This window comes from Lissotriton vulgaris, chromosome 8, assembly GCF_964263255.1.
Source record: "Lissotriton vulgaris chromosome 8, aLisVul1.2, whole genome shotgun sequence".
Taxonomy (NCBI): Eukaryota; Metazoa; Chordata; class Amphibia; order Caudata; family Salamandridae; genus Lissotriton; species Lissotriton vulgaris.
In genome coordinates this window covers 889697299-889985656 of record NC_141696.1, presented here as the reverse complement: position 1 = coordinate 889985656, position 288358 = coordinate 889697299, and positions in this window count along the sequence as shown.

The window sequence follows — 288358 nt, the reverse complement described above, 5'->3', positions numbered from 1 at the left end:
ATTGACAGGGGGTCAGCCCTTCTGCTCACTGCCCAAGTCTCTGTACAGGCAAATCGTTGGGGGGCAACTACCCCTCCTATTACCTCCAGTAAGTCCCACATAGCAGCACTGGTAAGTACTCATAGCAAGCCATGACCCCTTTGCCCACCACTCTACAAATTCCCTACCTGGCATGCTCTTGGATGGGGATTGAAGTCCCCTTCGATGCTGGGGTTCCTTTATGGGGCAGCGAGCCTACCTATTGACTCCAGCAAGCCCCACACAGTGGGATTGCTGAGAGGTGGACAAAGGCCACACCCCCTTTCTCCACCACTCTGAAAACACGCCCCCTAGCACGTTCTAAGTTGGAGGATTTAGTCCCCTTGAATACAGCGGGTTCCTGGGGGCCAAATAGCTCACCAGGTATTTTCAGTAAGCACCACGTAGCTCGATTGCAGAGAGGTGGCCTGAGGCCACACACCCTTTTCACGCCACTCTGCAAACGCACCTCTTGACACACTGCTACTCGGGGGATGACGTCCATTTGTCTCCTTAGGGACTCCATCTCTAGGTCCTGGCCTCTCTGTGGGGGATCCCCAAATCCCCCATGCTTGCACCGGCTTCCCGCTCCTGCGGGAGCTAGCATTGATTTTGCACAAGGGGAGCTGCAGTCATGCCGCTCCCCTTATGCAAAAGCAATCCTGCTTTGCTTGATTGAAGCGGGAGCAGGTTTACCTGCTCTCGCTTCAATCAAGCAAAGTAGAGTTTGCTATGGCAGGGCGGGAGCTGTCCTCCCGCCCTGCCATAGCAAGTAGCAATGTTCCGGAGGTGGGCACCCCGGGGCATTGCAGGAGCTGGCCCTGGGAGTTGGCAGTCCCCAGGGCCATCAAGGGCTCAAGGATGGGCCCTCACGGTCACCCTCCCTTAATTTCTAATACCCCGGGTAGGTGGGGTCCCAAGGGCCCTTAATGGACCCCTGAATTTTATTATTTAATGCCCAGGGGAGGTGGTGGTCCCTGGGGAATGTGGGGGGACTCAAGCCCCCCACAAATGTTTTTATTTTTTTAAAAGAGAGCCCCGGGGAGGAGGTAGTCTCCGGGGCTTCGGGGGCTGCTTGCCCCCGCAAATCATCAATGAAGCCCTGGGGAGTTGGCAGTCCCTGGGGCTGCAGGAGCCCCCATGCCCCCCCACTTTATAATGTGGGATTGCCCTGGGACCTGGCCCAACCTGGAGCTTACCAATAACTAAGCACGGAAGTCCACACTTCGTTTTTTTTTCTAAGCAGGATTCAAGCACCCAGCGCGAGTTCTGCTGATTAAAACAAAATGTATTTTTTGGCCCTGGGGTCCCCGTGGGGCCCTCTCATCAGGCCTGTTTTCTTGTGACTCAGACACTCAGTCACAAGATGACTGCCAATACGCTTGGAGTGTTGGTAGCCATCAGAAGTTGCAACACCTCCTCGGTGCTCAGATATCAATATTCTTCTTTTTTTAATTTCTCAGGAACTACTGAATGGATTTACGCCATTTAAAAAAGGGTTCTTTCTGAACTAGGACCTACCTATTTGCCAAATGTTGTGTAATTCTGTTCAGCAGTTTGGGCTGTAGCTTTGTCTAAAGTTTCTATGGACATATCTATATATATGCAACAAAGTCCTGCAACAAACATCCATGCCCCCTCAGGGCTCGAAGGGAAGAACAGGTACAGACCACAAGTTGGCTCATGAAATTTAGGTGCTGTTTATTTTCACCACGACCTCCTTAGCATGACGAGTTTAGACCGGGTCACCCCAGTCTTGATCACATGATGTGCCAACATAGAGGCGTGTCTTAAATAGTGCATGAAAAACCAATGGCCCCTCCTACATAAATAATGAACATAGAAAAGATCTTGCTTATATAAATACATGAGATTACAAATGCGCATTTCGAACTGAATACATATAATTGTATACATAACAATCATGAATATTCTCCTCTGCAACAGAAACTAGCAGCAGATACAGTAACTGCACTGAAGTGCAAAAGACTAAGGCCAAGTGGCATCAAATATGTTGCGCTAGGGGAGACAAAAAAATGATATCTTCAAAGCTGCTAGTAATGTATATATAAGCAAGTTAATCATGGAGTCAAACAATGAGGGAAAATTGGCTAAGAAAGTGCAAGTTCTAATAATGTGCAAAAATTTGACACAGACTGTATGTTAAAATAAAAAAGGGAAGTTCAGGCTTTGGCGGTACTTGATGGCATAATACCAAAATATAAGAATGGAAAAACTCGATAGATGAATCTAATTAAGTTAAAGTCAGTAAAATACATACTGATGTTGTACAGTATCATGTGGTTGCTACATGATTGATAAATTGATGCCAGTCACTTAGTTACGTGATCCTGGTTGAGGGCGAAAGGCAGAGGGACCGCTGGATTTGTAGAGTTATGGACCAGCATAAATGCATAGCTCAAATGTGCCACATTAGGATGTACAAAATATGCAAAAAGTGCAACATGTGCAAAATGTGCAAACTTGTGCAAAATCTGGCAACTATACAGAGTCTCAGAGTCTTCATGTAACACAGACATGTCCTCAGTAACAGTAATGAGGTTAATGAGGTTATCCTCAAATAGATGGTTACTTCTATGTGGACACGGATTTGAAGAAATGTGAAGGTATGGACCCATTAGTCTAGTAAGGCTAAAAACAGGTATAAAAGTGTGTATAAATATACAAATAAATACCTCTCAAATCTTTAAAAAGGGGGAAGAAGCGCGGTACCTTTATAAAACCACATAAAAAGTCAACTCATCCATCTCCCACATAAACAGCTAAAAATCAGACAAGCTAAAATACTATAAAACTAGGATAAGGATGATGACTTAAAATACTGGAATACAAGTATTGCTAAAACCACCACTTAAAAAAGACTGCCTTACATAAAATATGTTAAAATCCATGTAAAGTCCAATCATGAATAAACCAACAAAATGAGCATAAAATGTATTACAAATAGTTGTGCAAATCTTCAGCTGTATTCATTCCATTAGGCATTTTAGTGTCAAGAGTCAGGATGTAGTGAGACTCAAGCTGACGCAATGATTTCTCTCTATTGCCACCTCTTTTTGATTTTGGCACTGCATCGATAATGTAGTACGAGAGATCATTTAAGTTGTTGTGATGTACTAGGTTAAATTGTCTTGCGACTAGGTAATTGTGATCAGTGCTGACAATGGCCCTTAAATGTTGTAGGATGCGGTTATATACCTGCAGTTTTGTACTACCAACATACATCAGGTGGCATGTGCACTCTAGTACATAAACTGTACATTCTGTGCGGCACGTGTATCGGCTCTTGATTAGAACAGGTTGAGGTTGGAAAGCATCGATATAATCTGTTTTGTTTGTGCTAATTTGCATGCCCTACAAACATTACATTTATAAAAAACATTTTTGGTGGATAACCAAGTGGTAGGGGCCTCAATCACCTCTGGACAGGTTTTAACCAGAGTGTCACGCATGGACAGGGCCCTTCTGAATGTAATTGCGGGACTATCTGGCAATATTTGAGAGAGAGTTAAGTCAGTTTTGATAATGTGCCAGTTGTTGAGAATTACCTTTCTGACTTTATGTTGTTGGTTACTATAGGTGGTGATTAGCCTGACTGTGTTGGGCTCTATAGTCTCTGAGTTAGATGACACAGGTTCTGTGTCCCTCCCAATGGATTCAGCAGTGTTGGCCTTAGTAAGTGCTGCTGTGAGGCCCTTAGTCTTGTATCCTCTTTTTAAAAATCTCCTAAAGGCTTCATTTTGGCAGGTGTCACGATCTGAGTCAAGACTACAGATTCTCCTAATCCTAAGGAATTCTCCGTAAGGAATGCTCCCTATAAGATGACGAGGGTGGCTGCTGTAAGCATGTAAAGTGGAGTTACCTGCCGTGATCTTTCTGTTTAACTTAGTATGGTATCATTGCATATACAGTTCCACATCTAAAAACTGGACTTTTTGATCACTGATGTGAGCTGTAAACTGGAGATTGAAATCATTCACTGATGGTGTCTATAAAGTTCTGTGCTGATTGTGCAGACCCTTTCCATATAATGCAGATGTCATCAATAAAGCGCCACCATTCAACAACGTGTGCACCATACATCTGCCCATGTGTGTGTCTGAGAATGTGCTCCTCCCACCAGCCATCATGTAAACATACATAGCTGGGGGAGAAGCACGCCCCCATAGCCACCCCGCGCACCTGTCCGTACACATCCTTGTTGAATAGGAATAAGTTGTTATATAAACAGATTGCAATCATTTTCAAGATCATGGCATTATGTTTATAACATTGGACATCCTTCAAATCAAGATAGTGTTTTATGGCTTTGAGTCTGTCACTGCGTTGGATGCTAGTGTACAGTGAACTAATATCCATTACAATTAAAAGATAATCTTTTTGCCATCTGACTGTTTTAAGTTTGGATAGGAAGTGTCCAGTGTCCTTAATGTATGAGGGAAGTGATATTACAAATTCTTGTGAAAAGAAATCCACATATTTACTCGTTGCTTCCAAGAGGCTCCTTTGTGCTGATATAATCGGACGCCCTGGTACCGGTGTTTTCATTCTCATGAATTTTTGGTATCAAATAAAACACGGGAGTAATGGGATGATCGTTCTTTAAGAATTTGTGTTCATTTTTACTCAACAGTCACTCTCTTTTCCCTTGTGCCAATGTTCCATGCACTAATTCCTTAGTGTCTGTAATTTCCTTGCTGGTGACTTTGACATAACATCCTGTGTCTGCTAACTGGCGTTCTGCTTCTACCATATACATTTGTCTAGGCCAAAAAACTATGTTTCCCCCTTTGTCCACTTTATTGATGATTACATATTTTGCTTTTTTCAATTTACCCATGAGTTTAGAATACTGGATGTCACTGTATTTCCGTCTCCTCGTTTTACCCGATTTGTTTGTTTAAAGCTTTAGGCTCCGTTGTTACAACATCGTGGAATGTATCTATACAATCTTTGGGCATCATGGGGACAAAAGTTGAGGCTGGACGAAAGGAACTGCCAACAGCACTGTTGCAGGAGATACCCATCTCTCAGTGCTCTGTTTGTGTATCCAAAATGGAATCCTCACTGTAGGAATTGAGCGAGTGAGCTGTTCTGAGGATCGAGATGTCAGATACCTGAAATCTTGTGCTAGGTTGATAAGTTGTAGCTATGGTAGAGGCTGATTCTGCTGCACTGTTCAATTTGAAAAATTTCCTGATTTTTAAATTGCCGATGAATTTGAATACCTCAATGCGTGTTTGTGCATATTGAAAGTAATTTTTAGGGCAAAAGGACAAACCCAAGGATAGGTTTTGAAGCTCAGCTTTATCAAGATTGATGTTATACAGGTTGATTACAGTGTTGTCGGAGCGGGTACTGCTGTGTGGCTCGTTGTAGGTTAATTCTTGTGGTAGACTTTGCCTTTTCTGGTTTTCTTGTTTGCGCCTCAATCCGTAGATCAGCCTCAGCAGCTAGGTCGGCGCCACTCCTCAGCATACACGGACATGGACCAGGTAAATAGATACATATAATTTTATTTTGTGCTGTTTTGCCACCATAAAGTTTCGGCTCCTAAAAAGCCTTGATCACATGATAACTTGAACCAATGAAACTACCATTTTTAAAGTGGCTGTGCGTAGTGTGAAACCAATCATGTGATAAGATTACCAGTAAACATAGAAGAAATACTAGAACTCATTTAGTGGCAGTTGTAATGGTCATTCAAAGCTATGTAATTTCCATATGGCCAAATTGGATCATACAGTACTGGTTTTACCTAGAACAATGTGCAAAAATCGCTATATATGTGCAATAGTGCGCCTATGTGCAAAACATCGCAATATACATAATTTCATTAAGAGGTTACAAATTGCATGGTTAAATCCACATTGTAAAATTGCGCTTCAAAGTAAAACATAATTATTAGTGGCTGTTCAAAGTAAAATCTCATCCTGGGTTAAATCCATAACCGAAATTATGGTGAGCGTAAGCCAAAGAATAGAATCAATGTATCTTCTATCTGTGCAATTCTCGCCTATCTCAGCACTGTATTAATACCATTATGCCTTGTATCAATGACTGCCAACCAAGGATCACAGTAAAAAACACTATACATGTTAAGTTGCCCATAGTTAAATTTTGGGCATCTGAAGTAAATCTTTGGATAAATCCCTACAATGTTAGTCACTTCTGTCTTCCAGCTAACATGAAAAAAAATCACAGATCTTTGTCCTTCGGTAAATGTGCAAAAAAAGTGCAGGTTTTAAAGTGAAAATGTTGCATTAAAATCAGCTATGAACATTCAGGGAAATAAAACTTCCATTAGGGTGGACTGAGCCCAGTCACACTTAACTAATGAGAAGTCAAATTTAAATAGCAAATCTGTACTCCATATCCTACATATACCCGTATTTTCCAGTAATCAGTTACAGTTTCAATGCAAATATAATTTAAATGATTGGATTGTGCAAATATAATTTGAATGTTCAAAACTCAACAAAGACACATGTCATATACATAACATGGGGGAAATGGGGTTTCTACTGCCTACAGCTATCCTATTCCCACCACTGGAAAATTCATGACTACTCAAACAGAGGACTAATCGGTAGGCTACCATGAATTAAAATGAGAAAAAGGTAACCTGTTAAAAACCCTTTGTCATATTGTAAGTTTAAAACAATAAATAGTTATCAAACAGTTAAGACCACACTGGGGTCTGACCTGCTAAGATAAAAAGTCACTGCATTTCATGGGAAAATAAATCCAATCAGAAATTAATATAAGCTTGTGTGTAAGTCCTCAGTTATATTAATGCCCCCTGGCTGTTTGGTGTCTAGCTGTAAAATGTATTTCGTTTCTAGTTTATGGAGCTTGAATTCCCTGTTGCCTCCTCGTCTACTGGCAATGACATAAAAATGAATCCCTTTGTTGTCGCTATGATGGAATTCTCTCAAATGCCTGGCTACAGGATAGGTGTTGTCTTTATTTACTATAGCCCTAAGATGTGGCAGGATGCGCCTATGCACTGCATGTTTTGTGCTTCCAACATATCCTAATTGGCATGGGCACTGAAGGACATAGATGGCAAATTCAGTTTTGCAGGTAAGCACCTTGTTTATCCGATGCTCCTTATAACTAAAACCATCTCTGAATGTTTTCTTGTTTATACCATAAGTATAGGACATACAATTTTTACACTTGAAGAAACCACTATTGGTTTGAAGCCAAGTAGTTTTTTCGATAACCTCCGGGCTGGTATTGACCAATCGGTCCCTCATTGAAGGAGCCCGGCTGTAAGTGTTGGAGGCTTTCCGTGGAAGTGAAAGACCAATAACTGGATCACTCAGAATTGTAGGCCAATTGCGATTAATAATTTGATACAATTCCTTGTGTTGTCTGTTAAATCCTGTTATGATTTTAAATGAACTGCTTTGAGCAAGCGGCTGACCAATCATTACGGTACTTACTGGTATTACAGGAAGGGCTATAGGGTTGTAAGTATCGAGCATATCTTGTCTGCTCACTTGCATGGATTTTGTTATAGCACTGTCTACGACTCGTTCAGTGTAGCCCCTTTCAAGAAACCTGCTCTTGCTAGCTTTCTGGGCTACTTTCAGATCTGCTTCGCTGCTGCACACCCTTCTAAGTCAGAGCATCTCTCAGTAAGGGATACTTATTATCAAATGTGTAGGATGCGCACTGCCTGCATGCAAAATGTTATTGCCTGCAGTGATCTTTCTGAAGAATTTTGTCTCAATCTTGTTGTTGCTAATGTACACCTCCGTATCCAAAAAGGTAACACTAGTCTTACTCATAGTTGCAGTAAACTTACGATTGAACGCATTGTCATTGATCATAAAAAATTAACTCCACAGCTTTTTTCTTGCCTCCTCTCCAAACAACAAACAAATCGTCAATATAAAGATACCAAGCAACCACATTAGTATTGAAAATTGCCCAATGGTCGACCTTGAGGACCAGTTCCTCCCAAGCCCCCTATATGTAAACAGGCGTAGCTTAGGGAGAAACTGGCCCCCATTGCCACTCCTTGCAGCTGGTGGTAGAGAAGATTATTAAACATGAAATTGTTATTGTCTATACAGAATTTGAGCATTTGTTGTAACATGATATTTTGATCCTTGAATTGTTCTGGTCGACGAGCTAGATAATAGTCTAGAGGAGCAATCCCATCAGTGTGTATAATGCTCGTATATAGCACTGTCACGTCAAGCGCCAGCACCCAGTAATCATTTCTCCATAAGATCTTTTGAATTTTAAGCAGAAAGTCCCCAGTGTCTTGAATATATGAGTCCAAGGCCTTCACATATCCTTGCAAAACGAAATCAATGAAAACTGATGTTCTTTCCAAAAGCCCACCCCTTACAGAGATGATCGGTCTGCCGGGTGGGTTTGTCATGTCTTTGTGGACTTTCGGTATGAAATAAATCAGGGGAGTTACTGGGCTATCGATTTTCAAGTATTTGTATTCGTCCTCCAACAACATTTTCTTGCTCCTCCACTAGGCAAGTTTCTGATAATACTCTCGCTGAGTAGCTTTCATGGTTGCTGTGTTAATTCTTTCGTAATGCTGTCTATCGTTGAGTTGGAGGTAGGCTTCTTTGCCGTGGTTAGTTTGGGTTAGAAGCACAACGTTACCACCCTTGTCACTCCCTCAGACAATGGGATCTTTATTTTTGCTCAGCCTTGCAACCAGCGCTTCATATTGTTGCGTTTGCTTGTCATATATGCACTTCCCTTTGAATATTCGTCTCTACAAACCCTTGAGCTGAGAGTTTACATTCTCGTGGAAAATGTCAATTGCATTGCGGGGCATAAGGGGACTAAAGGTTGAAGGTGGCTTAAAAGGTGTTGTAGGTGCTTTCTGCTTCATTTGTGAAATGTCTTTAGCCAATCCATTGTCAAGTTCAGTTATTACATCATATCCCGCCATCTAAGTCTCCAACAGTTCTAAAATGTCGCCAGACATTGACAACCCCGAGGCAATGATCTCATCACTATGTTCCGAATTCTGTGATGTTTTATTTCTTTTATTTGTGTTCGATTTGAGTAGGTGACATTTGCAGAGCTTGAGTTTCCTGACTGCCTTGTATAGGTCAATTCTTGTTGCTGCATAGTCCATATTAATATGCGGTGCAAATGATTAGCCCAATTTGAGAATGTTTTCTTCATCGCAGGAGAGCTGTAGGGGAGGTCAGGCCGACGATGGTACAATTAGAATCCCCATGTGCAAATATTTCTTGGCTACCCATTGCCCCCTGCCCTTCTTTTTGTATGACACCCCTCTTCCTTGCATTGTGCCTCTTCCTGCATTTGTAATTAGAGTGCTTTTGTTGTAGTTTCTTTGCACTGGGGTCTCAGTGATAGCATTCTCTCGTGGCATAGAAACCAATGTCATCTCAGGGAGAGGGCTTTGTTTGCTGGCCCTGCGCATCCGCTCCTCAGAGCTCGGAGTCAGATTAGCTTCCTCTCCCAGACTCCTATCTAACAGTGTTGAATCGGTCTGTTCTTTATTCCTCATTGCCACCCTTAGCTTTACATATATATATGTGGAGGCGAAACGCGTCATGGCGGATTGCAGGCTTAGAACTATGCACGAATAAAGTACTGAAAACAAGCACGAATATGGTGGTTCTGCTCTTTCGTTATTCTGCGTGGAAGCAGCTGTGAATGGCGATTTCCTAAATATATATATATATATATATACAGAAAATCCTGTTCCCTCCAATTGTGATCCACAGGAGAGATACCGCAGGTACGGACCACCAACACAGTGCAAAATAATTTTCCTGGAGACGCGGGTTCACAGTTCTATTGCTTTATTCTTTAAACACCAAGTGACACAGACAAGTGTCCGCCCCAGACACGTTTCGATCGCCACAGCGATCTTGATCACCTGACACGCTGGCGATCGGTCACCACATTTAAACTGTGAGTGACCAATCAGATTAACAAGTTGGACATTAAGCGAACATAGACATAGAAAAACTATGTATGCATTCAATAGTTCAAGGAGCAATCATAAATAAAATGCAGCCTACGTATGTTAATTGCTATACGTTAACTTTAAAAATAGCAAACCTGTTGTAATCTAAAAAGCATTTTTAGAATTAAACCTTATAATTACAAGTCTCAGTAGTTCTCCAAAAATGTATTATCCGTTGGTATTATTATGCTAATTCAGATGGTATTGAATGGACAAAAACATTGATAAATTTACTGGCAAGTACCCAATGAATCATATCACATGTAATATAGCAATGACACTATAGCGAATGTAGTCCTACCATCCTCCTCAATATCTGTTATACTTTCATAAATAGATACCTAAAAAATGTATACAAAAAAAGGCAGGTTGCTACGATTGATACTGCGTGCAGTCACATAAAGGCTTAGCATGAATAAAAACCAATGCTCCTTAATAAATGTGCAAAACAGTGCAAAAAGTTCTAATGTGCAAGTTTATATAAAAACCCTCAAAGAGCCATCAATAACACACTAAGTGGTAGGGCTGAGCAAACTGTCACAAGTTTCTCAGTGGTACTCAACAATTGGATATTAAAAAAGCGAATGTAATGTTAAGCCATTAGGTCCCTATACAGTATTAGTGCAGAGTTTCTAATAACTACAACCATAGTGTCTACATTTTCCTAATAATATTAAGACACTAATACCTTTGTCTATTCTTAGAAGCCATTAGAAGACAGGAAAAAATATATATATATAAATACATTTTTCAAGACAGTTTCCATCAGGTACATGCAGAACTCACTGGTGGGTGCCTCCACAGCTTGAAGGTAGATTCACTTAAGTATGCATTTAAGGTTTCAAAGAATCAGGCACGGAACACTTGCTTGGTCTTACACTTCCATTTATTCCAAGCAAATGCAGTTAGACTATCACGTCAATTGTGTTACATTTAAAAACCACATAGAATGCTTCAGAGGTGGATTTTAGATGTGGCAAATGAATCACTGTCTCAGTACCTGATTCTATTTAATCCAAATATTCATACCTCTATGTGAATACATCACAGTATTAAAGATCTCAGATATCCCAATCCACCATATAGTTTTGAATAGACAATCACAACATCAGGTAAGATATATATAAATATATTATATATATATATATATATATATATATATATATATATATATATATATATATATATATATATATATATATATATATATATATATATTTATATATATATATATATATATATAAAACAATCCCTGCTTACACTCGCCTGGAGCCCAATCCTGGTACCACTGCGCAGAAGAAGAGAGGAGACCCGGGTGCAGGTGAGAAGTGTGTTTTATTTTGTTGGGAAGACGGCACACCTCAGCATGACGTTTCGGCCTTCACAGAGGCCTTGATCACTATATATAGTGGATTGGGATATTCAAGACCTCTAATACTGTGATGTGTTCACACACAGGTATGAATATTGGGATGAAATGCAACAAACAGATATGCCATGCTTGTTTCTTTGAAACTTTACATGTATATATATATATATATATATATATATATATATATATATATATATATATATATATATGAACCACGTGACTCCTCTGGATTTCTCGGTGTTTCCCGCGCCTGCTCAGCACATTCAGCACACCAGCAAACAGGAAGGAGACGGACCACGTCACGTCAGCATATCGATGTTTATTCGGTACAACAGAAAGCAGCTACGCGTTTCTGGCAAGGTATGCCCTTGTTCACGCTGCAACATGTACATAAGACTGAATGCTTTTTAAATGCAATTCAAACAGTGACCACCCCTTCACAGTGACATAGTGAGTCATGTGACTTAATGAATATAGAAAACATACTGCCACAGTAAGTATGAGTGCATACAATGGTAACTACCAAAAAGAAACATCACTGGTTAAATCCTTGTACATACAGTAATAGAACACAATAACTAACTGGTTTAATCTATAAATGTAACTGCACATTTAGAGGCCTGTCAATTTATTACTAGCATTTTTATATCATGTTATAACTAAATATGAGCCCACTTAATTTCATTAAGTGCATACTAAGCAACTGTAAATGACAGGAAAGTCCCTCATCCGTAAATGTACAATTAGTGTGTCCAGTTACATGCCCATGGCAGTATAATAAAGTCCTAAGTGAAGGATAAAAATTAAAGTGCAAGGTTCTGCAAAAAGTGCGCAAGAAGAGAAAGCTATGCGAAATAAAGTGCAATACCAATCATTATATAAAGTACGACAAGAATGTATCTGAGCACACTTCAATCTCGCATGGGTTCAGATTATATCAACATACTATGTGCATATTTCGTACCTTAATAATAATAAATAGTATGAATAGTTAAAAGCTCCGTGAACATCAATAAATACACCTAGGTTTGTGATAATCAATTAATGATATTTATACACACCAATTTAAATAGCATATATATACATCTATATTACATATTTACAACCCACAACAATTTGTGTATGGTGTTTTCATGTTCATGTCTTAGATATTTATCATCTTGTCAAGTAATCAACGATGTAAAAAAGTAGAAAAGTAGAAAACTAGAAAAGTAGAAACCATACAAATATATATATATTAAAATTTACATATATATATATAATTTAGGATATCTACATATTTTTATTTACAAAAAGGAAAGGTTTCAAATGATTAATTGCAGCAATGGCAAGCCATGCAATCAGACCCATACTCAACCTCAAAATAGGGAACCTAACTAAGAGGGAGGTGAAAGTAGTGGATATGGGTCTGGAGCAGTGTACAGGAAAAGGAGGCGGAAAGACAATAATGTATTCTACAGAAAATAATGCATCTCATCTATATTGTTCAATCCGTTTGGCCAACGTGTATCAAGCTCTAATATCATCCTAGTCTCCAGCTGTCTTAAAAGTGATTCCCTGTCTCCTCCTCTTTTCAATGGCGGCACGGCACCGATCACAAAGTACTTTAAGCACGAGAGATCTTTGTTATGTACTCTTTTAAAGTGCCGTGCCACCGGGTAGGCAGGGTCACTGTGCAGAATTGCACGCAAATGCTGTAAAATCCTGACGTGCACCTGCAGCTTGGTACTACCCACATATTGAAAGCCACAGGTGCACGTCAGGACGTACACGGCAAAGTCTGTTTTGCAATTGAAATTGCCAGTAATCATTTTTGGCTCTGTAGAAAAAGGAGTCACATATTGTGAAGTATTCACACCAAATCTACAAGCGCGGCAGCTGGAGCATTTGAAAAAACCCCTTGAAGGTTTCAACCAAGGGGTTTTAGCTTTCAATTCAGGGGCAGGTTTGTCCAATGCGGACCCCATACTTTTAACCCGTCTGAAAGTGATGATAGGATTGGCTGGTAACCTGGTATTTAATATGTGGTCACTTAGTACTATGGGCCAATTCTTTTTGAAAATTGCTTTTAATTTCCTGTCTTCGCTGCTAAAAGCTGTAATCATTCTTGAGCCATCTAGTAGAGTATCAGGAATTGCGTTACCTGCAGACTCTGGCTGAAGGGAAGGGAATAAACTTTCTCTGGATCTAAGTTAAGATTTCTCCACTGCTTCCCTGAGAATCTTATCAGAATAGCCCCTGACTTTTAATCGTGCCAGCAATTCATCTAAACATTTTTCAAAGTCAGTAGGGCAACTGCAAATTCTCTTTAATCTCAGAATCTCTCCATAGGGTAATATATATATATATTACAACATTGCATCCCATAGAAGGTAGTGGGGAGCTACCGAAACGCGTTGGTTTATACTGTGAATAAGCTGTTAATGGATTCAAGAATAAATTAAGTGTGTCTCACGAAAAACTTGAGTGGCTGGAGTGGCGGCTTTTTTGGTCTTCTATGGAATACTTGGTCTTCTATGGGATACAATGTTGTAATAAGAAGCGGTGAGGTTCTACCGCAAACAGCTTCGCACCTGCAGGCAGCGCAATACAGAAGAAACCCTGAACCAACATTTTTTGAAGAACATATATATATATATATATATATATATATATATATATATATATATATATATATATATATATATATATATATATATATATATATATATATATATATATATTCACTGAAAAAACCAGAGGTTTCACACCAGTTATAGTTAGCTGGAAATTTTACTGACATAAAACCATTGAAATTCCCACGTTATAGTTAGTCGGACTCACTATAACTTGCGCGTGCAATGCACTGCTGATGACATCACATATTACATCACTCATGACATGGTCAGTGACATCACTCATGACATCACTGGTTTTTTCAGTGAATTTAATAGGTTTTTTAAATGCTAATTCCTAACTATAACTGGTGTGAAACCTCTGGTTTTTTCATTGAATTTCATAGGCTTTTTAATGCTAATTTCTAACTATAACTGGTGTGAAACCTTTGTTTTTTTCTGTGAAGTTCATAGGTTTTTTAACTGCTAATTTTTAACTTTTTATAGGGCTTTATACCTATGTACTTTGTAGTGAATTTCTAAGCTTATTTTTTTCGCAAATGTCTATAGCTGAGAAAGGTATGTTTTTCTATAAATGAACCCTATATTGTATATTAAGATAATTTTTTGTTTTAAAATTGTATTTTACTTTTTTTTATAGTTGACTCTGGAGCGCTCACGGTGCGCGTACCGGTGAACGCCCCGGTGCGCGTACCGGTGCGCGTCCCGTCAGCGCACCACAAAAAAAATAGAAAAAAAAATTAATGAAGGAGTGAGCATGAAGAATGGGGACAGAGAGAGTGGTGTTAAGAGAAAGAGAGCTAGAGGGAGGAACACAGAGGGATTGTGTAATAGATAGTAAGACAGAGAAAAGGTGTAAGAGGAAGTAACTGAGAAAAAGAAAATGAATAAGGGAGCAAAAGAAGAGAAGAAAGAGGAAGAAGACTAAAGCAGAGGTTCTGGTAAAATGTGAATGGGTTATGAAAGTAAAAGGAAGGAGCCTGTCTAAATATCCTGAGGTAAATTACATGACCAAAACACATATGAAGTGTGAGAATTTACAACCAATTAAAAAGTTTCTTTAATTTTCTACGATTATTTCCTATTATTTGATTGGTTATGTACATGAATAAATAAAAAAAAGAGAAGGAAACACAGCCATTTTGACTACTGCTTCCTGAAGTACATTTGAAAAGAAATAACACTGACAACTTCAACTGCTTTCTCAAAGGTAAGTTGTTATTTTGGAAAAGTGAAGTATGTTGTGCACTTTAAGTTAATTTGAGAAAAAATATTCTGTTAGTTATATACTATCCCTCTGTAATAGTTATAGATTGAAATAGGCTTCTCTGTTATAGTTATGGATTGAGTTAGGCTTCCCTTGTATTATTATAAATTTACTTAGGCTTCATCACATACTCTTTGTTATATTTCAAATTCCAGCCTGATACCATACACTGCCCAAAGATAACTTCACTGTTAAAAAATCCAAACTACATGTCTGAACTTAAACCCAACAGTGCCCTATCTCTACTGATATAATTATTTTTTATGCAATTTACAGCAACAAAATGGAAGGAGAAAAGAATATATCTTTTGAAATTGTTTTGAACAACAACCAGGATGGAAAAAATGCTGAAAATGATAACATTGACTTTATGGATGAGTCTCTGGACCTTGAATTACTTGAGTGGGTGGAATCAATGGAAACACAGAATGTAAATGAAGAGATTCCAGACAACATTTTATTAGAAGTTTTATTAAATTATGAAAAAGAATCAGAAGAATAAATTTATATTTATTAATCAAAAATTGTTCGATCCATTATTCATTTTTATATGTAATTCATCAAGTAGATCAAAAATGTTTAAAATATAAAGTGAGACTTATAATATACTGTGCAACTTTATTGTGTTACATAGAAAGTTTGCTCATAGTCACTTCCTTTCTCCCACTATATTATCTCCAATGTGTATTTAACATCTCTTTATCATCTCCTGCCTCCATGTTGTTTCTGCTTTCCTGACAGACTATGTTATGAATTCCATATACCACAATAACTTCTGTAACAACATGCAAGATATCTACAAAGGAAACTATGTATATTAAATTATAGACTCTGCATTGATACCTACATGTTGGTACTTAAATAAATAAAAAAAAACAACAAAAAGAACAATTAATAAACATACAATTTTTAAAAGTGATTCTTTTTTCCCAATAGTACGCTCTCAGGAGCGCTGCCAGGAGCGCTCCCCGGTGCGCGTACCGGGCGCTCCCCCGGCGAAAATCGAAAAAAAAAAAATTGAGACCCCGCGGGGCCCTTTAATGGTCCCCATATCAAACCTAGGGGGTCAGGGGGGTCTACCCTGCCCCCTTATGGTCAATTCCCCCCTTTGTTTTTGCCACCTCTTGTGTCTCGATTTCACCGAGACACAAGATGGCGGCCGCTCCGGACTGTTTAGAATGTTTACAGACACCCGAGAGCCAATCAGCTTTCTGCGCGCAAGTCGCGTGGCGGGCCCGGTGCGCTCCCCATTGCGCGTACCGGAGCGCGCCTATAGATATATATATATATATTTTTTTTTTTAACCAAAATTACTCAAAATCCACTGGAGCACATATCTTGAGACATAGCAAAGGCACATCGAGCTACCAGTCCCTACAATTTTGCCAAGTTTGGTGGAAATCCATTCAGCCGTTCGGGCTAAAAGTGAAATCGACCGCCCTATGGAAATTAAGATGGGGAAAACGCGTTTTGGGACCCCCCTTTTATCTCAGCCCCTGCTTGATGAATCCCCCCAAACTTTCAGGGGAGGACCGGTGCTCAAAGAGGCCATTTTGAGGACATTTTCAAGCAGATTCGTCAACCGGTGCCAAAGTTATTCCAAATAGAATTTTGAGATTTAGCATTGAAAAAAATCCTAACTATAACTACCTACTGGCGATATATATATATATATGTATATATATATATATATATATATATATATATATATATATATATATATATATATATATATATTCACTGAAAAAACCATAGGTATAGACCATATATAGTTAGGGATTAGCATTTACAAAACCTTATTTTACTCACACAAAACCATTGAAATTCGCATATATAGTTAGTTGCACTAACTATATATCGCGCACCTGCAATCCACTGCTGATGATGTCACATATTACATCATTCATGACATGGTCAGTGACATCACTGATGACATCACTGATGACATCATCCAGTGACTGTATGTTTCTGTAAAGTTAAAATATGTCATATTCAAGAATGAGTGGATGTATAAGTGTCTGGACGAAGGATTTAGTAGGTGCATGACTGGCTGTATTAGAGAGTGATTAAATGTGTCTCACTGAGTGCATGGATTAGTGATTAAACTGTCTTAATTTGTGCATAATTATATCTGTTGTTCTGTTAAGTGCTGCATGTGTTGATCAGTACCTATATGAGTAACTATATGGGTTATTGATTGGTTGCCCAAGTATTTGTACGGGAGAGTGAGTGTGTGTGTGTGGGTGGCTGGGAGGTGTGTGACTCTGTGCATAGATGTGTGAACAGTTGATTCACTAGATGTATGGGTTCAAAACTGCATGTGGAAACAGCTGTATGAGTGGTTGACTGTGTGCATGAGTGTATTGGTGAGTGAATGGATATCTCAGTGCTACATGTCAAAGTAAGTACATATGTAAAACACAGTACATGTGAGAGTTGACATATATAAATTACTGTGTATAACAGCTAGTGAATGTGTGAGTGGCTGCATGGATCATTGAAAACTTGTATCAGTGATTGTATAAGTGAGTAAATATGTTTTAGAATATGTTTGAATAAGTAAGGTGTGTATAACTGTATAGTTGAGGAAATGGAGGTGTGATTGATTCTTTGCATGACTGACTAGGTGTATGAGTAACTCCATGGATGAGTGACAATCTGTGAGTGTCTTTTTACACTGAGTGTATCTAAGGTTGTATTAGAGTCTGAAGAGGTTCATCGTATTATCACATGAATGATATCATCAGTGATGTTGTCAGTGATGTCATTTGAGTTGTCATCAGTGATGTCACTGACCATGTCATGAATGATGTAATATGTGACATCATCAGCAGTGGATTGCGGGTGCGCGATATATAGTTAGGGCAACTAACTATATATGCGAATTTCAATGGTTTTGTGTGAGTAAAATAAGGTTTTGTAAATGCTAATCCCCAACTATATATGGTCTATAACCTATGTTTTTTTCAGTGAATTTTTAAGGTTTTGTAAATGCTAATTCCTAACTATATATGGTCTATAACCTATGGTTTTTTCAGTGAATTTCAATAGTTTTTTATTTGCAAATATGAAAAGCTGTAAAATGTATTCTTATTTTAATGGAAAAATATATTTTATATGTTTTTAATATAATTTTTTTATGTATATATATATATTTTTTTTTTGTTTCGCTACCGGTCCGCACACCGGGTAGCTTCCCGTTAGCTCAATTTGGTTCCGCGACCCGGTCCGCGAACCGGTAAACGTTCCGTTAGCGCAACTGCCGCGTTAGAAAACAACATTGTGACGCGTCGCGTAAGCGCAACGTATCGCGTTGCCGCGTAATGCTTCTTATGACGCGCCGCGTTAGCGCACCAGGAAGCGTTCTGGAACGCGAACCGAGGCGCGAACCGAGGCGCGAAGCGCAGCTACCCGGAAGCGCTCCGGGTGCGTAGCGGGACGCGTAACGTAAGCGTAACAGGTCATGTGACTTGAAAATAACACTTTTTATTGGTTCATTTCACTTTTGGTTTCCTAATGATGTAAGGCTAGGTCATGTGACCTAAAAATAACACTTTTCATTGGTTTAGAATTATTTTTTTTCCCAAATGATGAAAGTCCCCTCCTTTTTTTCTCACTCTGACTTTCAACTTTGTGAGAGGAAGACCTATTTTGATTATTGAAAGATGGCTTCAATAGTAGCTGCAGCTGGTGGACCCCCACCACCACCACCACCTCCTAGGAAAGAAGGACCACCTCCCCAGTTCATTCCCAACCCTGAAGAAGAGGAGGAAGAAGAAGAACAGGATGTACATGACATAGTATTTTTGCCTGAAGAGCCCCGGAAATCACACCGCAAGGACAATTTCATTTGGCAGTTTTTTACATTTCCTCAAGGCCAAAAAAAGGTGAATGCCCGTCATGTTACATGCCTGATATGTAAAGAAGTTCTGTCCCGAGGCACAGATAAAAAGTATAGCTTTGGGAACTATACTATGCATCGCCACATGCAAAGGTGGCATCCAATAAATTACAGTGTGGCTGAGGTGCGTAACCTACGTGAAAACCCACCAACTCCTGTGGCCACCACCTCAACGCAGGAAAGTCTTTCGGGACCAGAGGCGAGGGAGACGGTCCCCACTATCCAAACTAATTTTGCACACATCAAGCTGGTGTGTATTTATTGTGGGGGATTGCTTTGTTACGGCGAGATGAGTGTAAACTTAATGAACAGAGCATTTGAAAATCACAAGTGCTCAAAACGCCCCAAAAAGTGATTATTTTTTTTTGCTCCTGTTGAGCCGTTTCTAATGCCTGTTTTTCGTTCTTCCCCCTGAAAAAAACCCCCAAAAATTTAAATTGTTCAAAAAATACAAAAAAAATTTAAAATGTTCAGAAAAATAATAAAAAAAATGTAAAACAATAAAAACAATAAAAAAAGTTCTTTTCAGAACTACCTCCCATTTATAAAAAATTGCTAAAATGTTTAGCACTCTTGCATTCTCTTTTTTTTTTTATTCGCTTCCTGGTTCGCGCCCCGGTACGCAAACCGGAAGCAAACCAAAAAAAAAATGGAAAAAAAAATAGTGTATATAAGGGAAGGAGACAGAGAGAATAATGTTAAAAGAAAGACAGCTAGAGGGAGTAACACAGAGATACTGTATAATAGATAAGTATACAAAGAAAAGTTGTAAGAGGGAAGAATTGAGAAAAAGAAAATAGAAAAGGAAGTGAAAGAAAAAAAGAGTGTAGAAGAATAATAAACAAGAGTTATTTCGAGAATGTGAATGAATCTTCAAATAAAAAAAAACAGAGTAAAGGATGTGGAATAAGAAGTAGGGATAGAACTGGACTAAAACAACAACCCTGAGGGAAAGTGTTAAAAAAAAGAGAGTGTTAGTAAATAGGATTAAAACAAGGTGTATCATAGTGAATACGATAAAAACATGTGGAATGACAGAGAGAAAAACAGAAAGAAGAAAAGAAGAAGTGATAGAAAAAGAATAATTGAAACAGCAAAGAAATGAAAATAAGATACTGTGCATGAACTACAGAGAGAAAGCATAAAGAACAACTTGTAAAAGAGTGAAGAGACAGTGACAGTTTGTGTTTGAGAAATGGACTGAGTGAAAAGGAGTGAGGAACTGTGAGAACAGAGGGACTGAGAAAAGGAGTGGAAGGAGTAGAATAAGTAAGTAGTAGAAAAGGAATGAGGGAAGTAGCAAAGGCAGGAAACTGAGGGTTAAAGAAATGAAACAGTGGAACTAATAAAAGTTAAATGTGATAGAGATGTAACGGAAAGAGTACTAAACACTTACCTTATAATTGTCGTTAACTTAGTCACTTGTTATTTTTATACTTTCAATCTGTGAAAGAAAGAACAAAAATTTAAAAATTGATAGGAGGTAGTAAAAGATGAGTGAGCATGAGACAAGATGAGTACATATTAAAAATCACAATTCAAAGTACAGAATTAATTATAATATTAAATGGTTTATTTTTGCTGTTCTCAGAATATATCAAATTTCACTAAAAACAGTGAGTTGAAGGTATTCATCATATAACAGCGGGGAAAAAAAACACAATCAAAATGATTGTGTTTAAAAAACACATATAATATAACCAATCATAAATCAGAACTCCTCAAAAGTAACTTACTTTCCATGACGTCAAAGGATGTCCTATGAACAGCTTATACTCTGTTGTGCTGTTATTATTTTCTGCCCGCCACTTTCTGAAAGATAAGCTCCATCTTTTTAACAAAAATGTGACATACAAAGCAATTTAAAACAGCACACTAAATTATATCAACACCTAGAATCATTATAGTCCAGTTACCTACCCTAAATTCTCACTTCTGAAAACAAGTCAAAAGGCAACATTGCTTCATAGTCAAATGGTAATCATTGCCGAAAGACCAGCCTTTTTTACATTTCAAATAAGCTGTGTAATATCCTGATGTTGTCAAAGGACCATCATATCATATAATAGCTGCAGTTACAAATGTTCTTCCTGAAATCGATGACTGTGCAGCCAAAACATTTTTAATTAGACATGACAACTTATTTTCATCCGGTTTATATAGTTGGAATTGTAAAATGACATTTCACCCATAAGTTTCTATAAATAATGTGGACAGCATTGCAAACTTACATTACCTCTACTCCTTGTTTTGATCTGCAGCTTGAATTAGCTTATTAAAACAAACAGTTTTTGCTCTGTGCTACACTTATCCACAAGGCTATATAGTGTAGGAGCCATTAGAACCTCTTGAAATTCCTCAGAACAAATCCCGAGATTCCTTCCCTAAAATTTTGGTTGTAAGAACACCAGGTAAGAATTTTTAAGGTGAAAAAGCAATCTTTTCTTGAAAGTTAAAACAGAATCATTGCAGAATGACCAGCCGTTTCCAGACTTGAAATAAGTTGTGTAATGTCCTGATGTTGTTGAAGGACCCTCATGATATATAATTGCTGCAGTTAGAAAAGTCCTTCCTGATATTGACAACTGAGAAGCCACAAAATGTTTAATTAAAGTTGTCAATTTTGTTCCATCAGGCCTACATCGTTGGAACATTAAAATGACATACTGGCCATATCTTCGTATAAATAATGTGGACAGCATTGCAGACTTACATTGGCTACACTCCATGTTTTGATCGGCTGCTTTTACTAGCTTATTAAAGGATACTGATTTACTGTCTGGAAAACTTAAATATATAAATCTTTCTGAGTCTACACTAGTAGTACTTGATAACGTACAATTCTCGCAGTCATGCTGCCATTGATAAGAAAGGCCAAACCGATGATCTACATCTACACCTTCATCTTGCAATACATTAAGCATATACATTAAAAACTCCTGACAATCTTGCTGAATATTTTGAGAGAAATGTGTTTGACCTGAACATTTGTCTAACAGATTTCGAATTTCAGACACACTTTCTACTCTTGTTCTATCAGTGCTACATTTCTCTAACAAAGAATTCAACAAACAGCAAAAACTTTAATCCGAATTGATCACAAACTGTTCTTTTAAAGTTTCTAGAGAAAAGACAACATTAACCACTACATTAGCATAGCAGTTGACACCAGAACTATTTTCAAATTGAAAACCAACAACATCTTCAACAGAATTCATTTTCTTTCTGCTTACAATTTTGGGTTCATCGACTTTTGGTCTTTTTGCTACAACCTCCCTACTATTAGTGATATTTCTTCGTTTCCGGCCTACCACACATTTCTCAATCAAAGGATATTGAGGCAAATGTGGCGCATACTCTCTTCTTAGCCTATTGTATTCCTTAGCACAATCTAGATCTGCACAAATGTTTGTGACATCACACTCAATCAAGTACAAACCCGATAAAGTTCTGACTCGTGACAATGCTACATAAGCCATACCCTCTTTGAACACAGAACTGCCTTTATTCACCAAAGCACTGTCTACACTTAAACCTTGTGATTTATGGATTGTCACCGCATATGCCAAGCAAACAGGAAATTGCTTACGGCGAACATATAAGTCTTTTACAAGCAAAAACCTAGCTGTGCAACGACCAATTAGCTGTACTTCCTCAATGCCATCAAATTTAATTTTTAAAAATTAAATTCCATCTCTATTTCTATATTTCTCAAAATCAACAACATTACCCATTGATCCATTTACCAGACCTCTTTCAACATGTAAATTCCTTCTCAAAATGATACGGCAATTTAAGCACACATTCAGAGTCTTTTCAAAACCAGCAGTTTTAGACATAGTCTTCTCTAATGAATCCAATTTAGATTTCAAATTCTCAGACAAAATAATTGTTGCTCCCATATGCTCTATTCTGTCAATAGCTTCCAGTTTCACAATCTCTTGGTTTTCTAAATTCAACATTTTGTTGTTGAAGATGGAACATTCTGCAAGAGTTGGCATCAAACATATTCCAGATTTCTTCTCAGTAATTTTCTGAAAAATATTCTCTGGCAGAATGTCTTCTTCTGGATACAAATTTGACAGTAATCGTGCATGTAAAGCTTCTTTCCCACGCTCAGTCACTTTCCCGACTCTAACATCTTGTAGAATATTCTTGTAATCTTCATCCTTCGCCTGACGCATATTTTCACGCAGCTCAGCATAATTGAAGTTTAACCATATGTTAACGTTGAAAAAATGTAATGTAGTGGCTTTTGGATCAGAGGGATGAGGGCTCATTTAGTTGGAAAGCTCGCTGCAGAAACATGCAGCGTTTTGAGATCACAAGTTCGAATCCCATTGAGAGCTTTCTATTCAGGCTAAACAAATGAAAATTAGATAGTTGAGAAATAATAATAAAACAACAGAAATGTTAAAAAAAAAAAAAAAATCCCCTACCTGTGCTTTCTGTCTGCACAGCCTTGGTTAGAGTCCCTTGTGTGGGCTTTCCCCGCCGGTGGGCCTTAGATTAAATCGGCAAAAGGGCTGCTCAGGGAGTTCATCCGGTACCGGAAACGGTTACCCGGAAGAGGAGGCAGCCAGGGGAAAGAGGGCACGGGAAGTGCCTGGACCCTAGTGACCCAGAGCAAAGCGAGACCAAAGTATAGGAAGGTCACAAGACTTCCTGAGGTAAGAAGGTCCTTCTAGCATAGTGAAGGGACCACGGGTAGATGGTTGGAGTACCCAGCTGTTTTAAAGACACGCACGGTCCCAATTAACAGCTAACGTGATCAGGGCTGCCACAATTGGTTAAAAGAGCTCATTAAGCTAAAGGTCGCAAGTTCGAATCCAGTTGGGCTGCGACCTCATCCACCAGAAGCATAGATCAACACTCTCTGGGGTAACGGGCGCATGTATTGAGCACATTTGAAACCACTTTATAAGGAGAGAAACATTAGAGTCATATGACGTGGTTTGCGACAATTGTTTTCATTTTAATATAAACTTTACAGTGTGGGCAATTAGATGCAAGTGTTCCCACTGTCGCCACCGACCCCCGCGAAACACATGTTGCGGGATATAGTACAAGGAAGGTAAATAAGGTAGAAAAATAATTTTTGCCAGCTATCACTGTCCGAAAGAAGGAGTTAAAAAAAAAAAAAAAAGAAACGGAAACATAAATGAGGCATTTACGCAGCGTGGGTCGCAGCTTCGCAAGTCTAGTCGCAGTACTTTAGCGTTAAAAATGCTGCGAGTCGACTGCTGATGAAGATGCCCAAGTAATCTCCAGACATTAACAAACTTTGTTTGTGAATTAGATGTAGAGTATTAAATTGTGAAAAGGATCGTTATCTAAGTTGGACGAAACATTTCATTACAAAGGAATACTTTCTAATACCTACAGCATGTAATAGAAGCAGCGACTGAAAAATGGAGGAGCGTTGTAAATCAACAAAAAAAAAAATGCAGGCCAGTGGAAGAAGGGTTAAGCAGGTGAGGGTAGGAGTGACGAGACTCACTTGCCATACTGACACGTTTCAATATTCTAGCACCAATTCCTGTTCGGCTACATGCCATGCCAGCTGCTGCGGGGATGTATTCCTGGGTAAGGGCGGTGCGAGAGCGGGGCGTGCTTAAGGAATATTTGGGGCGATAAGATGGCCACACCCCCCATCATGCCCGTTTGCTTGCTATAGGTTGACCTGGGTGGACGGCTGTATTAAAGGCAACTGGTGCCCCTGTGCAGCGCCCCAATACCGGCCGGTCAAGGCAGCGCCACATAAACTCCCAAAGGGAAAGAAAGCGGACTGAGGAAGACCATTGAGAGCATTGCAGCAATTAGTCGCTCACAGGTTATTGTGCAGGGAGGATGCGTCTCGTCCCCCCACCCCCCTCCCCACATAGGCCGCAGGGGTGGGCACACGCTGGTCGGAGTCGGTCATCCAAATGATTGCGCACTTGAAACGGACGCCTCTTGTGTCTGTTATGGTTTACAGGCCCGCTTGCGGGCATGCAGTGGCCTCGAGGGCACGCAGATGGGTCCGGAACAATGAAGACCATAGGTCACTGCTAAGTAACTGCGATGATTTCAGCTGGTGAGCCTGCTAGGGAGACACCTGCCCGAAAGGGAAGACAAGCGGTGGGGATTAATGGACAACAACTACCCCCCCTCACTCCGAATCTGAGCTGACGAATCTTAGAGGGGGGCGACTCCTTGACTTCCGGGCACTCAGAACAGGCACAATTCGCTGGCACACCAAAGACCTGCCCTTAGTGGGTAGTTTAAGCTAAAACACCATTCTGGGGGTTCAGTCAGGGACACACACATATTGGTCAACATCCTGTGATTCTGGGCAGCCCACTTAATCTCCTCTGGCCCAACAAAACAACAAAGGTGTCCTTGTGTAACCTAACAGGTGCTCAGGTAAAGTGCTCCAATACTTTCTGTACCAGGATGTACACAATTGCTACGGAGTGGGGAACTTATTAGTATGTGGATTCATAATTACATCATAAAGGCGAAGTCACAATTGGTAACAAAGGGTAGCTATGTTAAAGAATCTAAAAGGAATATCAGGCAGAAACATGATGGAACTCTATTTTGATTATACGCTAATCAAATCTACCACCCATACAAATAATAAATAAATAAATAAAATAGGATGGACACCCCCTTAAATATAAATGCACAGACAGCTTTAAGGAATAGAGGAGTGCACAATAGTACAGCAGATTAAACCACTGCAGCGATGATCACTGGACGATATAAAAAAAAAAAAAAAATGAATAGAAGGGAAGGTGTACAGCAAATTGATCTCTACGAATGCATAGGTCAGGGGCCCCTCCCATATACATATATTTATAGAGCGAGGTATACACACTTCATAGATGAAACAGACGCATTGGCAGGGAACTGCCAAGAGGAGAACAGAAATTTTGCGGAAATCCAATAGAGCAGGTCATAAGCAGCCCCCCATGGAACAGGGACGCAAGCGTGACCAGGGGCGCCTATGCTCCCAGACAGACCGGTGACACGTCCCCTGAATCACAGGACGAAAGAGAAAGCAATCAGTTTGAAGGCAGTTGAGTTTGGACTGCAGAAAGTCCAAAACGCCGCAGCCCGCCTACTTACGGGCACACCTGGAAGATCCTCCGCCAGGCCGGCCCTCAACTCTCTCCACTGGCTCCCAGTCAGAGAAAGGGTCGTGTTCAAAGCCCTCTGTCTGGCCCATAAAACACTCAACAACAACGGTCCCCCTCTTCTGAAAGAACTTTTAATCCCATACAAAGCAGAGAGAGATCTCCGGTCCAATGCAGAAAATCTCATTGCAGTCCCTAGAGTGAGAAAAGCCAAGACCGGTGGCCGTCGCTTTTCGGTTCACACGGCTAAACGATGGAACCATTTACCCCGAAAACTCAGGACAGAACCGAACTATCTCCAGTTCAGAAAGACCTTAAAGACCCTCCTTTTCCCGCAAATATAATTCCACTAGTTGGCTAAAACCCCTGGAGAAGCAGATCAGCGCTGGGATGCTCTTCGGAGTTACTACGCGCTTTACAAAAACCATTAAATAAATTAAATAAATAAATAAAACAGTCACTACCTGTCGGTTCCCTGGGGCACACTTGCCGTTCAAAAATAGGTGCCCTGCATCCCCCGTAGGATGAGCGAGGTTTCGCTTCCTCAAGGAATAAGAAATAAATACAGTGCGTGGTAGTACAGACTGGTGAACGCCAAGCAGGGTTACTGGGTTCACAGGGGTACTCACCAGGGGGAACCTGCCAGGAGCAGGGGCGACGTAGAGGATGATTAATTAAGCAATGGATGGTATATGGTATCACGCCACCATAATCGGTATCTGACTGTCTCCCTATTTTTGATTTCATGTATGACCCAGGGCGAGAGGGGACAGTGCCATAAGACTCCGAACAGGACACAAGCGTGCCACGAGATAATAACAAGGACGGAGCAGAGCACACCATGGCGTTTTGAGGAAAGATTGCCGGCAGACCTAACGAGACGCCATCCTCCCGGAGACACAACAAGAGGTGGGGTTTCCTAACGCTCGAGTGGAGTAGCAGCAGGGGCAGGCCAACAGAAAGAACAACGGAGGCGCAAAGAGACGAGACAAGGTAGGGGGAGCCGCAGGAAGACGGAAGCCTCCCTGGCGGCGTGGCGGAAACTAAAGGTTATTGGTTTGGTTATGGAGACACACCAACAGAGCGGTGTGGAGAAGGAGGGCCACTCACTCTCAGATGCCTCACGGCTGGGTGAGTACGCCTGACGAAAAATCGGGGTAGCAAACGGAGACGGCACTCGCAGCCCAGCCCCGGCAGACGTCAGGGCGCAGGAGAGACTAGCAAGGTAGCGAGTTGGGCCTGGCTCCGGGGAAAAGGCTACCCCCCACACGCAAAGGGGCGTGGAAAACAACAATGAACAATCTACAAGCTGGCAGGGTGATTTACGACACTAGGATATGCCAATGAGCAAATGACAAACCAGTGAGTTATGGCTGATGATTTATGATGCCCATGCAGAATGATTAGTGATAACCAAATGATGACAGATTTGTGTCCAGATGATTTATGATAGACCGATGATTTATGACCATGATTTATGACGACAGATTCACGACGAGTAGGCAGAGCGAATTATGACAACAAGATGATGACCGATTTGTGACAGAATGAATTATGATACCTGATGATTTATGACCCACGATTTATGACGTCAGAATGACACTGAGCAATAACCAGTTATGAGAATGTATGATAATGATTTATGACCCTGGCCTGAGAAGGTACCCAGGGGAGTTCTACTAATATGACGTATGCCACGAGTAATAAAAACTGCGGCCAACAACCACCACAAAATAACAATGTCTGTTGGCTGTGTTTCTAGTTAGGCATGTACATGGGTATAGTACAGTTGTTCCGGGAATGGGGACAGTGCGGCCGTTATAGCAGAGGCCGGCCACCGAAGGGGGCCTCAAGGGCCGGCGCCTTAACGGCCACCGATGCCCACAAGGAACAAAACCGGTTGGTGCCGGTTAGCTCCACCAGGAATGGCCGCACAGCGAAGAGTGCCTGTGGCCCTCCCCCTCCCCAAGAACAAAGGGAAGGGGGGAAGGGGAATATAAGGCGCGCTCCCCCTGGAAAGCTCACCTTTTGCATCAGGGAGCTGGGGGAGCGCCACCAAACTAATTTTGAGTCCCACCCACCCACACCTACAACAGCAGTGTCGCAGTGCTGACAGGGACAAAAAGAACTAAGGGTGCAACAAGTGGCGTTGGAGTAACACCGAGCAGTATGTGGAAGGAAGGCCACTCACTTTCTGATGCCTCACGGCTGAGTGAAGTGGTCCAATAAGAAGGGGTAGGAAATGGAGACGGCACTCGCAGCCCAGTCCCCGCCGGATGGCAGGGCACAAAAGAGTCCAACATGGTAGCGAGCTGAAGCCTAACTCCAGGAAGAGGCTACCCGCAATCAAGGAGCGCCCAAAGAGAGGGCAAAGCCAACCAAACAGAGCAGAAACAAAAGGTTATTGGTTTGGTTATGGAGACACACCGACAGGGCGGTGTGGAGAAGGAGGGCCACTCACTCTCAGATGCCTCACGGCTGGGTGAGTACGCCTGACGAAAAATTGGGGTAGCAAACGGAGACGGCACTCGCAGCCCAGCCCCGGCAGACGTCAGGGCGCAGGAGAGACTAGCAAGGTAGCGAGTTGGGCCTGGCTCCGGGGAAAAGGCTACCCCCCACACGCAAAGGGGCGTGGAAAACAACAAAGAACAATCTACAAGCTGGCAGGGTGATTTACGACACTAGGATATGCCAGTGAGCAAATGACAAACCAGTGAGTTATGGTCAGCCGATGATTTATGGCTGATGATTTATGATGCCCATGCAGAATGATTTGTGATAACCAAATGATGACAGATTTGTGTCCAAATGATTTATGATAGACCGATGATTTATGACCATGATTTATGACGACAGATTCACGACGAGTAGGCAGAGCGAATTATGACAACAAGATGATGACCGATTTGTGACAGAATGAATTATGATACCCGATGATTTATGACCCATGATTTATGACGTCCGAATGACACTGAGCGATAACCAGTTATGAGAATGTATGATAATGATTTATGACCCTGGCCTGAGAAGGTACCCAGGGGAGTTGTACTAATATGACGTATGCCACGAGTAATAAAAACTGCGGCCAACAACCACCACAAAATAACAATGTCTGTTGGCTGTGTTTCTAGTTAGGCATGTACATGGGTATAGTACAGTTGTTCCGGGAATGGGGACAGTGCGGCCGTTAATGTAATTTTGTAGAACCTCATACAGACAAACATTCTCCAGGTGACTGCTTCTATTTGGATAATAAGTATCCAACATGTTGGTCTTCAAAATATCTGTACTGCTTGGCTCCTTCTCCGCCAAATACTCAATTTCCCGTACAGGTTTCAGAACTCGATTACGCGTTGCAGCAAGACCAAGACTTGCCCAAATGATACTCCTAGATTTGGCATAGAGACTTGCTGAAGATAACCGGTCAGAACATTCGTAAGCTCCGATTTCTCGATGCGACAACATCTTCAGACTGAAACTGTACAACTTCTTACTGAGGCTCTTTTCATGGGAAATGCCCTCCCACATATCCTTGAGTTCTGTCTTTTCTTTTTTTGTGATGTAAGATGTCACATACCGAGCCACAGCCATACAGTTGTCAGCCACAAACTGTATATCCATGTTAGCATTCCGCATGGACAAAATCACTGGGTTGTAGTCGTTGATGTTCTTGGACTCTTCGTTTCTTTTCAAATTGTATGTATTTTTGGGTGATTTCCTCGTCACATTATGTCGCAGCGAAGACATCAAATTGTTCACTCTTCCTTTAGATATCACTGATCGTGGAAATCCAAAACGACATTTTGTATAGTACTTGTTCTTGTTTCTGAATTTACTACGACAGTACTTTCCACAACGATGGCTTTGAAACCGTAAAACTTGTTCTCCTAGACTTTTGTCTTCCTTTGTCTTTCGAACAGCACATGTAGAATACTGTTCTATGAAATTCATCACTAAGTCATCTGGATCTGTTCCAAATTTGGGTGCATCTTTGATCGATAGCAGCATATGTATATGAGGAGCACGTCTTGCTTGATACTCCTTTCTCCAGAAGAAATCCAACACCTCTCCAAGAGGTGGATTTTTCTTGTTCGTGATGAAAGACATCATAGCTTCAAATCTATGATTGAAGTACCTGCATACATTCACTGGATCCAAAGAGCACAGTTCTCCGGGTGTCTTGAATTCAATATTTTCAATGTTTCCATTTGCCTCTCGTAGAAATTCAAGTAAGTCTTCCCAGCCATACTCAGCACAGCTGAGAGTGAGGAACCATGTGGGAGTTCCTAAGTTCCTCAGCATACATTTTAAGTCACCATGACGAGGGTACCAATACTCATTAGTACCACGCTGACATGCCATCAGATTAATCAGGTGAGAATCCAAAATACTATCTTGCACATTGACTTTATCCATAAAGTCCCTTGCTGAGATATTTCGCAGTTGTACACCACTTTTCAGGATGTGGTTCACTGCATAAGATAGTCCAGACAGATCACTTTCAAACAGTAGATGAAACAAATAGGGAATGCATTGACGAAACCTAGGATCTTCTGCATACAATCGTAAAGTCCGGTATTCAGAAGCAGGAATTTGATCAGGTCACTCATCATATCGTCCTCCTCGACCTGTGGGAAATAACTGTGGAAAACACTGAGCTTCCAAACTTTCCTCCCAAACACTAATGGGACTCCCTTTGGCTTGTTTCATTTGAAACAACTCAATAGCATTCCCCATGACTTCCTTGGAATGCAAAGGATGAACACTATAATGTTCATATATTTCTTCATTTTTAGAGGCTTCTACTTTTTCAATTTGTCCAGCACACAATTCGCTGTCTTCTTCTTCACTTACTTCCTCTTCTGCAACACATACATTCTTGTAGTACTCATTGTTTTTTATCAAATACAATGTTGCCCTTTTGACTTTCCTAACATCCACTAAATCTTGCCAGATTTTCTTACTCTTTGTCGGAACCCCATTAACTAGGATAACCAGAGGTTCCTCTTCCACTTTCTCTACTCCAATTGTATTATTGTTTTTCTTCAAATCTAAAGGCAAATAAACAACTCTTCCCTTTAATCCTCTCTGTAAATCTGATGGAGGCAATTTCCCTGTCTTTGGCTCCATTCGTACAATAGCCTGAATGGGATGCACACTTTGAATCAAAATAGATTCATAAGTATTTAAATCATTCAGAAGGAATATTAACCAATTCCAGATTATTATGAACCGCTCTAGCAGGCATCCGGTTTTGGTTTAATTTGTTAAAACAATAAGTACACATACGTTGGTCCTATCCCAAATAAAAACAATTTTCTACCATCAAGTATGTGGCAAAATCCTTCCATTCACTATTGTTTTCCATTTCACTTTTTGCATATAAATCCACTAACTTAGTCTGATTCTTATAATAAGTCCGTCGACAACACACACAAGTGAAATTAGGCCTCTCACTTGATTTCACCTGAAAGATGGAAATTTCCTTGTGAAAATTATCTATATTCGAAATCTGTACACTCTCTTCCACATTACCGTCTTCTACTGGGTCAATTTCAACATTGTTCTCTTTACTAGCAAAGTAACAGAACTCAATTTCTTCACAAATATTCTTCACATGTAGTTCTGAACCATGCAAAAGAGCACTGCTCAATTGTTTAAGCATAATTGCTGGACTCTTAGCATAATACAACATTCTCACTAATTTCCTCACTTTATTATGATGCACTGCTAGCATCCTGAAATGATGAGAAACACTCTGGCATACTCTTCTGGAAAGACAAGCCAGTGAATGCCCATGCAAACCTGTTACTTCTCTCACTCTGCAAGGATCTAATTCTTGCAACAACTTCATTTTCTGTTTTAAACTTTTCTTATTAAATGTACAAACAAAATCACAAAGCAAATTGATAGAATCCTGTCGCACACTACAAATACTACTACACTTCCAGGTGACACTGGAACCTTAGGACGTCTTCCTAAAACCTCATCACCTAACACCTCTTCTGCATCTGCAGACACAAGTTTTTCTTTTTCAACCGGACAACCATCTTTCACCTCATATGCTCGACCACTGGTGTCAACTGCATGCACCAAATCATTGTCCTGGAAGTAACTCTCCTCATTGAAAAATGCCTCACAACTTGAACTATGCATCCATTCTCCTGAGAAAACTTCACAAAAATTACTACGATTAACTACTCTCTTCCATCTACTATTTGATTTGAAATCATAAATTACCTTGTTTAGTTTCCTAATTCTATTGATTACCAAAATAAATAACTTTCACTTAATTTCGAAAGCCTGATAAATAATTTGCTCTACATTTTTCTTTTTCTTATAAAATGCCACTTTCTGTTCACCTTTCTTAAGATTTATTAACAAATTGACAATTATCCTGTTGCGGAACATTCGCCTACGAATGTCCCTGAACTGATTTTCCTTTCTACTGCCATGCACAGAGTTATCTCCTGCTCTAGCAGAAACTTTTTTGACGGGCCTTTCCTTTTCCTTTAAATTGTCTCTCTTCTTCTACACTAAAACATGTTCTATAGTGGTATTTTTTTGTCTCCAAATTCTTTTTAAAAATGATTTCATTTTCTTACCCGGAGCTTTTTTGGTGACTTGAAATGATTTTATAGTAGAGGACTGCTGCAAATCTTTACCAAGATGGAGTGTAAGTCGCTTTGCTTCTTTTTGTTTCCTCTGCCTTGAGGGCATTTTTAAATTTTTCAAAAGATCTTCAGTTAAATCTGTGGAATTTTTTTAAAAAAATTGTTATTAACCACTATTACCAAACAGTAAACCAATAACAGTAGGCAAACAATTAACACACTAGTTGTCAATTCTACCTACAGTAATTTAACAACTTAGACAAATTTAAAAATCTCAAATAGTAGCAATGGAATGGAATGCTTCTACATATGACCTGTGCTCTGTTATATGTTAATCTCAACTAATTTTAAGACTCTATTTCACAGTTATATTAAAAAGACTTCACACAGGGTGTTTTTGAAAACTTTCAGATAATTTTAAATCAACATCTACAGATTGTTCCTCATCTAGAGATTGTTCCACATCTAGAGATTGTTCCTCATCTAGACATTGTTCCTCATCTAGAAATTGTTCCACATCTAGAGATTGCTCCACTTCAGACATTGTTGATGTTATTGTTATTGACTTAAAATTGCCAAGCACACATGAAGGCATATTTACAAGGCCCTTGCACCAGGGGGAAGTGACTTAAAATTGCCAAGCACACATGGGGGCGTATTTACAAGACCCTTACACCAGGGGGAAGTGACTTGAAATGGCCAAGCACACATGAAGGCATATTTACAAGGCCCTTGCACCAGGGGGAAGTTACTTAAAATTGCCAAGCACACATGGGGGCGTATTTACAAGGCCCTTGCACCAGGAGGAAGTGACTTAAAATTGCCAAGCACACATGGGGGCGTATTTACAAGGCCCTTGCACCAGGGGAAAGTGACTTAAAATTGCCAAGCAGACATGAGGGCGTATTTACAACGCCCTTGCACCAGGGGGAAGTGAGTTAAAATTGCCAAGCACACATGAGGGCGTATTTACAAGGCCCTTGCACCAGGGGGAAGTGACTTAAAATTGCCAAGCACACATGAGGGCGTATTTACAAGGCCCTTGCACCAGCATAAGGTGTGGCCTATCCAGAGGTATGCTGGATTGTCTGGCAGCCATGGTAAAACCAAGAAATATCCAGGAGCAAAAAGGCAGGTCTTGCAGTCACAAAAGTTTGTTTGAGGTGAGGCCTACTCAGGGTTGCAGATGAAATTTAGGCTTGTTGAAGAGTACAGAGGAGATAATACATGTGCAGGCCTACAGATGAAGTGAGTCAGGTCCACTGCACTCTTGAACAAAGGCCAGACCTCCTCTGTCTCCCTGGACAGGCCTAAACCTCATCTGCACAATGTGATTAGTAATGTTAGGAAACACAGGTGATGTAATTGAAAAACGTGCAAATATTTTTGCTCATTTCACAATCACATCGCCTGTGTTTCCTCAGCTATCTCATTGAGCAGATATATTCTAGCATATCCAAGAGTACGCAGAAGGTGAGGACTGTATGTAGCAGTGCAATGTACATAATTCTCCTCCTTTGACAATTACAGAAGCCTCAGCATATCCATGCCCCCTAAACAGTCCTAAATCTATATCATTATTATCATAGTGACTATGAAACTCTAGCAGTACATATTGTGAAACCTAAATGACTTCAAGAAACAAGTTTTTAAACCGACAAACAAGCAAATTATTCTCCCATATTTATGTTGGGAAGTGAAATATTTATTTAAAAAAGCAGACCCCATGTTGTCCTTCTCATAAATGTGAAAAGTATTTCTTTTTAAAAAAAAGCGATTTTCTGGTCATAATTTGAAAACACAGCACAGCTCCTATGTACAAGCACACCCTAGCTGGCTTCCTTATTTTCTCCAAAAAGCATACTAATCTCTTTCTAAATTAAAGGAATCTTTTCTCACCTTAGCACGATTTTTAAACACATCATGTAAGCAAATTAGTCTCCCAGATTCATGGGAGAAGTAACTTAAAATTGTCTAGCACACATAGGGGCGTATTTACAAGGCACATGCACCAGGGGAAAATGACCTAAATTTGCAAAGCACTCATGAGGGTGTATTTACAAGGACCTTGCACCACCTTTAAAGTCACTTTTAAAATGGGGAAAATGACGTGAATGTGGCTCATAAGCCTTGTAAATTAGCCCCCATGTTGACTATGTAACTCTTCCAGAACATATTGTGAAACTTAAATTACTTCAAGAAACGAGTTTTTAAACCAACAAACAAGCAAATTATTCTCCCATATTCATGGTGCGAAGTGAAATATTTATTTAAAAAAGCAGACACCATGTTGTCCTTCTCATAAATGTAAAAAGCATTTCTTTTTTAAAAAAAACGATTTTCTGGTCATAATTTGAAAACACAACACAGCTCCTATGAACAAGCACACCCTGTCAGTACTAATACTTCACATTATCTATAATTATAATTTGTCAAATAAGCAAAATCTTTTTGGAAAAAATAATGAAAACACTTGACACAAAACAACATTTTAAATGCACAGCTGGCTACCTTATTTTCTCCATAAACTATACTAGTCTCTATCTAAATTAAATGAATTTTTTCTCACCTTAGCAAATGCTTTTTGAATTTCAAAACAGTCTCAGACACACACCAATTTTTCTTTAGCAGAGCAAAGGGTATGCACTCCAGAGGCTGCAACCAACAAAGGCACAGACATGCTGTATTTCATCACACATATCTCTCATGTCACCCAATCAAAACTCTTCTCTCACTTTTTTCAAATCAACAGCCTTCCCCCCTCTGCCTTTTCTGCCCTTTTTCAATAGCAACTACCTCCTGAAAGACCTCTCATGTTTACAAGTTCACACAACAATGTTTCAAATGAACTCTGAACTCTCAGTACACCTGCTAATCCACTGCAATGTTTCTTAAAATCATTTTTTCTTAACCATTCAAATTACATCTTTCAAAGAACACATCCATGCACCCTAACTTTCTGTTTTCAGAAATGGAAATCCACCAATCACTGCTAGTGAATCATTAGCACTGAAACTCCACAGTTTTTTTTTCTTTACAAGCTCCTACTGTTTCAACTGCCATTTCATTCCCACACTTCATCTGACTGCAGCAGAACCTCCTCTCACCATGTTTTCTGTCTGGATTCTTGGACATAGCTACATCCACTGGGCTCACAGGTATGCTGATAACAGAAATTCACACAACCTCAATTTACAAAATGTGGAAATCAAATGGATTGGCCAAAGAGGATTGAGATGTCACCAATTGATACCATTGGTGAAAACCTTTTTACATTTGCCAAACCCTGACCTCATAATAGTGCACTGTGGAGGAAATGATTTGGGCACTTTGACTGGGGTAGGTCTGGAAATGCTTTTAAATGACACCTTTGAGCAATTGATGGCACTTTTTCCTCAAACTGCCTTGGTATATTTCAATATATGCCAAAGACAGAAATGGAGGTGGTCCAATCAATTTTGTCCACAAATTGAGAAAGCGAGGAAGCATGTAAATAAGTCTGTTTCAGCTTATATGAGAGACCATGGAATGGGCTCCATCTACAACAATAACTTGCATTACTACATGCAAGATATCTACAGAGGAGATGGTGTGCACTTCTCAGATGAGGGAAACAGAGTTTTCATACAAAATTTAAGACTGTGTATTGGTACCTACTTATAAGTACCTAGAACTTACACAGAACCCAAAAGCTCTTTTCAGAGCTACCTTAACTATAATTACTCTTTTAAAATTTCGAATGTACCTTTTTTCACTAATTTTCACCTATGTCCGCTTCCTGGTTCGCTACCCGGTTCGCGTACCGACAGCTAACCGCGTGAAAAATTCAATTTTTTTTCCGATATATATGAGCCTCCTCAGCCACCCTCAGAAAACCTAGGGGGTCAGGATACGTCTCCCGTGCCCCCTTTTACCCATTTCCCACATTGTTTTTCCTCCATCTTGTGATTAAATTCGACCGAAACACAAAATGGCGAACTCCCGTTACGCTACCGGTGAGCTACCCGGTTCGCGTACCGGGTAGCACTTCTACCGCGAAAAATCGAATTTTTTTTTAATTTTTTGCCCCACGGGACCCTTTAATAGCCCCCACATCATTCCTAGGGGGTCAGGAGGGGTCTACCTTGCCCCCTTTCATTAATTTCCTCCTTCGTTTTTCTCCACCTCTTTTCTCTCGATCCTACCGAGAGACAAGATGGCGGCCGGTCCGGACTGTTTAGAATGTTGACAGACACTGGAGAGCCAATCAGATTCACTTCGCGAAGTTCCGTTACGCGTCAGGTATGCGAACCGGGGCGCAACCCGGAGCGCTGTCACAGATATATCTGTTTTTTAAAACGTTAATTTCTCAAAATCCACTGGAGCACATATTTTGAGACATAGCAATGGCATGTCGGGCAAACCATATCTACAATTTTGCCAAGTTTCGTGTAAATCCATTCAGCCGTTCGAGCTAAAAGTGATTCCAACCGCCCTATGAAAAAATGAATTGGAAAAACGCATTTTGGGACCCCCCTTTTTTCTCGCCCCCCCCCCCTTGACGAAACCCCCCAAAATTTTCAGGGGCTGCTCAGAAATAAAATGTGCCATTTTCAGCCAATTCCGTCCACAAATGCCAAAGTTATTCGACATAGAATTTTCAGAAATCCCATAGGAAAAAAGTCCTAACTATATATACCTACTGGCGACCGCCAGTAGGTAATATATATATATATATATATATATGTATATATATATATATATGTATATATATATATATATATATATATATATATATATATATATATATATATATATATATATATATATATATATGTATATATATATCACTTAAAAAAACATAGGTTTCAGGCCTTATATAGTTAGGAATTAGCATTTTAAAAACCTTGCAAATTCACTTAAAAAACCATAGGTTTAAAGCCTTATATAGTTAGGAATTAGCATTTAAAAAACCATTGAAATTGCTCTATATAGTTAGTTGTACTAACTATATTTCGCGCACCCGCAATCCACTGCTGATGATGTCACATATTACATCATTCATGACATGGTCAGTGACATCACTGATGACATCACTGATGACATCTCAAATGACATCACTGATGGCCTCACTGATGACATCTCATTTGACATCACTGATGACATCATCCAGTGACTGTGTGTTTCTGTAAAGTTTAAATATGTTTAACATATTGAAGAATGAGTGGATATATAAGTGTCTGGATGAAGGATTTAGTAGGTGCATGACTGACTGTATGAGTAAATGATTAAATGTGTCTTACTAAATGCATGGGTTAGTGACTAAACTGTCTGAATGTGTGCATCAGTATATCTGTTGTTGTTTAAGCTGCTGCATGTGTTGATCAGTAGCTATCTGAGTGGCTATATTGGTTTTGATTGGTTGCCCAAGTATTTGAATGGGAGACTGAGTGTGTGTGTGGGTGGCTGGGAGGTGTGTGACTCTGTGCATAGATGTGTGAGCAGTTGATTCACTAGGTGTATGAGTTCAAGAGGGCATGTGGAAACAGCTATATGGGCGGTTGACTGTGTGCATGGGTGTGTTGGTGAGTGAATGGATATCTCAGTGCTACATGTCCAAGTAAGTACATATGCAAAACACAGTGCATGTGAGAGCACTGACCCCCCTAGCCCTTCTCAGGGGGTCCCAGAAGGACCACCAAGTGCAAAACAAATGTTTTATTTTTTTTAAATCGCGGGGTACGCGCACGGTACGCGTACCGTTCGAGTACGGTGTGCGTACCCCTCGATTTTTTTGATATTTTTTTTTTTGCCCTTGTCCTTCTGGGACCCCCCGAGAAGGGCTAGAGGGTTGGGGGTCTCTACCCTGCCCCCTTTTCGTGTTTTCCACTCTTGTTTTAGGCTCTCTTGTGCCTCAGTACTCCTGAAAAACAAGATGGTGGCCAACACTTCCTGCTTTGGACAATTTGGAATATTGACAGTCGACTGCCAGCCAATCAGAAACTCGCTCGCGCACGTAAGGGTACGCGCATGTACGCGTACTGTACGCGTACCGTACGCGTACGGTGAGCGCATATAGATAAGTAATTGCTCAAATTCAATTTTCTCAACAACTACTGGAGGGATTTTCACCAAATATAGAAAAGGCACTACTGCATACCTGTCCCTACCATTTTGCCAAGTTTGGTGTAATTCCGTTCAGCCGTTCGGGCTGTAGCCGTGTCTAAAGGTCCCTATGGAAATTAACATGGGGAAAACACGTTTTGGGTCCCCCCTTTTGGTCCCCGCTTGACGAATCCCCCGAAACTTTCAGGGAAGGAGCGGAGCGGAGCTGGCCAAAATTCTGGAAAATTACATGCAGATTCCTCAATCGGCACCAAAGTTATTCCCAATAGAATGTTGAGCGCATATAGATATATAATTTGCTCAAATTCAATTTTCTCAACAACTACTGGAGGGATTTTCACCAAATAAAGAAAAGGCACTACTGCATACCTGTCCCTACCATTTTGCCAAGTTTGGTGTAATTCCGTGTTGCCGTTCGGGCTGTAGCCGTGTCTACAGGTCCCATAGAAAATGCCATTTGAAAAATTTCATATTACATTTTCTCAAAAACTACTGGAGGGATTTACACCAAACATACAAAAGGCAATGCTGCATACCAGTCCCTACCAAATCTGGTTTAATTCCGTTCAGCCGTTTGAGCTGTAGCCTTGTCAGAATGTCCCTATGGAAATTAACATAGGGAAAACACATTTCCCCCCCTTTTTTCTCGGCCCCCGCTTGACGAATCCCCCCGAAACTTTCAGGGAAGGAGCGGAGCGCAGTGAGGCAAATTTAAGGAAAATTACGGGCAGATCCCTCAATCAGCGCCAAAGTTATTCCCAATAGAATGTTCGGAATTTCCTATGGTAACTAGGTCCTAACTATATATACCTACTGGCGACCGCCAATAGGTAATATATATATACATATATCTATATATGCTTACTGCTGGCAATTCAACACTCTTTGCCAGCAGTAGCCATCCCACCCCACTCAAGAACAGCATTCCCTACGGAGAGCTATTGAGGATCCGTAGGAACTGCTCCAAGGATTCGGATTTCGAGGTGGCTGCCTCGGAGTGTCTAGAACGATTTTCCATGAGGGGTTACGGCACTACCTTACTTACTAAGACCCTTAAAAAAGTAAGGAAGTTGCAGAGATCGCAACTGTTGGCTAGTGATACTCCCATAACTGGAAGGAACAGAAACTCTAACAAAAGTGAAGGTAAATTTAGACTCATCACTCCTTATTCAAAAGGAGCGGGGGATCTAAAAGCAATGCTAACGAAGAATTGGAACATTTTAAGAACCGACAGCGTTCTTGCAGATGACCTACCTGCTTACCCCTTAATCACATTTAGTAAGGCTAGGTCACTCAGTGATATGCTCGTCTCAAGCCATCTTAAAAAACCAACACCAAAAGCTAACTCCCTGAAGCGGATGGCGGGCTTCTTCCCCTGTGGCCACTGCAAGGCCTGCAGTGGAAGCAAACGGGTGCTATCATTTGATATACCAGACACCGGGAAGAATGTGCCTATCAAGAACTTCATTACATGCAGTTCCCAGTTTGTGGTGTATTGCTTGGTCTGCCCGTGTGGCTTACGCTACATAGGCAGCACGATCAAGGAACTCAAGCTGAGGATCCTGGAGCACCAACGGGCGATCGAGAAAGTTGACATCTCCTATCCGGTCGCCCGACATTTTGCAGAGGAGCACAGCAAAGATCGCAAGCTACTCCGATTCTTCGGATTGGACATGGTCCCTCCGAATGCAAGAGGAGGCGATAGGCTGAGGCGACTCCGCAGATTAGAGTCCAGATACATAATCGATCTATCCACGAAACAACCTGGTGGGCTCAACAGCGGGGAGGAACTAGCATATCACCTGGGCAAGTAACAACATAGTATCTACTGAGTGTCCATTCCCATAGGAAGCCCTATACACTGTAATGAACTCCCAACTAGAACAGGCGTGCTCCATGGGAGAATGTACATGTGGACCTTGTAGACCAGCAGGACATTTCTTACTAAATTCTTACTAAACTCTGTCGACAGTGCTCCAATTATGAGATCTACGAACCTAACTTATGAATTTCTGTACACTGTGTATACCCTACCTGTACGAATATGTATATAACGATACCTATATACTTTTGTCCCCCGACGACAATGAGGATGGACTACCATGGAAGTGCTAATGCACCCTTGGATACTCAATCTCTAATGATTATACATACACACTATACATGAGCAAGGTGATATCCTATTGTATATGTACGTGGTTATATCAGGATGAAGGGTATAATTTTGAACTGTAGTATCCTTCCCTTTCTGATAACCCTGTTATAATTTTCATCTTTGAAACAAAGCTATATCGAGTTTAGTCCAACCTCATTTCTGTAAATAGTGTAAATACTTCTTTCCTTTGCGAACTCTATCTATCGAAAAGTATGTTCTCTTGTTATACATCCTGTAAATAGTATTATTTAGGAACCATGATGAAATATCACGAAATATTGGTTCACTGGATGGGATAGGACAGATGATAATAATGCTTTTCGTTTTTTCCTTGCATGTGCCTGATGATTTCTGTGACTTCTTTCTGTTTTTTATGCACTAATGTGATTACCTGAGCAATGTACATATGTAGCATAGGACACCAGCCGATCCACGGCTTTATCTTAACCATGATTATTTCATGCTTAAATCTGTAAAGACCCCTCAGGGAAAACACCATTCCAAGATGGCGCTCACAGCGGCGTAAGGGGTGTAGTCCTATGTCTATGACAATGCTTATGGTGTATGTGTTTGTTTATAACATGGACTGTTGGATGTGGATGAATGACACACTGACGAAGGCTAACGCCGAAACGCGTCTGTGCTTTCTTTTCTCCCTCTAATTAAACCCTGGTTTGACCTTGGTCCGCGAGTGCTGCCTCTTTCTGTTGGATTTTTTGAAAGTCGAGCGTAATATATATATATATATATATATATATAGCTGCGCAGCACGGAAGGACCTGCGGCAACAAGAAGACTCTGGAATTGCCAACATCTTGCTGTTTACAGCATGTTTTTTCAACCGAGGTATCGGTATTCCTGAAGTCCGCCAGGAGATGCAGGCGCTTTGTGAGGGGACAGAGGTATTTTATCTCGGCTGGGGCGTGCAGTCCTCATTGTGACTACCCCTACTCATGGAGCTACCTGCAAGGACTGGCGCTGCAGTACAAGGGGACCCGAGACAGTTTCCACCCGCCCGACTCACCTGGTAATCGTGCACCGACCCTCCGGTTTCCCGCACTCCCCCACGCCACCAACTCTGCAAAGGACAACACAGTGCCTGCTGGGACATGTGGTTCGCAACACTCAACACGAACCAACCATTGGTGGGCCGACAGCTTGAGGGGGAGGGGACCCAGGTGCATGCAAGTATTTCACCCAGGAGGAGAACATTTGGGAGGAGTCCTTTAAAGCGTTGGGCGCTGAGGAAGGCTAATACAGTCGAAATGCATCCGCAGCCGCTAAAGTTTCATTAAAGGATACATCTGCTTCAAGTTCCCCTTGTGTGGCCTCCGATCTTTTCTTGTGAAGGAATGCCTCTTCTATGTTCATGCACCAAATCACTTGAAAACTTTACTTATGCACGCAGCGGTGGTCAAACAATATTGTGTGATCAAGAGACCGGTGGGTCTCGAAACGCGTAGCAAGTATTGAAAAATAAAACTGGTGTTATCTACCCTCGCTCTAAGTGCGCATTCAATCCTTTATTGGAACCTGTGAAATTTGTGCACAAATTTACCGGCTTTGGGGTCCGGCCGGCACATGCGCCACCTGACTATGGGAACCGTCCAAGAAGGATCGCTTTTGGATTAAGGATATATATATATATACACACATACACTGGCGGTCGCCAGTAGGTAGTTATAGTTAGGACCTATTATCCATAGGAAAATCGTAACATTCTTTTCCCAATAACTTTGGCGCCGGTTGACAAATCTTCACGAATTTTTCAAAACTTATGGGCCGCTCAGTCAGCTCCTATGTTGAAATTTTTGCGGTGCTTTGACAAGCGGGGGCCGAGAAAAAGGGGGGTCCCAAAACGTGTTTTCTCCATGTTAATTCCCATAGGAAACTTTAGACACAGCTACAGCCTGAACTGCTGAACGGAATTACACCAAATTTTGCAAAAAGGTAGCCCTTGTTTCAGAAAGAACTCTTTTTGTTAAATGGTGTAAAAACGTTCAGTAGTTCCTGGGAGAATCAAGAAAAAGAGGTGAAAAATGCATTTCCCATAGGAAACTTCGGACACAGCTACAGCTCGAACTGCTGAATGGAATTACACCAAATTTGGCATAAAGGTAGTCATTGCCTTAGAAAGAACTCTTTTTCTTAAATGGTGTAAATCTGTTCAGTATTTGTTGAGAAAATAAAAAAATAAAAGTTTATATATATACAGGCGCGGTGGATCCGTGCAGCCAGCCGATCAAGAGCTTCACTCTAATTGGCTGCCAACACTTCAAACCAGGAAGTTTTGGCAGCCATCTTGTGCCTCAGTAGAACTGAGGCACAAGAAAACAGAAAAACTAAGGCGCACAACAAGAAATCTGGGCAGGGTAGAAACACCTAGACCCCCTAGGCCTGCTTAGGGGGTCCCACAAGGATCCCCAGGGCCAAAAAAAGCATATTTTTTCAAATAAATCGTGAGATGCGCTGAGGACCCGCGCTTCTTTATTAATTAGCCCCTGGGTGGGCCTAGTCCCGGGGGCATCTCAAAAAGCCCCCTGGGGCTTTCTAGAAATATTTGCGGGGGCACACAGCCCCCCAAACCCCGGGGACCACCATCCTCAGGGCTTCATGAATTAGTGTGCGGAGGGGCACACGGACCTCCCGCTGCCCCGGGGACCGCCACCCCTGGGGCTTCTTTTTTTTAAAATAAATACTTGTGTGGGGGGGCTGAGCCCCCCACATGCCCTGGGGACTGCCACCTCCCAGGGGCACTATTATGTACATTTGGGGGTCCATTAAGGACCTGCAAGCCCCGGGGACCACCATCTCCCGGGGGCTGTGCAGATATTGGGAGGGGGCCGTGCGGCCCCCCTCCTGGAGCCTGTGATGGCCCTGGAGACAGGGAACCTGCTCTCTCTTCCAAAATCCAAACCAGATTGCTTTTCCACACGGGGAGCTGCATCTCAGCAGCTCCCCATGTGGAAAAGCAGGGGATCTGGTCCCCGGTGCCAGAAGTGACCTGGGAGGGGGGCCACACAGCCTCCTCCCCAATATTTTTGTTTTTATAAAATAATAAAAAAATTAATTCAAAGGGTGGCCCTGGGGGATGGGGTCCCCAGGGCCTTAAATGGCCTGAGGAGGTAGGCTATGAAGCCCCCCTCCAAATAAAAAACAAAAGTATAGCCATGCCCCAAGGATGGGATCCCCGATGCCAGAAGTGACCCGGGAGGGGGCCACGCGGCCCTTGCCCCTCAATTTGTTTTAAAAAAGGCCCTGGGGGATGGGGTCTCTGGGGCCAATAGAGGGCTTAGGAGGGGTGCCATGCAGCCCCCCTTCTTAATATAAAAAATATGTTTGACCATGCACCGGGGGATGGGGTTCCGGGGCATAATTGGCCACGGGAGGTGGGCCCACGCGGCCCCCTTCCTATTCATATTTCTTTTTTTTAAAAAGGGAGCAGGCCCTGGGGGTGGGGTCCCCAGGGCTCAAAAAAAGGGAAAGGAAGGGGGGCTACACAGACCCCCTTTCTAACAAAAAGAGAAACAAAACAAGACCGATCGTGCCAGAGGCCTGCCCCTCCAAGAAACACTTTGCAAACGCACCCTGTGTCGCCTTTTAAATTGGGGAATTATTTACCCTTCTATACTGGGGGTCCCTGGGGGCCAACTTGCCCACCAGGTACCTCCAGTAAGTGCCATAGGGCTGCGTTGCAGAGAGGTGGCGCAGACAATGCCCCTTTTTACACCTCTCTGCAACGCAGCTCTGTGGCCCTTACTGGAGGTACCTGGTGGGCTAGTTGGACCCCAGGGACCCTCAGGATTCAAAGGGACTTAATCCCCCAACTTAAAACACGCCAAGGGTCACATTTGCACTCTGGTGAAGGGAGGGGGCGGGCATGAGGTGACATGTGTGCAAACAAGCCCTGTTGAATATTTTAAGTTGGGGAATTAATTCCTCTTCAACCCTGAGGGTCCCTGGCGGCCAACTAGCCCACTAGGTACCTCCAATAAGTGCCACAGAGCTGCGTTGCAGAGAGGTGTTCAGAGGCCACGCCCCTTTTTCTACCTCTCTGCAACACAGCTCTGTGGCGCTTACTGGAGGTACCTGGTGGGTTAGTTGGCCCCAGGGACACTTAGTATTCAAGAGGACTTATTCCCCCAACTTAAAACGGGCCATGGGGTGTATTTACACAGTGGTGAAAGGAGGGGGGAGGGGTCTGAGGTGACGTGTGCAAACACACCCTGTGGTGTGTTTTAAGTTGGGGAATTAATTCCTCCTCAATCCTGAGTGTCGCTGGGGGCCAACTATCCCACCACTTACCTCCAGTAAGCGCTACTGCGCTGCGTTGCAGAAATGTGGCCCAGTCCATGCCCCATTTTACACCAATCTGCAACAAAGCTCCGTGGTGTTTACTTGAGGAAAGTAGTGGGCTAGTTGGCTCCCAGGAACCCTCAGTACTCAAGAGGATTTAATCCCCCAATTTACAATGCACCAGGGATGAACAGTGGTGCTTGGAGGGGGCGTGGCCTGATGTCACAAGTGTGGAAACGCACCCTGTGGTGCATTTTAAGTTGGGGAATTAAGTCCCCGTGAATCCATCCTGAGGGTCCCTGGGGGCCAACTAACCGACCAGGTTTGTCCAGTAAGTGCCACAGAGTTGCATTGAAGAGAGGTGTAAAATGGCGCATGGCCTTTGACAACCTCGGTGCAACGCAGCTCTGTGGTGTTTACTGGTGGAACATGGTGGGTTAAATTAGCATTTAAAAAACCTTAGAAATTCACTTAAAGAACCATAGGTTTCAGGCACATTATAGTTAGGAATTAGCATTAAAAAACCTTTGAAAGTCACTGAAAAAACAATAGGTTTCAGGCACGTTATAGTTAATAATTAGCATTTAAAAACCTTTGAAATTTGAGATGTCACCAGTGATATCATGAGTGATGTCACTGACCATGGCATGAGTGATGTAATATGTGACGTCATCAACAGTGCATTGCGGGCGCGCGAGGTATAGTTAGCTGGACTAACTATCACAGGGGAATTTTACTGGTTTTGTATGAGTGAAATGTCCAACTAACTATAATCCCTCTGAAACCTATAGTTTTTTCAGTGACTTTCTAAGGTTTTTTAAATGCTACTTTCTAACTATAACGTGCCTTAAACCTATGGTTTTTTCAGTGAAAAAAACTAATATATATATAACAATAAAAGGACTTAAAATGGGGACTGCGAGTAACAGTGGCAATTTTAAAACTGAAGGGCATTTGAAAAAGGAATCCTCCGAAACGCGTCATGCCCAATGTTTTTAATAAAATGGTGAAATCATGAGCCCCGCTGTGTCGCCTCTAATCTTCTTCAGCTGAGGATGATTACCTTGGAAATATTAGCGTGTCCAGCCAACATGCGAGGATGGCCCTCCCTCAAGCGTTCTGGGAGTCGCTAGCATGGAAGACTCCCTGACCGCCTCGCACAAAGCTGAAAACGGAGGCAATGCTTCAATTGGCAGTCCATACCTGCATGGAGGAATGCCCCTACTTCATGGGTGTTTCCGACTCTGCGATGGGCTGAACTGCGAGGCTGGGAGTGAGGGACATGAATATCACCTGTAACGCCCAGAACAAGTACTCCAGCCCTTACCTGATGAGGTGACAAGTCGGCTTCTCAATGGAGAATAAAGGAAATGCCGATAAACGGAATCACCACCAGCAAGAAAGGAACACTGCATGCTGGGAAATGCAGTCCAACTATGGAAGCAGAGGTGACTCTGTGCCACTTTTTTCAGGTAGCCTACACTACTTTAGTGAATAGGAACAATAAAAGGACTTAAAATGGGGATTGCGAGTAACAGCGGCAATTTTAAAACTGAAGGGCATTTGAAAAAGGAACCCTCTGAAATGCGTCATGCCCAATGTTTTTAATAAAATGGTAAAATCATGAGTCCCGCTGTGTCGCCTCTAATCTTCTTCAGCTGAGGATGATTACTTTGGAAATATTAGCGTGTCCAGCCAACACGTGAGGATGGCCCTCCCTCAAGCGTTCTGGGAGTCGCTAGCATGGAAGGAGACTCCCTGACCGCCTCGCATGAAGCTGGAAACAGAGACAATGCTGCAATTGACAGTCCATACCTGCATGGAGGAATGCCCCTACTTCATGGGTGTTTCAGACTCTGCGACGGGCTGAACTGCGAGGCTGGGAGTGAGGGACGTGAATATCACCTGTAACGCCCAGAACAAGTACTCCAGCCCTTACCTGATGAGGTGACAAGTCGGCTTCTCAATGGAGAATAAAGGAAATGCTGATAAACGGAATCACCGCCAGCAAGAAAGGAACACTGCATGCTGGGAAATGCAGTCCAATTATGGAAGCAGAGGTGACTCTGTGCCACTTTTTCCAGGTAGCCTACACTACATTAGTGAATGGGAACAATAAAAGTACTTAAAATGGGGACTGCGAGTAACAGTGGCAATTTTAAAACTGAAGGGCATTTGAAAAAGGAACCCTCCGAAACGCGTCATGCCCAATGTTTTTAATAAAATGGTGAAATCATGGGCCCGCTGTGTTGCCTCTAATCTTCTTCAGCTCAGGATATATATACAGTTCCACAATGCTCCAAGCTTTAGGATGCACTCCCCATCTGCAAACCTCCAGTATATTGGGCTGCAACAAAGACCATCATAGCATGAGTTCAAATATTATGCCTTACACGTTTCAGACAATCATTCTGTCTTTGGTCACAGGCTGAGTGGCAGCAAATAAATGGCAGAGACTAAGCATCACATCACCAGTTTCTTTTATTGCCCACAGCTGGGGGGCTCACATGATCAAAAAATTGCCTTCTGGGATACGTAGTCTCGATAGCACCAGAGTTCGCAATAAGGACTCACTCTGTCATCTCAAAATTACCAAAAACAATATCGCCATTAGTGGACTTCTCATGTGTTGAAGCCTCCGTTGCACAACAGTAAACGCCCAGAAGAAAGGCCGATATCAAGGCTCCTCATTTAGGGCCCGCCGGGCCGCTATAACTCCATGCAGTGGTGCAATCCCCCCGGCAGAGAAGCCGGGTTTTCAATACAGTTCCACAATGTCCACGTAGCCTACACTACATTAGTGAATGGGAACAATAAAAGTACTTAAAATGGGGACTGCGAGTAACAGTGGCAATTTTAAAACTGAAGGGCATTTGAAAAAGGAACCCTCCGAAACGCGTCATGCCCAATGTTTTTAATAAAATGGTGAAATCATGAGCCCCGCTGTGTCGCCTCTAATCTTCTTCAGCTCAGGATATATATACAGTTCCACAATGCTCCAAGCTTTAGGATGCACTCCCCATCTGCAAACCTCTGGTATATTGGGCTGCAACAAAGACCATCATAGCATGAGTTCAAATATTATGCCTTACGCGTTTCAGACAATCATTCTGTCCTTGGTCACAGGTCCCAGGACTGCGAGCCAGAGAACCCCACATTGACGGAGGCACAGCGTGTATGAGCAGACTGCTGGCGGTCCTGCACTTTGGGAAGAAAACCTTATCGGAAAAGAAAGGCTATTCACTTGCAACGTATACGTGCATCCACGATTGAAGTAAGCTCTCGAGTATAAACATTGATAATATTCACCCTGATAAAGCTCCTAAAGTCGGATAATACGCTGAAGTCCATTGGGTGGCAGCAGTAGAAGTTGTACTATCTGTCCACTTAACTTGAGATTTCTTACTGGAAGGACCTGAATAGGCCTAAACACGAGATTTCCTATTGGAAGGACCTAAAGAGGCCTGACACCATAACAACGAGATTATCCTTATATTGTGGGAATGTTGTAAATTTTATCCTGATGAAGGTGTTGGCTGATAAACCTTATTGCCAAAGCCGAAACGCGTCGATGCTCTTGTAGACTGGGATACACTAAATCATTGGACTAAGATAACGTCTCCAATTCAAAGACATTTCAACAAAATTGGAGCATGATTTATATAAGTCAGACCATAGTATCCCTTTGCATTTTTTAACCAATGTGTTGTGTTTTATGTTCCCACCTTGTGATTATTTTCTGCATGTACTTTGTTAGGATACATTGTTTATCCTTTTTTATTGCGAGTTGTTAAAGACATAATAAATTGTATAGTTTTTATAATTTTCTGACTATTCTTACATCATCATGTTTGCTGCCTAGTATGAAAATTTGTATTGAGTAGTGTGTGATATAGATGCAAGGTTTTTTGTCTGCTTGGAATTGGTCCAAAGCGGGCTTTATTTTATGACACAGGTCCCTGAAACCTGTGTTTTTTTCAGTGAATTTCTAAGGTTTTTTAAATGCTAATTTCTAACTATGCCTACAGCGGTAGGACATATACAGAAAGAGGAAGAAAGGCGTAGATAGAAGCAAGAGAAATGCAGAAAGAGGCAACAGAAATCCAGAAAGATGAAGAAAAATATAGAAAGAAGCAATAGATATGCAGAAAGAACCAACTGAGGTGCAGAGAGGCCTTGTTGCAAAGTCATCCTGTGCCCCCAACCTTTTGCTCACTGGTACTGGTGGTAACTGACTCTGCCATGCTGAAAACACTTAGAATATGGTGAAAACACCTACATAAACTAGATTACACTATGGGTGGGGTACCCCTGTGAACGGCATGACCTTGCCTGTAAGGCCCAAGTACATAGGACTAGAGGATTAAAACTACCTCTAAGTCAGAGGTGCAGAAAGAAGCAAGAGCAGTGCAGAAATAACCAACAGAGGTGCAGAAAGAGGCAAGAGGGGTACAGAAAGAGATAGGAAGAGGGCAGAAAGAAGCACAAAAGGTTCAGAAAGAGGTAAGAAAACTGGCAAGGCAAGAGAGGTGCATAAAGAGGGAAACAAGTGCAAAAAGAGACAGCAGGGGTCCAGAAAACGACAACAGGGGTGCGGAAAGAAGCAAGAGAGGTGCAGAAAGAAGCAACAGAGGTGCTTAAAGAGGCAAGATGGGTACAGAAAGAGGCAAGATAAGTACAGAAAGAAGCAACAGAGTTGCCATAGGAGGCAAGAGAGATACAGCTATAGGCATGAAAGGTACAAAAAGAAGCAACAGAGGTGCTGAAAAAGACAAGAAAGGTATAGAAAGAAGCAGGAGAAGTGCAGAAAGAAGCAAGAAAGGTGGAGAAATGGGAAAACAAGTGCAGAAAGAGGCTTGAAGGATGCAAACATTTATAAAGGAGGCGCAGAAAGAAGCAAGAGCAGTGCAGATAGAACTAACAGAGGTGCAAAAAGAAGCAAGTGGGCTGTAGAAAGAGATAGGAGAGATGCACAAATCGGCAAGAAAAGCACAGAAAGAGGCAGGAGGGGTGCAGCAAGAAGGAAGAGAAGTGCAGAAAGAAGCAATAGAGGTACTGAAAGATATACAAAGGGCGCAGATAGAGGTAAGAGAAGTACAGAAAGAAGCAACAGAGGTACAGAAAATAGCAACAAAGTTGCAGAAACAGGCAGAAAAGATACAGAAAGAGGCAATAGGGGTGCAGAAAGACGCAAGAGATGTACAGAAAGAAGCAAGAGAAGTACAGAAAGCGGCAAGAGAGGGCCAGAAAGAGGCAAGAGAGGTGCAGAAAATGGCAAAAGGAACAGCAGAATGAGGGATGCAAAAATCGGAAGAAGGGTACAGAAAGAAGCAAGAGAGGTGGAGAAAGAACCAAAAGAAGTACAGAAAGAAGTGAGAGGTGCAAAAAGAGGGAAGACAAGTGCAAAAAGAAACAACAGGGGTAAAGAAAACGACAACAGGGGTGCAGCAAGAGAGGTGCAGAAAGAGGCAATAGAAGTGCAGAAAGAGGCAAGTGAGGTGCAGAAGGATGCACGAGAACTGCAGAAAGAAGCAAGAGAGGTGCAGAAAGAGGCAAGAGAAGCTCAGAAAGTGGCAAGTGAGGTGCAGAAAGAAGCAAGAGATGTATAGAAGAGGCAAGATAAGTGTAGAAAGAGGCTCTAGAAATGCAGAAATTGGCAACAGAAGTACAGAAAGAGGCAAGAAAGGTACAGAAAGAGGCAAGGGAACTGCTGAAACAAGCAAGAGAAATGCACAAAAAGGCAAGAGAGGAGTAGAAAGGGGCAAGAGAGGTGTAGAAAGAAGCAATGGAGGTACAGAAAGAAGCAAGAGCAGTGCAGAAAGAACCAACAGAGGTGCAGAAATAGGCAAGAGGGGTACAGAAAGAGGCAAGAAATGTGTAGACAGAAGCAATAGAGGTGCAGAAAGAGGCAAGAGCACTGCAGAAAAAGGTAAGAGGTACAGGAAGAGGTAGGAGTGGTGAAGAAAGAAGCAAGAGAGGTACAGAAAGAAGCAACAGAGGTGCTTTAAGAGGCAAAAGGGAGGCAGAAAAGGGCATGAGCAGTGCAGAAAGAAGCAACAGAGTTGCAGAAAGAGGCAAGAGAGGTGCATAAGCATGCACAAAAGCCACAGAAAGGAGAAACAGGAGTGTAGAAAGAGATAAGAGGGATTTAGAATTTTGCAAGAGAGGTGCAGAAAGAAGCAAGAGCAGTGCAGAAAGAAGCAGGAGAAGTGCAAAAAGAGACAAGAGGGGTGAAATAAAGGTAGAAGAGTTCAGCAAATTGGCAGGAGAGGTACAGAAAGAGGCAGGAGGGGAATATAAAGAAGGAAGAGAAGTGGAGAAAGAACCAACATAGGTACATAAAGAGGCAACAGAGCTGCAGAAATAGACAGGAAAGATGCAGAAAGAGGGAAAAGAGGTACAGAAAGACAAAAGAGAGGTAGAGAAACAAGCAAGAGAAGTGCAGCAAGATGCAGGAGAATTGCTGAGAGAAGCAACAGAGGTGTAGAAAGAAGCAGGAGAAGTGTCGAAAGAGGCAAGTGAGGTGCAGTAAGAGACAAGGGAAGTGCAGAAAATGGCAAGAATACAGCTGAAAGAGGCAAGAGGGATGTAAAAATGGAAAGAAGGGTGCAGAAAGAAGCAAGAGAGGTGCAGAACGAGGCAAGAGAAGCTCAGAAAGTGGCAAGTGAGGTGCAGAAAGAAGCAAGAGATGTTTAGAAGAGGCAAGATACGTGTAGAAAGAGGCTCGAGAAAGGCAGAAATAGGCAAGAGAAGTACAGAAAGAGGCAAGATAGGTGCAGAAAGAGGCAAGGGAACTGCTGAAACAAGCAAGAGAAACGCGCAAAAAGGCAAGAGAGGAGTAGAAAGGGGCAAGAGAGGTGTAGAAAGAAGCAATGGAGGTACAGAAAGAACAGAGAGCAGTGCAGAAAGAACCAACAGAGGTGCAGAAATAGGCAAGAGGGGTACAGAAAGAGGCAAGAAATGTGTAGACAGAAGCAATAGAGGTGCAGAAAGAGGCAAGAGCACTGCAGAAAAAGGTAAGAGGTACAGGAAGAGGTAGGAGAGGTGCAGAAAGAAGCAAGAGAGGTACAGAAAGAAGCAACAGAGGTGCTTTAAGAGGCAAAAGGGAGGCAGAAAAGGGCATGAGCAGTGCAGAAAGAAGCAACAGAGTTGCGGAAAGAGGCAAGAGAGGTGCATAAACATGCACAAAAGCCACAGAAAGGAGAAACAGGAGTATAGAAGAGATAAGAGGGATTTAGAATTTTGCAAGAGAGGTGCAGAAAGAAGCAAGAGCAGTGCAGAAAGAAGCAGGAGAAGTGCAAAAAGAGGCAAGAGGGGTAAAAAAAGGTAGAAGAGATCAACAAATTGGCAGGAGAGGTACAGAAAGAGGCAGGAGGGGAATAGAAAGAAGGAAGAGAAGTGGAAAAAGAAGCAACATAGGTACATAAAGAGACAACAGAGCTGCAGAAATAGACAGGAAAGATGCAGAAAGAGGGAAAAGAGGTGCAGAAAGACAAAAGAGAGGTAGAGAAACAAGCAAGAGAAGTGCAGCAAGATGCAAGAGAATTGCTGAGAGAAGCAACAAAGGTGTAGAAAGAAGCAAGAGAAGTGTCGAAAGAGGCAAGTGAGGTGCAGTAAGAGACAAGGTAAGTGCAGAAAATGGCAAGAATACAGGTGAAAGAGGCAAGAGGGATGTAAAAAAGGAAAGAAGGGTGCAGAAAGAAGCAAGACAGATGCAGAAAGAAGCAAGAGAAGTACAGAAAAAGGCAATAGAAGTGCAGAAAGAGGCAACTGAGGTGCAGGAGGAGGCAAGGGAACTGCAGAAAGAAGCAAGAGAGTTACAGCAACCAACAGAGATGCAAAAAGAGGCAAGAGTGGTGCAGAAAGTAGTAGGAGATGTGCACAAAGAGGCAAGACAAGTAAAGAAAGAGGCAGGAGGGGTGCAGAAAGAATGTAGAAAGAAACAACTGAGGTGCTGAAAGAGGTGTGAAGGGAGCAGAGAGAGCATGAGAAGTGCAGAACGAAGCAACAGAGGTACAGAAAGAAAAGGCAAGAAAGGTTCAGAAACCGGCAGGAAAGAAATAGAAAGAGGGAACAGGGGTGCAGAACGACGCAAGAGATGTGCATAAAGAGTAAAAAGGGGTGCAAAAAGAGGCAAGATGGATGCAGAAGTGAGGTGCTTACAAAGGCAACAAAGATGCAGAAAGAAGCAAGACAGGTGGAGAAACAAGCAGAAGTGCCGAAAGATGCAAGATAATTGCTGAAAGATGCAACAGAGGTGTGGAAAGAAGCAAGAGATGTGTAGAAAGAGGCAAGTGAGTTGGAGAAAGAAGCAAGAGAGGTGCAGAAAATGACCAGAAAACAACAGAAGGAGGCAATAGGGATGCAAAACAGGGAAGAAGGGTACAGAAAGAAGGAAGAGGTGAAGAAAGAAGCAAGAGTAGTGTAGATAGAAGCAAGAGAGGTGGAGTAATAGGGAAGAAGGTACAGAAAGCAGCAGGAAGGATACAGAAGTTTGCAAAAGAGGTACAGAAAGAATCAAGAGCAGTGCAGAAAGAACTAACAGAGGTGTAAAAAGAGGCAAGAAGGGTGCAAAAAGAGATTGGGGAGATGCGCAAATTAGCACGAGAGGTACTGAAAGAGGCAGGTGGGGTACAGAAAGAAGGAAGAGAAGTGCAGAAAGAAGAGACTTAGGTGCTGAAAGAGGTGTGAAGGGTACAGAAAGAGCATGAGAAGTACAGAAAGAAGCAACAGAGGTATAGAAAGAAGAGGCAGGAAGGGTGAAGAAACAGGCAGTAAGGGTGCAGAAAGAGGGAACAGGGGTGCAGAAATGAACAAGAGAGGTACAGAAACAAGCAAAGAATTGCTGGAAGATGCAACAGAGGTGTGGAAAGAAGCAAGAGATGTGTAGGAAGAGGCAAGCGAGGTGGAGAAAGAGGCAAGAAAAGTGTAGAAAATGGCAAGAAACAGCAGAAAGAGGCAAGAGGGATGCAAAAAAAGAGAAGAAGGGTGCAGAAAGAACCAAGAGAGATGAAGAAAGAAGCAAGAGAAGTTCAGAAAGAAGCAAGACAGGTGCAGAAAGAGGGAAGACGAGAGCAGAAAGAGACAACAGGGGTGCAGAAAGAGACAACAGATGGTACAGAAAGATGCAAGAGAGGTGCAGAAATAGGCAATAGAAGTGCAGAAAGAGGCAAGTGAGCTGTAGAAGGAGGCACGAGAATTGTAGAAAGAGGCAAGAGAGTTGCAGAAACAGGCAAAAAGGGTGCAGAAAGAGGCAAAAAATGTGCGGACTGAAGGAAGAGGACTATAGAAAGTGGTAAGAGGGATGCTGGAATGTACAAAAGAGGTGCAGAAAGAAGCAAGAGCAGTGCAGAAAGAACCAACAGAGGTGCAAAAAGAGGCAAGAGATATGCAGAAATGAGTAGCAGAGGTGCACAAAGAGGCAAATTAAGTACAGAAAGAGGCAGGAGGGGTGCAGAAAGAAGGAAGAGAAGTGCCGAAAGAAGCAACAGTGGTGCTGAAAGAGATGTGAAGGGTGCAGAAAGAAGAAGAGAAGTACAGAAAGAAGCAAAAGAGGTACAGAAAGAGGCAGGAGAGATGCAGAAACAGGTAGAAAAGGTGCAGAAAGGGAACAAGGGTGTAAAAAGAGGCAAGAGAGGTGTAGAAAGAGGAAATAGTGGTGCAGAAAGAGTTAAGAGGGGTGGAGAAAGAAGCACTTGAGCTGCAGAAAGAGGCAACAGAGGTGCAGAAAGAGACAACAGGGGTGCAGACATAGACAACAGGGGTGCAGAAAGCAGCAAGAGAAGTGCAGAAAGAGGAAATAGAAGTGCAGAAAGAGGCAAGTGAGGAGCAGAAGGAGGCAAGGCAACTGCACAAAGAAGAAATAGAGTTGCAGAAACAGGCAAAAGGGGTGCAGAAAGAGGGAACAGGTGTGTAGAAAGAGGCAAGTGAGGTGCAGAAAGTGGCAAGAGAACAGCAGAAAGAAGCAGCATAGGTACTGAAAGAGGCAACAAAGTTGCAGAAATAGGCAGGAAAGGTGCAGAAATAGGGAATAGGGGTGCAGAAAGACACACGAGAGGTGCAGAAACAAGCAAGAGAAGTGTAGAAAGAGGCAAGCGAATTGCTGAAAGAAGCAACAGAGGTGTGGAAAGAAGCAAGAGAAGTGTAGGAAGAGGTGAGTGAGGTGCAGAAAGAGGCAAGAGAAGTGCAGAAAATAGCATGAAAACAGCAGAAAGAGGGAAGAGGGATGCAAAAAAAGGGGAGAAGGGTGCAGAAAAAAGCAAGAGAGGTACAGAAAAATCACGAAAAGAACAGAAGAAAGCAAGAGAGGTGCAGACAGAGGGAAGATGAGTGCAGAAATAGACAACAGAGGTGCATGAAGAGACAACAGGGGTACAGAAATAAGCAAGAGAGGTGCAAAAAGAGGCAATAGAGCTGAAGAAAGCAGCAAGTGAGGTGCAGAAGGAGACAAGGGAAGTGCAGAAAGAAGCAAGAGAGTGCAGAAACAGGCAAAAGGAGTGCTGAAAGAGGGAACAGGTATGCATACAGAGGCAAAGATGGAGACATTTGCAAAAGAAGTGCAAAAAGAAGCAAGAGCAGTGCAGAAAGCACCAACAGACGTGCAAAAAGAGGCAAAAGTGGTGCATAAACTAGTAGGAGATGTGCACAAAGAGGCACGACAAGTACAGAAAGAGGAAGGAGGGGTGCAGAAAGAAGGAAGAGAAGTACAGAAAGAAGGAAGAAAAGTGCAGAAAGAAGCAACTGAGATGGTGAAAGAGGTGTGAAGGGTGCAATAAGAGCATGAGAAGGGCAGAAAGAAGCAACAGAGGGACAGAAAGAAGAGACAAGACAGGTGCAGAAACAGGCAGGAAAGGCACAGAAAGAGGGAACAGGGGTGCAAAAAGACGCAAGAGAGGTACAGAAAGAGAAAAAAGGGTACAAAAAGAGGCAAGACGGATGCAGAAAGAAGAAAATGAGGTTCAGAAACATGAAACAGAGATGCTGAAAGATGCAAGAGAGGTGGAGAAACAAGCAAGACAAGTGCAGAAAGATGCAAGAGAATTGCTGAAAGATGCCACACAGGTGTGGAAAGAAGCAAGAGAAGTGTAGAAAGAGGCAAGTGAGGTGGAAAAAGACAAGAAATGGCAAGAAAACAGCAGAAAGAGGATAGAGGGATGCAAAAAAGAGAAGAAGGGTGCAGAAAGAAGCAAGAGAGGTGACAAAAGAAGTAAGAGAAGTGCAGAAAGAAACAGGACCGGTGCAGAAAGAGGGAAGACGAGTAAAGAAAGATACAACAGGGGTGCAGAAAGAGACAACAGGGGTGCAGTAAGACACAACAGGGATGCAGAAAGAAGCAAGAGACATGCAGAAATAGGTAATCGAAGTGCAGAAAGAGTCAAGTGAGGTGCAGAAACAGGCAAAAGGGGTACAGAAAAAGGGAACAGGTGTGCAGACGGGCAAAAAAGGTACAGAAATAGGCAAGTGAGATGCATAAAGAAGCAAGAGAGGATCAGAATGAGGCAAGAGAGGTGCAGAAAGAGGCAAGATATCTGCTATAAAAAAGCAACAGAGGTGCTGGAAGAGACAAGTGAGGTGCAGAAAGGGGCAAGAGAAGTGCAGAAAGAGACAAGTTAAGTACAGAAAGAAGACATTGAGGTGCAGAAAGAGTTAGAAATGTGCAGAAAAAAGCAAAAGAAATGCAGAAAGAGGCAAGAGAGGCACAGAAATAAGAGAGGTTTGTGCACCATTAGTACCAGTTTAACACCCACATTATGCAATAAGTAAGACGTGACCATTCCAGCTTTGCAGAGGGCCTTCCACGGTTCTATAACGTGATGCTGTATTTTTGGGAATATTTGAGCAGTTTGAGCTAGAAACAAGGCTTTTGTTGTTCAACTCTGCAGAATAGGCAGCAGATGATGGAATATTTGGCAAAATGCAGAAACTGTTTAATTGTGTGAAAATTGGTACAGCCGAACAGTCACATAATTCCAGTGGCCCTGCTCATACCTCGGATTAGGTCCAGAAGTGCTCCTCAGTGGTTCCTTCTTTATTTTTGTCTCATTGAGTTTATAGTTTAGCTTCTTTGGAAATGAGGAAGACTAAACCTGAAGTTGCCACTCCACAACATAGACTACAATACCACATAATTACTCTCCAAAACACATAATCCCACTCCACATATTTCCTATACACTAAATACCAAATAATTCACATAATTTCACTGCACGACATACCACATAATTACACTACGCACAACGTACATCAACTCTACACCAAAAAACATTAGTAAACAACGTTTACATTTACTACGCCAATAGCTCTAACTCTCTGAAATGCGAAACCTATTACATTCAAATGCTTCTTAAACTAGTAGTTGCGTTTGCAGAGTGGTGGAGAAAGGGGGCTGGGTCTCTGAACAGTGCTCAGTAATTCCACTGCGTAGGACTTACAAGAGATATCAGGAGGGCTTCTTGGCCCCCAAAGTCCCTCAGGAGTAAAGTGGACTTCATCCACCATTCCGTAGACTGCCAGGAGGTGTGTTTGCAGAGTGGTGGAGAAAGGGGGCGCGGCCTCCAAAGATGTCTTAGCAATCCCACTGTGTGGGCCTTACTGGAGGTAACAAGAGGGGTAGTTGGCTCCCAAGGACATCCTTGGGGCCAACTACCCCTCCTATTATCACCAGTAAGTCCTACACAGCAGGATTGCTAAGTTCTCATAGCAGGCGATGACCCCTTTGCCCACCACTCTGCAAATGCGCTTCCCGGTGTGTCTTGGATGGGCATTAAAGTCACCTTCGCTCCTGGGGGTCCTTTGGGGCCAACTACCCTACCCCTTACCTCCAGTAAGCCCCACACTGTTGGATTGCTGAGAGGTGGACACAGACCATGCCCCCTTTCTCCACCACTCTGCAAACATACCTCATGGCACGCTCTTTGTAGGGGGATGAAGTCCCCTTTCCTCCTGAGGTTCCCTGGGGGCCAACTAGCCCACTAGGTACCTCTAGTAAGCCCCACACAGCGGGATTGCTGAGTTTGGTCTGAGGCAACACCCCCTTTTTACACCACTCTGCAAACACGCCGCCTGGTCACTTCTGCTCTAGGGATGAAGTCCACTTGTGTCTTGAGGTCCTCAGGACACAAGAGGACCACATCGCCCTACCAGCAGTGCACTAAGAGACGTGTTTGCAGAGTGGTAATAAAAAGGGGGGTGGCCTTGGGCCACCTCCTAGCAATCCCACTGTGTGGGGCTTACTAGAGGTACCTGGTGGGCTAGTTGTCCCCCAGGGACACTCGGGAATGAAAAGGACCTAATCCCCAACTTAAAACGTGCTAGGGGGTGCATTTACAGAGTGGTGCAGGGTAGGGGTGGGGCCTACGGCGAGATGCCGGCTTTTCTTTAAAAAAAAAATATTTTTAGAAGGGGGCTCCGTGGCCCCCCTTATTTTAGTATTTTTGGGCCCTGGGGACCCCATCTTCCAGGGCCTGAGAATTTATAAAAAATAAAAAAACAGGAAGGGGGAAGTGTGGCCTCCCTTCCCTGGGTGACAATTGGTCCTGGGGACCCCATGCCCCAGCCCAGGGCCAGCATTTAAAAAAAAAAAATTGGGGAGGGAGGCTGCATGGCCCCCCTCCTGAGGCCTATAATAGCCCCAGCGACCCCATCACCCGGGGTATTGTCTCATTTTTATTTGTACGTTTTAATAAAATTATATGGGATGGAGGCCGCAAGGCCCGCTTTCCCTTGGCCACTTCTGGCCCCAGGGACCCCATCCACCGGGGCCTGGCCAGATTATTTTTTTTAAGAGGGAGACCGTGTTGCCCCCCCTCCTAAGGCCAATTATGGCCCGATCACCCCATCCCACGGGGCAGGCCTTCCAAAAAATAATAATTTAAAGGGAGGGGCTGAATGCCCTCCTCCTGGGCCAAATCTGGCCCTGGGGAACCCATCCCCAGGGGCCAGCCCTCAAGTTGGGGACCGTGGGGGGAGCCCCAATGCCCCCACAGTCCCAGCATGCTCCTCACCTCCTGCGGGAGCATGCATTGCTTTTGAGGAAAGTTTCCTGCTCTCGCTTCCAACTAACATAGCTGTGTTTGCAATGACTGGGCGGGAGCCGCACGGCTCCCGCCCTGTTTGTACAAACCGCAATGTCCCAGGGTTGGGCACCCCTGGACATTGCAGGAGCCGGCCCTTTGGTGGAGGGTCCACAGGCCCATCGAGGGCTCCAGGAGGGGGGCACATGGCCCCCTCTCAATGAGTACAAAGCCCCGGGGAGATGATGGTCCCCGGGGCTTTGGGGGTCCGGGAGGCCCTCCTCATTAAAGAAGAAATCCCATGGGAGGCGGTAGTCCCTAGGGCTAGGGGGGCCCAAGAAACCCCCCTCATTAAAGAAGAAAGCCCGGTGGAGGTGGTGGTCCCCAGGAAGCCCTGGAGAGGTGGTGGTCCCCTGGGCTTTGGGGGGCCCACGAGGCCCCCTTGCTCAAATATTTTGGGCAGGTGGTGGTCCCCGGGACAGCGGGGGGAGGGTTGGAGCCCACTCACATTTTTTATTCAAGCACCAGGGAGGGGCTCCCGCAGGCCCCCACAATATAATTAGGTATTGCCACCGGGACCTTGCCCATCCAGGGGCTTATAGAGAACGAAGCACGAATTCATCTCATTTCTTTTTTTTTTAAATGCATTTTTTGGCCCTGGGGATCCTTGAAAGACCCCCCTGAGCAGGTCTAGGGGGTCAGGTTGTTTCTACTCTGCCCTCTTTTCTTGTTTTTTTATCTTTTTTCATCCGATGAAGCTCGTGCTCGGGAGGATTCGCAAGTCCTCCTTGGTGCTCAGATATCAATATTTTCATTTTTTTAATTTCTCTGGAACTACTGAATGGATTTACACCATTTAAAAAAAGAGGTCGCTTTCTGAACCAGGAGGCCTATGGAGCATTCGTCAGGACAAACATACATGCATTTACTCACACGACTTACCCAGGGTCGGAGCTAGCACTACCGGAGGAAGTTCTTCTATGTGCAGCTCCACGCTACAAGACAGCTGTTTCCCTGATGAAGTATATTCCATTCTCGTACAAGGCCAACAAGAGTGACCAAGTCTGTGAATTCATTGACCAATACCGCACAAGTCGTGTGAGTAAATGCATGTATGTTTGTCCTGACGAATGCTCCATAGACCTCCGGGCATAGGGAGCTGAAACATGTCGACTGCACCACCAAGGAGGTACAACTAGACCTAGTAACTCGTTCCACAGTTGATACCTGCCAATTTTTAATACCAAAATCCCCCCTTTTTCTATTAAAATTGCTGTTTACAGGAGAAGATTTGGTTTTTATAATTTTTTCACTCTCATTCACTTTGCCTCTAGGGGGTGCCTCTCATAACCTGGACACTGCATTCAGAGCCAGAGGTTGCCTCTGGTTGAGCCCGGCATAGAGCACAAAAATTGGATACCCAATGACAATGCCGTAACGCCAATGTGGGGCGGATAATCAAGATACACTGCATACCGTAACAACATGGCGTTTATGAGGGTTTCCATTTGAACCAATGGTTCTGAACGCTACAAGTGTCCATTCCTTCACTTGATTACTATTAACCAATGGCTCCATGTCCCCCAAGAGGATCCAGCATTTCCGTTGGAAAGACATCTTCTACCCCAGTCTGGGATCATGGGGGCACTATACAACAATAATAAACGGCACAATCTTACAGGTCCAACGTCACACACGCTATGCGTATGGTTTGAGGCGCAATAAACATTAGGCTGGGAAGGGGTGGTCACACAAGCAATGCCTTTATGAGATACAAAATGACTTGGGATGCTGGGCAATACCAAGGGCTGTCACAGCTGGGATTTAATAGGTATATCAAAAGTTGAGGACTTGTGGCAGAAGGGAGGAGTGGTTACCTCTGCCCATCTACAGGCACAGGCAGAACTATTTCGGTACATGCAGATCAGGCATGCACTTCAGTCCCTCCTACCATCAGGTACGCGACCCAAAGAATCCTCCCTGCTGGAGGATAGGCTTTTAACAGACTACCTTCACAAAAAGGCAATTTCACTGACCTACCGCAAAATAGGTAATAATTGCTCAGATCCCACAGTAACACTGAAGGCCGCGTGGGAGCGAGAGCTGGGTGACATTGATGAGGCTGACTGGCAGGAGGCACTTGCGTCCACCAGAGAGGCTGCAATTCCATCAAGACTAAGGTTAGTGCAATTAAAAATCTCACACCACACATAGCTACACTAGGACACTCCTCCATAAGATACATTGCTCAGATACTACGCCCTGTCTCAGGCAATGCAGAGAAACAGGCACATTCTACTATACTGTTTGGCTATGCCCGAGGATAGCACACTACTGGATGGCGGTGATGCAGACACTCTCCCAGATCACACATGTTACAATACTGCTAGACCCGAGGTGCTGTCTACTCAACATCTGGGAACACGGTTGCTCAGGACTGGGTAATTTTAGGCATGACGGTAGCAAAACGAAACATTGCACAACACTGGGGATCCAAGCTTAGCCCTACTCTCAATCAATGGTGCAAAGATATGGACATGGCGATGATGGCAGAAAAGTCAGTGTATATCCACCGAGGGTGTCCTAAAAAATGGGGGAAGGTCTGGGGAGGTTGGAACGCCTATTGGATCATCATATGTGAACCCCCATCACTGGAAGAGTCCGAGTCTGATACTAATGTATGAACACACTCTGTTGAATGTTCTCTGATACACGTACTTTTTAGAACCCCCATGGGCGCATAGGAATGAACGGGTAGGTCTGTGCTTTGGAAAACGTAAGATTTAATATCTGCAAAATGCTGGATTTCTGTCTGTACACCATGTGAACTGTACTGTCATTGGAACGATATGCGAAAAGTTCAATAAAAATTGTTTTTAAAAAAAATTGATATTTTTGATGGGATATTTTTTCTCTATATTCTTTTCCACAATATACTGTCATGCAACCTTTGAAATGAAGTTGAAATCTTTCAATAGGCTGTATCCAAGGAACTCCTATCAAGGCCAGAAAGCTGTTGGATGAGGCCCCACTAAAGTTGTTGGTTTGGTAGTAAAAGCTTAGAAAAAGAAAAGTTCAAATTGTGCACTCATGGAACTTTGCTCGGAAGCGGGATACTCCTCACTCCTTTGCCCAGTCAAGATTTCTTCATTGTGACTTAGGGCCTAATTTAGATCTTGGCTGATCTGGTCCCGTCATCATTTTTTTTAATGGTTTCCCCTCACTTGGCAGTCTGCCCGCTCTGTTTAGATGTTAGCTTGTCCATGGATGAAAGCCTGCCCGAGTGCTACTGACTCTACCAAGAATGTTCACCACGTGGCAGTGTTGTGGGCATTAGTGGCTATCGGTGGGAACCCAGGCAAGATTACTGTCAGGCCAATCATGATGTGCCGTTCCATTGAGGAAACTATGACAGAGATACCTCCTACTTTGAGTTAATGGAATCAAAGGAAATGAGGTAGAAATGACCTTTTGACTGTTTCTAACTTCCATTTCTGTCGTTAAACCCATTGTCCAGGTCCTCCCTTTGATGCTACTACATAACCATGATGCTAACGATCTAAGGTAAGCTTCTTTTACACTTGTATTACTATGAATACTGTGCTGACAATTGCTTTAGTCCAGTGTATTTTTACAATGCTCTTACAAGCATTTTGTATATGCAATGCATAAGTGTACATTTCACAGCTTATCAAGGTAAAATAAACATATAAGTATTGACACCTAAAAAATAAATATGTTGTGGTGGGTGAGGGTGTTGAGCTTGTGGTGCCGGTGGGTGTGCATTCAGTAGTGTGTGTTTGTGTTGTTTGTGTGCTATGCAATATGTAAAAAAATGGGTATAACACATTACCTACATGTTTTTTTAAAAGCAACCACACCATGTATGTGCATTAACAGATAAAGCAGTAGTACCTACCAGTCTCCACTACAGCAAGGACTCACTCCATCAGAAAACCACCACTAGGACAATGCAGCACGATGGGAACATCTAAATAGGCTGCTTGCAAACCTGCCGCCCTGACAGTGATGGAGTACTGTTAGCCAGCAGAGGGGTCCGCTGCCTTGACGGTGGTTTGCTGCTTACACAAAGGAGAGCAGTCTGTTGATGAGGATGGCAGTTCAGGCATCACACATCTAAATACGGAAGGTTGAATACTATCAGCTTGGCAGAGTAGTTAGATACTCTGCCATGGAGGCCCTTAGTCTATATTTTGGAGCTCAGAATTATCCAACGAGGCATGGCTGAAGGCTATATCTGGGAATGTCACATCAAAGTCAGATAGGCATGCTGGGAGGGTTTGCGGAACATGTTTTTAGAGCAGCAACATAAACCTCTGAGTGGGACCAACATGATTTTCTTCCCCTGCAAGTTCATGCCTTTGCACTTGATCCAGTCATGTAGAGATATGGAAGTCAGAAATCTTTCTAAGTCAAACTTTTTGCAGATATTTAAGCAGACATCCTACTTAACACTACTAGGGCTCCCAGAGCCTCATGCACAGTACAAGAAGTCAGGACTCACTGCAAGAAAAAAAGCAGGTTCTAGTCTTCTTCCAGTTGCAACTGGCCTCTGGCCCAGGAAAAGGCCTCTTGTCCCGTGTTGTATCTAGGGGTGGATGATAAATTCTGCTCTGCCAGCAGAGTTGGCGGATTTTTGACAACTACACGTTATGCATGTAACATGGAGTTCTGATCAAATTTCGCCAACTGCCGCATAGCAGAGTTTTTTATCGCATGCAGCTCACTAACGGTAAGATGGCAAGCATGAGCAATATTCGGCGTCTTATAGGGTTATTTTTTATTGTACCCAGTGAGATTTCCCCAATGCAGGCCCCGGTGGCCATCGCGACCATTCACGGTCAGAAAGCTACTGCACAAGTAGAAAGTCTACTTGAGCGGCAGCCAAATCAACTCAAGAAGCAACACCCTCTGGCGCAATGTGAGGTGATGCTCTTGCTGATTTTGTGACTCAGAATGAGCTCCCAGCGCTAAACATTATGCTTAATTCCATCCATTTGCAGTACTCTGCTGGACCTTGCGGAGTTTTAATGTAACTCTGCAGAATTCCACAGAGTAAAACACCTCAAGTTCTGTCCTACCCTAGTTGCTTCCTTGTAGCTAAGCATGATGGCTTCGTGGCTCCTTCCAGGTGACACACAGGAAGTGCAGTCCCTTTTCTGTTCTTTCACAGGTTCAAAAAGTGTTCTGAGGAGCTGGGGGTGAGGTGCCAGCTTTGTAGGTTTCACTAGCCAGTGGGGTGGAGGAGTTAAAATTGGACATTTCCTACTCAAAGGGGAAAAAAGTTCCTGGTACAACCCTTCCCACTTCTACAGTAAATCCCATTTGCCTTACTGTGAATTATACCAAAACCTCCCAGTCTAAGAGTAATCTAAGATGACTCAGGCCTTCTGCCCTTGGACGTAGCTTGAGAGCCAGTGTGTTTAGGGAAATAAGCATCCACTTCTCCTATGCAAACCCAAACAATAAGACATTTTGGAAATCAACAAATAAAGAAACTTTACTTTCTTCAAAATGAAACCACTGTATTCTGGAATCTTCTTCTAATCCACCCTAGGTCACCCTCCTATACTAGGATTTTGCTTTAGAAAAGCATAAATGTTTGATGAACTGCCACATGATGAATGGCGGTAACTATTCAAATATTATGTGCCTTCACAGGAGCTACTGTGGTGGTGTGGCAGTGACTCCTGAGAAGGCTCAGGATCCTAACTGGGTCAGTGTTGATCTTAGAATGTGGAGGAAGGTAGTCCATCACGGTGCTGCACATAATTTTCTGTGCCCCCCTTATGACTAGAAAGGCATCCAAAAAACAATAAATCAGGCCTTTCATCTTTATGGATTCTAGCCACTTTCAGCCAAGACTTTATTGTGTATGATGACGAGATGACACACTGGGTTGATTTCATCTGAAACTGTTTTCTTTGAGATCTGGTAAGCTCAATCAATTTCTATGTAAAGTTACCCTGGCAGAGCACCCATTTTCCTTAAAAGTGTGATAAACAGGAGTGTCATACTTGCCCCTTGCCCAATTATCTGAGCATAAGGAATGGCAGTAGAGTGCTGTCTCTTGTTCTGAAAACATTTATTGAGGTTTTATGTGGAAGGCTGTCTCATTAAGGTATCAGTTCTGGTCTGCAGAATTTCTGTATAGTTCCATCTTTGATTATATGGCAATAGTCTCAGGCCAAAATACAATTATTTAGTTAAGCAAGAGACATGTAAGTTATTGTTGACGTTGGGAGGTTAAAGCCTTGAAGGAGTGCAGCAAATATTTGTACTTGGTAGCAGTTTTGCACCAGAATTTGAGGCCATGTTTACCTATCAAACTGCAGTCTGCTAAAGATTTATTCCATGGAGATGGACTTCTTGCCTTTTATAAGTCCATGTGTAAAATCACATTAGGCACTAACGTTTTTAAAGCTGGGATCCCTCCACTGTTTTAGACAGAGTTGACTGGGTTTCATTTTATGAGATTTCTTTTCAGGATATAGTGGACTGCAAAATTAAAAAAGAAACTTTGTCAATTCATGAAAATTTGCCCAGGTCAAATATTACATCTGGTCATAAGGCTAACGAGTAAAAAATATAAAGCACTAGTTGCAATACTTTTCTCAGGTTGTAAAATTTACACTACTGAGTTAAACCCTCTTAGCATAGCAGTTAAACATTATTTATTAAATGCTTGTTCACAAACTATTGGAGCAGTGCTTTCGAAACTTTCAAAATCCGAACCCAATTTTTAGAACAACAAACTTTAGCTACCCATTTGTTTTAATGAACATGATACAGAGACAATTTTTTATATAATAACAGCAATTGTTTTCAAATGTCTTGGTATTGTCTGTACTGTTCAATATTAAATAAGGCCACGATATCGATTGGTCAAAAGTGGCAAGGAGTGCACTGCATTGGATCAGAAGCTGGAACACTTCTCAGTGTGGATGGCTGGCCTGTACCATCCATTCACAAAAATCACAAGCCATCTGAAAAATCTGAATGTTGATACCATTAATTTGAGCAAATGTGAAGAATAAACAGTAGCAGAGCATGGGGAAAGCCTCATATCCATTTTTGTGTTAAAAGGAGGCCCGGTCTGTGGCTACCTCCCAAGAAGATAGCTGCCAAGTCTCATTGATCCGCCGTGCCCCCTCAAACTGACAGTTTTTCCCTGTTGCATGGAAGGGCAGATTCTCGTATACAACATAAGCGACTAGACCCCTGATAATGTACGGCACCACTCGCCTTACCATGTTGCACCACAGAATTGCTGCCACAACGAAAACCCTGATCTGTTCTCTCCCACGTGGCACCTAGGTGCGGTGTGCCTGACTGTAAGATTGCCACCATTGGTATACTGCTCTACAGATACGGTAGGCTCATGCTGTTTCTTTCAGTTTGGAACCCCCAGCAGCCCCCATTCAATGTTTCACCTGCCCCAGCTCTTGGGGAGGGGCTTTCCCACCTTTATCTCTGCCACAAACCTGAATGACGCCTCCATGGGGGATCTCAGAGGCCATGCCTGACCACAAAAAGGCCGCTGCTGGGGGCCATATCACCACATCATCCAGATTGCCTTGGAATTCTCTGGCCTTCCAGAACAACCAAATTGGGCCGCCATCTCACTCCTCTGTACTCACCCCTGGTTACCCACTCCTATGTGCTCATCCTGTATGCTCACTCATGTTCGTGACACTCTAAAACATGAGACTTGACTATAGCTCTGACACCTACTAGGGAGAATACCTGTCACCACCAGAGAATATTTACAACAAGGGGTGGTGAGGGACAGAGTCTCTGAATTAAGCAGAAAGCTCTCCCCGGGAGCTTGTTTCCTTCCCAGTGTAAGAATTGGCTTCTGTAGTTTGGTTTGCCCTGTTCCCATCATGCACTGGGACAGGAACAGACTAATTTGCATACAGCCAGGTTCTGAAACTGGGATGGTGCAGTGAGCTAAAAAACGGTGTTGGATCTAGCCCTGATCTCTTGACTGGGTGAGAGCTTTCTGCTTAATTCAGAGACTCTGTCCCTCACCACCCCTTGTTGTAAATATTTTTGTCCACCCTAAGCGTGGAAGGGTATTCTCAGATGTGAGACCCTTGCTCATTGCACCATCAGGATTCAAGCAAACCGGGCCGAAGACGGCTGTAATGCCAGAAACCGGTCCCCGGGAGCTTGTTTCCTTCCCAGTGTAAGAATTGGCTTCTGTAGTTTGGTTTGCCCTGTTCCCATCATGCACTGGGACAGGAACAGACTAATTTGCATACAGCCAGGTTCTGAAACTGGGATGGTGCAGTGAGCTAAAAAACGGTGTTGGATCTAGCCCTGATCTCTTGACTGGGTGAGAGCTTTCTGCTTAATTCAGAGACTCTGTCCCTCACCACCCCTTGTTGTAAATATTTTTGTCCACCCTAAGCGTGGAAGGGTATTCTCAGATGTGAGACCCTTGCTCATTGCACCATCAGGATTCAAGCAAACCGGGCCGAAGACGGCTGTAATGCCAGAAACCGGTCCCCGGGAGCTTGTTTCCTTCCCAGTGTAAGAATTGGCTTCTGTAGTTCGGTTTGCCCTGTTCCCATCATGCACTGGGACAGGAACAGACTAATTTGCATACAGCCAGGTTCTGAAACTGGGATGGTGCAGTGAGCTAAAAAACGGCGTTGGATCTAGCCCTGATCTCTTGACTGGGTGAGAGCTTTCTGCTTAATTCAGAGACTCTGTCCCTCACCACCCCTTGTTGTAAATATTTTTGTCCACCCTAAGCGTGGAAGGGTATTCTCAGATGTGAGACCCTTGCTCATTGCACCATCAGGATTCAAGCAAACCGGGCCGAAGACGGCTGTAATGCCAGAAACCGGTCCCCGGGAGCTTGTTTCCTTCCCAGTGTAAGAATTGGCTTCTGTAGTTTGGTTTGCCCTGTTCCCATCATGCACTGGGACAGGAACAGACTAATTTGCATACAGCCAGGTTCTGAAACTGGGATGGTGCAGTGAGCTAAAAAACGGTGTTGGATCTAGCCCTGATCTCTTGACTGGGTGAGAGCTTTCTGCTTAATTCAGAGACTCTGTCCCTCACCACCCCTTGTTGTAAATACCACCGGAGAATAGACATGAACACTCACTGTGCAAACATCCTGCAATAAGCTGCTTTTTTGACCAGGAGTTGAGGCTCTAATCCACATAGTGCCAAAACGACTAAACAACTCACCAGCATGACTGATATCAGTTCTCATGACACTGAAGAGGCCAGGGGGTCCCAAAAGACAATAAACTAGCGCAAACAAGATCCAAAAAAGACATCACAGAATCCATGCAATTTGCCATTGTGTTTATAAAACAAAATATCCACTCACTATGGTGACCAAAGCAAGTTCTCATATTAGCTTCATGGAAGACCACCAACAAAGCTCATTAAAGATATTGAGAACCACTACTGGAAGATTGGCTAATTGGAAAGAAATCTGAGGGGCGGGGAAGGTGTGGCTCAGTGACCAGAGCGGCTGACTCTGAAGCGAGGGTTTCACGGTTCAATCACTGGTGGCAGCTCAGCTCAGCATCCGTGTGTCAGGGTTTGCCAAGGCGCCTACCTAACATTAAGGAACTACATCTCCCATAAGTCCTGGTAGGGGGTGTGGCTCTATAAAGGAAGGGTGGGACCACCTGACTTTGTTCGTGATTTTGTGCAACAAACAGTGTTTAGTAGAGACCTGAGAGGAGCGCTGAGTTGGTTTCCTCTATCTGGATTCATTAAGGGATTTTGGTTCATGTTTCCTGGTTAGTCACCGCTCGAAGGGAACAAGGACGCGCGGGGAAATTAGGCGTCCTGTGGTTTTTCCAGCAGCGCGCGGAATGCGCTTTCAGACTGTTTGTTTTGCTTTTGGATTTCCAGTACCTGCGTAGTGCTAGGAGATTGAAGGACCGGGACTACGCTACGCTGCTTCCAAACAGTGAGTTGCATAACGGCGCGTGAAGGTTAACGCGTTGTTATGATAGAGCGGAAGCTTTCTGCATAAGCGGCCAAAGAGTAACTGGCTAAGGGAACTGAAAGCGCTTAAGTTTTTTCTGTCGGATTGATTGTCTCGTTTAGCGGACCACAGTGAGAACGGAGTACAGCGGTTTGACGCATGCTGTGTACTACCGTTACGAAGTAAGTCACTGGTGTCTTAATTATTAGGTGCCAAAGCGGAAGGTAGTGGGGGGAGATCCTACACCTTGCCGTATTTGGAGTTGAACAATCAAAGAGACTGCATTGTGGAACTGAGAGCGGAAGACGGTAGTAGGTAGCTACGTCTTACCGTGTCCTTCTAGGATTGTATAGATATTTATGTACAAGAGTGAATTAGCTTCTCACAAGAAGAAGACTGTTTTTGGATATCACAAAGGTTGTGGAATATACACAAGGATATTATTTGAGCACAGTTCAACACAAGGCAGGGTAGGTGTCACCACACTAGTAATCGCTATTTTTGGGTTCTGTGAATGATCTGACAATAACCGGTGTTTGTGTTCTTTAGGGGGCTAGTGTGACGCTTAACACTATTCAAGACAAAGGGAGGAGGTGGAGCAATCTTCTATTGATAAAGGTGAATATCTAGGCATAAGTAGCGAGAATGAAATGAGAGTAGGATCCCCTGATTGCCTAATTATAATTTGAGTGCTTGTGTTCTTGTCTTTCAGCTATCCCTTCCCTGCAGTCCCCTTCCTTCCCCTCCTTGTTTTGTTTCCTGTTATCCCTCGCCCTATCACTCGAGCACGCTGTGTTGTTCATCCGAGCGTGTTGGTGAGATCGGGAGGTGGAGTTATATGTGCATCATCCGGATCCTGCAGAGTGGGGTCTGACAGAATCACGAACCCACGAATTGCATTCTGCCTGGTCCGGTTGGGGTACATATGGCCACCTTGGACGATGTGTTGAGGGCCCTGGTTTTGGTCCAACAAGAATTGGCAGCGTCCAAGGCGGAGGCTGTAATTCTTAAGGATAGGGTGGAACAGTTATCAAAAAACCCTTTTTCATCAGGTCCTTCTCAGATTCAGGTTACTGTTCCTCCCCCTATTCCTTTAGCTACCCCAGAACGATATGGGGGGGACCCTCGTAAAACACAAGCTTTCATGACTCAAATCATGCTCCATTTTTCTTGTAAACCAGCCTCCTTCCCTACAAACCATTCCAGGGTGGCTTTTGCAATATCTTATCTGGTGGGGGACGCAGCCAATTGGGCGGTCCCTCTGGTAAAAAGAGATGATGCCATGTTGTCCAACTGGACCGCGTTCAGGGACGAATTCGAGAAAGTCTTTGACAGGAGGGCCACCAATTTCAGCGCAGATAAGGAATTATTGTCCCTGCGTCAGGGTAGGAGTGACTTGATAACTTATTTAACCATGTTCAATCGTTTGATTGCCGAAACTGAATGGCCCGAAGGCAAAAGAATGTCTCTATTCTATCAGGGTTTGAGGGATGAATTGAAGAACGCTGTGGCCTACATAGATCCTCAACCCACCACTTGTGTAGAAATGGTGAACTTGGTCCTGAGATTGGATGGTAGGCTGACTGAGCTGAGTGGGGATAGAAGAAAATGGGACAGGGGTTACAATAGTATGGTGAGTTCCCCTCCCCGAGTTCTAGAGGCATCGGAAAACGGGGCAGAACCTATGGAAATAGGAGCTATTAGATCCCCTCTGTCCCATGATGAGAAAGAAAGCAGAAGAGTACACGGTCTTTGTATGTACTGTGGCAAAAAAGGGCATTACGTGCGTGAATGCCCTTCTAAGCCCCAAAACCCCTCTAGTTGGAATAAGAATAAAAGAATAGCCGTTTCCTCTATGGGAAGGGAGACAGACGACTTGGTAGTACTTTCCTCCCTAGAGAAAGAGATACCTGATTGGAGACTCACTTCACTGTCTTCACCGGGTATAGGAGTGAATGGGTCACACCTGGTTCTTAACATGTCATTAGAGTATGAGCAAAGAGTTCATCAAGTTAGGGTTATGCTAGACACAGGAGCCACAGGTACTTTTATTGATAATGGGTTAGTGTCTCGCTTAGCTATTCCCAGAGTACCTAGAGATATACCAGAGGAGGTCTTGGCAGTAGATGGACAGCCTATAAAATCTGGTCTAATAGTTGAGAAGACAGCTGAGGTAAGGTTGTCCATAAATGTGTCAGAAGGGAGACATGTGGAAAAGATAACATTGAACATCATAGAAGCTCCTCAATACGAGATCATATTGGGGATGCCGTGGTTTACGTTCCACAACCCTTCTATAAACTGGAGAACTCGAACAGTACACTTTTTGTCTGGGTATTGTCAGGAACATCTGGTGTCTTCTGCATCCTCACCTTTAGCGGTAGTCGCATGTCAGTTTAGGGTGGCCACATTGGCAAAGAGAGAGGTGGTCACCGTCCGCACTGGGTTGAGTAGTCAGAAGACAGACACATTAACCCAACAGATACTGCCAATCAAGGAGGGAGTGAACGATAAAAAGTCTATCATTCGTACAGGGAAGGTTAATGGCATGATGAGGGCGGAGAGGTCCAGTAAGAATGCGCGGCATAGGTCACCTGGAATGTTCCCCTTCCTAGCTAAATCCGGAACTGATGCCATCTCTTCTCCGGTTGATATTCCTGTGGATCTCCAATTTCAGCCATTAGTCAAGGAAAAGGCATTAATACTGCAGAGGGCTCACTATGGGGTGCAGGGATGTTTGAACAAGGTCAATGAGGAGTACATGCAAGGGGTGGGCTGTTCTGAGGTGTCTGCTCATGGGAAGGTGCCGTCTTTTCGTTAATGGTTTCCTGCTAAGCCTGGCCATAGAAGGCGCTAGGGACGGGGACATACTGTCAGGGTTTGCCAAGGCGCCTACCTAACATTAAGGAACTACATCTCCCATAAATCCTGGTAGGGGGTGTGGCTCTATAAAGGAAGGGTGGGACCACCTGACTTTGTTCGTGATTTTGTGCAACAAACAGTGTTTAGTAGAGACCTGAGAGGAGCGCTGAGTTGGTTTCCTCTATCTGGATTCATTAAGGGATTTTGGTTCATGTTTCCTGGTTAGTCACCGCTCGAAGGGAACAAGGACGCGCGGGGAAATTAGGCGTCCTGTGGTTTTTCCAGCAGCGCGCGGAATGCGCTTTCAGACTGTTTGTTTTGCTTTTGGATTTCCAGTACCTGCGTAGTGCTAGGAGATTGTAGGACCGGGACTATGCTACGCTGCTTCCAAACAGTGAGTTGCATAACGGCGCGTGAAGGTTAACGCGTTGTTATGATAGAGCGGAAGCTTTCTGCATAAGCGGCCAAAGAGTAACTGGCTAAGGGAACTGAAAGCGCTTACGTTTTTTCTGTCGGATTGATTGTCTCGTTTAGCGGACCACAGTGAGAACGGAGTACAGCGGTTTGACGCATGCTGTGTACTACCGTTACGAAGTAAGTCACTGGTGTCTTAATTATTAGGTGCCAAAGCGGAAGGTAGTGGGGGGAGATCCTACACCTTGCCGTATTTGGAGTTGAACAATCAAAGAGACTGCATTGTGGAACTGAGAGCGGAAGACGGTAGTAGGTAGCTACGTCTTACCGTGTCCTTCTAGGATTGTATAGATATTTATGTACAAGAGTGAATTAGCTTCTCACAAGAAGAAGACTGTTTTTGGATATCACAAAGGTTGTGGAATATACACAAGGATATTATTAGAGCACAGTTCAACACAAGGCAGGGTAGGTGTCACCACACTAGTAATAGGCTATTTTTGGGTTCTGTGAATGATCTGACAATAACCGGTGTTTGTGTTCTTTAGGGGGCTAGTGTGACGCTTAACACTATTCAAGACAAAGGGAGGAGGTGGAGCAATCTTCTATTGATAAAGGTGAATATCTAGGCATAAGTAGCGAGAATGAAATGAGAGTAGGATCCCCTGATTGCCTAATTATAATTTGAGTGCTTGTGTTCTTGTCTTTCAGCTATCCCTTCCCTGCAGTCCCCTTCCTTCCCCTCCTTGTTTTGTTTCCTGTTATCCCTCGCCCTATCACTCGAGCACGCTGTGTTGTTTATCCGAGCGTGTTGGTGAGATTGGGAGGTGGAGTTATATGTGCATCATCCGGATCCTGCAGAGTGGGGTCTGACACCGTGTCTCTAGGCAATAGCTCACTCAATCTCCCTAACAGCCCTCAGTCCCTTGAGACCCTTAGGGTTGATTAGTTGGCACATTACAAATATCGGATTTATTATTTATTTTATTGTGGAATCTCATGGACTTACAAGAGAGGCATAGAAGGGGAAATCTTTAAATCTTGGAGCCCCCGGAGGAAGTGTCGGACAAAGCACCATTTGGAGCCAACCTCATGGAGAAATGGATCCCCCAAATCATGGGCTTATACTTTACAAAGGTCTTTGGCATAACATATGCTCTCAGAGTTGCTACCTTTAAAATTAAAAACAGCACCTCACCCAGAGCTCTAATATTCAGATCTCTTTGATACACACAGACAGAAGCAATCCTCACACTGATAAAAAAGGTGTAAAGGAGCAACTGGCAAGGCTCAACAATTGGTATCTCTAAGGACCACTCCAAGGACAGTATCATAAAAAGGAAAGCATTCCTATCACAGCAGAAAATTCTAAGGGACTTAGTGACACAATTCTCCTTCATGGGACCAGCTCGCCTGAAGACCACCTACATTGGAAAATGATTCAGACTCATTTATTGCTGAGATTCAGGGTATAAAAATAAACAGTTAGCAACATGTTTGCTACCTCAATATGCTTGTATATATACTAACTCTTACTAACCCCTACAAAGCACGACAAAGCCACTTACCCTCCTAACTATTCCTATTAGAAGTACTGACTTGAAGTCCAGATAAGTTCAAAATAGGAATAGGTACTGATATGATCTGAGTCATGACTAATACTGATTCCAGTTTCCTGCCTGTTCCCATAGTTTCAAAGTTTTCTTTTACCACCTCCTTTATCACCAAAACTCAGGGACCAAAAACAAGCTCTTAGCATTATGTCTACATGCTCTACTAACCATGATGAAAGTAAGTTGCCACTAACTAAAGTTATCAATAACCCTCTCAAGAAAGTTTTTGTGCTAACATTTTTACTGCCTACGAACAACCACAACCCCTTAAAGCACTTCATGAGCATGTTGCCTTAGCACCATGTTTTCATATGAACATGCTACTCACTGGTCACACAGTTTCATTGCCTGAGTACAGTTTAGTTATTCTATTGTTAACTATGCATTCTTATCTTCCGAAGAAGACCCAGATGCACATAGATGTGATCCTTTACCCCCATTCTTTCATATCATGATCTGCCCTATACAACATATTATTCTGATGTTGGCCGAGCTGGCAGAGAGGGACTATGCGGAGGTCCACGGAGTTGGGACCCATCTCCGCTCTGCTCTGCTCCACCACATGCCTCCACATCCCCGGGCTGCTGTCCTCCTCTACCTCGCGTTTCAAGTGGATCTGCACATTCCTTGCAAAAAATGTGCCCACAGGGCCAAATAGCATTTTTGTAAAACTTTTTTACAGTGCAAATCATGACAGATTTCCAACTTTACAGCAACATTTTTTTAAAAGGACATGCCTGGTGCTCCGCTATTGTTTCTCTTTCAGTATCTGGGTGGGCCAAGTCCCGGGGGCATGATTATATTTTTAAAATGTAGCCCCCCTCCCTAAAGCCAGTTTGTGCCCTGGGGACTGTCTTCTCCATGGGCCTTCATAGGAGGAAGGTTTATAGGCCCTCTTCCTGGAATTGAAATCATCCTGGGGACTGCAAGCTCCCTGGGGAACAATACTTTCAAAAGGAAGGAGGTGGGCAATGCAACCCCCCTTCAGGGGCATATTCAGCCCCAGGGACCACCACTTCCCTGGGGCAGGTCATATGCAAAATAAATGAGGGGGGCTGTGTGGCCCCCCCTCCTCAAGCCATTATTGGCCCTGGGGACCATCACTCCCAAGGGCTGGCTTACTATCTCCTGAGGTGCCCACCCTTGGGAGATAGCATTTTGTTTTCCTTTAATGGAAGATTTGACAGCTGCCACCAAGTGAGCGCCAACAGTAGCTCCACTCCCATCGGGTGGGAGCAGAATACTGCTCCCAGCCACTGAGAGCAGAGTTTTCATCGGTGAAAACAGATTAAATGAATGCTCCCACATGCAGGGAGCAGCATTTTTGGTTGTGCCCTACTTGTGGGAGCAATGCCAGGTTCCGCTGGAGACTGGGTTCCCTGGCTGGGTTTACGGCACCCAGTATGAAATGGCTGGGGCTGAAATCAGCCCAGGGACAGAAATTGAGCCTCAACAGGAATCGCTTACATATATAAACACAGCAATTGCCCAAGTTGAAGCTCCACTTCTTTAAAGCACAAAGGATCCTAACTTCTTGAATTTGCCGAAAGGCAAACCAAGTGTGTTTCCCCTCATATCCCTCTTTGAAAAACAATCTGAAATCCTGAGTGGAGGTGAATGCATTGTTGATCTACTGGATCACAATCTGATAAGTAGTGACTGTGACGAGTTGTGGCTTCCTTGTGTTGAGAGCAGAGCCCATGGTTCTCCCTTTTAATTACCGTGAGTATTCAAAAGCCCAAAATCATCTGCAAAGTCCACCAAAGTGACCCTGCCCTGTTTTACTTAGTAGTTTATAAAGGTCTTTCTGCCTTTTCCCATGTTGATGTACAGCTTACCAAAAGGCCTCAGAGTGTGTTTCCTGCCGATTTTGGTGATGCGTTATTGATGCAAAGGATTTTTGAGAACATCTCACCAAACAAAGAAGCAATTGCTTCATATAGTTGGAGTATGTACCTGTTCTCTAGAAGAGGATTCATGTTATCACAGATTTGTGGATCAAGACGTTTGATGGGCAATCTCACTGCTGAAATTACATGCACACAAATCCACTGGGGACATTTCCTCGTAGTCAATTATTTAGCTGTAGTGTAGAACATGTACTAGTTATTTCCCAATGAGGTAGCACTTACAAATTAAGCAGTAGGAGGTTTTCCAGTTGGGTAGACATTTTGTGTAAAACTGTGGACTCTTGTTAGATAAAGGGGCAGGTGGGGTACCATTCTGGCCTCGTTAATCACACAGCTGCTGATACATCCAAGCAGATGCTCATATACCCACTCACACACCCATTTTGCCAGTCTCACATACACTCATGGGCCCAAGCATCCATGCACACACGCATATTGCCACTCACACACCCACTTACATACCCTCAAAACCACTAACACACCTATTCACAGACTCATACACACACTCACTGACACACCTATATAACCACTCAAACACCCTCTCACAAACCCATTCAGCCACAAACACACCTATTCACAGACCCATGTAGCCACTCACATCCCCATTCACAGACCCATAATGCCATCCACAAAATCGGTTACACATCCACACAGCTTCTCATGCAGCCACTCACAGACCCTGTCACTGACCCATACAGCTACTCACACATCCACTCCCAGACCAAACAGCCACTCACACTCCCATTCACAGGCCAATACTGACACTCATACACCCACTCACCAACCTATACAGCCACTATAGTAAGGCTCAGATTTCACTTGTACTAAATGAGTAATATGCAACAGTTATAGTTACCTGAGCTAACTTTAACGTATGCCCCCACAATCACTGCTCATGATATCACACATTACATCACTCATAGTATGATCTGTGACATCACCAATAATGGGTGAGTAGGTGAATATGTCAGCGAATGCATACGTGTATCCATGAATGTGCCAGTGTATGCAGCAATGAGTCCTAGGGTGTCTCAGTGTATACATTAGTGAATGCCTGGCGTGTCAATGAGTGTGTCAGTGTATGTAGTCCTAGGGTGCCTTCAGACTGTCTATGAGACACGGTTTGAACGTGTTAGTGAATGCATTAGTGTGTCCCTGGGTGTATCAGTGTATGTATGACTGTATCGGTGTGTGTATGAGTGACCAATGGTTGTGTCAGTGTAGGCATCGATGAGTCTTAGGATAGCTCAGTGTGTGTATAAGTGAGTGTATGGATGTGTTTGTGAGCCCATTGGTATATCCGTGGCTGTGTCAGTGTATGCATCAGTGAGTTCTAGAGAATATCAGTGTGTGTTTGGATGCGTGTGTCAGTGAATGCATCAGTGTGTCCATGGGTCTGTCAGTGTAGGCATCAGTGAGTCTTAGGGTGTCTCAGTGCTTTTATGAGTAAGTGCGAGAGCATGTCAGTGAATGCACAAGTGTGTCAACGGGTGTCTCAGTCTATGTGTGAATCAGTCTCAGGTTCTCTTGTGAGTGAGTGAGTAATAATATGGGAGACTTAGTGGCTGTATTAGTAGCTGTGTGGGTGAGTGAATGGATGTGTGAGTGACTGCATGGGTGAGTGAGTGGATGTGTGAGTGGCTGTATCAGTGAGTGAGGGTGCATGAGTGAAGCATGGGTAAGTGAATGGGGTTGTCAGTGGGTGTATGAGTAAGTGTGTAGCTGTGTGAGTGGCTATTTGGATACATAAGTGCATGTGTGAGTGCCTATGTGAGTAAGTGGGAGGGTAAGTAACTGTATGGGTGAGTGAGTGGGTGTGTGGCTCTTTGTATGAGTGACCTATAGGGTGTATGAGTTAGTGTATGGGTGAGTTAGTGAAAGCATGAGTGCTGACTGGGTGATCAAGTTGGTATATAACTGGCTATGTGGTTGAGTAAGTGTATCAGGGCTTGAATGTGTATGTGAGTGGCTGTGTGAGTAGGTATATGAGTGAGTGAGTTGTTGTATCAGTGACAGTATGGGTGAGTGTGTGCCTGTGTGCATGTGTGGTCTGTATAAAACATCGTCCTCAAACATTGGTAGGAAAAAATCAATGGATTGTGAAAAAATCCCAAAGCTGCACAGTAGATCACAACAAATAAGTGATACAATGCATTCCATCCACGCATGAGTTAATTAGTGGCTCTTTCTTGGCCTACTACAGTAATCTAAACATGCCGAGTTTTAAACTATTTCTTATATTGCTATATCTTTTACAATATCACAAATAAACTTGAAAAACTATTCAATTTAGGAGATCCTTTTGAAAAAGTCATTCCTGGTAGGCCAAAGGGTGAGTAAACTGCTGATCCATGTGCACAAAATCCCACACAGTAATTGTTTTTCACCTATAGGACATAGAAGTTTGGTTGGAGAAACAGAAATGAACAATCTTTTACTTTTGAACACAGTTTTGGGTTTCATCTTAAGGCTGTTGTAATTGGAGTATGCCCATCCAGTTTCAGGCATTAATTAGACAGTTCAGTATTTATATGTTACATAACTCCCTCCTGGAATATAAAAGGACTCTTGACTTTTGAAGAACTTTTTATAGCCCTTATCCCCAATAGGCCAAATAATGTCTAAAACACAGATTAACCAAATAGAAGAAACACCGTGCACCACTTGTCTGATGTAGAATTTCTCTTCAGAACTTCAATTGAAGAAAGAAGAGATATGAGTTGGACAGTTTGAAAGAACGTTTTGCTTTGAATTTAAGATTAATGTCATTGCATTCCGTCCATCCACTTTCATTCATTAAATACACAGTATATCGTTGGTTCTCTGGATAATTTCAATACCAGGAAGGGCCTATAAAGCCCCCTTCCTATTAGCAGGTCAAGCCCCGTGGAGGTGACAGTCCCCAGGGCACAAACTGACCTTGGGGAGGGGGGCTACATGAGCTACATTTGAAAAATATATTTATGCCCCAACACAGTTTCCAGATGTTGTATTAAGTCCTTCCTGAAAAATGAAAGCTAAAGTAGTGAAAGTTCTTCAAGAAATGACATTTGTCAAGCTTTGAAATTCGTAATTTGAGTTTCCAATTTGGAGCCATCTGCACTACATCGTTGTAACATTACTATAAGGTATTTTCCAGTTGTTCCTGAATCAACGTAGACATAACATCGGACTAGCAGTTTGGGCAAGTCCTATTTTAGATAGCCCTTTTCAACAATTGGTCAAAAGGCACAATTTTATAATCTGGTAATTAAATAGAGAACACATTCAGAATGTATTTCATCAATTGATTAATAATGACAATCTTCACAGTCATGCTTGCATGTGTAACCTATTCCGAATAAATCTTCAATATTTACTACTTCTTGTTCGAAAACTCCAAAGATGACCATAATAAATGCCTATGCATATTATTGAGTATTGAGAGTACACATTACTAATACACTACATATATCTAAACGATATCGAATATCTGAAGCAGAATGTGTCACATTTATGTCAGTCAGTAAACGGTGGAGAAAATTATATGGTGCAGAAGACATTCACTTAACAATTTTTTGTTCACATTGGTTAACTACATGAAGTAAATGGAACAGTACATTCTGAACAACATTCACATAGCAGTTGACCCCTGAACTATTTTCTAACTGGTGAGCCTACATTGTCAAAGTCATTTTCAAGATTTCTCTTCTTAAGACCTTCTGGTTTGTCCTTGTTTCCTTTCTTTTCGTGAGCACCCGTCGACTTTTTGTAATTTTCCCCTTTGGACAGATTATCTGTTTCTCATAAACAGGGTACGGGCCTAAATGAGGAGTGTATAAACTTCTTAACCAATTACTCTCTTACACAGCTTGCATCAGATCAGTACTAACTGCAATGCTACATATGACATTCTTTCTTTGACAACAGAACTTCCAACTTTAACAAAAGCTGCATCTACACTTAAATCTTGTGAGTTATGGATGATTACAGCATATGCTAGAGAGAGTGGGAACTGCTGGTGCCACACATACAAGTCTTTCACAAAATACTTTAGTAAATGAATGGAAAAATTGCAGCTCAAAGCATATAAAAGGATTTTCAGGTTGCCACAATACACAAATGGCAGTACAATCAGATTAGAACTTGGGTTGGAGGGCCAAATGTTGTCCAACATGGGTACCTTTTAAAATACTATTACAGGATAATTAAGGCCCCACGTAACACCTTGAAATCAGCTCTCCGATACATCTTTGATCATAAAAAGTCCCTGGTCAAATTCTATAAATAAATCAGTGGATCCCCACCAAGTAGACCTGTCTGAACTAAAAAAAATGTTTGCTCTCACATTTAGCACTTAAAATGATTCTTAAAAGACATATAAAATCCCTGTCAAAGCTAACTGATTTGGACAAATTGAAGACCACACCAGTACCTGAAGCAGTGCACACATCATAAGCTAATCAGCATCTAAGCCCACAACCATATTTTTAGGGTTCGATTGGAAAGGCATGTCTTAGAAAAAGCATGGTTACCAGGATGATGTGACTACAGATCCAAGATTCAAACCCAAAATGGCACACCCTTTCCATGATAGTCAATTGCAGACTTAGGGGCCGATTCCGACTCCAGTTGGAAGGGCTCTGGACCATGTTTGGAGCCCTTCCCACTGCATCGGTTAGTGCCGGCCGGATTCCTTTCCAACCGAGCCATTTCAATGGGCTTGGCCGAAAACAATCCGACTCGGAATTCCAGATGGCCTATGACGGGCTCGGAGAGCCCGTCTGCCGTCCAGAAATCCTTCAGTACTTCCCTGGTCGCCTCTTTACAACCGAGGAAGTACGATGGCAGTTTTTCACTGTCTTTTCGTGCTGTTGTGTCCCGCATGAAAAGGAAGTCGGAAACTGTCTCTGGGGGCCCCTAGCAGGGCCCCCATGGGTGCAAGGCCACCAAATACCAACCTGGGGTCACCTATGGTGCCCCTCTGTGGATCCCTGCACCCAGTGCAGGCACCTTGGGGTGCCGGCCACAGGGTGCAGGGATGAACTGCACCCCTACTCTACACAATGCAGGCATGCATTCCGCTCGGAATGCATGCTTGCATTGTGAGGTATACGAGTGAGACCGAACCCTGTTCATCGTATCATACTACCAGGGCCGTAACCGTTGACAGCATGTCAGTCGGTCGGTTACGGCTCCTGACCCATGTCGGACGGACTCAGGTCCATCTGACATCGGAATCAGCCCCTTCGTGGTTATAAAAAGTTGAACATTAAACCATTTACTGTGTTGTTGCCCGGCGTTGTTGTATGCTTGATGCACACTTCTGTATCCATTGTTCTTAGCCCATAGAATTCAAACCTGCAAGGAGGCAACACATTTAGTTTTTACTATAATGGACTTGGAAAGATTTGGCAAATATATCAGTCCGCTACAAGATTTACTCAAAGATCACAATAAACCTGATTACGGCTGCTACTAAAGCCAATAATTTAGTGCATTTTAATACTTGCTGATTTTTTTAGTATGTGATGAGACAATTTCTCTTTTAGTTTTTAGATCATATGCACTGTTTGGATATTTCAGCTCTTTGCATTATGATTAATTGGTATTTTAACATTAGGTTCTAATTCCGAAATTAATTAAATTAAAAAACGTACCCATTGCACCACACAGTATCACTATTTACCCCATAACCTACCAGGGAGCGAATGGTTTATGGCAGCCACTGAACATGAGAACCCTGACCGGTCAGGGATCATGGAAACAGTACGGAACCTTTCAATGGGTCAGTCATGCTCACTTATTTTCAGAGAAATATATAGAGAATACACAGTGGGATGTTTTCAATACATTTATTGAACCAACTAAATTCTTGTAAAATATATGTGGGTTGCAATTATTAACAGACAGAAGCAGATAAACGTGATTGCAAGCACCAAGAGCGAAAATTGTAGATATAGTTTTACCATGGGGCTAAAACAGTATATATATAGGCATATAAAACTAGGAAGTAATCAAGCATACTCCTACGACGTGAACCTAAGTGTACCTAGAGTGTGTGTAGGTGCAGAGCCAAGAATCCCTTAAGGGATGTTTCAACGCCACTACCTGATGGATAGAGTGAAGGACCCCGTCTTGGTCACAAACTGGACCCTTCTAGCGAGATCTCAGACTGCTGCATGGTGAGTTACCAGCATGCAAGGACGCTCAGTGTCAGCAGAAGGGCCTCCTATACTAATCTATTGGGATAATCATCTTTTATAATAGAAAGCAGCCTTGTGATATGCAAACAGATTAGTGATGTTATGGATATGTAGATAGCTCTGTAGTCCTGTGGATTAAAATAGAGATGACATTTGTAAATAGTACGAAAAGAGACCTTGTACATGATGTTTAGGGCGCTGTGATAATGTTGTGCGAAGCTAGATATGTAAACAAGTTTAGTTTCAGGGAAATTATTCCAACATTGTCATGCACACTAATATGTGTAAAAGGTTGCAGCTGAAATGTTATTGTGAGGACGATTTAAGAAATAAGCTGCTTCGCTACATAGACCTAACCCGGAAATATAACACCCACCCCTCATACTAAGGGTAAATATATAAAAGTTATCTAAAAAGCCAGCAGACCATTTTAAACATGTTAAAAAACTATTCCTAAAAGGCATCTAAAAGTGGGCTTTCCTTTAAAATATTTATTTAAAAACGTTTAAGTCTTCATACCATTTGAGATTCCAAGCACTAAGAAAAAAAGAAAGCAAAAGCTGTTTTGGTAATTTTTTGCTTAAAAAATAGGTCAAATTGTTCCAACATGGAAAAGCCAATTGCATAGGTGTTCCAAGTGGTAGAAGCACCGTTGCCCACAACCGCAGATTATGATCCTATAGGCGCACCTCGTAGCATGTTTATGGAGCGAAGGTGATTTCATCCAGTTCCTGCAGCAGCCGTAAGGGGAGGCGTTGTATCCCATAGGTTTTCTGCTGAGTCATTGTTCACATCACTAGGAGCTGAAGCATCCCAGGGTGGCTCTAAGAATGCATTCATTATCAAAGGAATACACAGAGGACAACCATACGCATGGGCCTTTAAGGGCTCCATCAATACTTCAATGTCAGGTAGCACAACCAATTCTGTTCCGAGATTTATACCTAGGACGCATTTGTGGCTGCAAAACAGACAGCAGAAGACAGGTTTTATGCAGTCAAGCCAGACAGGCATGAAGGATAAGAACCAATGCTCATTCAGTTCTTGAAGCTAAGGTGTTGCGAAGCGCTCACTGCCAGTCAGCCCTAGCAGTGCTGCCTCCATTCCAAGTTAAACAAGGACTGGACGAGAAGAAAAAAATAAAATCAGGATTCCCGCCCAAGTAGCTGGCCCTCCAAAAATGCTTCCCAACACAAAGGGACATATCCACAAGGAGCTATCGACGAATTAACGGCACTTTATCGCAGCCAAAGTCATGATAAATTTACCCCACCATTCACAAGCTGGTGCTAACAGCCCACAGCACCAGTTTTCCCATGATAGCAGCCGCAAAAAACATCGCCACAGAGGATGCCCGCAATGATTGCTAATGAGATGCATAGTAGGCATTCCCGTGCAAAAAGCCATGACAACACCACACCTCAACATTCACAACGACCAGCCAGACCAGCAGTAGGAACAAAAAACACGCAATAAGGCACATTAGCAGCAGGAAATTAACACCTGCTCTGCCCTGGTCTAAAGTCAGACCACAGCCTGCACCACAAAATGGAGCACAGCCACACCTGAAGACAAACAGATGTCATGGAGCAACTGAACAAGCAGCACGGACACCCAAGAGGACCACAACACCCACTGACACCACACCCAGGACCACTCCTCCCTGGCACCCCCTGACCAAAGACATGCCTTATCAGCTACACCAAAACATGTACGAAATAATCCACCTGATGTCGCACAATCACAACTGGTGACATGCATATGTCGTCACAGAAAAGACCATCACACATCCACTTTTGAAGCAAACAATGAAACTTTATTGAAATTAACATAGAAAATAAATGAAGACACATGGCAGGATCCCCTCGACACAATCCATTGGTCACAGCCTGCAAGACAAAAAACATGATGATAAGGTATGTCCTGCGCACATCAAAGGACAGAGAGAGAGTGAAGGAGAGAGAGAGAAGAAGAGAGGGGGAGAGAGACAGGGAAGAGAGGGGGAGAGAGAGAGAGAAAAAGAGGGGGAGAGAGAGAGAAGAGGAGAGGGGGAGAGAGAGAGAAGAGGAGAGGGGAGAGAGAGAGAGAGAGAGAAAGAGAGAGAGAGAGAGAGAGAGAGAGAGAGAGAGAGAGAGAGAGAGAGAGAGAGAGAGAGAGAGAGAGAGAGAGGACCCTGTGAACACAGGCCACACTGCTCACCTGCTGTTACCGGTGTGTCTCTAACCACTTGCCAGTACGTATAGCAGTACACCAGGTCACACATCTGAGACAGAGGCATGACTGGCACAGTACACACACTTGCACAAGACAACATCGCCTGCCTGCCCATGCAAACCTAGGCAGACGCATTGCTGCCCCCTGACCAAAGACATGCCTTATCAGCTACACCAAAACATGTACGAAATAATCCACCTGATGTCGCACAATCACAACTGGTGACATGCATATGTCGTCAAAGAAAAGAGCATCACACATCCACTTTTGAAGCAAACAATGAAACTTTATTGAAATTAACACAGAAAATAAATGAAGACACATGGCGGGATCCCCTCGACACAATCCATTGGTCACAGCCTGCAAGACAAAAAACATGATGATAAGGTATGTCCTGAGCACATCAAAGGACAGAGAGAGAGTGAAGGAGAGAGAGAGAAGAAGAGAGGGGGAGAGAGAGAGAGAAGAGAGGGGGAGAGAGTGAGATAAAAAGAGGGGGAGAGAGAGAGAAGAGGAGAGGGGGAGAGAGAGAAAAGAGGAGAGGGGGAGAGAGAGAGAGAGAGAGAGAGAGAGGGAGAGAGAGACGACCCTGTGCACACAGGCCACACTGCTCACCTGCTGCCACCGGTGTGTCTCCAACCCCTTGCCAGTACATATAGCAGTACACCAGGTCACACATCTGAGACAGAGGCATCATCTGAAACAGCGACATGACTGGCACAGTACACACACTTGCACAAGACAACATCGCCTGCCTGCCCATGCAAACCCAGGCAGAGGCATTCCTGCCCCTCCCACCGCCCATCGGAGCATGCACCCCCATGCACACCTGGACCTCACTGCTCACCTTCCGCCACCAGCGTGTAGACTGCAGGTCCCACCAACGTGCTGCTGCAAGCCACAAGCCCAGGGCCCGCAGACTTGGCACCCTCCACAACATGCATCCAGGCTGCGCTGGCCACCAGGTCTCACATCTGGTGCTGGACTTGATTACACCATGGCATAGGAAAAACCAGGGCACTCAGTAACATCGCAGCCTGCAGAGTCGCTGAGCCCAATGGGTGCCACAAACTCTGTGATCCCAGAAGCGTGGCCAAGTGGCGGTAGGATCACGCAGCCCGCTGGCGCGGCCTACACTGCGGTCCAGCAAGGCACACAAATCCTGACCAGTCCAGACCGCCGGGACGGGGCATCATCACAGGCTGCACACCCACTCAGCAACTCAAGGTGCCAATGACTCAGTGCACCCAAAGTCACTGTCCCGTGGTGTGGTGCCTGTACCTGCTGCAATGCAGCATGTGCCACAAACCCTGTCCAACCTCAGTCAGCGTCCCGTGGTGGGGTGCCTGTGCTGGCTGCAATGCAGCATGTGCCACAAACCTTGTCCAACGCCACAGTAACGCCTGTGCTGGGTGGGTGTGGTGTTCGTGCAAACTTTCCCTCAGCGAGTGGCTGTGACATGCTGACAACTAGACCAGTGACCTGCACACCCACAGCGAGTGCGCCTGCGACTGGTAGCAATGAGGCTCCCCGTGGGAGCATGAGCGGAGTGGTCTAGCCTGCCATACGCAGGAACAGCACAGGGCACGCAAAAATGACTCATGAGCACTGTGCGTGGTTCAGTCCATGTCCGAACAAGAAAGTGGCTGATGCGTGTGTCTCTGTTGTGGTGTCCATGGGACCTGTGACACAAATTGCTATATAGCACCCTCTGACTGGCATCCCACAGGATGAGCATCATTGACGCAAGGGAAATCATTGTCCCTACATTCATTCACACATACATACATGAATGATGAAAGACATGACACAGCAGTGCATCACTGGATGTTTATTGCACATCCAGTGCTGTTCCGCAGCTGGATCAGTACAGGGCACTGCTGAATACACTACATTATATGGGCCCGTGCAGGGCCAGCTAGAGTCCATCCGTGGAAGACAAGTACTTCGAAAGAGGAGGGGTGCAGTCCGCAGTCTGGTTGCTGTGTCATTGGTCATCAAACAGGATGTGGCGGTCCATGTCGTTGTCCAAGGTGAGTGCATCTGAGTGAATCGGGGGTCAGTGGAAGGTCATAAGGCCATGTGCCATGTGCGGGGCCAAATCAGGAACAGGCCAGGGGGCAAAAATGATTGCTACAGAGTCCTTCTGATCACATGCCCATCCACGTCCTCGTCCCCGGATGTGTGCCCTGCCCCACCTGTGGGTGTTGCTGTACTGGCTATAGCACTCTGTGCCACTGACACATCAGGTGCCAGAGGTGGTGGATTGTCGGCCACACTGTGAGCCACTGACACATCAGGTGCCGGAGGTGGATTGTCGGCCGCACTGTGTGCCACTGGCACATCAAGTGCCGGAGTGATTAGGCCTGCCACACAGGGAGTCATAGACACACCAAGGGGAGGAGATGTAGATGGTGTGTGGGCAGCAGCATTCAATATCGCCACACCTTGTGGCAGCAATGCCCGCAGGGCATGGTAGATCCCAGCTAGTTCTGCTGATGTGCAGCGATGGCTGCAATCCTTTCTGCCTCCATCCGCACCCTGTCCTCCTGGAGCCTCCGAATGTTTGCCAGCTCACGGCTGGTATCGCTGGAGCCACTCTGAGCGGACAGGTGTTCTTCTCTCTGTGTCATGACTCCAGTGATGTCAGTCAGGGCTTGTTGGAGACAATGGAGCGGGACTAAACAGCCAAGGATGTCGTCAAGTTTGGTTGCCATGTTGCCGAAGCCCAACCACACCTGCTCAGCGTTCTTCTTCTGGCACGCCAGCACACTGCGTTGGAAGGCCATGTGTTAATCCTGGGGTCTTCGGGGAGTGCCAGGGCTGTGGGTGCCTCCTGTTGGGTGCTTTGGGTAGTGGGTGGGATCTCCTTGATGTAGCTGGCCTGCCCTGATCCTGGAGATGAGTGGCTTGGGTGTCGATGCTGGTGTTGTCCTCCTCGACATCAGTGAAGAGTGGCTGGGACTGCTCTGTAGGAGGTGTCCCTGCGATGTGAAGGGGAGATGGTGTATTACAATATGTCCACATGTATGTAGCCGCATGGTACATGTTGACATTCAGACAACATTGCATTGTACATTGTGACAGTCTGTAGAAACTGGGTGAGGACCTAGAGTCATTGTGGGTGTGCACTGTGCTCTGCTTGATTGTGCATGTGTGCCATTGTGCCCATCTCCACCCGTCTCCCTAGTACCTGGTGGTCACTCACCCTGTTGAGGTTGTGTTGTGTCTTGTTGAGCAGTGTCCGATCCCCCGATTCCGGCCACAGTCCCCACACTGAAGACTGTCAACCCCAGCTCCTCCATGTCATCCAGCACAAGCTGTGGTGCTAGGCCCCACCTCCAGTCTGAGTTGCTGCCTTCTGGTTGGCAGAGAGTTTTTCCTTGGTCCACTGCTTGATGTCATTCCATTGAATCTTGACCTCTTCCATTGTCCTCTTGTGCTCCCTGACGGCATTCACCTTTTCCACGATGTCCCGCCATGTTCCATTTTTGGTGCCCAATGACACGTTGGAGGTGGCGAACAGTTGTTGATAGTGTTACATCACCTCTGTGAGTATGATCCTGTTCGCCTGCAGACTGAACTTCCCTGTCCCCGAGGCTGGGGCTGGTCATCCAGGGTGCTTGTGGGGTTTTGCTCATCCTCTGCGCCTGCTCCAGCTGCCTCCATGGTGCTTGGATATTGGTCAGTTTGAGTTTGGGTGGTTTTTCTACTTTTATGGTGATTTTTCCCACCTGCTAGGTGCGTGTTGCAGGCCTGGCGCTGCTAATCGCTGGTTTCCTCATCATGCTTTGGCCCATTGCAGGTTTTTTGGTGTTGTGGTTTGTGTTTTTATCTCCATTAAGGTGGTTATATCACAGACTTTATCCGCAGTTTTGGCAGACTATCGTATGCTACCACCGTGTTGTGCATTTCATGTTGCCACAGGGTTATTTTTCCGCAATAGGCTGCGATGTTAAAAGTTGCGTTATGCTACTCTTGCGGCAGTTATCACACGTTCTTGTGAATATACCCCATAGAGTATGAAAGATGGTATAACTTCGAAAATCATCTGAAAGATGCTAACCAGATCAGAGCCAAAACATTTTTAAAAAGTTTACTGTTCCTTTCGTATCAGACATGTTAAAGATACAATGGAACACCTCCCTAAAATGCTAGTATGGAGGAGTGTCTGTATCTCAGACGAGGACCATGCAACCTGGAGATCAAGTGTCTCCCTGGCTGAAGTTAAGGCCACATCCTTTTGAAAAAGTATGGCTTTCTGTTTGATCAGGGAATCAAACTTGATGTTAGAAATATTTATCAAAGGCCATAGTGCTGCCTCCCTGTTCAGGCAGGTGGAAACAATACTTTTGTAAAACAAGTCACTATGGAACTAACCGTCACTCGATAAGCGATGCTTGGTCCATTCTGTATCAACCTTGATTTTTCAGCATTAAAAAGCTCCCATTCAACAGCAGCCTGAATAGAGGATAAATCACTGCAGCTGGGGAATCCTTCAGTTAGCAAGACAAGTTCTCTATTAAAGCTTTGCATGCCCTGTGGAGACTTGCAAACTATAGATCCGCTTAAAGCATGTCCACGTTCTGAGCGAATAAGAAAAACTTCTGTGTCCCCATTTCTGCATCTAACCCTGAATGATAATTCTCAATACTCGTTGACATATCCTTTCCCTAGCACTTCATATATGCCTAACTGTTGTTGGTATTGAAGACAATATTAGAATTGGAAAGATGTGACCTGTAGAGTTATGTAACCATAAATGAACCAGTCAGTGGATGGTGTCTCAACCAGGGTGAAAGGTAATTGGTCAAATTTTTCAATGTCCAACATGGTATATTTTGTATCTCTGTGTGCCATTACTACCTGTCTTTCCGTTAGGCCATATGCCAAAAAAACAGACGTGTATTGTTTATGTAGCACCATGGATTGTGGTCAAAACGTAACATTTGTAATGCCCAACTTAGTATCATACTTGATCGTAATTATGACCATCCATGTTGTAAAATAGACGTCTTGTTGAATTATATCAATTGCGGAAGACGCTATGTTGCCCATTGAATAAAGTTTGGATTATAATGTGGTCATACTTTAAAATCAACCCTATCGATTTCAGCAATCTCTCAGCAGCCACTTGTTGAGAAAATTTCCACAGTTCTGTGTAAATTCTGTACAGAAAGCATTTTTGATGTGAGTTCCGGGGTCCTAATGAAAAATCCCTGAGATCCATGTCTTCAGAAAGAAGGGACAAGTGTTGTTTCACTTGGAAAGGTGTTGAGATTTTTAGCTATCAAGGCACAATTTCCCTACACTATATAAAGTCACCACCCCTAAGTGTTCTGGTTGTACATATTGTTGATCAGGCCTATTAATCCTAAACCCTTCAGTGTTACCCAGGAATCTAGATTGACACCCATTTGTATCCACAGGCCATACCATCCATCCCTTCCAATTGGGGTCCGATGAATTGAAAGAACCTTTGTGTATCATGGCATCTAGTATGTCCTCACTGAAGTGTGTAAAGTGCTGCTAATTCTCGAATACATGGTGCGTTTAAATCTTCCTGTTTGCTATACCAAGACAGGACGTTTGCTGCACTGTTTTATTCATGAAAATCATTTGATGTGGTATGAGGCATGCTCTAAACAAGGCCTCCAACTGCCAATCATTAGTCACCTAGATGGATTTTGTGTCTATGGTGACTTTCCAAAAGTCAAAACCCTGTATAGACAGTTGGGAAATAAAGTCAGTGTTAGCATGTTTTTCTTTGCAGGTGTAAGTGCAAGCCTATAATAATACGAGGCTGGGTTTGAAGCTTTAAAACCTGAAAAATAAGCAAACGTCTGTGCAAATGTCTTTGAACTACCTTTTGGTGGTGTTGGGAAGTGTTCCAATTGTGTGTAATTATAAACAACATTGTGATTAAATAACAGTGTACCTTCTAAATATATGGATTTTTCTTGAATATATATTTTTTTTCCTTTTTTCTTAAATACACTGTGTACTGGGACCCCCCTTTCTATGTACCAGATTACACCCAGGTCCCAGAGACTTCAATGGGTATACCCTTTTTCCTGCAACGTCTCGTAAGAATTCAAGCAGGTCATCAAATCATACTCAGCACAAATGAGTATTAGAAACCAAGAAGGCACTCCCAGGTTTCTCAGCATACATTTGAGCTTTCCATGACAATGATACCAATACGCAATGGTACCACATTGGCATGCCATCAAATTAATCAGTTTGTATTTTAAGTTTTCATCTTTTCCATGAACTTTGTCAACAAATTCCCTTGCTGACAGATTTTGTAGATTCACTCCTATTTTGAGAATGGGATTTACTGCATAAGGTTGGCCATACATGTCGCTCTCAAATACGAGATGAAATATATACGGAAGACACTGATGAAATCTAGGATCCTCCGAATAAAGTCTAATTGATCTGTACTCGGCTGCTGATATTTGTACAGATAGTCATCATACCTATGACCTACTCCAGTAGGAAGCAGATGCGGAAAACAGTGAGCTTCTAAACTTTTCTCCCCCACACTTAAGGGAGCGCCTTTCATTTCTTTCATTTGAAGGAGATCAATAGCAACACCAATAATCTCTTTAGAATGCAGAGTATGAATACTGTACTGTTTGTAAATTTCTTCAGATCTAGATCGATCCACCTTTTCAATCTAGCCTCTAGATGGCATAGCATCATCCTCCATATGTGTAATATCTTGAAGGACATCTACATTTGTATAGTAAATGTTATTTTGTACCAGATATAATATAGCTTATTTTTACTTTACCAACATCTCCTAAGTCTTGCTATATCGTTTTGCTCTTCGTAGGGACACCATTGACTAGAATTACAAGTGCTTCTTCCAAATATCTCTGCACCCATATGGTTTACATTTTCTGCTTGAAATCTAACAACAAGTAAACAACTCTAACTTTAAAACCTTTCTGGTGGGCAGCTGGAGGTAACTTCCCTGTCTTTGGCTCCATATATTGTATTGGTATTGATTGAAATTGAAATTGAATGGTATTTAATAGCGCATGGCTATCCGGAGGCATCCCAGCACTTGCCGAGACAGAGGCAGATGTAGCAGGACAGGTTAAGGGAACAACAGGGTATTTAGAGATCTGCGGAAGGAGAGATGATTGGGTTCAGATCGGAGGCTGTGCGGGAGGGAGTTCCAAAGCTTGGCAGCGTTCAGCGAGAATAGTCGGCCTCCACTTTTAGCTTTTTCAATTCTAGGGACGGAGGCAACATTTAACGATTTGGATCCGGAGGCTCCTATTAGGCTCATAAGGCTAAATAATGTTTTTAAGAATGGAAGGGCCTAAGTTATTAAATGATTTATGGGCGATACATAGTGATTTAAATGTAACTCTTTTCAGGACGGGGAGCCAATGAAGGGATTTCAGGGCTGGTCTAGCAGACTGCAGTTTGGGAACATCCAGCAGCAGTCGGGCGGCCCGAATCTGGGCGGTTTGCAACTTGGAGATTGTGGCCATCGGGGTCCCCAGATAGAGTGCATTTGCATAGTCCAGTCGGGACAGGACAAGTGCCTGTACCATGATTTTTCTGGCCCTGAACGGCAGGAAGGGGAGAATTTTGTGGGAGATATAAAGGAGGCCGTAACATGTGGCGCCAGTCTTCCGTGCCTGGGACTTAAGAGACTGGTCCTGGTCCAGCCATACCCCCATACTCTTTAAATCAGTTTTAGGGATGGGAGCCTGGCCTAAGGCAGTGGGCAGATTTCTCTCATATCAAGTGGGGAACGGTTTCCCAAGACCATGATTTCGCTCTTGTCCCCATTTAGTTTTAAAAAAGAGTCCCTCATCCAGGTGGCAATCTCCTGAAGACAGTTGTATAGGTCGGGGAGGTTATTATCCTTTATGTTAAGCCCGATCACCAGCTGCCTGTCGTCCGCATAGGTGACAATGTGTACTCCGAAGGGAAGGACTGCTTCGGCGAGGGTGCAGGTGTATACATTACATAAGGTGGGGCTTAGGGAGGAGCCTTGAGGCACCCCGCAGTGGAGGGGAATTTTTTTGGAGGTCACCCTATTTTGAAACTCTTGAAAGGATCGGTTATCAAGGAATGACTGGAGCCAGGCCATCGCGGTTCCAGAGATACCTATGAATTAGAATGTGATTGTTAGACCTGACATCATTGGCTTGAGTCTCTCCTCTATTTTTTTTCTGTTTGCCTCCTCTGTTTACAATGTTTTTGCTGGTATATTGCTTTGGGCACTGTGCCACTGCTGATCGGTGCCACAGTGCAAGTGCTCCCTATGTAAAATTGCTGTATTGATTGAATTCCATGTTTGGCTTATTTGGTTTACTGTCAGTCCCTAGTCTAGTGCACCAGGAGTGCCAGGGCTTGTAAATACAAATGCTGCTCGTGGGCTTGCAGCACATGTTGTGCCACCCACAAGAGCGGCCTAGTAAAAGTGTGTCTACCGGTCTACCATTGCTAGACCTACGTGCAGTCTAGTACTGTCACGCTGACTGCACAGGTACACCTACTTTCCAGTCCCTAAACCTTCCCTTAACTTCATGTTAGCCACCCCTATGGTAGGCCCACGGGCAGGGTGCATTGTAAGTATAAGGTAGGACAGGCCTGACCAAGTTGGCATGTCCTAATAGTGAATAACAGCCATATTCGTTGTTCACTGTTGTAAGGTAACCTGCTCTCCATTAGTTAGAATGGGCTGCCAGGATTATTAATGCTATAATCCTAGCTCGCTCGGGGAGCATGGTGCAATGTCGAGTTTGGTATCCCTGAACTCGGGGTTTAATAACGCATCCATTTGTGTGGATGCTTTTTGGACTCTGGGTTTGAAAATAGCACTTTTAGAAAGTGGCTATTTTCTTGTCTAACTATTTCTGGTTTCTGCTGGTTTGGTGTGTGTGTGACAGGAGGTGGGTGGCTCCAGAGGTCTGAATGAGTCAGTGTGGGATGAGTGGGACATTTGCATTGAGAGTAGGGGGAGAGTAGTTCCTGATAGCCTGCCCTGCCTGATACAATGCTGGCTCCACCTCCTGCCAGGCGACTGATGGCTCTGTGCCTGCCATGGACGATCCTGGCCCCACCTCCTACCAGGAGGCCGATAGCTCTGCTCCTGTCAGTGACAATGCTGGCTCCACCTGCTGCTGGGCGTCTGAGGACCCGGCCCTGCTCAGTGAATAGGCCAGGTGCCTCTGCCTGGCTACACCCACAACAGACCCAGGATGTTGGGAAATTCCCGTGCATGGACAAAGGGATCAAAGCCAAAAAGGGGTATAAGAGAAGGACCCCTGAACCAAGAATTTAGATCATTTCTGACAAGGAAACCTGAAACAAGGACAAGAAGCCTGCTGATTCAAGAACTTGCCTACCCCTTCTGCCAGTGTGCTGTTTGTTGGGGGAATCCTGCAGTTGCTTCTTTATTTTTGCCAAGGAACCAGGAGAGAGGAACTGAGTGTGTACTCTCAAGCTTTGCTAAAGAAAATCTCCAAGGGCTGGAAGAGTGCCAGCCTCCTGTTGAAGTCACAGGGCTAAAGGACTTCATCTGCTAAAAAGTGCTTGTTGCTGGAACTTGAGAATCCAGCACCTCTGTAAGAAACCAGCAATCTCGACGCCGACGGACGTCGCCGAATCCAGCTCGACATCGTGAGTAACGGCTCCAGTGTCCCGCTTCCTCGACGCCGGCCGCCGGGCCCGATAGACGCCAGCAGCAACACCAGTGAGTAGTGAGTTCGGCTCCAGCTCCAAGTGACCTCGTGTCTGCACCGCTGCTGATCGCACCGACCTCGAGCCCTCTTGACGCCGTGAGCGCTGCTCACTCTTGCAACATCATCGACAGCGACGACGACGCCGTATCCTGCTTCGCCTCGTGAGCGCTGCTCCTGCCCGACATCGATCGACGCCGCTGCAGGTCGCCCAGACTCCGAGGCCGGATCGAAGCCGGAGACGCGACGCCGAACATCTCGATTCTGCTGATCATCGTGTGCTTCGCTTTTCCAAGGTACTGTGTTGTGGGGGTCCGTGTGACTCCGGGCTCAACGTAGCGCTCCTCGCGGTCGACGCCGAACCCTTTGGATTAACTTTGCCTCGACGTCGTGTGACTCCCGTGTGGGTTACATTGTTGCCAAGAACTGTGTTTTAAAGAAGAAGAGTTGCTTTTGATACTAAAGACTTTGTGCTAAGAAGAATCTACATTTGAACTATTATTTTTCCTTCCAAGCGTATTTATTAAGATTGTGGTATATTTTTGTCGTTATTTGGTCTGGTGCTAAGCCTTATATAAAAATCCTTATTTTTATAATACTACTGTGTCGTGTCCATTTGTAGTGTATTCACTTTATTACTGTATGTGGTCATAAATGCTTAACGCACTGCCTCTGAGATAAGCCTGTCTGCTTTGCCAAGCTACCAAGGGGGTGAGCAGGGGTTATCTAAGTGTGTGATCCCCTTGCCCTGACTAGAAATGGTGTGTCCCTATTTGTCAGAAGTGCATACCTCTGCCAACTAGAGACAGCCGGTTCTAACAGTGATGGTTAACGGTATCAAAAGCCGCGCTGAGATCAAGAAGCAGTACCATCGCTGTGCCGCCGGTTGACTATTTTTCTGGCTTCTTCTTCTACCGAAATCAGGGCTGTTTCAGTACCCTGATGAGGGCGGCAGCCAGTCTGTGTCTGGTGGAGCAGATTATGCGTCTCCAGAAAAGAGGAGAGTGTCAAGTTGAAGTGTTTTTCTGTGATTTTACTTATCCCTGGTAACAGGGAAATGGGACGGTAGTTCCCTAAGATTGATGGGTCTAAGGAAGGTTTCTTCAGTAAAGCCTTCACCATGGCTTCCTTCCATGCAGGGGGGGACAACTCCTGACGCAAGTGAGGTGTTAACAAGATCTAAGATCACCGGGAAGACTACCTCTGCTACCTGGGCGAGCATTCGTAGAGGTGCGGGGTCTTTGGGGGAGCCACTGTTAACTTTGGAGAACAGTTTTTTCAGATCTGGCCTTTCCAAGGGTGGAATAGAGTCAAGGCTAGGCTGACCTCTCCCGGGTGGGAGGGGGGTGAGGTCTTTAGTTATGGGAGGGAAGGAAGAAAAAATGGCATTGATCTTGAGGGGGGTGAGGTCTTTAGTTATGGGAGGGAAGGAAGAAAAAATGGCATTGATCTTAGTAGAAAAAAAAGCTGCAAGCTTATTACACTGAGCTCCTGAAGTATCCGGATAGACAGGAGCAGAGGGGAGCTTCGAGAGGGTTTTCACAATGTTAAAAATCTCACGGGTAGAGTTTGTGCCGCTAGGATTTTATCTTTATAGAAAGTAGCCTGTGCTCCTCTGATTTTCTCTTTATAGAGGTTAATACCTTTTCTGTATATTTCCTTCGAGTCTGGGGAGAAATTTTTCCTCCCTGCTCTCTCTCTATTTTTTTACAGTTCTGCTTTGGGCCTCGCAGATCAGCTGTGTACCAAGGCTTTTTGGCATTTTTAGTCTTAACTTTTATATCTTTTTCGGGGATAAGGACATCCAGGGATTTTTGTTAAAATTTTCGTTGGCCAAGGCTGTGTCTGATGATGGCACTGGTTTAGTGTCTTTCAGGGTTGTAGCCCATTGTTCCACTGAAAGTTTTGACCAGGGCCTAGTTCTTATGTGGAAGGGGGTTCTATGCGCAATTCTGCCAGGTGGAGACCATGCAAAAGGTATAAGGAAATGGTCTGACAATGGGATCGGTACAGAGTGTCCAGGTTAGAGAAGATTGAGTCTAGTAGGTGGTTTTTTATATGAGTTGGATGGCAAGGATCTGCAATTTATTAAAAAAATTTTGAACCTTAGTGATTTGGTGGGAGGGGGGTCAGATTGTTTCCTAGCTGGAAGCTGCAGCGTGGGCACGGGAGAGGTGAATTATGGGGTGAGATGACATGTTTGCATGCTCCAGTCAGTGGGGCATCTAAACGGCGAAGGTCGTCAGAGCTATAATGTAGTTGCTGGCTCGCACGGGGGCATGGTCTCACGCGTCTGCTGTACGTCCGGGTTGTCATTGCTTTTTATGCAGTCTACAGAATGGGGCGAGCAACTAGACCGCTGACCCTACCCCCAAGATGGCATCCCTGCCGACAGCCGTGTAGCCCGGGTCTCCCTCTGCACAAACAGGAACAACCATGGCAGAACGAGGAGTAGGGCAAGGTAAGATTAATAACCATTCAAATCCTGAAGTTCTCGTGGGTTTGGAACTAGTTCTTACTTGATATGCACTGCTCTAGCTGGCATTTTATTATCCTCTAACTTATTATAACAGTACTTATACATAATTTTGCATGTGAAACAATCAAAACATTTAATTACAAATAAATTGGCTTAAAATTAGTTTTCGAAGACACAATAGCATATTATGTCTGAATTGTGTAGTGGGTGCATTGACAACATATACAAACACAGTCTGGTTTTTCTGAACAGACCATAGTAAACTTTATAATTCCTTCTACAAAGTTATCAATAGTATTACCTTTGTCCTGCTCTCCTACTTTTGCATTTACCAAGTCCTCATATTGCCTACACTCCTCTCCAGGACCAAAGAAACAAAACTGAACATTAGCACACATTTTTGATATCGTGCAAAAGAGCTCTATTCACTTCTAAACATAGTGCAGAGGTTTTAACATAGTAAAGCCTCCTAATTAATTTTTGAATTTCAGACTGGTGCACAGCTAACATTCTAAAATGATGAAAGGTTACTCTGCAGACTTTCTTTGAATATCCTTGTAAAGTACAATTCTTTCTTAACTTATAATAATAATGATAATAATAATAATAGTAGTCTACTTATATAGCGCCTGGTTACACCAACCGATGTGTCTCTGTGCTGGAAAAAACACTCTCCGGAGAGGCTGAAAAGAGCCAGAAATGCTAAACAGACAAGAGAATAGACAGGTCTCACAAATGGAAAAACTAAGGGGTCAATTATGATGGCGGACGAATTGCCTCCGCCGGGCCGGAGGGGCAATCCGTCTGCCATTCTCTCTGAAATGACCCTCCGCCACATTAGGATTGCTGGGGGGTCCGTGGCAGATGGCAAGACCGTCCACTGCTTTTCCGCCGGTCGCCTTCTCGACCGGCGGAAAAAGTGCTCACATATGGTGGCGGTGTCTGCGAGACGGATCTATGACAGAATTTCGACAGACAGAATTTCGACCTACACAAATATCGGCGTAATTATATCGATAGCAAAAATATCGACGCCCTATGTACAACATGGTAAGTACCAAAATATCGAAAAATTAATATCGATGTTAAAAATATCGTTGTTAAATATATCGATTTTTTTTAAATGTAAAATAACATAAAAAAACTGTAAATAATACTTATTAATTACTTAAACATATTTAAATATATGTAATAATTGTTAAAAAAAATAATAATACATATTTAATAAAAAAATAAAATGATAAATCATATATAATATATAATTACTTAACAATAATTACTATTCCCACTCCAGTGGGTGCAACAGTAGGGAAAACTGACCCTGAACACTAAAAATACCCCTTTACCCAAAAACCTAAAACTGACCCTGAACCCTAAAAATACCCCTTTACCCATAAACTGAAAACTGACCCTGAACCCTAAAAATACCCCTTTACCAAAGAACTGAAAACTGACCCTGAACCCTAAAAATACCCCTTTACCAAAGAACTGAAAACTGACCCTGAACCCAAAAAATACCCCTTTACCAAAAAACTGAAAACTGACCCTGAACCCTAAAAATACCCCTTTACCCAAAAACTGAAAACTGACCCTGAGCCCTAAAAATACCCCTTTACCCAAAAACTGAAAACTGACCCTGAACCCTAAAAATACCCCTTTACCCAAAAACTGAAAACTGACCCTGAACCCTAAAAATACCCCTTTACCAAAGAACTGAAAACTGACCCTGAACCCTAAAAATACCCCTTTACCCAAAAACTGAAAACTGACCCTGAACCCTAAAAATACCCCTTTACCCAAAAACTGAAAACTGACCCTGAACCCTAAAAATACCCCTTTACCCAAAAACTGAAAACTGACCCTGAACCCTAAAAATACCCCTTTACCCAAAAACGGAAAACTGACCCTGAACCCTAAAAATACCCCTTTACCAAAGAACTGAAAACTGACCCTGAACCCAAAAAATACCCCTTTACCCAAAAACTGAAAACTGACCCTGAACCCTAAAAATACCCCTTTACCCAAAAACTGAAAACTGACCCTGAACCCTAAAAATACCCCTTTACCCAAAAACTGAAAACTGACCCTGAACCCTAAAAATACCCCTTTACCCAAAAACTGAAAACTGACCCTGAACCCTAAAAATACCCCTTTACCCAAAAACTGAAAACTGACCCTGAACCCTAAAAATACCCCTTTACCCAAAAACTGAAAACTGACCCTGAACCCTAAAAATACCCCTTTACCCAAAATTAATTAATATTACAAATAAATTACTTCCCACCCTATTCCCCTATAAACCCACAACCCGCTCCAGTAGTAAAACATATAATTTAGTTAAAAATATACATAAATTATCAATTAATTAATCAATTAATCAATTAAAATAAATCATTGCCAATTAATATTTAATTGCAAAATAATTTAATCATTGAAAAATAAATATTTAATTACAAATAAATTACTTCCCACCCTATTCCCCTATAAACTCACAACCCGCTGTGGTAGTAAAACATATAATTTAGTTAAAAATATACATAAATTATCAATTAATTAATCAATTAATCAATTAAAATAAATCATTGCCAATTAATATTTAATTGCAAAATAAATTAATCATTGAAAAATAATTATTTAATTACAAATAAATTACTTCCCACCCTATTCCCCTATAAACCCACAACCCGCTGTGGTAGTAAAACATATAATTTAGTTAAAAATATACATAAATTATCAATTAATTAATCAATTAATCAATTAAAATAAATCATTGCCAATTAATATTTAATTGCAAAATAAATAATTCATTGAAAAATAATTATTTAATTACAAATAAATTACTTCCCACCCTATTCCCCTATAAACCCACAACCCGCTGTGGTAGTAAAACATAATATTTACACTATATATTTTTACATTATAAAAACATATTAAACACATATTATAACAATTAATTTAAATACTTAACCAATATTTCTAACACATATTAGTAAATCGAAATTACTTACATCGATATATATGCTATAGATATTAGTAATTTCGATATTACTTACCTTAGGGTCGATATTCTGGCCATCGATATTCTGGACATCGATATTCTGTCCCATCGATATTAGCAACTCGATATTAGTGTAGGTCGAAATTAAAAACTCGATATTTTGACTGTTTACCCTGCGAGACACCGCCAACCATATTAAGATGCTGGCGGTCCAATGCCTTTCCACAGCAGCATTGCTGCCGTGGAAAGGCATACGGTCTTAGCTTTGGGGGCCCGTATTGGGCCCCCAGGGTGAAGGGGGTGTAGTGTAGTTCCTATATTCCCAACAGGCTCTGCACATTGGAATAACATAAACAACAGTGTAGACGTAGGACTGAGGTCGACTAGGTCTCTATTGAATATGTTAGACTTAATTATGAAATGCCAGCTAGCTCAGAGGCCACTAGAAACTTTCTCGAGTAAACAAGAAGGTGTTAACTTTCCTGAATAGACAAGAAGGGATTACTTTATGACAACCGCATAAACATGACAACTTTGCTCCCCCAGAATAAGGAGTATATCTCCAGAGACGCGGAAACAATAGATAGCTAATTCACTCAGTCAATCGTGCATGCTTAGTTTCACCAGGAGTGCAGAGAAATAGAGAGACGCGCGTTTTCAATAAAAAGGTTATTTATTGAGCAATCTACTTTCTCCCTCAAGAGAAGTGAATTGCCACAATTGCAATACTTGTCATAAAGTAAAGTGTGTACAGTAAAATGAGTATTATGAAATAATACTGTAAAAGCATTTATATGGTTTGTAAGCGATAAGATACTTCAAATGGATAAAATACATACAATGATAAAATAATGACTAAACATACTGAACTGGTGTTTCTAAGATACGCCTACCCCGGTGTACCTAACCTAAGCCTAGTACAGGGAAGGAGTAGATGAGTTATCGTTTTTGCCAAGAATCTGAATCAAGAATTCTCTATGGGTCTAATCAGCTCCGTACCTTGGTTATAGAATGAAGGAGGTCTTGTATCTCTTTCTCAGGACTCGATCTCCCAGCTACCCGCAAGGGTGACAGGGAAACACTGGAGCTGGATTTCTCGGCAGGAGAAAAGACAGCGTCTCTCTCAGTGTGTCAGCAGGGAGGGTCGGCTTCCTTCGGCACTCGCATCAGCAGGGCGTCAGGCAAGAAGATAGCCGATCTGCTCCAAACCACTGTGTGTTGCTTAAGGCAGATGCTGGTATATTTATACCTGGAAGGTGCTGAGTTTGACGTAAGGTTGGACATAAGACATCACTAAGAACTCACAGTTCTTTCAGGACTCCAGGAGTTCTAGGACAAATCAATACAGAAGCAGGGGGAATTCCCGGAATGCTGAAGGCTTGGTTTGTTTAGGAACGCGTTGTGCTTCCTAGGAGTCTATGGGAGTAGCCTTGCCGTATTTGGACTGCATTGGCTATGTCCTAATATGGGTATGATTCGTATGCCTACATAAGGGTATGATTTGATATAACCACATAAGGGCATGAAATCGGGAATATTTACTAGAGTCCTAGAATCATCTACAACAGGGGGGTGGGGGTGCACATGGGGGGTACCCCCCTGCATTTGCATGCACAATGCAAATGCACAGCATGCACTTTTAACTTTGCGGCGGGTGCTGCTTAAAGCAGCGACCGCCGCAATGTTAAATATACGGGATGTGACCGCCAGGGTGGTGGTCACATCCTAATTCCAACGGAGGGAACGCCCTGCCCCTGCAGACAGTCCCTCCACCTCGGGGTGGCGGACAGACTCAGGTCCGTCCGCCATCATAATCGACCCCCAAGTGTTTATTTTTTTCTGAACAATATTTTTGGAGGGCTCAGTGAGAAGAGAGCGAGATAATGCTTCCAGTTTTTAGCTGCCAAGTAGCTGAACAAGCGCGGATCCATTCTGGCTCTTCGTACTTTGAATAGTTCTACTAAGTGGGCTCTGGTTGATCTAAGATGATGGGCTGGGTGATGGGGGATAAGGAGATGGTAGAGATAACTGGGGCCTTTGCTCTGCAGGATCCAATGACATTAACATATGGCTTTAAAGAGTATTTTTTTTTATAGGTATCCAGTTTAGAAAGTCTAGGGAGGCAGAAGCTCTTCTGGAATGGTTGAGGACCAGACGTGCCACCGCATTCTGGCTGCACTGCAGCTCGTAGAGACATTTTTTTGCTGCTCCAAGGTAAAGAATGCTTCCATGGTCTAGCTGGGAAGTTGCAAGGGCATGAAGCAGGGTTTTTCTGGCTGCTACAGGGAGAATGTCCAGGGTTTTTCTCAGCATTTTGAGAATTCCAAAGCATTTCCCTGTTACCTTTCTAATGTGAGTCCCAAAAGAGTGTTTGGGGTCCAGCCAGACACCTAGGGGGCATATTATCAAGAACGGCATTAAAAATTATCGCCAGTTTAGCGGCAGAAATCTGCCTCTAAAGAGGCGATAATGGGCTTGAAATCTGCCCTGCAGAATTCCAATAAAAGTCCATGTTCTGGGGTAAAGATGGGCCGCTATTGGAATTCTCCAGGGCATATTGTCAAGCCCATTATCGCCGCTTTAGCTGCAGTTTTTTGCCGCTAAACCGGCGATAATTTTAAGGCCGTTTTTGATAATATGCCCCAAAGTTTTTGCATTCCTCTTTTGGGATAGGCCTGGAGCCCAGAATCTGGGACAGCCAAACTGAGGAAAAAATGGAGAGGGACTTCCTTACTATTAAGATCTCAGTTTTGCTGCCATTCAATTTAAGGCAGTTACTCGACATCCAGGAGGCAAGGTCACTCAGGCAGGAGGAAACTGGATGGCTGCTTCCTCCCAGTTTTGCGAAAGGGTGACCACAAATTGCGTGTAATCCACATATGACACAATGGTGACATTGTGTTTTTCCACAACCTCTGCCAAGGGTCAGATAAAAAGATTAAAAAGAGTTGGGCTTAGAATTGAGCCCTGCAGAACCCCTTGTGAGAGTGGGATGCATTTGGAGATATGTGGACACTGCGCAACTTGAAAACTGTGATCCTGGATGCAATCCTTGCATGGATCTAATCCTTCCAAGAATTACATTTTCTGCCTAATACTTCCGCATGGAAAATCACATATAAAAGTTTTTAAATAATCAATTGATTGCTGATGAACACTGCAAATACTACTACAGTTCAATTTGTACACTGGAGCATGTCTATGCCTTCCTCGCCTTCCTTACACATTTTCAGCTATTACTTGTTCTATATTCCTAGCGACTATCTCCCCTTTTGCAACAGGAGTACCATATTTCCCCTATAACAATGACCAGTTAAGTTAAGTGCATGCACTAGTGTGTTCTCTTGGAAATAGCTTTCCTCAAGAAAATACAGGTTCTGTACTTGAGGTGTGCTTCAATTCCCCTTTAAGCAATTTACAAAAAATAGTTATGTTAATAAGCCTTCTTCTAAGGATTTTTTTCTTCATACACAGTTTTTTTGTCTAGTGTACTAATTCTATTCATTATTAAGATAGTTTTATCCTCAATGCAAATGCTTTTTTTACAGCACCTTTCCTCTTATATTTCCTCTGTTTTTGTAGCAAATTGTGTACTACTCTAGCCCAAAACATCTTAGCTCTGAACTCCTTTAACTGTTTCTTTCTCCTTGACAAATTCCCTGTTTTCTTAGACCTTTTCTTAATGGCACAAGCATATTTTCCTTGCTTTTTTCTGGTTGAAGACACATTTCCAATTTTATATAACACTACCTTGCACTGTATTTTCTGGCAAATCTTATTCAGAAACTGCTTAGTATGCTTACCAGTTTCCTTATTTTTCCTCTCAACATTCTCCAACTCGTTTTCTTTTTGTTTCTCCGTTTGAAGTTTGTAATACTGTTTCCTATGCTTCTTTATTCTTTGAAGCAGACTTTTTTTAAAAATACAAGTAAATGTTTTAAAAGAAAATAAATAACACATTTACCGCTACAGAACATAGTATTAAATTAGCTACTATAAGGAAGCAACTAAGTCCATAAGTGGTGATTTAAGTTTGTAAAAGGTTGCATATGTCTCTCAGTATAGATCAGTGTGGGACTGGAAGTGTTAGTGTGTGAATGAGTGTGTGTCTGGGCATGTTGGTAGATGTATCAGTGTGTTCCTGAGTGTGTCATCAATATATGTCCTACTGTGTATCTGGGTGTGTTAGTGTATCCATGAGTGTATTTTGCATTGCTCATATATACTTTACTACATGTCTGAGTGTGGTACTGTATGCATCAGTGTGTGACTGGGTGTGTCATAGTATGGATAAGACTGTACCTGGGTGTATTAGTGTATTTATGAGTGCGTGTCTGGGTGTGTCAGTGTATGCATCAGTGTATCAATGGGTGAGTTAATGTATACGTAGCTGTGTTCCTGGATATCTTTCTGTATGCATGAGAGTATACCTGGTTATATTAGTGTATGTATACGTATGGGGTTGACTGTGTTACTGCATGCATCAGTGGGTGCCTCGGTGTCCTACAGTATATTTATGTGTGTTTATGGGTGATTCAGTCTATGCATTAATGTATATCTACCTAAGGACTACCATAGTGCCACTAATATGTTCAAAAAAGAAAGTTGAAACTTGACAAGGGATTTAAAATGCCTGCTTAGCCTGGCAGTAAAACAGTGTTTGCAGACAATGTAGTAGCAGGCTGAAGTCCTGATTGAAAGGCTAGTTGTGTCAATAGGATGCCTTGGAGTATTACTACTTCAGTATATAGCTAAATAGGTGTATCACTACTTCTCTAGGTGTTTTACTAGAGGTGCAAATAACTATGTAAGTATGTTACTGGCAGGCTTGGTACCTCTATAGGTGTGCATATATGAATGCATAAATTACTTGGTTGTATTAGTACTTGAGTACATTTCTAAGCGACTGTAATAGTCCCTTTGTGAATGGTTCACTGGATGTGTAAGTGACTATGTCGCTATATGACTGATTCTCTTAGTCAGTCTATGAGTTTCAATATTTATTTCTAAATGCTTATATGCATTACTTACTGGCTGTGTTAGTGAGTATTTGGGTATGTAATTGTGTGTGCAACTAGTTCAGTTCCTGCTGGATACATAAGTGCTTCATGAGTGTGCAAATGAATGCCTACATAACTCTGTTACTGTCTAACTGGGTTTGTGAGTGGCTCTACGGTGGTGTAAATGGATCTATAAGTCACAGTATGAAGGACAGACGCATATGTTACTGGTCAAATGACACAAAGGAGTACATTGCTTACCATTTAAACACAAAGAATCCTCCCTATGGTGTACCCTTGCCATGGCTTTTATATAATAAAAGAGGATTGTAGGGCTTTGCCAAAAAGTTTTAAATACCAAGTTAGACTGACAGTAAAATTGCACAAGCAGGCTCTGCAGTAGCAAGACCATGACATGTTCCAAGGGCAACTCATCTGGATGGCTATCTTGATTATGTCAAAATTTGACTACATATCCGAGTGACTGTACCATTTTCCACAGAACATGTGTCACTGGAAATGCAAGGGAATATGTCAGTATATGACTAGCTACTTTAGAAAGTGATTGGGTCTCTAAATGTGCATATGTTTACCGATATGGATTGCTTACTTACTGTGTTAGTGACCATTGAGGTGAGTAACTCTCTGTTCAAGTGACTCTATCAGTGAGGGCTAAATAACTGCTGAATGGGTGAATGAGTGTGTGTGGAAGTGTCTCCAACTAACTGGATCTCAGAGTACATTTAGGGTTTTTTTAAATAGCTTTATGCGTTTCAGTACTGTTGGGAGACTAGTTATTCAACTGGGCATATCAGTCTGCTTGTTTATGTGTAAATCAGTGAAAGTTTAAACTACATGTCTTACCTTTTCAGCTCATAGCACCCTGCCATTTGGCCTATGTATGTCTACCCTAGGAGTGACATATCTAGAGAAAGCAGATTGTAAGGCTTGGCAAGGTGTTTTAAATGACAACTTAGCCTGGAAGTAAATCTAAACAAACACGGTATGCAATAGCAGGCCCAAAGCATGTTTAAAGGACAATTTGTCTGAATGGCTATCTTGGTTGTGTCAGAATTAGACTACATATCTAAGAGACAGTACCGTTTTCTGCTCTGCTGGTGTCACTGGATATGTAACTGAATCTGTCTTTATATGACTACCTATCTTAGAAAGTGATTAGGTCTGTAAATGTGTGTGTATGTACCTCTATGCATTGCTTGCTGGCTGTGGTAGTACCTCTTGGGCTGTGTAACTGTCTGTGCTAGTGACTCTGTTAGTGATGGGTACACAACTACTGTCTGGATGCATGAGTCGCTGTGTAAGTGTGTCTCACAAACTAGATTTAAAAGTCTATTTATGGTTTTGAATGCACATTTATGAGTTGTCGTATGGTTGTCTAACTGGGTATATAGGTCTATAAGTGCATGTGTAAATCTGTGAATGTTTAAACTACATCTTATCTATAAAGCTGATAGCACCCAGTCTTTTGGCCTACATACCGCCTACCCCAGGAGTGACATATCTAGAGAAAGGGGGTTGTAATGCCTGGCAAGGTGATTTGAATGTCAAACTAGCTTGCCAGTGAAACTGCACAGATAAGGGTCAGCAGTAGCAGTTGTGAGACGTGTTTAAAGGGCAACTTGCCTGGTTGGCTATCATGCTTGGGTCAGGATTTAAATACATATCTGAGTGACTGTACTATTTTCTGCTGTACATGTGTCACTGTATATGTAAGTCACTATGGAGTATATTATCAAGACAAATAAACCGGCAATAATGGGCTTGATAATATGCTCTATGGTATTCCAATTGAAGCTCAGGTTAGATGTCCTTCACATCTAACATGGGCTTCAATTGGAATTCCATAGAGCATATTATCAAGCCTGTTATCGCTGTTTTAGCGGCAGTTTTCTGCCGCTAAAGCGGCGATAATTTTATCGCCTGTCTTGATAATATGTCGCTATATGACTAGAGATCTTACAAAATGACTGGGCATTTATATTTGCATATATATACCTCTATGGATTGCCTACTGACTGCCTTAGTGACTCTTTGGGGTGTGTAACTGCTCTGCAAGAGACTCTGTTACTAATAGATACATAACTGCTGTACGGATGCATGAGTACATGTGCTTGTGCTTTTGTCTAACTGGGTGTGTGAGTGCTTCTAAGACTTTGAAATTAGATGCATGTGTTGCAGTACAGATGGGAGACTAGATGTTTAATTGAGTATATGGTTGGGTAAGTGTACGTGTTGCTGATCACTTTATTTGTTTCATATCCTCTCTTTCTATATACTCTGCTAGCTCTTCTAAACATCCTACTTACATCCTTCCACCTTTTTTGCACATATTTGCTCTTTATCAAATAAATTGTATGCTACAGCTAAATTCACATACCTGTTAGAGTGATTGTTGGTCTCTTTCTTTCTGTCTCAGTATGATTTTGATTGTCTCCTTTCAAAATGTACACAGAAACCAAGCACAAGAATGGTATACCACTCTCATAAAAGGGCACCATTAATGGCAACCTTTACAACTTTGCTTTGAAGGTTACACACACTTTGAACAAATTGCATCATAACTTTCATATTTTTGGATTATTACACCTCTTCTGAATGGCCAGAATTCTTAACCCCTTGTTACCCTCCTTTAAAGAAAGACCAATTTGGTAGGTGTTTTCACTCCTCTGTGGATTGATTCTCTGCGGTGCTCAGCATGGACCCCATCTAACTTTGCTAGGGATCCGCAGAACCATGCGGGAAAAGGCATTTTTTACTAAAATACTTGTAATCACCATCTGTTACACAACAATGAGAATGAATGCCTAAATGTGACCCAAATACTAACCCTACGCGAAGTGGGCAAAACACTATGCCCACCCACGCACTTTGTGTAGCCCCACTACGCGCCACCCGCCTCCCTCCCACCCTCCCTAAATGCTTACATTAATATATAAAAGAATTATAAAACCACTTACCTTGTTCTGCCGCGTCCCCGGGGCTCCTGCTCGTCATTGCGCCGCCGGCACGCGCGTCTTGGACGGTAATGCGCATGCGCGGCCACCCGCGCATGCGCATTAGCATCCAAGACGCGCGCGCCGGCGGCGCAATGACGAGCGGGAGCCCCGGGGACGCGGCAGGACAAGGTAAGTGGTTTTATAATTCTTTTATATATTAATGTAAGCATTTAGGGAGGGCGGGAGGGAGGCGGGTGGCGGGCAACTTCGCTATGCCCACGAAGTGGGCGTAGTGTTTCCTGCTTCGCCTACTTTGCAAAGGGCGAAGTAGGCAACATTACACCCACTTTGTGGGCGTAGCGAAGTTGCCCGCCCACCCTTACCAAATACGCTTCATCCACTATTTGTTCATCAACCACTCTCCCTTCACCTTTACCTTGTAGGCTTTTAACGGCACTTCTTCCCATGCTACTGTAGCTGGGTTACAATGGTGACCAATGTTGTAACATGCTCTGCTAACAGTAGGTTACAATTTCATAACACTTTCTAGACCAGCATGCTAACTTCTAAACCAACTGTAACAGGTGTGGCTGAGTGTTTTGAGTTTCAGCCATCTATTATACTCCATTGCTTTTTGTTAATATCAGAAAACATAATCACACATTTGCTTACATTTTTCTCAATATTACAACTTAGTTTTAATGACTACTATATATATACCAGCCAATCAATTGTCTCACTTTGAAGTTTTAGTGGCTAGCATTCTTTTTAACTGACTTATTTATCACATCTTTGTCATTCATCAGCAGCCTTCTCCTGTGTGCTTCTAATCCTTCCTTTAAAACAGGCGAGAGTGTGGATTGTGGAATATAGCTATGTCTTTTGGCCCACAGAGTCTGCTAGAAACCTACGAAACTGCTAGAAAACTACGAACACTCCACTGGCTCCCTGTGGAGAAATGAGTCACCTTCAACATCCTCACTCATGCCTACACAACAACAGACCCAAATACCTCAACGACAGAATCAACTTCCACGCACCCAAAAGAAACCTCCGATCTTGCCCGAAAACCCACGCATCCGCAGAACCAGATCTGGAGGAAGACTCTTCTCTCACATTGCGGCCAAAACCTTGAACGAGCTAGCAGACATCAGGCATTCCCCCTCCCTGAACACCTTCCGGAAGACTCTCAAGACCTGGCTCTTCGGCTAAAAGACCTTCAGACCCCCCCTCCCCAACGCCTTGAGACCCTCACGGGTGAGTAGTGTGCTTTACAACCCCCTGATTGATTGAACATTGACAGGGACCTGAGTAGGCATAACGTTGATATTACTAGGGTTGGCATTGAATAATTCCATTTGTTGAAAACATTATGGATTGCCAACACTCACACCTTTTTGATTGTGCACTGTGGTGGTAATAGCCTGGACACTCTTATTGGGGTAGGATTGGAAATCCTAAAGAAGGATACTTTGGAAAACTACTGGCACTTTTACCTCACTCTGAATTTGTTTTCCGACATATGCCAGAGGCAGAAACGGCAGCAGCCCCTGAATTTTGTCCACAGATAGACAACACCAAGAAACATGTGAATGACCATAACTTGGGCTCCAGCTACAATAATAACCTCTGCTTGGACAAGGACGGGATTTGCAGAACTGATGGAGTTCACTTCACAAAGAAAGACAACTTGAAAGATTGCACCCTGTTTTATGTGTAGTCATTACACTCACAAAATAAACACAAAGGCTCTTATCGAAGCCACCCTATTTCCCAAATACTTGTTCTTTTTCTTTCTAAATCCTTTTTAAATAATTTGTTCTCAACTCCATGGATCAATTGAGTACCTGCATACCAATAGCCCACTTTCAATAGAAAACAACCTTTTCACATTCACTTGTAAGGATGTCGGAGTGAATGGATGCAAATGGGTGTGAGAAGGTCTGCATGGGTGTGTGAAGGGGTATGAAGTATCTTTATGGGTAAATAAGTGGGTATGACAGACTTTGTATGGGTGTGTGGCTGGATATGAGAGTGTTTGTATGAGTGTACAAGTGTGAGAGTGCCTGTATGGGTATGTAACTGAGTGTGACAGTCTCTGTATAGGTGTAGGTTTGAGCATGACAGTATGTGTATGGGTATGTGAGTGTGTATGAGAGTGTCCGTATGGCTATGTAAGTGGGTGAGAGAGTGTCTCTATGGGTGTATGTGTGGCTGTGACAGTATGTGTATGGATATGTCAGAGGGTGTGAGAGTGTCTGTATAGGTGTAAGTATGGATGTGGGAGTGCCTGTGTTGGTATGTAAGTGGGTGTGTCAGTGTCTGAATGGGTATATGTATGAGCATGACAGTATGTGCAGAGGTGTGTCAGAGGGTGTGAGAGTGTCTGTATGGTTGTAGGTAAAGGTGTGACAGAGTTTGTATGGGTATGTAAGTGGTTGTTAATGTGTCTCTATGGGTGTAAGTGTGGGTGATAGTGGGTGTATGGGAATGTCAGAGATTGTTAGAGTTTCTGTATAGATGTAAGAATGGTTGTGAGAGGACCTGTCTGTGTGTTTTACTGGGTGTGACAGTACCTGTATGGGTCTAGGTGAGAGTGTGACAGTATGTGTATGGATATGCCAGAGGGCATGAGAGTGTCTGTGTGGTTGTAGGTGAAGGTGTGAGAGTGCCTATATGGGTATGTAAACGAGTGAAACCGTCTCAATATGGGTCTAGATGTGGGTGTAGCAGTGTATTGAGGGGTATTTGAGTGTTTGTGAGAGTGTCTCTATGGCTATGTAAGTGGGTGTGAGGGAGTGTCATGGGTATGACAGTATGTGTATGGGTATGTCAGAGGGTGTGACACTCTGTATTGGTGTAAGTGTGGGTGCAAAACTAGTTTTATATATTTGAGTCACGCTGGCTCTGTGGATTCCTCATAGAGTTACACATGGGACATGCTTAGCTCACAAGGGGTCCGTGGATCTCGCTTGTGGGGGAAAACAGTTTGAGGTTATTTTGGACCCCAGTACCCATGCTTGCCCCTCTTTTTTAACATTCAGAAGGGGTCAGGGAAGCTTTCACTTGACCAATTGAATTACTATCCAAACCACTTTTTTTGCCCTGGGCACCATTTTCCAACATATAAAATGGCACCCACAACTTTTCTGTGATGTGGATTTTGGATAATATCTCTAAAAAGACTGAAAAGGTTTACACCAATCTACCCAAAGGTACTACTCTCAGCCAAACTCTAGACTTCAGTCAATTTTGGTGTAATTCTGTTCAGTGGTTCAAGCTGTATACCTCTTGAAAAACACTATGGGAATTAACATGGGGAAGACGCGTTTTGGGAAAACACCCTTTTTCTCAGCCCTTGATTATTTATATACACTCTGCTCACCATTAGAAAACAGAAAACTGGCACTCCAAGGGTTAGATTTCATGCTTTTATTCTCCATTTGTGCAAATCAATGCCAAGAAGACTAATTTTGACTTAATTCTCATCCTTGCTCAAAGTGGTCATCATGTGTTTTTTGCTAGTATAGTATATATAGATTCATCTTCTCGTCACAAGTAGAAGTTTTCCACCCACTGACAAATTATTAGCTTTGCAGGTAAATGTAAGCATCCATCTTAGATGGCACATATTGTACAATTATTACAATGTATTTATTTCAAAATCAGTCACATGTTAAATGCTAATATTCATCTTGAATCCAAATGTAGTTAGATCAAGTAATATTTACCAATCAACCATTTCATTAATTTGATTTACCCGACTATAGAAATCATACAAATTTGCAAATCAATTTGGCGGTCATTTTGGATCAGTGAGAATATCGTGGAAACAAATTATTTTAAATTGTTACCTTCATTTAAAAAAGTGTTTAATAATTCTTAGAACAACAGACAGGCAATATGTCTGTACTATTATTTCATTCTGATTTTCTAATAGATTCCATATCTGCCACATAACTGCATTCTCTTCCACATTTTATTATTCCTAATAGAGTATGATCTTGCTATCCATATGTTGTAATTATATCATTCCTGATCCATTCCATCAACTCACTCAATATATCTCAATTGGAAGTATGGTAAAATTGAATGGTTGACCTCATCATTTCATGTACTATGACACAATATAATGACGATATGTTTCAGTCAGTAGAAATATTCTTATTGCAATAGCATCACCTATCTTTGTCAGTGCAGCATCTATCAATTCCTAGTATAAATTAAATATTCTGTGCAAGATTTCCCATCTTATAGGGTGGGGCCGTATTTTACAACACAGATATTAAAAAACTTGTCAAAGCTAGTTTAAAAACAATGCAAAAAAACATGTGATAAGATAAAAAGACGATACACTATCACTTAATTCAACAAAAGCAAACTGGACAGAAAAAGCAGTCAGCAAATGTAAAAATAATATTACCTAAAATACATGTAATCCTTCAATGTGTTTGTGTGTGTGTATGCGTGTGTGTGTACGTGCATGCATGTGTGTGTGTGTATAGGGTTCAGTAAATGCAGTGAGATAAAACTACAGTAAATGTGTCTTCTGACAGGACACCACTTCACCTCCCTGCACAGTTTACCTCTTAGCATCCCGGTAAATGCAGTTCAGTTTAAAAGCTTTCTTGAAATTTTGCTGAAGTGTTTCACCAAAGTTGGTGCAGGTTAGTGCTGGTAATCTCTGTATAGTAAATTTGCCTTCTGGGTATTATCCCACTTTTGTTCATTTGTGAATTGATAGTAGAGAGTAATCTTGAGGCAAAAACATTTTTTTTGTATAAATAGTCAATTTGTTCTGAGGTAATACCATGAAATTTAGCCTTTGCATTGCAGTTATTAAATTATTCAATTAACGTTGTCTTGGTCTACATATACTTGTAAGAATCATCATTTCTTTGTGGTAATTCAATCAAACACTTGCATAATAGCTCGAGGGCCACAAGATTCCGCTAAAAGGGCTTGATGATGGAGTGAAACCCTGACGGCTCCCTTCTAAATTTGCAAGTGCTGCGAGAAATGTTAGCCTGCCCAGCAAATTGACCGCTCTTGTGACTCAAAAGCGAACGAATTTATAAAATAAAAGAAACCGGAATTGTAAACATTTGATGGTTAGCTCGGTCTTGAACGTAAGGCTTGAGCTGAAGAAAATAAACAGAGCACAAAGCAGTCTGGCATGAAATAGTTAATCTGATTTATGGCACAAGTGTTCCTTCCCCCATTCACGCGCACCTGCATTTCAATTGTATGCACAAAATTTAATGAATTACAGACTGCAGCGTCTAATTAATACACTCTGTCGATTGTAAAAAGCAAAGTCACCTGCTGTTATTGTCATGAAACATCAACACACAAGATAATTGTACCCTTGGTACGTGCATACGTGGAAGTGAAATGGATATCTTCAATTCGATGGGACTCCTTCATTGGGCCTCTCAAGTATGTAGACAATCAAACAGCCAATCAGGCCGATGAAGAATTCATCAACCCTGTCATTCATTTAAAGCCCATAGCTAGCAATTTCTGACAAAAACACGTGCTAGAAATTGTCGCTTGTTCATTTGTATTCGTTTTTTTCAGCAGATGTAGTCGGAACTTCTTCGCAGTTCTTTTCATACAAAGGGAGAATTGGTCGCAGACCCCTTGGCCAGCAATTAATTGATTTCTGGGCATCATCTGTTCTTTGGAGCAGTGCAAATTTGCAAGATGGGAGTAACAAGCGCTTCATAATAAAACATGCTCATTATTTCATGTGAAGTAAACTATTCGCCATTCTCTGTGACTGAGAACGAATATGTTGTGGATGGGACAGATATGCCATTTTAAGGTTAATAAAACCACCACACACATTTGTACCCAAAAGACTGTTGAAACATGTAACATAATCTAAAAGCTGATTTCAAAATAACTTGGAATCGGAAACAAAAGGTGCAGAATCTTGATTGTCGAACAGTTTTTTTTGTTTTTAATGAAGAAATAAAACAATAAAATGAATGGCAGAATAACTTTACATTACCAGTCACACACATTGATCGGCATTTGTAATATTCTTAGTTGATTTACCAAGGACACAGTTTTAGATCTGGCTGCGAAAAAACAATAATACATCAAAAGTATTCTTAGAGCGACTTTGGGTCAGGACTCTTCAGCCATTGCTCATTTGCAGTTTTATTCACCGACTGGATCAGCCTTCTGAACAGATAAATAGAATGAGGCAATTGGTCAGCCTCCTTGGGCCATTAATCTGTTAGAACAGTGATTCACAATCTCAACAGTCTTTTGTTAACTGGAGTGTCAGACATGTTGACAGACGGCTCTTTGCTTCTTTATTTTAGAGTCTGGAAGTTAAGAAGTTTGTATTCTTCTCTTTCTTTCCCAAGCAGTGTACCTGTGCAGGTAAGAGTGGGGGGATGGCGGCCGACAGATGACTTGTTGAGGGGGAGTAGCAGTAGCTGACAGCCGACTTGTTCCTGGGGGGATGGTGATAATCAACAGCAGGGTCAGACTGGGAACCACATCCGGCCCTGGAAAGTGCTCGGCCACCCCCCCTCCCCTCCGACTGCGGGGGATGGGGGGGGGGGGGCGTTGGAGGTGCTGCCGAGCTGTTTGACGGGGCCGGTTTTCGGCCGATTTTGGTACATGCTGCAAAAACGGCCCTGTAACAAAAACAATAACCGGCCCCCAACCGCAAAGGGGGATTGCCCGGTGCCCGCTATGGCCAGTCCGGCCCTGATCAACAGACATGACTTGTTCACCTCCACTGCTCCCAAAAAAGAGTGCCGTCCGGGGTGAGCCGCAACCCGCCGCCTCCTAGCTATGCCACTGCTCCCAAGCCTTGAGGCCTGTGTTAGCCAGTGTGCACACACCAGCCATCCCAGTCTTTGCTAAACTTCAGTGATGTATGCAACACCCATTGAGCTGAAAAGGGGTTTAGCCTCACCCTCCCCGTCAGCTTCCTTGGACTGGGCTGAGCCTGGGTGTCGGGATGCCAGGTACCACCAGTGTATGGTGCTGCTCTGACTTCCCCTCTGAAGCCCTTTTATGGCACATTAAGCCTTCATCGTCTCCCCGTTCTCCTTGCTGCTTCTGATCATTCTGCCGAATCATGAAATCTGCATCACAGAAAACAAAAAAAGTAAGGTGCTAGGTTTACCGGTACAAAAAGCTTTATTCGAGGATTAGACTCATAAAAGCACAAACATACATTTAAAATACATCGTTAAAATTGTTTCCTCATTAAATACAGTAATTTTAAGAAAAATTGTGCAGACATAGACAATTAATCAGAGCAAAGAAGCAATATAAAACTTTGGTACATAATTGCACAGATGCCAGATAGGATATCCCAATCGGTGTACTCTAGAGAAGAGCCCTCCATCTGATAGACCATGCCCACCCCAGGTACTTAGCTGTTGCTAGGACTACAGGCATATGGGTAGAAGTGCAAATGATTTGTAAGGCCTCGACACCCCTGGATGTCCCTAAAGTTTTACAAACAGGGACTAACCAGACTTTTCTCGGGGTGGCATAAGCTTTACAAGAGAATAAAAAGTGGCCTATACTTTCATTTGATGCACCACAAGCTGGGCAATATGAGGTTTACCTCTTTCAATAGATCACAACCCCATCACTCTGAACCCCAATAAGACCCTGTCCATTCTAGCTCCTCTGTTCACCTCCTCAGTAACCAGCAGGAAGCTGTGTATCTCTTACACTAATTTAATTTCCTTTCATTTATCTCAAGGAAACAGATGAGATTGCATGGACTTACTTACCTGAATTCACAAAGTTAATCCTAATAACCAATCATGTACTAGGCTAACCAGTAACCTTGGTTTCTGGTTTCCGGGAGTACTATGCATCTTACGGTAAAGCTCTTTAATGCTACATAAGGCGTATTTATCACTATATATAAAATACACTTGCAATGCAATGCAATTCATTCATTACATCAAGAAACAGTGTTAATAAAAGTTAGCCGTACAATAGCTATAGAGTAGAAAATGAGAAAACAAGGTTTAAAAAGCACTAAAAAACATATAAAGGGCAAGATGGCAGCTTTTTAAGTGGTTACAGCAACACCTTGTACCGTTGACGGGTAAACATGAAGGATCAACTCACTCTGTAATTCGAGTATGGCTTTGGGCTTCTTGGGCATCGTGGAAGTGGCTCAGCTGGTTGCAGGTGATTGCCCCGGAGCAGCATGGATCCAGGCTCTGATCCAGGAGCTCTTGGTTGCCTTTGGACGTCTGGTCACTGCGGTGCTGGGTCATCCCAGTTGTAACTGGTGCAGGGTTCATCTGGTAGCTGAGAGATGGGCCCCAAGATGGCGGGAGTGCACAGAAAGGAAAGCCTGTCCCACCCCCTTTGGTCGCTCCATCAGACTCCGCTAATTGATCAGCTGACCCCACCGGAGGCTCGAGATCATGGCAGATTGCAAGGTACGCCCTGCCAGTGCAGAAGGATGAGACGGCCTCAGAAATTAAAGGAAGATGTGGGGCAATGGGCAGTCTACGCCTGGCTGGCTCAACAGTACTGGAGCTGCTGCGAGCTCTGGTCGGGAAACAAGGGAAAACAAGGCAACTGGTAATTCTTGGAGATCATGGAACCGACCTCTCTGACGACTCGACTAAGGACCTACTGGCAGTACTGGCAGAGCCCTCGACACTGAATACTTTGCAGCAGCCTTAACGGAGGCTGCCAGGACTCAGTGCCCCAGGGAGTCTTGCGCCAGTGTCAGCCCCAGCGTCACCTTTAAATTCCTGAGCGGGCTCACGCAGCGCCCGGGCAAAGCCCGGGGCAAGGGCGGGCCCGTCCTTGCCCGTCACAGGCCGGAGGAGGCTGGGCTGGGCCACCTCCCAGGGCCGTTCCTATTTGCACCTGGAAAGCGAAGACAAGAGTGGGCAAACCTTCCATCACCCACCATGGACTTGGAGATCATGAGGAAAGTAACTACCGGGCCCGACAAAGTGCAGTGTAATTGAGATGGCATAAGACAATATACAGTATTGTTCCAAACATATCTTGACTGATCTGGGCCAAAAAGTAAAACTTTGGACTGTGAGGAGCCTTGTCAAAACTGGGGACTGTTGTATTGCGAATAGTGAGAAAAAAAGGCATAAGTTGTTCTAGGTGGAGTATTCCTTTTATTTACCCCACGGTTCTAATTGGGTTTATGCACCAAGAGTTAGGTAGTGGAAAAATGGGGAAAGGGTGGGTTCCAGTAGAAGCAAAACGAGCTGTACTCCCCCACCACCACAAACGTCAATAGATGAAATGCCACAGAGGGCTATTGGGGTTGTTAACACTGAAATTGAGCTAACAGAGCGGAGGTTGTCACTCACTCCAGATATTTTCACTCAAACACTGGATCCACCCACATTAGAAGTCAAGCCCCAATCACCAGAGGTCGAACAAAATAAGACGCCCACCAAGGACATCCCACCTAAAAAGGTCCTGCGTAAGAGCAGACCAGGTACAACCGCCCCCAAAAATGGCAAACGCAAGTCAACCACTGAGGCTGGCCCCAGGAAAAAAAACTCTGTGGGGAGACTGTGGCCATTGGGGATAAGAGCACAGGGCAAGATCCTGAACAGGTTGCCCATCAATCTGTCTGTGGAGATATTCCCTATCCACCATGGGCATGTAACCTAATGGACGCTTTACATGACAAAGTGAGGGCTACACTCAGAGTTGAACTAGCCCTTCCAATCATTAGATTAGATAAACTTGAGAAGGCGATGGCAATGGGGGATGCAGGAATTGCCGCACAATCGAATTCCACAGCTTAGAATGAAAGGGAAGGGATGGAAAGTGGCTCTAATGGAGTCACCCCACCGTTAATACATACAGTAGGGGGAGAATGCACTATGGAGGGCCCACTTACTACATGCGATGGTGGGGTAGAGAGAAGTAGACATGTGAAGAGTAATAGTAACCCCAGCCAGGTCCCAAAAGCAGGGCCCAGTCCCCCTGCCGCAAGATGTAGTATTAGTCCTAACCTCCCAATACTGGATACCAATAGCAACAAGAGTGGGCAACAAGAGCATGTTCATCAAGCTGCTAGGAGCGTGCTTGGTGAAACTGAATCTCCCTCTTATAAATCTCCCCCCGGCATGTGCCCCATATATTGTCATATTGACAGGAACTCCGTCAATTGCACCTAATGTAAAAGAGACCCCACTCGGACTTAGAAATAAATGCCTATATTGGCTCGCAAGATAAATACATTTCGAGCACGCCAGAGCAGGGGAAATAATCATGGTGGGTGGGTGGGAACCCGTAGCAAAATAGACTCCGGGTAGTGTGTCGTTATTAATTTAAAAAATACTAATTCTGCTAGAAATGTACTCCACACTCCAACTAACCATAGAATGCCCCAATAGGTATCAATATTCGTTCCATAGACTTCTTCTATCCCCAACAATACACAATACTTACAGAGGGTGTAGCACCTATAATCCCAAAAATGGGCCCTGAGACAGCAAAGGAGAGAAGATGGGACTTGTATAGTAGGTATCCCCAATTTAACATCAGGGTGAATAACAGGTATGAAGGTCATGAGGAAGTGGACTGACTGGGAGGGAAGCACCAGGAAGGGGAAAACCCCGCAATCCTGCAGCAGGCACAAAGGGCAGCATTGGAGTTTAGTGGGTCCTGCTTGGTTGGGGGGAGCTGTGCAGATGGTGCCCCGTGCTCTGGTTTATCATCAGTAATTACCCAGAAAGGGGGGGCCATGGTTGTATTACCTCTAGTTATCCAGAGGGGCCCTAGTGGAGAATCAGGCAGGACACCTGGCAACTCACACAAACCCCATCCCAGTGATCTACTGGCCCTGTGTGATACCGGCACTGAGGTTCAGAATAGAGCCAGAGCACAGGATGATAGTATCCGGATCCTCTCCTGGAACCTGGCTAGACTTAAGAAAAAAGTACCCTGTCCAGACTGGGTATGTTTTGTAGATAACCATGATATCTGCATATTTCAAGAGACATGGGCCATGGAAGAACATCACAGAGTAGGCTTTGCTTCCTTTAAAATTCCAGCCAACACGAAGGGGAGAGGGAGACCGTCAGGTGGTTTATCCATTTGGGTGGGTATACATCTTGGTGTTAAAGCCGAGCAGATTCCATCTTCCACCGATGACATCCAATGTGTACTGTTAACACTCTCCTCAAACACACAAATAGCCCTAATCAATGTCTACTCCAGACTTATGAGCAACAAACAGGAATCGGGTGCCATAGAGGAGCTGCGATATCTCATATCAACTCTGGACCCGCCCGTTTTGCTGATCATAGGAGGCGATTTTAATTGCCAATTCGAGCCTCTTATCGATCCATCCCTAGATGTGCCCACTGGGGAGGACCAATATTGGTCAATACCCGACTCACAAATTCCACCGGTTAAAGCCTGGACACCACTGGTCATGCAACTCAACACGCTCACCCTGGCACCCTCATTTAGGGCTTGCAATGGGAGGACCAAATCTGATAGACCGGGCCAGCTCACGTTCAATAGAGAGGGGCAGGCTTCTTTGCTTGACTGTATCCTGGTCGAGACTAGAACTTGGGATAGGGTCCTAGACTTCTATGTCCACCAGAGGCAAGATAGCGGCCATAATGCCCTAGTGATGACTCTAAAAGCAGGGATATGGGTCTGTCAAATCGCCCACCAGTGCTTAATAGAGAGCCTAATGCACTAACATTATCTTGTAGTGTAGTTCCTATATTCCCAATAGGCTCTGCACATTGGAATAACATAAACAATAGCTTAGACGTAGGACTGAGGTCGACTAGGTCTCTATTGAATATGTTAGACTTATTTGTGTGTGCCAGCTAGCTCAGAGGTCACTAGAAACTTTCTCGAGTAAACAAAAAGGCGTTTTAGCTTTCCTGAATAGACAAGAAGGGATTAGCTTCTGACAACCATATCACATGACAACTTTGTTCCCCCTGCTATAAGGAATGTATCTCTAGAGTTGCGTAAACAATAGATAGCTATTTTACTCAGTCAATCGTGCATGCTTCGTTTCACCAGAAATGCAGAGAAATAGAGAGACGGGCGTTTTCAATAAAAGGGTTATTTATTTATTATGCATGAGAAATGAATTGCCACAATTGCAATACTTGTCATAAAGTAAAGTGTGTACAGTAAAAGGAGTATTATGAAATAATACTGTAAAAGCATTTATATGGTTTCTAAGCCATAAGATTCTTAAAATGGATAAAATACATACAATGATAAAATATTGACTAAACATACTCAACTGGTGTTTCTAAGATACGCCTACCCCAGTGTACCTAACCTAAGCCTAGTACAGGGAAGGAGTAGATGAGTTACAGTTTTTGCCAAGAATCTGAATCAAGAATTCTCTATGGGTCTAATCAGTTCCGTACCTTGGGTATAGAATGAAGAAGGTCTTGTATCTCTCTCTTATGACTCGATCTCCCAGAAACCTGCGAGGGTGTTAGATAAACACTGGAGCTGGATTTTTTCGGCAGGAGAAAAGACAGCGTCTCTCTCAGTGCGTCAGCAGGGAGGGTCGGCTTCCTTCGGCACTTGCATCAGCTGGGCGTCGGGCAAGTAGATAGCCGATCTGCTCCAAACCACCGTGTGTTTGCTTAAGGCAGATGCTGGTATATTTATACCTGGAAGGTGCCGAGTTTGACGTAAGGTTGGACATAAGACGTCACTAAGAACTGGCAGTTCTTTCAGGACTCTCAGGAGTTCTAGGATAAATCAAAAGAGAAGCAGGGGAAATTCCCGGGCTGCTGAAGGCTTGGTTTGTTTAAGAACGCGTTGTACTTTCTAGGAATCTATGGGAGTAGCCTTGCCGTATTTGGACTGCATTGGCTATGACTTAATATGGATATGATTCTTATGCCTTTATAAGGATATGATTTATTATAACCACACAAGGGCATAAATCTGGAATATCTAATTAGGGTCCTACATACATTCACAACACCCACTCCACGTATAATGTCCATCATTACTAAATACTAAGCAATACTAAACATATAACGATGCATGTGTTTTTCAGCCCACCCCAAAATACATAGTTTGCATTTGAAATGGTGTATACACGAAAAATGAGTATAATACTGTATGTTTTCAAGCAGTGGTATCATTCATATAATGCATATAGTGTACATTTAGAATGTTGACTGAATGAATCATGAAAATTACATTCATGAAATGGCTCTTAATACAGAAGAGAAGGTTGAGACCATTTCATCACATATTTATACAAGACTGTACATGTGCTAGAGGCTAAGTCAAAATATTGTCTCTAGGTATTTTAAAAATAGAAATCTTGTTCTCTAAGCATAGTTCTACTTTAATCAGAGTATCAAGTGCCAAAAAGAACAAAAAAGGTAAATATTTTGGAAACTGGAGAAAAATAATTTCGCTTTCGGGAAGAAAAATAGTCCCAATGTTTTTTAGAAGTTCTGTTTATCATAACTGAAGGTCAAATTCAAAGTTCAGGGGACGCTGTGTGCTCGCTATTTCAAATATTATTCCCATTGTTAGGAGAGAACATTACCTCAGATAGGCCGGCAAAAAATTTGTCTACAACAGTAGGTGAAAGTTGGGCCAACTCCGAAAAAGTGGAAATAGTGCATACATGCGATGCATTGCCATTCATCGGTGTTTAGATCATCAATGGTCACGGAAGGTTGTACCTGTGTGCCGCTTTCATCTCGTACCTCACCGCCACCTAATCGTAATGGTGAGGTCTCAACGAATGCCGTCATCAGAATGGGTAGCCGCTGGGGACAACACGTTCCATGAGCCGTTACCGAACCGAGCAAAGTATCGACATCCATAGGTACTGCTAATGGAAGTGTGAGACAGACGTCTAACAAGCATTCTTCTCCACAAAGCAAGCATCTTAGAACAGGTAGGATGCAATCTTGCCAGATTGGTCTGAATCAAAGAAACCAGGTAGTATTCAGATCTCTTAGCCGTGCAAAGCCGAGGACTTTAGTGATCCGCTCTCGGTATTGTACTGCTAGGATCGTGTCTTTCATTGTAGCCTGAGTTTTGTCTGTGACTTGACTTGCCATATCGGAGCAGAAGGAACAAAAATAAGATTCCTGCTACGAGTCCCAAGATGAGAGGCAGGCCGTTGAACACAGAATGCACAAAATTCGGGAAGATGCCAAGAACTGCTTCAAAGGGTGCTAGCAGTCCCGAAAAAATTGTCTTAAATACATGTGCAATGCCGCTGGTATCAGACATGTTTAAGATTTGACTTAACATTTCTACGAAATGTACGGGGCAATTTGTTGATAATAATGCATGTATCTCTGCTGCTGTCCTTGCAACTTGCAGATTATACGTTTCTCTAGATGAGGTTAAAGGCACAGTTGTTTGTAAAAGAATAGACTTCATTCTGCTTAAAGTATCAATTCGAATAGAAGAGATATTCAAAGAAGGCCATATTGCCGCCTCACGTCTGGTTTGCTGTTTGGATACAATACTTGCATACAACAAGTGACCATGGAAGTAACGCTCACGAGATAGGCTTTTCCTGGCACCATGCCACAACAGCTGTGGTCACTTATTATAATGTGGGTTACAGAATGGGGGGGTCAACCCAGAGGGTCAGAGGGACCTGGGTAGTTATGTGTACAGAATGGGGTGTCAACCCAGAGGGTCAGAGGGACCTGGGTAGTTATGTGTACAGAATGGGGGGTCAACCCAGAGGGTCAGAGAGACCCACATAACTACCCAGGTCCCTCTGACCCTCTGGGTTGACCCCCCATTCTGTGTCCCCCCGATATACCAGGAGACTGCCAGGGACGTGACCCAATTTCCACAGCGGCTGAGTCAAGAAGTAACACAGACCCTGGCTCAAGCTTGTGCACCCTCAAACAGGCGTTTAACGATAATGAGGACATACTGATCACCAGTAAGGAGATTTGACTCTGAGGCAGCTCCATGATTCGAACATAAGGACATGCCCATCCCTTCCCCATTGTCCTGAAGAAGACCCGCCATGTAAGGGGCAACATCCCTACAACTAGGGTCGAAACGTTGACTTTCAGAATTGATTTTTGACACCGGTTGCAATGTGACGTTATCATTATAATAATGCCAACAGATCTCTGGATGTACTCTTGTATGGCTCTTTGTAGAAGCCATTGTCTATTGTTAAAAGGAATTTACAATTGACTTGTCACTTCACCCATCTGCACTTATCCCGATCACTGCACAAACCCTTCCCCCCCCCCTCCTATAGTGGGCACTGCAAAATGTTATTTATGTGTACAATAATGTAAAAACTAAAAAGATAAATATAATGAAATACGTATGAACACTATGTGAATAAACAATAGTGTTTTGTCAAAATTTTTTGCCATTGATTGTTCTTTAGAAGTTGTGTATTAACTCTAATCTGGTCAGGGACCACTCTATCTATATAACTTATTATAATGTAGCTGCCGTTGGAAAGCTGTCCGAAAAAAGGCTTTATCTGTGTAGCAGGGGTGCCTTGCTGGTGACATGAAAGGTTATTTGAAGAACCTTCGCAGGCTCCATGCAAGTTAATTCCTTGACACAAAAGTGTACCGCTTAGTGACTTTCTACAGTTGTTACCACTAAGAAATACTTCTTTCTTGCCCCCACTCCAACATCTATGTGTATAAGGTAAATTCCAGGTTGACTTGATGTATCCTTTACCCAACCTTTCATACAGGCTTGCTGGTATATACTTTTGGCAGTATTGAAATTGAAACGTTGTTATCGGGATTGTAATGGTGCCATGTATTATCCATTCAATGACCGGTCGTTCTGACATTGTCAATGGCAATTTTTCTAGTTTTTCAATGCTCAGCACCGTATAGTCTGCCCCTCTCTTTGCCAAAGAGATGTGTCTATCAGTAAGGTTATAGATAGTAAATAATTACGTTTTGTTGATTAGACACCATGGCACGTTGCCTGAACGCAAATTTTGTAACATCCAGCCTAACTGTACAATAGAACGTAATTGGGACTGGATATGTTGTAACATTAGCATATCCTGTTCTATTATATCAATAGTAGAAGATACAATGCTGTCCAGTGAATACATTCTGGAGGACGGAGTCGTTAAACCATTGTCCACTACAGAAAGTGATATTTCCAAATTAATGCGATCAATTTTTTCTGCAATTTCAATTTGTGTTATTTTCCAAGCTTCATTGTAAGCTGCGTATATACCGGTGTATATGAAACGTTTTTGACGCTGTTTGCGAGGTCCCAGTAAGAAATCTCGCAAGTCAGCACCTTCTTTAAGTAAAGTTAAGTGTTGTTGCTTAATTTCAGGAAGTGTGGATCTCTGTAGCCATTCGAGGCATAGTTTTCCTACATTGTATGTTGTAACTATCCCTGGATGTTGTCTCTGGGAATATCTTGGGTCTGGCCTATTCTGTTTGAACCCCTGTATTTTGTTCAGGAATCTATCTTGACAGTTATTAGTGTCTGTGGGCCAGATCAAACATTTGTTCAATTAGGATTTGTTATGTTTTGTTTTAAAATATGGGACACGTCTAACCCCTCATCTGTAGTGTTATTTCTATCAGGCATAGGCTTTGGTATAGACGGGTCGTTTAAATCTTTTATCTTGGCTAGACCAAGACAGGTTGTTTGTTGAATGGTGTCATTCAGGAACATTATTTGTTCTGGGATCATGCAGGCTCTGAATAATGAGTCTAACCCTTGTACCTGCCATTCTTTTGTACCCCAGACAGTTTTTGTCTCAATGTTGTTTTTCCAAAATTCAAAACCAAATGTAGACATTTTTTCATACAATTTTTCAGAATAAATCAGTTTAGTATTTGTCAACATGTTTTTCATTCCTGTCTTATTCATAATTATAAAATAAAACGTTTCTGGATCAGTGGCATTAAACCCTGAGAAGTATGGGAATTTTTCATAAAATGTTTTTGAACTGCCTTTTGGCGGAGTTGGACAATGTTCCTATTGATTTTGACTGAACACATTTCTAGAATTAGCAGATTTATGCAAATAATGATGCCCAAAATGATTGAAGCAATACATTTCTTCATAATTCGATGAACCCTGTAAATAATCATGTTCTGTAAATTTAGCTGACATTTCTAAATCTGACATCATATTGTTAATATTTTCAAAGTCCCAATCATCAGAGAAAGTACTAGGTGATACAAAGTCACTTAAAGAAATCTTGAACTGATGTGGATATTTCAAGAGTTCAACCGGGCCATAGATTTCGTAATCAGTATTGTCCCATGCTACACCACCAGGTATAGGAATGGCTGTGATGTTCACTGATGATAGTTCTCTTTTTTCAACGTGAGAGGATCTGCGAGGTTTTAGAACCAAGTTGATGTTCTGACTTGCTGTGTCCATTGTACTGTATTTTCCATCAATCATTCTTCCCAAGCCTAAAACTGAGATGAGCCAGAGCAGGAGGAAAAGTACACCTAACACAATCCACAGTTCAATCCCGGGTGAAATCAGATATGTTTCTCTAAGTTGATGAAAGATTTCTGTAATTTTGTCTTTGAAAGTTTTGTTTGCTGGCTTGTCTCCATATTCACTTGGATCATCGGAAAAGTCATCGAAATTGATAAAGTAGCCAGATGCAGTTCTGTCAATTGTTTGGATGGCATCAGGATTGTTATTAATCTTTGCAGTTGCTTCTTCCTTTTTCATATTTGAATAGTTTGAGGCTACATCATTGTAGACAGGTGTTTCTTGACGAACTGTTGCAATTTGGGTTTCAAGAGGCACAAGTTCCATGGCTTTATTGCATAGTCCTTTTTTATTCACTGCAGGTTTATCAAATGTGATTAGTCTTTCAGTTTGAACCTCTTGGATTGTAGCAAGGTTTGGTCTTCTGCTACTTCTTGGGAGTCCACTGGGCCTACTACTTATTATTGGCCACATGGTTGTGATTTTACCAGGTCGATTGATACAACTCGGTTCTCCTTTTTACCAGCAAGGGGCGGTAGTACTACTGATCTTGTTCCGCTGATAGCTAAGACAGGTACTCCTTTTCTGTAAGAAGGCCCAAATTCCTTCTTCACCGCGATTTTTTCTCTGACCAGATCCCCAATCTTTGGAATCCAGACAGGTCTTGCTGGGACAGGTGGTTTCTCTTCAGTGGTTGTTGGCTTTAGTTTTGTGTTACTTAGACTTCTTCTTGTTTCATTCAAGTTCTGTAAAACAGCCAAACGATCTTTGATATCAAAAGTTTTTTGTTCTACCACTGAAGTCTGACTATCGAGGTCTTCGATAATCATTCTTGTACCAAACAAAAGTTCATACGGAGTGATTCCACCGAGAGAATTTCTTGGCAGATTGTTAAGACTACGTTGGACACTTATTAGATGTTTGGCCCACTCATCACCCGAACCTAATACCCTCGCTGTTATAGATTGCTTTATGTCACGTTTTTTTCACTCCACTACCGCATTTCCCTTAGGATGGAATGGACTAGAGTACCGCAATGCAATGCCTATGCTGGTCATTGCCTCTTTGTAAGCTCGAGAGCTAAACGCAGGACCCTGATCACAATGTAGCATGCCAATTGCGTATGAGCCGATAAAGACACGCAAATGTTTTATAACAATTCTGGCGTCAGCCGAGTGCTGGGGCCACATCCAAATGAATCTCGTGCAGGAATCCACTGCGACCATGATATATTTATAGTTCCCATCCCTTTGTAAGGGACCACAGTGGTCCAGGTAAACACATGCTAATGGTTTGTCTGAGATTAGAAGGGGCGTCTGCGCAGGTCATTTCACTGTTGATACCTTCATTTTTTGGCATATTTCACATTCTAAAACATAGTTTCTAGTCCGTTTTCTCATGCGTGGCCACCAGTATCTCTGTTTTAATAATGATACTGTGGCGGAAACCCCTGCATGTGCAGAGGCGAGCCCTTCGTGTGCCGCTAAGATTAATCCTAACCTGTGTTCCATGTTTGGAATTGCCCTATCCCCCACTCCAGGGATTAGAGCAAAAGGAACATTGTTTGCATCACTTTTGTATGAGTACTTTACTGGAAAGCTTTTGACACGCAGTAATTCGGTTGTACAGTCCACATGTAGGAGCAAGACGCCATACTCTAAGGTTGCAGGAGTGATCTCCATGAAAACTGTGATCCTTGCGTAAAAAGAGGGATTCCTGTATACTACCATATAAACTTACTTAAAAATATTCATTGTAATAACAAGGAACTACAAGAGTGTTATATACCGTTTCACTATTTTTTGTGTGATGAGATCCACTTTTCAAGAAGGAAAGGATATTAACAAAAAGAGCACCTCTTTGTGACAATAATTAGAAATATAGAAGGAATAAATATTTCTTGATGCAAACTGGGACTATTGAAAAACCGATTATTACCAACAGAATTCTAAAGAAGACTGCAGGCACACACCTTGTGAAAGAATAATCCCCTGGCTTTTGTTGTGTAAGGAATGTTTGTATCTGCATAGGTCCTAAGGAAGGTGGTACATAACCCACTGAAACACGCGTCGACCTTACGTGGAATCCATATTTTACATGATCTGATGGTCAAAAATTTAGGCAGTAAAAACTCCCTCTCTGCCATATTACATCAAGATTTGTTCAGATACTGCATCTGTATGGAATGTGTGGTTGATAATAGGATTAGAATGAATGTTAGTGTATGAGTAGCACTGTATTAATAGTATTGTGTTTTTACAGTCCAGGGTCTTTTTGCTATAAGACTGTTTGTATTTGCTGTAATATGTATTTTGCACAAAATAATATATACCAAAAAAAAGACAAAAAATATTTTTAAGAAATGAAAATGAACAAACAAAGAATGATGGATTTATAAGATACTAGCAGCCCATCCCGACCTTGTCTGGGAGCAACAGGCTTCCCCGACCCCTGCCTGCCCCGACATTGTCCAGCAGCCCGGGCCCCCGCCCGGCCCGTCCCCCGCCTGCCCCGACCCGCGCCTGCCCCGACCCCCGCCTGCATTCTATTTTCTCCTGCAGCCCGAGCCCCCACCCAGCCTTTCCCCTGCCCAGCCCATCCCCCACCTGCCCCGACATGGGTCCCCTTACCTCAGCCGCCGCTGGCCTGTCCGCTGCTCCTCACATCACCGCTGCTCCCCCGCACCATGCCTGCCGCTCCCTTACCTCAGCCGCCGCTCCTCCAGCCTGTCCGCTGCTCGCACCGCCGCTGGCCTGTCCGCTGCTCCTCACGTCACCACTCCTCCCCGCGCCATGTCCGTTGCTCCTCGTCACGCTCCTGGACGCCGCTCCTCCCCCCGCTCCTGGTGTGAGCACGCACGTCGCGGCCGGCGCTACTTCGGAGGGACTACTTTTTTTTACTGTAAATTATTTAAATAACGTTTTTTTTTTAAATTTATACAGCCTATAACCATCTACACACCCTGACAATTCCAACAGTGTATCAGGTGTGTGGATTGGCGCTGTGGTTCCCGAGTTTACCCGCCTCAATGGCTGAAAGTTCTTCCTTTATTATAGTAGTATAGATGTAAATGAAAAACAAAGAATGATGAAATAAATTATCAAAGAAATGAAATTTATTAGTTCTGAGGTTATTGTTGTGTATGAACAAAGTAAATATATGTAAATCATGCTAATAATGAAAAGTATATAGGTCTTGAGGGAATTTCTCCAGTACTTGTTACTTTCTTTCCCCTCTCTTCCCTGACCTTAAAGTAACGTTAGAGAGGTCCCCTCCTTTATGTGCCTGCAAGCCTTTTGGGAGTGTCTTACCACTGTCTTTTACTGAAGCACTGACAGCTAGCATTATATCGCTGTCTATTTTTGTTTTTGACCGGGTAATTGCAGCTATGGAAGCCGTTTGCACAGCTGCCTTCGTGGCTTTATCAGCCAATAAATTCCCTGCAATGTGAACGCCTTCACGTTGATAACTCAGTGTATGTATCACGTGAGTCTTTTGTAGTTCTTTCTGCAAAAGAACTACCTGTTCCCAAAGCATTTTATGTTTGATTTTGCCACCTTTTGCATCCTTGAAACAATTTTGAACCCAGTTCTGCAAGTAATCATTGTAGGACTGGACGCAGTAATATGAATCACACACTATAAGTGTGGGGAATTCGCGATCAGTATTTTCAAGCGCCATTTTAAAAGCCTGTAGTTCAGCTCGCTGAGCTGTACAATCTCCGAGTGATTGAGTTTTAGTGACCAATGGTCTAAATTTTCCTTCGTGCCATTGACCTTTAACAATCGCGCACGCAGCACTATATGGTTGTTTACCCCCAACTGCAGGCTGTGCTGAACTGTCTGTATATATTATACAGCCGTAATGTTCCAGAGGCAGAATCTCAGTCGGCAGAGGACATTCGTATTCGTATTGGAGAAATTCTTGCGTTTTTAGGTTAGGATTAAATTCGTATACTACGTCTGGTGCCGCAAGAGAATTAACCCATTGTATCCATCTCGGATGTAGTGCTTTAGCATATGGAATGCTCGCTCTTGTTACTGCTTCTAAAGCAGGTACAGGTATAACGATTATTATACGTTTACCTTGTGCAAGGGCTCTTTCTTTTGCTACAGCAGTTTGTACCACAGTTAGAATTTTTTCAGTAGAACTGAATTTCATTTCAACTTGTGTGTACAAGTGTGATTTATAAGCTATTGGCACTGTTTCTCCCTCATTGGAGGTCAGGTATGTAAATCCGCATCTTCCTGGGATGACTCGGATTACAAGGTTGCGTTTGTGCGCATGTTTGCAGTTTTGCTTTAGTTAACATATCTGTTTGTAATGATCTTAAAATTTCTGTGTGTTTCTGAGTCCAATTAGTTGGTTTAAAATCAGGTTTTATTCATTTGTAGAGTGGTTTAACCCTCTCTGCATAATTTAGAATGTAAGTTCTTCCGAAGTTCAGGAAACCTAGAATTGATTGTAAGTTTTTCCGCGTTTTTGGAGCTTGGAGTACTGCACACTTCTCTAGGAAATTGTCTGCTAGGCTTTTGCCTTCACTTGATAATTCATATCTTAAAAATGGGACTGTCTGGTGGGCAATTCGTGATTTTTTAAATTTAAAGTTTTACCCTTCAGATGAGAAACCAAGTATGATGGTGTTCACTCTTTTCAAGTGTGTCTCCAGGTCATTGTCTGTAAGATAGATGTCATCGACATAAGATAATGCCTCATCATCATATATTTGTAGTAACTCTGTTACCCTAGCTGAAAATAATCCTGGGCTGTTCTTGAATCCTTGTGGGAGACGACAAAATTGCTTTTGGGCCCCCATGCTGGAGAAAGCGGTCAAATATCTGCTTTCTGGTGCAATGTTTTGACAGAAAAAACCATTTGTAATATCTAATGTCGTTTTAAATTTCAGTGTGCACGATATTATTCATTAGTGCTGCACTGTATGAGTTTAGCACTGCAAACGTTTTACAACAAGAGTTTAGGTGTCTGTAGTCCAAAACTAGACAATATGAATCATCTGGCTTGGAGACAGGAAACAAAGGATTGTTCATTTGTGAGGTGCATGTTTCAATCACCCCCTGTTATTTAAGTTGATCTAAGATCTCCCTCACTTGTTTTTAGCTTCTTGCTTAACAGGATACTTCCTCTGAGCAGTTGGTCGATTTTTTAACTGCATTTTATGGTGAGGAGAATCCTCATCCCATCCTACATGATTTTTATATAATGCAGGAGCTTGGGCCACTGCCCATTATTGGAATGTGATTTGAGAAGGCAGGCATAATTATTTCTTCACCATGTGGGCACTTCCTGACAAACTCTGGTGGCCAGTCTTTTTCTGCAAGAAGGATATCATAGCCTTTAGATAGGTTTTCCCAGAAGACTCCTTTTATTTTCCTAGTTTTATCTCACTCTATACGTAATGTTATTTCATATAGTTTATGGGGCACGCTAACTCTCGTGTCTGCAGTTTCCAATTGAATGTATTAATTCGTGTCCACTGTCTCCAGAAGATTCATCAGGATTTTGCGAGCTATTGTCACTTCTGCTGCGCTGTCTAGCATTGTTTGTGCCCACTCTCCGTTCTTGAGTTGTGTCCTCAGGATCCTCGGCATGTTTTATTTTAATACTGGCTTCCTTCTTTTTGGGAAATTGTAATTTTTTACTTTGATGAGCAGCTTCTTCGTCTTTGGACTTGACGCGCTCTTCTTTATGTTCTGACCGTCCTCTTCTTTACAATTTCTGTGAGGAAGTCTGAAAAGATCAAGAGGGACGTCTATCAATATCTGAAGATCTCTCTTTTCGTTGGGGAGACCTTCCTCTGGTCTGAAAATGTTTTTCTCTGGGATTTGTTTGCTTATTACCCTCCCACTTCTTTTTTTGAGAATTGAGATTATTTTTAATGAAAGTCTTTTCAGGATTTTCAGTTAGTTGTGGTTTTAGTGGTTTACCACCTAAACCGGCCATGTGGCTCCTGGTCTACCTAGTGGACCGAGCCTGGTAATGTGATTTTAATGTTTTAGGGAGCCATTGAACCAGAGCTCATGCTCTTGGTAAGTTATTGGAATTTCAATTTCCTCGAAAGGAGTGTATTCCGCTGGAGGTTCCCCTACTTTGTAGTAGTGTAACTCGTGTGTTACAGCATTTGCTGCTGGAAAATTTATCCATGAATAGAATACCTCTGTCTGCCAATATTCATGTGCCTCGACAACAAATATTACTGTACCACCTCTTGATGATACTCTGTTTTCTATAAGTTTTATAGTTAAGGTTTTCCTTACATTTACCGGGATGAATATTGCATCCGGTTCATCTTGTTGGAGACGTGTGTCTTCCATCAAAAGTTGAGCTGCTAGTCTAGCTCTCTCCCTTTCGTCGTCACTCTCTGTCATTTTGCTGACAGAAAGTTTGCAGAGCAAGTTTCAAGGAAACAAAGATTAGGTGCACAATATTTTAGAACACTGTATCCTTCGAAGTTGACTAAACCAAAAACTAATACATAGGAATCTCTTCCTACTAAGTTTTGGCGGATATTAGCCTTTTACCCACTCGAGACGTCTATTGGAGTTTTTACGGGAAAAAGGGGTCTGTGTGAAAAGCACAACTGAGTTACTCTAGTATCTAGCGTTAAATTATCGCCTTACCAAACTTTGGGCGCCATGTAGTGTAGTTTCTATATTCCCAATAGGCTCTGAGCATTGGAATAACATAAACGATAGCTTAGACGTAGGACTGAGGTCGACTAGGTCTCTATTGAATATGTTAGACTTAATTGTGTGTGCCAGCTAGCTCAGAGGTCACTAGAAACTTTCTCGCGTAAACAAGAAGGTGTTTTAGCTTTCCTGAATAGACAAGAAGGGATTAGCTTCTGACAACCATATCACATGACAGCTTTGTTCCCCCTGCAATAAGGAATGTATCTCTAGAGTCGCGGAAACAATAGATAGCTATTTTACTCAGTCAATCGTGCATGCTTCCTTTCACCAGAAATGCAGAGAAATAGAGAGACAGGTGTTTTCAATTAAAGGGTTATTTATTGAGCAGTCTTCTTTCTCATGCAAGAGAAATGAATTGCCGCAATTGCAATACTTAAACAACAGTTGATGGACAGAATGCAGAACAATGTCATACATTCACCCCAGTACAGAGATCTGGGCATAAATCCATCGTTTTTTTGCACTCCACACCACCCCAGTTCAGACATGGGCATATGCTAATCAGCCTTGACCCTGTGCCTCATGAGAACAGTCCAGCCCGAACTGCCAAGCCATGTCTTTCCTGGACCGGAATCAAGCATCCTAGGACCAGTTTCTGGCTATCAGCCGTCATCAGCCAGGATAGCTTGACTCCAGTGGTGTGGAAAGCATGGGACTCACGTCGGAGCATACCCATCCCACTCGGGGTGACGTATGCAAAAACAACAGTTGATGGACAGAATGCAGAACAATGTCATACATTCACCCCAGTACAGAGATCTGGGCCTAAATCCATAGTTTTTTTGCACTCCACACCACCCCAGTTCAGACATGCCATATGCAAATCAGCCTTAAAATTATCTATGGGGGGCACTAGAAGCTAAGAGATTTGACCCTCGAGTAATCACTACCATTAAGGCAATGTATATATACCAGTACGCCAGATTTCAGTTAATGGACAAAGAATCCAGTAATATAAAGGTGGCTATGGGAACAAGACTGGGATGCCCTTGCTCCCCTATTCTATTTACCCTCTATATTAATCATGTTAGCAAACAGATTTAGCTAAATCAGAAAATAAAACCAGTGATTATTAATGGCTATGAAATGAAAGTGTTAGCATATGCAGATTTCATTGCCGTAATAACAACTGATCCTCAAAGTCCAATAAACTAATTGGAAGCACTGGCAGGGGAATATGGCCATGGCTCAGGTTATCTACTGAATAAATGGAAAACACTATATGCACAGGTCATCTATCAGGATACTTGGCGAGTGGGCACAGCTACATATTTGGGTGTTTAGATTAACCTGGAAGTAGATACAATTAGCAAGATCAATTTCAATCCTGTGGTCAGTAAGGTTTTCTCTGATCTTAGGCGCATGAATGCACTACGTTTGTCAATAATTGGTAGGATTAACATCCTCAAGATGGTAATGCTACAAAAGATATTTTATTTCTTTATGTCTTTGCCCATAGAGATCGAAGAATCCATATTGAAGGCATTGGATTCCATTTATATAATTTTTGTATGGCAATATGGCATAGTTAGGCCCTCCCTAAAACTTCTCCCCCTGGCCCAGGAATGTGGCAGCTGGGCCGCTCCTAGTCTTACGTTCTATTATTGGTTGGCTCTGTTACATCAGATGAGCATATTTTGAAAAGAAGGCCAGTGAGGGACTAGAATGTTCTGAGGCCCACCAACCATCTACGAGCTTGCAGTTGAGAAGACGGGGTAGGCTGCTTCGTCAACTGGAGCCTAGCTATTTTATGAAAGTATGATTTAATATCATAGTTAATGCCTGGAAACTTTTGGGAAAATCCAAACGTTTATGAAGATCTTAAACTACGTAGATATACACCATTGTGCTCTTTCCTGCCCCCTTCTATGATGTAATGCAAAGGGGAACAACAGGGTCTCATAAAGACTGGTGATTGTAGTATCGCAGAGATACGTTCTAGTGTTCAGCATGTTGTTTACACACTGAACACCCACCCACCACAGGCGTCATCAGTCAGATGGCCCTGCCAAATAAAAGGGGCTGAGCACACGTGCTCAGGGCCAGTTGACTAACCATCTAACCTGTATCTGCGTCCATTCATTATTAGCGATGTGGGCCTAGGGCCCCCACATCATTACAGTGATATTTTTTCATTCGGATAATTATGTTCCTTTTTACAACTACAGCATGGCTATGGTATACCAGATAGTTTGTATTTTAAATATCTGTAAGTGAAGGAATTTTTAAATAAATGTAGAGAAGGTTTCCCCCTGAAAAAATCCCCCAGCTGTTGGCAATCATCCAAATGGACTGTAAGATAAGAAACATACATCATATTCTGCTAGGTGGTGTACTAGATGATCTAGATAAGATTGAAACAAACTGGACTAGGAAAGTGGAGCATGCAGATGCTGACTTAGCTATGTCACTAAAGCTAGCCGCAATGACCTTTTTCTCAGCTAACTTGAAGGTGCAACACTACAAAACCATATTCAACTTATACTTCACACCGGCCAAAATATTTGTATGGGCTAAGGAGAGTATCGACCTGCTGAGTTGGTTCACATGTTTTATGGTTGCAGTAAGCTGTTACCCCTAAAAAACGGCCAAGAGACATTCTGGGAGAAGGTACTCAGAAGAAGAGTCTGTCTCAGCCCTTCCTTGATGGTACTGGGCTACAATAATATCAGTATGTAGACATGACACAGTCCAACTTTGTTTTTTTATCAGTTGTAGTTGCCAGACTGCTAATAGCAGTAAGATGAAAGGATTCAGAACACTTTACTTCCAGACCTGGCTTGCCCGATAATTAGCTATTTGCAATCAAGAACGATCTCTATATAATTGTATGGGACGGCAGTCCAGGGAGTGGGAATAAACAATCTGGTCCACTTTGTCGAACTGGTTGGGAAGAAATCACAATCTGAGTGATTGCCTGGGCTTTAGCAAATAGTTGATCTACAACTATTTCCTATTTACGGTATAACAGTGGGATATGAAACAAAGGGTATGTCTTGTTTTTGTCCTAGCTAAAGAAGAATTCTTATGTATTTTAGACTTTTTTATTCTTCACATACCCAACTGGTATATAATACATATTTATGTATTGATGTATTTTTGAACTGTTGTATTTATACTTATTGATATGATTGAGATGAAGTCCTTTATATATTTTGGTATCATTATCATATTGTATTTGTATGCTCCTCTCAGGGAATAAAAATATATAAAAAAAGAAAAAAAGAAACACATATAGTGGAGGCGTTCCCATTCATTTCATAATCTGAGCTATAGCATACAAACACCTGAGTGCGTGACACTAGGCAGCCCATTTGTGTGCCAGCACATGGGAAGAGAGCAGTACAGCAGGCCATATTTACTAAATATGGCTCTCTGCTGCTCAGTATAGTTAATGCGCTGTGTTGCACTATTTTTCTTCGTAACTCTACCGCTCGCTGTTTTATCAAAAAGCTGGGAAAACATGCAGCATGGCCCTGTGACATAATATAAAAACAGCATTTTCAATGGAATGACACTACTACTATTCTAAACCAGCTCTTACATTGCCCTATTTCCAATGATATGGGCAGTCATGATTTTCGTAAAATACATGTATTGTTTTACTGAAAAGCTTAAGTGTCATGTGTTGCTGTAACAGCCGTCTGTGGTTTGACATACTGCACTAACATCGTCTCTTTCTTGGTACTTGTAAGAAATGGGGGTCTCTAGTTGGCAGAGGTAGGTACCTTTGTCCAAATAGGGCCCCATGCTTCTAGTCAGGGTAAGGAGGATACACACTTTAGATAACCCCTGCTCACCCCCTTGTTAGCTTTGCACGAGCAGACAAGTTTATCCCAAAAGCAGTGTGTAAAGTATTTGTACCAACACTCACTGTAATACAGCAAAAACACCACAAATGGATAGCACACCAGTTTAAAAAATAAAGTATTGTCATCTAAACTTAACAAGACCAAAATGACAAAAATCCAACATACACAGTTAAAAATATGACTTTCAAAAGGTTTCAATAACTTGTACCATAGAAATCTATGGATGCGTGCTTTTTCACCAACGTACCTGTAGATGCGACAAATGTTCCAAAACTGAACAGCCGCAAATTCAGAAAATAAAGAGATGCAACACTCCTGAGACTTGATGAAGGGGATGCAACAGTTCTGCGGGTCGGCAGAGGACGAGTTGCGTCGGTTCCGGTCTGTATGGGGAGTGATGCACTGATTCTTTGTGCCGGTTCCAGTTCGCAGGTGATGCGTCAGGAAAGCGTGCCAAACACGTACAATGTGTGGATCCTCGAGATCGCTGCGGCGGCGTTAAGCGGTACTGCATCAGTCCTCTTCAACCATGATCCCTCGATTCTTGTAGCGGCGAGAGGCGGTGAGACGCCTTTTCAGGGCAACTCATGTGGGTGGCACAATAATGGCTGCAGGCCCACTGGTAGCATTTGATTTACCAGCCCTGGCACACTTAGTGCCCTTCACTAATGAACTACTAGTAAATCAAATATGCCAATCAGAGAGAATCAATTACACTAATAATGTACACAGGGAGCACTTGCTCTTTGACACTTATCAGCAGTGTGAAAGTGCCCAAAGCATTTAAGCCAGCAAAAACTAAATCCAGTACAGCATCAAAAACAGTGGGTAGAGGCAAAAAGTCAGGAAAAACCATGCCAAGGATGCCAGGTCTTACAGTACTCAATATTGAACAGGGCCTGGGTATCGGGAGCTGCTCTCCAGGAGCCAATATCATCCTTTTTTAGTACAAAATGTCCCATGCAGCCACATGACTGCAATGTTACAGTACCTGTCTAGCGACAGTCACCGACCCATGGCACGTATGACAAGCTACCCCCATATCTGCACTGCCACAATCCTTGTCATACTGCCCATCTTCCATTTTGCACCCAGACATACATTATAATCGAACCTCATGCTTTACTCTAACTCACGTAAGAACTTCTAACATCAAATATTCACCAGGTGCTCCTAGTCCAGAAACACTCTCTACTGATACCGCACCCACTACATAGCCTGACACTCCATTAACAACCGCTCCTGCATTAACTCCAACACATCACTTATCAGCTTTAACCCCATGAATGAGAATTCACTTCATCTCACATCAAGCTTTTCACCCTCAATGAAAACATCAAACTGTCATGCACTTCCAACTTTTTCAGACGTGCTCCTGAACATTCATTCCAAACCTGTTCACATATATTAAGCAATCATTGTATGCAACAACTGCCATCTCCATTTCACACTTTCTTCTCAGGTGATCTCCCTGCCCTACAACCTATATAAAGTAAGCTGTATCAAATAGTATTCGGCTAAGGCCACATTCCCTCAACCACCATAGTTGACCCACTGGACTGGAAGCATGTTTACTGCTTTTTGATCAAAAATGATTTACACAGTCTCTCCTGAAAAGAAAAAATCATTTGCACAGCACCTGGGTGTTAGAACAGGATTCAAAATACACTGCCTGTGTCGATTCAAAATATGTCACATGCTGTATGTATGTAAGATGTTCATGTGTATTTAAGTGTGTACTATCTATGTTTAGGGGTTGCTACCCACATTTCAAAGGCCAAGGGGAGACTATTAGTCTGACATGGGTCCTGAATCCCATTACCTATGCATTACCTGATCCTCATCTCTCGATTGGCAATACAATATTGTAGTCCGGGAGAGCACGGCATTTAACATTAAAATTTGCAATGCATCGCCCTAAATACTGGTATATCCTTTCATATATGCAAATCGTGCATTATACAATTACAAAAAGTGCAAATGCATGGAGCTTTAGGAAATTTCAGCTTTTACCAAAATTAAGTGGCAAGTGCCGGTTCATGTTGGGTACAAATTCCAACAGATTTAAAGTGCAAGTGCTCTAGTGCAAATAGGCATTGTTCAATCAATGATACTTGGACTTCAAGTTAATTTACTATAAAGTGCAAACTCAATGGATATAATTCTTCATGACCTATATATAATTTAAAAACAGATCATTATTTATATCCATCTAAAAGTATGTTCGCCAGAGACCAAAAACATTTCCAATTTTAGCCTTTCGCTTGTAGTGTTGCCTAGCACCTTTAAAGTACTGGTGCTTATGTAAACTAAAGATAACTTCTCCATGTAAGCACATCACTCTTTTCAATGTAAACATACTTCAATACAGTACAATGATATAAATAAAGTGCAAGTTCATATGTAAACTGGATAATATTTTCTCCATGTAAACATTTCACTCTTCTCAATTTTAAAACCTATTTAAGTACAGTGCAACAATCTCAAAAAGTGCAAGTACAATAATAATCAAAGAATGGAATGAGCTACCCAACTCAACTTAATGATACAAATCCTATGTTTCACGTATCTTGGTAACCACCTCTGCAGAAATAAAAGAAAAATATATATTTTTTAAAACAATCAATTCATAATCTTATGTGCAAATTCTCTTATCATAACTCTTCATCATATTTTTCAAGACAGACAGGTATATAGGTCCTCATCTGCATTAAGCCCATGTGGTTCAATGCAATTGAATTCCAGAATAAAGTATCTTTCTAATTTCCGGAGTTCTCTTTCTCTGTCCCCCCCTCTCCTTTTCTTTGGGACCTCTGCTATGCAGGTAATTGCAGGCTAGCAGGGTTACTCTGGAGATGGGACTCAAAATGCCTGGCAATAGGATATGTTCTGCCTTTGTTTACAATCGCTCGCCTGTGTTGAAGGATTCGTTGATAAACGGGCAGAGTAGTACTTCCTATATATATTTTTGGACTGGAGCACTGTAACAAGTAAACAACAAAACTAGTTCTACAAGTCAGGAAACCTCTAATGGTTACTCTTGTGTTAAAAAATGTTCTAAAATCAGTACGGTTCATGCTATGCTAGCATGCCTTACATTTAGTGCATTTTTTAAAACCTGGTTTCTGATGTAACCATGTGGGGGCACCCTTCCTTCTTTCAATGATTTCGCACATGACAATCAGGTCCTTCAGAGATTTTGATTTTTATATGTATTTTCTGGATTTCTTTTAACTCTGGCACCCAACACTGGATTGTTTCTTACCAGGTGCCATTGTTTATTCAGGATAGATCTAATTTCTCTGTTTTACGTTCAAGGTGGTTATTTATCCAGAGTTATCTTGATCTCTCAATTTCTCTCTCTGTTTCTGCTGTCGTTTTGTTCTAGAAGGTTCAAAAAGTATCTTATGTCTCTCCAGATTTTTAGTCTTTCTAGATCCACCTTTCAGAGCATCCTGACGATATCCCCTTTGGATGAATCTCTGAGTCATTTCTTTTTCTATTCTGTCATATTCTTCTTCATTGCTGCAATTTCTCCTAGCTCTATAGTACCCCAAAGGGGATACTTCTAAAATCATTCTTGAGGTAAAAAATATATGTTACTGCGGTTTGGGAGATATCCCACTAAGGAGGGAATACCCAAATGGGAAAAAATTGGTCCTCTAACCTTTGTAGGTTGTGTGGTTCCCATGGTGAAACTTTAATACACATTGTGACTACATGCCCCCATTTGCTAGAAGAGCGGAAGACTCTTTTAAGACCTATTTTTAACAAATTGGGTTTGAGAACATGTCGACACACCATTATTACTTGTCTCACTGGGTCAATGCTTCACTAGATCTCTAAAATTTGTAAAGGTCATCTTTATAGCCGAAAAAAAACTATTAGCCAAAACCGACTATAATTGTTAGTTCTGTAATATGTTGTTCATGCAAAATGGTGATGAAAATGAAAAACCTGCTTTTAATTTACTTTTAACAAGCCATGCCCAAATTTTACATTATAACTTTTACAGGATTTATTAATTTTAAGACGGAAGATAAAGCGTTTTCTAAAAATGTTATGATAGGGTTTGGAAATTGCCTTCTAGCAACTTTGCACAAATGCATCTTATTTCTTGTTGTCCTCTATTAATGCTGCTAAAAAAAAATCATTTTAAATGTTTTCTTTGTTTACATACTGCCTTTTCATCTCTGTTTGAAATGATTTGTTATTAATCATCAAATAAAGCAATTACTTACTTACACTGAAAAAACCATAGGTGTCAGAGGCGTTATAGTTAGTTGGACATGTCAATCGTACAAAACCAGTGAAATTCCCCCGTTATAGTTAGGTCAGCTAACTATAACTCGTGTGCCCGCAATGCACTCCTGATGACGTAACCTATTACATCACTCATGACATGGTCAGTGACATCACTCATGACATCACTGATGACATCTCAAATGACATCACTGATGACATCATCCAGTGAATGTATGTATTTCAGAAAATTACTTACGTTTTTATATATTTATATATATCTCAGGGTCGAAGGAAAAATAAATGGTTATATAATTGTCTAAATGGATGATTTTATTTTTATAAAAATGATTGCATAACTGACTGATTAAGTGTATCTTAGTGAATACATGGGTTAGTGAGTAATGTTTAAATATGTAAATATCTGTATGTTTCTCACTTTGTGTATAAGTGGCTGCATGGCGTGGTGAGTAGCTACATGAGTGTCTATATAGGTTATTAGTTGGTTTTTTGAGTATCAGTATAAGTGTCTGAGTGTCTGTATGGTTCGATGGGGGTATTACGTAGTGCATAGATGCATGATAGAGTGACTCACTGTTGGTATGTGTTGAAGACTGCATGTGTGCAGGTCTGTATGGGTGGATGGCGGTGTGTATGGGTGTGTTAGTGAGTGAATGACTGTCTCAATACTGTCTTTATGAGTAACTACATAGGTTGTAAACTAGTATATGTTAGTATTGGTGTATATAAGTGAGTGTATGTAAGAGTGAGAGATTGGAAGTGTTACTGTATAAATTAGTATGTATTTCTATAAGTGATTGCTTAAGAGAGTCAGTATGTGTAAGTTTCTGTAGAAGTAAGTGTGGTGGTGTGTGTATAACTATATATACAAGTAAATGGATGTTTGATACTTTGCATGTTTGACTATGTGTGTGAGTAACTCTATGGATGAGTGTCAGTGTGTTACAGAATGTATAGGTGTATGAGTATATATGATGAGTGAGTACATGTATGAGTGACTGTATAGGACTGTTGGTGAATGAGTGGATGTGTGTGTAGGTCTTGGAATTACTGAATAGATGTGTTGTACGTGTTATTGGTATGTCAATTGTTTTGAAAATGTTAGTTTCTATTTTTGAGTGTGTGTATGAAAGTTTATAATAGGGTGAGAGGAAGTCTGTCACTCTATCACAAGGATGATGTCATAAGTGATGTCATTAATGATGTCATTTGAGATGTCATCAGTGATGTCATGAGTGATGTCATTGACCATGTCATGAGTGATGTAATATGTGACATCATCAGCAGTGCATTGCAGGCGCGCAAGTTATAATTAGCTGAACTAACTATAACGGGGGAATTTCACTGGTTTTGTACGAGTGAAATGTCCAACTAACTATAACGCTCCTGAAACCTATGGTTTTTCAGTGAATTTCTAAGGTTTAATAAATGCTAATTTCTAACTATACCGTGCCTGAAACCTATGGTTTTTTCAGTGAATTTAAAAGGTTTTTTAAATGCTAGTTTCTAAAAATGCCTACCGAGGTAGGACATGTGAAGAAAGAAGAAAAACGCACGGAAAGAAAAAAAATGCAGAAAGAAGCAACAGAAGTCCACAAAGACGTCAAAAGTGCAGGAAGAAGACAAGATGTACAGAAAGAACCAATAGAGGAGTAGAAAGTCCTCCTATTACCACAACTTTTTCTGACGGGTACTGATGGTAACTGAATCTGACTAACCAGGCCTAGAGCCAGTGCTATGCTAAAAGACACTTAGAATACAGTGAAAACACCTACATACACTAGGTAACACTATGTGTTGAGGTACCCTTGTGATTGCGATGACCTCCTCTGTAAGACCCTAGTACATAATAGGGCATGGGGATTAAAACTACCTCCTAAAACGTGCCACGGGGCACGTTTGCACACTGGTGAAGGGAGGGGGGTACCTGAGGTGACGTGTGCAAACACGCCCTGTGGCCGTTTTAATTTGGGGATTAAGTCCCCTTGAATCCTGAGTGTCCCTTGGGTCCAACTAGCCCACCAGGTCTCTCTAGTAAGTGCTACAGAGCTGCATTGCAGCGAGGTGTAAAAAAGGGAACGGCGTGGACCACCTATCAGCAACGCAGAGCAGTGGCACTTAATGGAAGCACCTGGTGGGCCTTGTTGGCCCTAGGGGGCCTCAGAATTGAAGGGGAATTATTTCCCCAACTGAAAACACACCACAGGGTGTGTTTGCACACGTCGCCTCAGGGCCCGTCCCCTCCCTTCACCACTGTGTGAACACACCTTATGGCCGTTTTAAGTTGGGAGATTAACTCCCCATGAATCCTGAGGGTCGCTAGGGTCCAACTAGACCTCTAGGTACCTCCAGTAAGCGCCACAGAGCTGTGTTGCTGAGAGGTGTAAAAAGGGTCACGGCCTGGACAACCTCTCTGCAACGCAGCGCAGCTCAGTGGCGGTTACTGGAAGCACCTGGTGGGCTAATTAGCCCCCAGGGGCCCCCAGGATTGCAGGGAAATTATTTCCCCAACCTTAAATGCGCAACAGGGCGTGTTTGCATAAGTCACCTCAGGCCCCGTCCCCTCCTTCCCCACTGTATATATATATATACGCGGCAGGAAGCTGTTTCTTTCGGTGTTCCGGAAGAGTAACGAAACTCCGCTGAGGAGTAGCTGCGCCAGCCCACGGACCACGTGAGCTTACCCTGCATAGCTGGAAAACGAGCACCGAGTGACTGACGTCCCAACCTTTGGTCTGGTGTTCGTTGAGGTTGTGATTGCGGGGCATACGTGGAAAGTCTGGTGAAGGAGACGTGCTTAGCAGACGAGCGTCGCCATTTGGTTTTTCTGCCGTCTGGTGAAGGTGAGCAAAGCACTTTTGCAATTTATTCTATCGCCATGTCAGCCAATGCGTTAAGGGGCAGAGAGGAGGCGGCTCTTGACATGTTTGATGACTCCCCGGCCGGGGAGCCGACAACCCTTAATATTGAAATCTTAGAACTGGAAAGGGGATCTGAAGCAGAATCCAAAATGTTAAGGGAAAATATGACTGCCAGGTTGTTAAAAGAGGAGGACATTATAAAGAAACGCAAAGCGTTCAAATTACAAAGGGATAAAGCTGATTACCAACATGGCCGGGTATTTACCTTCGCAAAAAGATTAGGCATGAGCAGGAAATCCGTTACGCCCGGGAATTTTGCGGATTTTTGGGAAATCCGCAATCCGCGAATTTTGCGGATTTCCCGAAAAATCCGCAAAAAAAAATCTGCGGACGTAACAGGTTCAAAAGTTAATCCCCCACTCATGTATCTATTTTACAATGGTGCCAGCAAGCTGCCAGCGCAGTTGTAAAATAGTTACAAAGTTAGCTTGCACAGAAACCACTAGATAAAACGAAGCAGGTGCTGCTTTATTTTATCTAAGTGCTTCCTGTGCAAGCTAACTTTGTAACTATTTTACAACGGCGCTGGCAGCTTGCTGGCACCATTGTAAAATAGTTACATGAGTAGGCTGGGCACAGGTCTGCTTTCTTCCCTAATCTACCGTGGAAAATCAGCTGTGATGCTGGATAGAGGCCTTTGCATCCTTGACTTTCACGAGCGCAATACCCGTGCTGTTCCTGTGACCAGGAGCTTCTTTCTCTTCATCTGCTGAACTGATCTTTCTCTGGCCTTTTATACACACAAGAGGCACATGAACTCGCACAGAAGACCCCCCCACCACAAAATCCGCAAATCCGCGGATTCGCAAAATCCGCGGATTTTGTGAATTCGCAAATCCGCAAATCCGCAAATCCGCAAATCCGCGGATTGCGAATCCGCAAAATCCGCCCATGCCTAAAAAATATACGACGCCATCAAAGCAGCAAATTCCAGTGGTAAAGCCAATACATCTTTGGCCACAGCAGCAGGAACAACGGCCACAAATGCACCCTCCTCAGCTTCTGATTTTAGTTCGGCTCCGGAAAGTGGGTCGGATACAGATAGTGGCAAAACAAACACGAGGTTGGGGTTTACCAAGTTTTCGCTAGGTCAGGAAGTGAATTGTCTTCTTTAAGACCGGCGAGCCACACCCCTCCCCAGATTACAAAATAAACACATCAACAAGACCGCAACCGCAAGTGGTGGCAACGACGTAAAGCAAACCGGAGGAGAGCCAACAAAGAAAAAGTACTTTACAAAGAAAAGGTGGAACAAGAAGAAGTAAAGGGTGTGGTTTAACAGACAGCTCAGGAATTGGGGGGTTCTACAGTGATCAATCTCACCCCCACGGTACTTAGCAAATCTGATGTTGGCATCTTGTCATTAGGTCTTTCCTAGTGCCCACCAAACATTTTCAACTATGCACAAACCAGAATAGAATTGTTCAAATTCGTCTGCAAACTGAAGCTCAAAAAGTATTTTTTGAACAACCGTTTGATGTCTAATCCATGCTTCATTCCACGGGTCCCATCCACCTCGGGATCAGTAGTTAGAGAAGCGGGTCTTCTACAGGATTTAACTGCTCTACGTGATGAAGGGGCGCTCACTACGTCCCAAGATGAACCTGTTATTTACAATGCACCGGGATTGACACAATTCAAACCTAAGTCAACTTTTTCACCTTTGACGGCACATGACAATCTGGACATTTGCCAAGACCTCACTATTGCAGGGATCAAGAAGTTACATGTTTCCACTTTAAAAACAAAGCGTTTTTACAGCATCCATAACAATCAATACAACAACCTGGTCAGGAAGATACAAGCTGACAATTCGATCATTGTGCGCCAGGCCGACAAAGGTGGCTGTGGCCACGGACCTTGTACCATGAAGAGGCATACTCACAACTCCATGATGCATCATGTTACTAAAGATGTGAGCTCACCGATATAAGACAGGCTCAAAATGATTTGGGGAGCCTATTAGTGATTGGACTTTAAGGGGTCTCCTCTACTATTCCCTCTTCAAATGCAACAACATTTGGAATGTGCTAGAGTTTCAGGGGTCATAATTAACTACTCTCCCACAGTTGTAATATACATTCTATTGAAAACGAATATTATGTAGGACTCTATTTTGCGTATGCAAAAAAACAAGCACATTAGTTAAAAATGTGAAATTGGGAGCAGAAACAAAATAAATTAGAAGCAAAAAAATTGAAAATACATATACCAAAGAATATACAAAAAAAGAACTATTTGTAAAATAATCAAAATAAAATTTTGCATAAAATGTAAATTTGACATTTAAAAAATATATTAAAACACTATTAGCTTGCAAGAAAAGGAAATATATATTAGGGAGCTAAATTTTATTATAGAGAAAATCAAATAATCAAAGGAATGTGTATATGTAAATAACAATGAACAAAAATTGTTTAAATAAATTACATACATAAAATAGGAAAAATAAAATATTTAACAAACTACTTATTAATTATAACAGCATTTAAAAAAAATCAACACAATTATTATAGTTTTTTAAACACATTTTGAAATATACAAATATAGCACATTTTCATTTGATCAAGGGATAGCAAAATCAAATCAAATATAAATAATATTTTAACATGTATAAATAAAAAACAATAAACTACGCAAGATGAATTTAAAATATAACAAACTTATATAACAATTCTCAGCATATTCTCCTATGAACCCATCACCTCACTCCTAAATTTGTTTAAAAAAAAATAATAATTTGTAAAACAAACTAATATATAAATTCAAAAATAACATGCAATAAATAAACTTCAATACATTATATACATTACAACAATACAACAGACAATGATATTTGTAACAAGAATACTTTAAAAATGTCAAAAAATGATATTTTTTCCTGTGATATTCTGTTCCAGGCTTTTCTTGATATCACAATATTCAAATCAAAATTCTTAACACAATATTTTAGCAGAACACCACACTTTCAAAGCATTTTTAGTCATGCCTATCACCCCTCATTTCTCTTTATGTCTCTTTCATTGTTCCACAGCACTCCTTTAGGGTAATTTTCAGTCTGGTTGATTTCAGCCTTTCTTGACATTCCCGTCTGATTTTCAGAATTTGTCGTCCTCAAAGTATATTCCTCCCACACCTTTATCATCCCAAATGTTTTTTTTTTACCATCTTGGCTTTTTCCATCCATTGTGGCTCATTCTAGAAGTCACAAGTTGCCTATTGAGTTTCAAAGCACTAGACAGCTCTGTGGCTACTGGAAGTGCTAACCCATATCTCTGGCAGGCCCATTGGAAGAAGAAGGATCTAAAAAGTCTGCTCTTGACAAGTTCACCCTTCACAGTGTGTATCACATTGCCAGCCGTGTGGTAGGAGTGACAAAGTGGCGGAGGCTCTTGATGTCCTCCACAAACTGACAATGAAGCTAGCAACACACCAAGGGCCATATGTATCAAGCTAATTAGCATTCGCAAAGGCCGAAATTCTGCGAATTTCGGTATTTGCGAATGCTAATTTGACAAATGGTATGTATCAAACATGTTTGATGCAAAATAAGGAATTGCAGAATTTGCTATTCCTTATTTTGCGATTGCACTTAAGGAATCGCAAATTTGGCGATTCCTTAAATGCAATGTATCAAACAAAAAATATCCAAAAAATGCCATTAAGGATTCGCAAATTACCACCAACTTCTAGTTGGTGGTAAGTTGCGTATTCTTTACAAAAAGCTTTCTTCCAAAAAACCAAAGGTGTCATATGACGCCCATACATGCCCTTAGGACATGTATGTGTGCCATATGCCCCCAAATGGGGTGCAGCAGGGTGTTCTTGAGACACCCTGCACCCTTGAAAAAATCGCAAATTGCCCCTTCATTCCTATGGGCCTCCTGGCAAATAGAAATGAATGGGTAATTTGCGATTAGCAATTTGCTAATCGCAAATTAGGAAGGGGAAGGAATCGCTATTGAATAGCAATTTTGTACATACATACCGTTTTGCGAATTCCAAGTAGCGATTCCTTAAAATTCGCTATTTGGAATTCGCAAAATGGAAGTATGATACATGTGGCCCCAACTAATCTGCCTCTTGCACCACGTACGCCACCTCCCATCACCTTTGAGTCTCAGTCCTTAGTTATTTTGCAAACAGATGCCCACTTCCTTTCCAATGACTTCATAATGGTTACTGAAGATCCCCATACACTGGTACACGTATAATTATTCAAACATTTCATGCTGTTGTGCCCTGAAGCAGTGGTTGCTCATCGTGGAAATTAAATATATTTGTCATTTGTATAGTGGAAGTTCTAAAACCCCTTTTTCTAGTGCTGCCACCAGTTGGACTTGCTTCCTTCCTACAAAAGGACAAGGAATTGGCCCTGGGAAGTGAGCAATAAAAAAAGTAGATATCACTTGGAGCCAATATATGGCCTCCATCCATTCCAGTACAATTTTAAGTACCATAAATGGAATTCAAACAAGGAAACAAGAGAAGTATATCAGCCACCTGATTGTGCATCCATTATTAAAAGTTAGAAATAACAAGTGAAAAATACCGCTGTGAAACAGAAGCAGACATGGCAGCTACCGTCCTACAAAATAATTTTTTTATAGGTATTTACAAGTTTATGAGAGTACAAATGATACCCTAAGAGATCAAATATATGTAATACTCATTTTCTATCCTGGTGTCCAGTCTTTTGATTTCATCTCTCTGTCAATCTGATGTGTTGGTTGGATAATGAAGCAAAATGGGACTGACAAACATATACCTTATAGCTGAAATGCTACATTAATTAACGTAAACTGGTTTAAAGTCAACTGCGAACATGTTGTCTTATAAACAAGTATGCCTGGAAGGTAAACACAAACTTTGAACTTGAAAACGATCATCTCACCAACATCATCAGACAATACTCAGTATCTATGCAAACATGAAGGAAAGACACAATTTTATTAGATTGGTACGACTTCCTCTCAACTTTCATTTAATATTTGCTCTGCTTATTTTCATAACTGAAAGAAAAAAAGCGCTTGTTGATTTCGGATAGCTTGACAAAATAAATCACTCTGGGCCCGATGTAGGTAAATCCCATTTACCGATTTTGAAATACCGAATACTACCGATTCGGTATTTCAAAATCGGTAAATGGTATGTAGGTCCCAACATCTGGATTCGTTACCGAATCCTTAACAATTCTTTAATTACCGATTCGGTAAATACCGAATCGGTAATGCCCATTCATTCCTATGGGCTTTGAAGCCCATAGGAATGATTAGGCATTACCGATTCGGTATTTACCGAATCGGTAATTAAAGAATTCACAAGGGTGCAGGGGGTGTCACTTTGACACCCTCTGGCACCCCCAAAACAGGCACAGGTGCCATGTGTCAAGCATACCTGCCCTAAGGGCAGGTCTGCCTGTCACATGACATAGGTGTGCATGCACACATGTGCATGCACACCGGAATCGGTATTTTACCATGGATTTGTATTCCATGGTAAAATACCGATTCTGTAAGCCATGTGCAGAAGGTACATTGCCTACCTACATTGCATTTTCGGTAATTTTACCGAATCGGTAAATATTACCGAATCGGTAATTATTTTACCGATTCGGTACATATTACCGAATCGGTAAATTTACCGATTCGGTAATGATACCGATTCGGTAAAATTACCGAAAATGTGCCCCTACATCTCAATAGCCCTTTACCGATCGGAAACGGCCGAAAATCGGTATTTTCGGCCGATTCGGATCGGTAAAGGGCTACCTACATCGCGCCCTAAGTTCCTGGATAGGTGAGAAAATGTGAGAATGCCATAACCCAGTACAAAGTAGCCGAAGATAGATGAATGGGGAAACGTGTTGAGTCGCAGTTGTAAAGCCCTTTAAGTGAAACACAAGGGAACAAAAACTGGTACAAAGTGTTGTGATCCGCCCACCACCGTAACGGTATGCAGGGCCGTCCACCAGGGGTGCGGTGGTCCCGCACCTGCAATCAGGATGCCACCGCTGTGGCGGTGGCATACCCCATTCCCAGCATTGTGGTATGCGGTGCTCACAGCACCGCCTGCCACAATGCTGGGAAGGCACGTTGTGCATTGGCATGCACAAGGTGACAGGCACTGCATGGTGCCTGCCACCATGTCCATGCCAATGCAGGGGGGTAACATAGTTACCCCCCATGAGCACCCCTCACACTCCCAACATCATGGGGGCCGGCTATGGGCCCCCAACAGCGAAAATCGCATGCCTCTCCATAGCGGCAACGCCACCATGGAAAGGTTGCTCTCCGCCGGCATGTAAATATGGATGGCGCATTCTTGCAGACACCACCACCATTTTGAGCTCGTTTTCCACCCGGTCGACGGGCCAAAAAACAGCAAACAGTCTTCCCATCCGCCAAGGACCCACGCCATCTTAATATGACGGGGGGGGTCATTCAGGTATGGATGGCAGGTGGATCAACCCCACCGGGGGCGATCCGCCAGCCATTCAAATAGACCCCAAAGTGTGAAAAATATTCAACCATAGTTTCGTGCTGGAAGGGTCCCCTTTAAGTACAAAACATATGCTTCTCAGAACACAAACACCATTGCACTGTGGTTTAAGGATTTGGGCATTGACACACCGCAGTCTAAAGCACCTCTGGGGAAGTGAAAAACAGTATAATATAGTAGAGGAGATGGCTCTGTTTTCCACTCACCCTTTGATGCAACGAAGCACAGCTACTTTTGTTGCTGCGCTGCATTGTTCCAAAATGTAATAAAACTGCCCCAATTTTTTTTTAGTATATTTAGAAAGTGTTTCTGTCATCTACTTATATTATTCCCTAAAATTTACTGCAAAACACAAATACAATAGTTTTTTATCAACCTCAACAGGATAAAATAATTATTTAGGTTAATAACTATTTCTTTTAAAACTACAGTAACTACAAATAATGAATTCAAATTAAACCACATAGAGCAATTTATTGAAACTTTACAGGTATAAATAAGAAGTTCACTGAGAAAGGTAAAAAACCCAAAAAGAAATCCACAGAAAGATAATGATGAAAGAGTTATCATAAGAATACTATGGTTAGCTCAATATGAGAAAATATTAAAAATAATATTTAGAATACTTTGCTTGGGACATAGAAAAGAGCTGGGGCCAAGCACCAAGTCCTTCCTTGGAAAAAATGTATTTGATTTATATGCAACAACAAGCCAATCAACAATGAAGTTAAGAAATAAAGAACCAAAATGTTTACTCAAAGGACAAAAGTATCATATTAAAAAGTCACAAAGTTGTAGAATGTTAGAAACATGGATTAAAAGTTATCAGGAAAATGCTTATGATTTGGAAACGTGTTCAATTATATCCTACATGAAGTGCAAAACAAAATGTGTGTATGTGATCCACAAAATGCAAAGTATTTCTACAATTTCAGCTGGCATTACAATCCTGAGAGAAAAATCTTTAAAAGGGCTGACTTTTCAGAAGAGATTAGGCCACTTTTCTCAGGTGCAGGCCTATTATCACTACTCAGATTCCAGGCCCACATCCAACTGGTTCACTGTAAATATTCCAGGTAGGCAACGCTATTGAAACGGAAGAACACACAGACAAGCAAGCTTCACTAATGACCCCCATTTATTCCTGTGGATCAGAAGACTGGTGCTGCTAGTTTTGCAGTAAAATGAAGGAAACGGAAATTCAGGCTGAGAAAGAAAGACATCTATCCAGTTATTACAAGCAAGCAGGAATTCTTCAGGACAGCAGATACAGTATCCATCTCTCCAGCATCAGGTTATGCCAAATGCTCTACTTTGAGTTGGTCAAGCAGGGAGTCCTAGGGTCTAAACCAGTCAGTCATTGACAGGGATATCTAATCAATTCTTAAAAATAAAGCCTCATAATTTAGGCTCCTAATGTTGCCGTTATAAGATGCACTACTTCACCTCTGTACCTGTTTTATGGTAAAATGCCTATCTCAGTTCTTCAAGTATAAAAATCAAAACTAGTGAATTTCTGTTTCAATTTTTCAGAGCTATACCGGTCCTCACCACTGATTCCCACCCGTTTCAGTTTCCTAAATGTCTGACACTGTCAACTCTTCTGGGTATCATTCCAACACAACTGGACTGGGTTTAGTTGCGTTTCCTTCCTAAGTGGGTCTCGTCAGGTTGTGGGGATGGACTGTACCTATTAGGATCAGGGACACTAATGATTTGCATAAGGTGGCATGGGCCAGAGTTTCACAGTGGGTGAAAAAATATGGGTTTGAATTCTGCTCAGAGTGATTAGAAGGGGTGTAGACCATTTGCAAACATTCCTCCCTCATGTTGTGTCTGTTTGATGGGACACTCAAGATGACAATGGGGTCCCTTACTCACTGTGGCACATAATCAATGTTACATCTCACTGATAAGGCTGAATCTGGTCTGCAGGTATTTAGCTCATTTCCTGGGAATGCCTTGCCTTATAATTCGGTATAAAGTGTTCCCTTAGGGGCAGGAATAGTACTGATCTGTATAAAGTGTATCTCAGTCTAGAGTATCACAGTTGGCAAAAATCAATGAACTGTAATTCTACACAGAGTGATTGACAGTGGTTTAGGCTATTTGCAAGAATTATTTTTGTGTGCTTCATGCGATACCCTAAGTGGCCAAGTGTATACCCATACATGACTCCCTCGCTCACTCTCAAGACGGAAATAGTCTGCAGTTGCAAGTATTCCCTTCTGAAATGGGTCTCACAGTCCAAAAGAAACAAACTCAATAATATTGTGCAAAAGGTAGGCCTCTGTCTAGAGTGGCAGGGTTGGTAAAAAACAACAGCTCTAATGATGCCCAGAGCAATTTTCAATGGTTTAGACTATTTTCAAGATTTGATATCAGTCAATATGCTTGTGGATGGTGCACAACCCCTTAAATATGATTCAGGCATCACTCGATACTCTATCAAGTTCTTTGAGAGTGGGATTGATGTGGTCACATTAATGAATATTGATGTGAACACTGGCTGCATGGTTCTGCATTCTTTGGACCCAGGCAATGAGAATAGGTGATCACCAAAGTAGATGGTGTTGTAGTAATCCTGAATGCCAAGGTGAGGGTTCTTGCCAAAACAATTGTGTGGTCAGTGTGGATAAGTGGAGGGTTGTATGAGAGAGGAGAGCTGTATGATCGAACCCTCTGCCACAGCATAGACCTGGGGAGTGAATGATTAGTCAACATTAAAAAACAAAATACTCCTTATATAGGTAGAAAGGGTTTGAAAGCCTAATGGCCAGTAAGAGAAGTAAATGATGATTAGTGCATCCAATAGTTAAGATATTGGTCTTACCACCATTTTTACACAGGACACTCTCCTTCATCCGATGAAGCAGGTGGTCCTGACACAAAAAGATGTTGATTGGGTTCTCTGGATCATTTTCCAAATGTATTTATTTATTTTAATTATTTATAGTTTTATATATGTTGTGTCCTGTGTTTGTGAGTGTGAGGCCTTTGGTGACCCTCTACAGACTCCTCACATGTATTACATAATCTAGTGGATGTGGCTGGGTGTGGTTAATAAAGTTTGAGCCATAGTATGTTCAGTTAATGGTTGTATGCTGAAGAAAAAAGACTTGCAAACCAAAGCTGCTTGTGTGTCATCGTCTGTTGGATGCTCCGGGCTGTGGAGGATGCTACAATATAGCACAAAAAAGACCCTTTTGGTTACTAAAGCACTGTACAATAGTATACAGATAGGTAGTTATGAGACAAAAGATCAACATAAGATCTAGATTTGTTATTGTTCATGGAAATAATAGTTAAAGTTTCAAACATGAAAAATTAAAAAGAATATGAACAGGAGCACATAGACTCTCATAGGTGATATTGTGAACAACACCCTTTGGTGTATTTGGATGTTAAACAACAGTACACATATGGGTGCTTGTAAGACAAAAGATTGACCTATATCCCAAAAGGCATTTGTCATAGAAATAGTTGATAAAATAGCAAACATGAAAAATAAAAAATAAAATGTAAACATGATCAATTAGACTCTTAAAGGTAAGGTTGAGAAAGGTACAGCATTTAATGGGGAAGAGGTCTGTTCAATAGTAAAAGTTCTACTATTTTTTTTAAGAGGTTTGTAGACGGATTTGACCTGGTCTCAGATTATTGGGGCAGTTCTGGAAAGGCTCGCTTGTAGGTTTTCTTGTTGAATTTGTGGGACTTCAGTAGTAGAAAATCTATTCATGCCAGATAGAAACATTTTCTGGTCCAAATAGGATGGAGTGCGTGGCACCAATTCTCGTAATATAGATCTCAAATCTGATTATATTAAGATTACAACTACATTTACCGCCCAGTCATGAGGTGAAAATTAGATCCTAAATCTGATCACATTTACATTTACCGCCCAGTCCTGAGATGAGAACAATGATTAAACATCATAAGCTTATTTTCCAGCTTCCATCTAGCAGTGAGCAGTGTATAAATACCCAGTAGTCCTTTGTTTATGTCATGACTCTTAGTATGAGGAAAAGTGTCCAGAGGAATAAACTATGATTAAACCTCTAAAATAAGAACTGCTTTTACATCTAGTTTAGGGACAGTTACATAGAGTACTACAAGCTCACCTTTCAACTTCCATTTAAAACTGAGTAGTATACACCTAGTTGTCCGTTTTTAATGTCTATGAGGTTTGGCAAAAGGAGATATGTCCAGTCTATATAAAAATATGTGCCCAAAGTACCGTCCAAACCCAAAAACCACACCCTTTAAATATAGGAAGCTTTAGGGATATCCAATGTACTAGTCTAACGATTTGTTAATCACTTCAATTACAAAAGTTCGAACACATAATATCGTGGTACAAAATTTGGAAGGCTATTGTATATATAGGAAAAATATATATGATAAACACGTCTAGAGGCTTTATGTAATATCTTAGAACAGTTTTACGTAACAAACACTAAAAAGATGAGAAGATGCTAGTCCTTCTTCTATTATGATGCCCTGCGTCACACACAGTAAAGGAAGGATCCGATCGAGACTTCCGCGTCCAGGGGCAGAGCCAGCACAAGACGCGGAGGAACCTCCATTAGCGGGTGAGAATTAGAGCCGGTCCTGAGAGGGAGAACACCGCGGGGTAAGATTAACTCTCAATACAAACCCCCGTATGCTTTCCTTACAGCTGGGACTATTGTGTCCACTTTCCCCTGAAGACACGTGGCGAAAATATTACAGAGGTAATGTTTGTTAAAATCTTAACTCTGTCAAATGGGAGTGCCTGAGAGGGTGTGGTTAGTGATATCGGAGAGCTTGAATACCGGCCTTTAAGAGAGATTGACATTTCTCCACATAAGTAAGAACCTAATATTACCCCCCTAGTATGACATTTCTCCACATAATTAAGAACCTAATATTACCCTCCTAGTATGTAGAACAAGATACCATCTTCCAAATTAGCTTGAACATGATGGTCTCCATATAGGACTATTCCTGTGAATTTAATAAGCATAATTATGCATTTCTATCTCAAGTCGAGAATTATTAAGTGCTGTATATATACCCCTCCTTTTTTTGTATGTTTCTCTTATTACAGGTACACATTACCTCCTTAGAAACTAAGTGGTAACACAAAATCCACTGTGTTTACTACACAAATTGTGTGAATATAGTTCCATTTTGAGTTTGTTTGTCCTGACGAATGCCCCCTAGACCCGGCTGGGCGAGGTGGGGCAGAAACATGTTGATGATTTCTTGAACTTTCAAGTAACTCGATCTGTGTGTATACCCGACTGTTTTAATAATAAACCTCAGCCTTCGGCGAATAAAACACTTTCTATGATGTAGGTTTGTTTTTTAGATAATTTTTGTGGGCCTATATATATAGCTGGCCACTACTGTGCTACACCAGAGGTTGCCTCAGGCTTGAGGCTGGCATACAGCACAAATTTAGAGAACCCGATGATAATGACATAACACATATGTGGGGTGGAGAAACGATATAGACCGCAACCGAGATCAACATAGCATTTATGAGGGTTGTATAAGAGAACCATTGTAACGCAGTTACAAGTGTCCATTCTCTTATTGATTATTTGAAGAACATTATCCATCATGCAGGCCATTCTGAGATGCATTCTCACCTCATAGGGTAGCCAGTTCAGTGTTTTGAGGTCTGGGGTGATATGAGCACTTTTTTTGCCTATGATTAGCTGAGCAGCCGCGTTCTAGTTAGCCTTCAAAGGTGCTAGTTTTTCTTTCAGTAGGCCAAGGAGGGTGCCACTACAATAGTTTCCTTAAAACGCTCAGTTTGCTGAATCAATGCAGTTGGTGAAGGTGCCAATGTGGTACTGCATAGAAAGGTTATTATCCAAGATTATTCCTAGGGATTTTGCTGGGGTTGTGTGTGATATGTGGAGTGCAGCTCAAGGTTGTAAGATGTGGAAGCCATTCCTTGATGTTAGGAGTGATATTGGATGATGGGATTAGGAGGAATTCAGTTTTGAGGGAATTAAGTTTGAGGTCGTTATGAGTAGGCCAATGTTCTGTTTTTATCAGAGTATTATTGAGGATTATGATGTCTTTGGGTGAGGCAATCTTCATGCAAAGTTGAGTACCATGAGAATACATATGGTAGGCTATAAAAAGTGTGAGGATTTTGGTCAGGAGTTCCATGTCTAGCTTGAAAAGGGTGGTAGAAAGAATTGAACCTTGGAGGACGCCAATCGTGACTGGTATCTGGTTGGATAGAGCGAGCTTGGTCAAACTCTTCGAGATCTGTTGTGTAAGAATGAGGAAAACCATATTAACACTGTACCAGAGAGACCTATCTGGCATTCCAGGAGGATCTTAACATTCTCATGATTGACCGCATCAAACACAGCTGATAGATCAAGTAGAACTAATAAGCAAGATTCGTTCTGACCGAGTAATCGTAGATCATCATCGACAATGTGGAGCAGGACTGTTTCAGTACTGTGACCTGGTCTGAAAGCAGATTGACTTTGTTCAAGGAATTGCTAGATGTGATTGCAAAGTGGTTGATGTACATATTCTTCTAACAGTTTGGCCACATTTTGGGTGTTGCACATTGGGTGGTAGTTGCTAGGATCAGACAGGTCAGAGTTGAGTTTTTTATTATAGGGGCAACCTGGCCACTTATTAGACAGTCTGCTATGGAGCCTTGTGTGAGAGAGGCATTATTATTCCAGGTCCATATGGAGAGCAAGAGGCGTTTAGTCTCATTAAGGAGTTTTGAGGGTAGGGGTGGTTGAAGTGGTTTGAGTATTTCAGGGATGTTAATAGTTTTAGGATGTCAGTTTCATTAAAGGTCTTAAAGATGGACCACATAGCGTTGTTATTTTGTTTATGGAGAAAACTTTTAGAGCATTCTTCCTGATGTCGTATGGCGGGGCTTCGAACGGTAAGAGTTTTACAACGTTCTAGAGATCAATATCAATTTTCTTGGTTTTCTTGATTTTCTCAATAAAGAAGGAGGCAAAGGTTTTGCAAATGGAAGCAGATTTCTGTACCATCTGCGAAGATTCGGAATTCCAGCTGTTACTTTTCAAATAACTGAGCTGACTCAAGGCTTGATGCTTGCGGAAGACCATAGGGGTTTCCGAGTATGGGTGATTCAAATGCTGTGAACAAAACCTTTCTGACTTTTGAGTGTATTTGGGAAGAAATGATTGGGCCTGCTGCAGCATGAGTCCGGATATTCATGACTTCTGTTCAGGCATTTCCAGCAATGTTGTGTGGTTGGCAGTGGTGGCGGCAGTGGAAAAGTCAAGCAGGATGAGGTCATTTTGAAGCCTCATGCAGGAAGAGAATGAAATATTCTCTTATGTTCACCCATGCCATTTATTTGGCCCTCAAAGGGTGTAATCCAGATTCATAGTCGTAGAGGAGGTGTTTTAGTTCCATCTGTTCTTGGAGTTGGCTCAAATGAAGGATATGTTGATATCAGTCTTTCTTGGTTGTCTTTTCTCATATCTTCCGGCAGATGTGGGAGAGGGAGGAAATGTTCCCTTCACTATAATTGCCCCTTGCCCCTCAGCATCAAATAACTGACTGTTGAGTGGCTAGGGGAGGGACAAGACATTGGGGACCCTACTCCTTGTTCCACTCTAAAAAAAAACTGTTCACTTGTGTATAGCTGGGGTGAACAATGAGTTGGTGGCATAGAAAGCAAGCTGGGCTTGCTAAGCCCACTTTACTTTATATTCTTGCGTGCTGCCACCATAAAATTTGAGACAACGCTGACTCCTGGCTGACACCCTGCTGATCTCAGTATAGTTATTGAAAAACATGAAAACTTTTTTTGCAGCTCATCGTCATAATTCAGCCAAGTTGGAGAGGGCAGTTGAGAACTGCTTTCCATTTTAAGCCTCTGTTCTAGCTTTCGTAGGCCCCTGTCTCCAAAATGGCCGCCTTGGTAAGCTACTCATATTTGATGAAGGCGTTTGCTGCTATCCTTGGTCGCAAAGGTGTGCAGTTACCATTGGCAGGTACGGAACTGGCCTGGGTGTGTTAATTGCACAGCTGTTAGTATGACTATCCGTTCGTTACCAGTCAATTTAATCGATTTCAGTGTCAGTCAGATGCAGGTAAAACATGAGCGTGTATTTTCTATTATGGAGCAGAAGGTGACCCCCAAATCAAGACATGTGTCATTTACAAAACTACCATTTGTATTCGTGCGCCCTGTTATGCTGGGCAAATACATTGTAATCTATTTATAAACATGTTCTGATCCAGGTTTGATATCGGAAACGTGAACGGTATGAGAGATTTTGAAATTTGCTAAATTGCAAGGCGCCACCCCCCTTCGGGGAGTGGCGTCGTTAGTGGTAAGCAAAAGGCCGACCCGTCTGAGGATTCACTTCCGGGTCGGCCGACCCGGAAGTGGAATTACGTGTAGACCAATAGAACCGGGGCTTATTGGCGCCCCGGAAGTAATGCCTGGGCGCGAGGCTTAAAAGCCTGCGTCCATCTTAGGACTCCCTCTTTGTCTACTGGCCAGCCGAGGAGTCGGACGTCCGTGAGGAAGACATCGCTTCACGGGACCATCGCGGGGAGAGAGGCTAGCGAGGGTCGATCTGGCTTGAGGGCAGGTTAGTAGGCCGTGCAGTGTGTTATGGGGTTGGACGAAATTATTACAATAAATGCATTTCGCCATATATATAAACTTAATGTATAATTGCAGCAGAGCCGATCAGATTACTAACTTCTTTTTTAGTGCATGTTTTAATTATGTGTTTTAATATTCCACTAGTTATTGTGTTACATTTAGCACTGTAGAGAGTGCATGCATTGGAATAGTTAAATTCTATTAGTACAGCAAACCCTTGGCTCACAGAACTCAACACGCTACTGCATTCATACTGCACATCTTCATTTCTTCCAGTCTACTGAGCAGAGATGCAGGGGGGAGGTTGTAGCTATGGCACCACGTGGTTTGTCTTTGTTATTGTTTGGTAAATTTCAACTCTGATGTCTGTAGTTGGTGGTAAAAAACTGTAATCTGTTGTTTTTCGTTGGAGGGCATAGAGTGAATTTCTCTTTGAGTGGAGGTAATGCGCCGTAAGAAGTTACTAGAAAATACTAATTTTCTGAATATACTGGCACAGGCACAATGTTTACAGAGAAGCGTGACTATTTCGAGCACGAGTTGAATATTGGATACCTTAGCCAGAGTCTTGCAATGCTTTTTTTTCCACCCAGCTCTTTTGTTATATAACGGGTTGCACTGTAAGCATAAGCTATTTGCAAGGGGTGGTCAAATGTAAGGGTGACCAGAATTTCAAAACCAAAAAACGGGCCGGGCACAGACATTGTAGGACTACGGGGCATATCAACAAGGGGGCGTTAAAAAATTTTCGCCGAAAAGCGGCGATATTTCTAACACCCTATTCGCAAGGACACGCTAACGCGTGAATCCATGCTTCTCCGCCCTTTCCCTCAATGCCCAGCTTTGCATCTCTAATGACATGCAAAGTGGGCGTTCCTCCTCAGGATAATGGTAGAAATGTCGCTAAGCGACATTTCTCCTATTATCAAGCCTCACGCAAAGCAGCATAGCGACAAGAAAAGTAGCTGTAACCTCTGTTATCGCTACTTTCCTTACGCCTGCTTAGAAATTGACTTAGCCATGATATCCTATGGAAGGTGGATTTCATAGCTAAGTATGTGAGGCCCAACCACAAGCTATCTCCAAAAGTTGTATGATTATCGCTGGATTTCCAGCGATAATCACACACTATATTTTATCGCTGTGGAGATAAGCGTTGCTGATAGCACGCAATCTCCGCGATAAAATTCAGAGTTTGGTGGCGATAATTATCCTAGCGCTAAGTGCACTTAGCGATAATTATCGCCCCCTCTTGATGATATGCCCCTACATGTTCTAAAGGACATATGAGGACTCAGGACTTATTTAAAAATAAAGATTGTAGTAGTTATGGTTAGCTCAGCAGTTATTGTGTTGCCAATAACTATGGTACTGTTTGACTAATCTCCATTAAACTTTCCAAAAAGTGCTACTTTTTGTCTAGTTTGGGCATGAAAAGTTTCAGGGTGATCTGTCAAGTGGGAGAATAGAAAAAAGCTGGGTCCAAAACGTAAAATCCCCTTGCATTTTCATTGGACTTCTTTAAGAAGCGCTACGGAATTCCCCATATTTGACCGGAAGCTAGATCTTGGTCTACAGATTGTGCTTTTTGTGATTTGGTGTACGTCTGTTCAGTATTTTTTGAGAAATTGGGTTCAAGGGGACCTTGCGAGAGTCCCTTAAACCCAATTTTAAAAAAGATCGTTCTGATTGGTCCAGGAAGCTTTTTTCCCTTGGGCATCTCGCTCCCATGGAAGTCAGGCTCCGACGGGAGTGGGTACTCTGAATGACGTCCACCACCATGAGAAAAGTGTTGCTGGCAGGCAATATGGACTCGGGGACTTAGTCCCCAGAGGGCCCCCATGGCAAAAATTGAAAATAATTTATCACATTTTGCTGCAACCCCGTAGGACTCCCATGGGTCTTAAAAAAATGGCAGTCCGGGGCTGTCCCCCTTCCCTGAGCCGTAGTCAGCCCTTAGGCCCCCATTCCCCAGGGCCTGATGTATTAACATGTGGAGGGCGACGCACTGATGTGGGCAAGGAAACAAATCAACATATTGCTCCTACCTGAAGAGAGCAGCATACATAGCTGCTCCCTACACATGGGAGCAATGATGGCTCGTGCAGCGGGCTGGGAGTCAGCTGGGGTCTGAGGCTCTCCCCGTGATACCCAAAATATTTCTGGGGGGTTTCCCAGGGCCAGAGTATCCAATGTTAATCAAAAGTAAGAACAATATTCAGGTCACATGTAGAGTTTATTCCGCCAATGGGATTTATTCGATATTCAAAATTTGTGGCGTCAGCACCAAAATCTTGGGTAAGTTATGCTTGCACAAACCCAATGCATTTCGGGCAAACAAAGCCCTTCTTCAGGGGAGATTGCATCGCCGTCGAAGCAGGAGTTTGGTGTCCCGTTCCGCGGACACTGAAAGTAGTACGAACAGTACGCCAAACTCCTGCTTCTACGACGATGCAAACATGGCACAAATTTTTATTATTGAATAAATCTCATGGATGGAATAAACTCTACATGTGACCGGAATATTGTTCCTACTTTTGATTAGCATTTGATTACTCCTCTTTTTGGAACATTGGCTGTGTATTTAATCGCTGGGGTGATGTCTTTTTTCTATTAAGACAATATTGACAGCTATGCTTCCATCATCTGTGTCGCCCATGCCCAACTTGTAACACCTCTGCTCCTCACCCTCATTTTCTGTTCCACGTTGGGCCCCATTACGAGCTCCTGGGATTCGGATGAAACGACATTCGCCTTAGTGAAATTTTCATGTGAGACTCTCGAGAGAAAAGGGGAATATAGGGTGTAATCTGCAGTGATTTGCTCGTATACCAAATTTATAAATGAATAAACCTAAGAAGCTGAGCAGTGCAGAGCAGCATGATAATTTAATTTCTCTATATCCAGCGTGAATACTTATTAATATTGTTTGCATCTCATTAGGAAATATGGAAAAACGGCACCTTTTATCTAAAATTCGATACATTAAAAATGTGTTAAATGAACGGCCGGCGGCTGCAGAAGTAATTTCATTTTCTCTGGGATCTCGCAAACATCACATGGCCGCCCTTGTTTTTTTGTCATTATCTCTGTTTCTTGCTCCAATCGCTTCTTCTGCTTTTCAACTTTAAATTAAAGGTATGGGAATGAGCCAGGCCTTTTATCTCACGCTAATAAATATCTAGTTATGCTGAAATGAGAACTCGAGCAGACCAGGCCTGTAGCTGGTAGCCCTTGCACGCGCTGAAACACCTGGCAAAATTATTCATCAATTCAGCAAGTGCATTTAAAAGCGGCAGTTCAAAGGCTCCGCGATTCGGAGAACAAGGCTGGCAAAACTGAAGTGCTCTTCAGCTGCGGCAGTGTCAGAGTTTAGAGAGGGAACCATTTCCTGAAAGATGAAGGGCCCCAGGAAGCGATGCACAAACTATATTTTTCTAATTTTCCTCCATGCTTGGGTTCGTAGGGCAAGGCACACTAACTGAAGAACACTCCTAGTCCCGAGGAGACTCGGAGAAGCGGGTTTGTTTCATCTGTGCATTTGCATTTGGGTGCAGCGGTTGAAAATACATTCAGCGCATGGCAAAAAACACCTGTTGTTTTCATACATTTCCAGCTTAACCAGGTCCTTGAGGATTGAGCCTATCTCAGCAGACACATATAATAGACAAAACAATTCTATGCTTGCACCGGAGACTAGAATCAGCTGCGCTAACATAAAATGGTGCCCCCATCCCCTTGCAGAATGTGACGAGGGGCCAATGAGTCTCAAATATCCAAGGGGCATATTATCAAGGGTCAATTTGCTGCTTTTTTGGCTTTAAAAGCTAAAAAAGCGGCTATAATTTCACCTCCCTATTTACAATGTGCCGCTAACATGCATTAACGCATGTTAGAGGCCATTTTTGTAACGCATCTCATTCCATCAATGAACATCGCTAATGAGATGCAAAGTAGGCGTGCCGTCAAAGTTACAACATGTAAGAGAGCGTTAACACAACAGCACTGTATTAACAAGATTTGCGAGGCGATATTGAATCTCCCGCTAACCGCGGGTATCGCCGGATCCTTACGTCTCCTCAATTCTGACTTAAGCATGCAGTGTATGGGAGGTGGATTGTCAGTTTAAATCCACAATCCCATATTTACAAGCTCATCATTGGCACTCACAAGTTATCACTTTTTTACGCAATATTGGCGCTTTTCGCCGCTATCGCTGGATTTCTTATCGCCTTTGGGAAATGCGTTGGTAATACCGCACTAACTCGGCGAAGACATCCAGGCATAGCAGGCGAAAGGAAAAACAGCGATACGTGCTTTTTGCGTTCATTATCACAATTTGTTGCTGATATTCCCCTGTTAGAAATGGGAGTCTCTAGTTGGCAGTGGCTGGCCACAGTCCAAGTAGGGACCCTTCTTCCTAAGTCAGAGTAAGTGGGCTACACCCTTTGATAACCCCTGCTTAACCCTGTAGTAACGTAGCACGAGCAGTTAGGCTGATCTCAGAGGCAATGTGTAAAGCATTTATGATCATACACAGTAACACAGTGAAGGACACTACAAAGGGACACGACTCAAGTAATTATAAAAAATAAGTATTTTTATATATAGACTTAACACAAGGCCAATAACGGTAAAAAGCCACAATACTGAAAAAGGGGGTTACTCTTGAAAGGATAGAAAAATAGTTCAAAGTGTTCAAATAGGGGTTCAGTTCAAAGCAGGGGTCTCTGCGACCCTTTTACTCACAAAGTACCTGAATTTCATAGCAACACAAACAAAAGGTCACAAAGGAGCTGTAGCAATGATTTTCCCCACGTTAGCCGGCGATGCATTGCATCCTGGCCGCAAGGGAGGATGATGCGCCGGACTGCGGGTGCGTGCGGGACAAAGCAACAGGTTTCCTCACGCTAGGCCAGCGATGCGTCGAATACTTGCCGTGAGAGAGGATGATGCGCTGATCCTGTTGTGTGTGCGATCTCGTTGCGATGAAAGAAAATGGCGCTTTGCGAGGAAGCAACGATCCGGGTGGATGCGAGGAAAATGGCGGACGCACGACGTCCGAGCTTCGATGATCCGGGGTCAGCAAGCCTTCGAAAAGCCCACAAACGTGCGATGCGATGATCTCTGAGGTTAGCGAGCACTTTGGGGCCCGCAAGCGTGCAATGCGATGATCTTTGGTTTGCGAGCGCTCGGCAGCAGCGGCGCGTGGGTTTTTCTTACGCTCTTCAGCTGCAGCAGCTCATTAGCGACGATTTTCAGCTCTCTTTTCTCTGTAGTAGAACTAGAGGCCCTGGAACTCACAGGGGCCTCACCTGCAGATAGAAATCCTCGTTGGTAGGAATCAGGAGGCTGGTGGGGGAGTCAGATGTGCTTATGACTCCAGCAGGAGGCTAGCTCTCTTCTAGCCCTTGGGTGATTGCGTCAGCAAAAATAAAAGTCTCTCAAAAGTCCTTTTCCCTCTTCTTCCAAGTCCAAGGGGAATTACTGCAGGCCAATCCAAGAAACACCACACACGCACAAGGACAGTCATCTCCTGCAGATTCCTTCAGTAACACGGACAGAGATTCCTCTTGACATCCAGGGGCAATACAAATTGTAGGGTTTTGGGCACAGATATTTATACCCCAAATGTCTTTGTTCTCAGAAGTCTCTAGTCACTGAACCCAGCCAGAACCAGTTCTGCTCAGGCCTGGAGCACTTTGTTTACCAGGCTGCAGTCTTCCTTTCAGGAAGAGGGGGTCTGCCATCAGACGCACAATAGGAGGTGGAGCCAGCATTCACCTTGCCAGGCACAGCCCTATTCAGGACAAGGAGCTACCCCTCCCCAGTACTCAATGCAGATCTCTCTATTCAACCCAGGTTTGACTCAGCCTGCCTTGCCCCTCTAAACCCAGACAGCCAATACACATAACAGCAGATCACACTGGAGGCTTATGCAAGAAAATACCTACTTTCTAAAAGTGGTATTTTCAAACACAGAATATTAAAACCAACTTCACTGAAAGATGCATTTTATTATTCTGAGCTCAGGCATACTAAATTCGATTTTCTACCATGTTCCCTGAGTCAGATAGGACTATAGGATGTAATAGCCAGTCTGCCCATTCTAACCTATGGAGAACAGGTAGCCTTGCAGCAGTGAAACACAAAATGGAGGGGGATTCACTACCAGGACATGCTACACACATCAAGCCATGTCCTGCCTTATGCACACAATGCACCTACCATAGGGGTGACTGACATGAGGCTAAGGGAAGGGTCAGGGGCTGGGAAGTGTGGACACTTCACAGCCAAGATGGCAGTTCTGGACTGCGCGCAGACACTGCAGTGGCAGGCCTGAGGTACACTTTACAAGCTACTTCTGTGGGTGGCGCAAACCAGCGCTGCAGGCCCACCAGCAGCATTTGGGTAACCAGCTCTGGGCACACAGGCCACGCTACTAGGGACTAACAGGTAAACCAAGTAAGCCAATCAGGGAAATACCAATTCACAAGCATATTTACACAGGGAGCATTTGCGCTGTGGCACTGAATGGCAGTGGCACAGCGCCCAGAGCATCTAATACCAGCAAAAACAGAGGAGACAACAGCAAAAATGGAAGGGAGACTCACGCCAATGGTGCCAGGTCTAACAGCCCCCATATCTCTCAGATATGCCTTGGTATGAATGGGGCCCAGCAAAAGGTTGGGGAGCACCTGAAGGGATGGGTGCCCCCCTACGCTGAAGGGGCTGCACAGGCTTGTGTTATGCCCCTGACTGGACATACACACCCTCCCCTTGGTTAGGGTTATATAACTGTGCCATATAATGCAAAAAATGAAAATACATCTAATTTCCAGGCTGACACTTTCTATTATCACATGTGTGCTTTCCAGGACTCATTGTCTTAGTTCAGGTCAGTTGACCCCTTTGGACTGTTACAACCAATGATTATTACACTTAAAGCTCAGACCAGGAAGAGCGCTGACCTTGTGACCATGGTGTGTTGCCCAGGAGGTGGCCAGGGCGGAGCCTCAGCATTATTTTCAGCATCACTCCTAGGGTCGAAGTTGCGCAGCACAGTCTTAAAGATGTGGGGGCAGATTTACAAGCCCCTCGCCCCACTTTTGCATCATTTTTCCCATGTTAAACGTGACGCAAAAGTGGCGCAAGGGGCTTGTATATCGGCCCCGTGGTCCACACAGCTAAATTACCGCTTGGTCCTTGCTCCTCGTCCCAGCACAGACTTAGGGCCTGGTTATGACTTTGGCTGTACGGGAGCGGGCTGCCAAGCCACCGCCCTCACCGCCAAGGCTCATGCTTTTGCAGTCTGGCGAGCAGTCCTTTGGCTGTCCACGGGAGTGTCATTCACACAGGCATCGCAATAGGAACTTCAAAGGCCGTTCTTGCACAGAAATAAAAGCTAAGAGTAAATAAAAGTAAGTGTATTCTTTGTATGTGGTCAAATTGTGAATGTGTTACTGGTTGTGATCAAGTGTGACATTTATGGGCACGCTCTCCTCATATGCTAACCTGGGGTGGGGAGAGGTTGCAACGTTATAATGTACACTGTGTGGACTACATCCCCGGTGCACAAGTGCACGCGTGCACGCAGGGGTCAAATTTAGCAAACACAGAGGTTTTAAGCAGAATTTTTCTTTTTGCAAGTTGTGAATTAACATCCTTAAAAACCCACGTAAGAGCTTTGCTGTTCTAGCACAGACTTTCCTTGTATAAGAAGTGTTCCATGTAGAACTATAATATTGAACCGTTATTCGGAAAAGGAGGAAGTCATCTACATGACCAACACATATCTAAAAATACAGATTAAAGCTTTGAAAACTAGATCTCTCTCAAAGAACATTAGTACATTGTCCGCTGTTCCAGAGCACTAACCTATTTGGGCCTGAGCTCAATTAAACAGTTAGGGCCTCATTTATGAGGCTGTGCGTCACTTTTACGCCGCTGGTGCGTCACTTTTTGTGACCCACCAGTGGCGTAAAAAATGCGCCTTGTTGCGCCATATTTACAAAGTGACGCATCTAGATAGATGCGTTAATTTGGAAACCCCTGCGCCACAGTATACCTGCGCCGGGTATAATGTATGCAAGGGGGGGGCGTATTGACGCAAGAAAGGGTCATGAAAGTGACGCAGTGAAATCTATGAGATTTCACTGTGCCACTTCTAGGACTCAAATGCATCAAAATCTTACGCCTGCCTCACAGCAGGCTTAAGACTGACGCAAGCCCCAGGACACATTGCTGGAGTTGTGTCACTTTTGTGACACACTCCAGCAATGCGTCACTTTTGCGCCTACAGATAATCTGTAACTCCATGCAACATGATGCATCATACTGTAAATATGACGCATCATTGGTGTCGCAAGGAGGGCACATTGAAAAGTGACGCATCACTGTTTTCATGCAACGATGCGTCACTTTTCATAAATGATGCCCTTAGTGTTCAGCAGAGGAGAGGGAATACTGCAACCATTCATCCAGAGCTTAAGAAGTCCTTCGTACAGGAAAAAGCTGTCGAAAAGAATTTGCCAACCTTTTCAGGCTTGCCCTGACGTTGGAAGGTCACACAGTCTAAGAAATCCTGACCTCAGTTAAACACCGTGAAATCCTGACAATATAGCCGGGGCAGCGAGAGGAAGATTGAAAGATATATTTTATCACTCAAAGAGAGTGATAATGGGCAAGTGGGTGTTGTGCATTATACAGTAGGAAAATGTCTTTCGGGCCTGAGCTTTAGAGTAACTCCATTGCCAAAATCTCACCTAACGAAACAGGAAATGTGGGAGGGAGTACAGCCTCTAATTCAGAAAGGTTCAGTAGTGCTAGTCCCTGAATCACAGAGAAGATATGAGATCTATTCTATAATTGCTCTTGTCCTGAAGTAAAATGGAAAGTTCAGACTGGTGTTGGGCCTGAAGACATTGAACAGATATGTCCTTTACATGTCATTCAGAATGATGACGTTGTAAAGCATAATTACTTTGATAACAAGTGAAGATTTTCTAGTAACATTGTCCTGATTCATCAAAACAGTCAGAAATATCAGAGGTTTACAGTGGACTAGGAACTTACCAGTTTAAGGCTTTAGCATTTGGTCTATCATCCTCTGAGAGGCTAGTCACAAAGGTACTTGCAGCTGTGGTTGGATGGTTACAGTTACAAGCTATAAAGGTTTTTCATGTTTGATTGGACGATATTGAATTCTTCTCTTTCGAAGTCCAAAGCAGCTCTCAGTGTGCTTTGCCCCTGCATAAAGTCTCTGGGGTTTGTGATCAACCATCTGGAGTCCATTTTTAATTGATAGAGATGGAAGAAATTAATTTGAGTCATATACTATGCAGAGATGGAGCACAGTTTTCTCCTGGGAGAAAGATTTCTTGCACATCCACCAAAAATACTTGCTGTCTCTACCCCAGGCATCTGCCTGGATGTGAGTGAGAGTACAAGGCTCATGGCATCAAATATATCAGTGGTTGCACGGGCTCCTCACCATCTGAAACGAATAAGAGAACATGATTCTGGTGAATGATGATGTGTGACAAGGTCTGCAGTGTTACTGATTCCACAGAATTTACAGAAGGGAGTATTGTATTCTTTCTATATCCAACTCCACTGGTAGTGACTACAGATGTAAGCCCCTGGGGGTGGGGGCAACATTACAAGATTTGGGGGCAAAGAGCAGTTGGCCACAATCCAGGGGAATTCAGTCCTCCAACTTAAAGGAGCTGACAACAGTTAATATGTTGTCCAATATTTCACCCAACATCTGAATGGAAGTTTGGTCTTAATCATGGCCAAGAACCAATTTACCAAAAGCCATATCAGGAGGCAGGGAGGAAAAAGAGTAAGACCCTGGAATAGATAGCTAAGCTAATATTCTCCTAGGCAGAAGTAAACATCTGTATCTTTGAAGGTGATGTATATTCCTGAACGTGAACATGTGCAGGCAGAAAGACTCCGATGCAATCTACCTTTATCAATCCAATTCTATCTGAGCCAGGATGTATTCCAAGTGATAACCTTGACATTCAGGATGCCCTAGTTTGATCTTTTTTGAGTCCCCAAACAATGCACCTTTTCTAAGGTTTTGCTCGGAGGTGAGTTGTCATGAGGTTTGGGGGATAAATGCATGACCAATTCAGTGGCCACAAGGGGCTCTCCTTGCTTTACTCTCATTTCCCTACCTCCTGAAGGTGTTTCAGAAAATTTGGGAGGAGAGGGTAATGGTAATTTTGATCATGCTTTTTTTACCATAATGCCCCTGATTTCTGATGTTATAAAAACTGCCCTTTTCATCATTGGGGCACACCGTCTCCCCTCAGATTTCCATACCTCTTGGTGCAACAGCTCCTGAGGTTGTAATTAAGAGAATGAAAGCTGAGAGGCTTTCCCTTTAGAGAGAAAGTTGTTTATTACAGGTGGCTTCAGACATTCAATCTTCCAGAAAATGTGTAACAGTACTATCATACTCTAAATCTTGAACAAATTTTGAGAAGTGGTGTGTAAAGAAAAATATATTACAAAAAAATTGTGATCTGTTTCAGATCCTTGAATTTTTTAAAGGTGACTTCATGAAAGCTTTAGGATTATCCGTGTTGGCGATGTTAGTCTACAGCAATCAGAGGGTTAAGAGAATCTAATGGAGACATCTCTCCCATAATTCCATTAGATTATGTATTACTTAAAAGCTTTAGTTTTAGAAAACCAGCTGCTACCAATCTAGCATCAACATGGGATTTAGCTATAGTTATTACTGAAGCAACCTTTTGAGCCATTAGAACAGGCTAGTACGGTTTGGACATCAGCAAAGGTTGTTTTCTGGTTGGCAATAATGTCAGCTGGGTAGTTGGGTGAGCTAGGAGCTCTGGGTATTTGATATCCATAGCAAACTCAACATGATGATGTAAGTAGTATGTAAACTTTTCGAAAACTCACCCTCAGTTAAGCGATCTGGGTTAAACCCTTTGTTCTTTCGCTCACCATGCCACCCTGGTTTGGATCCAGCTATATGCAAATCACGCTTGAAGCTGCTCCCCTTGGGAACAGTCCACCCTAAACTAGCAGGCCAAGTCCTCTATGGACCAGAAACAAGCATCCTGGAACCGGTTTGGGGGTATCACCCCCCATCATCAAGGCTAGCTTGAATCCTGTAGCACAGCGAGCAAGGGAACCACGTCTGGTCATACCCATGGCCACTTGTTTGTTTCCGGTCCAGGGAAGAACTGGCCTGGCAGTTCGGGCTGGACTGTTCCCATGAGGAGCAGGGTGGAGACTGATTTGCAGATGGCTGGGTCAAGACTGGGGTGCCAGGGTGAGCAAAAAAAGCAATGGATTTAACCTTGATCTGTGACTGGGGTGGAAGTTTGACAATGTTCAGCATTCTGTTCCTCATCTTTTTGTGTTGCTATAGTAGCCCGAAGCAGGAAGGGTATTCCAAGACATAGGTCCTGTGCTCACTCCACCACTGGATCCAAGCTAACCTGGCTGATGACGAGTGATACACCAAAACCGGTCTCAGGGTGAGTGTTTCCAATTGAGGGAGAACCTGTCCTTGCAGTTTGAGCTGGACAGTTCCCATGGTGAGCAGGGTCAAGACTGGTGTGCATATGGCTGAGTCCAAACTAGGGTGGCAAGGTGAACAAACAAACAAAGAATTTAACACAGATTTGTGACTCGGGTGTATGCTTGACAATATTTAGCATTTCGTCCATCATCTTTTTGTGTGGGAAACACCCTTCACTCCACAGTGGGAACAACAACCTGCCTTTACAACGTAATCACTATCACAATGCAAAGTTACCATGCATTCCTTTAACCTGCAAGTCATTATAACGACTTACTTAAGGGGGCGAGTTGTTGGACTGGCGTCTTATTTTAGGTCCAACACCTTCCCTACTGCTGGGTAGACTGGAGTTTGAATAGTAATTTATATGATTCCAAAGACCAGTGCCCCCTAAGGCAAGTCGCTGTAATGACTTGCATGACAAAGTAACGTGTGGTAACATTGTTGTCGGATTAGTGACTGCATCGTAAATTCAAGCAGGGTAAATGCCTGCAGGGTTATGTCATACAACCTTTTGTATGCCTATATTTGATATCTGTACCATGCATTTTCCCCTCACTTGGTAGTGTTAAGGACAAACCTAACATTTTGGCCAAAAGTGCAAAAGCAATTTCATATGGTGCATGAAACTGTTTTGCCAGTGCCTGTTGAGGATTCAGCAGATGCAATACTTCTAACATTAGATGTTAAGAGTGCCTTGGCAATATACTTTGGCAAAACAAATGATTTTCGTGGATCAGAGGCCATTTTGTTCTCATGTAGCAGCAACGAAGGGTAAGAAAGTTTCTCTGGCTAATCTAAATAGGTGGGTCTACCAAGCTATTTCTCAGGCCAATCGTTCAACAGGTCAGAAGCTATGAAGAAAACTCAAGGTCACTCAACAAGATCAGTTTCAACCTGATAGGCAGAGGCTGGACGGGTATTTTTATAGGAAATTGAATGGCGGCACGGCGATCCCCTCTCCCCTTGCCTACCGGTGGTGTGGGGGCGTGATCTCCCGGCGCCCAATGGTACGCGGGAGGTGTGCGCCACACCACCGGTCGGCCGACGCCCAATCCCTGATCCGGAGGCGTGGTGCAGTCTTCCGGGTCAGAGGGGCGGGTGTCGAGGGGTGAAGGGAGGGGGCGGCCCGCCCTCTCCCGCGTCCCTGGGTATAAAAGAGGGGTTAGCGCTCAGTTGGCCCTTCTTGTCGCCTGACGCTCCCCCACACCGGTCGTGCCCCGCGCTCGGGGCCGCCTAATTTTCTGTTTTCTTTTTCAGATCAAGGATTGCTGACTGGAGGGTGTGGTAGCGCAATGTTGGAAGCAGACAGATGGAGAGTTAACCCTAAAAGATCGAGAACGGTGGATCTGTAGAGTGCAGGACACGCAAGTCATCGAAAGTAAGAGGAAGCGGGGGGCTTGCATTTTATCGCTTTGTGTGGCCGCCGGGTGGTTCTACGTTAAAGTTTGGCCACCCCTAACATTCAGAATAGCCAGTGTTGCGGTCGCTCTTGCGTGGTGCTCATAGCCCCCTGCACATCCTCCATTTTGTGAAGGTACAGGGCGCACTGGTTGCGAATCTGAGCAGTGAGCGAATTGATCGATAGTCAGAATGCCGGGAGCCAAGGCTAAAGGGTCAAAGATGGAGTTGATGTTTCAGGCCATGATGCGTAAGATGAATGCCATGGATTAAAGATTGAATAAGGTTGACGGCCTAGAGGCCTGAATGATGGAAAGGATGGAGGATTTTGCAGGCCCGCGCGGTAGGCCCAAGTGGCAGATTGATGCGCCTTTACTGGAGGGAGATTCTGATTCCTCGCCTAAAAGGGGCAAGGCTAAATGGCCAAGGCGCAATGCTTCCGCTCGTGCACCGGTGGTGGTGCCCACTACCCCGGAGCCAGTACTCCCGGCTCCCTTGGCACCAGCTCCCGCCTTGCCAGCAGATGCCAGTCCTGTTCGGCCGTCGCCGTCTGCCCCAGATGGCCCACTTCCATTGCCCCCCTGCCGGCACCCATGGCGCCGTCATCACCGGTGGTGCCGGCAGTAGTACTGGATTGCGACACTCAGATCCCTCCTGAGTTAACGGCACAGATAGCGGCTATACTTCCTTGGCTGCAGAAAGGGGGTATGATACCCTCAACGTTAGACCATGCAGCGGGGGCAGCAAAAATGGGGGAGAAGATTAGGGCGGGAACAGTTACGAGTGCGGCTGCGGCCCCTGTTTCTCCTTCTTCTGCAGGTTTGGATGCCGCTCGGCTGAACGGAAGCGACGCAGGACCAGCCTCGGTGTCCGGTAACGGTAAGGAGGTAGCCCTGCCTCTTTTAGGGGACGGGACGATTCCGTCTAAGAGCGAAGATTTAGGGCAACATGTTTTTAGGGCGGTGAAAGAGATGATTTGGGCGGGAAAGTACATTTATATTTTCTCTTTGCTATTAGACAATAGGGAAATGGAAAATGCCAAAATGCTAAAGGAATAGATGCATCCTAGTGAATGGAGAGTAGAGTGTGCGAAGTTTAGGGTGGAGGAAACGCTGAGCAATTGGATCAGGGCCTTCTCCATCCTTACAGCTATCACTGTTGAACACCCTCCAAACTTGCATGCGGCAATGGCTTGCTATCAGAGCAGGATCGTGGGTTGGAGCGAACAGTATCCCGGGGACGCATGGAAAGAATATGACGTTAATTTCACGAAGTCGAAAGAGTTCGACTCGTCGTTGTCATGGGACAAGGTGGACTCATTGTCGTGGCATAAACAGTTCGCAGGGAGCACGGCCCCTGACCAGCCCGGGACCGTAGCCAGCGTGTTCCCCGCAAAGACCCAGCAGCCCTTTCGGGCGGCGCCGAGGAATGAGTTCCCTGGGAGGAATAGGGGAGGCGGCGGGGAAAGAAAGGGTGTGCGTTGGGACTTAAACAAGCGTTCCTGTACTAGACCGGCCTGCACATGTAGATTCAGACATGCATGCGCAATCTGTGGTTACACTTCCCATCCTGAGACAACATGCAGGAAAAATGGTAACCAAGTCAGAGAGGGGGAAAAAAAACACAGTAGCGCTGGAAGCACGGTTAGCCCCTCCCCAATTAATGTCCTGGCAATGATTCCATGGTTGAATAGATACACAGACCACAGTGCAGCTGCGTTACTGCAGGAAGGTTTCTCCCAAGGTTTCCGGATCCCGGCTGGGGGATACACCGGCAGTGCGCACTGTAGGAGCCAGTTATCTGTACAACATAATCCTGCGGTAGTCATGGCTAAGATTCGAAAAGAACTGTTCCTGGGCAGGATAGCGGGGGCCATTCCAGGAAGTCCCAGTGCCGGATTTTGTGTGTTCACCATTAGGCGTAGTCCCCAAGAAAGTAATGTGGGGACATAGTCTTACCAAATACTTTCATTTTGCATGATGGGTTGGATCTAAACAAAATGGATTCTATTAATGTTACATAAGGTACAAAGTATTTACACTGAAGTAATTGTAATAAATATACTTCTTTATCAATACTTTTCAAGATTTTGAAGCAGATTTGGTATGAGCATTGTTTATCCCGAGTGAAATACTGACCTTGGCATAATAGTGAAAGTTCCTGTTATATAGTCAAAATACATGGCAGGATTATGCTCACCCCTCATTTAATGCTGGGCCCGGCATAAGGCTTAATGATAGAAATCACTGGCATATTGTGCAAAACCATGGCATTATGTTGTTCACCCTGAAATAACAAAGGCTTTAGAACACCCTTACTGATTCTTGGCATTTTGGGATAATACTGGCCGTGCCAGAATGTGATACTTCTTGGCATATTGTGTACACATATGGCATGATCCAAATATGTATTTATTAGACACGAAAAGGTGTTATTTCAAGACAAAAAATATTATATTGTGTTTTCACAATATGATTGTCTATTGTTGAGGATCATTTATTTATTGGGAATCACAAGCTTGTATTTCATAACAAAATCTGTTTATTTTTGTATAGGAAAAAAATGGCTCATTTCAAAATATATATTTAAAGTTGCTTCTTGACTGATAATCACTTCTGCCATCTAAGACGTAAGGATCTGCTTTAGAGCTTTTCAGCTGGACTGTCATTTCTCCACCACAAAAAGACTAATCTCTGTCATTTCTCCACCACAAAAAGACTAATCTATCCAGTAGGCTCACACATTTCCATCCACAGTACTTGGGGTTTAACCCAAGGGTCCTCCATCTGTCATGATGGAGAATGATCTGCTGGAGGACCTTCGTTTTTCAGTCTTTTATCACACTTGCCCAGTTGAGGGGTACAACTCTGTCAATGTTGGTATGGTAGACACTGGTCTTTCTAATACAACTGATTTATTGTTAAAGTTCTTATTTTAAATTTACAACATATTCAATCTTGCTATAATGTTGTTTTGTATGTCTTCAGTAAACCCTACTAGAAGGCTGGGCTAGTTCAAACTTTAGATAATTGATATTCAACAGTTTTATGGATTTTAGGGATTTTACATTACATTCTGTTTCCAAGATGTGGGACAATGGAGTTTGGCACAGGAGAGTCAACTAACTCTACTTTTGAAATCTCACATTCAGTATTGCACTACAATGAACTCACATTAAAGTTAAATTCACTCAGTATTAATATTTTTCGAAACTTTTTTTAATAATTAGACTGCAAAAATGTGAAAGGACAATCAATTGATTTAGTAGTGGTTCTCCATCATTTTTTTATTGCACTTCACCATCAGTACAACCTAAATTAAGGCCAAAATGTTATTGAGTTCATACATTACTTTATAGTTTAGATCTTTTTACTAAGTTTCCCAATAACAGTAGCTGCCACCTACATCCAATGGCCGGTGGGGGAATGCATTGTAAAATATATAGAGGTAGTAAGAGGTTGTAGGTGTAGAATAGAAATTGAAATGGAATGAAGGTGCTGTAGAAGGCTAATGCTGGTTTAGAGTTGGGGGAGTGGTGTATGCCTGTCCTGTGATTAAATTACTATTAGGTGAGATGTCTACTGGTCCTGTGCGTGATCCCTGTAATTCCTAGTACCCGGAGGTACTTGGGGCATGTAAGTTCATTAAATTCAGTGGACAGGAACTCTAAAGTGGATCCCCATGTTTTGTCAAAGCGGAGAAGCTGGTGTGCTAAGCTTGCAGGTGTCTTTTCCATCCTGATTACCTCCCACAAATGCAGCCAGTCTAGCCTGTTTGGAACCCCCTCTGTACTCCATATGACCAGTATCACCAGCTTGGCAACTCCCAGTGCCTATGTAATGGTTCTTCCCCTGCATGATCCTAAGGGCTATGTTAGGGCATTGGGAAGACCAAGGAGTATGTAGCTAGGGAATCTCAGTATGTCCGTTTCATAAGTAGCATTTATGTTGGGTAGTATAGAGTCCCAAAAGGGTTGTATCTTTGGGCATTGCCATAATAAATGGGTCAAATTTCCCACCTGGCAGCAGTGACGCCAACAAAGGGCGCCGCCTCCTGGCTTCCAGCGTGCCCGCCTGTCGGGGTATAGTACCAAAAATACGCTATTTTGAGGAACATCTCTTTTCCTACTGTACTGCAGGAGGAGACCCTGGCTCTGTGTATTATATCATGCCATTCTTTTGGGAAGAATTCCTGTTTGCACCCCGACTCCCACCTACGCTGCGCTGGGGTCTTGACTCGCTGTGTGGGTGCAAGAATAAATGAATATATATGTGAAAGCAGGCGTTTGTCTGAATGTCTGGATATGAACCATTTTTCAAATTTACTTAAAGGGGGCTTGCATGCGCACTGATTTGTGGTTGTGTAACCCCATGTCACAGGGCCAGGCACTGCCAGTATATTGTTCTAGGTGACCAAGGCTGCAGGACAGCCGAAAGGCGTTATTGTAATAAACAGTTTTTTTACTATGAACTTGGTTGGATTGTGCTGTTCCTGCGAGCGTGCTTACAGAACTTTTGCACAGTGGACATTTATATGTATATATATTACCTACTGGCGGTCGCCAGTAGGTAGTTATAGTTAGGATTGTTTTCCATAGGGAATCCGCAACATTCTATTGGGAATAACTTTGGCGCCTGTTGAGGAATCTGCCTGAAATTGTCCTCAAATTTGCCTCCCAGTGCTCCGCTCCTTCCCTGAAAGTTTGGGTGGATTTGTCAAGCGGGGGCCGAGATCCCAAAACGTGTTTTCCCCATGTTAATTTCCATAGGTCGGTTGGACTCACTTTTAGCCCGAACGGCTAATTGGATTTCCACCAAACTTGGCAAAATTGTAGGGACTGGTAGCCCGATGTGCCTTTGCTATGTCTCAAGATATGTGCTCCAGTAGATTTTGAGTAATTTAGGTTAAAAAAAATATATATATCTATAAGCGTGCCCCGGTACGCGCACCGGGGCGCGTACCAGCACGCTACGCTAGTTCGCGCGCGGAAAGCTGATTGGCTCTCGGGTGCCTTTCAACATTCCAAACAGTCCGGAGCGGCCGCCATCTTGTGTCTCGGCGGGATCGACACACAAGAGGTGGCAAAAACAAAGGGGGAAATGACCAAAAGGGGGCAGAGTAGACCCCCCCTGACCCCCTAGGTTTGATGTGGGGGCCATAAAAAGGCCACGCGGTGCAAAACATTTTTTTTTGTTTTCGATTTGCACGGGGGGAGCACCCGGTACATGCACCGGGGAGCGTACCGGGGAGCGTACCATGGGGAAAAAAGAATGACTGAGTTTTTAAAAAATGTAGCCTTTTTTTAAAAAAATTGGAGGTAGTTCTAAAAAGAACAGTTTTTTTTCTTCTTTTTGTTGTTTTATATTTTTTTTATTGTTTTTTTGAACATTTTGTAATTTTTTTGGCTTTTATGAACAATTTTATATATTTTTTGTTATTTTTATGGGGACAACCAAAAAACAGGGAATTGTAAACGGCTCAACTGGAGCAAAAAAAATCTGGAAAAAATTAAGGTTTTTTGGACAAATGTGGTTGTCACCAGCACGGTTTATGAGTTTAATGCTTTGCTCACCATAGGTAATTGTTTTTCCACAAAATATACACAAATTTTGTATTGTCCAAACTGGGTTTGTATGTTTGGGACCATCTCCCTTGTCTCTGGACCCGATGGAGTGGGTTGCTTTCTTTTGGAGGTGTTGGGAGAAGATTGGGGAGGGTTTCTGGTCAGTTCTCTGACCTCTGCCGCAGCATAGTTGTTAGGGTGCAGGCGTTGCATGTGGCGAATCATGGTGTTATTGCCAAAAGAGTACTTTTTGTTAGGGTTCCCCCTGGAAAGTACAGTGCCACAGATTAAACAAGTAACCCTTGGCGCATTTACTTTCTTGAGGTCCTTTGAGATTGAAAAAAACTCCCAGATAATGTGCTCCTTTGACTTATATGGGGTAGTATCTTCAGGCAGGAACCTCCCCCTCTCCTCCTCCTTCTCCTCCTCCTCCTCTTCTTCATCTCCACCACTGTGGTGTTGTGGTGGTCCTCTTGGTGGTGGTGGTGCTGGTGGTGGCTGAGATGCTCCTGCTGCTGCTGCTACTGTAGCCATTTCTGAGTACAAATAGAAAGTAATAGCTCTGGAAACAGGTCTTCCTCACTCAAAGTACAAAGTGAGAATGAGGAAAAAGGTGGGGGCTTTCATCATTAGGAAAACAAAACTGTCCTGAACCAATGAAAAGTGTTATTTTCAGGTCACATGACCGGGGGTTTCATCATTTGGAAACCAAAACTGTCCTGAACCAATAAAAAGTGTTATTTTTAGGTCACATAATCGGACGCGCTTACGCTACGCGCCCCGGGGCGTGTAGAGTAAGCGCGTCGGATGCTTACGTTGCGCGATCGTATGCGCTCAAGTGCTTCCGGGTGCGTTTACGCCGTGCATATCACACGGACGCGGCTACGCGATACGTCACGATGATGTTTTCGTTCGCGGCAATAGCGCTTACGGGACGCTCACTGGTACGCGCCCTTGGGTGCGCTGCAAGACTGCGCTTACTGGTGCGCTCACCGGGACGCGCACCGGGAGCACTCCAGGGCAAAAAAAAGGAAAAAAAAAACATGGACAATGTACATAAAAAAAATTAGTATTACATAAATATACAATATAGGATTCATTATAAAAATATATAATATATATATAAAACATATTTCATTTCATAGCTATAGAAATTTGCTATTAAAAAACCTTTGAAATTCACTGAAAAAAACATAGGTTTGAGGCCCTATATATTTAGTTAGGAATTAGCATTTAAGAAACCTATGAAATTCACTGAAAAAACCATAAGTTTTCATACCAGTTATAGTTAGGAATTAGCATTTAAAAAACCTATTAAATTCACTGAAAAAACCATAGGTTTCACACCAGTTATAGTTAGGAATTAGCATTTAAAAAACCTATTAAATTCACTGAAAAAACCATAGGTTTGACACCAGTTATAGTTAGCTGGAAATTTTGCTGACATAAAACCATTGAAATTCCCACATTATAGTTAGTTGGACTTACTATAACTTGTGCGCCTGCAATGCACTGCTGATGACGTCACATATTACATCACTCATGACATGGTCAGTGACATCACTCATGACATCACTGATGACACCATCCTTGTGACAGAGTGACAGACCTCCTTTCAGTGTAATGTAACTCTTGAAAGACATATTCAAAAATAGAAACTAACATTTTCAAAAAAATAGAGATACCCATACCAGTTACAACAACCAATTCAGTAATACCACCATCTATATACACATCCACTCATTCACCAACAGTTCTGTATAGTCACTTATACATATATTCACTCATCATATGTAGTGAAACACCTATACATCCTGTTACACACCGACAGTCATCCAAAAGTTACTCACACACATAATCACACATGCAAATAAACTATTGAACATCCATTTATTTGCATATACAGCTATACACACACTACCACCTTACTTCTAAGGAAACTTACACATACTTAATCTCTTAACCCCTTCGATGCTGATGACGAGCTCAGCTCATCATCAGCCACGGGGGGCGTGTGCGGATGACGAGCTGAGCTCGTCATGTAACGCGGCTTTTGTAAAAAAGCCGCGCAGCGCAAAAATGACCGCCGCAGCGATGCGGTTAAACAATCACTTATAGAAAACATACTTATTTAAACAGGAACTCTTACAATCTCTCACTCTCACATAACTCACTTATATACATCAATACTCACATATACTAGAATAAAACATATTTAGTTACTGATAAAGACACTCCACTTGTCTGAGGAACTGTTGTTGCTGCCTTGCCACGGGACTAACTGCTGCTGCTGCTCTTTGCCCCTCCACTTACAATAACTCGCCGGACCCGCTTCGCGGGTCCCGCAGCGCTGAATCCTTCAGCGGGAGTTGAAGCTGCAGAGGGGCTGCGCTGCCTGAAAGGTCCTCGGGGAGTGCTGAGTCAGGGCTGCGGGCATAGTATCAGGGACTCCATATCCCAGGAGTCCCTGTGCGCCCATTGCTTCCACCTGGGCTGCTCTCCCTGCCTGCCCCGCCCCCTTACTGACGGAGTAAAAGCAGATACCTGTGGCTTGTTCTGGATATTCTCCACTTGTCTGAGGAACTGTTGTTGTTGCCTTGCCACGGGACTAACTGCTGCTGCTGCTCTTTGCCCCTCCACTTACAACAACTCGCCGGACCCGCTTTGCGGGTCCCGCAGCGCTCAATCCTTCAGCAGGAGTTGAAGCTGCAGAGGGGCTGCGCTGACTGAAAGGTCCTCGGGGTGTGCTGAGTCAGGGCTGCGAGCATAGTATCAGGGACTCCATATCCCAGGAGTCCCTGTGAGCCTATTGCTTCCACCTGGGCTGCTCTCCCTGCCTGCCCCGCCCCCTTACTGACGGAGTAAAAGCGGATACCTGTGGCTTGTTCTGGATATTCTCCACTTGTCTGAGGAACTGTTGTTGCTGCCTTGCCACCGGACTAACTGCTGCTGCTGCTCTTTGCCCCTCCACTTACAATAACTCGACGGACCCGCTTTGCGGGTCCCGCAGCGCTGAATCCTTCAGCGGGAGTTAAAGCTGCAGAGGGGCTGCGCTGCCTGAAAGGTCCTCGGGGTGTGCTGAGTCAGGGCTGCGAGCAGAGTATCAGGGACTCCATATCCCAGGAGTCCCTGTGAGCCCATTGCTTCCACCTGGGCTGCTCTCCCTGCCTGCCCCGCCCCCTTACCGACGGAGTAAAAGTGTATACCTGTGGCTTGTTCTGGATATTCTCCACTTGTCTGAGGAACTGTTGTTGTTGCCTTGCCACGGGACTAACTGCTGCTGCTGCTCTTTGCCCCTCCACTTACAACCACTCGCCGGACCCGCTTCACGGGTCCCGCAGCGCTGAATCCTTCAGCGGGAGTTGAAGCTGCAGAGGGGCTGTGCTGCCTGAAAGGTCCTCGGGGTGTGCTGAGTCAGGGCTGCGAGCATAGTATCAGGGACTCCATATCCCAGGAGTCCCTGTGAGCCCATTGCTTCCTCCTGGGCTGCTCTCCCTCCCTGCCCGCCCCCTTACCGACGGAGTAAAAGCGGATACCTGTGGCTTGTTCTGGATATTCTCCACTTGTCTGAGGAACTGTTGTTGTTGCCTTGCCACAGGACTAACTGCTGCTGCTGCTCTTTGCCCCTCCACTTACAACAACTCGCCGGACCCGCTTCGCGGGTCCCTCAGCGCTGAATCCTTCAGCGGGAGTTGAAGCTCCAGAGGGGCTGCGCTGCCTGAAAGGTCCTTGGGGTGTGCTGAGTCAGGGCTGCGAGCATAGTATCAGGGACTCCATATCCCAGGAGTCCCTGTGAGCCCATTGCTTCTACCTGGGCTGCTCTCCCTGCCTGCCCCGCCCCCTTACCGACGGAGTAAAAGCGGATACCTGTGGCTTGTTCTGGATATTCTCCACTTATCTGAGGAACTGTTGTTGTTGCCTTGCCACAGGACTAACTGCTGCTGCTGCTCTTTGCCCCTCCACTTACAACAACTCGCCGGACCTGCTTCACGGGTCCCTCAGCGCTGAATCCTTCAGTGGGAGTTGAAGCTGCAGAGGGGCTGCGCTGCCTGAAAGGTCCTCGGGGTGTGCTGAGTCAGGGCTACGAGCATAGTATCAGGGACTCCATATCCCAGGAGTCCCTGTGAGCCCATTGCTTCCACCTGGGCTGCTCTCCCTGCCTGCCCCGCCCCTTTACCTATTCTTCCTCCCTATATAATCACGCCCAGTCCCCCGCCGCGCGGGAGCGTCCAGGGAGCGTCCTGGGAGAAGCCCGGGACAAGGGCGGGACCGTCTGTGGCCATCAGAGGCTGAAGTAGGCTGGGCTGGGCCCTGTCCCTTTGGCTTGTTCTATTAATTTGCCACACTTAGTTGTTTGCAAATCTCCTAGGCACTTCAGCACCCTTAGCCGTCACTGTATTTTGTCTTCCTATTTCTTTTTCTTTGTTCACTAAACTTATCCTATTTCTGGTTAAGAGTGATATATTACTGTTTTGCTCTTTCTGTTGTGCTCTTCAGTTTTTTTATTATGACGGCAAAAAAACTTCGTTCAGGTCGAGTATTAGTGGGGAGGTCATGTTCTAAAACGAAATCTAATCCCCTGCGGAATAAAATTAATTATACCCTGCAATTGAAAGGTCAATGCCAACTGTACAGTTTATGGGAAAGGGGAAAGGATAAAGTTGTGTCTGATGCTCTAAACTCTGATGAATTAAAGGGCAAAGAGTCAGAGGCAGTTTCTCTCCCTGTTACGGATAATATCATTCAGATCGAGGTTCCCTTAACGCCCCACCCTGGGAATCTCTCCTCTGAAATAGTGGGGGGTCCGCCTCTTGTTTTGATAGATTTACAGAGGCAAATGGATCACCCCCTTGGGGCTTTTGGTTTTAACAATTTAAAAACCTTTAATGACATTTCTTTAAAATTATCTGAGTTAGCAGCGTTTAACCCAACACATCCAATTAAGGAGGAATCAAAAGTCTCTCCGGGCTCACCTCATACCCCTGTAATCACAGAGGGTGATTTTACATTACCTGATATAGATTTAGAGTCCCAAAAGAGGTATTCAGAACTTGCTCACGCTAAAGCTCTGGTCAATACAAATGCTCAAGAAGTTCCTTTAACCCCTAGGCTTCATCTCTACAGCAGCACTCCCTCTAACAAATTAGATTTTTCTCAGCTAAACCTCACCTCTAGCCCTGTCACCAATATGAATAACATTCTCCCTAGTTCTCTTATTGGCAACGATAATTTAATTTCTAAATCCTTGTCTTCTTTAGAACACTTGTTATCATCTATTCTACTTTTACTGGAAAAATTTGTTGGAGGCTCAGATTGTGTCCTTGATACGGTAACCCAAAGTCTTAGGGTGCTATTACATAATAAAGGTGGGACCGATTTCGGGTTGCATCTTGAGTCTGCCAACTTATTGGTGAACACGAGTAAAGACAAGAGGTTAACAAAGGAGATGGAAATTTTAGACCCAGTTCAAATGGACCTGAATCTCGTTTCCGAAGGTCGGATTGGAAATAAGCTAGCGGCCATCCCGGCGAGTCTCATAGTCGACAATGCAGTTTCAGCTGGAGGCAATTGTATCGCCATCCTTGATGAAGAGATAGAACCCTTGATTGACTCAGTTGACATGCAAAACATGGAAACGCCTCCTGTATTTCCTATATTTACCCCTCATATAAAAAAAGAAAAAGAGGCACGTGCTGATCCCCCAAATAATGATGAAAAGGTAGTACCCTCAATGCAAAAAAAGAATAGAGCTAAAAAAAGGAAACCCATCCGAAGATTCTATCAAAAAAGACAGAGGAAAATTAAATTTGAAAGCAATTTAGAGGCCTCGCCAGAAAAATCCTGCCCTAAAGAGTTGTCACCTAACCTACCTGATGACACAACTGGTGCATCCAAAGGGGACCATGCGAATATTATTATTGAATCTGCAGGACCCTCGAGCTATTCTCGAACTGTTGAATCGATTTTTCCCGTAAATGCTTTACTCCCAACCCTTAATCCTCTGGCTAAGCCATTTCAGGATTTACCTGTAATTGAGCATGTCCCCATTCTGCCTATTCAGGAGAAAGAAAGTGTAGATACCGCCTTCTTGGATTTTATTCCTCTTTTTGATACCGATCTTATCTTAAATAGATCGGTACTTCTCAAATGTTTCCGAGAGATCGAAAGTCTCAAACTAATTCAATCTTCCGATTTACACTTGGTATCACTTCTGAACTCCACCATAGGGAAAACAGCCAGGGTTAAATTTCATTCTAAACTGGTATTAAATCATATCTTTCACTGGGCAGAGGAATTACAAATAAGAGGGATAGATGATACCCCTTTCTTCATTGAGGAACAGGGTAACAAATTATCCATTAACTTGTCAACAGTCCACGGAGTAAATCCGGTTTCTACAGACTGGTCCTCAGCTAAAACTGAGGATTTAAAAATATGTGTATCAAAAAACGAACAACATGTAATCTATAAAAATCCTCTTCCTTCCAAACCAGTTTTGATGGATGACATTTCTAAATGGAGTTGGTTGCCTGGCGTTCTCTCAAGCAAATCCTCCTCTACCCTTAAACTGCATTTAAATTTTTAACACTTAAATTATTTCTTAGAACATTGCTGGTTTGAAGAATAGTCCGGAAAAATTATCATTCTTGCAATCCCTAGAAGCTGATGTTATTTGCCTTCAGGAGACCTGGGTGGAGGGGAAAATAACGATGGAAAAAGATTATTATGTTTTAGATGGTAGTGCACTCCCCTCTAGGAGAGGCCATGCGAAGGGTGGATTAGCTTGTTTACTCTCTAATAAGATTAATTGGAATGTTTCCCATTGTTTTAGAGCCAAATAAATTGTTCCAGGCAGTAACTCTGAAAAATTTGGTTAAGTACGGCCCAACTAAATCGCTTGTCCTGATAAACACTTACATTCCACCTGACACTTGCTTTAATGTTGCCCTAAAGTCGCTTTTCTCCTTTATACTTAAGCTTATGGATGCTACATCCCCTCCGCATATATTGTTATTAGGGGACTTCAACTGCAAAATTTCTAATTGTGGCCTCGACTTGTTCAGGAATAAGCTTAAGGAAGAATCTCTCCATATTCCGCAAGCTCAGTTCCCGGCGAATATTAATTTCAACAAAAGAGGGAAATTAACTTTGGAAGGTCTATCTAAGGTGGATTGCATAGTAATAATTGGCAGGCTCCCCTCTGACATCCCTGCAGCTTTTACACATAAATCAAAAAATGGAGAATCAATTATTGATTATGTAGTAGCAGATAGCTCCTTCTTCGTTTTCCTGAAGGATGTTTTGGTTGTTAATTCGGAACTAAGTGACCACAAGGTGTTGACTGTTACAGTTGATCTCAAGCCCCCTCTGTCGGATTCCTGGTACATTGATCCTGATTTGGTGAATTTTGGAGCCAAGTCAGGGAAAAGTTACTGGAATTTCGGGGCTATCAAGAGACTGCTGAGTACCTTGGTATCTACTGTGGAGAATTTGTCTCAATGGGATGGGAGGGGACTCCTAGGTTTTGCTGATTTTTTTTAAATTAGTAACCTCAATAGCAAGGAAAGCCCTTCCCGCTAAAAAACCTACAGTAATCCCTAAACCCCTTCGGCAATTGAATATTGAAATAAACAAATTAATAAGGGATCAATATTTATTATTTAACCAGGAAAGGTACCATAAATTAGTCTTGTTAAAAAGAAGGAGAACAAGGTTGAAGGCTGGACTGAAAAGAGATAAGGAAGATTCTTTATGGATCAAACTACGGGAATCCTCTCATAAGGGTCAAGCCAGGACATTCTGGTCATTAATTGGCGTAGGTTGCGGTTCTAGATCTAGACCTACGCCAATTTCTATTGATGAGCAGATCTGGGTGCAACATATTAAGCATTTGTATAGCAGTAATGGCTCGCAACGGGATAATGATTCGCTTTACGAGGACAATCTTCCCTGTGATCCCCCGTCCGAAAAGGACATCAAATTAGCTATCAAGGGCATGCGCTCTTCTGGCGCGATGGGTCCGGATGAGGTCCCTATTTCTGTTCTAAAACATCAGAGTGAATTATGGTGTAAAATCCTTTACCGAGTGTTTAGATTTTGTTTTATTAGTGGAACAGTTCCTCCATCTTGGAAAGGGAGCATACTAGTCCCTCTTTTTAAAAAAGGGGCTAGAGACCTACCTCAAAACTACCGCCAAATCGCTCTATTAGATGCTATTGGCAAGGTCTTTGCAAAATGTCTTCTTAATTTAATTAACGATTGGGTGTCTAAGGCCGAAATTCTACCCTATGAACAAACCGGTTTTAGGCAAAGGCGCGGTACCCTAGATAATCTGACTGCACTCCAGGTTATAACAGAGAAATATGTCAAGGTTCGTGGAGGGCGAGTTTATGGCGCCTTCATCAATTTCTCCACAGCTTTCAACAAAGTGGATAGAACATTGCTGTGGGGAAAGTTATTCGATTTAGGGATGCCATCAACTCTTATCAGATTAGTCCGTGCCTTGCATTCAGATACCTGGTGCAGAGTGTTGTTGGGTGGGGAAAGAGGACTGTCTAGAATTATCTCCACAGCTAATGGGTTAAAGCAAGGCTGCCTATTGGCTCCTTTGCTGTTTTCCCCATATATAGCCGATCTACCCCAGGTTCTTTCCGCAAGTACAGGTATTGTTCTGAATTTGGGGGGCTCCCCAATCGTATGTCTTATGTATGCTGATGACATTTTGATTCTTGACCTAACACCTAAAGGGTTGAATAATCGCCTGCATGCTTTGTACAATTATGCAGGAAAGCATCATCTGCTGATAAATATTGCAAAAAGTAAGTGATGTGTTTGACGGGTAGGAAGAATTCTAAATATGCGAACTTTCATTGGACCGTGGAGGGCCAAAAGTTGGAAGTAGTGCAATCCTATACTTTTCTTGGCAAAATTGTTACGAGCAACTTAAGTGAAAAATCTCACATAGCTAATAACACCCGGAAAGCTATTGTCCAGGGAAAGAGTTTGGTTTCACTATATAAGGCCACAGGCAGAAGACATTTCTCGATACTGCTGGAGGTATATCGCGCAAAAATTCCTGCCTCTTTACTTTACGGAATGGAGTTAATTGATATGAAAAGCTGGAGTTTTTTTAACTCCTCTGAAGGTAAAATCCTACGTAGCCTTTTATCTGTCAACACAGCTAGTTCAACAGCTGCTCTTAGACAGGAATTTGGATTACGTAGCAGCTGGGTTCAAGGTCTAGCGGGGAGTGTGCGCTGGGTCTTTAGCCTGGCAAAGGGTGAGCCCGGCACATTAAGACATCTTATAAAAACTGAGCTGCTGGGAAATTTTAATGATTACTCTTTAATTCTAAAACATTTTAGATGTGCTGTGAGCCAATTACAACTAGATGAAGCTGTTTTGTTTTCTTTATCTGCATATCAGCTGAAAACCCTCCTGAAGTCCGCATCTTGGGAATTAGGGTTTAGACTGGATAGAGAGACCCGTATTCTAAAAAAAGGCACCACTCCAGTTATTGATTCCTGTCTGGTGAGGAATGCGCAGCCCTATGTTTTTTGGAACATTCCTCATGGAGTCAGGCGTCTATTGTTTTTACTAAGGCAGGACTTACTTCCTTCGAAATCTCTCTTATCCAGATGGTATGGTTCATCAGCCTTATGTGATCTCTGCAATAGGAAAAATCAGGACTTGCTCCATGTTATCTTTGTTTGCCCAGCTCTAATGTCGCACAGGCGAAAGTGGCTAAGACCCATCTGTCTCCAATTGAATATTCTGTCTGCTACTGCTTTTATTGCGGCTATGAACAACCCCCCTAATGAAATGTTCTGTTTTAAATTGTATAACTTTTTTAAATGTTTTTTGACTCTGTATTAGGTGGTTGTTTCGACGTCCAGTTCACTCTGTATTTTTATTCATTATTCTATGTAATGTAATATTACTTATTCAAGATTTTATGGAATGTAATGCTATGATCTTTTATGTGGATCTCATGAGAGTTCCGTAATCATAAATAAAAATAAACTTGAAAAAACTTGAAAACACTAGTGAGACAGTCATTCACTCACTAACACACACATATACACAGTCATCCACCCTTACAATCTAACACATATGCTGTCTTCAAAACACATACAAACAGTGAGTCAGTCATTAATGCATCTATGTGCTAATTAATACCCCCACCAAACCATACAGACACTCATACTGATACTAAAAAAACATCTAATAACCCATGCACACACATGTAGCTACTCACCAACCCATGCAGCCACTTATACACAAAGTGAAACACTGATACATATATTTAAATATTTAAACATTACTCGCTAATATATGTATTCACTAAGATACACTTAACCAGTTAACCAATCATTTTTTGTTTTTTTAAAACATCCATTTAGACACTTATTTAAAAATGTATTCTTCCATCGACCTTTACAAATACATATGTAAAACATATTTATTTTACAGAAAGACACACATTCACTGGATGGTGTCATCAGTGATGTCATGAGTGATGTCACTGACCATGTCATGAGTGATGTAATATGTGATGTCATCAGCAGTGCATTGCAGGCGCACAAGTTATAGTGAGTCCAACTACATGCCTTGAGAGAGCGGCGCCGGCAATTAACACCTTGCTCAACCCACTGCTCAATGCCTCCCTGACATCTGGAGAGGTGCCCATGGCCTGGAAGCACGCCCTGATTCTTCCGCTGTTAAAAAAACCAACATCATATCCCCTTGTTCACGCGAACTACAGACCAATCTCCCTCCTTCCCTCTCTGGCTAAGGTGATTGAGAAACACGTGCACCTTTCTATTTCCAGCTTCATAGAGAATAACAACTTGCTGCACAACTCTCAATCGGGTTTCCGTGTGAATTACAGCACGGAGACAGCTCTTTTAGAGATTACCGATGCCATTCGAGAGACTTTGGATGGAGGAGGGAAAGCCATCTTGGTCATGCTGGATTTGTCGGCGGCGTTCGACACCGTCCCCCACGACGGTCTCCTCTTAAGACTCTGGGAGATTGGTTTTTGGGGGATGGTGTGGAAATGGTTTAAGTCATTTCTAACCAACCGCCGACAAGTGGTCTGGGCACCCCCGTTTTCCGCTAAAATGCCGCCGCTGGAGGTGGGGGTTCCTCAAGGGTCCATCCTGAGCCCCACCCTTTTCAATATCTATATGGCCCCTCTGGCGGCGGTAGCGGAATCTTTTGGTGCCCAGATCATATCCTATGCTGATGACACCCAGCTACTTTTCACGTGTAACAAGGGTGAAGATTTTGACAGCGGTCAGATCAGGGAATGTCTGGAAGCCATGTTCGAATCGTTTCAGAGGCATAGTCTGAAGAGCAATTCGGACAAGTCGGAGTTGCTCTTCTGAGTGGAAGTCTTGGTGGCCTCGTGACATGTCACCGCCTGAGGATACCTCGCAAAAAGCTAAACATTTGGGTGTCTTATGTGATGTTGATCTTTCTTTTAGACCCCAGATTGTAGGGCTGACCGGAAAGTGCTTCGGCATTTTGAAAATGCTGAGGAAGTTCCTTCCCCTAATATCCCTCCAACATAAAAAAATTATTGTTCAGGCCTTGATAGGCTCGCGTCTTGATTACGCCAACGCCCTCCGTCTAGGCCTCCCGAAATATCTTCTAGCTCGTTTGCAGGTCGTGCAAAACTCGGCCGCTAGAGCCATCTTTGGACTACCGTCGGAGTTGCTTGAGAGACTTCATTGGCTTCCGATTGTCAAAAGAGTCACTTTCAAGATCTTGACTCTGGCCTTTAAAGCTCTCCATTTGACCGGCCCTAATTACCTCCGGAAGCGGATGGCCTTCTATGCTCCCAGGAGGTCCTTAAGGTCCGCACTGCAGGCCAAAGCAGTTGTTCCCATCATTAAACGTGCTCGTACTGGAGGCCGCTCTTTCCGGTATTTGGCCCAGCGTTGTTGGAACGAGCTTCCTTTTGCTCTGAGAACTACTTCAAACATGCTTGCTTTTCAAAAAGACCTGAAAATGTGGCTTTTCGCCCAGTAACTTCTGCACTGCCATACGGAGGGCGTTGTGTTATGTACTTTCCTTCTATTCTCTCTTTGCCAAAGTGCCGGGACACTCCATGGAGTAGCCGTGCGCTATAGAAGAGCCCTTTATAACATAACATAACATAACATAACTGTAACGTGGGAATTTCAATGGTTTTATGTCAGTAAAATTTCCAGCTAACTATAACTGGTGTCAAACCTATGGTTTATTCAGTGAATTTAATAGGTTTTTTAAATGCTAATTCCTAACTATAACTGGTGTGAAACCTATGGTTTTTTCAGTGAATTTCAAAGGTTTTTTAAATGCTAATTCCTAACTATAACTGGTGTGAAACCTATGGTTTTTTCAGTGAATATATATATATATATATATATATATATATATATATATATAGTCACTGAACCATGGTTTTTTCAGTGAATATATATATATATATATATATATATATATATATATATATATATATATATATATATATATATATATATATATATTCACTGAAAAAACCATAGGTTATAGACCATATATAGTTAGGGATTAGCATTTTCAAAACCTTATTTTACTCACACAAAACCATTGAAATTCGCATATATAGTTAGTTGCACTAACAATATATCGCGCACCCGCAATCCACTGCTGATGATGTCACATATTACATCATTCATGACATGGTCAGTGACATCACTGATGACATCACTGATGACAACTCAAATGACATCACTGATAACATCACTGATGACATCATTCATGTGATAATACGATGAACCTCTTCAGACTCTAATATAACCTTAGATACACTCAGTGTAAACAGACACTCACAGATTGTCACTCATCCATGGAGTTACTCATACACCTAGTCAGTCATGCAAAGAATCAATCACACCTCCATTTCCTCAACTATACAGTTATACACACCTTACTTATTCAAACATATTCTAACACATATTTACTCTCTTATACAATCACTGATACAAGTTTTCAATGATCCATGCAGCCACTCACACATTCACTGGCTCTAATACACAGTAATTTATATATGTCAACTCTCACATGTACTGTGTTTTACATATGTACTTACTTTGACATGTAGCACTAAGATATCCATTCACTCACAATACACTCATGCACACAGTCAACCACCCATACAGCTGTTTCCACATGCCGTTTTGAACCCATACATCTAGTGAATCAACTGTTCACACATCTATGCACAGAGTCACACACCTCCCAGCCACCCACACACACACACTCACTCTCCCATACATATACTTGGGCAACCAATCAATAACCCATATAGTTACTCACATAGCTACTGATCAACACATGCAGCAGTTTACAGAAAAACAGATATAATGATGCACAAATTAAGACAGTTTAGTCACTAACCCATGCACTCAGTGAGACACATTTAATCACTCTCTCATACAGTCAGTCATGCACCTACAAAATCCTTCATCCAGACACTTATACATCCACTCATTCTTCAATATGTAAGACATATTTTAACTTTACAGAAACATACAGTCACTGGATGATGTCATCAGTGATGTCATTTGAGTTGTCATCAGTGATGTCATCAGTGATGTCACTGACCATGTCATGAATGATGTAATATGTGACATCATCAGCAGTGGATTGCGGGTGCGCGATATATAGTTAGTGCAACTAACTATATATGCGAATTTCAATGGTTTTGTGTGAGTAAAATAAGGTTTTGAAAATGCTAATCCCTAACTATATATGGTCTATAACCTATGGTTTTTCAGTGAATTTTCAAGGTTTTGTAAATGCTAATTCCTAACTATATATGGTCTATAACCTATGGTTTTTTCAGTGAATTTCAATGGTTTTTAAATAGCAAATATCAAAAGCTGTAAAATGTATTATTCTTTTAAAGGAAAAATATATTTTATATGTTTTTATTTAAATTTTTTTATGCATCTTCCAAACCCTGAACCTCTTAATAGTGCACTTTGGTGGAAATGATTTGGGCACTATGACTGGGGTTGGTCTGGAAATGCTTTTAAAGGACACCTTTCATCAATTGATGACACTTTTTCCCCAAACTGCCTTGATATATCCCAATATTTGCCAAAGACAGAAAGCGAACTGGTCCAACCAATTTTGTCCACAATTTGAGAAAGCACAGAAACATGTGAATAAATCTGTTTTTACTTATATGAGAGACTTTAGAATGGGTTCAATATTCAACAATAACTTGTGTTACAACATGCAAGACATCTACAGAGGAGATGGTGTGCACTTGTCAGATGAGGGGAATAGAATATTCCTCCTGAATTTAAGACTGTGCATTGGAACATACTTGTAGGTACCTAAATCAGCCACAGAACCCAATAGCTCTTTTCAGAGCTACCCTACCTCTGATCATTCTAAACGTTTATCTTTTTCTAAATTATTTAACTATTTTTCACCAAAGTACGCTCCCCGGTACGCTTACCGGTGGGCGTACCGGGCGCTCTCCACGCGATTTTTTTTGTTGTTGCCTATTTGAGCGTCCTAAGCCCCCCTCAGAAAACCTAGAGGGTTAGGAAGTGTCTACCGTGCCCCCTTCTACCCATTCCGAACATTGCTTGCCCTCCATCTTGTGTCTCAATTCTACCGAAACACAAAATGGAGGACTCCCGTAACGCTGCCGGTACGCGTACCGGGCTGCGCACCGGTAAGCGCTCGATAAAAAAAGGTTGGAAAGTAATTTACAGAGAAACCACTGGAGACTCTTTCATCAAATATAGAATAGGCCCTACTACATAGCAGTCCCTACCATTTACCCAAATTTGATGGAATTCCATTGAGACATTTATGCTGTAGGCCTGACTAAATATCCTGAGGTAAATTACATGACAAAAACACATATGAAGTGTTAGAATTGACAACCAATTAAAATGTTACTTTCATTTTCTACTATTATTTCATGACTATTGATTGGTTATGTACCTGAATATATATAAAGAAAGAGAGAGAAACACAGCCATTTTGACTACTACTTCCTGAAGTACATTTCAAGAGCATTTTCACTGACAACTTAAACTTCTTTTTGAAAGGTAAGATGTTATTTTTAAAATTTGAAAGGAGAACTATGTTATGCTAATTTGGGAAAACGTTTTCAGATAGTTGTATACTGTCCCTCTGTAAGAGTTAGAGATTGAGATAGGCTTCTCTGTTATAATTATGGATTGAGTTAGGCTTCTCTGGTATAATTATTAATTTACTTAAGCTTCATCACTTTTTAATAGTTCTACTTCCTGCCTGAAACCATACAGTGCCCAAAGATAACTTCACTGTTAAAAACTCACAAGTACCTGTTTGAAATTAAACCCAACAGTGCCCTATCTCTACTGATATATTTATTTTTTATGCAATTTACAGCAAGAAAATGGAAGCACAACAAAAAGAAAATAATATTTCCTTTCAAATTAAGATTGAAAACAATCCTAAGGAAGAAAATGAAGAAATTGAGTTTTTGGATGACACTTTAGACCAAGAATTAATTAAATGTGTTGAAGAATGTGAATCATGGAATGAAAAGGAGGACATTCCAGATGAATTAATGTTACAAATTCTTTTAGATTTTGAAAAATCAGAACAATAAATTAAATTTTTAAAAGTTAAAATTGTTTGAGACATTATTCTTTTTTATATTTAAATTATGAAATAGTACCCAAAAAGATATAATATAAAGTGAGACTTAAAATATACTGTGCAACTTTTTTGTGTTACATAGTAAGTTTGCTCATAGTTACTTCCTTTCTCTAACTATATTATCTCAAATGTCTATTTATCATGTCTTTATCATCTCCTGCCTCCATATTGTTTCTGCTTTCCTGACAGACTATGGTATGAATTCCATATCCCACAATAACTTCTGAAACAACATGCAAGATATCTACAAAGGAGACGGGGTATATTAATTTTTTGACTCTGTATTGGTACCTACATGTTGCTACTTAAATAAAAATAAAAAAAACAACAAAAAGAACAATCAATAAACATACAATATTTGAAAAGTCTATCATTCTTTTTTCCCCATAGTACGCTCCCCGGACCGCTTCCCGGTGCACGTACCGGGGCGCGCTTACAGATATATATATTTTTTTGAACCTTAATTACTCAAAATCCACTTTTGCACATATCTTGAGACCTAGCAAAGGCACATCGGGCTACCAGTCCCTACAATTTTGCAAAGTTCCATAGAAATCCATTCAGCCGTTCGAGCTAAAAGTGAGTCCAACCGCCCTATGGAAAACTCAATGTTAAAAACACGTTTTGGGACCCCCATTTTTTCTCAGCCCCCACTTCACGAAACCCCCCCAAACTTTCAGGGGAAGCTCAGAAACAAAATGTGCCATTTTCCAGAAAATTTCAGCCAATTCCGTCATTCAAAGCCAAAGTTATTCAACATAGAATTTTCAGAAATCCTTATTCAAAAAAATCCTAACTATATATACCTACTGGCGACCGCCAGTAGGTAATATATATATATATATATATATATGCTGCAAGAACTCGTCTCAGTCTCCACACGAGACCAACAGCCACACACAAGCAAAGACGAGGTAGACCCGATTTTCGTGCTTCTTCTTTTTTTATTTTAGCTTAAAGTGCAACCATATCAGCCACGACGCGTTTCGGCAGATCCCTGCCTTGATCACATATATATATAAACCTTGAAAATTCACTGAAAAAACCATAGGTTATAGAGCATATATAGTTAGGAATTAGCATTTACACAACCTTGAAAATTCACTGAAAAAACCATAGGTTATAGACCATATATAGTTAGGAATTCGCATTTACAAAACCTTATTTTACTCACACAAAACCATTGAAATTCCATATATAGTTAGTTGCACTAACTATATATCGCGCACCCGCAATCCACTGCTGATGATGTCACATATTACATCATTCATGACATGGTCAGTGACATCACTGATGACATCACTGATGACATCTCAAATGACATCACTGATGACATCTCAAATGACATCACTGATGACATCACTGATGACATCTCATTTGACATTACTGATCACATCACTGATGATATCATTCATGTGATAATACGATGAACCTCTTCAGACTCTAATATAACCTTAGATACAATCAGTGTAAACAGACACTCACAGACTGTCACTCATCCATGGAGTTACTCACACACCTAGTCAGTCATGCAAAGAATCAATCACACCTCCATTTCCTCAACTATACAGTTATACAAACTTTACTTATTCAAACATATACTAACACATATTAACTCTCTTATACAATCCCTGATACAAGTTCACAATGATCCATACAGCCACTCACACATTCACTGGCTCTTATGCACAGTTATTTATATATGTCAACTCTCACATGTACTGTGTTTTACATATGTACTTACTTTGACATGTAGCACTGAGATATCCATTCACTCACCAATACACTCATGCACACAGTCAACCGCCCATACAGCTGTTTCCACATGCACTTTTGAAACCATACATCTAGAGAATCAACTGCTCAAACATCTATGCTCAGAGTCATACACCTCCCAGCCACCCACACACACACTCAGTCTCCCATACAAATACTTGGGCAACCAATCAATAACCCATATAGTTACTCATATAGCTACTTATCAACACATGCAACAGTTTACAGAACAACAGACATAATGATGCACAAATTAAGACAGTTTAGTCACTAACCCATGCACTCAGTGAGACACATTTATTCACTCACTCATACAGTCAGTCATGCACCTACTAAATCCTTCATCCAGACACTTATACATCCACTCATTCTTCAATATGTAAGACATATTTTAACTTTACAGAAACATACAGTCACTGGATGTTGTCATCAGTGATGTCATCAGTGATGTCATTTGAGATGTCATCAGTGATGTCATCAGTGATGTCACTGACCATGTCATGAATGATGTAATATGTGACATCATCAGCAGTGGATTGCGGGTGCGCGATATATAGTTAGTGCAACTAACTATATATGGAATTTCAATGGTTTTGTGTGAGTAAAATAAGGTTTTGTAAATGCGAATTCCTAACTATATATGGTCTATAACCTATGGTTTTTTCAGTGAATTTTCAAGGTTTTGTAAATGCTAATTCCTAACTATATATGGTCTATAACCTATGGTTTTTTCAGTGAATTTTCAAATTTTTGTAAATGCTAATTCCTAACTATATATGGTCTATAGCCTATGTTTTTTTCAGTGAATATATATATATACATACATATATAAACATATATCATCTGTATATCTATATAAATACAAACATAAATGCATGCATACATATACTTATATGCATACAGATGCATGTTATTTACATGAAAGTTGAAAAAACACTAATAAAAGCAAAGCTAAAAAGCCACCTCATTACAAACAGAATGGCTTTAACTTAAACGAGGGCGAGATCTATTGCATTTTCAATGCTTGTTTACTTTGGTTCCATCAAGAAGGCATTCAGATGTGTCACACATTTGCCATAAATTCTGAATGTTAGCACTCTAGTTGCACATTAGATCACTGTAGTAAAGCTACTGCTCACCAGGGACGTCTGCTGCTGGTATTCAAAGTGCATGTTTCAGTCTGCATGTCAGAATTTTTTTAATGAAATAGAAGAGGATTTGAGAAGTCACTCAAAATGATCCCTAATTTTTCTTTCTGAAGCACTAATCATACTTTCTATGGCAAAATTAACCCCCTCATGTTGTTCCTTTTTAAATTGAGTGTTTTCAGACTTACCACTTCATTCCAATCAAGATGGCTTCTGGTGTGCCATACTTTTGTCATAAGTAAGACTGTTAGCGCTCTAGTTGTTCTTTAGAACACTCTGGGACATTCTGTCATTGGGCTATACTTGGGGTACATCTGGGTGATATTTGGGCTACATTTAGGCTCTTTTGTCTCTGGTGGCCATCTTGGGAGACTGTATGTCAGAATTTTTTAATGAAATTGAAGAGGGTTTGAGAAGTCACTCAAAATGTGCCCTAATTTTTCTTTCTGCAGCACTAATCATAATTCATATGGCAAAATATACCCCCTCATTTTGTTCCTTTTTAAATTAAATGTTTTAAGAGTTACCACTTTATTCCAATCAAGATGGCTTCAGGTGTGCCATACCTTTGTAATAAGTAGGACTGTTAGCGCTCTAGTTGTTCTTTAGAACACTCTGGGACATTCTGTCATTGGGCTATACTTGGGCTACATCTGGGTGATATTTGGGCTACATTTGGGCTCTTTTGTCTCTGGTGGCCATTTTGGGAGACTGCATGTCAGAATTTTTTAATGAAATAGAAGAGGATTTGAAAAGTCACTCAAAATGTGCCCTAATTTTTCTTTCTGCAGCACTAATAATACCTTCTATTGCATAATATACCCCCTCATGTTGTTCCTTTTTAAATTAAATGTTTTAAGAGTTACCACTTTATTCCCATCACGATGGCTCCAGGTGTGCTATACCTTTGTAATAAGTAGGACTGTTAGCGCTCTAGTTGTTCTTTAGAACACTCTGGGACATTCTGTCATTGGGCTATACTTGGGCTACATCTGGGTGATATTTGGGCTACATTTGGGCTCTTTTGTCTCTGGTGGCCATTTTGGGAGACTGCATGTCAGAATGTTTTAATGAAATAGAAAAGGATTTGAGAACTCACTCAAAATGTGCCCTAATTTTTCATTCTGCAGCACTAATCATACTTTCTATGGCAAAATATACCCCCTCATGTTGTTACTTTTTAAATTAAATGTTTTAAGAGTTACCACTTTATTCCAATCAAGATGGCTTCAGGTGTGCCATACCTTTGTAATAAGTAGGACTGTTAGCGCTCTAGTTGTTCTTTAGAACACTCTGGGACATTCTGTCATTGGGCTATACTTGGGCTACATCTGGGTGATATTTGGGCTACATTTGGGCTCTTTTGTGTCTGGTGGCCATTTTGGGAGACTGCATGTCAGAATGTTTTAATGAAATAGAAAAGGATTTGAGAAGTCACTCAAAATGTGCCCTAATTTTTCATTCTGCAGCACTAATCATACTTTCTATGGCAAAATATACCCCCTCATGTTGTTTCTTTTTAAATTAAATGTTTTAAGAGTTACCACTTTATTCCAATCAAGATGGCTTCAGGTGTGCCATACCTTTGTAATAAGTAGGACTGTTAGCGCTCTAGTTGTTCTTTAGAACACTCTAGGAGGCTGCAGTAGAACACAAAGGAATCAACTGACAGTCTCTGTCCTTGTTGGATGTACATGTTTTACTGAGAATGTCAGACTTCATTTTCACATGACTGAGAAAGATAATGTGATTTTACAGAAAATATGCTTTCAGTTTAGCTTATAGATCCCCTTCCAAACCACTGTGGGAAAATCATGAGATATTAGTTTTCTTTCAAACAATATTCATGATATCACAGCAGAAGGTTTTTTCACATGGTAAAATCACCTTAGAACCCACCACAATTCCTAAAACGAGTATGGTACCATCAACAAATGATTTATAATGTAACTAAAGTCCTAAAACCCTCTATTAACTACAATGCTTTTTAATGAGGTGCTATCATGTATATTGGTCCCAAGATGGCTGCCAACACTTCTTGGATGAAGTGCTGACAGCCAATCAGATCAGATGTGCGGTTAGGCTCCGCCCAGATATATATCTTTTTTTGAACCTAAATTACTCAAAATCCACTGGAGCACATATATTGAGACCTAGCAAAGGCACATCGGGCTAACAGTCCCTACAATTTTGCCAAGTTTCGTGCAAATCCATTCAGCCGTTCGAGCTAAAAGTGAGGCCAACCGCCCTATGGAAATTAACATGGGAAAAACGCGTTTTGGGACCCCCCTTTTTTCTCGGCCCCCCCTTGATGAAACCCCCCCAAATTGTCAGGGGCTGCTCAGAAACAAAATGTTCCATTTTCCTGAAAATTTCAGCCAATTCCGTCCACAAACGCCAAAGTTATTAGACATAGAATTTTCAAAAATCCCATAGAGAAAAAATCCTAACTATATATACCTACTGGAGACCGCCAGTAGGTAATATATATATATATATATATATATTACAAAGTTCAAAGTTTCCCCAACCTCCGGCTGGCGATGGAGAAATGCACGAACTCCAATTGCAGTGACTTCAGTTGTTTTTTATTTTCAACTGCTTGCTGTGCTCCCACAACCTGTCATTATGTTAGGGGTGGTCGGATCTGATCACAGACATGAGTGTTCAACGTAGATTCCGCAGGGCTGCGTAGAGTGCTCCTTTCCGCATTCGTTGTTGAAACCCCTGAGGTCTTTTTGTGACATTCCCTAATTCACATACTGCATTGTGTTGCGGTAAATTGAGACGCTCCCTAACTAGCAGAAAAGAGAGTTTCACCCGCGAATCATTGCTTGGCTTACTGCTTGGTTAGTGACCACGCCCCCTTTACTCAGCGTCCTGCTCTGTGAGCGTTCTTGGTTCCTGTCTGCCTTCGTGTTCCCGTTTGCTCCTTTAATTCCTGAGCCTGTGGTACTTGCCCTTGATTCCCTGTAGGGTTACCGGTATCCCTTTTTCTTTACCCGTATCCTTCCCTTCAACCGACCTTCCCGTCCTTCTTAGTATCCCTTCTTCCAACCTGCTTCTCCTTTTCCCGGCGCCTCCTTTCCCCGGTGCCTTTCACTCTTTTCCGCATTGTTTACCTTCCGGTCCATCGCGCCCCGTTTTTGTTTGTGAGGCTTGATCTTTAGCACTTATCTCTTCGCCGTTCCTCTCTGGCGTATGTATAGAGTGGACGGAGGCTTTCTTTGTTGTGATTGTTTACGAGCTCCACTCCGTCTTCAGTTTACGAGTGGAACGCGTTGTATGTAATCCTTGCATTGTCTTGTTGTGTGTACACCCGTTCCGCTACGTCATAAGTTCAAGAGACGGACGTGGTGTGTGTATTGTGTGTGTTGTGTGATATATGTTTCTCACTCGCTCTGTCTTTAGTTTATGAGTTGGAAGTGGGAGTTTCCGTGTCACTTTGTCTTTAGCTCTATAAGTGATACGAGCTTGTCATCAGCTGCTCTTGTGGCCCATTCTTGCTCTGTCTTCAGTTTAAGAGCAGGACTGGAATTGTGTACCTTCTGCCTTGGAGGTATCCTTGCTGGTAGTCACCCAGGTTCCCTTCTGTACCTCCTGGTTCTCAACTTGACTACTATCTTAAAGCCCTGACGCTCACCTGGTGAGGTAAGTGGAATGCTATGTTGAACACTTATGTATCAGTCCTGTAAACTACAGGTGAGGTTAGTATTGTTGTACGTTTATTTCCAGCCATCTCCTGCCATCGAGACTGCAGCTACATCGTTCCTGCTGGGGGAGAGTGGTATACTCCCTGGGAAAATTCCCCCCACACTTTTTGGGAGCAACTGACTTTGAGCAAGTTATCTCTTCTCGCTAGGGTCGTTGCTGTTTAGAAGTGTGTGGGACATTCGTCTTTGCTCCTGTGGAAAAACATCCTCCTCTACAGGGGAGGACCCTTGACACATTACGCGTTTCGGTCAGCCAAGCTGGCCTTGATGACATGTAAACCCGTAAACGCGAGATCTGACTTAAAATACACACCCATTAAGTGTCACATGGTTCTAAAATGCATAGACATAAAGAAAATACTAAGCCTGCATATATCATTATTTACAACAAAATGCCTTATACTTTAGGCATTCATTTCCATATTTAGCATGTTTTCAGAATTTTATAAACTGCAACAGGCAAATAAGTATATATAATTCCAATATATAACTAGCGCATTATACTGACTTGTTGCCGGAATTAATTCCAATCTCCTTTAGTTTGATCTTACATATTGGAGGCTCCTTGTCAATGTGCAAATTTTAGCAAAATTGTGCAAAAGATGCAAATAAAGTGCATAATCTTATATACCTAGCAGTGCTGTTTTAAGCTAATTGCTAGAGATCTGCATACAGTACAATATAATTTGTGCAAATTGCAGATTGTGCAAAAAATAGCAAATGTGCAAAAATACGCAAATAAAGTGCACGACGTCATAAGCATAACATTGTTGTTCTAAATGTATGCTGACTTAAATTACAAAATACATGTTATTCCCTAATGCCAATTACGTTTAGTGCAAAACTCTTTACAAATGTGCAAAATACGCAGTCCTCCATTTTAGATTTCCGACTAGGAGCTATCAATTAATTCATATTCATGATCCTAAGTAAGTATGCAGTCCAAATATACTAAACAATCCCATACAACCATTTTTGAAAATTTAATATACAGTGAAAAAAACGTATATGTGCCAAGGATACTAATATGTAGAATGAGATGTCTTGGTAGGCTGTTAGAAAAAAGACATAACTGCAATTCAACATCCTGTGCAAAAGTGCAGTCGATAAACTTCAGAGAAAACTAATTTCTATTCATGATCCCCCTCACTTGTTTGTGATGTTTACTGAAAGTCGTGATCAGTCTGGGGGCCGTTTGCGCCATGGGTGTGCTGGGTGATGTTGCAACCGCCCCATCAGAGATAGCTTTCCCCTTCAAAGGGGACTCTCAGGACCTGACTTTGGCCTTCCTTCCTGCCTCTTCAAGTATTTTGTCACTATATCCCCTTTTTGTAAATCTGTTCATTAGGTCAGCCGACCATTTATCACATTCTTCTGTAGTGCTACAAATCCTTTTTACCCTAAGGAGTTCACTATAGGGAATAATATTTATAACGTGTTGAGGGTGGCTGCTAGTGGCATGGAGTGTTGTGTTGCCTGCTGTTATTTTTCTGTGCAATGTGGTTTAAATACTGCCGCCCTCAATATATACTGTAGTATCCAAAAATTATACACTAGAATCACTGATATTAGATGTAAATCTCAAGTTGAGGGCATTGTTATTTAATAGTGTGATGAATTCTTGTGCACTTGTAACATTGCCATCCCAAATTAAAAACACGTCATCGATATATCTATACCACTGAATCACTTTAGTGTTAAAAATTGCACCATGAGTCCACTTCAGGACCTGCTCCTCCCACAAGCCCACATGTAAACATGCGTAGCTTGGGGAGAAGCAGGAACCTATGGCCACTCCTTGTTTCTGTAAAAACAACTCTTTGCCAAAAATAAAAAAGTCTTAAACAGACACCATTTGATGAGTTCTAAAAGCATCAGATTATGAGGGTAAAAGTTCAGTGGTCTTGTTTCCAAAAAGTGTTTTATAGCTGCTATACCAGTCTGGTGATCTATGCTGGTATAAAGTGCTTCGATGTCAAGCATAATTAGTAAGTGTCTAGGACATTAACAATACAGTGTATACAACGTTTAGAACTATATTACTTCAAGAAGGTATACTTAATGTAGTGCACTACCATTAAGGATTGCTTAGAAATATGTAATTGGAAATTTTGAGAACAAAATTAACCAGAAAGATATGTTATAATTGCAAGAAACAAAAGATATCATTATTGGAGGTAAGCAGGCCCATGCTTTGGTATGAGGAAGCTCTGTGGTCTACCTTGACAACAGTGACACAAATATTGACATGCATGGTGTTACTAAGCATTTCATGTTTTAATGTGCATTTTGTTAGATTGATATATACATTTTTTGACATAGCGCTATCAGAGCCAAGGGATGCACTGGGTGTTGAAGTTATCTTTCAAAATGTTAAGTCAATTGTGAAGGTGCCATAAACAATGAACATACATTTATTCATTTGTTGGCTATGTACTCACATACATTTTGAAATGAATTAAATGCTATATAGAACACAACAGTTTTGAGTTAATGTTGAAAAAATACCTTTGATGGAGCAATTCTCGATGCTGAATACTCTACATGAAGATTTGCAGAGGCACTGCATTGTTGTTGATCCAGTGGATGAAGGCGGAGCATCTGCAATAATCCAAGCAGTCAATGAAAGCATTGCCACCAACCCCTTTAAAATGTAGGCACAGCTTCGTCCTAGAGGCACGCTGTACGTCACCGTCAAGCCACACAGTCTGTCAAGGCAATGTCGTTGAACGGCGTTGCCGTCAATGGCAATGCATCGGTTATGATTGGGGTAAAGTCATCACTGTGTCAATTATAATGGTTCTGGGCACCAGAGATCACTTTTCAAGGGCCCAGGACTGATTGACACCATTTGGCAGGGCAGGACTCACAGATGGTAGAGTCCAGGTTGTAGAGTTGGAGGAAGTCTTTGATGGCCCTGAGACTTCAGAACATGGGGCAAGGCAGCAAGCCCTTGGAGTCACTCTGGGTTCAATTGAGATGAGCCCAGTACTTGTCCTCAGCAAATCAGAGATCAGCAGGCAGCAGGGCAGTACAGCAAAGCAGAAATGCAGTTCTTCCAGAGCAGTAGTCAAGCAGAGTGGCAATCCTTGCAGCATAGCAGTCTTTATTCCTGGCAGAGTTCTTTCCAGGTCCAGTAATGAACTGTCTTGGTAGGGCCAGTGCCCTAATACTTATACCCAAAGGTGCCTTTGAAGTGGGCGTGTTAAGCAGGCCCTTGAAGTGCACAGGTCCCTTTTCATCCCAGCTCTGACTGCCAGAGTATTTGTGGGGGGTAATCAGCCCTTTGTGTGGTTAACAGGACACTGCCTATTCAGGTGTGTTGGCTCCCCTTCTCTCTCTCTCTTCCTGGCCAGGAGGAGCAAACAGAATGCAGATGCGTTCTCTGTTACACCCACCCTTTCTGTGTTTGTGGCTGTCTAGAAGGAATGGACAAAGTATAGCTGTCATCCACCCCAGACGTGCATTGGAGACAGGCTGCAGGCACACAGAGCTAAGTTAAGAGCAGAGAAATATCCACTTTCTAAAAATGGAATTTCTAAAAAAGTAATGTTAAATCCAATCTTACCACTAAAGAGGATTTGTCATTGCTATTCCAAAGAGATGAAACATTACGCTTCTACTCCTTTCTAATCAGGAAGTACAGCTTAAAAGTTTTTTAAACAATTCCCAATGCTAGTGTATGAGAGGAGCAGGCCTCATAGCAGTGAACAACTAATTTGGCTGGTTGTTACTACCAGGGCATATCAAATTTAAAAGTGCATGTTTTACCTTTTATTTGCACAGCCCCCTTCCCTTATGGCTACCTAAGGCCTACCTTACGGGTTACTTATGTGTAATAAAAGGAAGGTTTAAGGCTTGGTAAGTGGTTTTAAATGCCAAGTCGAAGTAAAATGCATGCAGAGGCCCTGCCATGGCAGGCCTGAGACAGGTTTGAAAGACTACTTGTGTGGTGTGGCACTATCAGTGCTGCAGGCCCATTAGTACCATTTAGATTACAGTCCTGGGTAAATGGTATACCATTTTACAAGCAACATACAAGTAAACTAAATATGTCAATTGAGTATTCATCAATGTTACCATGTTTATGAGAGAAATACATGCCCTGTAGCACTGGTTAGCAGTCGTAAAGTGCTCAGAGACCTAAGGCCAAAAATAACAGTTCATCAAAAAGAGCAATAGGAAAGCAAAACGTTTAGGGTGGCCCTTCAGAGAGGGACATTTGCCAACAAAATTTCTGGCACTGTAGTGATGGATTCACTCTCAAAACAAAATGCCATTCGATAACATGCTATATTCATCTAAATGTAACATATGTTGAAATAGGTATATTTGTGGTTTAAGGAGACATTATAGTTAATGTATTTTTCTGTTTGGTTTTCTTTGCCTTATTCTCTGTAGGCCAGCACCCGATCCAAAAAGAAGATGTGGTTGGCTATTGCCAAGCAACTGCAGAGGTAGGGGTTTTTCAAAAACTGCAGCATTCACTGCAATAAAAGGTGAGAAGACCTTTGGCATTGGATGTGCCTCATTGCTCTAACTGAACCTAGACTGTCCTCCCAGGAAAGGAAGCAGGTGCCATGGGCGCTGACCGCCATGATACTGTGCATTCTGGTAGTGGCCTACCCTGACCTAGATGATGAGCTGAAGGCCATGGAGCGCTTACAAAAATTAACAGCCACATGCATCAAGCGATTTTGGAGTCGCAAACGCTGCGAATCGCAAAATTCGTCCGTTTGCGATTCCAAAATCACTATTTGGGATGCATCAATGCAAAAGTACAAGAAATCGCTATTTTTTGCGATTTCACAAAATGCAATTGCATTTAAGGAATCGCATTTTTGCGATTCCTTAAATGCAATGCATGAATGTTAAAAAAATTGCGAATTCGCAATTAGGGGGAGCAAATTAACACGAGGTTGAACCTCGTGTTAATTTGCGAAATCTTTCAAAAATGCACAAAAATGCATTTTTGAAAGTGTCATGTTACACACATACATGTCCTTTGGACATGTGTGTGTGTAACTTGCACTTACAATACCATTTCAAGGGTGCAGGGGGGGGTCCTTTGGACCCCTCTCAGCACCCTTGAAATGCATTAACAAATTGCGATTCGCAAAATGAAAATCGCAAAATGTTAATGCCTTCCCATTGATTCCTATGGGCCTTTTGGCCCATAGGAATCAATGGGAAGGTTTTCCTTAATTGCGATTCGCAAAATGTGAATCGCAATTAAGGAAAAATAAGGAATCGCAAAAAAATTAGCGATTTTTTGATGCATTGCCGTTTGCGATTGCATAATTGCGATTCCTTAATTTTCGCAATTAAGGATTCGCAAACGGCTCCAATGATGCATGTACCTGTAAGTGTACAGACCTTAAAAACTTTAAATGTTTTTCTTAACCATTCTTTAAAGTGTTTAGGTTGTAATATAATGTCGCACATCTAAAGCCCTTATTTAGAGCCCGGTTTAGAGTTTTGCATAGGATGTACTCCCATGCACCTTAATATAAGTGCTGTAGGATATAATGCAATAGCAATAAGACTAATGGGATAGCTGGAACATTTGTGAGGTAGTTATCCATCCAACAGACTCTAAATCTGGACATAAAAATGTATAAAATATTTCTATTACAAGAACCATAAAATATATTAGAGTTTGCCTCAAATGCATTCAAATGCAATGCACGTGTAAAATGATGGATGGCATATCTATCAAATAGCGAAGTAGTAACCTGTCTGCCAAACTCTATAGCAGGCTCTTTGTTTTTGCTGGACAGCTATACCATCACAAATGGGGCAGATATACCATCCATCTTATAACATGTTTATTTATATATAAGGCACTTGCAAGTGCAATATGGCAGACAGGATATAGATCACGTTTGTTATAAAGTAACATAAACTTCAAAATATAAATGCATCACAGGGACAATAGTATAGTTGTAACTTTGCTGATGGGATAAGATATATTTTAAAGACAGAATATGCATCTAAATAATTAAATCCTTGCCTATCATCAAGTAGTTCAGGAACAAAAACATTTAAAAAGCTATTACTATGTAGATTAACCATAATGTCTTGCAAGATTCGTGATTAACTGGATATGTGACAGGGATAAGTTCCCTTGGCCATAGCATCAGTCTTTAATTTGTCAAAGAAATCCAGGTGCAGGTCAAGTGTATGTACACACTATTGTTAAGAAAACCTTCACCTACCCCTTTTTTTTTATTTAGACTGTTCAATATAGTCGTAGTAGTCTGAGGACAAATATGTTGCAATGTAAATGTTGGCCATGGTCTTTGGGTATACACCATGTGCATACAATTGGTCTCAACACAATTTAAAAGTTTCATTTTAACAGAAATTATTTGAAGAAAATGGCAAAACAGAGATAAAGATATTAAAATCAGTATAAAAGCATACTAAGGTCTATTATGTTGGGCATTAAGTATCGCTCAGATTTATAATTTGGAAGCTGGGTTACTTTATCACAAATGTACTTGATTGACATTCAACCTTATCACAAGTATCTGATAATATAATCTTCTTCTAACAGAGCAGGCAGAATATCCCTGACATTTTTGAAGGAGGAACTGGTAGTCCCAAATTACAACCAGGGCCTTTATAATTGCTTGTTGTGTGCCCTTTATTGAGTTTTGTATGGTATAAGGTATTATGTGTTGGGAATCTTTGATGTGGGTACCTTTTGTTATTGACCTCTGTAACCGATATGTGTATATATGTGCTTTCAGCTTCCTTGGAGCTAGCAACGGAGAGGTTGGCCAATGTTTATGGGACCAGCAGGACAGCCAGTCTGAGGTTGAACCCCTTACACCAAGAGACCCAGTGACATTGAGACTTCTGGGACTAGCCACAATACTACTATTATTTGGACTCTGAGGGCTTTGACTTCAGCCGGCAACTTGTGGTAGCAGTCAAACCAACAGAGGATGTAACATTTGTTACTGTGTCTGCCACCACCACTACAACCGGCAGCGCCTTAATTCTTGCCCCCACCGGTAAAGACCCACACCCTGTCCTGAAATAATCTGAGGTCCTTTGTCCTTGGCACCTCTCTCCCACTCCCATCCCACGAGCACAGTTGTCAGAGGAAGCACTAGAACGCCATAAGAGCCTCTTTTGGTGGCAGACAACACTGTTGCATGCTGCCCAGATGTCAGTCAACAACTGACTCAAGTAATAAACATCCTGAATGGCATGCACTCTGACCTGTCTGCCTTACAGAGAGATTCACTGTCTCCTAGCGTCTCAGCTAATGCCAGTACTTCTAGCACACCAGTCCCTATTCCTCTTTGCGCCCCTACTTCCATGACAACATTGAACCATCTGCTTCCATCCAAAGCCCTGACCACATTCCACCACCTGCCACTATTCCAAGTCCTGACCTCATTCCATAACCCAGCTCCATTTCTATTTCAGGCCTCTTCCCTCCATTTTTCCACCTGTCACAGCCATACCTAAAACCCATAAAACGTCCTATTTCAACAAACCTCACCATTCCCTCCCTTTCTAGAACCACCTGCCCCCAAAAATGCCACCCATCCCAAGAAGTCAGTGTCTACTGAATAACTTGAGGTCCAGGAGGGTTGGGAACTCCCTGAGGCAGACATTGCTACAGAAGGTCAGAAGGCAAGACCTATAACTGGAAGCATTTAGAATCTGGTTGAGTGTGAAATGACGCTATTTGCTTCCAACCCACCACACAGCTTTGATTCATTTTACTTAAATTAATATATTTTTTCTTAAACCCAGAGAAGGAAGATTTTGTAGTCCCTTTTTCTTTCATTATCATTATCAAATTGTTGTTTAGTTGCTAAACTTTCATTTATATGTCATACTAATGTGTTGCATTGTAAGAAATGTAGTTTAGAACCTTTCCCACATATGTTAAAGAAAGTGGTAGTGTGGTTGTGAGGGCCTAGTGTAAATGACATTCAAAGTGGCAATGTGGATGACATTTAAAAACAATATTTTTTCAAATAAATGTAGGAGTAGCTTGAACTAGTGTCTGTCACATATAGTTCATGCCCTAGATGATATATAGTTACACTTCTGTTAAACATGTGAGACAAAAGTCTGGCATGTAATTGTGTGTCCAGTCCTTGATATAATGTGGCTGACATTTCAAGCATAACATATCAGTGACTGGGTGGTGGAAATCTGTACTTAGGGTACATGGTTAAGTCATAGGACTGTGGAGTGTGTGATAAGTGCATAACATGTTAATAAGTTTAGACTCTGAATAGTTTTGTGGTTTCCGATAACACTTTAAATGTGAAATAGTATCAGCAATGATTGTTCTTAAAAAAATCCAGTTTTGTTAGTGAGTTTAAAATTATATGTAACTGTGAGCCTGGGTTTTGTAATAAATGTGCATTCACATACTGACTTGAGGTATACAGGGGAGTATAACTATATTAGGTGAGAATTTAATAGGGGTGTACAGAGAGTCATCTGGTCAGACAGGGAGGCTGGTTTGATGTTTATTATGTTCATAAAGTTTCTGTGTGTTCCTGATTACCCCTACCACTACAATTTGGTACCAGAAGTGGGATATTTTTTCATTTTTCTTCATCGACTACAAATGTTCTACTGGAGCCCAGTGGTTCATGTCCCTGTGTTCATTACTGCGACCCTACTTCGACCCTGGCCAGGATACTCTTCAGGCCATTTCAAAAGGTGGGTAAAAACTTGATTTTCCCCTCTCCACCTTACCCTTGGTTGCCTCACACAGCCATTTTCAAGCCATCAATGTACTGCTCGCTCGCTCCTGCTTTCATCATATTGGATTTCTGGAACCTGGAAGCTCTGACTTCCCATCCATTCGTCTTGTCACGGTGGTTCACAGGAAGTCCCGCACTGCATTGTGGGAAGCGCGTTGACGTCACACGCACAGTGGCCATTTTGGGTAGGTCGTGAAGTTCTTTGACTTCCGATTTCTTCCGACTTTACCCCAGTGATTTTCCTTGTGCGATACTGCAGTCCGTGATTCGCACACCATCCGCATTTGTGGCGACTTCATCTGCTGTTGTGTGCTGTACAGTTCTCTACATTTTGCATACCTATTTACTTTTGTTTGCCACACAAGTGAGTGAGTTCATCTAATATTTGTGTGACACTTTATTCTTCGGTGATTCACACACCATTTGTTTTCTGTTCTGCAATACATCAGTTCTTTGTGTGACAGCTTATGCTTCAGTGAGTCAGACACAAGTTATTTACAATTTCATTTCATTTATTTACATTAAGTTGTTTTAACATTCTCTTACTACACTTACTTTATTATGGCAAGTGATCAGGGTGTCATTCAGCCTGCGCCTTTTCTGCAGAAACCTGGCACACCGGATTTGAAATGTGCAGAGTGGCTGAAGGATTTTGAAAATTACCTTACAGCAATTGATGCTGATGGTTACTCTCCTTCAAGGAAATTGGCTTTGTTGATTAATCATTTGGGGGCAGCTGGTTGCAGAGTTTTTGACAACCTTCCATGTTTTCCTGCACCTGCGTCTGAAAATACTGTGTGGAACGTTTACATTGAAGCTAAACTACGTATTGGAAAACAATATTCTGATTCTACAAGTGTCCTCTTAGAGAGGTTTAATTTTGCTATGTGCAAACAATCCTCTAAAGAATCAGTGTGGATTATATAGCAACCTTAAGAGTTATAGCTGAGAAATGTGATTTTTTTACTAATGTTGATACTTATATAAGAGATCAATTTGTCTTCTATTGTTATTCGAAGAAGATCCAAGAGCGCCTTCTTACCTCCCGTAATCCAACTTTGACTGAAACATTCGACATTGCCAAAAGCATTGAGAGGTCACTTGTTACATCCAAAGTTTTATCTAGTAGTCTAACTTTAATTTCCCCCGCACAGTCCACCATGTTTACTGCACTTCCTCCAACCATGAATTTTGTTTCCAATGAGAATGTTGTTTGTGTCATCAACTCGAAGCAAAATTCTGATAAAAGGTTTTCAAAAAAATCAACCTGTAAAAACCCAATTAGTTTGTTTTTGTTGTGGTTCCAGAAATCACAATGGAAACAACCCTATTTGCCCAGCAATAGGGAAAAAATGAGTCTAGTGCCGGAAATTTGGAAATTTTCAAGGTGTATGTAGAGGAGGTATGAACACAGCATCCAACAGTAACCCTGGTAGTGTTAGAATCTCCAAAATTTCAGTAGACACTCCTGAAGTCCAAGACTATACTTCCCAGTTTGCTAACATTTTAGTTTCTGTTGATGTTCCTGAGTTTGCTGATAAGCCTATTAAAGGGCAGTTAGTTGATATTTCCATTGATGGTAAAACCATTCTAGCTATGGCGGATTCAGGCGCTCCTGTCACTATCCTTGCAGATCTCACATTTGACAAATTATGGCCTAATAGCATACCACTTACTTCTCCTGATATCAGTCGCAAGGCTTTTGGGGAACAAGATATTGACCTATTCCTTTACTAATGGGATGAAGTTGAATGTTTAGGCAGGTCTGCTAAAACTAAGGTTTATGTGGCAACCAAAGGAAGAGATATCATAAGATGGAAGGATCTTGCTCTCCTAGGCATCATCCTGTGTCCTGGACAGGATCCTCCCATTAGGCTGGGTGACCTTCCTTCCGAAATTCCCTCCATTAATCATCAAAATTTGACTGTTGATAAGCTGGTTCAGTCTTTTCCTGATGTATTAAAAAAATCTGTAGGTACTGTCAAAGGCTATGAACATACTATTTTGCTTAAGAAAGATGCTGCTCCCATTGTACATAGAGTCAGATCTGTGCCTCTCAGTGTCAGAGATGATCTAAAATCTCTACTATCCAATCTCCAGTTCGAAGGTATCATTTCTCCTATTGATGCCTTGGAATGGATTTCTCCAGTAGTTTTACAGAAGAAAAGGACTGGGGATCTCAGGTTATGTGTGGACTTAGATCTCTTAACCAAGATATCCTTGTTAATTGTTAACCCTTACCACACATCCATGAAATGTTGGCCAACATTGGTAAATCTAAATGTTTCTCCACAATCGATTTGCATTCCACTTACCACCAAATTCAACTATCACCAAGTTGACAACCGCTCACAGCTTTTGTGACTCCTTTTGGTGCCTTTAAATATTTGAGGTTACCTTTTGGTTACCTTTTGGTCTCGTTTCATTTGAGAGCGTATTCCAAAAGCTTATGGACATCCTCTTTGGTGATCTTCCACAAGTGCAAGCGTTTCAAGACGAAATTTTAGTCCATACAGAAAGCAGAGAGGACAACTTACTTGTTCTTGACAAGGTACTTTCAATCTTGCAGGGTAAAGGCATGAGGGTTAAAGCTAACAAATGCAAACTATTTGTTCATGAGGTTGAATATCTGGATATTTGATTTCAAGTGAAGGCATCAAACCTACATTTTGCAATGTTGAAGCTATACGCAATGCTCCTCCTCCTACTGATAAAGATGCTTTGCGGTCATTCCTAGGACTTTGTGAATATTATGCTAGGTTTGTTCTTGGTTACGCTCAGTTAGTCCAATCCCTAAGGAGCTTCCTCACAAAAGGTAGTACATTTGCATGGACTGACACACTTTGAGACGTCTTTGAGAAGGTGAAACTTCTAGTCATAAATGCACCAGCATTACACCCTTTTGTTCAAAATGCTAGTTCTTTCATGTCCTTGAATGCAAGTCAAAAAGGTCTTGGTGCAGTATTTGGGCAGTGGGTGGATGGTAAAGAGAACACTATTGCTTTTGCATTCTGTGTCTTGACACCCATCGAATGTAATCACAGCACAATTGAACGGGAGGCTCTTGCCTTTGTTTGGGCTGTCCAGAAATTTAAAACATACATCTGGGGAGTTCATTGTAAGGTTTTCACTGATCACAAGCCTTTGATGTCATTATTATCAGTTAATGGATTAGGAAAATCTTCTGCAAGGCTAGTAAGGTTACTTTCTAAATTACAAGAGTACAATCTCATTGTTAAATACATTCAAGAAGGTAAAAACGTCCGAGCAGATTGCCTCTCTCGCATTCCTCTCCCTGATTGCAGTGAAGGGGAAGACTATTTTCACAAAGATTGTGTTATTGGTTCAATAGATGCTGTTTCCATGTGTTGTGTCAGCATCTCACAAGATGAATGGGCATCTGCCATGGCGCTGGATGAGACTCTCAAAAAAGTAGATGTTTTCATCAAAAGTATATGGGCTGCTAATAAATGTTTAAGTAATGATTTAAAATGTTTTGCACAAATTAGCGAGGAATTGCCGTTTGAAAATGGAGTGTGTGTCAGAAATTGTCTTTTTGTCCCTCCTGTTTCGCTGAGAGAAAGAATTATCAACATTGCTCACTAAGGCCATTTGGGCATTTCTGCCATCTGTAAAAAATTAAAAGGTATCTACTGGTGGCCAGATTTAGACAAACAAGTAGCCCTTTCTGTGGATAATTGTCCAAGTTGTGTTGTCTCTGACAAACACTGGAATACCAACAAAAAACCTTTGTGCCCAGTGCCATTTCCCGATCTTCCTTGGGATAAAATTGCCTTGGATTTTTCAGGACCTTTCACTTTGCTACCCTCAGACAAAGATATTGTATAGTTGCTATTGATTACCATTCCAAGTGGATATACAATTTTTTTGTTCAAATTGCAAATTCTTCCACTGTTTTTTCTTTCCTTCAAAAGCTTTTTAGGACTGAGGGCACTCCTAATTGTGTTGTCACTGATAATGGTCAACCATTTCTCTTTCATCAGGTTACCAACTTTTTGGAGAATTCCGAGGTAAAACATTATCAAGTTGCCTTATACAGTCCCTTCTCAAATGGACTTGTTGAGAGAGCCAACCGGTTTATAAAAGAAGGAGTTCAAACTGCCATTGCATCCAATATTGATGAGGGTGATTTTCTACAGAGTAAAGTGTGGGCTTATCTTACAACACCTCATTCCACCACTAATGTTACACCTTTTAATACTCTCACGGGTAGGGACGCTAAATCTAAACTCATGTCTAAATGGTTCAATAACTTAGCAGTAGGTTCTGCTTTGACTAAAAAAAAGAATGCTTTGCTAGATCTTCAATTAACCAAAAACCCAGTTGCTGCAAAGCAATTACTGCAAAAGAAATCTTATGATGGGGTTCTAGATTCCAAGGTCCTGATCTTAAAGTTAACAACTGGGTTCTCATTAAGAAACCCTACAAGGTATGCAAAGGTCAGTCTAGATTTACACTGCCTGCTTGTGTTATCAGAGTCACGAAGCCTTCTGTTCTTTTAGAAAACAGAGGTTGGAGGAACAAGAACAATGTTGTAAAAATTACAGGTTCGAATCTTTAACGAAGTTTATGCTAATAGGTTTGATGAAAATGATTCTGATTTCACTTTTGGTCCTGGTTTTTAAATCACTAATTTCCAAAATGTTCTTCTGAAAATTTTGCTCCAACCACACCTGCTTCATCTTCATGTTGTTCTAGCTGTGTCTTACCTTCTCATCCTCATTCTTCACCTGAGAGTGGAGCAGCACGCAATCAGCTGGTGTGTAAGTTGCCTATCAAATTTCAAGACTATGTTTTGTATTCGTTTTTTGTTCATGGGGGGGGGGTATGTGGTAAGTTCTTACTTTGGTTGTCTGTTCCTTTAATGGTCTGTTTTTGGAACTCTTGTTGCATTCTGTCACTGTGTTCTACCCTCCCATGGCAGTTGCTGCTGGTCACTTGTCAGTGCTGGTGTTTCTGCCGTGGGCTCCCTTATGCTTATTTTCCAGCTTTACATTTTAAATAAAGCTACGCTGGATACCACCCGATGATTCTGTGTGTTCCTGATTACCCCTAACACTAGAGCCCTGCACCATATTGACAAAGTGGCATTAATATGCATGAAAGGGGCCTGCACTGGGTAATGCTGTGGACATTCCACCGCAACACCCATTCATTGTTTATGCTGCCCCTGATTTACAAGGTGGTGTAAATCTGTTGATGCCCCCAAAACTAACACCAAGCAAAATCAGGTGTTAGAATGGCACACAAGGAGAAATGCTTTTGAGTCTCCTCATTTTTGCTTTTTCTATGTGTGCTTCATTCTAAAGCACACATAGAAAGAGCAAAATCCATCAATAATTATTTATGTGCAGGAAGGTGTCCATTCCTGCACATAAACAATCACTAAATAATGATGATTTGCTACTTCTATGTGTGCTGCAGATTGCAGCACACATAGAAGTAACAAATAGCCATTATGGATTGATTATGTCCAGGAAGGGACACTTTCCAGCACATAAAGAATCATTCCTCACAAAGCAGGCATCTTTGCACTATGGTGTAAAAGTGCCTCTTTTGGCAATATGGAAGCTACTTTTAACACCATCCCTAGGGTTTGTCACATTGTAGTAAATACAGTGCATCCCTGCGTTTTCAAAATGTCAGAGCGCGGTCCTGCCAAATTTGGAACAGCTTTGCGCTCTGACATTTTGTTCTATACATGCCCCTTTGATTGGTTCAGTGCTAGAATACCAGTAAATACTACAAAAGCCCTTTCTCTTTTTCTCTTTTTCTTTAAGAAGTTACCAACAATATACCAGAAGGATCCTGAATGCTCTCGAATTATTGGTATGTTAAATGCAGGAAAAGTGCATTACAAATTCAGCCCATTATGTATTGTGTGTCTTGGAAACAACTAGCTTTCTCTTTAGTTGGTATAAGGCTGGAGAAATAAAAAAGATGTATCAAGCATGCAAATGGTTATGAGAGGAATGCTTGCAATTTATCTAACCACTGATAATCTCTCTAGCTGGCATTCCAACCCATCGTTCTTTTGCCCATCATGCCACCTTAGTTTGGATCCAGCCTTAGGAACAGTCCAGCCCAAACTGCCAAGACAGGTTCTTCTTGAACCAGAACACAAGCAACCAAAGAACGGTTTTGCCCTGATCCCGACTCGTCATTCAGGAACAACTTGGTTCCAATGACACAGTAAGCATGGGACCCATGCCTGGGCATACCCTTGGCACTTCGGGGGATTAGCTTAATGGAAGATAGACCATTGAAAAGTAAAAAGAGAATGTAAAACAAGGGTGCATTGAGTGTAACAGAGCAAACATCCTTAGCCTTTGCAGTGCACCCCTTGCTTGTTATTCTCCTTTAAATAGGGAATCCTGCCAGTACTTCCTTTACTGATCCAGAAAATGCAACTCCATCTTCCCCGGGAATGATCTGTGTCTATAGGGCATTGGCAGTAGCCATGATAGATTGGGTGTAGGACTACCTCTGACAACCAGATAATACTGTTTACTCCAATGCGCATTTTCATTATCTCTCTATCTCTGTCTTGTCACTGTTGTATGGGCGCTTTCGAGGACTTAGAGAGATTCAACTAAAGGAGAGCCATAAGCTGATATGCCTGAGATGAGAGCAGACACCACCAGACAAATATACTAGGACGCATAATGTCAGGAAGGTTGTTGATGAGAATACCAGTCTCAGGCCTTTGACATCCATCCAAGAAGGCATTCGTGTTTAAGTAAAATTGTGCCTGAAAGGAAAAGAAACTGGAGTAAAACATGGGTGCATACTAGCATTGATCATCTTTATTGTGTGCACAATTAGTATATTTGCAAAAAGAATGCAAATGCCCACTTGTTTTATTTCTTAAAGGTTTATTAACTCTAGTCTGTACTCTAATTTCTCTATGCAAGTAATGGAATTCCACAGAATGGTAGTACATAATAACAAGTTAGCAATTTATGTAGCTTAATCAAAAGTGATGAGTTCAAGGACCACATTTTATAGTCCAGAAATTGGTAAGAAAACATATTTAATTGTAAAATAAATGTACTACATTTTATTAACCAGTATGTTAGGTAACTTGTCTTGGAAAATACATATCCAGGCTCTAACACAAAGCTGCTGCTGCTGTAAAATGTGAAGGCTGTCTGTGCCGTAAGGGAATAACATCCTTTTAAGACAACGCAGGAAGATTCAACCTCATACATGAGGCATTATCTCTATGAAACAGAAGTCTATGTAATCTAGGAAATCTATGAGAGCTGAAAAGTACCTGGATTACACCAATGAATATAATGTAAACAAATGTAATTTCCATCGGGTCAAAAAAATCTTTATGTGTAAATGAAATGCATATGTGTGTTTATATGATAAATATGTAAGTGGTGTAACCAGGAACCATGATCCTAGTCAGGGTAAGAAAGATACACACCCTAAATTAACCTGTGCTCACCCTCTGGTAGCTTGAAACAGACAGTCAGGCTTAACTTAAGAGACAGTGTAGAAAGAATTTGTATAACACTTAAATAGTGAGAAAACAACACAAAAAGATACCACACCTGGATAGACAAGTATAGCTTAATTTAATGAACAGAACAAGTTCAAAATTACACAAATTTAACAAGTAGAACCAGAGTTATACGTTTTTAAAGAATATTCTGAAATATAGCGCTTAAAGGCATAAAGCGCCAATTGGGGATATTTCTGGTAGCGATGGATGAGGTAAAATCTGAAAGTTCATGCGGACCGTGATAAAGTGAGCATTGGTAACAGGGACCGGCCTTGACCCTCTGAAACAGTACCTTGGTTAAGGGTTGCGTTGACGTTGGAGGCAAGATGTGAGGATCAAAGGAGGCGAGCAAACAGAATCATTCCTGGAGATGTAGGTGATACGTCAGTTCAGAACCACACAAATTGAAGATGCGTCTTTGATGAACCACTCTGATGTAGGCAATGCATCATTGTCAAGCAGCGCAGCCAGTGATGCCATAACTCTGTAGCCGTGAAGCATCGGCGTTGAAGGAGATGCGCCGGTTCCAACTGGAACAGTGACATCAGTGCATGATTTTTGCAGGTTGCAGCACTTTAAGACTACTTCCAAGGGTCCAAGGCCGGATTAGCACCACCTGAGAGGGCAAGACTCTCAGATGACAGAGTCCAGGTGCTGGCTAAAGACTGGAGTAAAGTCTTTGATGTCCCTGAAAATTCCAACAGGTGGCAAGCATAGGAACCCTTTGAGTAACCCTGGGTTTAAGTATTGGAGAATGCAGGCCCAGTTGTTCTCACTCCCAGGAAGAAGGGAAGCAGGCACCAGGTCAGCACAGCAGAGGAGGAGTCCCGCAGAGTCCAACAGAGTGACAGTCCTTTCAGCAGCACAGCAGTCCTTCTTCCTGGCAGAGAATCCACAGGGCCATAAGTGCACTGAGTTAGCAGTGTCAGGGGTCTAGTACCTATACCCAATTGGGCTTTTGAAGTGGGGGAGACTTCAAAGAGAGACCGTTGAAGTGCAGAGTCCCTGTTGTTCCTGTGCAGGCTCGATACTCACTACACGGGGTTAAGGATTCCTTTGTGTCTGTACAGGATAAAGTCTTTTCAGGTGTAAGTGTCAGCTCCTCCCTCCCATCCTGTCCAGGATGGCTCATCAGGATGTGAATGGCCCATCAGTCACCTATAAGCTCCTTTTGTGTGTTACTGTCTGGAGAGAATGCACAAGGCCCAGCAATCACCAACCCCCGATGTGTATTCAGACACAGGCAGGAGGCATCAAATGGCAAAAGTAAGAAAATGCCAACTTTCAATTTTTTTGTTTTTGTATTATTTTTTTATGTCCAGGAAGCAATAATTACAAATTCTTTCTATACGACATACCAATAGTAACAAACTTAATACATTGACAGAGAAGAAAAGGAAAAGAAAAGCGAAACTAAAACTGATGGCTAAAAGAGGCACGAGAAGAGCCTAACAAGCAATGGGATCGCCCAGACAGTAAAGACATATACTATAAGCATCCTGAGCATGCTGCAATGCCCGGCTTTAACCCTCCCTTCCACCTATTCTTCCATCAACAGACCCCATATCTGTCGACCCCTCATCTTCCCCCTTCGACCTTTACACTTATACAATGCCATCTCCAGATTAAGTACATGATATAGTCTTGCATACCATGCCTGAAATGTTGGTGGCACTGCATACTTCCACATAGTAGCAATCAGAATATGATAGACTGCTGTCACCATGTAACATAAATATCCTTGAGTAGGGTTTAATTGTAATCTTTCATCAAATCGCAATATTAACAACGTTGACGTAAGGGATACTGCCCGCCCCAGATTTTGACATAGAAACTGTTCAATACCCTCCTTCAGGGCCAGCAGTTTACCGCAATCAGCGAACATATGTATTATATCAGCTGGTCCCTGATCACACCTTGGACATTTATTATTATCCCGTTTCCCCCAAGCCCAAAGTTTAACCGGGGTAAAATACAGTCTGAACACTGTTTTATAAATTTGGGCTTTGAGATTTGCACTTAAGAAGATTTCCTTAGAGAGCTCTAATGACCTACAAATATCTATGTCCGGGTTGTCCAATTTAACTGCCCACACACTTTCGACTTTACAGATGTCATCCGGGGTTGCCTCCGACAATATTATATACACTTCTTTAACACAGATCTGTTTTTTTTCATTAAAAGTTCTAATAACGGAATTGGAGCTAGATTAGTAAGTTGCAAGACCACCTTATTTATCACCTACCTTACTTGTATATATTTAAAAAACGTGCTTGAATGCAGCCCAAATCGAGTCTGGAGTTCCTCAAATGAGGCAAGCCCATTCTGATCTGCGATATCGCCTATCTGTTTTATTCCTGCCTTTTCCCATTTTGTACTTATGTTATCATAAAAGAAGGCCGGAAAGGCTGCTGAACGCCATAACCATATATATCTGTGAATTTTGGGTATCTCCACATTTTTACTAATGTTTTGCCATATATTCCAGGCCGTTCTTAGAATCTTAAAACGTGTTTTCTTATAATAACTACCTTACGCCTGCCTTAACACAAGCCCTGGAGCAAGCTTGCCAACTGCTAACTCATAAATAGTTGGTGGCGTCTCTTTATCCATCTCCTCCAGCCCGGCAAACCCCCCTCTTTGAGATCTAAATAATATAATCATGTGTTGCAGCATCACTGTCCAAAAACAATATATGAAATTAGGGATTGCCAGCCCCCCCCCCCCCCGATGTTGCGGTAAGGTCATAAATTTTAATGATCTCCTAATTTTCTTATACCCCCAAATAAATTGCGAAAACATTCCGTCTACCTTTTTGAATAAGGAGTTTTCCGGTTCTAAAGGTATACACCGACATAAATAGAACATCTTGGGAAACATCGTAATTTTAATGACATTTGCTCTGCCAATAATGGAGAGATGTAAATGATCCAATAACTTAAGGTTCCCCTCCACTTTTTTAAGAATCGGAGTCGGATTTATTTCCCATGTTGAACCCACCTCTGCTATAATAATTATCCCTAAGTATTTAGCTGCATCTATCCTACGTGCATCTTGGAATTGTGTGTTTCTAGTACATACGATTTGTGTTTTGTCAGTGTTTAGACAATAGCCTGATTGTTTGCCAAATTCTATTGCTAACCTTTCGATCTTATCCATAGCACTCTGCGGGTCTGGGGTAACAACCGCAATGTTGTCAGCGTAGGCAAGCACTTTTGTATGATAGCACAGGGTGACTACTGGTTTAATTGCATGATCCGCCAGCAAAGAACTAATCAGGGGATCTATGTATAGAGCAAATAAGATAGGGGAGCATGGGCACCCCTGCTTCGTCCCCTGTGTGATTTTAATCCTGTCAGACATTCTCCCCATTATTTGAAATTTAGCATGTACCTTGACTTACATGGCCTGAATGGCAGTTATTATTCTTATACCAAATCCCTTAGATCTTAGATTATGCCACAGATACGCCCACTTTACTTGATCGAATGCTTTCTGAGCATCTAGCAATATAAGAGACATCTGTGCCCCTGTGGCTGCAGAAATATCAAATAGAGAGATAACCCTACGAATATGATCCGTAGTACTTTTACCCGGGATGAAGCCATGCTGCCAAGGGCTCACTAGGTTCCCGATTACCTTGGACAGTCTCAGAGCCAATATCTTAGAGTATAATTTCTCGTCTGTATTAATTAATGATATTGGTCTGTAGGCAGCTGGATCTTCACGCTCTTTACCCTTCTTCAAAAAAATTACAATATTAGTTTCCTGCCAAGACCGTGGCGGGACCCCCTTATATTGTACCGATAAAAACAGATCCAGCAATATTGGAATTCATTCTGACTGTAGAGCTTTGTAAATCTCCATCGGAATCCCATCCAGGCCCGATGCCTTTCCTGACGCCATCATCCCTAAAGCCTCCAAAACCTCGTTTAATGTAATATCTGCTTCAAGCTCAAGGAGCTGGGAAGCTTCATTCTCTGGTTCTACCCCTGATCCATCAAATATGGAATCCCTGGAGGAGTACAGGTCCTGATAAAAATCAGCAAGTATTTTTAATATTCCTATTATATCTGTAACTATTATTCCATCCTTCCCCCTTAACTGTGAGATATTATTAGCCATTGCCCTCTGTTTCATTCGTAATGACAAATGTTTCCCTGCCATCTCCCCATACTCATAGTTATCCTGAGTTGCCACTTGAAATTTTCTGCCACTTTTTTGTTAAAAATTCCATTAACTTTTGCCTTCGCCTTGAGTACTTTTAGCTCTAGACTAATTTGCTGCTCTTTCTGCTTCTGTACTATGGCAACCATATGTTGTCGATCCATCAAACTTAGTTCTTCCGTTAATGCCTGTATTTCATCCCTTAGTTGTTTCTGGTGGGATACCCTAAAACTCGTTATCTCGCCCCTAAGCCCTGCCTTATATGCATCCCAGACCGTCTCTCTGGATGCGCTATATCTATTCATATAGAAAAACTGTTTGGTCTACCCCCTGATATGTTCTATAAACCCTATGATCGCTAGTAATTTTTTATCAAACGTCCATTCCATTGGACCCTTTCTATATTCCGCAGCCACGATGCTCATTACCAATGGGTTGTGGTCCGAAAGGACTCTAGAGAGAGATCTGCGCTCCCTCCATAAGGGATGCTGGAGCCACAAAATAGTCCAGTCTGACGTATTTCCTATGTGGGCATGAGAAATAAGTAAATCCTGGGTCCCCAATCTTTTACATGCCCGCATATCGACCAGGCCATGACTTTCTGTGAGAGCTTTTAATGCTTTAAAAAACTGTGAGTTCCTCCATGAGTACCCTCCCCTACCCCACTCCCCAGTATCTATATGAATATTCAAATCCCCACATATAATTAGGGGTGTCGGCCAAGACGCTAATTCCATCTCCAGCTTTACCCACAATTCAGCATTGTCGATATTGGAGCCATATACTGTACAAATAGTACAATTATTAGGTATAAAAGCACAAATACAACTAAATGGGGGATACCAACCAATTATGGGCGCACTAACCTTGACATCAGGGTACAAAATTATACACAATTAACAATCATAAGACGGTGCCTCTAGAGAAATGATGCGTATCCTACATCACTGGCTTCATAAGAAGCGGAAATATATACAATAACCTCTGAGCACACACCCACAGTTCACTTGTATAATTCAAATGTATATTTGGCAAGTAACTCCAATCCTCCGGGGTCGAATTAATAAGTATAACTTCCAAAGTCAATGTCAAAAAGAGTCAACTTCCAATATGAAAAGTCCTTGTAGTTTATTTCATAGAATATTCAATGTTGATTACACCAGCCAACACGTGTTTTGTCGTGCACTTAATAATAACTCGACTTCTTCAGGGCTGTAATCAAACAAAACATATCCCATAATCATTGTATGTATTACATATAAATTGCTATAGAGGTGGGACAGTACCAACCACCATCTAGTAAGATAAAAGCCTGCTAGACGCCAATTCTTGGTAACGTCGGACGAGACAGGACACGTTACGATTGCGCGGAACACAGGTAAATAAAAAGAAACGTAGGCTAGGAGCCTTACCGATATTTCGAACAATATAACGGACTAAAATACTAAGATACCATTTATGTATTCTTTAGGTGGTCGTGAAATTAGAAGGAACTAAAATTTTGGTGAGTGACGGAGAGCTTTAAATATTATAAGCTTTACCTACATGCTTATGGGCTATGACACATTGTCATTATTTTGACACAGATAGCCGCATATTGTATCTTGAGAAGATAACGACCCTGTGCATAATATATTATAGTAAAACCGTGGGTAAGTCTATGCAGTCTCATAGGAGTTATTTTGGACATGTACATATGAAAACGATTTCCCGTTCCCCTTATTTACAGATAGTGAATTTTCTGTTGGGGGTTATTATGAGTATAGACAGACCACTAACGGGGGTGGGATAATTTTGGAATCCTCAGTAACTATGGGGGATGGTCTATTTGTATATTGAGCTTTTGAATTAGAGTTGGAGGTATATTTCGAGTGAGATGCCTATGCTTATCTAATGGCAAATTGTTTGGACTGTGTTACATGGACCTTAAATTGGGGAATGACATGTACTATTTTGCTGTTTATAGTGCAGTGGATAAGTGAAGCCAAAGTTATTACTCTGTTGAACACACCAGATGATATATACTGGGTCAGTGTTATAGGATACACCTTATTGTCTAAGCGTTTTCCAGCAGGATATTCTGAGTGTCATATATTTATTTTGATTTCAGTGGAAAAATATAGATGAGTGGAGAATTGAATGCTGTATACAAGTGCTGGATTGGATTAGATGAGAATACGAAGGTAAAAAGATTTTGAACTATAACATAGGGGGTGAAGTTTAAACTCTCTGTTGGCAAACAATTTCTGTTTGAAACCAAATGTGGATTATTCGGTTACTCTAGGGATATTAGAGAAAGTGTTGAAGGAATATATGATTTTCGATATGCCTCTGTTTTTCAGAATGATTAGTGTTTCACGCTGTGAGGACCATATTAAAGTGATTGAAAACTGTTAAACTCAGAGGTGATATTTTACCCATACCATGATTATTTTTCTTGGTTGGAGGGTTCTTACTTGTATCACATTTTGGGTGCACATTTATACTGGAGTGGCTTTTGACTATTTTCTTTCTTACCTCAAACCCTTCACTCTGCAGGCTTTTATCTTACTAGATGGTGGTTGGTACTGTCCCACCTCTATAGCAATTTATATGTAATACATACAATGATTATGGGATATGTTTTGTTTGATTACAGCCCTGAAGAAGTCGAGGTATTATTAAGTGCACGACGAAACACGTGTTGGCTGGTGTAATCAACATTGAATATTCTATGAAATAAACTACAAGGACTTTTCATATTGGAAGTTGACTCTTTTTGACATTGACTTTGGAAGTTATACTTATTAATTCGACTCCGGAGGATTGGAGTTACTTGCCAAATATACATTTGAATTATACAAGTGAACTGTGGGTGTGTGCTCAGAGGTTATTGTATATATTTCCGCTTCTTATGAAGCCAGTGATGTAGGATACGCATCATTTCTCTAGAGGCACGTCTTATGATTGTTAATTGTGTATAATTTTGTACCCTGATGTCAAGGTTAGTGCGCCCATAATTGGTTGGTATCCCCCATTTATTTGTATTTGTTTGCAACTTGGAGCTGCCACCTAGAGGGTACTTTATATCTTTTCCATGATGAATAGAGATCAGGAAGCTCAAGAGTTATTTAATAATCTCAAGACAGGGAATAAACAAGGCAAGTCAGTCAATGCACCCTTTACCTGCCAAGACGGAGGGTTTGAGGGAGAAATTCAAAAAATTGGAGAATTTGAAAAGACAGGAGCTTAACAAGTGGTGGGATGCAGCGACACTGAAACAGTATCTCTCTCTTAATAGAATACCAAGGGGCTTGAGATCTCAGATCATGCCCACATACGAGGACCTGGAGTCTGATCTGTTAGCGAATTGGGAGCAGGAGCTTACAAATTCCTCTAGGAATCTTATTAATATTCTTATTGAGAATGCTGAGAAAAAGATTAAGAAATTACTTGAGGAGATACACAAATTAGAAGAGGAGATTAAGGAACTTAACCAGCCTGAAGTAACCATTAAGAACTATACTATCTTGGATAACTTTTTAACAGACCTCCAGGCGGATATCAAGCGTAGGAAAGCTAGGAAGCTACAAAGAGATGAGAATGATTATAAAGCTGGCCGTGTATTCACCTTTGCTAAGCGTTTTGACTATTTGGTTAGACAACCCCGTGGTTCCAAACAGAAAACAACTGCCACACCTAGCGTAACAGCTAGTGAAACTGATGCCTCATCCATTGTTAGTAGTGAGAATGAAGAGGTAAATGGTGGGGCGGTGGCCGAGTCAGGCACACGAGAGAATGCTTTTTTAGAAGAGGTGAAGCGTCACAGAATTGGGAATCGGGACTCTACGATCAGAGACAGAGGTGGCGGAACTACAAGACAAGGAGAGGATCCAGGGGCAGGGGGTCAACAAGGAGCAAGAAGGGGAATGAGACTGAGGTCATGGAAGGATTGAATAATACACAGAGCAGCTCAGATAATGAGATCGAGATTATAAATGTGTCTGAACTTGTATTGACCGATGATATGACTAAATTGTTGAAAAAGGGATTAGGATTTTGCCCTAATGTTATTTCTGATTGGTACATGACCAAGATTGATGTATATAAATTTGTGAGACTTTTGAAAATTAAAAAATTCTTTGTTCATGCGCCATTGAAAGACAAAAGTACTTCTATACATAACCAATTGAGTGACTTGACTATAGAAGGGGCTAATGCTACAAGACTACTACTTTCTTTAACTGAGTATGAGGAAGACCCTATTACATTATCTAGAGTTTTGGAAGACTTAGAGATCAATAGATATCTCAGTCAAAGTAGTGGTCTAAAATTGAAATCTAAATGGACACCGCAACTTGGAACAGGAAATACTATAGATGCTTTCCACAAGTCAGTGGAATTTGAAATTGACAAACTCATTGATAAGCGGTCGAAAGGTGGCTACTATAAGAAACCAGACAACCTCACACAGGGAGAAAGAAAAGCACTCAAACTCTTGAAGTCCAATGATGACATTACTATTCGAATGGCAGATAAGGGTGGTAATGTGGTTGTAATGGATACCACTAAATACAATGCAGAGATTATGTCACAGCTGGGGGATCGGAAATATTACGAATCCTTATCTATCTAGCAATCCATTACCATCCTTAACATTGTTGATAAATGAGAAACTTAAGATTTGGTACGATTTGTCACTATTGGACGTGGATGAGTATAATTATATGACAATTTCAGCACCTAGAGCTCCTTGTTTATACACCTTACCTAAGGTGCATAAGAATAGAGAGAACCCACCCGGACGGCCCATTATCTCTGGCATCGGTGGTCCGACTGAAAAGATATCTGAGTATATTGACATATTTATGAGACCGTTTGTAGAGTGCTTGCCCTCCTATATTCGAGACACTAAGCATGTTTTAAACATGATGTCAGATGTGGTCTGGCAAGAAGATATGTATCTCGTAACACTTGATGTGGTTTCACTATACTCTAATATAGATCATACCCTAGGAATTCACGCAGTAGAAACCCTTTTCAACAAAAGACCAGCTGAATATTTTGAGCACACAAAGATGATACTTGACATGACACAGATTGTACTCAATAATAATGTATTTGTGTTCAATCGCAATTGGTACAGACAGCGTCTTGGGACCGCGATGGGCTCCAGATTTGCTCCGTCTTTTGCCAACCTGTTCATGGGATGGTTTGAGGCGGAGTGGATCTGGGGTCGTCGTGGTGTCAGGTGGATTGAATATATCCAATATTGGGGTCGTTTCATAGACGACTGTCTCATGATCTGGACTGGCAGCCTTGAAGACCTCTTGTGTTTTTTTGAATATCTAAACAGCAATGATGTTAACCTAAGGTTCACAACTCAATATGATAAGGAGAAAATTTATTTTCTTGATGTAGAGCTTTATACTAAGGGAGATAAGTTGTGTTCCAAGATGTACAGAAAGGAGACTAGTTGTAACTCATTACTACATGCTACGAGTTGCCACCCTAATTTTCAGATTAAATCCATCCCATATGGGGAGATGGTTCGGGCTAGGAGAAACTGCTCGGAGAATGAAGAATTTAATGATACAGTACAGGATATGTCTACCAGATTTGCGGCTAGAGGCTACCAACGGGTAGTTATTGAGAAGGCAAAGAGACGTGCACATAATCTTGAACGATCACATACACTGAAGGAAAAGATTACTACAGAGAAGAAAGAACGTGAGGTTCGCCTAGTGACTAATTACAATACAGAGTCTAATAAATTATACTCTATTTTAAATCGTCACTGGCACTTGTTGTCTGCTGACAAAGACCTATCATTGCACATTGGGCAGAGACCGTCTATAACTTTCAGGAAAGGGAGAACCTTAGCGAATGACCTTAGCCCAAGTTATCCTATCAGGAATAGAGAAATCTGGCCTAGGAATATGACAAGGGGATTTTACAAATGTGGGCGATGCAATTGCTGTAGATAGGCTTGTAAAAAGATTGTGAGTTTCAGCTACAATAACTCAGCTATGTATGAAATAGACACCTTCATTAATTGTGAAACCTCCTTTGTTGTATATATTATAGCTTGCACATGCGGACAGATTTACGTGGGCAGCACGATAAGAAGACTCAGGGACAGGATGATGGAACATATCAGGGCATGGAAGAATGGGGACACCAGATACCCAATTGCTGCTCATTTTGTTCAGAATATTGATAATCAGGGAGAACACCAATTTTGTTACCATGGAATAGAACATGTGACTCAGGACCCTAGAGGAGGTAACAGAACTCTGAAACTCAGGCGTAGGGAAGTACTGTGGATTATGAAATTGAAATCGGTGCAACAGGGGCTTAATATTGATAATGAATACCAGTACTTCTTGGGCAATGAGTAATAACTGTGTAGATTTCTGACCCAAATTATGTTTTCTGCATATGGAGTGATTACTGATTATGTTTACTACATGCCTGTTGTTGTCATCTAGTTGCTATTTGGTACTAGACTGTACAGGGACCCTTGTTCCCTAAAGGATAGTGTATGATTCGCTTCACATATATCTGTATTCTGTTCTATGTTGAATGACAGTTAGTAGTTAGGATAAAATTGCACTTTCGGTTGCCTTTCTTTTGGCTAACTGACTAACATTTATCCTTCATGAACCCTACTCACCCATACCTATGGAATAAGATGTATGCATATTATGGTTGTAATTGGAGCTCTTTTTATACTTTGTAATTGGAAACAGACTAGTACATTATCCCGGAATTTGCGGTGGTGTGCAGGGTCTGATTTAGAACTAGGAATATTTTTGCGGCAACCCGATCGAAACCGGGGTATTTAGCTTTGATAGATGGTAATAACTTTGAGGAAGCTTCTAGCTGACGATACTGGCATCAGTCATATATTGATGCCCGTTTTTGATTAATGGAACATGTTTCATAAATGGCGCCCGTACTCGAGGGTAGGCGCCTGCTTATACTTTCTTAAGCAGTACAAACATGTTACAAGATGGCGCCCATTTATATTCCTATTTAAGGACATTCCAAGATGGCGCTTATGCTAGACGCCAATTCTTGGTAACGTCGGACGAGACAGGACACGTTACGATTCCGCGGAACACAGGTAAATAAAAAGAAACGTAGGCTAGGAGCTTTACCGATATTTCGAACAATATAACGGACTAAAATACTAAGATACCATTTATGTATTCTTTAGGTGGTCGTGAAATTAGAAGGAACTAAAATTTTGGTGAGTGACGGAGAGCTTTAAATATTATAAGCTTTACCTACATGCTTATGGGCTATGACACATTGTCATTATTTTGACACAGATAGCCGCATATTGGATCTTGAGAAGATAACGACCCTGTGCATAATATATTATAGTAAAACCGTGGGTAAGTCTATGCAGTCTCATAGGAGTTATTTTGGACATGTACATATGAAAACGATTTCCCGTTCCCCTTATTTACAGATAGTGAATTTTCTGTTGGGGGTTATTATGAGTATAGACAGACCACTAACGGGGGTGGGATAATTTTGGAATCCTCAGTAACTATGGGGGATGGTCTATTTGTATATTGAGCTTTTGAATTAGAGTTGGAGGTATATTTCGAGTGAGATGCCTATGCTTATCTAATGGCAAATTGTTTGGACTGTGTTACATGGACCTTAAATTGGGGAATGACATGTACTATTTTGCTGTTTATAGTGCAGTGGATAAGTGAAGCCAAAGTTATTACTCTGTTGAACACACCAGATGATATATACTGGGTCAGTGTTATAGGATACACCTTATTGTCTAAGCGTTTTCCAGCAGGATATTCTGAGTGTCATATATTTATTTTGATTTCAGTGGAAAAATATAGATGAGTGGAGAATTGAATGCTGTATACAAGTGCTGGATTGGATTAGATGAGAATACGAAGGTAAAAAGATTTTGAACTATAACATAGGGGGTGAAGTTTAAACTCTCTGTTGGCAAACAATTTCTGTTTGAAACCAAATGTGGATTATTCGGTTACTCTAGGGATATTAGAGAAAGTGTTGAAGGAATATATGATTTTCGATATGCCTCTGTTTTTCAGAATGATTAGTGTTTCACGCTGTGAGGACCATATTAAAGTGATTGAAAACTGTTAAACTCAGAGGTGATATTTTACCCATACCATGATTATTTTTCTTGGTTGGAGGGTTCTTACTTGTATCACATTTTGGGTGCACATTTATACTGGAGTGGCTTTTGACTATTTTCTTTCTTACCTCAAACCCTTCACTCTGCAGGCTTTTATCTTACTAGATGGTGGTTGGTACTGTCCCACCTCTATAGCAATTTATATGTAATACATACAATGATTATGGGATATGTTTTGTTTGATTACAGCCCTGAAGAAGTCGAGGTATTATTAAGTGCACGACGAAACACGTGTTGGCTGGTGTAATCAACATTGAATATTCTATGAAATAAACTACAAGGACTTTTCATATTGGAAGTTGACTCTTTTTGACATTGACTTTGGAAGTTATACTTATTAATTCGACTCCGGAGGATTGGAGTTACTTGCCAAATATACATTTGAATTATACAAGTGAACTGTGGGTGTGTGCTCAGAGGTTATTGTATATTAGGTATAAAAGCAATGGCCCACCATCCCAATCTATCTGCCTTTACTCGGTTAATAGGTAAAAGTCATGAGGAGACATGTATAGCCACGCCTCTAGTGCTGGTAGAGTGGGAGGAGCAGACAACTTGGGAATACCCTGGCATAATATTGACCCCTCTTTTCTGCCAGGGAATATGAGTCTCCTGCTGACATTTAATATCAGCCCTAAGTGCACAGAGCATTTACCCGGCCCTGTTCCTTTTACCCCTATCATTTAGCCCCCCACATTAATAGTAGATATTGTCAACCTACCCATTTTTACGGGTTCCCTGTTTCCTACATTGAACCTTGAGCCTCACTCTTACCCTCCTTCTAGTATAGCGTCCACCACTGGTACATCTTATCTTCTGTCCAACATATTTGCTTTCCTGATTTTTCTGTTTTTTACCCCCTCTACCCTCTACCTCCCCCCCTCCCTTCCCACCCCTCTCCCCCAATGGCCCCTCCCATCCCCCCACCCAGCTACATAAGGCAACAGACCTCTCTAGGTCTGTATGTGATGAGTGGTGGCACCTTCCCTTCCCAAGTGATGGCATAACGTGCATCTCTATATTTCTATATTCTTATCTCCCCTAAATATCAAACCTTGACCCAAATATTCACCCCATCCCCAACCCACACGGATAGGTATGTTTATTCACACTTTTCTAAACATTATTTTAATCATTCTGTTCAGTCTATACATTCTGTCCATTCTGTCCATTGGCCCAACAGCAAGAAAAAAACGTGCAGAAAACAAAAAAATTATTCATCCCCCGGTATTCAAAAATTCCTTGGCCTTAATTTCGGATACAAAAAATCGGATTTGCTCTTTCCAGGTGACTTTCAACCGGGCCGGGTTTAGAAGAAAGGCCTGCGCTCCCTTCTCCAGAAACTGGGAAATCATTTGCCGCAGTCGCCATCTTTGCTCCACTGTAACGTGGCAAAATTCCGGCCTTGTAAAAAAAGTTAAACCCTCCACCGCCCTCTGTGCTTCTGGCCTGGCCTTTTCAAAGACATTCTGTCTCAGTAAAAAATTTCCAAAATATACCAGAAGAGCTCTAGGTTTGGCATCTGTGCAAACTGGCTGTCGAATGTTAAAGGGAACTCGATGTGCTCTTTGTATTTCCTGAGCCCAGTTCCAACCTACCAGTTCCGGAAAGGATTTCTCCAGGAGCTGGACCATGAAGATGCATGCATCAAAGCCATCCTTTCCCCCCGGGATTCCCAAAAAAAAAGCAAGGAGTTCCTTCTCTGGTGATTTTCACCTTCCTCGAGTTTCCACTGAATGCCAGTGAGCTGCCCCTCATGTGCATTAGCTTGACCTCTTGAGCCTGCGATATCCTCTTCTAGTGCTGCTGTCCTTGTTTCCAGCTCCGTCATCCAAAAGTTCTGGCAATTTTCCTAATGGCTCCCTGCAGCTTCCGATTGGCGTTCTGGGAGCACTTACTTTCCATTCGAGCTTATTCCCTGTGCGCCATAACACACTGCAGTATAGATTCTAACGTCCGGGAATGTACCGGTGACCCTGTCAGCCCTTCATCTGAATTAAGCTGGTTCCGAGCTCCCACCTGTTTATCTCCTATTGCATACTCCCGTCTAAGATCACTCTGTTAAGAGTTGCCCGTTCTCACTGGCCGTAGATGTGCTTTCCTGTTGGGGGTGATCCTATCTCTGCCTTTCCCTTCCGTATCTATTTCCGAGATGCTGTCATCCCCAATTGATTCTGTATTAGACCCATACCCCGAGCCTAGTCCAGACCAGGTAGCATCGGAGAGTGAGTAAAAATAATTTGTCTCTGAGTCTGCATCCTTCTGTTTATCTTCTGAACCTTTTGCTGAGATGTTTATACATCCAACTGTCTTTGGCTTTGTAATACATTTTTGAACTTGGTCCTTAGTCGGTGGTTCTTTGGGGAACTAAGGGGAATAGAATGAAAGTGATTGCCTAGTTGTTTAAATAGATTGCCTATCTCACTCTATGACAGGTAAAAAGGTCTAGTCGACCTGTGACGGGATTCTGGAGAATACTATGCAAATTCTAGAGAAATAATCCCGCCTTTCCAGTTGGTAGCAGAGTAGGATGGTTTATCTTCTGGAGTGAGGGTAATCTAGAGTAGGTTAAGATTACCCCAAGGCCCATAGAGATCTGGTGATGAGCGTTCAGAGGACCACGGATGGAGGATGGCGTTCCATGGAAAATGATGAAAAGTGACGGTGCGGCAGAAAGCAGCAGGTCGTAAGAGAGTGACTATGAAAAGGGTCATGCGTGTTAGATTGCGGTGTGCATTGTATTGTTGAGTCGTATTGTCTTGCGGAGTTGAATGCCTGTGGTGTGAAAGGAGATCAGGTTGTGAGCGCGCGCAACCGGTGAAAATCTTAGGCTCAAGGAGAGTTTAAGTGGTTCGGGTGTATCGAACACCTAGAGTAATTGTCGACCATTGTAAGGGGGTCATGAGGTACCAGGACCGAGATAGGGGGAACAAATGTGTGAGTGCGTGGGTAACGGATGCTGGTCGGAAGTTGCTGTGTGTGTGTAACCTATCAGTGAGGCGATTGTCCGGTCATTTTGTGGACAGACATTTGCCAGGTTGGTGACAATTACAGTCAGACTGTGGACGTACAGTGAAAGAAGTGGTTGCTTGGTCGGAAGTGATCATTTCAAGTGTATGATTGGGACGCATGCGTGATCGGGAGACGAGCTGAGAGAGGAGGGGAACTGCTGCGAAGCGGAGGAGTGACGTCAGAAAGAGCCGCGCTGGGATAGGGCGGTTAGTGTGAAGCCGCGCTGGGATTGGTGGAGTGACGTCAGAGAGAGCCGCGCTGGGATAGGGCGGTTAGTGTGAAGCCGCGCTGGCATTGGTGGAATTTCATCGGGAAGTAAAAGAGTGCTGTAAACAAAGAAGCGTTGTGGCTTTTATCATGAAATGTTTAAAAGTGTTGCAAGATTGTTTCAAGGGAGAAAAGAAGTTAGAACCTCAGGGTGGGGAAGAGGCTCCACCCGAGGATACGCCAGCTCATAACATGGCCACGAATGTTGGGTTGCATACCATATTGTGGCTCGAGAACTGGTGTAAGATGACTGATGGAAGCGAGGAGTTGACTTTTCCTAGATACAGAGCGTTTAGATTGGAGGTGCTGTACCAGTTAAAGGCGACTATGGCTTCTTTGCGGCCTTTGCCTAGACCAACACAGTTTGAAGCATTGAATGCGTGGGTCAGGGCAGCCTACGAAAAGAACAGAGATAGGCGACAGGAAAGAGTGAAGAGATCAGTTAGGGCAGTCCAAGATGCGAGATGGGATGCACTGGCCAAGAGGTGGAGAGTGCAGACAATTGAAGGAGACAGGCTATACCCATTGTTGGTCAATGTAGGGGATGCGCAGAGAAAGAGCACAGAGGATGAGGACAGTGAGACAGACGACAGCCTGATAGAGAAACTGTTGTCGGAGAGACCACCTCCATATAATCCTGAGTTAGAGGGGAGGCCAGTACCAGCAATGGGCAGGGAAGCATCTGTCATGGACGGTGGCATCCTAATGGAGAGCGGCTTGGGCCCAGTAGGGGACAGGTCCGGCTCGTTGGAGGAAGAGAGGGCATCCCAGCATTCTCCTGAGACGAGAGTAGTGGGAAGATTTACGGTACAGAAAGTACGCAGTGAAGAGGGGGGTCTGTTCTTAGAGACTGCCAGACGCTCTTACGGTACCTGTCACCATAGGTCCCATAGTATCAGTGTACAATCCAGACCAGACACAAGGTGAGAGTCTGCCACAAATAGATAGGGAGAGAAGTACCAGCGAAGGAAGGAGTAATGTGGCGGACGGGTGGAGCCAATTGCCAAGGCCAATAGAAAGGAGCACCCATTTAGCAGCATCGGCAGACTCATCTGGAGGACCGATGGGTTTGAGAGGACCGATAGATCAGAGAGGGCCGATGGATCTGAGAGGACCACGGCCAAGGTCAATTAGGGAACTAGGGCCAGATTTGCGAACTTGGGAGACGGTTGTGGATACCCAGAGCGATAGGTCAAGGGATGATTGTGGCCAGGAAAGTCAAGAAAATAGGGGGGTGTCTCACTGCACGTCTAATGGAAGCAGGCATGAATGGGACCGTGGGAGTGAGGAGAATAGGGGAACGTCCACCCATGCACCTACTGACAGAAGACAGGACTGGGACCGCGAAGGCTGGGAAAGAGGAAGGTTTCCCCATAACTCACCTGAGGAAGACAGACGAGTGAGTCAGGAATGCAAAGGGAGGGACTCTAGTGAAACCTCTAGTCAAGGTACATTGAGGGCGGCAATAAAGGCAAGGAGAATTGATGTGCTGAGACTTAAATCAGAGGTGGAGGAAATAGTGAAAGGTACATTACCCCTGGAGAGAATAGAACTTTATGAACCAGATGAACTGTTATTTGTAGCGAAAGATGTTACTCGCAGGGCTAGGACAGCCCATGAGAAATTATCTGAATTAGCGAACAGGTACTCAGTGGATTTGACAAGGACGAAAGCATTACAGGGTGGCCATAGACTGCAGTACTCGGACCAAGATTTGGAAGAGAAGAGGGTGATCGGATTAAAAACCCACATCAGGGAATTGATTGTGGGAATCCGAACATGGATCCAATTGGAAAAATGGGAGGAAAGGTGGTCGAGGAAAAAGAGCGTTAGGCGGAACGCTATTGAGACATCTCCGGGAGCAGGGTTGATGAATATGGAAGCGTACCCCTTGAGGAAGGTGGCTCATGGGGGGTATGTGCATGTACCCTGGAGTAGGGGAGATTTGGCTGCTTTTACGAACACATTTCCGAAGTTGCGAGAGTATCCAGTGGAGTGGTACAAGCAGGTAGAGAGGTTCGTTAAGATATCAAAAGTACTGTGGATCGATCTGAACACATTGTTTGACATTGTGGTCCCAGGAGACCTGTGGATAGCATGTAAGGTCAGCGTTGAATGGCCCACAGTGGAGCCAGAGAGGGATGCGACCACAAATGGACCCTCACCCAGGGTGATGATAAAGTATGAGCAGGCTATCACGTGGTTGAAAACTAAAGTACCACCACAAGACATCGACTGGGTGAAAATAGACCGGACTAGGCAGGAACCGAAGGAGACAGTCCATGAGTATTACGAGCGATTATTGCAGATATTCAAGCAGTACAGTGGATTGGATGTGATGGACCCAAAGGACATAGGACAATTTGTGTCCAAGTTTGTTCTGGGGCTGAGACCCATTATCTGTCTCATGATACAACAACATCTAATTTGTTGGCAGAACAAGCCTCTGGACGAGATTCTGAGGTGCGCGAGGTACTGCAGTGATGAGATAGATTCGAAGACAAGGAAGCTTAAGGATAAGCTGATGTTAGTCCAGATGCAACCGGGAGGACAGGGTCAGTCAGGAAACGGAACATTAGGTAGGAAATTGGGTGGTCAGAAAAGGGACAGTGAGGACGGTCCAAGGCCAAGGATAGATTTTGCGACCCTGAAGAAGACGACCAAGTGTCATCAGTGTCATGAGATCGGACATTGGAGACGCGAGTGTCCCCTTAACCCCGAAAACCAAGTACAGGAGAAGGAGGAGGAGGAGGTTCAGGCCCCTCCGGTGCCGAAAGCAGCAGTAGCTAAGTACAAGGCGGCTAAAGGGGGGACTTCGGCCCCTAGGGCTCCGGTTCCCCAGCCACCGAAGGATTGGGGCAGGGAGCAAGGTTTACCAGCAGATGCCTTTCATAGTTGAAGGGGATGAATACTATTACTTTGACCCAGTGACAGGACGGTGCCTGAGTGGAGAGGAAGACTGTACCCTCGGGGCAGTACTGGAGGTAGACCAGAGGGGACCATTTGTAGAGGCTGATGTGGATGGACACCCCACCACCTTTTTGGTAGATACCGGTGCTACCCGCTCTACTGTACGGTCTGCAGTAGTCCCTAACCTACCACTCTCCGGACAGACTATCCAAGTCGTAGGAGTTGCAAACAGAAGGATGACGAACCCACTGACTGAGCCAGTCCCAGTGAAGATAGGAAATTTCAGAGACAGACACCAATTCGTAGTGTGCGATTCCAGTCCTGTGTGTCTGTTAGGAAGGGATTTTTTGTGTAAACTCAATTGTACTATCTACTGTACCCCCAAGGGAGTGGAGTTGCAGACAAATGATGATGATGCGGCCTTTAAGGTTGCGAATACGCGCGTGTGCATAGAATTGTACCCTGTGTTAACTGTGGAGGAACTCCCCTGGGACTTGAGGGATTCAGTCAGGCAAGAGGTGTGGGACTTTAGAGGAGAGGAGATCGGCTTGATCCGAGGAGTAGAGCCAGTTAAGATCCAAGTGAGACAGAATGTTGAGTTTCCAAGAACACCCCAATACAAGTTGACACCGGAAACTATTACAGGGATAAAACCTGTGATTGAATCCATGATTAGACAGGGAATTCTGAAGGAAATCATGGGCAGTCCATGCAACTCCCCGATCATGGGCTTGCAGAAGCCTAGCGGGAAGTTCAGGATTGTGCAGGTTTTACGAAAGGTGAACAACATAGTTGTTCCCTGTTGTCCAGTGGTACCGAATCCTTCAGTGATATTGTTTCAGATACCGCACCAGGCTGAGTGGTCTACCGTGATTGATTTGTGTCAGGCTTTCTTCTCGATTCCATTGCACGAAGAGAGACAATATCTTTTCGCATTTAAGCTGGAAAATCGTGTTTTAACGTGGTGCCGTATCCCTCAGGGGTATACTGAGAGCCCATCGATCTTCAATCAGCTGCTGAAAAGGAATCTTGAGAATCTAGTACTGCCGCAGAACTCCGTTCTCATACAGTACATAGATGACCTCCTTGTTGCGTCAGAGACAGAAGACGCTTGCAGAATTGACACCATTGCCTTGTTGAACCATTTGGCTGAGAATGGACACAAGGTGTCCCCCAGCAAGTTACAGTACTGTTTACCTGAGGTTTAGTATCTGGGTCACCGAATAGAGAAGGGAAAGAGGAAAGTGTCTCCTGACAGGATTGAGGCGATAATGAAAATGATGGTGCCTTCGACCCAGAGAGAGGTCAGGATGTTCTTGGGGGATGGTTGGCTACTGTCGCCAGTGGATTGCCAACTTTTCCCTGAAAGTGAAACCATTGCAGAAACTGACGCACAAGGATGTGAGTGATCCGGTACCATGGGACAAAGACTGCATGATGGCTGTCCTTGAGTTGCGAGAGGACTTGTGTCGCGCTCCGGCTCTGGGAATGCCTGATTACAACAAATCATTTTCATTGTTCTGTGGGAGCAAGAGGGTTGTGCTTTGGCAGTCTTAACACAAGATCATGGAAGTGTCCGTAGACCAGTTGCTTATTTCTCGGCTACCCTAGACCCAGTAGCCGCAGTGTTGCCCGGATGTCTCAAGTCCGTTGCTGCAACAGGTGTCAGCATTGAAAGGTGTGAAAGCATTGTGATGGGACATTCACTGATGGTATATGTTCCACACTCGGTGGAATTATTGATGACCAGGACCAAAACGCAGCACTTGACCAACAATAGGCTCACACGCTACGAGCAGGTTATACTTGCCGCGGATAATGTGACCCTTAAGAGGTGCTTGGTTTTGAATCCTGCTACTTTGATACCATTACCAAATGCTTTAGACGATGATTGTGAAGACCATGATTGCTTTGATGTGACTGAATTATGTACCAAACCCAGACCGGATATTGTCGATGAACCATTGACCGACCCTGATGAAATTTTCTTTGTTGATGGTTCATGTGTAAGGGACAATACTGGACAGTTGAGAGCAGCTTACGCTGTTTGTACAATTTCTGGAATTGTGGAGGCGGCTTGCCTGGAAGGAGTACACTCCGCTCAGGTGGCCGAGATCATTGCGTTGACGCGTGCCTGTTTGGCAGCCAACAAGATTCGGATTACCATATACACTGACAGCCAATATGGGTTCGGAGTGGTTCATGACTTCGGGCAATTATGGTCTCAAAGGGGTTACATGACATTATCATGTTCCCCTATCAGGAATGGAGAATTTGTCAGATTACTGCTGGAGGCTTTGCAGGGTCCAGCAGAAATTGCGGTGGTGAAATGCACAGCACATGGCAAGGGTACTGATTTTGTGTCCCTGGGAAATCGCTATGCTGATGAAGTAGCACGCTACTGTGCCGAGCAGGGATACTCATTTACTGACCAAGTTGTCGAAGGGACGCAGGGAGGGACTGAGATGAACATGATACTTGAAGTGGCTGATACCTGGGATGAGTTGAGGAAAATGCAGGAACAAGCGTCAGACTACGAGAAAAGAGTGTGGGGGACAGCTGGTTGTGTCAAAGGAGAATTGGATCTGTGGGTTTCGGCTGATGGGAGAGCTGTGTTACCGAATGAGCTGGTGAGTCCGATGGCACGACAGACACATGGTCCTGCACATTTGGGAAGAGATGCAATGATGCGAGTGTTCAGGCAGACTTGGTATAACCCAAAGTTTTGGACGGCTGCGGAAGCAGTGTGTCAGAGGTGTGTTACATGTCAACAAATGAATGTTGGGAAAAGAACACCAGTCATATTGAGTCACATTGGAAGGTCCAGTGGACCCTTCAACAGGATGCAACCGGATTTCATTGAAATGCCGAGATGTAATCGCCTCAGATATGTGTGGCTGATTGTGTGTGTGTTTTCCAGATGGGTTGAAGCATACCCAACACGTAGGTGCGATACACTCACAGTAGCTAAGCTATTGTTGAGGGAGCTAGTGCCTCGTTTCGGGGTTCCGACCTCTTTGGAATCAGACAGAGGGACGCATTTTAATAGCGAGATCGTGAAAATGCTCTGCTCAGCACGGATCACTGAAATAATATCTACTGCCAAAATATCGAGTTGCCATAATATCGATGCCAAAATATTGAGGGACATAATATCGACTTTCTATCTTCACTAAGGTAAGTACAAAAATATCGAGTTTAAAATATCGAGTGTTAAAAATATAGACTGTCAAAATATTGTTTTTTTAATGTCTTTAAAATAAGTTGAAACTATTATAATATTAAATATATTTAATATAAACATTGTTAAAATTATTAAATAAATGTAACATTATTACATAATTAATGTAACTTTAAAAATTAATAATAATAATACATATATATATTTAAATACATGTTATTAATAAAACATATAGAATATATTTACCATAGCATAGCAAAAGGTTTAAATTTAATGTAGGTAATTTATCAAAAAGGAGAAACAGACACTTGTAACACATCAGACCAATGGTAAGGAAAGTTTTTAGAGTAACCTCAAAAACCCTATGCCAGTGTGGTTTGTGCGGTATATCTGGTTCAAAACTCTGGACACTGCACTACAGACCAGAGGTGCCTCGGGCTGAGGCTGGCAACATCACTATTTTGGAGCAACCAATGATAACTGCCAACAACCCATATGCGGGCGGATGAACCAGATATACCGCACAAACCACACTGGCATAGGGTTTTTGAGGTTACTCTAAAAACTTTCCTTACCATTGGTCTGATGTGTTACAAGTGTCTGTTTCTCCTTTTTGATAAATTACCTACTTACCCTGGGGAATGAAACAGACATTCAAATCCCTAATCCCCCCTATTGATCAATTGTTAAATTTAATGTAACCACTCCAGTGGGTGCTACATTAAAGAGATGGTTGGATAGCGTAGGGGTAAAAATTACTATTCCCACTCCAGTGGGTGCAACAGTAGGGAAAGCGTTAGATAGCGTAGGGGTAAAAATTACTATTCCCACTCCAGTGGGTGCAACAGTAGGGAAAGCGTTGGATAGCGTAGGGGTAAAAATTACTATTCCCACTCCAGTGGGTGCTACAGTAGGGAAAGCGTTGGATAGCGTAGAGGTAACAATTACTATTCCCACTCCAGTGGGTGCAACAGTAGGGAAAGCGTTGGATAGCGTAGGGGTAAAAATTACTATTCCCACTCCAGTGGGTGCTACAGTAGGGAAAGCGTTGGATAGCGTAGGGGTAAAAATTACTATTCCCACTCCAGTGGGTGCAACAGTAGGGAAAGCGTTGGATAGCGTAGGGGTAAAAATTACTATTCCAACTCCAGTGGGTGCAACAGTAGGGAAAGCGTTGGATAGCGTAGGGGTGAAAATTACTATTCCCAATTAATTATTTTAAAATTATTACCAATCATATTTTAATTATTTACCAATTAATAATTAATTTAAAAATATTATTAATTTACATATTTATTTATTTAAAATTAAATTACTTCCCACCCTATTCCCCTATAAACACACAACCCGCTACATAAAATAAATTACAAAATTTTTATTATTTATCAATTATTTATTTTTAATTAATTACCAATTATATTTAAATTAATTACCAATTATTATTTAATTAACAATTAGATTAAATTTACATAATTAATTAATTATAATTAAATTACTTCCCACCCTATTCCCCTGTAAACACACAACCCGCTACAGAAAATCAATTACAAAAAATTATTTATTTATCAATTATTCATTTTAAATTAATTAACAATTATATTTTAAATAATTACCAATTATTATTTAATTAACAATTAAATTAAATTTACATAATTAATTATTTATAATTAAAATACTTCCCACCCTATTCCCCTATAAACCCACAACCCGCTACAGATTTATATTAAACAAGTATTATTAAATATTAATAACTTACCTTATTTTCGATATTTCTGTTGTCTATATTTTATCTAGTCTATATTATGTCTAGTCTATATTTTTGATTCGATATTTTGGCTATTCTAGTCGATATTACTCGATATTTTTGTTGTCTATATTTTGTCTAGTCTATATTTTGTCCAGTCTATATTTTTTACTCGATATTTTGTCCAATCGATATTTTTGAATCGATATTATGTCTGTTTACCGCTCAGCACTGAACATTGACCAGAGACTGCATTGTAGCTATCGACCAGAGGCTTCTGGCATAGTGGAGCAGATAAATGGAACACTCAAGGCCCGAATGGCGAAAGTATGCTCATCTACGTCCCTGAATTGGCCAGATGCATTGCCGTGGGTGTTAATGAGCTTACGTAGTACACCAGACAGGAGGACAGGTCTCTCACCCCACGAGGTGTTGATGGGGAGGGCTATGAGATTGCCGTCTGTCCCTTCAACAGCCTTGCTAAATATCACAGATGATCTGATTCTTGATTATTGCAAAGGACTTTCTGATGTCATCCATTCTGTGTCTCTTCAGGTGCAGACGGCTGAAATTCCGACCTCTAGAGACCTTTGTCACGATCTGTGTCCAGGTGACTGGGTCCTGGTGCGGAAGCACGTGAGGAAAATCTGCCTGGATGTGCGCTGGAAAGGACCATTCCAGGTTATCTTGGTGACGAACACTGCCGTGAAGTGTGGTGGATTGCCGAATTGGGTCCATGCTTCTCACACCCGAAGAGTTCCAGCACCCCTGGAAGAAACAGCTCCTCTCGTTGATGAAAATCCAGCAGTGGAAGGAAATCCACTAGAGGGGACGAGCCAAGCTGTGGGGGTGTCTGAAGGAGCTGGTAACTCATCTGATCAAGCTGAAGGAGGTCACGAAGACAGTGAAACAGAAACAGCCTCTGAATGGGGAAGTTGCTGTGAAGGTGACTTGAACGCAGAACAAGCTGAAGACAGTGATGAGCAGGGTGTGCAAACGAGAAGCGGAAGAGTGAGCAGCACAGAGGCAAGTTGGCCTGAAAGGCGAAGACGACTGAACGTAAGGTTGGCCTCCGAAAGAGATCTTGCCCCTGTATCTGAGGAATCAGACCCGGAAGAGGGAAAACAAGAGTCAGAGGAAAAAGGTCCGAGAAGGTCAAGGAGGGTGAGAGTACCTTGTCGATGATACGCCACCCCTGAGTGGGCCTATCCTTTGACAAATGCCAGGTGTACTGAGGTCCGGGAGGGTGAGGTCAGTGACGGTGACCAGTACCATCCCAAACGTTAAGTTGGAAGTGATACTGTTGGTACTTGGACTGGAAATTGAAGGCGTACTGACACTCACAATTCCCAATCCCCCTTACCTAAGCAAGATACATGATTTAATTCTGGATAGACTGATTTTTCCTACTTTTGGTCCTGAAATACCAGCTTACGAAGCAGTTGCTCTTCGCATGGAACTTTTGGATTATGTGCTGTCTGCAGTTGGAGCAAGTATCATCATTGATTATTAGAGACTTTTGTAAATAACTGTTGAACTTACTTAGAGCCGAGTGGAAGAAGAAGAAATTTAGGGACTTTCCCTTAAGATGACGGAGAAGGGTTAGGGTTGTCTGATGCTGAAGCGAATGAGGAACTGAAAAGGGGATTTCTGCTTCCAGGTGTGGTTTGAGAACTTCCAGAAAGCTAAGAAAAGACTTTGCGTTGTTGCTGAAAACGAAACACACTGCTCTGAGACCATGGAGGCTGGAAACCCGACTCGTAGGGCTAAGTGTATTATAGGCACACTTATAGGTGCAGTGATATTCTTCATATTCTTAGTAGTCATAGTTTCCTATTTAGCACCACAAGAGCAGGCAGTGAAGGTTGAGGGAACCCCTACACCTACCACTCCTAGCCAGAAAGAGGTCAAAATAGGAGCCGAAAAGGCTTTGCTAGTAGAAGAGAGTCGTAGACTACATGCAGATCTGTCTAAAGGCAATTTTGGGCAAAATGCGTATGCAAAGCTGTTGTATGAATACATTGATGCGATGGATGCGAAAGATTGCTATGTGTGTATGCAACTGCCAGCTTCAGTAGACGAAGGTATCAGATACCATCACCTTCCATTGACGTATGGAATTTCATGTAGTTTGCTGCTTAGCATATTTTATGGGCGAAACCATTTTGAGTATTTCTTTTCGAGTTATGATGCTGTGCTTCTGGAAGTCCCTGCTTATAAACACTTGAACAAGTGGGATTATTATAAGTCAGAGGATAGACTTGGATATTTTTTCATTCCAACACAAGAGTTAGACACCTCATATGCTAACCGACACAATTTGACATGTTCGTTATCAGAGATAGAGAAGAAGTTCATTGAACAGGTGGAAGATAGATACCAAAAGCAAAAACAGTTGCAGGATTCAGGGCAAGGAAAAGTTGACTGGACGGATGAGGAGAAGTTGCACAAGATAAAGGGAAGTTATGGTCCGATAGCTTTAGATGAAGTGCAGAGGGGGAAGTTGTGCCTTCACAGACCACAGACGTATTATGAAAATGTGTATGTGGGTCATACAACCTGTGAGCACACCTTCATGTTGGAGTATTACACAAAGGATTTCCTGAAGAGTGTGGTACAAGTGATCCCTACTGTATACTTTGTCTGTGGGAAAAATGCGTATGTGCAGTTGCCGGAGAAGTGGTATGGAACATGTTATCTGGCAATTATTTTTCCCAAGATATATCATACGGAGGACTTTGCTCTCTTGGAGGGTGGACACCAGACGAGGGTAAAGCGGGGAGAGAGTGCGGGTGCAATAATAGGTGATGTGTTTGGAGCAGCGATACCAATGTTGGGAGTGATTCTGAATGACATGAAAATACGGCGGTTGGCATCTGTGGTGGATGAACTGTCAATGAGTACAGCTAAGTCATTAGTGTCGGTTGAGGGTGAGATGTTGTCGATAAGGACAATGGTTTTACAGAACCGTCTTGCCTTAGACGTCCTTCTAGCAAAAGAGGGAGGAGTCTGTAAACTTTTGAAAGTTCAGGAATGTTGCACGTATATTCCAGATAATTCCAAGGATCTGAAGAAATATATACGTAACATTACTGCCATTCATTATGAACTTGAGGATTTGACGCAAGAGAATGTGTGGGAGAAAGTTGGCAAGGGATTTGGAAATGTTGGAAGTTGGTTTGCAAATCTGGGAAGGAGTTTCCTTGGATACGTATTGAAACCCCTCATCATCATAGTGGCATGTGTGATTGGGTTGTGGGGTTTGATGAGACTATACAAGTGGTATAGGTCAAATAGGTTGGCAAGGTCGATGATGGTGCAAGAGCAAAGAATGGAGAGTCTGCAAGACAGTCAATATCGGAGCTTGAGAGCGTTGGAGATGCTCAAGGGAGGGAAAGTAGCGACAAGTTCTGTTTAGCTCGGTTCCTATCCTGAGTGGTGTTTGGGTTGGTGGTGATGACACAGGTCATCAAAGGGGGGAGCTGAGAGAGCGCTAAAACGAAGAAGAATCTGTAGGGGTGCATCATATTCATGAGTAGTCGGCACCCACATACATAGAGGACTTAATAATCGTGTTCAAATATAATGTAGGATAGAAAACAAATGTAGACGGTATTAGAGTTATACTAAGGGCTAAAGTAATGTGCTTTAAGAATCAGTAATGCTGTTTTAACCTAGAAATGTTGTTTGCTGTGGAGTATTTCATTAATAAGAGTGTGTTTAATAAATCACTGTTGTGCCTTTAGCCTTGCTTATTAAATTTATAGTTGTAACGAAGTGTGATTAAGCATCTTAAGTAGAGAATTGTATTTTATGTTAGAGGTGATGTTAAAGAATGTAAAATGTATTGCTTCTGTTAGCATGGTAATACACATAAACGTGCAGAGGCCTAGTTCATGGAAATCGTGTAGGCCTGATTGAAAATGCTTTGCTTAACAATAAACCATAGAAATGTTTTTGAGAAAGCTGCTTTTGGTTAGAGTTAACTGCAACATTTCAAATTATGAGCCGATTGATATGCGTTCCTTTGTAGGTGCCAGACTAAGCAGATAGTGCAGAAAAAGGGTCCATTGTGTATGAGTGTTAAGATGGTAGACCTAGACATGGAGGAGTGACTGAGGAATTTAGGGAAGCAACCATAGGCGAAGAAGAGTCTGGGACCCAAGGACGCTCAAATGGACAAGGATGGAGAGATGCCATGGTGGAAAGTTTCTGAAAATCAACACCTTCGAGAGGGGCGTACCTTTGGGCGTGTCGTCCGCATTGTGGGGTTTTGTATTAGGGACAGCACCCCGAGGGTGGAGGTAGAACAGATGGACCGGGAGTCAGAGAGAGCGGCTGGCCAGGCAGAGAGTTTAGCTATGACTGAGTAACCTAGAGATTGAGATTGAAGGAAAGTGAGTGAACTTCTTTGGAAGACACCACGGCTGACACCTTTTTGTTAGGGGGGAACTTTGTTGAGTAGGGATGTCCCTTAGTACAGTGTAGGGACAGATTAACCTGGATTTTAATTTTCCTTTCAAATGCATACTAAAACTCAGGTCATAGCAATCCTTGTTAGCCTGATGATTTTGGAACTGATTCTTGTATTGTTCCTGTGCAGATTGAGAATTTTCCGTAGGATTATGTTTGTATTAGTTCCTGTTTATCTTCTGAACCTTTTGCTGAGATGTTTATACATCCAACTGCCTTTGGCCTTGTAATACATTTTTGAACGTGGTCCTTAGTCGGTGGTTCTTTTGGGGAACTAAGGGGAATAGAATGAAAGTGATTGCCTAGTTGTTTAAATAGATTGCCTATCTCACTCTATGACAGGTAAAAAGGTCTAGTCGACCTGTGATGGGATTCTGGAGAATACTATGCAAATTCTAGAGAAATAATCCCGCCTTTCCAAAGGCGTGCTAATGTATCTCTCTGTGCCTGTTACTCCCTCCATTACTGAGTCTTGATTCCATGCTTCCTAAAAATGCACTCCCCACATATGACTGCCTTAAGTGTATCCCACTCATTAGCTGTAGTGGTGGCGGACCCTCGATTACCTTCAATTAATCACTCTAGGACCTCCTATGTGTTAGCTCAGTAGGCCCTGTCTCACAGAGCCTCTGGATTTAGATACATGTAGAGATAGGTGGAGTATCCCGACACCACACATATGTCAGAAGCACTGGGCATGGTCAGACAGAAACCACCCCAAGTGTTCCACTGCAGCCACCTGCCCAACCAGCTCTCCCACCACAAGCATTCTGTTAAGCCTACTATAAATGCTGTACAAGCCTACTGTACATGTTGTGCACATCTGATGTGTATGTGCTCTTCAGGTGTCCAAACAGTTCTCTCATTTCATCGCCTCCTCTAGCAGCCTTGACATGCTTGGTTTTGTGTTATGTTTCGGGGCCAGTCCATGTCACCCTCAAAGATGCAATTAAAATCCTCTGCCCAATTAGGTGTGTCTCTATTAGTGATGTAAGCATGCTAGCCACCTTCCTTAAGAAGGACTTGTCATCGCAGTTGGGAGTATAAACATTTAATAAACCTATGTCCCTATCAAACAGTGTTCCTGTAAGCAACAGGTATCTACCTTCATCAACTCCCTGGGTTGGAAATGCACCCCTGGGCCAATTCATACAGCCATTCCACTCACATATGAGGAGAAAGTGAGTGTGTATAATTTCCCCCTTCATTTCTAGTTTAGTTTGTCTGCTTCCGGGTAATTGAGATGAGCCTCTCCTTGTAACATCTAAGGTAAGAATGGACCCTGTAGTGTTTTCTGTTGTCCTGCAGGCCCCTGACATTCCACATTATAATTCTCACTTCTCCGGCCATAGATACTTATGCCACCTCGGTCCCCCTTGCAGCACACTCAGCTTTGCTATTGCCCTTCTCCTCCCAGTATCCCATGCAGAAAGCCCAGTCCATCTCCAACCCATTATCGTCAACCCCTCAGAGGTCTTTGTGCATGTACTGTAACTATGAATGAACCCTGCCTTGGAACAATTTTAAACTAGTAAAACTAACAGAACCAATATGACCCTGCCGCCCCCCTCGGTAAACATCAAAGCCTATGCTCCAGAGATGTTTCCTCATGTGAGATTCTACTGAGTGTCAACCCCTGTCCCACTCAATGTGGTATCTATATCCCAATAAGGCCTGTAGTCAACCAACGCATAACAGGTAATTTAACATGCAGAGAACCCTGCAATGCTACAAGCGGAAGCCAGCTTAGACTCTTCAATCCAGAACTCAGTAAAAACCTGTAGAAAAAGAGAAGAGGTGTGAACAGTTTAGAAGGTGGGAAGCTCTGACACTACTTAACACCAGTGCCACCCGGTGCCCTCCTGAGCTATAAGGGTGAGAAAAAAAGCAGGTCCCCTCACAGCCCCTGAGGAGTCCCTTGGTCACCAAACACCAAAGGGGGGAAGCACTATCATCTGCCAGCTCGAATGTCAAGGTGGAGCACACTGTATGCAGTATATATTCAAATGTCATAAAGGCCCCCAGAGCTTTTTCAGGTTCAGTATCCGATAGGCATGCCATAGTGCACCTGTCTGTGTCTGGGTATCGTCTGCATCACCACTCAGGGTGTCCCTCTGGAAGTCAGCAGTTACAACAGTCAATGTGTTGTCCCGCTGCACCTCTATACAGGGTCTGCTGGCAACAGTCTCCATGCTCCACCGCCACTTCTCAGCGGCGTCACTGGGCCTGGCATGCCTTCCCCAGCTCAGTTACCTGGACTTCCTGGCACTCCATCCATCACATGCGATGTGCCATGTCAATCCAGCTCCACATCAACTTCAGACTAGTGTCAACGCGATACTGACCCTTGTCCACCACCCATAGCGTAGCAGATAAAAGCAACAGATATTTAATATTCATAGATTGGAGTTTTTGTTTGGGGGCCAAGAATATAAGCCTCAGGACCCTTGCCCTGTACATATAATCAGGGAATATTTGAATGGCATCTTCCTCATATTTGGAGTCACCATGCTTCCGGACCCATTGAAGTATACAGCTTAGTCTCAGTAGTTGAGCACCTTCACTATATAGGCCCCCGGCAGGGCACACAGTCTAGATGGAAGCGCCAACACCCAGTGAGGACACTCTGTCATAAACAAGGCAAACAGTTGACAAGGGTCCATAATGGTTTGAAGTCAATGTTCCAGAAATCCTTCTTGAGTGTCACCCTCGTGACCTGCTGGAAATCCTAGCAAGCGTATATTCCTTATCAGAGCACTACCCTCTGAGTCATCCCGGCAGTCATCAAAGTGCTTTGCTTTATCAGTCAATACACGTACAAAGCTCTTTTTCCTCTTTAGATAGGCCCTCAACCTTTGTTTTGGTCTTCCAGGACTTCTCTGTAACTTTGCACACATCTGAACGCAGTAGGTTGACCTGTATGGAGATAAAGTCAATCTTACCCTCTAGTGGCTGTTTAGTGGATTCAATGGCCACTACTATCTGCCCACCAATGGGTTCCTTAACCCCTACGAAGCTCCCCCTTCTCGTACTCAGTCCTGCATGTGGTGGATCTGGGTGTCTTAGTGGAATGGTCCATTCTTGTTTGCTGATTTTGGGGGCCTCTAGGTGTAACCAGTAAAAGGAGCCTTCCTGCATCAGGGGACCTCCCTCTCCACAAGGAATCCAACGAGCACAGCCTAGAGTCTAATAAGCTGGAAAGGAGGCTGATTGTTCTCACCTCCTGTAGTCCAACTCTAGCTCCTCAGAGCTGAACATAGCTACAGCATGATGGGCCCACAAGGCTACATCCAGTCCAGCAATATCCCTACTGTGTGGGGGAGGGGGTTGCTCCAAGGGTACTCTTAGATGCAGCATGGTGTGGGACAAAAGGAAATGGCAGCATTCATCCAGGACTGCCTCAGCCAGGTCTGCATATAAGCAGCTTTCTTGATGGGCCCTTCCTTACCGTTCACGGGGGCCATCGCATCATCAAGCTCAAAGCATCTTCCAAAAGGGAGGGGCAGCCTGATCTGTCCCTACAGGTCCGTGCCAGCCCTCACACAGCCACACCTACTTCAGCTCAAGCACCTCGGCAACTTATGAACATGCCAGAGGGTGACAGTCTAGGCCCCACAGTGCTTCAGGGCCGTCAGGCTACCCGGGAGTCACAGGGCACATCCCATCACTCCCCAGAGAAATGCCGCAGCCCTTGTGGGCCTCTCCTTGGGTGCAAGTTCAAAACTCAAGCCTGGAGCCCCAGCAGCCATCTCCTCCTAATATTTTATTTATTTTATTTTAAGGTTTTATAGAGCGCAAACTTGACCCGTGAGGGTATCAGAGCGCTTTACAGGTTGATAGAGTAATACAGAAAAGACGGTTATCACAGGAGACCAGTACATCAGAGAGCTTTAGAGAATCTAAGGGTCATATGGTAGGCAGGGTGTCAAAAGGGTACTGTGCAATGGAGGGAGGGGGTGCTGGGTACTAGAGGGAAGGGTGAAAACTGTACATCGGATTATTTTACAGATTAGAGGGTCATACAATAGGCAAGATATCGCAGGGGCGCTTTACATTAGGGGACTGAAAAGGAAAACTATACAACAGGGTAATTTACAGAACGAGGATCATACAATAGGCAGGATATCACACGGGTACTAAGTCTCTCGGTGGCTGTGGAGCGGGTTTAGCCAAGGAATTTACCCATGAGGAAGGATGTAGCCTCTTTTTTGAAGCGTGACAGGGAGGGTATTCTTCTGATGTCGGGAGGGAAGGAGTTCCATATTCTTGGAGCAGTCCCGCTGAAAGCCCGAGTGTAGTTTTTTTTTTTCTTAAAGTGTGCAGGCCGGAGTAGGAAGGCATTTGCCGATCGTGAGTTTCTGCTTCCTCCGGATATCACAAGCTTCTGTGCTAGATACGCCGGGGAGTTAGAGTGTAAGGCCTTGTGCGTGATGCATGCCAGCTTGAGGTAAATTCTAGCCTCGAGGGGAAGCCAGTTCAACGCTTTCAGGTGAGGAGTGATGTGATCGAATTTTCTAGAGCCTGTAGGTAATCTGGCGGCTGCATTGAGGCAGGCTTTTAAGGGTGCCAGAGAGACCTTGGGTAAACCGGAGAGGGTGGAGCAACCATATTCCAGCCGAGAGATAACTAATGATTGGACTGCAAGTTTTAGGTCGGGAGCAGCTAGAAAGGGTTTCAGTTTCCATAGGTAGCTCAGGTGGAATCTGGCAGATTTGGCCATTGAGTTGATGTGGTCTCGCATGTTTAGGTTGTAATCCAAGGTAATTCCACTCGTCGTACACCAGGCAACAAAAAATCAGAGAGATGGTACGGACCTGAACTTAAGCTTCTAAAAAGAAATTGTACTTCCTTTGAGCATAAATGGAGATTATCCAAAACAGATGAGACCAAAGATAACTTCAGGAAAGCTCAAACACTTTATCACAGGGCAATCAGAAAGGCGAAAAAGGAATACTTCACACGTAGAATATCTGAGAATAAAAATTCCTCAAAAGAACTTTTTAAAATCGTCAAAGAATTATGCAACCCAACCAATCTCTCCCTACATCTTACCCCCTCACAGGAAAATTGTAATAAGCTCAATGACTTTTTCTGCGAAAAAATTGATACCATCTACGCCTCCTTTCCAAATCACCTGACTGAAATCTATGAACAGGATGCACCAACCGTTGCACACACCAGCTGCCATGGTTTCGGCCCGTTTTCAGAAGAGGAGGTAGAAAAGGTCATGCGTGAGGTCAAGTCGGGTTCTCCACTTGACCCTTGTCCACATCACATTTTTTCCCAGTTAACTCCTGTAATATGTCCAGCAGTTACTAGAGTACTCAATCTCTCCCTTAGTTCTGCTGAATTTCCAGATTCATGGAAACAGGCCCTAGTCACCCCTTTAGTAAAGAAGGCTGGAGCAGACGTAAACAATCCGGCCAATTACAGACCAATATCCCAGCTACCTTACTTATCAAAGGTTCTGGAGAAGTTAGTCAACAGAAGTCTGTCCACATTTCTGGAAGCAAATGGCCTGCTGGATGATTCACAGACAGGGTTCCGGACAAACAACAGCACCGAAACTACACTCTTAGCGGTGACAGACAGTATCAGAACCAAGGTAGATCAGGGTAGAACAGTCGCACTGATACTTCTTGATCTATCAGCGGCTTTTGATACTGTACCCCACAATCAACTGTTGAACATCCTGGCAGAGAAAGGAATACTGGGCAAAGCATTGGGATGGCTACAATCGTTCCTAGCGGATCGAACCCAATCAGTACGTTTGGGTGACTACACATCCCCTCCACGACTCATAAAATACGGAGTTCCCCAGGGGGCGTCATTGAGCCCAACTTTGTTTAATGTATTCGTCTCCTCGCTGGCAACCATTGGCAAAAAGTGGGGCGTAGAAATGTGCTCCTATGCTGATGACACTCAGCTGATGGTCACCATTGATGGAAATAATGACTCCAAAACTAGACTGACGAACTGTTTGACCGAATTAGCAACTTGGATGCAGGACCACTGTCTTAGACTAAACGCCGACAAATCCGAAATCTTACTGTTCGGCAGAGGCACACAGGCCTGGGACAACAGCTGGTGGCCAAGTGACTTGGGTTTGCCTCCCAACCCCACTGCTAAAGCAAAAAACTTAGGTATAACACTGGATAGGGATTTATCCATGAAATCCCATGTTTCTATAACTTGTGGAAGGAGCTTTGGACTTTTGAAGTTGCTTAGACGTGTCTTCCCCTGGGTGCCAACGGATTGCAGGAAAACCTTAGTCCAGTCACTACTGATGAGTAGGCTGGACTACGGTAACTCTCTGTTTGTAGGAATGGCGGATTATCTCTTTTCTAAATTGCAGCTGGTTCAGAATGCCGCTGCCAAAGCCATCTGCAATAAAAGAAAATATAATTCAGCTAAAAGTTGCATGCGTGAGCTTCATTGGCTCCCAATGCGGCAACGAGCCATCTTTAAGCTGTTGTGCATTTCTCATAAGGTGCTCCACGGCACAGGCCCCACCATCCTACATGACAGGGTCAGATTTCATAAACCCTCTAGACACCTACGATCTATGACGTTAGGAAGAGCAGTCATCACCCGAGCTCGTACTGTCAAGATGGGAGAGCGGGCCTTCTCTCACATTGCGGCAACAAAGTGGAACGAGCTACCCCCTAAAATTAGAACAAATGACTGCTTTGTCTCATTTAAGAAACAACTGAAAACATTCCTCTTTCCCAGGCCAGATCAATAATTTTCAATCAGAGCTGATGTCAAATCACTTGCAACTTTCTTCAGCGCCGTGATGTCCTTTCAGGATGAATGTTAGCGCTTTACAAATAAATAAATACAAATACAAATACAAATTCCCAGCGATTTGGCCGAGTCCACAATGGTCGGGGGTCAATTTAAGGCTGTGATAGCTTTGATCCATGTCTGGATCTCAGAGTTGCTCTTGGGCGTGGGAGATTAGAAGCAACTCAGTTTTATTTGCATTGAGTTTGAGTTGGTTGGAGGAGAGCCATCGGACGGTCAGCTTCAGGGCGTCATTCGAGGTGAGGATCTCCGCAAAAGATGAGATTTTTATGTAGATCTGAGTGTCATCAGCGTACATATGGAAGGAGATATTTGCAGTGCGAAGGACTTCGGCAAGGGGTTCTAAATAGAGATTAAAAATGGTGGGGGACAACGTTGATCCTTGAGGGGCTCCCACCGTGACCACAGAGGGGGCGGAAAGTTCGCCATTGATTAGGAATCTCTGAGATCGGTTTTGGAGGTAGGAACTAATCCAATCAAGGACTGTGCCATCTAATCCCATCCCAAGTTTGAGATGTTCAAATAGCATCTCGTGGTTGACAGTATCGAAGGCCGAGGATAGATCAAGGCGGATTAGGAGACAGGTTTTGTCTTGGTCAAGGGCTTGAAGAGCATCATCGACAATGTGGAGCATGGTGGTTTCAGTGCTATGTCCTGGTCGGAAGCCGGATTGGCAGTCATCGAGTAGATGGAAGGTGTTGATGTGGTGACTTAGCTGTATTTGAACACACTTTTCCAGCACTTTAGCCAATAGGGGAATGTTGGAAATTGGTCTGAAGTTATCTGGGGAGGCTGGGTCCAGCGACGGCTTTTTCAGAATGGGGAGGACTTGGCCTGCTTTCAGCGAGGTCGGGATTGATCCCTGCTGGAGAGAGGCGTTGATTATCGCAGTCCAGCAAGGAATAATGGATTTGGCAGCAGTCGCAAGACAGTTAGAGGGGAGCGGGTCATTAAAATGGTTGTTCGGGTTCAAGGTGGAAAGGATATTTGTGACAGAGTCTTCATCGTAGGGTGAGAATTCGGACCAGTGCGCTAGATTCTTGGGTGAGGTCAGTGTCGGTAGGGATGGAGGAGGCGGAAGGTCAAGGTTCGGTGGGGGAGGGAGGCAGCCTTGAGTTCTGTACCTAAGGTTTTGATTTGGTTTGCGAAAAACAAGGAGAAATCCTCGGAAGAGATGGGAGACTTGGGGTTTTCTTTCGCTGTTTTGGACAGTTTGTTCGATTGGAGTTTGATCATCTTAAAGAGTTTGCGTGGCCTGTTCTGGGCATTTCCTAGTTCCGCTCTGAAAAACTCTTTTTTTGAGTTGAGGATGTTTTTGTTGGAAGCATTTCTGGCCTGGCGAAGAAGTTTTAGGTGATCTGCCGATGGGTGCTGTCTCCAGATTCTTTCGGCTTGTCGGAGGGATCTCCTCTCGTCGTTGAGGGAACCAGTGAACCATGGGTTTCTATCTTTGACTTGAGTTCTTTTTAGTTTAAGAGGGGCTAGGTCATCCAAAATGTTCGACATCGTAACAAAGTAGTGATCATTGAGGTCACTGACCGAGGTGATGTGGGGAGGGGGGGAGAAGGATTTGCAGCGGGTCTCGAGTTCATTTAGGTCTAGGTTTTTGGTGTAGCTGACCCAGCGTTTTGGGATCACTGGTTGTGGAGCCCATGTCTTGAGGGTGCCGGGTAGAAGGAAGGCGATGGCATGGTGGTCTGACCAGTCACAGGGGTCAGTGGATATGAGCTTGACGGTTTTCTCCTTAGAGATGATCCAGTCTAGAGTGGCCCCTTTCAAGTGGTTTGGGAGTGGGCAAGCTTGGGTCAGGGCTAGATCGGTCATGAGGTCTTTAATGGCGTTGACATGAGGATCCTTAAGGTCGTTCCAGTGCAGGTTGAAGTCACCGAGGAAGATGTCTTTTGTGTTGGGGGAGTTCTTAGCCGTGATAATTTCCATGAGGTAGTCAGTGAATTGATTGTTATTGTCTGGGGGGGTGGTAAAAAGTTTGCAGGTTGCATAGGTGTGTGGTGTTACTGCAGACTAAGAGGGCTAGATATTCGCAGGAATCAGTGGCATCCGTTAGAAGCTCTGTGACAAGGAGGTTAGAGCAATAGATGCAGGCTATTCCACCACCTTTTTTGTTAAGTGGTCTGTCTAGTCTGGCAATGCTAAAATTGGGGGGGACTAAGAGGTTGAGGCATGGGGATGATGCATCATTAAGCCATGATTCAGTTAGGATGGCTAGGTCGGTGTTATTGTTCAGAATGAGAGCAGCGACATCGGCGGCATGCTTTACTGCAGAGCGGCAGTTGATTAAGAGACCCGTCAGACCAGGGAGGGAGGTGGTAGCGGGAGTCGGGGCAGACAGGGGTACGGGTGCAAGATTGCTTCTGACCGCCCTTCTATTACAGAGGGGGGCCGATCTGTGTGGGTTGATAGCGACCGTGCAGATGGGGTGTGCTGCACTCACGTCTGGAGGACTGGGAGAGATAGGGGCTGCATTGAGGTCCTTGAGAAAATCCTGGATTTCCTCTTCAGTGAGGTCTAAGGAATTGGTTGTGACGAGGCAAAAGTTGTAGGAGCGGGCGAGGCCAAGGATTTTCTCCTCAGATAGACAGCTAGTGTGCTTGCGAGGGCGAAGATGCCTTAAGGATGTCGGTAGCAGGCGTTTGTGAAGCTCTGGGATGGGAGGGGTAGCCAGCTGAGGCATGAGGTATGCAAAGGAGAGTTCGGCGAGGTGGAGGAGGTTTGTTAGGTCGAGGATGGAGGAGTGGAAGCTCTGAATTATTTTGGAGGCCCTAGAGTGCAGAGAGTGGATTAAGCATGGGCGGATTTTGCGGATCCACGATCTGCGAATTTGCGGATTTGCGTATTCGCGGATCCGCAAAATCCGCGAATTTGCGGAATCGTCGATTTTGCGGATTTTTTAAATGTGGGGGGGTCTTCTGTGCGAGTTCCATGTGGGTAAAGGGCGGGAAAACGGTGCATATCGCTAGTGTGAGGGGCGGGGCCAAACGGGCGAGGCTTATATGCGAGTTCACATGCCTCTTGTGTGTATAAAAGGACAGGCACGGATCAGAGAAGCTTGTGGTCACAGGAACTGCACAGGGATTGAGCTCGTGAAAGTCAATTATGCAAAGGCCTCCATCAAGCATCATAGCTAATTTTTGACGATAGATGTGGGGTGAACGCACACCTGCCCAGCCTCGACAAAACACTCATTTTTGGGGGGGCTGATTAACTTTGCCATCACACCGAGTGAGGGGCGGGGCCAAACGGGCGAGGCTTATATGCGAGTTCACATGCCTCTTGTGTGTATAAAAGGACAGGCACGGATCGGAGAAGCTCGTGGTCACAGGAACTGCACAGGGATTGAGCTCATGAAAGTCAATTATGCAAAGGCCTCCATCAAGCATCATAGCTAATTTTCGACAATAGATATGGGGTGAACGCACACCTGCCCAGCCTCGACAAAACACTCATTTTTTGGGGGGCTGATTAACTTTGCCATCACACCGAAGAGCGCAGGGGTCCCTTGAGTGAGCTGCCTATGCCCATAATCCTGTAACTATTTTAGGATGGCGCCAGCAAGCTGCCAGCACCTGCTTTATTTTATCTATTAGTGCTTCCTGTTGAAGCTAACTTAGTAACTATTTTAGGATGGCGCTGGCAGCTTGCCGGCGCCATCCTAAAATAGTTATAACTTCAAGCTAGAAGGCTTGAACTTTTGCCCCCCAAATCCGCCGCTCGCGGATTCGTGGATTTTCGGTAAATTCGCGGGAGTTCGCGGATTGCAGATTTACCGAAAATCTGCAAAATCCGTGAGCGGAACGGATTTTGCGCTCACGCTTAGAGTGGATATATGTGGAGGAGGGGTTAGAGGGTTAGGGTGGATTGTGCTAGGAGTCATGGTGGATTAGGTGGTAGGGTGGTGTGTGCTAGGAGTCATGGAAGGGGAGGTTTGAGTGTTAGCGGGGCTGGCTTGACCTACTGCAGAGGAAGTCGCTAAGGAGGGGGGGTTGGAGTACAAGGGTGGACTGTGTTAGGAGTCATAGAAGGGGTGGCTTGAGTGTTAGCAGGGCTGGCTTGACCTGTCACACCAAAAGTTACTGAGGATGTGGTGGTCTTAGAGTCCGAATGGGGAGCATGGGGGGAGGGGACCGAGGGTCCAGGGTTTATTTCGTTCGGGGGGTTGTATGAAGACTGATGGGGTTGAGGTGTGCTGTGAAGGAAATAGTGGATTCCGAGGGAGGAGCATGGAGGGGGGAAATCACAGGTCTCTGGACCATGGCAATAGGGAGGTTGATAGGAGTAGTGAGCGGATTAGTGTGTTCTATATTGGGCAGGGGGGACAGGTTACCGTCAGGCCGGATGTTGGTCGGCGTCCCAGTGTCATGCACATGGTTTCGGAGAGTGGTATAAAGATCTGAAAATTTGTTGAAGTTTTTTGTTGAGGCTTGGATCAGTACAATGCCTCTTTTGTAGAGGGTGATGGTGAGGTCATCTCGTAGGGTTGCTGAGGGCCCTATTGAGAGCTTAGTGCCGTAGGGAATGTTCCTGGAAAAGCGTACATTAATTAATAGAGAAAAGGTATTGCGCCAGGCGGGGATTCTTCTGGAGTAGAAAGCGAAGTGATTGATGATGGTGCCTTTGTCCGCACAGAAACATAGGTCGGCGATCAGTGCCTCAGGATGGTTTTTCAAGGTGAGGTGTTTGAAGGCTTTTTTGGCGTTTTTTGAGAGATTTAGGGGGTAGACCAGGGTGTAAGCGTTTGTCCCAGAGGCAGTCAAACCTGGGCCCCATCATGTTGGCTTGGGATGGGCACACTCATAAGAAGCCGGATCATTTATCAATAGTTTTAATGGCCATAATCGTTAGGATAGTGGTGCTTGAAGGGATAACAGATTGTCATGGTTGATTGTTGTGGGTTAATACGACCGTCAGTGCCACTTCAAGATGGCCACCCCAGAATGTAAGAATGAGTAGAGGTACTCTCTCTGGCAGCCTCTCAGGTCCTGCTTTTTTTTGTGTCCTCATTTTTCATTGTACAGGGCCATGGAACTCCGAGACTATGTTAGTGCCCCAATCTCCCCTCAGGGGGCTTTCATAGAGCCCATGGGCCATGTGCAACCGACTGAGTGGAGAACAGAAGCCACAAACAAAAATAAAGTTGATATGGGGTGCTCTAGCCATGAAATCCGTCCTGGCTCCCTTTCGACCAATGTTGCGTTGATGTTTAATCATTGGTCTAATACATTTTACACACAAGAGAATAGTTAGAGTTACTTGCCTGAAGGGCGGGATTTATGCTAGTCTTCCCAAATCTCCCAGAATCTTGTTCTTTTGGAAGAGGGACCACTCCAATCTAAGTTGCATATCCTTTGTGCTGTGCTTAGCCATTCCCACTCCAAGGGGGGACTGGAAAGAATCCACTTTAGGCATAGCTCTCTTCCTGCAAGCAAGATCAGCACAAAGATGAGTAATATTTGTGTCTGAAGAAGTTTCAGTGAGTCTCCCCAACACTGACCACCCCAAAACAGCCAAGCGCAGGCTTACCTTAATCTCTTGACCCATTATCTCTGAGAGCACCTTACCCACTTCTTGGCAGAAGATCTCAATCCAGGGGCACTGTCGAAACATGTGGGCATCGTTGGTTTTTATTTAACCACACTTGGGGCACTTCCTTGCCTCCCAGCTTCCCAGCTTCGACAGCTTCCTTAGCTTCTAGTAAGACTTGTGTACAGGTAACAGATGATTTTTCCTGAGATGCAAAGACATTGTAGATATCCACAAAAAAGATATAGATATGTACCACAGGGTTTCGACGTCTTGGTTTGGCAGGTCCCTATTCCAGATATCAGTGGGCTGGGTATACTCCTCCTCTGACTAACCTCAATGATTTCTACTAGGCGCTCCCAAGGTACTAGTTGGTTGTCTTCTATGATTTGACCCCATTTAGGTGTACCCCACTCAATCAGGGGGGTTGCAAGTTTGTCCAGGAGACAGGCAGGTGTACCGGGGGAGTTCCATATTGGGGCAAGGCTACTATAGTAGGGAATTCCTAATGACCATCTGATTTGGTACTACAACTTACAGGTGGCAACAAGAATCTTGAATGTCACTGTCTTGAAGTACTTTTGGTGGGCGTATTTAAAAAGGAAAAAGTACCTCTCATAGTAAAGTCTAAAGTCAAGGCTCTAATTAATGGGGAAAATGTCGAGATATCAGAATAGGCGTTAATTCTCCCTTTAATATCATGTATATTTAATTTGGAAAAGTATCCGGCCCGGCTGCTTTTCCTTTTTTTAAATTACTTATGTCTTAAAGACTTCTTCAGAGCTGATATCAGCATTCAGTTCATCCTTAGAGGTGGCTAGAGTAGGCAGAATTTCTAGCTCTAGAAGATACGTCTTAATTTGATGATCTCCTACCTCCAGATCTTCTGTATAAAGGTTTTGGGAAAATTGTGTAAAGGCGTGTTTGATCTCTGAGTCATCTGAGACTAATTTACCCTCTAATGCCTTAATCATAGTCCTTGGGTGCTCTATTTTAGTTTTCCAGGCCAGCAGCTTTCCATAGCCCTCCCCATATTCATGGTGGGAACATTTGCTAGCCTCCCATTTTCTCCTTAATATTACCTCCAGGTAGTCTGCCAGCTTTAGCTTTGCCTTCTGTAGCTGTTCTTCAATACAAGTCAAGGTTTGAGTATCTGGGGCATTCCCCAACTCTTTAAGTAGGATCTGTATTGAGGATTCAAGTTTACTAATAATAACGTTACTTACCCTTTTAGTTTGAGGTGCCCCTTAAAAAAGCCTTGCATGTATCCCTTACTGTGTGTAAAGGCGCGGACGCTTCGTTAAAAATAAATAATTCATTGTGGCTTCTTTCAGACTCTCTACTACCTGTGGATCCAAGAGTAATCTTCGACTAACAGTCCATCTCTGAGGTGAGGGCCTGTTCTCTAGCATGAACTCTAGGCTTACTGCAGAGTGATCGGATAGTACTCCAATATGTGTCTAACTCTGGTAGTATTTTTACTGGTGATAGTATCTATCAGGAAGAAGTCCGGTGTCCGTATTTCTTATTATAAAAGGTGAACTTTCCCCCTGAGCTCTACCCTTTGCTTCCCTTTAGCCTACAAATGTCAATAAGGCCTATATCTTCCATCAATTGTTTCAGCAGACCTGTCATGTTAGATGGGTGTGCTGTTCCTCTCATGGAGGCAGGGTCTATTATTACATATTGAAGTCCCCTCCCAAAATAATAGGGAGGTTAAGACCGAAAAGCTGGTAGTATAAACCAGAAAGGTGGCGGGCCATCTAAATTTGTCTTTCAGTACCCTGCAAATGCTATCCAAGTACTATGTATTTTTACGTTGGCTATTGCCGGGTTGACCAAACACTCTCCCAAAATAGCTTTGATGGATTTCTTAAAAAGGAGCGCCACCCCCTTTACACAACATGACTGGGTAGTACATACACAATAATCTATCCATATCTAACCTTTTAATATATCTTCCAATTCCTCTTTTAATAAGTGAGATTCTTGTATGAATATAACATCGCTTTCCGAGAGCCTAAGATATTCTAAAATTCTCCTCCTTCTGGAACGAACCCTGAGACCATTCATATTCCAAGTTAAGACCCTTAAGGGTTGAACTTTGCCTGATTCCACCATGGTTAAGTTTGGTACCCAGGCCGAACTAGATAGGGCTGTATACCTGGCTCATCCAGAACTCAATTCTCTCCCACATTCTCCCACTCCCTGTGATTAATAAAAATGTTACATTATGTATATATTTTTTTCTGCTAGTGACCAATCCACCTCTCCCTGGGGAACCCTTCCTATTAACTGGAGGTATTCTAAAACATTACCTATTTGAGCTCTCCTTTTGTTCCATGACATTAATATTTCAATCATATCTGTTGCGGTTTAATCTTGCCAACTAATGACCTTACTTCCATAGGGTCTCTAATGTGCATTTTGTTGTTCCACATAACTCTAAGGGAAGAGAGATAATGAATGTGTGCAGTAGCTCCCAATACACTGAGTTCCTGGATGTGTTTTCCTAGCTCCCATTGCCTGTCGTGCGCAACTCTGGAGATGTCCGACCTAATGCAGAAGGACCAATCTCCCTTCACATAGCTCCATACCTTGAGAGCCTCTGAGAGAATTTTCTCTTTGAGAGAGTTTGTTTTAAAATTGACCAAGACTCTTCTTTGAATTTTTCCTGGCTGAACTTCTGGAAAATAGATCTCGATGGACCCGCTGTATATCCTCTTCCACTTTGGTTACATTGATATCTGGCATAACTTCTTTATAAGAGGCTGTTTGTAAAACATTTGATATTCTCTCCTTCAAGCCCTTCTGGTACTATCAGTATCCTGATATTGTTTCTTTTTGCATTATATTCAAGAGCTTCTAACTTATCTCAAAGGTTTTTGTCTCCGGTTTTCAGCATCTGTATCACTTTTTGGGTTACTTCCACCTCCTTAGGGAGCTCTACAAGAGACGTTTCCATCACATCCACTCTATCCATTAGAGGGTTGATCTTGACATCTAGGGCCTCACTTTCGCCCTGGATATTTTACTGATTCATTTCAGACACTGCAAATGTTTTTATGACCTCTGTTATCAGTGTAGACAATAATCTTTCCATGCCCCCCTTATTCTCCCCCCCAGGTACTGGACACCAGAATCTTGAGTTAGGGGCTGATGACCAGGACCCTTGTGTCCTCCTGATCCCACTCCAGATCATCGCATTCGGCTAGTAATTAGAATCAATTCTCTGAACCTAGAGTATCTTTAAGCCCTAATGCCTGCTTTCTTATGCCAAAGTCCTCCATTTTGTTTGTTCTTCTATGTGTTTCTGATTCAGGTCCTGACTTAGAGAGCGACAAGGATAGGGGAATAAGAGGAGTAGAAAGAGAAACAGTCTGCTCCCCTTTCGACTGAACCTGAAAGTAAGATCGCAGGGAAGGAGTGATTTTTAAATAGTCTTCTTTCTTTGACCCTTTCCTCCCTGTCATCTTCAATACTGGCTGCTCTGCTGGGGTTTTCTGGGCACAGATATATGGAAACTGGGTGGGGATAGGATCCCCTTTGTAATGACTGCATTTCCTTGGTTGACAGGCAATTTTATTTTGAAGAGGGAAGAGTTATTTCATGAGGTGGGATCCCTGGCTCTCCCTTTTTCCAAATATGCCTACCCCTAAGTACATATCTATTGAGCGGCTGGTCTTAGGAGGTTACAACAGGATCTATTTGCTCTCTTCCAGCCCCTTTGCTGTTACTTTGCAAGCCTGTATCTGAGTCTGTGGGGCCGCGCCTTGGGTGTCTTTTTCCCCAGGTCTTTTTAATCTCAGGGCTCATGGGCATTCTGGGGCCAGCATCACGCTTATTGTCTCTGTGGAGTCCTGAGGTGATAGCTGTTGTGGGGACTGTTAACAGCAAGCTCTCCTGCTGCTGCTGCCCAATATACCCCAGAAACCAATCCTCGCTGAAGCGCACCAGCCTCTATCGAGCGGCACCGCAGCCTCCACCTATAAGACTGCTCCACCCACCAGAGCCGTTGGGAATCCGTCTTGGGTAGAGGAAGCTGTCATGCGCCCGATTGCTTTGCATGGAGAATAGATGGCCAGGTGCAGAAGCCTTTCACTGAGAGCCCTCACTAGGACCCCCCCCCAAAGACACAGGTGGAAAACTACCACAGCAGGTGTGTGAAGTCGAGCGGGCATGCCATGGAGCAGGGAGAGCTCTCAGCTGCACTATCTGTCGGCCACCATCTTCCCCACTCCTCTCCAGTCCTGTTGTCCAGCAGCTCGAGGGGACACATGCTTGATGTCCACGCCACCCCTGCGTCCTCTGCGAGTTGGGCCGCTCTCCCTCTAGGATACTAGGGCAGCTGCCATCTTGTCCCCATCCACATCTGAGCATTTCCTCTACATTCCTCTCCCAGGTTACCCCTGACTCCTGCGCATGCAGAGGGCCTCAACAATGGCAGGGCTTTGATACAGAGCTCGGCCGTGGCAACGGTAGTGCAGGATTACACATGGGCATGCAGATCCTCTGTTCAAGGTGTGTGATTGGTCATCTTGCCTGACCACACCTCCTTAAAGTTGATCATTAGGAGTATTAGGATGTCTGCAACCAGAATCTTCCTAAATATGGTGCTGCAAAAATATTTCAGCAAGACTAGTAACAGAAAAAGTTTGCAAACCTATATATAGATGAGAACAGATTTACTACATGCAACTGCATAAGTATGTACCTTAAATCTCTCTCTATATATTTATATACATATATCCTCAAGATATTTAGATATGAAGGAAAAAAATGCAAAATCTACACTTAGAATTATGTAATTATCTATGGGATATTTTTGTTGTTTGTATCAAAAAAGGGGAATAAAAGATGGACGATTTTAAGGGGTCCAATGCACTCGTCCTAAGAAGTAGTTAACAAAATGAATGTGCAGAGTACCCAGAAGGAGACAAAAGAGTAGCTCAAACTGACATTTCTCTCACTAGTCAAGACAGGGAAAGTGCATGGTGTGAACCCTTATCGGAAAATTTAGGATACCTCACACAAGTTACCGGTTGGACGACTACTGTCATCACATCCGGTGACCGTCCAGCGTCATCATTGGCATCCTGCTCCTACGGCAGGCTGGCGGTGCAATGCCCGTCGGGCAGCCCAGGAGGGCTGCACTTTGGTGGGGATCTTTTATTCCTTGCCAACGGGTGTGTGAATGTAAGGGGCCTAAACAAAGTGCAATTGTGAGCGTGAGTGTGATTTCTAAAAAAAGTCAGTAGAGTCCATTAAATAATTTTAATAGTGTGGCTCACTGCTTTGTTAAAAGGGAACAAAGGGGTATTAAGGAGTGATGGGTAATCTGATCAATCCTTATTCAACCCTTAGTGTGAATGCGGTCGACATGTTTCTTGCCTGAAAGGCAATTCATCAGGACCTTTGGTGCTCATATAATTGCTTACGGTCCCTCTGGATTCAGAGGAATCGAAGATACGACCTGAATGGTGTCGCAGAATTATTGTATTCTTTGTGGACCTCCCGGGAACTAGGAAGGAAACAAACAAATGGTTACTAACATTGCTCACTCTATGGCCCGGTGACATCATGTGGTGCCAAGAGAGAGGCGACAATGGGTGATCACGGGGTGTGAAAGATAGACAGACCCCGTTCGTGTATGGTGTGTCCATGAGAGAGAGAGAAAGTTATGTTTATGAGACAGAACGAGGATTGCTGCGTACTGTGTGTGGCAAGCTTACTCAAATGGTGGCATGCCTCATGGTGTTAATATACACCATGTGTGATAGATAAACCAAGTGTGGTGTGCCAGTTACACTATTGATAATGAGTGTTTAGAGCCCTCCAGCATTCGAGTGAAGTGAAGGGAATTTGTCAAAGGAGACACATTAAGTAATTGGCTAGAAAACAGAAAAACCGTGGCCGTTTGACACTCTGTAGAATACGCGGATATTGACTACCGCAGGTGTGTGTTACATAATTAGCGCCAGATAGTCATGCTCGCCAGGTGGGAGATGGCACAAACAATACACTTACCCGCTATTCCCGTTTCTAGATCCCCTCGGCTGACCTGGTGGGGCCAGCAACAAGTGAGGAGAACCTGTAAACAAATCAGAAGGAGCGCGGGGCAGAGTGAATATTTGGGCGGCACCGCTAACTGTAGGCTGAAGTGCCGTTTAGGAGACCGGGCGCCGAGAGCACAGCTTAGTGCTCGCCGAGGTCAACAAACAGGGCAGGGAGGGAGAGAGGGAGCGAAGGGGGTCTTTCACATCTTACCTCAATAGTTGCTCGCAGTAAGCCTCTAGGCACCTACCCCTCCCACGTCTCTGCCGAATGCAGGACAGCCGGTGTAAACAAGGGAGTCCTGGAGAGGCAGATAAGCGTGAGATGCGCGCGCGCCCAGAGGGGCGTGTCTATCGGGTTGCTAGGTAATCTCAAACAAGAGTAGAGAGCGTAGAAAGCGAAGATGCTTTCACTGCGCTAGTATGGTAAACATGGGCGCCATCTTAGATTGGGAGCTCCGGGAATTGGAAGTGCAATAGTTATTGCTGAGTGATTAGACTTCCAAAAACGAAGGTAAAAAGCGAAGATGCTTATGCTAAGTCAGATTGGTAAACATGGGCGCCAGCTTGGAAACGCGATCATGAACACTAAAGGTGTAATGGTCATTAATGGGGGCAGGACAAAATAGTCCGAAATAAATGCTATCTGGCTAACGTCGTCCATGGCACCGCATCGTTAAGACCCAGTTCATCTGTGTGCAGACGATGTATCCATCTTTGTTCAAGTCTAAAGAGAGTTTGTTGGTTGACTGATGGTAGGCTTTCAAGGACAGTCCATTGGATACTCTCTATGGAGTGGTTTTGCTCTTTGCAGTGTTCATAGAGTTTGGTGTGTGTTTTCAGGCAACGTATATTACTGTTGTGCTCCATTACGCGCTGTTTAACAGGGCGCATTGTCATCCCAATATAAAGCATCTTACATGGGCATATAAGAACATAGATACATCTGGAGCTGTTACAATTGGTGTGCCTATTAAATGTCCAAGTGAAGTCTCTTTGGAGTACGATGGTTTTTCCTTGGATGGTCTGGGGGCACACCACGCAGGAGCCACACCGGTAGTGCCCGGTGACTGGAGGAAGGTCCCAGAGGGTATTTACTGGTTGGGTACTAGTTTTCTTGGGGCGAGTATGGATCAGAGTATCCTTTAGGTTTGCTGTCCTTTTGAATGCAAAGCGTGGGCGTGGAAGCTCCATCCCTGCAGAATTGAGAATACCCCAATGTGAATTGATAGTCTTTTTTATGAATGTAGAATGCCTGGTAAAAGAGGTCACGCACGTGATCGTGTCATCTTGTTCTTTAGGGTGAACTTCAAGCAAAGATTCTCTATTATTGTTTAGTGCTCTTTTGGTTGATGTTTTTAATAGTCGTGTAGGGTAACCCCTGTCCCTTAGCTTGTGTTGTAGAGTCTTTGCTTCTTGCTTGAAGTTATCGATGGAACTGCAATTTCGCCGAAGACGAAGGAATTGCCCGAAGGGTAAATTGTCCCTAAGGGCCCTCGTGTGGTGGCTGTTGTAAGGTAGTAGACTGTTCCTATCAGTATCCTTTTTAAATAGGGTGGTGCTGATCGTTGTTGGATCCAAGGAGATGGTAAGGTCCAAGAATGGTATAGACGTTTCAGAAATGGTGCCCGTAAATTTTAAGAATGGGTCTTGTTGATTAATCCAGACACAGAAGGCCTCGCAAGTGGGCCGGTCCCCCTTCCAGAATACCAGAATATCATCGATATATCGACGCCAACAGGTTAGATTTTCACGAAATGGAATCTGTTCTGGGGGGTAGATGCAATTCTTCTCAAATGTTGCCATGTAGATACATGCTAGGCTCGGTGCAAAAGTCGAGCCCATCGAAGTTCCACGGACTTGATGGTATAGACTGGACTCATATCTGAAAAAGTTCTCAGTGAGTGCAATGTGTGCCAGCTCCATAATGAAGGCTATCGGGGTAGGGGACACCCATTCCTCTTGTCGCATCAGTGAGTCGACCGCCTCTAGTGTTGCTTGTTGAGGGATATTTGTATACAACGCCTCCACGTCGAGTGTCAGGAGGAGGTCAATGTCTTCTCTCCCATCCATGTCAGTGATAACACGGAGCACATCTCTGGTGTCTTGTAGATAAGAAGGGATGAGTTTGACCAAGGGTTGAAAGAAAGCGTCGCAGAATTGGGACAAGGGCTCCAACACCGAACCAATGCCCGACACAATTGGTCTCCCGGGGACCGGGGTGGTGCCCTTATGTATTTTTGGGAGGGTGTAAAAGTATGGTGTGACCGGGTCTGTTGTCACCAGAAATTCTGCTTCTTTCTTGCTGATCCACTCATTTGTTTCAGCTTCAATGACCAGAGCCATAATGGTGGTGATCAGTCGTTTGGTGGGGTCCTCCATCAGAGGTCTATAATGTGTAGTATTGGCCAATTGGCGTCTACATTCTCGGTCATAGTCGTCATAGTTTTGTATGACCGTTGCTCCCCCTTTATCTGCCTGTTTAATCACAATAGAGGTATCCTTACCCAAAGTGCTGGCTGCCAGTCTTTCCGCATTTGAAAGATTGTTGAAGGGTTTGATGGTTGGTTTGTTCTGCAGGTTCCTGAGGACCGCTCTCTCAAAGGTCAGAACTTCAGGTGGTACCATCCCATCAGTGGGAGTGAAGGTAGAAGGTTTCCTGAGACCTGTGTCTTCACTGGGGAGTTCAGGGTGATTGTCAAAAAATGCTCGAAGGCGTTTCTTCCTGAAGAACTGTTTGAGCTCAATCATTTCCTGGAAGGTGTCAGGTGTAGGAGTCGGGACGAAGCCAAGGCCTTTTTCCAAGACGATTTTCTCCATTGGGGAAAGAGTTCTCTTTGATAGATTGACGATCAGGCTCGTCTCCCTCTGGATGTTGAGCTCCTGGTCTCCATTGCTGTCGGTGCTGACGTCTGGTCCTGCCACTGGACTCCCTTTTGCCCGCCTCGTTTTCGCCCTCTTCCTCTGCCCCAGCCTCTGCCCTGAAAAGGTGGCGGATTGAAGGGGTAGAACTGCGGGGGGCCTTGTGGATAAAAAGGGTATTGCCATTGTGGCGTCATATTGGGTGGACCATGGAACACCGGTCCTTGATGATAACCATGTTGCCAGGCACGTGTTGGTCGTGTATTCCTTGCAGAGTAGCCGCCACTGGAGTCACTGCTTGTAGAGCCACGTCTGTTGTCACCGCTTGAATTTTCATCCGACGAATAATTACTCTTCTTCCCTTTGAAATCATCTTTAAGATAGGGGTATACTTTTTCTTTTTCGAATTTGTTAATATCCTTCTCCAATTTGGTTGTTTTCTGTTTAAGTAAGAATTCGTGGTGGTCAGCCATTTCCTGGTTGATCTCGGATAATTTAGTCGTGAAGGCTGTTTTATTGTTCTTTGAGATTGCATTCTTCATGGTAGCTTCGAGGGCAGAGATTTTCTCCTGTAGTGCTTCAGAGAGGCGTTTCGCAGTCTAGCTAATCAGAAATAGCAGGTCTTTGGTGCATTTCCAGGAGACCTGGCACCAGTCTACTTTGAAGCGTTTATCATCTAGAAACAGTCTGGGAATGATGTTGACAATTAAGCCTTGTGGTGCTATGTTGCTTCTCAAGTACTCTGTCATCATGATCCCATGGATAGTTATTCTTATTAGTTCTTTCTTCATTTCTGTTAGTTTAGTCCATTCATCAGAAGATGCGCCAGATGTCGAAGCTGGAGGAACGTTCAGTAGTGATGGCGTGTTTCTCAGAGCTTCAGCTATGGTGTCTTCGTTGAAGCTTAGACCCGGGACATCCTCCATGTCGTCAAACTAAGTGGGATGTGGTACCAAGGACTAAGTGAGCCAGAACAGAGTGTCAAAGGTAGTTATTCTGTCACAGCAATTACTGGGGCGGTTTGGTCCAAAGAATGGTGAAAATTCCTCACCACTTGGTAACCTCAAAGAAAAAGATTCCCGTGCGGGAAGCACGCATAGGTTTGTATCAAAAAAGGGGAATAAAAGATGGACGATTTTAAGGGGTCCAATGCACTCGTCCTAAAAAGTAGTTAACAAAATGAATGTGCAGAGTTCCCAGAAGGAGACAAAAGAGTAGCTCAAACTGACATTTCTCTCACTAGTCAAGACAGGGAAAGTGCATGGTGTGAACCCTTATCGGAAAATTTAGGATACCTCACACAAGTTACCGGTTGGACGACTACTGTCATCCCATCCGGTGACCGTCCAGCGTCATCATTGGCATCCTGCTCCTACGGCAGGCTGGCGGTGCAATGCCCGTCGGGCAGCCCAGGAGGGCTGCACTTTGGTGGAGATCTTTTATTCCTTGCCAACGGGTGTGTGAATGTAAGGGGCCTAAACAAAGTGCAATTGTGAGCGTGAGTGTGATTTCTAAAAAAAGTCAGTAGAGTCCATTAAATAATTTTAATAGTGTGGCTCACTGCTTTGTTAAAAGGGAACAAAGGGGTATTAAGGAGTGATGGGTAATCTGATCAATCCTTATTCAACCCTTAGTGTGAATGCGGTCGACATGTTTCTTGCCTGAAAGGCAATTCATCAGGACCTTTGGTGCTCATATAATTGCTTACGGTCCCTCTGGATTCAGAGGAATCGAAGATACGACCTGAATGGTGTCGCAGAATTATTGTATTCTTTGTGGACCTCCCGGGAACTAGGAAGGAAACAAACAAATGGTTACTAACATTGCTCACTCTATGGCCCGGTGACATCATGTGGTGCCAAGAGAGAGGCGACAATGGGTGATCACGGGGTGTGAAAGATAGACAGACCCCGTTCGTGTATGGTGTGTCCATGAGAGAGAGAGAAAGTTATGTTTATGAGACAGAACGAGGATTGCTGCGTACTGTGTGTGGCAAGCTTACTCAAATGGTGGCATGCCTCATGGTGTTAATATACACCATGTGTGATAGATAAACCAAGTGTGGTGTGCCAGTTACACTATTGATAATGAGTGTTTAGAGCCCTCCAGCATTCGAGTGAAGTGAAGGGAATTTGTCAAAGGAGACACATTAAGTAATTGGCTAGAAAACAGAAAAACCGTGGCCGTTTGACACTCTGTAGAATACGCGGATATTGACTACCGCAGGTGTGTGTTACATAATTAGCGCCAGATAGTCATGCTCGCCAGGTGGGAGATGGCACAAACAATACACTTACCCGCTATTCCCGTTTCTAGATCCCCTCGGCTGACCTGGTGGGGCCAGCAACAAGTGAGGAGAACCTGTAAACAAATCAGAAGGAGCGCGGGGCAGAGTGAATATTTGGGCGGCACCGCTAACTGTAGGCTAAAGTGCCGTTTAGGAGACCGGGCGCCGAGAGCACAGCTTAGCGCTCGCCGAGGTCAACAAACAGGGCAGGGAGGGAGAGAGGGAGCGAAGGGGGTCTTTCACATCTTACCTCAATAGTTGCTCGCAGTAAGCCTCTAGGCACCTACCCCTCCCACGTCTCTGCCGAATGCAGGACAGCCGGTGTAAACAAGGGAGTCCCGGAGAGGCAGATAAGCGTGAGATGCGCGCGCGCCCAGAGGGGCGTGTCTATCGGGTTGCTAGGTAATCTCAAACAAGAGTAGAGAGCATAGAAAGCGAAGATGGTTTCACTGCGCTAGTATGGTAAACATGGGCGCCATCTTAAATTGGGAGCTCCGGGAATTGGAAGTGCAATAGTTATTGCTGAGTGATTAGACTTCCAAAAACGAAGGTAAAAAGCGAAGATGCTTATGCTAAGTCAGATTGGTAAACATGGGCGCCAGCTTGGAAACGGGATCATGAACACTAAAGGTGTAATGGTCATTAATGGGGGCAGGACAATGGACTGTCCTTGAAAGCCTACCATCAGTCAACCAACAAACTCTCTTTAGACTTGAACAAAGATGGATACATCGTCTGCACACAGATGAACTGGGTCTTAACGATGCGGTGCCATGGACGACGTTAGCCAGATAGCATTTATTTCGGACTATTTTGTCCTGCCCCCATTAATGACCATTACACCTTTAGTGTTCATGATCCCGTTTCCAAGCTGGCGCCCATGTTTACCAATCTGACTTAGCATAAGCATCTTCGCTTTTTACCTTCGTTTTTGGAAGTCTAATCACTCAGCAATAACTATTGCACTTCCAATTCCCGGAGCTCCCAATCTAAGATGGCGCCCATGTTTACCATACTAGCGCAGTGAAAGCATCTTCGCTTTCTACGCTCTCTACTCTTGTTTGAGATTACCTAGCAACCCGATAGACACACCCCTCTGGGCGCGAGCGCATCTCACGCTTATCTGCCTCTCCGGGACTCCCTTGTTTACACCGGCTGTCCTGCATTCGGCAGAGACGTGGGAGGGGTAGGTGCCTAGAGGCTTACTGCGAGCAACTATTGAGGTAAGATGTGAAAGACCCCCTTCGCTCCCTCTCTCCCTCCCTGCCCTGTTTATTGACCTCGGCGAGCGCTAAGCTGTGCTCTCGGCGCCCGGTCTCCTAAACGGCACTTCAGCCTACAGTTAGCGGTGCCGCCCAAATATTCACTCTGCCCCGCGCTCCTTCTGATTTGTTTACAGGTTCTCCTCACTTGTTGCTGGCCCCACCAGGTCAGCCGAGGGGATCTAGAAACGGGAATAGCGGGTAAGTGTATTGTTTGTGCCATCTCCCACCTGGCGAGCATGACTATCTGGCGCTAATTATGTAACACACACCTGCGGTAGTCAATATCCGCGTATTCTACAGAGTGTCAAACGGCCACGTTTTTCTGTTTTCTAGCCAATTACTTAATGTGTCTCCTTTGACAAATTCCCTTCACTTCACTCGAATGCTGGAGGGCTCTAAACACTCATTATCAATAGTGTAACTGGCACACCACACTTGGTTTATCTATCACACATGGTGTATATTAACACCATGAGGCATGCCACCATTTGAGTAAGCTTGCCACACACAGTACGCAGCAATCCTCGTTCTGTCTCATAAACATAACTTTCTCTCTCTCTCATGGACACACCATACACGAACGGGGTCTGTCTATCTTTCACACCCCGTGATCACCCATTGTCGCCTCTCTCTTGGCACCACATGATGTCACCGGGCCATAGAGTGAGCAATGTTAGTAACCATTTGTTTGTTTCCTTCCTAGTTCCCGGGAGGTCCACAAAGAATACAATAATTCTGCGACACCATTCAGGTCGTATCTTCGATTCCTCTGAATCCAGAGGGACCGTAAGCAATTATATGAGCACCAAAGGTCCTTATGAATTGCCTTTCAGGCAAGAAACATGTCGACCGCATTCACACTAAGGGTTGAATAAGGATTGATCAGATTACCCATCACTCCTTAATACCCCTTTGTTCCCTTTTAACAAAGCAGTGAGCCACACTATTAAAATTATTTAATGGACTCTACTGACTTTTTTTAGAAATCACACTCACGCTCACAATTGCACTTTGTTTAGGCCCCTTACATTCACACACCCGTTGGCAAGGAATAAAAGTTCTCTACCAAAGTGCAGCCCTCCTGGGCTGCCCGACGGGCATTGCACCGCCAACGTGCCGTAGGAGCAGGATGCCAATGATGACGCTGGACGGTCACCGGATGGGATGACAGTAGTCGTCCAACCGGTAACTTGTGTGAGGTATCCTAAATTTTCCGATAAGGGTTCACACCATGCACTTTCCCTGTCTTGACTAGTGAGAGAAATGTCAGTTTGAGCTACTCTTTTGTCTCCTTCTGGGAACTCTGCACATTCATTTTGTTAACTACTTCTTAGGACGAGTGCATTGGACCCCTTAAAATCGTCCATCTTTTATTCCCCTTTTTTGATACAAACCTATGCGTGCTTCCCGCACGGGAATCTTTTTCTTTGAGGTTACCAAGTGGTGAGGAATTCTCACCATTCTTTGGACCAAACCGCCCCAGTAATTGCTGTGACAGAATAACTACCTTTGACACTCTGTTCTGGCTCACTTAGTCCTTGGTACCACATCCCACTTAGTTTGACGACATGGAGGATGTCCCGGGTCTAAGCTTCAATGAAGACACCATAGCTGAAGCTCTGAGAAACACGCCATCACTACTGAACGTTCCTCCAGCTTCGACATCTGGCGCATCTTCTGATGAATGGACTACACTAACAGAAATGAAGAAAGAACTAATAAGAATAACTATCCATGGGATCATGATGACAGAGTACTTGAGAAGCAACATAGCACCACAAGGCTTAATTGTCAACATCATTCCCAGACTGTTTCTAGATGATAAACGCTTCAAAGTAGACTGGTGCCAGGTCTCCTGGAAATGCACCAAAGACCTGCTATTTCTGATTAGCCAGACTGCGAAACGCCTCTCTGAAGCACTACAGGAGAAAATCTCTGCCCTCGAAGCTACCATGAAGAATGCAATCTCAAAGAACAATAAAACAGCCTTCACGACTAAATTATCCGAGATCAACCAGGAAATGGCTGACCACCACGAATTCTTACTTAAACAGAAAACAACCAAATTGGAGAAGGATATTAACAAATTCGAAAAAGAAAAAGTATACCCCTATCTTAAAGATGATTTCAAAGGGAAGAAGAGTAATTATTCGTCAGATGAAAATTCAAGCGGTGACAACAGACGCGGCTCTACAAGCAGTGACTCCAGTGGCGGCTACTCTGCAAGGAATACACGACCAACACGTGCCTGGCAACATGGTTATCATCAAGGACCGGTGTTCCATGGTCCACCCAATATGACGCCACAATGGCAATACCCTTCTTATCCACAAGGCCCCCGCAGTTCTACCCCTTCAATCCGCCACCTTTTCAGGGCAGAGGCTGGGGCAGAGGAAGAGGGCGAAAACGAGGCGGGCAAAAGGGAGTCCAGTGGCAGGACCAGACGTCAGCACCGACAGCAATGGAGACCAGGAGCTCAACATCCAGAGGGAGACGAGCCTGATCGTCAATCTATCAAAGAGAACTCTTTCCCCAATGGAGAAAAACGTCTTGGAAAAAGGCCTTGGCTTCGTCCCGACTCCTACACCTGACACCTTCCAGGAAATGATTGAGCTCAAACAGTTCTTCAGGAAGATACGCCTTCGAGCATTTTTTGACAATCACCCTGAACTCCCCAGTGAAGACACAGGTCTCAGGAAACCTTCTACCTTCACTCCCACTGATGGGATGGTACCACCTGAAGTTCTGACCTTTGAGAGAGCGGTCCTCAGGAACCTGCAGAACAAACCAACCATCAAACCCTTCAACAATCTTTCAAATGCGGAAAGACTGGCAGCCAGCACTTTGGGTAAGGATACCTCTATTGTGATTAAACAGGCAGATAAAGGGGGAGCAACGGTCATACAAAACTATGACGACTATGACCGAGAATGTAGACGCCAATTGGCCAATACTACACATTATAGACCTCTGATGGAGGACCCCACCAAACGACTGATCACCACCATTATGGCTCTGGTCATTGAAGCTGAAACAAATGAGTGGATCAGCAAGAAAGAAGCAGAATTTCTGGTGACAACAGACCCGGTCACACCATACTTTTACACCCTCCCAAAAATACATAAGGGCACCACCCCGGTCCCTGGGAGACCAATTGTGTCGGGCATTGGTTCGGTGTTGGAGCCCTTGTCCCAATTCTGCGACGCTTTCTTTCAACCCTTGGTCAAACTCATCCCTTCTTATCTACAAGACACCAGAGATGTGCTCCGTGTTATCACTGACATGGATGGGAGAGAAGACATCGACCTCCTCCTGACACTCGACGTGGAGGCGTTGTATACAAATATCCCTCAACAAGCAACACTAGAGGCGGTCGACTCACTGATGCGACAAGAGGAATGGGTGTCCCCTACCCCGATAGCCTTCATTATGGAGCTGGCACACATTGCACTCACTGAGAACTTTTTCAGATATGAGTCCAGTCTATACCATCAAGTCCGTGGAACTTCGATGGGCTCGACTTTTGCACCGAGCCTAGCATGTATCTACATGGCAACATTTGAGAAGAATTGCATCTACCCCCCAGAACAGAATCCATTTCGTGAAAATCTAACCTGTTGGCGTCGATATATCGATGATATCCTGGTATTCTGGAAGGGGGACCGGCCCACTTGCGAGGCCTTCTGTGTCTGGATTAATCAACAAGACCCATTCTTAAAATTTACGGGCACCATTTCCGAAACGTCTATACCATTCTTGGACCTTACCATCTCCTTGGATCCAACAACGATCAGCACCACCCTATTTAAAAAGGATACTGATAGGAACAGTCTACTACCTTACAACAGCCACCACACGAGGGCCCTTAGGGACAATTTACCCTTCGGGCAATTCCTTCGTCTTCGGCGAAATTGCAGTTCCATCGATAACTTCAAGCAAGAAGCAAAGACTCTACAACACAAGCTAAGGGACAGGGGTTACCCTACACGACTATTAAAAACATCAACCAAAAGAGCACTAAACAATAATAGAGAATCTTTGCTTGAAGTTCACCCTAAAGAACAAGATGACACGATCACGTGCGTGACCTCTTTTACCAGGCATTCTACATTCATAAAAAAGACTATCAATTCACATTGGGGTATTCTCAATTCTGCAGGGATGGAGCTTCCACGCCCACGCTTTGCATTCAAAAGGACAGCAAACCTAAAGGATACTCTGATCCATACTCGCCCCAAGAAAACTAGTACCCAACCAGTAAATACCCTCTGGGACCTTCCTCCAGTCACCGGGCACTACCGGTGTGGCTCCTGCGTGGTGTGCCCCCAGACCATCCAAGGAAAAACCATCGTACTCCAAAGAGACTTCACTTGGACATTTAATAGGCACACCAATTGTAACAGCTCCAGATGTATCTATGTTCTTATATGCCCATGTAAGATGCTTTATATTGGGATGACAATGCGCCCTGTTAAACAGCGCGTAATGGAGCACAACAGTAATATACGTTGCCTGAAAACACACACCAAACTCTATGAACACTGCAAAGAGCAAAACCACTCCGTAGAGAGTATCCAATGGACTGTCCTTGAAAGCCTACCATCAGTCAACCAACAAACTCTCTTTAGACTTGAACAAAGATGGATACATCGTCTGCACACAGATGAACTGGGTCTTAACGATGCGGTGCCATGGACGACGTTAGCCAGATAGCATTTATTTCGGACTATTTTGTCCTGCCCCCATTAATGACCATTACACCTTTAGTGTTCATGATCCCGTTTCCAAGCTGGCGCCCATGTTTACCAATCTGACTTAGCATAAGCATCTTCGCTTTTTACCTTCGTTTTTGGAAGTCTAATCACTCAGCAATAACTATTGCACTTCCAATTCCCGGAGCTCCCAATCTAAGATGGCGCCCATGTTTACCATACTAGCGCAGTGAAAGCATCTTCGCTTTCTACGCTCTCTACTCTTGTTTGAGATTACCTAGCAACCCGATAGACACGCCCCTCTGGGCGCGCCCGCATCTCACGCTTATCCGCCTCTCCGGGACTCCCTTGTTTACACCGGCTGTCCTGCATTCGGCAGAGACGTGGGAGGGGTAGGTGCCTAGAGGCTTACTGCGAGCAACTATTGAGGTAAGATGTGAAAGACCCCCTTCGCTCTCTCTCTCCCTCCCTGCCCTGTTTGTTGACCTCGGCGAGCGCTAAGCTGTGCTCTCGGCGCCCGGTCTCCTAAACGGCACTTCAGCCTACAGTTAGCGGTGCCGCCCAAATATTCACTCTGCCCCGCGCTCCTTCTGATTTGTTTACAGGTTCTCCTCACTTGTTGCTGGCCCCACCAGGTCAGCCGAGGGGATCTAGAAATGGGAATAGCGGGTAAGTGTATTGTTTGTGCCATCTCCCACCTGGCGAGCATGACTATCTGGCGCTAATTATGTAACACACACCTGCGGTAGTCAATATCCGCGTATTCTACAGAGTGTCAAACGGCCACGGTTTTTCTGTTTTCTAGCCAATTACTTAATGTGTCTCCTTTGACAAATTCCCTTCACTTCACTCGAATGCTGGAGGGCTCTAAACACTCATTATCAATAGTGTAACTGGCACACCACACTTGGTTTATCTATCACACATGGTGTATATTAACACCATGAGGCATGCCACCATTTGAGTAAGCTTGCCACACACAGTACGCAGCAATCCTCGTTCTGTCTCATAAACATAACTTTATCTCTCTCTCATGGACACACCATACACGAACGGGGTCTGTCTATCTTTCACACCCCGTGATCACCCATTGTCGCCTCTCTCTTGGCACCACATGGTGTCACCGGGCCATAGAGTGAGCAATGTTAGTAACCATTTGTTTGTTTCCTTCCTAGTTCCCGGGAGGTCCACAAAGAATACAATAATTCTGCGACACCATTCAGGTCGTATCTTCGATTCCTCTGAATCCAGAGGGACCGTAAGCAATTATATGAGCACCAAAGGTCCTGATGAATTGCCTTTCAGGCAAGAAACATGTCGACCGCATTCACACTAAGGGTTGAATAAGGATTGATCAGATTACCCATCACTCCTTAATACCCCTTTGTTCCCTTTTAACAAAGCAGTGAGCCACACTATTAAAATTATTTAATGGACTCTACTGACTTTTTTTAGAAATCACACTCACGCTCACAATTGCACTTTGTTTAGGCCCCTTACATTCACACACCCGTTGGCAAGGAATAAAAGATCTCCACCAAAGTGCAGCCCTCCTGGGCTGCCCGACGGGCATTGCACCGCCAGCCTGCCGTAGGAGCAGGATGCCAATGATGACGCTGGACGGTCACCGGATGGGATGACAGTAGTCATCCAACCGGTAACTTGTGTGAGGTATCCTAAATTTTCTGATAAGGGTTCACACCATGCACTTTCCCTGTCTTGACTAGTGAGAGAAATGTCAGTTTGAGCTACTCTTTTGTCTCCTTCTGGGAACTCTGCACATTCATTTTGTTAACTACATATTTTTGTTGTTGACAATCTAATACATTTATTTGTGCAACACAATATTTTTATAGTGGCTCTTCTGACATACGGACCCCACAATTCTTTCTGACAAGTCAACTTTGCTAGATAAAATGTCTGTGTACCATGAAGAATGCCTCTTGCATTTTCTAGTAAATGTAGTTCCAGCTACATTATCCTCCACTTTTGAAGGGGTTCCCTTTTTACATTGTGTGAATAACAGATTAACATGTTTTGATTCAATCCTCCACAGTTGCAGCAATATACATTGCGCTCTTTCATTCACGGAACAGCGCTCTGACTAACCGCAAGTCGATGTGCAGCACTATATAAAACCTCATGGTAAATATACAAATACATTCACCAGAGATTTTTTTCTTATGTCCACCTGTGGTAGGTATTTAACTTTAGCGGCAGATAGCAATTAGTTGAAAGAGCTTCTCTTGGAACTATTGCCCTCATTTATTGAAATGCTAGTTAGATTACTTTAAGTTTTGTGCAATAAACCATAATCCGGCTTACCCCCTCCCCACCAAGAAAAATACATGGCAAGACATTCCTAAATTCTTTGAATTATAAATAATAAGGAGACTTCAAGATATGCAGAATTGTAACCAAATGCTGTTGGGCAATTTAAGGTAAAATACCCCATATCTTACTATAACACACTATGAAGGTGACTTCAGAAACTGAAAGGAGAACATGTTACCAGTACTTTCTTGTAAAAAAGAATATGTCTGAAAATCAGTTATGGATCTGCCCTCTTAATTTGTGTATTTCTAGTGTTTCTGTTTTGTGATGAGCTGTAAGCTCTGAATGTTGACCAATGGGGAAAGGTTTTACTTATACGTTTTAGTGTGTGTATATTTTGCATTATAATGAAATTAACTGCAGTATGTATAATATATTAAATTTAAAAAAGTTATTATGCACACCACTCCCCCACACAAACTAGTGAGAGGTGGGTTCTGGTGACATCAAAAATCTTTGGTTTGTAAATCTCACTGCAACTCTATCTACAACACATGACATACATTTTTCCCCTTTAATCTGATAAACATATCACTGTTAAGTTTACTAAAATGTAAAAATGTTACAAGTCATATAAGGTGTTTTGACTATTTGCAATGGTTTTCCTTTACTCACAGACATACCACTTCATCCTTCCGTTTTGCAGGAAATTGAAGCAGGAAACTACTAATAAAGATCCAAGGGGCATATTAACAAGCAGCAGTGATAATTATTGCTGACCACCCTTAGCGAGAAAATAGTTATTGCCGGCTATCGCAGAAAATTATCGACATGCTAGCGCTGTATTAACAACGCATAGCGCAATTGCGATATTTTCCCTGCGATAGCATTGTTTTCCATCGAACATCGCTGGTTTTCCAGTGATGTTCCATGGAAAACAGCGATAACCTTGCTGATACGACCTTGTGGTGGTATCAGCATAATCCACCCCAATGATAAGTATAGCTAAGTCTGCATTTTAGCAGACATTAGTTTTCTCCAAAAACTAAAGTCTGCTAAAATGCATGAGCAGCCTTGTAAATATCACGATGTGCACATCAGCGATATTTACAAGGTTTGTTCTGCCCAGTGATGCCCACTTTGCATCTCGTTAGAGATGCAAAGGGAGGCGTCGAGTAAAAGGGTGCTAATATGCGCTCATGCATGTTATCACCCTCTTGTAAATAGGGCGATATTCTGATCTCCGCTTTTTGGGCTTTCAAAGCCAAAAAAGTGGAGATATGGCCATTGTAAATTTGCCCCTTAGTATCTTCAATATGTGGCTTGCAATCAATACATTTGAGATATTTGATGCTGACAGAACAGCATATAGATTTTCACTGTACCCTACTACTACTGCCATTCAACATTCAACTGATTTCATGTATCTTGAGAGACCACTATAAACTGCCATATGCATAGGTTGAAATCACATGTAAAATCCACTCATCAGTAGGAAATTAAGCAATTTGCTCTAAAATGAGTAAAAATAGATTCCTAAGTAAAATAGACAAACTCTAGACTGTGTGGTATCAACAAAACAGGTGCAAATTACACATTAAGCCAATTAAATAACTGGAACATTTTGAAGCACACATTCAGCCATATACACCTTTTTTAATTTTTCCAACTGCATAATGCTCTGAGACAAATCAGACCCTCAGAACAACATTAGGGGGTCCGAGCTATCTCTCCCATCAACCACGCCTCCCACCCCCAGAGTTGCTGATAACAGATGCATTAGTAATTCCGGTGGCAAACGTCCAGGTATAACAAGTGGGTCCCTAAGGGTCTCTTGAGAAATAGGAAATTAGAACTCGAATCAGTAATTCCAAACTCAATGCTACAGTAATTCACGATTTGTAACCAGTATTTCATTGAAAGACTCCATCTCACTTTAGTGAGCTTCGATGGAAGTGTTTGAGATTCTTGATTGGAAATAAGTGAGAATCCAGCAGAGCTTAAGAAGTATGTGAGAGGGGCTGGCTGAAATTAGTTAGAGTACTGCAAAATTGGAGTCTCATGTATTGGGGATTGAGTAGGTGGAATCTCTGGGTAAAACACCACAGATCTGAGGAGTTACAATAGATCTCCTAATTCCAATTAGGTTGTCCCACTAACCTTCCCCATTATAAGTAAATAGGCACTCTTCCTAGCTCTTTTGTTTCATTGTCTTACGAAATGTGAATCTACCTTGCCTCTATTTTATTCAAAGCAGCAGAAGCTCGTCTATCTTTCTATGTCCAAGGAAGAGCATGGAGGATAATAATTTGATTTGGTTTGAAGGATGAATGATGAGATGTACTTCAATGGTTGATGTTCATAAAAAAGTATATCCACAATCCAGGAAACTTGAAAATGTTTTATAATAAAAAATATTCAGGTGAAGAAGAATTGGAGAGATATTAACAAATAGTTTCCGTCAGTTATCGAGATGATAAATTGAATTATATATACAGCATGCCCATTCCAAAAATATACTTCGATACATATGTAGAACTGTGTTTATTGCCTGAGTAAGTGAAGAAAAATTAATACTACAGTGCCTTTTATGTTTACTGAAAAATGATTCCAACCATTTTTGAACAGAGGGATTCGCATAAGGTTAAAAAATGCATGCGACCCGCATCGATCCTGATGGGAAAGCTACAGTGGATACCCAGCGGGGTAAAATGGGTAAACATGCCTCAGGCAGCAAGAAATTCAACATGGCATATACATTTAAAAGGGCATTGGGCTTACACACTAAATTATGCAGCAAAGATAACAAATGTATGTGGTAAGGAATGGCATAGCTGCAGAAAAGAAAGGCAAAGTATGTGGTTTTCGTCACATTTTAAAAAACTGAGATGTATGGGATCGCAGGGTTACGAAACATGCAAAGGTTTGTTAAGAAAAAAAAGAACCATACACGGCCGATCATGGTTATGGATCAATTCTGTTGTCACAACCCGGAGGCTGGCAGCGAAATAAAGATTTTTAATCCTAAAGAACACATATATCCCTATGAAAACCCCCCACCCCCTGTTCCTTCATAAAATGTCGTTATATATTCGGTAGCAGGAATCCGTTGTGTGAAAAGGCAACTGTCTGTAGTGCCGGTGTTACAAAACAAGTGGGAGTGGGAGTAGCTGATGGTCGGGTGTCAGGAGGAGGCAACAGTCAGAGAAGTTTCAGGTAGGTTGGACATGTTAGTTCATTGAATTCAGTAGAAAGAGAGTAAATAAAAGGGGCCCACTCCATGGTGTAGTCATCTAGAATCAGATCCACTGCTAGTGACACCTTTCCCATGTCTAAAATGAACCACTTTTAGTTTGTGTAGCCAAGATGTGTATTTAGGGCTCTTGTCAGTTACCATAGACCCAGGAACGCCTAATGTGCTGCCCCCAAAGCTAAAGCCATAAATATGCCTCAACGCGAATGGAGTGGGAATGTCAATGGATTGGGCAACCCTAGGATTGTATATGGAGGTAACCACAGAATTGAGGTCTCAAATGCCCCATAAATGTCATTTAGGACCTGTTCTCAGAAGCAAGTAAGCTTGAGACAATGCTAAAGAGTGTCTAGTAGTGAGCTCGTCCCCCAGCAAACCCCTCTAAAATTCTTTAGAGCATTCAGAGTTCCATGAGCCTATGCATGCTGGGGACAGACACAATTTTGTAAGTGGTTTCTGTGCTGGACATGTTAGTCGATTCCTCATCAGTAAATGCTCTACTTATTTCTTCTTCCCATCTCATAAGTCCCAAAGAATGAACAAGTGTATCCTCTAGATTGAGAAGGGCATATAACTCAGTGATGAACCACTTATCATTTTTCTTACATATCAACCATTTTTCAAAGGATGTCAAGGGTCTCTCTGCCTGGGATTGGACTGAAGGCTGCACCACCCATTGACAGACCTGTAGATAGAAGATGTGGTTAGCTTCCTCTGTAATCATTTTTATTTGCTCAAATGGGATTGTCCTTTAGGGCCTATTAGTCTACAACCTCTATCGTACCATCAGCGAAACTGATCAGGGTGAAGGCCTAGAGTGAAATCAGGGGTTTTAAGGATGGGAGTTGTTACAACTGGATTCTTATCTAGAATTTCACCAATCCTAGAATCCGTGGTCGACTGGATCTTTGTGCCTGCTAACAAGTGTGAAGGGAAGATTTCCAAATTCATAACTTATGACAATATTTAAAGACCAAATCAAATCCAATTTCAAAGGACAACTGACTATGAAATAAAGTTTAAAGATTTATTATAAAGCCAAAAATAACTGAACATACAAGCACCTCAGCAAAAGGTTCAGAAAATAAACCGGCACTAATACAAACATAATCCTACGCAAGAGTCTCAGACGACGCAATATATTGATCAGCGTAAGTTCAAGAAGCATTAGGCAGACGATGACAGTTCCTGCTTGAAGCCGTGACTGCATTTACTCAAAAGAAAGAAAAGGTTATTCTGTCCCTACACAATTCTAAAGTGACATCCTTACTTAGCATCCCTCCCAGGCAAGAGAAAAAGGTGTCAGCAGTGAAGACTTCCTAAGAAGTACATTCACTTTCCATAGGTGAGTAGCCTAAGCTACAGAGCTCGTTCTAAGATGCTCCTTCCTACACCCCCTCTCCTGCCTCTCTTCTTCAGATCTACTCTAAGACTGCATTCTACTCCTTCTGCCACAAAATCTTCTCTCCACCCTCAGGGTGCTGTCCCTAATACAAAAACAGTAAACACGCCCTAAACACACTCCTTCAGACAGGTGCTTCCTCCTGGATTTTTCCACCAAGGCTCCATCTTCGCCACCTACTCCGCCAAATGTAACATATTTGCATTCCGATTCACTCCCTCCGTACTAACTTCTACCATCCTAAATCCTAAACAAAGGATTATTCTACCTAACGAAGCAAACATTCTTGCACCTGCAACAGGGACGCATGTGAAAACACCTTTGCACGCACATAAAGTTACAACTCTAAATTTGACTGAGAAAGGAACCTTTCCCAAGGAGAATACATTTCTGGTCTACCACGTTAAATCAAGCTAAGAAATTGCAGTTAGGCCTCTGCTGGCGTTTCCATGTCTCAGGCCATTACACCTTTAAATGCATTTCTAATACTACAACATAAGCTTTACATTAAAAGTCACTCTAAAACATTATATTTCATAGCATTTCAAAAAAAACATTATTCTTTCTCATGTTGAACATTATTTTATTCATTAATAAGCAACCTTACACGCGCAACTTCTAATATGGCACGTTCAATCCTAATGCGACATTTTAAACATGAAGCAACTTTTCCAACATTACCTAAGGCCTATTCTCGGTTAAAGCACTACATTAGCCTTTGAGTAACATAAGCACACTCTTACATATTGCAATATACTCAATTTAGTTCTACATTTCTAATAATTACACATTAATGCAGTCCTCCAAATATGCGGGTGCTGACTACTTGGGATTATAATGCACCCCTACAAATTTCAAAATAACATGGCGCTCTATCAGTCCCCCCTCTTTGATGACTTGTGTCATCACCAAACTACACCATCCTTGGGGAAAGAACCGACTTAAACAGAACTTGTTGCCACTCTTCCTCTCCTGAGCAACTCCATGTTCTTAAGATTCGGATATTGACTGTCCTGCACTCTCTCATTAGTCTCTCTTGCACTCTCAGAGATCTCTCCAATCTGCTGGTCTTATACCACTTGTAAGCCCTAATCAGACCCCAAAATCCAATCACACATGCCACAACTATAGTAAGGGGTTTCAAAACAAAGCCAAGGATTCCTTTTCCCAGACTCGCAAACCAACTTCCTACTTTGCCAAATCCTTTGCCAACTTTCTCCTACACGGTTTCTTCAGTCAAATCCTTTAATCTCATGATGAATTGTAGTGATGTTACTTATATATTTCTCCAGATGTTTGCTGTTATCTGGTATGTAAGTACAGCACTCTTGGACCTTCAAAAGTTTACAGACTCCCGCTTCCTTTGCTAACAGAACATCCAAAGCAAGATGATTCTGCAAAACCATAGTCCTTATCGATAACATCTCTCCTTCAACCAACACCAACGATTTAGCTGAATTCGTCGACAATTCATCCACAACAGTCGCCAACCATCCAATCTTCACATTATTCAAAATCACTCCCAATCCTGGTATCATTGCTCCAAAGATATCCCCAACCACAGCTGCAGCACTTTCACCTCGCTTCACCCTTACATATTGTCCTCCTTCTAGAAGCTCCAAATCTTCTGCATGATATATCTTATGGAAAATGATCACTAGATAGATAATACCATTTCGCAGGCAATCGCACATAAGCATTCCTTCCACAAACAAAATACACAGTCGGAATAACCTGCACCACACCCTGCAAAAGTCTTTCACTGAATACTCTAATGTAAAGGTTTGATCACATGTGGTCGGTCCCACATTAACATTCTCATAATATGTCTGTGGATGACTTTTGCACAACTTCCCCTTCTGCACTTCATCTAGAGCTATCGGACCATAACTCCCCTTCGACCTGTGCAATTTCTCTTCATCTGTCCAATCTACTTTACCCTGTCCTGAATCTCGCAGCTGTTTTTTGTTTCCTGTACCTATCTCCTGCTTGATCTATGAATTTCTTCTCTACATCTTACAACATGCACTTCAGGTTATGGCGATGAGCATAAGCTTTATCCAACTCTAAAGTCGGTATAAAATACGTTCTAAGTCTAGCTTCAGATTTGTAATAATCATACTTATTCAAATGCTTATAAGCTGGTACTTCAGGAAGCACTGCATCATAATTTGAAAACAAAATGCTAAGCAACAAACTACATGTAATACCATATGTCAATGGAAGATGATGGTATTCTAATACCCTCATCCATCGAAGCAGACAATTGCATACACACATAACAATCTTTCGCCTCCATTGCATCAATATACTCATACAATAACTTTGCATACGCATTAAGCTTAAAGTCACCTCTAGACAGATCTACAAGAAACCTATGACTCTCTTCTAGTAGCAAAGCTCTTTCATCTCCTATTTTGACCTCTTTCTTGCTAGGAGTAGTAGGTGTAGGTTTTCCCTCTACCTCCACTGCCTGCTCATGTGGAGCTAAATATGAAACTACAACTACTAGAATTATGAAGAGTATCACTCCTCCTACAAGTGTACCTACTACACATCTAGCCCTACGATTTGGGTTTCCAGCCTCCATGGTCTCAAGACAGTCTGCAATTCTTGTTCAGCAGCAACACTCAGGAATCACTGCTTCTCCTACTTCGGCTACTTCACCAACTCGAACCACACCTCGGAAGCTGAAAGTCCCCTTTTTGATTTCAGTTCCTTATTTACACTATTCAAAAAACAACCTTAACTCTTCTCCGTCCTCTGTGGAAAACCCCTAAATTTCTTCTTCTTCCACTTGGACCTAGGTTATCTAATTCAGCTTGTTTAGAACAAAGTCTCTTTAATCCAAAATAGGATTTGCTCCAACAGCTTCTATAACATGCTGCAAAAGTTCAAGATGAAGAACATTAGATTAATGTGATGGGACTACAGTTCCAAACGTAGGAAATATCAGTCTATTTAGAATCAAGTTGCGAATTCTGCTTAGTATCGGAGGATTCGGAACTGTGATGGTCAGTACTCCTTCAATTTCAAGTCCTGGTACCAACAACACCATGTCCAATTTCACGTTAGGACTGGTACTGATCACTGTCACTTCCCTCAGTCTCCCCAATCTCAGTACTCCTGGCATCAGTCACAATGTATGTCCACTCTGGAGTTGCGTACTTTTGGCAAGGCACCCTCATTCGTCTTGATCTCCTCAGACCTCCACGAGCTTGCCCTTCTTTGCCTTTGTCCGACTCAGACTCTTCAGACACAGGAGCAAGATCCCTTTCGGAGACCAGTCTCAAGTTCAGCCGCCTCTGTCTCTCCGGCCACTGCTCTTCTACTCTGCTGGTTCTCTTGCCTTCTCTTTCCTCACTCTGCTCACAACTTTTCTCAGCTGATTCTGACTCTCGGTCACCTTCACAATCACTTACCCTTTCTGAGGCAGTTTCAGTGTCACCGACGTCGTGACCCTCCTCAGCTCGGTCTAGTGAGCAAACAGCTTCATCAGCCACCCTCGCAGCTTGACTTGTCCTCTTCTGTGGCCCTGCCACTTCAGCTGGATTCTCATTTGGGAGAGGAGTTGTTTCTTCCTAGGGTGCTGAAACTCAATGGGTGTGAGAAGCATGCACCCAATTCGGCAATTCTCCACACTTCACTGCAGTGTTCATTACCAATATGACCTGGGAAGGGCCTCTCCAACAAACATCCAAGCAGCTCTTTCTCACGTGCTTCCGAACCAGCACCCAGTCCCCCGGACTCACGTCGTGACAGAGATCACTTGAAGCCGGAACCACAGCATCCTGCACCTGATGGGACTCAGAACGGATGACATCAGCTAGTCCCTTGCAATAATCGAGAATCAGATTATCTATGATGCTTATCAAGGCTGTTGATGGCACTGCTGGTAACCTCATAGCCCTCCCCATCAGTACTTCATAAGGTTAAAGACCTGTTCTCCTGTCAGGGGTACTGCGAATACTCATTAACACCAGAGGCAAAGCATCAGGCCACTTCAGAGACGTGGTTGAACACACTTTTGCCATTTGGGGTTTCAAGGTCCTATTGATCTGCTCCACTATCCCAGAAGCCTCTGATCAACATTAAGCGCTGCGCAAAGCATCTTCATGATTTTGCTATGGAAGTGTGTTCCTCTGTCTGATTCCAAAGAGGTCGGAATCCCAAACCTAGGTATGACTTCCCTCAATAACAACCTGTCGGGTACGCCTCCACCCACCTTGAGAACACACATACCACTACTAAAATGTACCTCAGCCTGTTGCAGATAGGCATCTCAATAAAGTCCAACTGCATCCTGTTGAAAGGTCCCTCGGACCTCCCAATGTGAGTCATCATAACCACAGTTTTCTTTCCAGCATTCATCTGTTGGCACGTAACACATCTCTGACACACAGCCTCAGCCACTGCACAAAATCGCGGATTGTATCATGTTTGCCCGAACACTCGCACCATCGCATCTCTTCCCAGATGTACCACACCATGAATCTGTCTTGCCATCGGGCTCAGCAACTCATCCTGCAAAACCACTCTCCCATCACCTGAGACCCAAATGTCCACATCCCCTTTTACACAGCCTGAATTGATCCATATATCCTTCTCCTGGTCTGAAACCTGTTCCTGCAGGCACCTAAGTTCATCCCAAGTATCTGCCATGGCCAACATCATGTTGAACTCGGTTCTTTCTTGGCTCACTTCTACATGACTCTCAGTAAATGAGCAACCCTGTTTGGCACAGAAACGTGCAACTTCGTCTGCAGAGAAATTTCCAAGAGACATGAAATCTGTCCCCTTTCCATGAGCTGTGCACTTTACAACAGCAATCTCTTTGGGGCGCTGTAAGGCCTCTAAAAGCACCCTCATGTACTCCCCATTCCGGATGGGCAATCCAGACGATGTCATGTAACCTCTCTGGGACCAAAGCTGTCCGAAGTCATGAACCACACCAAACCCGTACTGGCTGTCATTGTAAATGGTAATTCGAATCTGGTCTGCTGCCAAGCAGGCATGAGTCAAAGCAATGATCTCAGCCACCTGAACGGAGTATACTCCTTCCAGGAATGCAGCTCCAACTACTCCTGTAATGGTACAAAGAGCAAATGCTACTCTCAACTGACCAACACTGTCTCTTATGCATGAACCATCAACAAAGAAAATTTCATCAGGGTCAGGCAATGGTTCATCAACAATGTCAGGTCTGGGTTTGGTGCAAAGCTCAGTCACATCAAGATAATCGTGGTCCGCACAACATTCATCAAGTGTGTTTGGCAACGGCATCAATGTGGCAGGATTCAAAACAGAACACCTCCTAAGGGTTACATTCTCCGCAGCAAGTATAACCTGCTCGTAGCGTGTGAACCTATTATTGGTCAGGTGCTGTGTCTTGGTCCTTGTCATCAACAGTTCAACAGAATGTGGAACATAGACAGTCAACTGGTGACCCATGACAATACTTTCACACCTTTCAATGCTGACACCTGTTGCAGCAACAGATCTGAGACATCCGGGCAACGCTGAAGCTACTGGATCTAAAGTAGCTGAAAAGTAGGCAACTAGTCTATGGACACCTCCATGATCTTGAACTAAAACTGATAATGCACAACCTTCTTGTTCACAGCAAAATAATGAAAAAGGCTTATTTTAATCAGGCATCGCCAGTGCCAGAGCACGACAGAGATCCTCTCGCAACTCCAAGAATGCCTTCATACAGTCATTGTCCCACGGTACCGGATCACTCACATCCTTGTGCATCAGTCTCTGTAAATGCTTCACCTTTAATGAGAAATTGGCAATCAACTGACGACAGTAGCCAACCATCCCTAAGAACATCCTGACTTCCCTCTGAGTAGAAGGCACCATCATGCTCATAATTGCCTCAATCCTGTCAGGTGACACCTTCCTCTTTCCTTTCTCTGTTCGATGACCAAAATACTGCACCTCGTTCAGGCAATACTGAAGCTTATTTTGCAACACCTTGTGTCCATTCTCTGCTAAATGATTCAGTAGGGCAATGGTATCAATCCTGCATGCATCTTCAGTCTCTGACACAACAAGGAGAACGTATATGTACTGGACGAGAACAGAGTTCTGCTGCAGCACAAGACTCTGAAGGTTCTTTTTCAGGATCTGATTAAAGATCGATGGACTCTCCTTATACCCCTGAGGGATACAACACCGTGTTAAAAACACTGTTTTCCAGCTTAAAAGCAAAAAGAAATTGGCTCTCCTCATGCAATTGTATCGAGAAGAAAGCCTGACAGAGGTCAATCACAGTGAACCACTCCACTTGGCATGGGATCTGAAACAATATCACAGATGAATTCGGTACCACTGGACAGCATGGAAGAACTATGTTGTTTACTTTCCTCAGGCCCTGCACAATTCTGAATTTCCCGCTCAGTTTCTGCAATCCCATAATAGACGAGTTACATGGACTGCCCATTACTTCCTTCAGAATTCCCTGCTTAATCTTGGACTAAATCACAGGCTTTATTCCAGCAACTGTTTTTGGCATCAAATTGTACTGAGGCATTCTTGGGAATTCAACATTCTGTTTGATCTGAATTTTGACTGCCTCAACTCCTTTGATCAAACCTATGTCCTCACCAGTAAAGTCCCACACTTTCCGTGAGAATGAATCTCTCAAATCGAGTGGAAGCTCTTCCACTGTCACCACGGGGTACATTTCTATAAATAAATGCTGATTTGCAACCTTGAAGGTAGCATCATCATCATTAGTTTGCAGTTCCACTCCCTTGGGGGTGCAATAGATTGTGCAATTGAGCTTACACAGGAGATCCCTCCCTAGTAAACAAACAGGGCTCGAATCGCACACCACAAACTGATGTCTGCCTCGAAAGGTTCCTATGTTCACAGGAATCGGTTCAGTCAAAGGGTTTGTAATTTTCCTATTTGCAACACCTACAACTTGTATAGATTGTCCCAAGAGGGGTAGGTTGGGAACTACTGCAGATCTCACAGTAGAACGGGTAGCACCAGTATCAACCAGGAAGGTGGTAGGGTGACCATCAACATCAGCTTCCACAAATGGTCCCCTCTGGTCTACCTCCAAGGCTGCCTCAAGAGTGCAGTATTCCTCCCCCTTCAGGCACCGTCAGGCTAATGGGTCTAAGTAATAGTCTTCACCATCCTCAAAAAGAGTCATCTGCTGGTAAGTCCGAGTCCCTGTTGGGATCCTCAGTGGCTGGGGAACCTGTACTCGTGGAGGCGAAGTCCCCCCTTTCATCAACCTTGGCTTTGTTACTGTTGTTGTCACCTCAGACGCCTGTACCTATAATACCTCTCCCTCCTGCTGCATCTGATTTGCAGGATTCAGAGGACACTCGTCTCCAGTGTCCAACCTGGTGACAAAGGTGACACGCAGTGCTATTTTCCAAAGTTGCCAGATCCACCCTTGGCTTGGAATCCTCTGCGTTTCCCTTTCCCTTATTCAGACATTCTGTTTCCTTCCCAGCGTTCCGTTCCTCCACCTGTCTGTGTTTGACCTCCCTTGTCAGCTGCTTGAATCTGGACCAGCATCAGTTCGTCCTTAACTTTCTTATGCATCGAATCTAACTCATCGACGCAATATCAAGCATACCTCAGTATTTCATTTAGTGGCTTGTTTTGCCAACAGATCAAATGTTGCTGGATCATAAGACAAATCTCAGGTCTCAACCCTAGAACAAACTTCGAAACAAACTGTCCCATATCCTTGGGGTCCATCACATCCAACCCACTATACTGCTTAAAGACTTATAACAGTCTTTCAGAATATTCATGCACTGTCTCCTTTGGTTCCTGAACTGTTCGATCTATCTTCACCAAATTAATATCCTGTGGTGATACCTTAGACTTCAACCAGGTGATCACCTGCTCGTATTTCTTCATGACAATTGGGGATGGGCACTTTGTAGCAGCATCTCTGTCCGGTTCAGAAGTGGGCCACTCAACAGCAACTTTACAGGCTACCCACAACTCACCTGGAACCACTATGTCAAACAATGTGTTCAAATCAATCCATAACACCTTTGAGATCTTGACAAATTGCTCAACCTGCTTCTACCATTAAACTGGGCTTTCCCTTAACTTTGGAAAGTCATTTGTGAAACCTGCCAAATCCCCTCGACTCCAAAGCACATGCACATACCTTCCGCTAGATACCTCTCGTAAAGGGTAGTTTCCTATTCCTGGCGTTCCCCCTCCTCGAGGAGGCGTCTCTGCCACATTTCTCTTGACACTCTTTTTCTTGGACCATCTTTCGTACCACTTGTCAAGCCTATTCCATGCTCTTAACCCTATGATCAATTCTCTAATGTGGGTCTTTAGTCCAATTACTCTCTTTTTGTCCAAATCCTGATCAGTATACTGTAACCTATGACTACCCTGTAACATTTTCGTTTTAGACAGATCCACCTCATTTCGATTTGCCAATTCAGTTAGTTTCTCATGTGTCGACCTCACCTTGCGAGTCACATCCTTTGCAACAAACAGCAACTCGTCTGGTTCATAAAGTTCCACTCTCTCTAAAGGCAAATTTCCTTCAACTATCTCATCTACTTCTGCTTTTAACCGCATCACATCCAGCCTTTTTGCCCTTATCGCTGCCTTCAGGGTACCTCAACTAGATGCACAACTCGACTCCCTGCAATCACTGTCTTGCTCTCAGCACCTATTCACTTCAGGTGTGTCCCTCAAAGCCATTCTGTTCTCAGCACTCTCAT